Below are 288,358 nucleotides of genomic sequence, written 5' to 3' on the forward strand. Positions count from 1 at the left end.
AGAGGCTTAAGAAGTCAAGACCCAAGATCGGTTTATATGGTAGCTATATCAGATTATAAACTGATTTGAACCATACTTAACACAGTTGTTGGATATCATAACAAAACACGTCGAGCAAAATTTCATCCCAGTCGGATAAGAATTGCGCACTCTAGAGGCTCAAGAAGTCAAGACCCAAGATCGGTTTATATGGCAGCTATATTAAAACATGGACCGATATGGCCCATTTACAATACCAACCGACCTACACTAATAAGAAGTGTTTGTGCAAAATTTCAAGCGGCTAGCTTTACTCCTTCGGAAGTTAGCGTGCTTTCGACAGACAGACGGACGGACGGACAGACGGATGGACATGGCTAGATCGACATAAAATTTCACGACGATCAAGAATATATATACTTTATGGGGTCTCAGACGAATATTTCGAGTAGTTACAATCAGAATGACGAAATTAGTATACCAGTATTACATCCTATGGTGGAGGGTACAGAAATATATTCTAGTTGCCCAACATATTCTTCCTCGGTACCACCACTATTAGTACGTCTTCTCCCACATCTTGTATTTTTTTCAAGACCGCGATAGTGTTTGTCATATTGCTTAATTTTAGCAGTCTCCGTTCGCTGTAGGCGAAGAAAAGCTATTTCGTACTCTTTTGCACTTTTTGGTACCAAAATGTGCGAATATTGAATGGATAATTTTTTTTTTATTTATTTATTTATAGATTTATTGTCTACACAACAAGATAATAATCTTATAATTAGAGTATAGATTTATTATTATATAATACATCCGACTAAAGTAGGTTCTTAATAAATAAACTAGGTTACAATAAATAAAAAGCGAAACAAAAAGTGTTTAGAGATAAAAATTGTCAAAAAACAGCCGTATGTAATTGGGAATTTAACAAAGAGCACAAATAAAAAACAAGTAAAAGCGTGCTAAGTTCAGCCGGGCCGAATCCTATTTACCCTCCACCATGGATCGCATTTGTCGTGTCCTTTTTCCGGCATCTCTTCTTAGGCAAAAAAGGATATAAGAAAAGAGTTGCTCTGCTATTAAAACGATATCAAGATATGGTCCGGTTCGGACCACAATTAAATTATATGTTGGAGACCTGTGTAAAATTTCAGCCAATTCGTATAAGAATTGCGGCCATTGGGGCTCACGAAGTAAAATAGAGAGAACGATTTATATAGGATCTGTATCGGGCTATTGACCGATTCAGACCATAATAAACACGTTTGTTGATGGTCATGAGAGGATCCGTCGTACAAAATTGCAGGCATATCGGATAATAATTGCGACCTCTAGGGGTCAAGAAGTCAAGATCCCAGATCGGTTTATATGGCAGCTATATCAGGTTATGAACCGATTTGAACCTTATTTGACACAGTTATTGAAAGTAAAAATAAAATACGTCATGCAAAATTTCATTCAAATCGGATAAGAATTGTGCCCTCTAGAGGCTCAAGAAGTCAAGACCCAAGATCGGTTTATATGGCAGCTATATCAGGTTATGGGCGGATTCTAACCATACTTGGCACACTTGTTGGGTATCATAACAAAACACGTCGTGCGAAATTCCATTCCAATCAGATAAGAATTGCGCACGCTAGAGGCTCAAGAAGTCAAGACCCAAGATCGGTTTATATGGCAGCTATATCAGGTTATGAACGGATTTAAACCATACTTGGCACAGTTGTTGGATATCATAAGAAAACACGTCGTGCAAAATTTCATCCCAATCGGATAAGAAATGCGCACTCTAGAGGCTCAATAAGTCAAGACCCAAGATCGGTTTATATGGCAGCTATATCAAAACATGGACCGATATGGCCCATTTACAATACCAACCGACCTACACTAATAATAAGTATTTGTGCAAAATTTCAAATGGCTAGCTTTACTCCTTCGGAAGTTAGCGTGCTTTCGACAGACAGACGGACGGACGGACGGACAGACGGACGGACATGGCTAGATCGACATAAAATGTCGCGACGATCAAGAATATATATACTTTATGGGGTCTCAGACGAATATTTCGAGTAGTTACAAACAGAATGACGAAATTAGTATACCCCCTATCTTATGGTGGAGGGTATAATAATAACAAAAACAAAATAATTAAAAAAAATTAAAGCAAAATTTCAAGAAATTAAATATCAATAACTATGAGAAAAATTGAATTAGCTGTTTTTAAATGTAATCGTGTTGCTGATGCATTGAATATCGTGTGGTAGATTATTCCAAAGACGTATGTTGCTAATATAAAATTGTCGTTCAGACAAGACTCCGTCTTCTAAAAGGTATTAACTTTCTTTCTCTATCAGATTGGGCAAACCTCAGTCTCTCAAACAAATATCTGGGTTTCTTTTCCTCAATAATCTTATGTAAAAATATTAATGATCTGGTATTTAGAAGATTGTTGAAACTATGTCCAAATAGAGAATCTACATATTGTGAAATATGCTGACTCCTTTTTAAACCATACACATAACGGACTATGCTGTTTAAAGCTACATTCAATTTTCAGAGGCTCGAAGAATCACAATTCGAAAAAAGTTCACAACCATATATCAAACCTGGAACTAGAAATGTTTTCGCTTAAAGAATTCGGATATTTATGGGTGTAAAAGAGTGTGTGATCCATAAAGCACAAAGCTTTGCATAAGTCTGCCCAGCTGCAATATTAGCATGATCGGACCAGCTCAAAGAACTGATAAAAACCACGCCTAAATTCTTCGCACTAGCTACAATATCAATCCTTTGACCAATAACGTAAATATCCGGTTGTCGCATGTTGAAGATCTTATTTTTGTGAACAACCAAACATTTAGACTTACTTGGATTTAACAACAACATTGTCCACAAAGCCGCTTCAAAAAATCTGCACATCATTAGCAAATATCATATTCTGACCGTGTGCTAGTTGACGAGGCAAGTCGTTCGCATATAATGAAAAAAGAAGTGGACCTATAATAGAGCCTTGGGGATCCCCCTTAAGTACGAACAAGGGGTTAGATAATATATTCTCTGCGCTGACAGACTGCCATCTATCGCTCAGATACGACATAATCAGACTCGTTGCCGTTGATGTGAAGTTAAAAAAATGCCGTAGTTTCATGCACAAATTCAGGTGATCAAACGTGTCGAAAGCTTTGGAGTGTTCCAAAAGAACCAGAAAGCCAATTTTGTTCTCATCAATGTCTTTTCTGATCGATTCAGCCACTTCAACCAATTCAGTAATGCAACAATGATCAGAACGGAAGCCGGACTGTCTTTCTGGCAACAGGGACTCTTGGTGAAGACCGACATCTGTCCATGAAGAATTTTCTCGAAAACCTTAGAGAGATAGCATAAAATTGATAACGGGCGATAATCAACGTTGAATTCAAATTGGGAATGGGGATAATCTTTGCATGCTTGCAAGTAATAGGATACACATTGGAGCTCAAAATTGAATTAAACAGGTACGTAAAGTACATTCGTACAAATCTCGGATCAATTCCATCCAAACCAATGGCATTTGACTTAACACGGACAAAACTCTCATAAATTTCCTCATGGCAAACACATCTAAACTCAAAAGGACTACGGGCATCAAAAACGAAAGCCAGCCCATCATCATCACTGTAAAATTGCGTGTCCGTTTGTATATCGGGTATGCTTACGAAGGTCCTATTGAGTTCGTCTAGATCCCCATTGTATCGAGTGTTTGACTTGGGTTTACCCACTCCGATGTCATGTATCACCTTCCACTTATTCTTCGAACCGACCGCGCAATCATATCTTGAAGAATAGTACCCAATTTTAGCCGCATTAATAAAACCTGTAACTTTCCTCCTGGCTTCACGGAATTCTTCTTTCAGCTCTGGAGACTTGAAACGCTTCCATCTACTGTAAGCCAAGTCCCTATCACCGATAAGCGCCTTGTCACCCATTATATATTTCCTTCTTGTACCTACATGCCATATTTGAGACCTCCGTAAAGAAAGTACCAAATGGTACCAAAATGTACGAGTTGTGAATAGAGTATTTAGTTACCTATCATATTTTTCCTTGTTGTACCTACATGCCAAATTTCAGACCTCTAGCTTTATCTTTAAAGAAAGTACCAAATGATACCAATTTTGGTACCAAAATGTTCGAATTGTGAATAGATCATTTAGTCACCCATCATATATATTTTAATTGTACCTATATGCCAAATGTCAGACCTCTAGCGCTATTTAGTAAGAATGTACCAAATGGTACATTCGTTTTAGTACCAAAATGTACGAATGTCAAAAACATTTTCTAGTCATCCGGTACATACAATCAAGATGTGCCTGTATCCCAAATTTCTCTGAGCTGTAGTTCAGTCCGTAAAGAAGATACCATTTTGTACGTTTTAGTGCCTCACTGTACGAAAATTCTACCAATAACGCGGTATATACTCTCAATGTATGTCTGTGTACAATTTTATCGTTTCAATACCTAAATTTACGAATTCCAAGAAACAATTTCCTAGTCGTTCGGTATATACTCACAAGGTGCACCGATATCCCGATCTTCAGAGCTCTGGCTCAATCCATAAAGAAAGTACCATTTTGTACGTTTTAGTACCTAAATGTACGAATTACACAAAATCGTCTGGTCGCTCGATACATACTGTCAAGGTTACAGGTACACCTCCCATTTTGGAGGGCTTTAGCCCTAGAACTAACAAGTAAAAGCGTGCTAAGTTCGGCCGGGCCGAATCCTATATACCCTCCACCATGGATCGCATTTGTCGTGTCCTTTTTCCGGCATCTCTTCTTAGGCAAAAAAGGATATAAGAAAAGAGTTGCTCTGCTATTAAAACGATATCAAGATATGGTCCGGTTCGGACCACAATTAAATTATATGTTGGAGACCTGTGTAAAATTTCAGCCAATTCGTATAAGAATTGCGCCCATTGGGGCTCACGAAGTAAAATAGAGAGAACGATTTATATAGGATCTGTATCGGGCTATTGACCGATTCAGACCATAATAAACACGTTTGTTGATGGTCATGAGAGGATCCGTCGTACAAAATTTCAGGCATATCGGATAATAATTGCGACCTCTAGGGATCAAGAAGTCAAGATCCCAGATCGGTTTATATGGCAGCTATATCAGGTTATGAACCGATTTGAACCTTATTTGACACAGTTATTGAAAGTAAAAATAAAATACGTCATGCAAAATTTCATTCAAATCGGATAAGAATTGTGCCCTCTAGAGGCTCAAGAAGTCAAGACCCAAGATCGGTTTATATGGCAGCTATATCAGGTTATGGGCGGATTCTAACCATACTTGGCACACTTGTTGGGTATCATAACAAAACACGTCGTGCGAAATTCCATTCCAATCAGATAAGAATTGCGCACGCTAGAGGCTCAAGAAGTCAAGACCCAAGATCGGTTTATATGGCAGCTATATCAGGTTATGAACGGATTTAAACCATACTAGGCACAGTTGTTGGATATCATAAGAAAACACGTCGTGCAAAATTTCATCCCAATCGGATAAGAAATGCGCACTCTAGAGGCTCAATAAGTCAAGACCCAAGATCGGTTTATATGGCAGCTATATCAAAACATGGACCGATATGGCCCATTTACAATACCAACCGACCTACACTAATAATAAGTATTTGTGCAAAATTTCAAATGGCTAGCTTTACTCCTTCGGAAGTTAGCGTGCTTTCGACAGACAGACGGACGGACGGACGGACGGACGGACGGACAGACGGACGGACATGGCTAGATCGACATAAAATGTCGCGACGATCAAGAATATATATACTTTATGGGGTCTCAGACGAATATTTCGAGTAGTTACAAACAGAATGACGAAATTAGTATACCCCCCATCTTATGGTGGAGGGTATAAAAATGAACGAACATCAAAAAAATATTCTAGTCGCCCTATATATCGTATACTGTCAAGTTGTACCTGAATCCAAAACTTCAGGGCTCTAGATCAAGCTGTAATGAAAGTACAATTATGTATGTTTTAGTACCTAATTACTAAATCGAAATAAATACTGTCCAAGTGTACCTGTATACCAATTTGGAGAGCTTTAGCTCAATCTGTAAAGAAAGTACCAAATAACACAAATTTTGGTACCAAAATATACAAATTATATATTTTTATACCCACCACCGAAGGATAGGGGTATATTCATTTTGTCTTTCCGTTTGCAACACATCGAAATATCCATTTCCGACCCTATAAAGTATATATATTCTTGATCAGCGTAAAAATCTAAGACGATCTAGACATGTCCGCCCGTCTGTTGAAATCACGCTACAGTCCTTAAAAACAGAGATATTGAGCTGAAACTTTGCACAGATTCTTTTTTTGTCCATAAGCAGGTTAAGTTCGAAGATGGGCTATATCGGACTATATCTTGATATAGCCCCCATATAGACCGATCCGCCGATTTAGGGTCTTAGGCCCATAAAAGTCACATTTATTATCCGATTTTGTTGAAATTTGGGGCAGTGAGTTGTGTTAGGCCCTTCGACATCCTTCGTCAATTTGGCTCAGATCGGTCTTGATTTGGATATAGCTGCCATATAGAACAATCCCCCGATTTAGGGTTTAAGGCCCATAAAAGCCACATTTACTACCCGATTTCGCTGAAATTTGGGACAGTGAGTTGTCTTAGTCCCTTCGACTTCCTACGTTAAATTGGCCCAGACCGGTTCAGATTTGGATATAGCTGCCATACAGACCGATCCTCCGGTTAAGGGTCTTAGGCCCACAAAAGCCACATTTACTATCCGATTCTGATGAAATTCGGGACAGTGAATTGTGTAAGGCCCATCGACATCCTTCGTTAATTTGGCTCAGATCGGTCCAGATTTGGATATAGCTGCCATATGGAACGATCCTCCGATTTATGGTGTAAGGCCCCTTAAAGCCACATTTATTATCCGATTTTGCTGAAATTTGGGACAGTGAGTTGAGTTAAGCCCCTTGACATACTTCTGCAATATCGCACAGATCGGTCTAGATTTAAATATAGCTGCCATATAGATCGATTTCTTAATTTGTGGTTTTGGGCCCATAAAATGCTCATTTATTGTCCGGTGTCGCCGAAATTTGGAACAGTGAGTTAAGTTAAGCCCCTTGACATACTTCTGGAATATCGCACAGATCGGTCCAGATTTGGATATAGCTGCCATATAGACCGATATCTAGGTTTTAGGTTTAGGGGCCATAAAAGACGCATTTATTGTCCTTTATTGTACCTTTATGGAAAATTTCAGACCTGAAAGTACCAAATGGTGAATAGACCTTTCCGGACTTTTTAAAGATCACTCATTTGGTAAATAGTTGGTACTTTCTTAGTACCTAAATGTACAAATGTTAAAAGACTCATTGAGTCTCCTTATTAAGGTTGCCATAGTGTTCTTATGTACCAACATTTATAGCTTTATCTCAATACGGAAAAAAGTACCAAATAATACCAACTGTGGCGTTAAACGTACTACTTCTCCGACTTCAGGTACGATTTAACAAAATTTTATCGCCACATTATTTATTATTTTCCGTTCGCGCTAGGAAAACAGTCCCCATTTTCGTACTATTTGGTACTTTTTAGCACCAAAACATACGAATTCCGCCTTATTTCGCTTTTACGACCCAAGACACACGTTCGTGCAAAATTTCGTGATTCTAGATAAAGTCATTCGGGCTGGGCGTTGATCAGTATATATATAAAAACTAGCATTCCGGTGGTCCGCTTCGCTAGCCCTATTTTAGATATCCGCCTTTTGGTGTAGGACTTCCAAAATCCTAGGTAGTCACTCAGTTTTTAAGATTACAAAGTTTTGTATTAACCTACATATTGAATTGCCCAAAAAGTAATTGCGGATTTTTTAAAAGAAAGTAAATGCATTTTTAATAAAACTTAAAATGAACTTTAATCAAATATACTTTTTTTACACTTTTTTTCTAAAGCAAGCTAAAAGTAACAGCTGATAACTGACAGAAGAAAGAATGCAATTACAGAGTCACAAGCTGTGAAAAAATTTGTCAACGCCGACTATATGAAAAATCCGCAATTACCTTTTGGGCAACCCAATTTATATAAATAAATTTGTGTTTGTTTGTATGCTCGATAATAGCTATATAAGACTCAAATGACATTAAACTTTGTGTCCAAGAATCTAGGTGGTGCTTTACCTCCTAAAATCGACTCTAAAGGCTATTTATCCAGTTAAAGCAATGGGGGATCAAGTGATAGATATTTTTGAGTGAAGTACGTCATTTAAATTTGTGCTCAAATGGCATTTAAAGTGTGCTCAAACGCAGTGAAGTGCGTCATTTAAATTTGTGCTCAAATGGAAGATGGGTGTGGGTAGAGGCCCTCCACCAAACGGCTGTATACACCAATCATGACAATACGGGGCTAAATTAAGGAATAAGGTTGTGGACTGCGAATCTGTTATCTCATATATCTAGCGGACCACCTCAGACCAAAACAGTCGATCAATCGTAATGATCTAACAGGACACTGTGTGATTTAATTAATTTGGGAACATAAATTAATTTAGGCCGCTATACCCCCAAAATTATGACGATTCGTTCCGAGTGATAGGAGAAGATGGAAACCTTTTGGTGGCCGCAATTTTAAGCTCATCGATAAGGGTCCTTCTTTTTCTAGACAAGTCCAAACGACGTGCTGCTGGAAACATTTTTTTTGTTCAAAAATTTTACATGGTTTAATTACTATAAACTGTTGCCACCGCAACAAATATATAGACCGACAAATTAGTTCTTTAGCACAGAAAATCGTTTAATATGGCAATATGATTTGATTTAAAACAGACCAAATTATGACTATTTAATAGGTAGTCATATAGTGATGTATAGACAACTCCCACATGATGATCAATGTTATAGGCGTAAAACCACTCCAAGCGAGTAGCACTAACATTTAAATTAGCGCCATCTAATGGCTGTTTGCAATCAACTGAATGGGGACGCCAACATGAACCGAGAGAGGGCAGAATGGTCAAAATTGATCATGCAACATTTATCTTTGTTATAAAAACCTATCGGTCCTTAAAATAAAGAAAATTAAAATATAGAAATTTTGTTGCGGTATTATTATACCCACATAAGATGGGGGGTATACTAATTTCGTCATTCTGTTTGTAACTACTCGAAATATTCGTCTGAGACCCCATAAAGTATATATATTCTTGATCGTCGTGACATTTTATGTCGATCTAGCCATGTCCGTCCGTCTGTCCGTCCGTCCGTCCGTCCGTCTGTCTGTCGAAAGCACGCTAACTTCCGAAGGAGTATAGCTAGCCGCTTGAAATTTTGCTCAAATACTTCTTATTAGTGTAGGTCGGTTGGTATTGTAAATGGGCCATATCGGTCCATGTCATATAAACCGATCTTGGGTCTTGACTTCTTGAGCCTCTAGAGTGCGCAATTCTTATCCGATTGGAATGAAATTGCGCTCTCTAAAGGCTCAAGAAGTCAAGACCCAAGATCGGTTTATATGGCAGCTATATCAGGTTATGAACCGATTTGAACCATACTTGGCACAGTTGTTAGAAGTGATACTAAAGCACTATGTGCAAAATTTCAGTCAAATCGGATGAGAATGCGCCCTCTAGCGGCTCAAGAATTCAAGACCCAAGATCGGTTTATATGGCAGCTATATCAAAACATGAACCGATATGGCCCATTTACAATACCAACCGACCAACACTAATAAAAAGTATTTGTGCAAAATTTCAAGCGGCTGGCTTTACTCCTTCGGAAGTTAGCGTGCTTTCGACAGACAGACGGACGGACGGACGGACGGACGGGGGGTCTCAGACGAATATTTCAGGTAGTTACAAACAGAATGACGAAATAAGTATACCCCTCACACTATGGTGGAGGGTATAAAAATGTATTTAGTAGAGTGCGAATATCCAATTTTGTGCTTAACGGTTAGAGGGGAAGGCTCAACGAACGTACACAGAATCAGAGCTTTTGGAGAAAAGGTTACGTTACAGAGGTGACATTTTTCTACGTTTTGAAAGCGATAGCGTAGTGGAGCGGGTTTGATTGAATGATGATTAAGAATTAAAATCGGGAGATTGGTTCATATGGGAGCTATATCAGGTTATGGACCGATTTAGACCATATTTGGCACGTATGTGGAAGGTCATAGGAGAAGTCGTTAAAATAATGTGTTGCCAAATCGTATAAGAATTGCGCCCATTACGAAATGGGTGAACTTTGTACACGGCGGATGAATAGAGATAGAATTTTGAAATTTGGTTTTAAAAACAACAAGTAAAAGCGTGCTAAGTTCGGCCGGGCCGAATCCTATATACCCTCCACCATGGATCGCATTTGTCGTGTCCTTTTTCCGGCATCTCTTCTTAGGCAAAAAAGGATATAAGAAAAGAGTTGCTCTGCTATTAAAACGATATCAAGATATGGTCCGGTTCGGACCACAATTAAATTATATGTTGGAGACCTGTGTAAAATTTCAGCCAATTCGTATAAGAATTGCGCCCATTGGGGCTCACGAAGTAAAATAGAGAGAACGATTTATATAGGATCTGTATCGGGCTATTGACCGATTCAGACCATAATAAACACGTTTGTTGATGGTCATGAGAGGATCCGTCGTACAAAATTTCAGGCATATCGGATAATAATTGCGACCTCTAGGGATCAAGAAGTCAAGATTCCAGATCGGTTTATATGGCAGCTATATCAGGTTATGAACCGATTTGAACCTTATTTGACACAGTTATTGAAAGTAAAAATAAAATACGTCATGCAAAATTTCATTCAAATCGGATAAGAATTGTGCCCTCTAGAGGCTCAAGAAGTCAAGACCCAAGATCGGTTTATATGGCAGCTATATCAGGTTATGGGCGGATTCTAACCATACTTGGCACACTTGTTGGGTATCATAACAAAACACGTCGTGCGAAATTCCATTCCAATCAGATAAGAATTGCGCACGCTAGAGGCTCAAGAAGTCAAGACCCAAGATCGGTTTATATGGCAGCTATATCAGGTTATGAACGGATTTAAACCATACTTGGCACAGTTGTTGGATATCATAAGAAAACACGTCGTGCAAAATTTCATCCCAATCGGATAAGAAATGCGCACTCTAGAGGCTCAATAAGTCAAGACCCAAGATCGGTTTATATGGCAGCTATATCAAAACATGGACCGATATGGCCCATTTACAATACCAACCGACCTACACTAATAATAAGTATTTGTGCAAAATTTCAAATGGCTAGCTTTACTCCTTCGGAAGTTAGCGTGCTTTCGACAGACAGACGGACGGACGGACGGACGGACGGACGGACAGACGGACGGACATGGCTAGATCGACATAAAATGTCGCGACGATCAAGAATATATATACTTTATGGGGTCTCAGACGAATATTTCGAGTAGTTACAAACAGAATGACGAAATTAGTATACCCCCCATCTTATGGTGGAGGGTATAAAAAAAGAAATAAAAGTGCCGCAAGTGGCACAGTTTGGTACTTTCTTTACAGATGGAGCTAGAGGGCTGAAATTTGACATGTAGGTACAACTAGCAATAATATGATGGGCGACTAAATGATTTTTCCACAATTCATATATTTTGGTACCAAAATTGATACCATTTTGTACCTTCTTTGCATATGGAGCTAGAGGTCCGAAATTTGGTATGAAAGTACAACTAGCAAATATGTAATGGGCGATTTAATTATCTTTTCACAATGAGTATATTTGGGTCTTAAAAAATTGGAGATTTTTAGAGGTCTAAAATTTGCATGTAGGTAAAACTGGCATATATATGATTGGTAATTAAATGATCTATTTACAATTCGTACATTTTGGTATCAAAATGAACTGGAGGTAGAGGATCTATTCAAATTCGTATATTTTGTTACCTAAATTAGTGTCATTTGGTACCTTCTTTACGGATTCCGTTAGAGGTGTGAAATTTGGTTTGTAAGTACAACTAGGAAATAACTGATGAATGAGTAAATGATTTATTCACAATTCTTACACGACTAGAAGGTTTTTTATTGAAATTCGTCTAATTAAGTTCCAAAACGTACATAATATTACTTTCTTTAAGGATTCTGATACAGGATGAAGGTTATTGCGACCTTTTATTCAGACCTTTTATCGGCAGATCAATCTACACAGCAGCTATATCCTAATATGGTCCGATTTGGCCCATTTCAGAACTTATCCTGCGTGCAGCAAAAAGACGTATTTATGGCAAATTTCAGCTCGGTATCTCAATTTTTGAAAGCTGTAGAGTGATTACAACTGACAGACGGACGGACAAGCAGTCATTATTTAATCGTCTTAGAATTTTACGACGATCTGAAATATATATAATTTGTAGGGTCGGAAATGGATATTTCGATGTGTTGCAAATGGAATGACTATGGTGGTGGATATAAAAAGTCATAAAACAGTATTGCAACTACAGCATGTGGGATATGATTCCGATAAATCTTTTATATAAAAATCAATTTGTGTTTGTTTGTAGGTTTGTTTGTTTGTAAAGGGTGATTTTTTTGAGGTTAGGATTTTCATGCATTAGTATTTGACAGATCACGTGGGATTTCAGACATGGTGTCAAAGAGAAAGATGCTCAGTATGCTTTGACATTTCATCATGAATAGACTTACTAACGAGCAACGCTTGCAAATCATTGAATTTTATTACCAAAATCAGTGTTCGGTTCGAAATGTGTTCAAATTTTGACAAATTTTGTTCAGCGATGAGGCTCATTTCTGGTTGAATGGCTACGTAAATAAGCAAAATTGCCGCATTTGGAGTGAAGAGCAACCAGAAGCCGTTCAAGAACTGCCCATGCATCCCGAAAAATGCACTGTTTGGAGTGGTTTGTACGCTGGTGGAATCATTGGACCGTATTTTTTCAAAGATGCTGTTGGACGCAACGTTACGGTGAATGAACACATTTCGAACCGAACACTGATTTTGGTAATAAAATTCAATGATTTGCAAGCGTTGCTCGTTAGTAAGTCTATTCATGATGAAATGTCAAAGCATACTGAGCATCTTTCTCTTTGACACCATGTCTGAAATCCCACGTGATCTGTCAAATACTAATGCATGAAAATCCTAACCTCAAAAAAATCACCCTTTATGTTTGTGTGTTCCTTATAGACTCAGAAACGGCTGAACCGATTTTCTTGAAATTTTCACAGATGGTGCATAATGATCCCGTGGTAAAAAAAGAGGGTACTAAATTTTTTGACATCTGAAGGGGGGCGGACCCTCCCCCTTACCCTAATTTTCAGAAACGCCAGATCTCGGAGATGAGTGGTGCGATTTAAGCGAAATTTTGTGTCTCTCATATAGTTCCCCTAAAATAAAAATTTGGTATCCAATTACGGATGGGGTACGTAGGGGAGCTGTCCCACCCTTAAACCTACCAAACACATATTAGGACCAATCACGACAATATGGGACTCAAATGAAAGGTATTTAGGATAAGAAAACGTATCTGATATCCAATTGTCGGACCAAGTGCTAGGGGGACCACCCCAACCCCCAAAACACCCCTAAATCGGACATATTTACCGACCATGGCAATATGGGACTCAAATGAAAGGTATTTGCGAGTAGAATACGAATCTGATATCCAAATGTGGGACCACGTTTCTGGGGGTCCACCCCTTCCCCAAAACACCCCCCAAACAGGACTTATTTACTGACCATGGGAATATTAGGCTTAAATAAAAGGTATTTGAGTGTAGAATTAGAATCTGATATTCAAATATGAGACCAAGTGTTTGGGGGGCCGCCTCTCCCCAAAAACCTCCCCCAAAGGGGACACATTTACGACCATAGCCACATGGGGCTCAAATGAAAGGTATTTGGGAGTAAAGCACAATTCTGATATCAATATTCGGGAAAATTGTCTATGGGGCCATCCCACCCCCACAACACTACCCAACCCCCAAAACACCCCTAAATCGGACATATACCGATCACGGCAATATGGGACTCAAATGATAGGTATTTGCGAGTAGAATACGAATCTGATATCCAAATGTGTGACCACGTTTCTGGGGGGTGGACCCCTTCCCCAAAACACCCCCCAAACAGGACTTATTTTCTGACCATGGGAATGTGGTGCTTAATTAAAAGGTATTTGAGTATAGAATTAGAATCTGATATCCAAATATGGGACCAATGTTTGGGGGCCGCCTCTCACCAAAAACATCCCCCAAATGGGACAAATTTACGACCATAGCCATATGGGGCTCAAATGAAAGGTCTTTGATAGTAAAGCACGAATATGATATCAATATTTGGGAAAACTGTCTATGGGGCCACCCCACCCCTACAACACCACCCAAATAGTAAGTATTTGCTGACTTTTGCAATATGACGCTCAAATAGAGGGTTTCTAGAGTGGAACACGAATCCGATGTATATTTTCAAGGCTAACTCACAGAGTGTCCGCCCATCCCCCAAAACACCCCCAAGCCGGCCATGTTTGCCGACTATGGAAATATGGGGCTCAAATTAAAAGTATTTGGGAGTAGACCATGTATCTGATATCAACATTAGGGACCAACTGTCTAGGGGACGCCCCACCACCATAACAACCCCCAAATAGGACGTATTTGCTCACCAAGACAACTTGGGTCGTAAAGAGAGTGGAACTAAATATATATAGTTTTTAGAGCCAATACCCCAAACCAGACATATTTGCGGACTTTTGCAATAAGGAGTTTAAATGAGGTTTGAAAACGAATTTGATATCCGATTTTGAGGCCAATAGCAATATGGGGTTCAAATAAATGATATATAGATATATGAGAATAGAGAACGTTGCTGATATATTTTCCGGGCTTAGTGTTTGGGCGACCACCCCAATCCCCAAAACACCCCTAAATCGGGCAATCGGGGGTCTACCACCTTTCCCAAAATACCCCACAAACAGCAATTTTTGAGTGACCATCGCAATATGGGGCTCAAATAAAGGTATTTGGGAGTAGAATACGAATTTTATATCCAAATGTAGGACCATGTATTTAGGGCATCACCCCTTTCCCAATACACGCCCAAAGGGAAAAAATTTTTGGGCCATCCCAATATGTGACTCAAATAAAACGTATTTGAGATTAGAAAACGAATTTGATATCCTATTTTGGGGCCATGTATCTAGGAGTACACCTTACATCCAAACTTAAATTCGTAGACCAATAAAGGTCATATGGGATTCCGATAAAGGCACTTATATTGTTAAACTGTTAGTCAAGCGATATACTATTTTCGTAGCATGGTATTTCACTAAAAAATCTTTAATTGTCGAAAATAAATATTCGGGGGAAACTTTTGTTCCACATAAAGTAAAGGAAGGCGCAGCGGAGCGGGCCCGGGTCAGCTAGTCTTACATATAAAAATCAATTTGTGTTTGTTTGTAGGTTTGTTTGTTTGTATGTTTGTGTGGTGTTCTTTATAGACTAAGAACCGGCTGAACCGATTTTCTTGAAATTTTCACAGATGGTCCATAATGATCCCGTAGTGGAAATATGGTACTAAATTTTTTGATATCTGAAGGGGGGCGGATCCTCCCCCTTACCCTAATTTTCAGAAATGCCAGATCTCGGAGATGGGTGGTGGTATTGGTATCAAAATTTCGGATGAAGTACCTAGGGGGGCCGCCCCATTCTAAAACCTACGAAACATATATTTAGGCCAATCACGACAATATGGGACTCAAATGAAAGATATTTAGGATAAGAAAACGTATCTGAGATCCAATTGTCGGACCAAGTTCTAGGGAAACCACCCCAAGCCCCAAAACACCCCTAAATCAGACATATTTACCGACCATGGCAATATGAGACTCAAATGAAAGGTATTTGCGAGTAGAATACGAATCTGATATTCAAATGTGGGACCAAGTTTCTGGGGCTCCACCCCTTCCCCAAAACACCCCCCAAACTGGACTTATTTACTGACCTTGGGAATATGGGGCTTAAATAAAATGTAATTTAATGTAGAATGCGAATCTGATATTCAAATATGGGACCAAGTGTTTGGGGGCCTCCTCTCATCAAAAACATCCCCCAAAGGAAAAAAATTTACGACCATACCTAGGGGGGCCGCCCCAATATGGGGCTCAAATAAAAAGTCTTAAAGAGTAAAGCACGACTTTGATATCAATATTCACGAAAAGTATCTATGGGGCCACCCCACCCCCACATGACACCCAAATATTGTAGTAAGCGTTTGCTGACTATTGCAATATGAGGCTCAAAAACCTCTTTTTTAAGTGCAACACGAATCCGATATATATTTTCAAGGCCAACTCATTGGGTGGCAGCTTATCCCCCAAAACACCACCCAAGCCGGTCATGTTTGCCGAATATGGAAATGTGGTTCTCAAATTAAAGGTATTTGGAAGTAGACCACGAATCTGATATCAACATTAAGGACCAACTGTCTAGGGGACGTCCCTCCGCCATAACAATCCCCAAGTAGAACGTATTTGCTCACCAAGACAATTTGGGTCTTAAAGATAGTGGAACTAAGTATTTATAGTTTTTAGGGCCAATACCCCAAACTGGACATATTTGTTAACTTTTGCAATAAAGAGTTTAAAAGAGATTAGAAAACGAATTTGATATACAATTTTGAGGCCAACGGCAATATGGGGTTCAAATAAATGATATATAGATATATAAGAATAGAGCACGTTGTTGATATATTTCCCGGGCTTAGTGTTTGGGGGACCAGACCAATCCGACCATGTCAATGTGGAGCTTAAATGAAAGGTATTGGGGGGTAGAGGAAGAGTTGGTACCTATTTTCGGGACCAATTTTCTGGGGGTCTACCCCTTTCCTAAAATAAATATGGGGCTCAAATAAAGGTATTTGAGAGTAGAATACGAATTAGATGTCCAAATGTAGGACCATGCATTTAGGGCATCACCCTTTTCCCAAAACACCCCCAAAGAGAAAAAATTTTTCGACTATGACAATATGTGGCTCAAATGAAAGGTATTTGTATTTGATAACCTATTTTGGGGCCATGTGTTTGCGGGACGCCTCATCCTGTTGACTGTTCTTAAGCCAATGGCAATATGGGGTTTAAATAAATGTTATTTGAGAGAAGAGCATGATGCTGATATTTTTTCAGGGCAAAGTATCTGGGGGACCACCTCTTCCCCGAAAACACCACTAAATCAGACATCATGAGAATATCGGGCTGAAATGAAATATTTTAAGAATGGAGTATACCTTATATCCAAACTTAAATTCGTTGACCAATAAAGATCATATGGGATTCAGATAAAGGCACTTATAATGTTAAACTGTTAGTCATGGTATTTCACTAAAAGATTTTGAATTTTTGAAAATAAATATTCCAAGGACACTTTTGTTCCATATAAAGTAAAAGAAGGCGCAGCGGACGGGCCCGGGTCAGCTAGCATATTTATATAAACTAAAATCATACCAGTTATAACTACAAGATACTGCAAAATGCACTTTGACTAAAAAGGAAAAAAAGGCATTGAGTCAACGTTCAGTCTTCGTGGCCTCGTATATGTCAAAAGAATAAAAGATGACCCACCTAACGTGGTTAATAGTACCAGCAAACTAATAAATATTTTTCGTGGAGGTCCTGAATTAACGACCAACCTGCAAGCAGAATATGTCAGCAATAATAATGTTCAAAACTAAAAATGAAAGGTATTGAAGAGTAGAATACAATATGGTATTAAAATTTTGGTCCAAATATCTAGGGGGCACCACATTGCCAAAACTCCGCCAAACAGACATATTAAACGTACATTTCAATATGGGACTCAAATGAAAGGTATTCGTATTCGGAGTAGATTACGAATATGGTCAGGAGCGAGGTATTGACTATATAATTGGAAGATATTGACCCAAAAAAGCAATGGGGGATCAAACAATACATATTTTTGAGTTGAGTGAGTCATTCAAATTTGTGCTTAAGTGGCAGATGAGGTGTTGCGCACAACCCTACTATAGACGCCCTCAACTAAACGGATGTATACACCTATCATGATAATATGGGGTTAAATTAAAGGTATAAATAAGGTAGTGGACTGTGAATCTGGTATCTTTATTTTGCTCATATATCTAACGGACCACCCCACCCCAAAACTATCGAACAATCATAATGACCTAACAGGACACTGTGTGATTTAATTATTGGGGGGCATTTATAAATAAATGTAGGCCGCCACCCTAAAATTATGACGATTCATTTAGAGTGACAGGAGAGGGGGCATTCTTTTCCACCATGGATCGAATTTTTCAAGTTCTCTAAATGACTTTTTCGAATAGAAAACACCAGTCATAGAAAAACACCACCTCCAAAATTTCAGGCAAATTGAGTAATAATTGCGCCCTTCAGAGGCTCAAAAATCAAACTGGGAGATCGGTTTATATGGCAGGTTATACACCGATTTAGACCATACTTAGAACAGTTGCTGAAAGTCAAAATAAAACACTTCATGCAAAATTTCGGCCAAATCGGATAAGAATTGCGCCCTCTAGAGGATCAAGATGTAGAGGATCTATTCGGGAGATCAATTTATATGGTGGCTATATCAGGTTATGGACTGATATAGACTATACTTAGCGCAAATGTTGCACAGCTAAATCAAAGAAGAATTGCGCCCTCTAGAAGCTCTAGAAGTCAAGAGCCAAGGTCGGTTTATATGGCAGCTATATCAGGTTATGAACCAATTTAGACGATACCTGGCACAGTTGTCGGATGTTACACCAAAACACCACGTTCAGGAAAATCGGATAAGAATTGCGCCCTCTAGAAGCTGAAGAAGTCAAGACCCAAGATCGGTTTATATGGTAGTTATATCAAAACATTGACCGATTTGCCCTATTTACAATCCCAACCGACCTACACTAATAAGATGTTTTTGTGCAAATTTTCATGCGCCTAGCTTTACTCCTTCGAAAGTTAGCGTGCTTTCGACAGACAGAAAATATATACTATATGGGGTCTCAGACGCATATTTCGAGGTGTTACAAACGGAATGACGAAATTAGTATACCTCCCATCCTACGGTGGAGAGCATAACATGACAAAATTCAGATTATTTTATATATATATATATATATATATATATATATATATATATATATATATATATATATATATATATATATATATATATATATTTTCTTCGAGGTGTAACAAACGGAATGACGAAATTAATATACCCCCATCCTACGGTGGAGGGCATAAAATATATATATATATATATATATGCCAAGGACGTCGAGTGTTTTAGTAGGCCTTTCTTATTAAAAACACTTTCGTTTAAAATTAAATAAATTAATAATTCAATTGTGTTTATTAAACATATAAAATGAATAAAGAAAAGTAAACGTTTAAAGATTGTATGAATGTTAAGTGCGCCGGTTGAGGTGTTGTGTATCGCTCCGCGGTTGATAACAGACTGCTACTCTAAGCTGATATACGTGCAGCATAGGGTTTGCATACATTGATTCTAGTTAGGGGTTGCCGTGTGTGACATCTCGGCCAATTCTGACACCAAATCGTCCTCGATTTGAGATTCGTCGTCGTCATCGTCCATATCATCCAAATTGGGGTATAGGCCACACCACGGTTTGAGTTTATCGGAAGCGTAAATTGAACTAAATTTACGTGATGTCATTTGTAGTCCAGGTACATCCTCAATTAAGTAACGATCGTTGGGGAGTACCTTCGCAGTCATGTACGGTCCTTTGTACTTAGGTTCCAATTTTCGCGATTCGCCAGTAGCACAGGGTTCGTTCTGGATGACAACCAAATCGTCTTTGGAGTACTTACGAGGGATTGCATGTTTACTGTCGAATCGAAGTTTCCATTTTTCTCGCTGTTGTGAAATATTTTCCAAAGCAATATTTCGCTTCTCTTCGGGTGTATTCTCGTCATTATTTTGGTCCAGATCGTCTTGTATAGCGTTAACCAGATGGTTTTGGACCACGTCATTGATTTTGAAATTGAAAACAAGTTCGTTCGGTGTAAAACCTGTGGTTGAATTAATCTGAGAATTCACAATCCATTGAAATTTATTCAGTTTCGTGTCCCAATTCCTTGGATCATCAGTCGTTGTTCGGAGATAATTTAATATAACAGCATTGGCTCTTTCTACTTGGCCGTTTGCACGAGGAGTTCGAACAGCATTCTTAATATGTACGATGTTATGTTGCCCGCAGTAACTTTCAAACGCCTTGGATGTAAATGCAGTACCTCTATCAGATATAATCTTTCTCGGATTTCCAATATAACCAGATATTTCGCTTAACACGTTCAATACAGGCGAAGTCTTAGTACTTTTGACGGCTTTTATAGTTAAAAATTTTGAAAATGCGTCGGATACTGCCAAAATATGAGTGTTTCCTCTTTTTGATCGAATAAAAGGTCCTAAATGGTCTATATGGATTAAATTAAATGGTATTGGTTCGGGTGGTTCAAAATGCATACGTCCTTCAGGTTTCCCTCCTTGTACGCGGTTGTAGCAACAGGTTACACATGATGATATGTCTTCTTTTACATATTTCCTTATTTTCGGGAACCAAAAAGTATTCTGAATACGTTGAATTGTCTTCTCAAGGGCAAAATGACCCATGTCGTCATGGAAATATTTCACAATTCTCCACCTTACTGCCTTTGGTATAACGAATTTCAGCTGTGTACCTACTTTACGGTACAATCGATGATTTACAATCTGATAATCGGCTCGCAATTGGTTTTCCTCTGATGTCCTTATCTTTCCCGTTAAAACAGCCATAATGTGATTTATCCTTTTGTCTTGTAACTGCATAGTCAAAACCCAATCATCAATATCTTCGTCGATCGTAAAGATAAATCCAGCCGGCTCTACGTCCTTTGATGGTTCATCAGGGGATCGGCTTAATGCGTCTACATGAGCTAAACGACTTCCTTTTCGATGTATGGCCTCGAAATCATACTCCAAAAGTTTCATCCACCATCTTGCAATTTTCGATTTTAACTCCTTCTTCTCGCGAACTTTGGCTATTGCCGAACAATCAGTGACAAGTCGGAAATGTTTTCCCAATAAGTAAATTCGAAAACGTTCCAATGATTCGACGACCGCCAATACCTCGAGCTCATAACTATGGTAGCGTTGTTCACTTTCCGTGCAACGTCGACTAAAGTAGAAAACAGGTTGGACATTTTTACCGTTTATTGATTGGAGAAGTATTCCAGCTAATCCTATGGCACTTGCGTCGGTATGTAGCTCGTGTATTGCGTCTGGATCGTATAACGTTAATACGGGTGCATTAATCAGCGCGTCTTTAAATTTCTCGAATGCCATCTGCTGAGGTTCTTCCCATCTAAAGTTATCCATTTCCGTCTTATGCGTCAAGAGGGTTAGAGGTTTAGAAATGATCGAATAATCGGGCACAAATTTTCGGAAAAATCCTGTTAGTCCCAGGAATCTTCGGATTTCAGTCACATTTTCGGGCGGCTTAAAGTTTTTAATTGCTCTTATTTTCTGCTCTCCTGGCCTGATACCGTCACCGCTTACGATGTGTCCCAGATAAATGATTTCTCGTAGCATAAAGTTGCATTTGTCGAGTCTTAGGGTCAATCCATATTTTCCCAATATCCTAAAGAATTTTCCGACTAGTCTCAGGTTCTCAGATATCGTCTCACTTGGAATGATCAGGTCATCTAAATACGCTAAGATTTCCCCTCGATCCATTTCTCTTTTGACCTGGTCTATCATTCGTTGGAAACACGCTGGAGCATTAGCCAGTCCAAATGGCATACGATTATATTCGAAATGACCGTCCGTCGTTACAAACGCAGTATACTTCTTCGAATTTTCGTCTATTTCGAGTTGATGATATCCCAGCTTCATGTCCAGGGTAGTAAATATCCGGTTACCAGCTAATTGAGCGAAATGCTCTTCCAAAACAGGCATAGGATATGGCGTCTTTACCGTAATACTATTTAGGAGTCTGTAGTCCACGCATAGTCTTTTCTTTCTTTTTCTCGACCAATACGACTGGAGAAGCGTACGGTGAAACAGAAGGTCTAATGATTTCGCTTTTCAATAAATCGTCTACAATATCAGATACTATAGCCCGTTTGGCGAAGGGTATACGATATGGTTTCAAATTTATCGGCTCGTCCGTCTGGAGTTGTATGACCATCTTCGATATTGTACATCTACCAAGTTCAGTAATATTGAAAGCAAAACACTTACGGTTATTGGTGATTATATTTTTCAGCTCTGATACCTCGTTTTGATCCATAGCGTCACCAATGTTTATTTTGTAGTCAGCTTCCAACCAGCATTTATCGCCTTCAATTACGAATTTATTTCCGTCGCGACACAAAATATCTCTTCCCAGTAAAATGTCTTCGGGTTGCAGTTCATCTCCCACCACAAATAAATCAGAGTTTAGAACATGACCGTCGATTTCGAGAGATGCGACAATCTTTTCTGTGCATACATATGTTCCTCCAGCAAAACCAGTCAATGGTTTGGAGCACTTTTCTACGTTGTCCATATTTCTCACAACCGATGCACGAATCAAACTTATCGGACTTCCTGAATCAATAAAAGATGATTTTTCGTAACGAATTATCTTCACACAATTATCGTTGGTGTTTCTATCGGCTATTTTATTCACGTTTAATCTTGCCTCGTTTGGTCGTTTGCCATAACAGTCTTCACTTTTATGATTCGTCTTGTTGCAATGTGCACACCGTTCTTTTCTTTGCGCTTCGGGACATTTGATCGAAATGTGACCCTTCTGACGACAGTTATAACACTCTATCTCACTACCACTTGGTTTGTTATCGTTTTTAAATTTACTTTCTGACGGTTTGTCTTGGTATCTCGTGCCGTTTCGATTTACGTTTTTAAATTTCATGTCATTCTCCGCGTTTCGATTTTTACCGTCATATTTAATAGAATTATATCCACAGTACGTATTAATATCTTGTAACAGATCGTTCAAAATTAAGTATCTTCTAGAAATTACTTTTCTTAAATCACTATCGTTAATTCCGTTTATTATGTGATGGGCAATCTCTTCTTCCCGCAGGCAACCTCTTCTTCCAATTGCAACCATCCTATAAAAGTATTCCTGTGGAGATTCATTAGCATACTGATACGATTTCGAAAGTTTTATGTGAACACTAGCCGGGTTTTCATCACAAGGGAAATCTTGCAAAAATTTATTTCTAAACTGTTCCCACGTCACAAAGATTTCCTGTGTATCAATCCACAGTTTCGCTGAGCCTAACAATTTCTGCTGCACCACAAATAATATTGTATTATCTGACCATCTATACGCTGATTTTAACATTTCTTACGAATTGTATCGAATTTAGCGAATTATTATTCAATGGGTCGAATTCGGGTAATAAAGAAGCAACATCGCGAACGTTTTCAATAGGATTTCCAACCGAAAATTCATGAAGTGGAGCCGTAGTGTTCGCAGGTCGTTGGAATGTGTTTTCGCTATTGTTTGGGCCGTTTTGGTTCACTACACTCGTCTGAACAACCGAAATTAAATTTTTCATCATATCAGTCAGAACATTCATTTGTGCTTGCAACATCTTGGCACCGTCGTCAACCATTTCGTCTGATGTCGCAGAACAATATTCTGAACTTCCCGCAGATAGAAAAACTTCGTCACCTTTCACTGCCTCAGTTAAACGTTGTACTAATTCAGCCTTTAATCCCGTACACGGCAGTTCTTTCTCACGTAGAAGGTCTTTCAATTGTTCCACTTTTAAATCGTTTATTTTTATCATTTTGCGTCGAAAAACACTACGTCGTTTTCTTTTAAATATTCCTTTATTTTTGTTTTTTTTTTCTATTCCACTAACGTCGCGGAATTTCACAATATCGTTTTTTTTCACGTCGTTATTGTACCGTACCGTCTTGTCTGTTCGCAACAAATTATTTTCTTTTCTTTTTTTTTCACACACACAGACATAAAATTACTGAAGCCAAAACGTCGAAGTTTTCACGCACTTCTATGCTTCATATAACACTGTACCGTCCTGTCTGTGCCGCTTTAAATGTGTGTTTCTTCTTCTCACACACACCGAAAAATATGGAAGTCACAAAAAAAAAAATAAAATTCTATTCTGCTCTCGTCACAGAATTTCACAACATTGGAGTTGATCACGTCTTTTCATGCTTCACCGTCTGGTCTGCCTCGTTCGTTACAAGTGAGTTGTTGCACACACACACAAAAAAAACTACAACAGCAATAACGTCGCTATTGAGAAATTCTCGTTGATCTGACGTCAATCAACACAAACACACTTGCTAATGTCCGCGCGACAATGATCATTAATTTTTGTAACGTACAAACACCTCTAGGAATTTCAACGTCTTTTCCTTTCGTCACGCACACACACACACTTAGCCCTTTGTCTTCACAGAAAAAAAAAAAAAAAAAAAATGTTCCTCTCCTTCAAAAATACGTCATGAAAGAGTATTCCACTTCTGAAAATATGCCAAGGACGTCGAGTGTTTTAGTAGGCCTTTCTTATTAAAAACACTTTCGTTTAAAATTAAATAAATTAATAATTCAATTGTGTTTATTAAACATATAAAATGAATAAAGAAAAGTAAACGTTTAAAGATTGTATGAATGTTAAGTGCGCCGGTTGAGGTGTTATGTATCGCTCCGCCATTGATAACAGACTGCTACTCTAAGCTGATATACGTGCAGCATAGGGTTTGCATACATTGATTCTAGTTAGGGGTTGCCGTGTGTGACATATATATATATATATATATATATATATATATATATATATATATATATATATATATATATATATATATATATATACAGGGTGGCTGATGAATATTGCTACAATGATGAATATTGCTACATTTTTTTTTCGGTGTATGGAATACATTTTTCTTTTATTCATGTTAAATTAAATTATTAAATTAATTATTAAATTATTATTAATTAAATTAATTAATTAATTAATTAAATTAATTATTAAATTATTATTATTAAATAGAAAAAAAGTTATTACATTTTTTTTTGGTAGCGGCTTTCATCAGCCACCCTGTATATATATAAATTCTGCATTTTGTCTTTTTATATAGTCAATACCATCTATTGGCTGTTTTTAATTGGATCAACTGAGTGGAGAGGGCAACACGAACAGGGAGCACCATCAATTGGCTGTTTTCTATTGGATCAACTGAATGAAGATGCCAACATGGACTGAGAAAGGGCGGACTGGTCCAAATTGATCATACGGCACTTTTCTTTGTGATGACTAAGAAATAAAGAAAAATAAAATAAAGAAAAATAAAATTTAGGAATTTAGTTGCAGTTGGTTGCGGTATTATTTTTTTACTTTCCCACCCAAAGGTGAGCCTTAACAATAGGTGTTTTCGCTTGTTTAAGTGCCTAACTTTGCCATAGATATAAATATGAAAAATTTCTATACAAAATAGAATATTGAAGAAAAATTTTATTAATAAAAGTTTAGAGTAAGAGTAAGAAACATATTTGCGCAGGCGCAGGGAAGCGGGCCGGGCTGAACTAGTCAATATATAAATTAATTACTGCTTTCTTTCTTAGCCAAAATAAATTGTACATCACTTATTTTAAGTCAATTTCACACTGTTGTCCTAACCAAATATACAAACCGTTGTAGCATTACTTATTTTGCTTATAATAATAGATAGAGTAAACCAAAGTTCTCAAGACAACATGATTCGAATATTATCAAAATAAAAAAGCTGGTCTAAGACTGGTCCACATACAGGGTGGCTGATGAATATTGCTACAATGATGAATATTGCTACATTTTTTTTTCGGTGTATGGAATACATTTTTCTTTTATTCATGTTAAATTAAATTATTAAATTAATTATTAAATTATTATTAATTAAATTAATTAATTAATTAATTAAATTAATTATTAAATTATTATTATTAAATAGAAAAAAAGTTATTACATTTTTTTTTGGTAGCGGCTTTCATCAGCCACCCTGTACATAGCCAAAGTCTTAAAAACAAACTGGATGAGTTTCGCGATACATTTATTAACTCCGACATCGACGCCATTTGTATATCAGAAACGTGGTTCCATCCTGAAATCAATAGCAGCATTTTTCACATTACTTTATACAAATTGTTTAGAGCGGATCTTCATGCCCATGGCGTCGGAGTAGCAATATATATCAAAAATGGCATAAACTGTTCTCTCAAATATATGTCAAACTGCTCTTCCTGAATTGAATTCTGATTTCTGGAACTTTTATCTGATGACAAGACTAAACTACTTCTGGGTTGTGTCTATAGACCAAATTCGCCAATAGATTTTGAAGAACTAATAGAAACTATTGATATAATTTCCATCGAGTATGACAATTTTATTGCTGGTGATTTTAATATCAACTTGCATGTCGAGCGCTCTCTTGCCGATTCTATCCAGATCTTTGGGCTACTTCCTGTGTATGATTCGCTAGTTTAAGTGCCTAACTTTGCCATAGATATAAATATGAAAAATATCTATAGAAAATAGAATATTGAAGAAAAATTTGATTAATAAAAGTTTGGAGTAAAAATAAGAAACATATTTGAGCGTGATGTAAATAAAAGCGCAGCGAAGCGGGCCGGACTAAACTAGTCAATATAAAAATTAATTACTGCTTTCTTTCTTAGCTAAAAGAAATTGTACACCACTTATTTTAAGTCAATTTCACACTGTAGTCCTAACCAAATATACAAACCGTTGTAGCATTACTTATTTTGCTTATAATAATAGATAGAGTAGACCAAAGTTCCCAAGACAACCTAAATGCATGACAACATGATTCGAATATTATCAGTGATCGAAATTTGGCATACAAAAGGTGGAATCGTTATAGACTGCATACACTGTATGACACTTTCAAACCGCTAGGAAAGATGTGCTCAAAAAATTAACGAGTCCAGAAAGCAAAACGAGTATTAGAAAAGGAGATTTGAAAACGTAATGGATAGTAAGCGAAAATGGAATGTAATAAGAAACATTGGAATTGGCTCGAAGTCCATTATCATTACTGATTGTCTCTCCATCTCGGATCTAGATGAGATAAACGAGAAATTTCTAAGAATATATGCTATGGAGTCTGTCACAAATACATATTCTTGTATTTCTAAAGCATGGATTGAAGACACGTTCTCGTTTAGATGTGTCAGTTCCGAAAAAGTCCTACAAAGTTTTTCAAGCATAAAGTCTGACGCAATGGGATTTGATGGCATAAATCCTGGTACACCCGAAGATACTTCCATGTGTAACAAACATTAATAACTACATTCTTACAACGTCAACGTTTCTAACAAACAGGAAACTAACAAAAAATTAAACCCAAACAGAATTCAGACTTTCATCCGATTGCTATCCTGCCGTTTTTCTCTAAAGCTTTGAAGCGTATTATGAATACTCAAATTGATACCTTCCTGAATATAAAAGAACTTTTGACTGATAGACAATCTGGATTTCTATCAAAAAGAAACTGTTCGAATGTACAAATGTACGCTGAGGTGGTTCAGCTTTTTTCCAGCACTAAACGAAATTGTGTACAATAATGTATGAATAATATTAATGGCGATCTAAAAGAAATCCAGAACAGGGCGAGTAAAAATAGTCTCTGTCATAATCCGGCAAAGACTAAGACAATGAAATTCTCAAAACGATCAGCTACTCAAATTCCTCCAATTAGAGCTACTCTGAACAACTCAGTAATAGAAACTGTTGATTCATCCTGTAACCTTGGTGTTATATTCAACTCGAAACTGACTTGAAGTAATCATATTAGCAAAGCTGTGAGTCAAGTTCAAGGAATGCTGCGAAGTTTATGTTCTTCTACCGCATTTCAAGTTCGTTAGCGAAATACTCACTCTACTTTATGGATGTGAAATTTTCGCAAATTTAGATTCGAACACTTATATTTAAAATATTATTATCACACATAATATTTAAAATATAATTCCTAAAAACAGTCTTGTGGAAAAATTTTACTTATATAATTCAAATTTATAATAAGACTAGCTGAACCAGGCCCGCTCAGCTGCGCCTTCTTTTATTATACTTTGTATATTAATTTTTGACAATAAAAGACCCATTTAGTGAAATACCATGCTACGAAAATAGTATGTGTATATCGCTTGAGTGACAATATAAATGCCTTTATCTGAATTCCATATGATCTTTATTGGCCTATGAATCATTCATTTAAGTTTGGATGTGAGAGTACCCCATTCTTAAAAGGCTTTATTTGAGCCCGATATTCTCATAAGGATTTGGGTAGTGGGAGGGACCGAGGGTGGTGGTTGGTGGGTTAAGGGGGTGGTGTGGACCCCCAGAAACGTGATCTCGAATGTGGGTATGAATTTGGTGCACTACTTCCAAATACCTTTCATTTGAGCCCCATATTGTCATGATCGGTAAATATGTATGTCCAATTTACTGGTGTTTTCGGGGGTGTGGTGGTCTCACAGACACTTAGCCCTGAGAAGATATCAGCATCGTGCTCTACTCTCAACTACTATTTTTTTTAACCCCATATTGCCATTGGTCTAATGGGAGTTAATGGGATGAGGCTCCCCAGGAACTTGGATCCAACTTTTATTATGAAATTCGTACTCTACTCTTATATAACTTACATTTGAATGCCTTATTGTCCCGATCGGTCCACCCCCTCCCGATATCAAAAAATTATATAGCCTATGTTTTCTTCCAGACCAACCTACACAATCTGTGAAAATTTCAGTCTATACGGAACAAACAAACAAACAAACAAACCGACAAACAAACAAAAACTGAATTTTATATATAAAATAAGAAGATTATTTCATATTTTTATTTTCTTAGAACACGTATTCAATGCAAATTCATTATTTAAACCGGCATCGTCATATATAAAATTTTAATTTTGTGATGTTGGTATCAATAAACAAACAAACATCTACTAGAAAATAATGAAGGCGAAAACAGCTAGTAAAAAAGCATTAAGTCCGGCCCGGCCGAGCTTTGGAGACCCACCACCTGAGGTATATATGTAAACCACCTTTCGTCGTAATCCGTTGAAAAGTTCATTATTTATGCACACATAGCAGCTTTATCAAAATATGGTCCGATTTGCTTCAAATAAATACAAGTCACTGTTCAATATTGGCATTTTTGGCAGCTAACATAAGTCACTATGCCGAATTTCAGCAAAATCAGTTAATAAATGCACCTTTTATGGGGCCAAGACGTTAAATCGAGAGATGCATGACAGCTATATCCCAATCCGAACCGATATGGGCTATCTTCAAGAGGGATATCGAGGGGCCTAACAAAACGCATTGTCTTTTATTTCAGCGAAATTGAACAATAAATGCGCCTTTTATGGGTACAAGGCCTTAAATCGAGAGATCGAACTATATGGCAGCTATATCCGAAACTGAACAGACCTGAAAGAAGATGTCAAAAGGCCTAACATAACTCACTGTCCCAAATTTCAGCGAAATCGGACAACAAATGCGTTTTTTAGGGGCCCAAATCCTTAAATAGAGAGATCGACCTATGGCAGCTATATCCAAATCTGGACTGATCTGAGCCAAACTGAAGGAAGATGTTGATTTGTCAGAGGCAACTCACTATCTCAAAATTTAGCGAAATCGGATAATTAATGTGATATTATAGGCCTAAGATCTTTAATCGGCAGATCAGTCTATATGGCGACTACATCAAGATATAGTCCGATATACCCATCTTCGAAATTAACAATTGCCTGTGGACAAAAAAAGAATCTTTGCAAAGTTTCAGCTCAATATCTCTATTTTTAAAGACTGTAGCGTAATTTCAACAGACAAGCGGGCGGACGGACAGTCAAATGGACATCGCTAGATTGTCGATCAAGGATATTATACTTTATAGGGTCGGAAATAAATATTTCGATGTGTTGCAAATAGAATGACAAAATGAATATACCTCCATCCTTCGGTTTTTATTATAAAAATGGAAAAATAGTACTGGTTATGTGGGAGAACGTAAGTTTAGTACCGCAATTGGTACCATTTGGTACTTTCTTTACAAATGAAGCTAGAGATCTGAAATTGATTATGCTTTATTATGCTTATCTGTCCCAAGCAACATTTTCCTACAATTATTTTTATAGACAAACTTCAATAAATATTTTTAGAGACAAAAATTTGACCCATTGCGACAGACCCCCGTTGTCCGATTTTGGGGAAATTTTATATGTTCATGATTTAGAGAAGTAATATTGACGTAGCAATTTTTTTTAAATATTTTGAATTTTAAAAAAATCTTTTTATTTCCTAAGCACCTGCAACAAAAAAATCATTTTCCTAATATTTTATGACCATTTAGCGAAAAAAGGTGGATTTAATGATTTTGGCATAAAATCGCACCTGCTGTTAAATGAAATATGGTCATTGCAATAAATTTATTTTTTTAATATAGAAATCATCGAATGCAACATTAAAACGGATTCCGAAAATCTCATTAATTTTTCAGGATTCTGAGAATTTTTTTTCAATTCTTCGACAAAATCTTCATGGAATTTTCTTGCCATAATAGTTTTTTATAAAAATTGTTCCGAAAGACGAATATTTAACTAAAATTTTTCTAAAAAATAATTCTATATGAATTTTCTCTTAATACTCGTTTTATTATTTTAATTGAAATTTTGTGTGTAGAAGAAATGTTATTAAAAACAAGTAAAAGCGAGCTAAGTTCGGCCGGGCCGAATCTTGTATCCCCTCCACCAAGGATCGCATTTGTCGAGTTCTTTTCCCGGCATCACTTCTTAGGCAAAAAAGGATATAAGAAACGATTTGCTCTGCTATTAGAGCGATATCAAGATATGGTCCGGTTTGGATCACAATTAAATTATATGTTGGAGACCCGTGTAAAATGTCAGCCAATTCGAATAAGAATTGCGCCCTTTGGGGGCTCAAGAAGTAAAATAGAAAGATCGATTTATATGGGATCTGTATCGGGCTATAGACCGATTCAGACCATAATAAACACGTATGTTGATGGTCATGAGAGGATCCGTCGTACAAAATTTCGGGCAAATCGGATAATAATTGTGACCTCGAGAGGCTCAAGAAGTCAAGATCCCGGATCGGTTTATATGGCAGCTGTATCAGGTTATGAACCGATTTGAACGTTATTTGACACAGTTGTTGCAAGTAAGAATTAAAACCGTCATGCAAAATTTCAGCCAAATCGGTTAGGAATTGCGTCCTCTAGAAGATCAAGAAGTCAAGTCCCCAGATCTGTTTATATGACAGTTATATCAGGTTATTAACCGATTTGAACCATACTTGACACAGTTGTTGGGTATCATAACAAAACACGTCGTGCAAAATTTCATTCCAACCGGATAAGAATTGCGCACTCTAGAGGCTCAAGAAGTCAAGACCCAAGATCGGTTTATATGACAGCTACATCAGGTTATGGACCGATTTGAATCATACTCGGCACAACTGTTGGATATGATAACAAAACACGTCGTAGCGGCTCAATAAGTCAAGACCCAAGATCGGTTTATATGGCAGCTATATCAAAACATGGACCGATATGGCCTACTTACAATACCAACCAACCTACACTAATAAGAAATATTTGTGCAAAATTTCAAGCGGCTAGCTTTACTCCTTCGGAAGTTAGCGTGCTTCGACAGAAAGACGGACGGACGGACAGACGGACGGACATGGCTAGATCGACATAAAATTTCACGACGATCAAGAATATATATATACTTTATGGGGTCTCAGACGAATATTTCGAGTAGTTACAAACAGAATGACGAAATTAGTATACCCCCCATCCTATGGTGGAGGGTATAAAAATGTCTTTAGATGAAATATGTTGTTTGTTAGTCTGAACATTTTTTCCAAAGAATAAATAGTAATATGTAATTAGAAATTTTTTGATTTAAATCAGCAATGAAATGAAACATTTAAAGGACTAGGAGATAAAATTTTAAAACCCCGAAATAATCACCCAGATAAATTTACATTTTAAAATAATTATTTCAAATAAAACCATTCCGTTTCTATAGCCACCACCGACGGATGGGGGTATATTCATTTTGTCATTCCATTTGCAACACATCGAAATATCCATTTCCTACCCTATAAAGTATATATATTCTTGATCAGCGTAAAAATCTAAGACGATTTAGACATGTCTGTCCGTCTGTCTGTTGAAATCACGCTACAGTCTTCAAAAATAGAGATATTGAGCTGAAACTTTGCACGAGATATTTTTTTGTCCGTAAGCAGGTTGAGTTCGAAGATGGGCTATATCGGACTATATCTTGATATAGCCCCCATATAGACCGATCCGCCGATTAATCTGAAATTCGGGACAGTGATTTTGCTGAAATTCGGGACAGTGAGTTGTGCTAGGCCCTTCGACATCCTCCCTCAATTTGGCTCAGATTGGTCCATATTTGGATATAGCTGCCATATAGACCGATCCTCAGATTTAGGGTCTTAGGCCCATAAAGGCCACATATATTATCCGATTTTGTTGAAATTTTGGACAATGAGTTGTATTAGGCCCTTTAACATCCTCCGTCAATTTGGCTCAGATCGGTCAAGATTTGGATATAGCTGCCATATAGACCGATCCTCCAATTTAGGGTCTTGGGCCCATAAAAGCCACATTTATTATCCGATTTTTCTGAAATTTGGGACAGTGAGTTGTGTTAGGCCCTTCAACATCCTTCGTCAAATTGGCCCAGATCGGTCCAGATTTGGATATAGCTGCCATATAGACCGATCCTCCGATTTGGGGTCTTAGGCCCATATAACACGCATTTATTGTCCGATGTCGCCGAAATTTGGGACAGTGAGTTAAGTTAAACCTCTTGACATACTTCTGCATTATCGCACAGATCGGTCCAGATTTCGATAAAGCTGCCATATAGACCGATCTCTCGGTTTTAGGTTTTGGGGCCATAAAAAGCGCATTTATTGTCCGATGTTGCCGAAATTTGGGACAAAGGGTTAAGTTAAACCCCTCCACATATATCTGCTATGGGACATAAGGTATGAGTTTTGCACGATTTTGACGAAAGTTGGTTTACATATATACCCGAGGTGGTGGGTATCCAAAGTTCAGCCCGGCCGAACTTAACGCCTTTTTACTTGTTTTTCTTGAAATTCCATAATTCAGAATACTGTATTTAACACAATTGATACGGAGCTCATAGTGATTAAGGGCCGAACAGATTTGATTTGAGCACAGTGTAATAGTATATAAAACATTTTAAAATTTACCTTTTAAAATTTACCCATAAAAGCTTCATGTAACCGATTTCGCTGAAATTTTAACTAGTGAGTAGTTTTAGGTCCCCAACATCCGACTCAAATATGCTTCAGATCGAACTGTATTTAGATATAGCTGTCATATAGACCGATCTGCCGATAAAGGGTCTAAAGCCCATAAAAGCTTTATTTTTTTATCCGAAATTTGAAGCAGTGAGTTATTTTCACATCAAACCATATTGAGATATAGCTGCCATATAGACCGATCTGTCTATTAAGGGTCAAAAAATTGCAAATTTTGCCAATGAACATTCCGCTAAGGAACAGGGGCAAACTTCCCCCGTATCAATGAGTGCAGTCAGATTTAAGTATAAGTTCAATGGAAAGGGGCCTCCTTTTTATAGCCGAGTCCGAAGGGCGTGCTGCAGTCCTACACCTCTTTAGAGAGAAGTTTAACATGACATAGTACTTCACAAATGTTGCCAACATTAGGAGGGAAAAGCCACCGCTGAAAATTTTTTCTGATGGTTTCGCCAGGACTCGAACTCAGGCGTCATAGGGGGACTTGCTAACCTCTGTGCTACGGTGGCCTCCAATTAAGGGTCGGCAACACTTAAAAGCTGCATTTATGAAATTTGCATTAGTGAGTTGTTTTAAGCCACGCGCCATCTGGTCCAAATATGGTAAAGATCGGAATGTATTTAGATATAGCTGTCATATAGACCGATATGCCGATTAAGGATCTGAAGTTCATAAAAGCTTCATTTATTAAACGATTTCATTGAAACTTTTAAATACCTGATTTATTATTGTATTTGAAAAGCTGATTTATTGTCTGAAAATGTTACTTATATACGTTCTCGGGACCTCAATAAAATATGATCGAAATCAGCCCCTATTAAGATATAACTACGGATATAGTAGTAGAGTTATAATAAAATAGGATGATTACTATATCCTTGTTTAATTTAATGGGCACGAAGTTCGTGTTTCCTAGTGAAGATTAATGGGATGGTTGTGAAGCACCTCGATCCATTTGACTTCGTCCGCTGATGATATTTCTTGGTTGGAATTAAAATCGCGATACGGATAACAAATCAAAACTTCTGGCAACAACATAAATACTTTTGCTGACCTTAAAATGTTTTTTGCAATACTATTCTTTGAATAGAAAGCATTAAAGAAAGGTCTAAAGCCGGATAATATCCTGCAATGGAATCTCAAGAAAATGAATATTTTTTTATACCCTCCACCATAGGATGGGGATATACTAATTTCGTCATTCTGTTTGTAACTCGTCGAAATATTCGTCTAAGACCCCATAAAGTATATTTTTTCTTGATCGTAATGACATATTAGGTCGAACTAGCCATGTCCGCCCATCCGTCCGTCGGCCTGTAAAGGAGTAAAGCTATCCGCTTGAAATTTTGCAAAAATACTTCTTATTAGTGTAGGTCGGTTGGGATTGTAAATGGGCTATATCGGTCCACGTTTTGATATAGCTGTCATATAAACCGATCTGGGATCTTGACTTCTTGAGCTGCTAGAGGGCACAATTCTTATCCGATTTGGCTGAAATGAGGTGTTTTATTATATCGGTCTATAACTTGATATAGCTGTCATATAAACCGATCTGGGGTCTTGACTTCTTGAGCCGCTAGAGGGCGCAAATCCTATCCGATTTGGCTGAAATTCTGCATGATATGTTTTGTTATCACTTTCATTCTTTCATGTTTTGTTATGACTTCCAACAAATGTGTTAAGAATGGTTCAAATCGGTCCATTACCTGATATAGCTGCCATATAAGCCTATCTGGGGTCTTCACTTCTTGAGCCTCTACAGGAAGTAATTCCTATCCGATTTGGCTGAAATTTTGCATGAGATGTTTTGTTATGACTTTCTACAATTGTGCTAAGAATAGTTTAAATCGATCCATAACCTGATATAGCTGTCATATAAACCGATCTGAGGTCTTGACTTCTTGAGCCGCTAGAGGGCGCAAATCCTTTCCGATTTGGCTGAAATTCTGCATGAGATGTTTTGTTATGACTTTCTTTCTTTCATGTTTTGTGTTAAGAATGGTTCAATTGTGTTAAGTATGGTTCAAATTGGTCCATAACCTGATATAGCTGCCATATAAACCGATCTGGGGTCTTGACTTCTTGAGCCACTAGAGGGCGCAATTATTATCCGATTTAGCTAAAATTTTGCATGAGGTGTTTTGATATGACTTCAACAACTGTGCCAAGAATAGTTCAAATCGGTCCATAACCTGATATAGCTGCCATGTAAACCGATCTGGAATCTTGACTTCTTGAGCCTCTAGAGGTTGCAAGTATTATCTGATTTGGCTGAACTTTTGTACAACGGCTTCTCCCATGACCTTTAACATACGTGTCGAATATGGCATGAATCGGTTTATAGCGTAATACAACTCCCCTATTAAGTGCGCAATTCATACTAGATTTGGCTGAAATTTTGCAAAATGGCTTCTACTATGGTCTCCAATATTCAATATTCTTTTATTCTTTGTTTGCCTTAAAAGAGATACCGTGGAAAGAGCTCGACAAATGCGATCCATGGTGGAGGGTATATAAGATTCGGCCCGGCCGAACTTAGCACGCTTTTACTTGTTAAGAATACTTTTTGTAGATAATGGATTTTGAACAAAAAAAATCTTGTTGATTACATTCGTCAGGGCATTCCCACAATTTTTATGATGAAATTCTAAAAAAGTACTATGTTTTAAATGAGATTTTTGTAGTTTTTAATAAGGTAATCGTGAATAACATGGGTATTTCACTGTGAAACTGGATCTTAATACCTTCTTTTAGTCTGAAAAACTTTTCCAAAAAATTATAAGTCATTTTCGTTTGTTTCTCTTTCGAGACGAGCTCAATGATCGGAGATTTTCTTTGCAAATGGGAAAGGAAAGCCAGAGATCGCAACTCACACAAACCACTATTTGACGCGTTTCGTATTTGGTTAGAAGACTTTTCAACCATATTAGTTGTGATGGCTTCAAGGGCCATACGTTGGTATGTTGCACTTTTATCGTATTTATTGCGAAAACGTCTCTTTGATACAAATACCACTTTAACCACGCTCGAAAACCTTGTCCATTAGCTATACTTTTCCCAATGCATGTGTTTTTGTATAAGGACATAAATTTTGTCTGCAACAGTTACACTACTTCCATGGTATGTACATGATTTTGTGCATCTGTTGGAAGTTATATTGATGGCTTCGAATGCTAGACAACCGCACTCGCTGCTGTTCAGTGTGCCCAGGTTCGAATTTCGCCCGGGTTCTGCCGAATTTCTTTCAATTTTATGTGGTTCTTGTAATCTCTGGCTTTCCTTTTCAATTTGCAAAGAAAATCTCCGATCGTTGAGCTCGTCTGGAAAGGAAAATAAACGAAAATTGTAAAATTTAATGATCTTCGCCATAACAGGCAAAAAAAAAAAAAATTAAATTGAAAATAATCAGTAATATTTAAATAAGTTATTTCCATTACATTAGCAATGAAAAGAAAAGTTTTAAGGACTCGGAAACACAATTTTAATACCCGAAATGATCATTCGGATTAATTTACATTTCAAAATTATTATTTCATACAAAATCTTTTTTTTTTTTTGTTTTTGAATTCTATAATTCACAATATAGTATTTAAGGCAATTGATACGGAGCTCCTAGTGATTAAGGGACGAAATCTATCGGTCAAAAGAAGCAGCGGTGATTCTTGAAGAAATTTGTTAGTTCTGTTGGCTTTGACCGTAGATTTGAGCACAGTGAAATATTACTCAAAACATTTTAAAATGTACTTTTGAAATTTTTGAATTTCTTCCAAGATAATCTTCTCACAATGAAAAAATTTTGCGAATAATGATTTCTTCAAGTGTTATGTACGAACATTTTTAATGAAATTCGATGAGTCAAATTGTATGTTTACAAAAAGATGAGTATTAAGTTGGTGTTTCACAGTGAAATACCCGTGTTTTTCACGATTACATTCTTGAAAATCTACAAAAATGTCACTGATAACATAACACTTTTATTAAAATTGTATCATAAATATTAGGAATGTCCTAATGAATAAAATCAGAAAGAATTTTTGCTTCAAGACCTGTTATTTGCAAAAAGTAAACGTAAAAATATTAATTTTCGCTGTGAAACACGAACTTAATACCCACCTTAAGTGAAGAAATGTGTTAAAATAATATTAGTCAGCCGACTTTTTCTGTGAGAGCAAGTCTTATATTACACTTAAGTTTGCCGCTAGGTCATCAACGTGCTAAGTTCGGCCGGGCCGAATCTTATATACCCTCCACCATGGATCGCATTTGTCGAGTTCTTTTCCCGGCATCTCTTCTTAGGCAAAAAAGAATATAAGAAAAGAGTTGTTCTGCTATTAAAACGATATCAAGGTATGGTCCGGTTCGGACCACAATTAAATTATATGTTGGAGACCTGTGTCAAATTTCAGCCAATTCGTATAAGAATTGCGCCCATTGGGGACTCACGAAGTAAAATAGAGAGAACGATTTATATGGGATCTGTATCGGGCTACAGACCGATTCAGACCATAATAAACACGTTTGTTGATGGTCACGAGAGGATCCGTCGCACAAATTTCAGGCATATCGGATAATAATTGTGACCTCGAGAGGCTCAAGAAGTCAAGATCCCGGATCGGTTTATATGGCAGCTGTATCAGGTTATGAACCGATTTGAACGTTATTTGACACAGTTGTTGCAAGTAAGAATTAAAACCGTCATGCAAAATTTCAGCCAAATCGGTTAGGAATTGCGTCCTCTAGAAGATCAAGAAGTCAAGTCCCCAGATCTGTTTATATGACAGTTATATCAGGTTATTAACCGATTTGAACCATACTTGACACAGTTGTTGGGTATCATAACAAAACACGTCGTGCAAAATTTCATTCCAACCGGATAAGAATTGCGCACTCTAGAGGCTCAAGAAGTCAAGACCCAAGATCGGTTTATATGACAGCTACATCAGGTTATGGACCGATTTGAATCATACTCGGCACAACTGTTGGATATGATAACAAAACACGTCGTAGCGGCTCAATAAGTCAAGACCCAAGATCGGTTTATATGGCAGCTATATCAAAACATGGACCGATATGGCCTACTTACAATACCAACCAACCTACACTAATAAGAAATATTTGTGCAAAATTTCAAGCGGCTAGCTTTACTCCTTCGGAAGTTAGCGTGCTTCGACAGAAAGACGGACGGACGGACAGACGGACGGACATGGCTAGATCGACATAAAATTTCACGACGATCAAGAATATATATATACTTTATGGGGTCTCAGACGAATATTTCGAGTAGTTACAAACAGAATGACGAAATTAGTATACCCCCCATCCTATGGTGGAGGGTATAAAAATGTCTTTAGATGAAATATGTTGTTTGTTAGTCTGAACATTTTTTCCAAAGAATAAATAGTAATATGTAATTAGAAATTTTTTGATTTAAATCAGCAATGAAATGAAACATTTAAAGGACTAGGAGATAAAATTTTAAAACCCCGAAATAATCACCCAGATAAATTTACATTTTAAAATAATTATTTCAAATAAAACCATTCCGTTTCTATAGCCACCACCGACGGATGGGGGTATATTCATTTTGTCATTCCATTTGCAACACATCGAAATATCCATTTCCTACCCTATAAAGTATATATATTCTTGATCAGCGTAAAAATCTAAGACGATTTAGACATGTCTGTCCGTCTGTCTGTTGAAATCACGCTACAGTCTTCAAAAATAGAGATATTGAGCTGAAACTTTGCACGAAATATTTTTTTGTCCGTAAGCAGGTTGAGTTCGAAGATGGGCTATATCGGACTATATCTTGATATAGCCCCCATATAGACCGATCCGCCGATTAATCTGAAATTCGGGACAGTGATTTTGCTGAAATTCGGGACAGTGAGTTGTGCTAGGCCCTTCGACATCCTCCCTCAATTTGGCTCAGATTGGTCCATATTTGGATATAGCTGCCATATAGACCGATCCTCAGATTTAGGGTCTTAGGCCCATAAAGGCCACATATATTATCCGATTTTGTTGAAATTTTGGACAATGAGTTGTATTAGGCCCTTTAACATCCTCCGTCAATTTGGCTCAGATCGGTCAAGATTTGGATATAGCTGCCATATAGACCGATCCTCCAATTTAGGGTCTTGGGCCCATAAAAGCCACATTTATTATCCGATTTTTCTGAAATTTGGGACAGTGAGTTGTGTTAGGCCCTTCAACATCCTTCGTCAAATTGGCCCAGATCGGTCCAGATTTGGATATAGCTGCCATATAGACCGATCCTCCGATTTGGGGTCTTAGGCCCATATAACACGCATTTATTGTCCGATGTCGCCGAAATTTGGGACAGTGAGTTAAGTTAAACCTCTTGACATACTTCTGCATTATCGCACAGATCGGTCCAGATTTCGATAAAGCTGCCATATAGACCGATCTCTCGGTTTTAGGTTTTGGGGCCATAAAAAGCGCATTTATTGTCCGATGTTGCCGAAATTTGGGACAAAGGGTTAAGTTAAACCCCTCCACATATATCTGCTATGGGACATAAGGTATGAGTTTTGCACGATTTTGACGAAAGTTGGTTTACATATATACCCGAGGTGGTGGGTATCCAAAGTTCAGCCCGGCCGAACTTAACGCCTTTTTACTTGTTTTTCTTGAAATTCCATAATTCAGAATACTGTATTTAACACAATTGATACGGAGCTCATAGTGATTAAGGGCCGAACAGATTTGATTTGAGCACAGTGTAATAGTATATAAAACATTTTAAAATTTACCTTTTAAAATTTACCCATAAAAGCTTCATGTAACCGATTTCGCTGAAATTTTAACTAGTGAGTAGTTTTAGGTCCCCAACATCCGACTCAAATATGCTTCAGATCGAACTGTATTTAGATATAGCTGTCATATAGACCGATCTGCCGATAAAGGGTCTAAAGCCCATAAAAGCTTTATTTTTTTATCCGAAATTTGAAGCAGTGAGTTATTTTCACATCAAACCATATTGAGATATAGCTGCCATATAGACCGATCTGTCTATTAAGGGTCAAAAAATTGCAAATTTTGCCAATGAACATTCCGCTAAGGAACAGGGGCAAACTTCCCCCGTATCAATGAGTGCAGTCAGATTTAAGTATAAGTTCAATGGAAAGGGGCCTCCTTTTTATAGCCGAGTCCGAAGGGCGTGCTGCAGTCCTACACCTCTTTAGAGAGAAGTTTAACATGACATAGTACTTCACAAATGTTGCCAACATTAGGAGGGAAAAGCCACCGCTGAAAATTTTTTCTGATGGTTTCGCCAGGACTCGAACTCAGGCGTCATAGGGGGACTTGCTAACCTCTGTGCTACGGTGGCCTCCAATTAAGGGTCGGCAACACTTAAAAGCTGCATTTATGAAATTTGCATTAGTGAGTTGTTTTAAGCCACGCGCCATCTGGTCCAAATATGGTAAAGATCGGAATGTATTTAGATATAGCTGTCATATAGACCGATATGCCGATTAAGGATCTGAAGTTCATAAAAGCTTCATTTATTAAACGATTTCATTGAAACTTTTAAATACCTGATTTATTATTGTATTTGAAAAGCTGATTTATTGTCTGAAAATGTTACTTATATACGTTCTCGGGACCTCAATAAAATATGATCGAAATCAGCCCCTATTAAGATATAACTACGGATATAGTAGTAGAGTTATAATAAAATAGGATGATTACTATATCCTTGTTTAATTTAATGGGCACGAAGTTCGTGTTTCCTAGTGAAGATTAATGGGATGGTTGTGAAGCACCTCGATCCATTTGACTTCGTCCGCTGATGATATTTCTTGGTTGGAATTAAAATCGCGATACGGATAACAAATCAAAACTTCTGGCAACAACATAAATACTTTTGCTGACCTTAAAATGTTTTTTGCAATACTATTCTTTGAATAGAAAGCATTAGTAGTAGTAGTTAGTAGTAGTAGTAGTTCTTCTTCTTTATTTAACTATTTTTTCTTTTCATTTAATATCAAGAATACATTCAGTTATTCTAATTTATTTTTAATATGGACAATGTATCATCAATTCGTTGTGAAGAAGTAAATAAATAAATGTTATTGCGACAATGTATTTAACGTCTGTCGCTCAATAAATTTTAACATCTTGGGAATTCTTTCTATTGGAATTCAGATATTAAATAGTGTCTATAAGTGTATGCTGATTTTAAATATGTTACGATGTTGTCCCAATCGGCATCATTCTTGCCGTCCAATTTCTCCAAAATCTCTTCCTGATTCAATATTGTCTTTCCAAAGGCCATCATTCTAAACTCGCTTAAAATAGGACATATACCAAGGAAGTGTTGAAAGGTTTCTTCTGCTCGCATGTTGCACAATTTACATAATCGCTCCTCTTCACTGGTAGTAAATCTGTTGTACCCCAGGTATAACATTCCACTTCTAGCTTTAAATATCCATGCAATCTTTTCTTGTGTATATTTGTCATTCAAATACAGCTGTGCTCTAGATGGATTCAAAAATTTGTAATCTCGGGAATCGCTTTGTAGTTTTCGTTGGATCCTTTTATGCTTAAGATCTAGTTTTAATGAACATAGTAGTTCTGTTGAGAAAGTGTTCCAAGATTCAATGCTATTTATAGTCTCGGGCCATTGTACATTAAGACTCTGTGTTACTGCTCTTAACTCTTTCACCCAAAAGATATTTTTGCGCATCACTATTGCTGTTAATTGGTTAGGCAGACGATAACTGTTATATTGAAACATGATTCGTCCGAGATATTTCAAGTGCAATCCTAATGAATAAATTTGGCTATCTTCCACATCAGTTTCTAACATTAAGATATATGTTGGTGTATGCATCGGTAATTGCAATAATTTCTTAATGAAAAATCTTTGCAAGAAATTAACTTCTTCGAAATGAGCAAAACCCCAAACTTGTGCTGCATAAGTTTGTATTGACCTGCAGACCGATAAATAAAGTCTCCATTTCGCATTCATGCATATATCATTTCGCCCAATTACACTGTCCCATGTAGTATTTAGAGCATTCTTCGCCATTATGTTCCGATTTTGTACATGTTTTCCAAATTTCATGGTTGGGGTAAAGGTTACACCAAGATATTTAAATTCATTTGTTATCCGGACTTGTCTTTCATTAAACTTCCATACTTCTTTTTTGCTAGGTCTACCTCCATTTCTAAATACCATTATATCTGATTTTTCTAGATTTACTTCGAGATTCCAAGTTTTACAATAGGTTTCGAGTTTACCTATCATCTCTTGCATTATTGTTATATCGTCTGCAAGTAAAACAATGTCATCGGCGTATAGCAATAGGCGAATGTTGATGTTTTCAATATATAATCCTCCTCCCAGATTGTCATGCAAATCATTTATATAAAGTGTAAAAAGCATGGGTGAAAGTAGACACCCTTGTTTTACACCTCTTGTTGTTGCAAAGTACTCTGACCTCTCCTGCCCAGTCCATACTGCCGACTCCGTATTTTTATATATGTTTTCGATAACTTTTACTATTTTATATGACAGCCCAATTTGGTGCAATTTAAAGATCAATGCCTGGCGAGATATGTTATCAAAGGCAGCCTTAAAATCAATGAAAAAAGCGTACACTTTTTTCCTTTCACTAAGTTTCAGACTAACTATAGCTGCCAGGTTGTATATATTGTCAACAGTAGAATATTGCCTCCGGAATCCAGCTTGGTATTCTACCAGAATATGATTTTCCTCGGCCCATGTATAAATGCGATCGTTTAAAATACCCATAAATATCTTGGCGGCACAATTCATAAATGAGATACCTCTATAATTGGAAGGGTTGTCGTAATCGCCTTTCTTATGAATAGGGTAAATTATAGATTTTGTAAAGATCTTATCCATGGTGCTTTCATTGAAAATGTTATTATAAGTGCTTAAAAGCTGGAGGTGAAATTGCTCTGTTGCGTATACGAAGAACTCATATGGTATTCTATCTTCACCCGGTGCCTTATTCAACTTGACTTTGTGAAGCATATTTTCCAATTCACCCATGGTTATGGGTCCATCTAAAATCGGATCATGGTTTAACGGTGGCGCATAATGTATTTGGGACATGATTTGTGACGTATTTAACAGATTTTCAAAGTGTTGTTTGAATAGTAAAGGACTTATATGTGAGCTAATTTTATTTTGGTGATTTCGCATCTCTCTGGCCATCTTCCACCACTCTTTGGCATTATTTATGATATTTATCTTTGCAGATATATTTTGATAGTACATGTTTTTACTATTAGTACATATTGATTTGTAGGAGTTTTGAGCTTTCAAATAAAGTATTTTATCTTCCAAATTGTTCGACTTCCGATATTTTGCCAGTAATTTGAAGCTTTTTAGTCGGGCTTCATTGCAGGAAAAGTTATACCATTTATGCTTCGGCTGAAATGATTGCATTTCATTCGGCTTTTGCGGCCAAGATTTCGTTATCATTTCGCAAAGATTACTTAGTTTGAGATTGCTGGTTGCTACCTCATAATTATCCATAATTTCGTTGAGTCTTCTCTGATATTTATATTTCATCTTATCCTTCCAGATTAGCTTTGGCAACAAATTCATTTTTTGTCCACTTTCTGCTGATATATTATAATTCAATTTGAGTACAATTGGGAAGTGGTCGGACCATATTTTGTCGTCCACTGAGAAGTTATTAACAAAGCCTAGCAATTCAAGAGATGCAGAACATATATCATTTACAGATTGACCAAGTGTATTGGCATATGTCACATTACCCTCACCATCTCCGAGAGTAATTCCATTCAAAATAAATAAATTCGAGTCATTGCAAAACTCAACAAATTGCTTGCCTTTTTTATTAATGACCTTGTCTTTTGATTTTCTCACGTCATAACCAGCAACGAACATCTCCGTACCTATTTCATTTAGATATTGTTTCAGTTCTCCAATGCGAACGTTCAGGTCACCCATTATAATACCATTAGTGATTTCAAGATTATTATATACATCCTTCAGACTATTGAATTCCTCCGACCAAGAATCTGGACGAATGTATGTCGGTATTAAAGTGAAGACATATGTAGTGGTGCGTATAATTAGTAGCTGCGCATCTGAACTTTCATTCACTTCATATGTAATTCCAAAATCCTCTAATTTTTTGCTAATTCCGTATATTTTTCCACCAATAGCTCTTCCATGCCTATGATTACGTGTTGCCGGTATAAAAATTAAGTGAAACCCATTGAAAAACATTCGCGCTCTTTCTGACCTTTCATCTTCTAGATGTGTCTCCAATAAAATAAAGATTTCAAAACTTTTTATGTAGTTGAAAAAAGTAGGATACAGATATTTATTTTCCAACCCATTTATATTATAAGATAAAATTGAAATCGTATGTTGAGTTGGTGTCTGTCCGGCATTTACATTATTTGATTGGGTCTTTCCTAGTTTTTTGGATTTGTGTAGGTTTTTAAATCATCGTAGTTAATATTTATATTTCTTATCGCCTCTCCATAAAGTTTTGCCAGTTGTTCCACACCATTACCATTTCCACAGAGAAGTATGTTTCCATTGCTCCACCTAAACCACTGATCTTGAATTTTCATTTTATCCGCTCGAATCATTATTTTATAATCTTTGCTTATAGCAAGTAATTCTATTTTTAATCGTAGGAAAGCTTTTTTGTGGTCTTGTTTCATTGGCATCATATCCCGCTCTATAGAGATGGACGTATTCACCAGTTTTCGCGTGCTTTTGAAAACCTCTTGTATAGCGTCCTGGTTTTCAAGTTCAACTATTACGGCCATCTTTCCGTTACGATCAAAGATTTTTCGGACTGTTTTAAAGCTTGGTGCGACACCTAGATTTTCCGAAAATAGTTTCTTTACTTCTTCCTCCGGTTTGCTTGCAGAAGCTAAACCCTTAATAAACAACTTGTTCGTAGCTACTTGGTTCTGTAACCATTGAATATTCCTTTTATTCGATTCATTTTCATTCTTTACTTTACTTAGTTCTTCTTTCAGTTGCGAATTTTCTAATTTCAAAGATTGTACTTCTGAATTAACGGCTGTAATTTCATTTTTAATTTCTTCCAGGTCGGCTTTTGTTGGAAGAGATTTTAATTTCTCATCTAAATTTGAGTTTATTGTGTCCCTAATTAAAGTAATTAAATCATTTGGATCCATTGTAACTTTATTTTGATTTTGAGGTGACAGAATTTCTTTGCATTTCCTCTTTGGAGTCTGGTTCATAAGTGACATAGCTCCTTAAGATTATTAGTGTGGGCAAAAACCCTTTATAAATAACTTGGTATGGCAATGCCGTGGTTTTGTTGTTATCGATATCCTTCGTTGAGTTTATCGAATATATGTCATCTCGATGTTCGTTGGACAAGGCCAGATGATATAGTTATTTTATTTTCGTTTGTGTTTGTTTACATCCAATTTCCAATATTTGAGTGATAATTGTGTAATATGTTTTTGCGAAATTTATTTTAAAAATTGCTCACCAGTGCCTTTAAACTAGTACAACTCCAACCAACACAACTCTGCCTCGAAAATGCTTCACTTTGATGTATAATACTTTCTCAGTCGTGTCTTATTTACCGAGGAACAACAAAATCAACCAGGAGCACACACGAAACACGTCAGCTATAATGTACTTCCAACTGAAAATATCAATAGAAAGCATTAAAGAAAGGTCTAAAGCCGGATAATATCCTGCAATGGAATCTCAAGAAAATGAATATTTTTTTATACCCTCCACCATAGGATGGGGATATACTAATTTCGTCATTCTGTTTGTAACTCGTCGAAATATTCGTCTAAGACCCCATAAAGTATATTTTTTCTTGATCGTAATGACATATTAGGTCGAACTAGCCATGTCCGCCCATCCGTCCGTCGGCCTGTAAAGGAGTAAAGCTATCCGCTTGAAATTTTGCAAAAATACTTCTTATTAGTGTAGGTCGGTTGGGATTGTAAATGGGCTATATCGGTCCACGTTTTGATATAGCTGTCATATAAACCGATCTGGGATCTTGACTTCTTGAGCTGCTAGAGGGCACAATTCTTATCCGATTTGGCTGAAATGAGGTGTTTTATTATATCGGTCTATAACTTGATATAGCTGTCATATAAACCGATCTGGGGTCTTGACTTCTTGAGCCGCTAGAGGGCGCAAATCCTATCCGATTTGGCTGAAATTCTGCATGATATGTTTTGTTATCACTTTCATTCTTTCATGTTTTGTTATGACTTCCAACAAATGTGTTAAGAATGGTTCAAATCGGTCCATTACCTGATATAGCTGCCATATAAGCCTATCTGGGGTCTTCACTTCTTGAGCCTCTACAGGAAGTAATTCCTATCCGATTTGGCTGAAATTTTGCATGAGATGTTTTGTTATGACTTTCTACAATTGTGCTAAGAATAGTTTAAATCGATCCATAACCTGATATAGCTGTCATATAAACCGATCTGAGGTCTTGACTTCTTGAGCCGCTAGAGGGCGCAAATCCTTTCCGATTTGGCTGAAATTCTGCATGAGATGTTTTGTTATGACTTTCTTTCTTTCATGTTTTGTGTTAAGAATGGTTCAATTGTGTTAAGTATGGTTCAAATTGGTCCATAACCTGATATAGCTGCCATATAAACCGATCTGGGGTCTTGACTTCTTGAGCCACTAGAGGGCGCAATTATTATCCGATTTAGCTAAAATTTTGCATGAGGTGTTTTGATATGACTTCAACAACTGTGCCAAGAATAGTTCAAATCGGTCCATAACCTGATATAGCTGCCATGTAAACCGATCTGGAATCTTGACTTCTTGAGCCTCTAGAGGTTGCAAGTATTATCTGATTTGGCTGAACTTTTGTACAACGGCTTCTCCCATGACCTTTAACATACGTGTCGAATATGGCATGAATCGGTTTATAGCGTAATACAACTCCCCTATTAAGTGCGCAATTCATACTAGATTTGGCTGAAATTTTGCAAAATGGCTTCTACTATGGTCTCCAATATTCAATATTCTTTTATTCTTTGTTTGCCTTAAAAGAGATACCGTGGAAAGAGCTCGACAAATGCGATCCATGGTGGAGGGTATATAAGATTCGGCCCGGCCGAACTTAGCACGCTTTTACTTGTTAAGAATACTTTTTGTAGATAATGGATTTTGAACAAAAAAAATCTTGTTGATTACATTCGTCAGGGCATTCCCACAATTTTTATGATGAAATTCTAAAAAAGTACTATGTTTTAAATGAGATTTTTGTAGTTTTTAATAAGGTAATCGTGAATAACATGGGTATTTCACTGTGAAACTGGATCTTAATACCTTCTTTTAGTCTGAAAAACTTTTCCAAAAAATTATAAGTCATTTTCGTTTGTTTCTCTTTCGAGACGAGCTCAATGATCGGAGATTTTCTTTGCAAATGGGAAAGGAAAGCCAGAGATCGCAACTCACACAAACCACTATTTGACGCGTTTCGTATTTGGTTAGAAGACTTTTCAACCATATTAGTTGTGATGGCTTCAAGGGCCATACGTTGGTATGTTGCACTTTTATCGTATTTATTGCGAAAACGTCTCTTTGATACAAATACCACTTTAACCACGCTCGAAAACCTTGTCCATTAGCTATACTTTTCCCAATGCATGTGTTTTTGTATAAGGACATAAATTTTGTCTGCAACAGTTACACTACTTCCATGGTATGTACATGATTTTGTGCATCTGTTGGAAGTTATATTGATGGCTTCGAATGCTAGACAACCGCACTCGCTGCTGTTCAGTGTGCCCAGGTTCGAATTTCGCCCGGGTTCTGCCGAATTTCTTTCAATTTTATGTGGTTCTTGTAATCTCTGGCTTTCCTTTTCAATTTGCAAAGAAAATCTCCGATCGTTGAGCTCGTCTGGAAAGGAAAATAAACGAAAATTGTAAAATTTAATGATCTTCGCCATAACAGGCAAAAAAAAAAAATTAAATTGAAAATAATCAGTAATATTTAAATAAGTTATTTCCATTACATTAGCAATGAAAAGAAAAGTTTTAAGGACTCGGAAACACAATTTTAATACCCGAAATGATCATTCGGATTAATTTACATTTCAAAATTATTATTTCATACAAAATCTTTTTTTTTTTTGTTTTTGAATTCTATAATTCACAATATAGTATTTAAGGCAATTGATACGGAGCTCCTAGTGATTAAGGGACGAAATCTATCGGTCAAAAGAAGCAGCGGTGATTCTTGAAGAAATTTGTTAGTTCTGTTGGCTTTGACCGTAGATTTGAGCACAGTGAAATATTACTCAAAACATTTTAAAATGTACTTTTGAAATTTTTGAATTTCTTCCAAGATAATCTTCTCACAATGAAAAAATTTTGCGAATAATGATTTCTTCAAGTGTTATGTACGAACATTTTTAATGAAATTCGATGAGTCAAATTGTATGTTTACAAAAAGATGAGTATTAAGTTGGTGTTTCACAGTGAAATACCCGTGTTTTTCACGATTACATTCTTGAAAATCTACAAAAATGTCACTGATAACATAACACTTTTATTAAAATTGTATCATAAATATTAGGAATGTCCTAATGAATAAAATCAGAAAGAATTTTTGCTTCAAGACCTGTTATTTGCAAAAAGTAAACGTAAAAATATTAATTTTCGCTGTGAAACACGAACTTAATACCCACCTTAAGTGAAGAAATGTGTTAAAATAATATTAGTCAGCCGACTTTTTCTGTGAGAGCAAGTCTTATATTACACTTAAGTTTGCCGCTAGGTCATCAACGTGCTAAGTTCGGCCGGGCCGAATCTTATATACCCTCCACCATGGATCGCATTTGTCGAGTTCTTTTCCCGGCATCTCTTCTTAGGCAAAAAAGAATATAAGAAAAGAGTTGTTCTGCTATTAAAACGATATCAAGGTATGGTCCGGTTCGGACCACAATTAAATTATATGTTGGAGACCTGTGTCAAATTTCAGCCAATTCGTATAAGAATTGCGCCCATTGGGGACTCACGAAGTAAAATAGAGAGAACGATTTATATGGGATCTGTATCGGGCTACAGACCGATTCAGACCATAATAAACACGTTTGTTGATGGTCATGAGAGGATCCGTCGCACAAATTTCAGGCATATCGGATAATAATTGCGACCTCTAGGGGTCAAGAAGTCAAGATCCCAGATCGGTTTATATGGCAGCTATATCAGGTTGTGAACCGATTTGAACCTTATTTGACACAGTTGTTGAAAGTAAAAATAAAATACGTCATGCAAAATTTCAGCCAAATCGGATAGGAATTGCGCCCTCTAGAAGCTCAAGAAGTCAAATCCCCAGATCTGTTTATATGACAGCTATATCAGGTTATGAACCGAATTCAACAATACTTGGAACAGTTGTTGGATATCAAACCGAAATACTTCGTGCCAAAATTCATTCAAATCGGATGAGAATTGTGCCCTCTAGAGGCTCAAGAAGTCAAGACCCAAGATCGGTTTATATGGCAGCTATATCAGGTTAAGGACCGATTTAAACCATACTTGGCACATTTATTGGGTATCATGACAAAGCACGTCGTTCAAAATTCCATTACAATCGGATAAGAATTGCGCCCTCTAGAAGCTCAAGAAGTCAAGACCCAAGATCGGTTTATATGGCAGCTATATCAGGTTATGGACTGATTTGAACCATACTTGGCACAGTTGGTGGATATCATAACAAAACACGTCGCGCAAAATTTCATTTCAATCGGATAAGAATTGCGCACTCTAGAGGCTCAAGAAGTCAAGACCCAAGATCGGTTTATATGGCAGCTATATCAGGTAATGAACCGATTTGAACCATACTTGGCACAGTTGTTGGATATCATAACAAAACACGTCGTGCAAAATTTCATTCTGATCGGATAAGAATTGCGCACGCTAGAGGCTCAAGAAGTCAAGACCCAAGGTTATGAACCGATTTGAACCATACTTGGCACAGTTGTTGAATATCATAGCAAAACACGTCGTGCAAAATTTCATGCCAATCGGATAAGAATTGCCCACTCTAGAGGCTCAAGAAGTCAAGACCCAAGATCGGTTTATATGGCAGCTATATCAAAACATGGACCGATATGGCCCATTTACAATACCAACCGACCTACACTAATAAGAAGTATTTGTGCAAAATTTCAAGCGGCTAGCTTTACTTCTTCGGAAGTTAGCGTGCTTTCGACAGACAGACGGACGGACATGGCTAGATCGACATAAATTGTCGCGACGATCAAGAATATATATACTTTATGGGGTCTCAGACGAATATTTCGAGTAGTTACAAACAGAATGACGAAATTAGTATACCCCCCATCTTATGGTGGAGGGTATAAAAAGTTAAGAGCTGCTACAACGTAGAAATTTCTCTATGTTTCTGATTTTTCGTCCACCGCCTTTTCTTATTTTATCTCCAGTAAATTAGGAAAACTTTAGGACTTTAAAAACATGATGGAAATTATAAACATATACGAAAATAGTTGGATACAATTTAAATCATACAGCTTTACCATTAAAAACGGATTTTCGATCGTTTTTAATTAAGTTCGAAAAAGAAATTAGCGACGTCATTTCAGCAGAATGCAGATTGTTCTTCGTAAAAAATGACCAACATTTATTTTTTTTAACTATTTAACAATTATATTAGTTGCTTAATGTTTTCAGTTTGTTCGCGTTAATTTTTATGGAAATAAAAGCCATTTGAAACCAGTAGACCCACACAAACAATAACCTGTTGAAATCATAAAACTAGTTTGAGAGCAAAAACGAGCGCAATGAAAAAAGTTCATCAAAACACTGAAGCTGATTAGTTTTTTACTAGGAATGTCTGTAGTAATAGGACGAAGAAAGCACTGTTCAAAGGAAAGGCCAACGCAACTATCGCCAACACAAATCTGATTCGTTTTCATATACATAATGGGCACAACATTTCACATATGGTTGCAGAAATGTCCAAAGTAACCATGAACTTCATTTCCAAATCTAATCGGAAGATTCAGCGCATTAATTACCGACAGATTTCTCGTACATTTCTCTCCTATTCTTAAAATGCGTTCAAATGCAAATAGGCACTCAACGTGTAATACATCTTCTTATCGTGGCTGAATTTTAATGAGAACTTTTTTAACATGTCACACACAGCGACACGAGAGTCAATAAAAGCGAGTAAACTTAACCCCAGCCAAAGTATTTAAAAATGCTTTAACCATGGTTAAGAACGAGATGTAACTACAAAAAATTAATTATTCAACCGTATTTAAAGTGCGTTGGGAACATTTAAATTATATGGTATAGACTTGTTCTTTACTATGGTATTCCTAGACATGGCGGGAGGAGTTTCCAACTGAAAATCAGTCTCACTTTACTAAACGATGTTCGCCAGAAATCTAATCTAATTGTGCGTTAATGAGATTTTAACCAAATTTATTTTGCATAATTAAAGGACAAACTGTTTTAAAGTTTGCTATGATTTTTCGTTTCCCATTTGAATGTTGTCTATGCCCTGTGTCACAATTGTTTTAAACGAAAAACACAAAGACATAGTAAGTTAAGTCTTTGTTCTCGCCAGAAATTTTTACCCTACAGAAAGTAAGAATGGTACTCAGTCAATCAGTTATAATGCAATGTTGGACTTTTTTATTGTGTAGATGTTATTCGGTAGTAGCGTCTGTCTGTCATGAATTAATTTCCCTCTGAAGTTTCTTCAGCGATTCTCCTGACTCATTTGAGACAGTCGAGAGAATAAATTAAGTCTTCAGTTGGATATTTATCAAAACTCGTTTATTCTTGTATCGGGAGCACAAGTTCTTCCATGCCAGGTGGAAATAATCATTGAAAAGGGGAATTTTAGTTCACTATGTCGTGTGCCTTACCCTTGCTGCTTTGGGATAGATGAAACTGTTTCTCAACAGCGCTTAAACTCGATTTTTATACCGTCCACCATAGGATGGGGGGTATACTAATTTCGTCATTCTGTTTGTAACTACTCGAAATATTCGTCTGAGACCCCATAAAGTATATATATTCTTGATCGTCGTGACATTTTATGTCGATCTAGCCATGTCCGTTCGTCCGTCCTTTTGTCTGTCGAAAGCACGCTAACTTCCGAAGAAGTAAAGCTAGCCGCTTGAAATTTTGCACAAATACTTTCTACTAGGTCGGTTGGGATTGTTAATGGGCCATATCGGTTCATGTTTTGATATAGCTGCCATATAAACCGATATTTGGTCCTGACTTCCTGAGCCTCTAGAGTGCGCAATTCTCATCCGATTGGAATCAAAGTTTGCACGAAGTATTTTGGTATGATATCTAACTACTGTGCCAAGTATGGTTCAAATAGGCCGATAACCTGATATAGCTGCCATATAAACCGATCTTGGTTCTTGACTTCTTGAGCCTCTAGAGTGCGCAATTCTTATCCGATTGGAATGAAATTTTGTACGACGGACGCATACGTGTTTAATATGGTCTGAATCGGTCTACAACCTGATACAGCTCCCATATAAATCGATCTCCCTATTTTACTCTTGAGCCCCCAAAGGGCGCAATTCTTATTCGAATTGGCTGATATTTTACACAGGTCTCCAACATATAATTTAATTGTGGTCCAAACCGGATCATATCTTGATATCGCTCTAATAGCAGAGCAAATTTTTTCTTATATCCGACATCTCGACAAATGCGATCCATGGTGGAGAGTATATAAGATTCGGCCCGGCCGAACATAGCACGCTTTTACTTGTTTTTTTTTTTTTTTAAATAGCCGTAAAAATATCCCTGAAGGTGGGCTAGGATGCGTAATCGTCATTGAATGTGGGGATCTCGAATGGAGGAAGTTTAAAACCGGAGTTTGGACTAACTTTAGAACTGTTTTGTTGCGAAGACAGTTCATCAGATATATCCCCCATCTTGGAAAGTGAACGACAAAAGGTTAGGTATGCCTTTTTATACTTTTTCTTGACCTTCTCAAGCATAGTCGAACCTCCGGGGCATACTCTTCAATAACGTTAAGACATCTCTCATCTGAAAATCTGAGCCTCTCCCGTATCGACCTCAGTTCATCTTTATGGATATTGTTAAACTGAATGGTATCCAGGGGGAACTGCTGTTGCTCAAATTGGCCTCGAATTCGACCAAAACGTCGCAATTGCGGATGAAAGCCTCAAGTGACATTTCTACAAACCCAGGGTAATGATTTCTAGGAAACTTCGAATTCCACGAAAACCTTTCTTTCGAGGCCAATATCTCTAAGTTAACACAGACCCAAAATATAACATGCAAATTCTTAAAATTTCATAACTAGGAAGACTCTATTGCTTATAGCGTACACATACACATACACATACGATTTGCCAAGAAAACTCGGTTCGTTCACCATCAAATTATTATAATTCTTTTACTTTATATGGAACAAAATTATCCTTTGAATATTTATTTTTGACAATTAAAGAGCTTTTAGTGAAATACCATGCTACGAAAATAGTATGTGTATATAGCTTGAGAAACAGTATAACAATATAAATGCCCTTGTCTGAATTCTAAAGGATTTATGGTCATTTAAGTTTGGATGTTTAAGACTTATTTTAACTTAAAAGTCTTTATTGGAGCCCGATATTCTCATATGGATTTTGATGGTGGGAAGTGCCCCAGGGTGGTGGTTGGTCGGTTAATGGGGGGGGTGTGGACCCCAGAAACGTGGTCCAGTAAATGGGTATGAATTTCGTGTCCAACTCCCAAATACCTTTCATTTGAGCCCCAAATTGCCATGATCGGCAAAAAAAATATTAGCATCGTGCTCTGTCCTCAAAAAACATTTCAAACTCCATATTGCCATTGGTTTATGGGGAGTTTATGGGATGAGGCGTCCCCCAAACACTTGACCACAAAATTGTTTATTAAATTCGTTTTCTAATCTCAAATACCTTTCATTTGAGCCACATATTACCATTGTCGGAAAATTTTTACTACTTGGGGGGTGTTTTGGGGGAAGGGGCGGTGCCCCAAATACATGGTCCCACTTTTGGATATCAGATTCGTATTATACACCCAAATACCTTTACTTGAGTCCCATATTGCGTCGGTCAGTAAATAATTGCTGTTTGTGGGTTGTTTTTGGGGAAACCCAGAAAATTGGTTCCGAAAGTGGGTATCAATTTCGTGCTCTACTCCCCAATACCTTTCATTTGAGCCCCACATTGACATGGACAGTAAATATCTAATATAAAGGGTCCAATGCCCATAAAAGCTTAATTTATTGCCCAATTTCGCTGAAATATTAAACAATGGGTTATTTCAAGCCTCCCGACATCTGACCTGAATACGGGTCGGTTCGGACTATATATAGCTGCCATATAGACCAATCTCCCGATAAAGGGTCTGAAGTCCATAAAAGCTTTATTTTTTAACCGATTTCGCTGAAATTTGAAACAGTGAGTAATTTTAGGCCTGCTAATATAGAACCCAAACATGGTTTAAATCGGACTCTATTGAGATATAGCTGCCATATAGACCGATCTCCCGATAAAGGGTCTGAAGCCCATAAATGCCTTATTTATTACCTTATTTCGCTGAAATTTGAAACAGTGGGTAGTTTTAGGTCTCCCGACATCTGCCCCAAATATGGTTTGTATCGGACTATATTTAGATAAAGCTGCCATATAGACCAATCTCCCGATAAAGGGTCTGAAGCCCATAAAAGCTTTATTTTTGAACCAATTTCGCTGAAATTTGAAGCAGTGAGTAGTTTTAGGCATGCTTACATAGGACCCATAGGGCCACCGTAGCGCAGAGGTTAGCATGTCCACCTATGACGCTGAACGCCTTGGTTCGAATCCTGGCGAGACCATCAGAAAAAATTTTTCAGCGGTGGTTTTCCCCTTCTAATGCTGGCAAAATTTGTGAGGTACTATGCCATGTAAAACTTCTCTCCAAAGAGGTGTAGCACTGCGGTACGCCGTTCGGACTCGGCTACAAAAACGAGGCTCCCTATCATTGAGCTTAAACTTTAATCGGACTGCTCTCATTGAAATGTGAGAAGTTTGCCCCTGTTCCTTAGTGGAATGTTCATGGGCAAAATTTGGATTTTACATAGGACCCAAATATGGTCTACATGGGACTCTATTGAGATATAGCTGTCATATAGACCGATCTCCCGATAATGGGTCTGAAGCCCATAAATGCCTTATTTATTACCTTATTTCGCTGAAATTTGAAACAGTGGGTAGTTTTAGGTCTCCCGACATCTGCCCCAAATATGGTTTGTATCGGACTATATTTAGATAAAGCTGCCATATAGACCAATCTCCCGATAAAGGGTCTGAAGCCCATAAAAGCATTATTTTTGAACCAATTTCGCTGAAATTTGAAGCAGTGAGTAGTTTTAGGCATGCTTACATAGGATCCATAGGGCCACCGTAGCGCAGAGGTTAGCATGTCCACCTATGACGCTGAACGCCTTGGTTAGAATCCTGGCGAGACCATCAGAAAAAATTTTTCAGCGGTGGTTTTCCCCTTCTAATGCTGGCAAAATTTGTGAGGTACTATGCCATGTAAAACTTCTCTCCAAAGAGGTGTCGCACTGCGGTACGCCGTTCGGACTCTGCTACAAAAACGAGGCTCCCTATCATTGAGCTTAAACTTTAATCGGACTGCTCTCATTGAAATGTGAGAAGTTTGCCCCTGTTCCTTAGTGGAATGTTCATGGGCAAAATTTGGATTTTACATAGGACCCAAATATGGTCTATATGGGACTCTATTTAGATATAGCTGCCATATTGACCGATCTCCCGATGATGGATCTGAAGCCCATAAATGCCTTATTTATTACCTTATTTCGCTGAAATTTGAAACAGTGGGTAATTTTAGGTCTCCCGACATCTGCCCCAAATATGGTTTGTATCTGACTATATTAAGATAAAGCTGCTATATAGAACAATCTCCCGATAAAGGGTCTGAAGCCCATAAAAGCTTTACTTTTTAACCAATTTCGCTGAAATTTGAAGCAGTGAGTAGTTTTAGGCCTGCTTACATTGGACCCATAGGGCCACCGTAGCGCAGAGGTTAGCATGTTTTCAGCGGTGGTTTTCCCCTCCTAATGCTGGCAAAATTTGTGAGGTACTATGCCATGTAAAACTTCTCTCCAAAGAGGTGTCGCACTGCGGTACGCCGTTCGGACTCGGCTACAACAACAAGGCCCCTTATCATTGAACTTAAACTTTAATCGGACTGCTCTCATTGAAATGTGAGAAGTTTGCCCCTGTTCCTTAGTGGAATGTTTATGGGCAAAATTTGGGTTTTACATAGGACCCAAATATGGTCTATATCGGACTCTATTTAGATATAGCTGCCATATTGACCGATCTCTCGATAAAGGGTCTGAAGCCCATAAATGCCCTATTTATTACCTTATTTCGCTGAAATTTGGAACAGTGGGTAGTTTTAGGTCTCCCGATATCCGCCCCAAATATGATTTGGGTTTTTAGGCCACCCGCCATGCGACTCAATTATGGTAAAAATAGGATTGTATTTAGATATAGCTGTCATATAGACCGGTATGCCGGTTTAGGGTGTGAAGCTCATAAAAGCTTTATTTATTACCCGATTTTTTTGAAATTTTAAATACAAAATTCAACAGTGACTAATATTTATAAGGCCACTCAATGCCCGTGCCGAATTTGGGTGCATAAGTTATCTAATTTTCATCGGATTGTGACGAAAGGGTGTTTACCCGCCTTTCCTCACCCCACTTGGATACCCACCACCCGAGGTTCGGCCCGGCCGAACTTAATGCCTTTTTACTTGTTAAAAACTCCGCTTTCCTTTATCATCAAATAACTCGCTTTTCTTCTCTTTATGAATAACATGTAAGCATAAAAACGAATGTGAACCGTCCTGTTTCTTGTAATCCAAATCCAATGTTTAGTCAAAACAGAATCCTCAATGAGAGGTTCTCCAAGACCAATTTCAAAAGGTATATGTGGATGTTTCCAAGTGTAGAAATCCGGTTCTAAGGACCACTTTTTACTTCATTATGGAGCCAAATGATCTGGAGTGGAAATATAACTTCTAATGAGCCAGAAATCCAAAAAGAAAAATTTATTCGTGGTAAATTTGTCTTTGGCTCTCCAAACGAGTGAGTGAGTTTGGAACCATGATAAAGAATCGAAAAAAAGGATAGAAAGATATGTGTCGGATTTCAAATTGGATTTATTTTTATACCCTCCACCATCGTGGTGAAATTTTATGTCGATCTAGCCATGTCCGTCCGTCTGTCTGTCGAAAGCACGCTAACTTCCGAAGGAGTAAAGCTAGCCGCTTGAAATTTTGCACAAATACTCCTTATTAATGTAGATCGATTGGTATTGTAAATGGATCATATCGGTCCATGTTTTGATATAGCTGTCATATAAACCGATCTTGGGTCTTGACTTGAGCCTCTAGAGTGCGCAATTCTTATCCGATTTGGCTGAAATTTTGCACGACGTGTTTCGTTATTATATCCAACAACTGTGCCAAGTATGAATCAAATCGGTCCATAACCTGATATAGCTACCATATAAACCGATCTGGGATCTTGACTTCTTGAGCCTCCAGAGGTCGCAATTATTATCCGATTTGCCTGAAATTTTGTAAGACGGATTCTCTCATGACCATTAATATACGTGTTTATTATGGTCTGAATCGGTCTATAGCCCGATACAGCTCCCATATAAATCGATCTCTCTATTTTACTTCTTGAGCCCCCAAAGGGCGCAATTCTTATTCGAATTGGCTGACATTTTACACAGGTCTCCAACATATAATTTAATTGTGGTCCAAACCGACCCTATATTTTTATCGCTCTAATAGCAGAGCAAATCTTTTCTTATATCCTTTTTTTTTGCCTAAGAAGAGATGCCGAGAAAAGAACTCGACAAATGCGATCCATGGTGGAGGGTAAATAAGATTCGGCCCGGCCGAACTTAGCACGCTTTTACTTGTTTTAACTTAAAATAATTCGAGGAAGCCAAATCTGGTGAAAAAGGTTCTTGCTCGGGCAATTCAAACACTAATTTTTGGATCTTTGACGTCGCAACGGTGAATTTGAGAACTGGTGAGAATTGTTTCCATATCAGAAATTCACTGAGATCGTTTACTAAACCTCGTACTGAATTGATGCTTGCCCATGCTACAGTAAGCTAGACTTGCCACTGTGTAAGATTACAGTAACAAGTACTCTACACTCATAGAAATTTGTTAGTAATAACAGCAAAAATGTTTGCTGACACAGCAGAAGGTCTGCAGAAAATGGGATAGCTGTAATTTGTTGCTAAAACGAAAAACGTTTCCTGCTGTTTCAATTTTGAAAAGTTACAAAAAGCTAAAGCTAATGTCATAACTATTTCAAAAATGTTTAAACTCCATCTTATTTTTCAACTTTAGAAGCATATAACTTAATTTTTTTTTATTTTCTAAAATTTGCTAATTTTTGATCGAATTTAACTAACAACAGACAAAAAAACTACAACTTTTTAATATATGCTTTTAAACAAAAAATTAAAGAACAAAATTGCCAATTTTTTTACAAATATGTAACACATAAGTAAGGTTGCGTGGAAAAGAGGAGTGCAAAGACAAATAAAACACCAGGGTTTTAGTTATAAATTTTGGTATTTATTGTAGTAAATAATTTACCTTTAAACAATTGGATGTTTTTTGTTTACCGTCTTTTGAACGAGAGTCAAAATAAAAACAAGTAAAAGCGTGCTAAGTTCGGCCGGGCCGAATCCTATATACCCTCCACCATGGATCGCATTTGTCGTGTCCTTTTTCCGGCATCTCTTCTTAGGCAAAAAAGGATATAAGAAAAGAGTTGCTCTGCTATTAAAACGATATCAAGATATGGTCCGGTTCGGACCACAATTAAATTATATGTTGGAGACCTGTGTAAAATTTCAGCCAATTCGTATAAGAATTGCGCCCATTGGGGCTCACGAAGTAAAATAGAGAGAACGATTTATATAGGATCTGTATCGGGCTATTGACCGATTCAGACCATAATAAACACGTTTGTTGATGGTCATGAGAGGATCCGTCGTACAAAATTTCAGGCATATCGGATAATAATTGCGACCTCTAGGGATCAAGAAGTCAAGATCCCAGATCGGTTTATATGGCAGCTATATCAGGTTATGAACCGATTTGAACCTTATTTGACACAGTTATTGAAAGTAAAAATAAAATACGTCATGCAAAATTTCATTCAAATCGGATAAGAATTGTGCCCTCTAGAGGCTCAAGAAGTCAAGACCCAAGATCGGTTTATATGGCAGCTATATCAGGTTATGGGCGGATTCTAACCATACTTGGCACACTTGTTGGGTATCATAACAAAACACGTCGTGCGAAATTCCATTCCAATCAGATAAGAATTGCGCACGCTAGAGGCTCAAGAAGTCAAGACCCAAGATCGGTTTATATGGCAGCTATATCAGGTTATGAACGGATTTAAACCATACTTGGCACAGTTGTTGGATATCATAAGAAAACACGTCGTGCAAAATTTCATCCCAATCGGATAAGAAATGCGCACTCTAGAGGCTCAATAAGTCAAGACCCAAGATCGGTTTATATGGCAGCTATATCAAAACATGGACCGATATGGCCCATTTACAATACCAACCGACCTACACTAATAATAAGTATTTGTGCAAAATTTCAAATGGCTAGCTTTACTCCTTCGGAAGTTAGCGTGCTTTCGACAGACAGACGGACGGACGGACGGACGGACGGACGGACGGACGGACGGACGGACGGACGGACAGACGGACGGACATGGCTAGATCGACATAAAATGTCGCGACGATCAAGAATATATATACTTTATGGGGTCTCAGACGAATATTTCGAGTAGTTACAAACAGAATGACGAAATTAGTATACCCCCCATCTTATGGTGGAGGGTATAAAAACGGCTGGTGTGAAAAGCAAAACAGACAGGAAACGAGGTACTAATAGGGTGCGTTGGGAACTCTTACCAAATTCGTGGGGTAGTACCAACACTAATAAGCGGGACCAAGCCCTGGCAGAGTTCTTGAATACTAACGACCTAATAACACTTAATATTGGTAACACCGCTACCTTGGTTAATAGGATTAGGGAGTAGGTATAAGATGGGATGATATTTTCAGAAAATCTAATCGATGAGGTTCAGGATTGGAGGGTCTCCATGGAACACTCTTTCTCTGACTATCGCTTCATTAGGTTTAGAATAGCACGGCCAGTCCCGAATCCGATAAGCTTCCGGAATAAGTTGAAACTCTTTGGTAAAGTAAATCAGCCCAAGAAAAACCCTGGATGACCGGGGAGATTCGCAATATTGGGAAAGATGTCCGCAGACTTTTTAACAAAGCATGACGGAAAAAAGCGGAAGTTTATTTGAATGTGCATTACACACGGCTCAAGGAATACAATAAGATTACCAGAGCGGCAAAACGTGCCTCCTGAAAGCTTTTCTGCCCACAGGTCGATAGCGTTAATGACGCCGCCACTGTAAAAAAGTTTCTCTCAAAAACCCATGTCCAAACTGAAACTTTAGTAGACGACATGGGAGTGAGAGCAGAGACAACGGAGGCCTTTGATGAAAACCCATTTTCCACAGGATACGAAGGGACTCACGGAGACACCGGAATCTTAGAAAAATTACGTTGATCGAAGGTTTATAATATCGGAATTTATGGTGAAGGAATCCTTGAGGAACTTCAAACCATTTAAATCACCCGGACCTGGTGGAATATCTCCGTCGTTACTACAGAAAGAGGCAGACTATCTGGCGCCTTATATGGCCAAAATTTTCACAGCATGCCTAGGACTTTCATATAGTCCGAAAGTCTGGCAGGAGGAGTGGTAGCCACTATGGACATACATCGTTTAGCCATTCGAACTTTTGGTGCTTGGGATAGGCTATTGAGAATTCGAACTTGTCGATCTTGACATCGATAATTTCTCTTAGATATACAATCCGTAACAATTGTTTATGTTGGGAGATGGGCAATCTCTGTCGGATAAACAATCCGCAACAATTGTTTATGTTGGAAGATAGGCAATCTCTCTCGGATATACAATACGCAACAATTGTTTATGTTGGACGATATGCAATCTCCAAAGAAGGGACTTTGGCTAGTGTAGCCAGAGTTTCCGATTTTAACGAAACATCCGTGAGACATCTGAAAATCTTTCTGAAAGAAAGAAATTAATGTTACATGTAACAGGCCCCCGTCCTGTAAGGGGCCGTATTATCACCGTAGCGCAGAGGTTAGCATGTCCGCCTATGACGCTGAAAAATAGATAAAATTAATTATTTTTTCAGCGGTGGTTATTCCCTCCCAATGCTGGCGACATTTGTGAGGTGCTTGGCCACGTAAAAACTTCTCCCCAAAGAGGTGCCGTTCTGCGGTACGCCGTTCGAACTCGGCTTTAAAAAGGAAGTTCCTTATCATTGAGCTGAAAATTGAATCGAGCAGCACTCATTGATTTGTGAGAAGTTTGCTCCAGTTCCTTAATGGAATATTCATGAGCCAATTTGCATTTGCATTATCAACATAAAAGATTTCTCCGTAAAGAGGAACTTCAGTGAGAATATTCCAAATATATTGAGTAGTTTAACCAGAACATATCGCCACACGGTTATAAGAGAACCAAATCGCATGTACAACAGCAGCAGGGGAGATAGCGATTATTGTTTTCCGGAAGAAAATGTACCAGTGAGGGTCCAACCGAAAATTGTCTTTTGTACAAGTATTGAACCCGATCTATTTCGTTTAACACCATCCATTACATTATGCGGGTAAAAATCTGCTCCAATTAAAAGATCAACTTCAAGGTTTTCCAGCTGTAGATTATCTGCCAATTGTAAATTGGCGAAACTAGAGGCAATATCAGAATTAATCGAAATCGTGGGAATCAAGAATGCATTAACATGTAGAAATACGTTAACGCTCGAAAGGCGAGCGTATGTCAAAGGAGCATTTTTAATCGAACTGAAAGTTCGGTATCATTAATACCGGTTATATCCTTTTCTACGATTCTTGTCGAAGCACACATATACCGTTGCATGCATTCAGCAATAAGCGATGCATCGGAAGCGGTGTCGATTAAGGCACGAACCGTATACAACATTCCCCTATGTTTTATGTTCACACTTGCTGTAGGTAAAAGTATTGGACGTTTTTGAGAAGTATGAAACACTTGTCGAAAGTCCGTAGAAGTATTTGTAGGTGCCATGAGCGAAGTATTGTTACTATTGTTTCCCCCTACCAATAACGTGGAAGAAGACCTGGTCGGAGTACTAGATGTATTCGCGGAGGGGTGGCGACAATTGCAAATCGAATATTTGAAGGCACTTCTACAGTTTGTTGCCTCATGAGTACGCGACAAACAATTTGTACATAAAACGATGTCGACGTACGGGTGTAAACCGATCAATCATCGACAGAAATTTAAATTTCGAACATTCGCGTAGCCAATGTTTCTGACCAGGACATAGCATGCATGCCATTCTCGAAGAATTAGTTGTAGAAATCGAGGTTCTCGAGTTGTTGAAATAATCAGTTACAGTTTTGTATTTTTTTGCCGGTTTGGAATTATAACCCGTACCTTTGAGATCGCGAAGGCATGTCAATGTTTGAATTCTTCCCGTGAGAAATACATCCCTTTCCTTCCATGTCGATAAAGCAGACTTGTTACGTACACTTTGTTCCCAAAGTGTAACCGAGGAATTTGGTTACACTATTTTCAGCGTCATTTAATCCCGATAGGTACGATATGCACTAATCTTCACCCGACTTAACTTTTCCCCGAATTTCACGTAATTCGAACGCCTGAATTTCCAAATAGTAAATAGTATGCTCTTCAGTTTTCTGCAATTCGAACATTGGATCGAACTGTATAAGAGTATCAGAAGCCCGAATAAACATGGACAATGGAGTGACCGACATGATTTTTTATTTGAAAAATGCAAAATGAGTCAAAATATTTTCAATCTTAAAACAACTTTAATCTAAGATGGATCTCTAAAAAAAGATTTGGGCAAAATAGGGAAGAATTAAAAAAAATATAAACAAAAATTAAAACAAACAAGTTCGGCCGGGCCGAATCTTATATACCCTCCACCATGGATCGCATTTGTCGAGTTCTTTTCCTGGCATCTCTTCTTTGGCAAAAAAGGATATAAGAAAAGATGTTCTCTGCTATAAGAGCGATATCAATATATGGTCCGGTTTGGACCACAATTAAATTATATGTTGGAGACCTGAGCGAAATGTCAGCCAATTCGAATAAGAATTGCGCCCTTTGGGGGCTCAAGAAATAAAATAGAGAGATCGATTTACATGGGAGCTGTATCGGGCTATAGACCGATTCAGACCATAATAAACACGTTTGTTGATGGTCATGAGAGGATCCGTCGTACAAAATTTCAGGCAAATCGGATAATAATTGAGACCTCTAGAGGCTCAGGAAGTCAAGATCCCAGATCGGTTTATATGACAGCTATATCAGGTTATGAACCGATTTAAACCATACTTGGCCCAGTTGTTGGATATCATAGCCAAATACTACGTGCAAAAATTAATTCCAATCGGATAAGAATTGCGCCCTCTAGAGGCTCAAGAAGTCAAGACCCAAGATCGGTTTATATGGCAGCTATATCAGGTTATGAACCGATTTAAATTATACTTGGCACAGTTGTTGTATATTATAACAAAACACGTCGTGCAAAATTTTATTCCAATCGGATAAGAATTGCGCACTCTAGAGGCTCAAGAAGTCAAGACCCAAGATCGGTTTATATGGCAGCTATATCAAAACATGGACCGATATACCCATTTACAGTACCAACCGACCTACACTTATAAGAAGTATTTGTGCAAAATTTCAAGCGGCTAGCTTTACACCTTCGGAAGTTAGCGTGCTTTCGACAGACAGACGGGCGGACGGACGGACATGGCTAGATCGACATAAAATGTCGCGACGATCAAGAATATATATACTTTATGGGGTCTCAGACGAATATTTCGAGTAGTTACAAACAGAATGACGAAATTAGTATACCCCCCATCCTATGGTGGGGGGTATACTAATAAAAAAAATTAAGGAGAGGCAAAAATAAAAAAAATTAAGGAGAGGCAAATTTGTCGAAGAAAATTATAATAATCGTTAAGATTAGAGTAAAAATTAAGAAGAATTAAAAGTTATAGTAAAATGGTCAGATGTGGTATTAACAAATAAAGTCGATTATATAAAACACTGAAAAGTCCAAATGTTTACAAAAAATTCGAAAAAATGTAGACTTTTTCTCAATAAGATTTGCAAATCGCAATATTTTCGGTAAAAGTATTACAAACAAGTAAAAACGTGCTAAGTTCGGCCGGGCCGAATCTTATATACCCTCCACCATGGATCGCATTTGTCGAGTTCTTTTCCGGGCATCTCTTCTTTGGGAAAAAAGGACATAAGAAAAGATTTCCTCTGCTATTAGAGCGATATCAAGACATGGACCGGTTTGGACCACAATTAAATTATATGTTGGATGCCTGTGTAAAATGTCAGCCAATTCGAATAAGAATTGCGCCCTTTGGGGGCTCAAGAAGTAAAATTGAGAGATCGATTTATATTGGAAGCTGTATCTGGCTATAGACCGATTCAGACCATAATAAACGTATGTTGATGGTCATGAGGGAATCCGTCGTACAAAATTTCAGGCAAATCGGATAATAATTGCGACCTCTAGCTCGGCTCAAGAAGTCAAGACCCAAGATCGGTTTATATGGCAGCTATATCAGGTTATGGACCGATTTGAACTATACTTGGCACAGTTGTTGGATATCATAAGAAAACACGTCGTGCTAAAATTCATTCAAATCGGATAAGAATTGCGCACTCTAGAGGCTCAAGAAATCAAGACCCAAGATCGGTTTATATGGCAGCTATATCAGGTTATGAACCGATTTGAACCATTCTTGGCACAGTTGTTGGATATCATAACAAAACACGTCGTGCGAAATTTCATTCCAATCGGATAAGAATTGCGCACTCTAGAGGCTCAAGAAGTCAAGACCCAAGATCGGTTTATATGACAGCTATATCAAAACATGGGCTGATATGGCCCATTTACAATACAAACCGACCTACGCTAATAAGAAGTATGTGTGCAAAATTTCAAGCGGCTAGCTTTACTCCTTCGGAAGTTAGCATGCTTTGGACAGACAGACGGACGGACGGACAGACGGACGGACATGGCTAGATCGACATAAAATGTCACGACGATCAAGAATATACATATGTACTTTATGGGGTCTCAGACGAATATTTCGAGTAGTTACAAACAGAATGACGAAATTAGTATACCCCCCATCTTATGGTGGAGGGTATAAAAAAATTAATGAAAGGTAAAAGTTAAAAAAAAAATAAATATTTTAAGAAAAAAAATTTATTTGGTATTGGGTGTCGCATGACAATAACAACAACAACTATTTACTGTACGTGATTCAAAGATTATAAATTACCGAAAATGAAAAACTAAATTTATTAATAAATACATAATACAACTAAATGGTAATAATATGACGGCCGGTGGCTGTATTTGAGACAACCAACCAAATTGTAAAAATGTTCGCACAAATATTTGTATGAACGTATTGTATATCAACATCAATAGCTTGGGTGCGTTGATGTGCCGTCGCTATCGCTGTTATGAAGAGTGGTGGTTGAACGAGTGTAAGCGAAGATCGGCAAAGCAGAGCTCAATGGTATTCGGCTGTGTTTAAAAACATTCGACTTTAATCTTCTTATATATAAAAATCAATTTGTGTTTGTTTGTTTGTGTGTTCCTTATAGACTCAGAAACGGCTGCACCAATTTTCTTGAAATTTTCACAGATGTTGCATAATGATTCCGTGGTGAAAATAGGGTACTACATTTTTTGATATTTGAAGGGGGGCGGACCCTCCCCCTTACCCTAATTTTCAGAAACGCCAGATCTCGGAGATGGGTGGTGCGATTTAAGCGAAATTTTGTTTGCTCTCATATAGTACCCTAAAAATAAAAATTTGGTATCTAAATTTCGGGTGGGGTACCTAGGGGGGCCGCCCCACCCTAAAACCTACCAAACATATATTTAGACCAATCACGATAATATGAGACTCAAATGAAAGGTATTTAGGATAAGAAAACGTATCTGATATCCAATTGTCGAACCAAGTGCTAGGGGGACCACCGCAACCCCCAAAACACCCCTAAATTGGATATATTTACCGACCATGGCAATATGGGACTCAAAGAAAAGGTATTTGCGAGTAGAAAACGGATCTGATATCCAAATGTGGGACCACGTTTCTGGGGGTCCACCGCTTCCCCAAAACACCCCCAAACAGGACTTAATTACTGACCATGGGAATGTGGGGTTTAAATAAAAGGTATTTGAATGTAGAATTAGAATCTGATATCCAAATATGGGACCAAATAAGAGGGTTTTTAGAGTGGAACACGAATCCGATATATATTTTCAAGGCCAACTCACTGACTGGCCGCCCAACCCCAAAACACCCCCCAAGACGGTAATTTTTGTCGACTATGGAAATATGGGGCTCAAATGAAAGGTATTTGGGAGTAGACCACGTTTCTGATATCAACATTAGGGACCAACTGTCAATGAGATTTGAAAAAGAATTTTGTATCCAAATTTGAGGCCAATGGCAATATGGGGTTCAAATAAATGATATATAGATATATGAGAATAGAGCACGTTGCTGATATATTTTCCGGGCTTAGTGTTTGGTCGACCACCCCAATCCCCAAAACACCCCTAAATTTTCTGGGGGTCTTCCCCTTTCCTAAAATACCCCACAAGCAGCAATTTTTTAGTGACCATCGCAAAATGGGCTCAAATAAAGGTATTTGGGAGTAGAATACGAATTTGATATTCAAATTTAGGACCATACATTTTGGGCATCACTCTTCCCCAAAACACGCCGAAAAGGGTAAAAATTTTTCGACCATGCCAATATGTGGTATTTAAAATTGAGTCATGTGTTTGGGGGACGCCTCATCGTGCAAACTCCCTTAAACCAATGGCAATATGGGGTTTAAATAAATTGTATTTACGGCAAGAGCATGATGCTGATATTTTTTCAGGGCCTGGGGAACTACGTCACCCCCGAAAACACCCCTAAAGCAGGTATCATGAGAGTATGGGGCTGAAATAAAGTATTATAAGAATGGAGTACACCTTACATCCAAACTTAAATTCGTAGACCAATATCGATCATATGGGTTTCGGACAAAGGCACTTATATTGTTTAACAATTAGCCAAGCGATATACTATATTCGTATTTCACTAAAAGCTCTTTAATCGTCGAAAATAAATATTCCAAGGGAACTTTTGTTACATATAAAGTAAAAGAAGGCGCAGCGGAGCAGGCCCGGGTCAGATAGTGTAGTTATAAAGACTGAACAAAGAGGTGGCAGTTAGTCGTGGTGTTTTGTTGTTGTATTAGAAAATTAACCGAAGAGAGCCTTGCAGGAAGTTTGGAGCAAATTCACCCTTATTAACATAAATTACCGGCCATATACTCCAGTAATTTAGTCCGTTGCTAGGTAGCTTTGGCATATTTTTCTTTTCGCAGAATAAACCAGTGAAAACACCAGTATAAATGTCTCTATATTGAGGACAGTTCGTTTTCTTCATATGTACGCATTTGTTGTTTTTAGTGTCGTAAATGCATCGTATTTAAAAAAAAACTTCGATAAACAACGGTGTTGCTGTGTGATTTTTTTTTGCTTCGGCTGCAGTTTGACAATTTTTTCAGTCCGTGTTCTAATTTCAAACGAAAGTGACATACAAGCAGGTAAGTGAGAAAATATTTGCTTAATGTAAATAGTGCAACATTTTAATGATGAAAATTTTTAATTACTTTTTTACTCTTTTTTAGAAGCAATTCCACCGTCGATATATAATAGAAGGACAAGGCAACAGCTTAGAAAGGCGATATATCTAACGAAAAAACGACATTAAAAATTAAGAAATAATTTTTAGTTTTAAATTATTTTTTATACCCTCCACCATAGGATGGGGGTATACTAATTTCGTCATTCTGTTTGTAACACCTCGAAATTTGCGTCTGAAACCCCATAAAGTATTGGGTTGCCCAAAAAGTAATTGCGGATTTTTCAGGACGGCCAAATGAAGTTGATGATGACCAAATCAAAGCATTAATCGAATTGGATCGTCATGTAACTGAGCGTGAGATAGGAGAGAAGTTAAATATACCAAAATCAACCGTTCATTATCACATAAAAAGTCTTGGACTGGTGAAAAAGCTTGATATTTGGGTACCACATGTATTGAAAGAAATTCATTTAACAAACCGAATCAACGCTTGTGATATGCACCTTAAACGCAATGAATTCGATCCGTTTTTAAAACGAATCATAACTGGAGATGAAAAATGGATTGTTTACAACAACGTTAGTCGAAAACGATCATGGTCCAAGCATGGTGACCCAGCTCAAACCACTTCAAAGGCTGATATCCACCAAAAGAAGGTTATGCTGTATGTTTGGTGGGATTGGAAGGGTGTGGTATATTTTGAGCTGCTTCCAAGGAACCAAACGATTAATTCGGATGTTTACTGTCAACAATTGGACAAATTGAATACAGCCATCAAGGAGAAGCGACCAGAATTGGTCAATCGTAAAGGTGTCATATTCCACCAGGACAACGCTAAACCGCCCACATCTTTGGTCACTCGCCAAAAACTGAGTGAGCTTGGCTGGGAAATTTTGATGCATCCACCATATAGCCCTGACCTTGCACCATCAGACTACCATTTATTTCGATCTTTGCAGAACTCCTTAAATGGTAAAACTTTCGGCAATGATGAGGCTATAAAATCGCACTTGGTTCAGTTTTTTGCAGATAAAGGCCAGAAGTTCTATGAGCGTGGAATACTAAATTTGCCAGGAAGATGGCAAAAGGTTATCGAACAAAATGGCAATTATATATTTGAATAAAGTTCATTCTAAGTTTTATTAAAAATGCATTTACTTTCTTTTAAAAAAATACTTTTGGGCAACCCAATATATATATTCTTGATCGTCATGCCATTTTAAGCCGATCTAGCCATGTCCGCCCGTCTGTCTGTCGAAAGCACTCTATCTTTCGAAGGAGTAAAGCTGGCCGCTTGAAATTTTGCACAAATACTTTTTATTAGTGTGGGTCGGTTGAGATTGTAAATGGGTCAAATCGGTATTTCAAATGTTTTGAAATAGCTGCCATATAAACGGATCTTGGGCCTTGACTTCTTGAGGAGGGCCCAATTCTCTTTGGATTTGACTGAAATTTTGCACGCGGTCTTTTGGTATCACTTCCAACAACTGCGCTAAGTATGATTCAAATCGGTTCATAATCTGGTATAGCTGTCATAAAAACCGATCTTGGATCTTGACTTCTTGATCCTCTAAAGGGCGCAATTCTCATCCTTATTGGCTGAAATTTTGTACAACGGCTTCTCTCATGACCTTCAACATACATGTCTAAAATGGTCTGAATCGATCAATAGCTTGATTTTGCTTCTTGAGCCCCTACAAAGCGCAATTCTTATCCGAATGAACTGAAATATTGCACAATGACTTCTACAATGTTCAGCATTCATTTATGATCTGAATCGGACTATACATTGATATAGCTCAATTACCATAACAGTTCTTATTCAATATTCTTTGTTTGCCTAAAAAGAGATACCGCGCATAGAACTCGACAAATGCGATCCATGGTGGAGGAGGTATATAAGATTCGGCCCGGCCGAGCTTAGCACGGTCTTACTTGTTTATGCTCTCAATTGATACTGAATTGTTCGACTTTTCTATTTTATGAATTACTTCAGTTTTAATTTACTTTTTTTTTACTTTGATTTTATTTATTGTTTATTTTTTATTTTTGAAACAAAAATTCTAAAATAATATTGTATAAAAAATAAATGAACTTATAAACAATTATTCACAAATTGTCCAAACAGGTGGAGTGATGTGTTTGTCTAAACGGGGGAAATGACTGGTTTTCGAAACCATTGAAGTGGTGGGTTTTTAAACCGGAGAAATTACTGATTTTTCAAACCGGTGAAATGACCAGCGTTTTAAACCAACGAAATGACCGGTCCACAATTATTGGCCCCTAGGTATATCATGCCCCTATAAAAATCAACGTTAATTTGAATAGTCGGGGGACCGATTACTGATCACTTAAAACCGGTGATATCATCAGTTTGGGACCGATTCAAAGTCCAATGAGGAATTTTTAAGCAAAGACAATAACAATCACCACTTTTTACACACAACAGATGAAGTGCACTACGCGGCAATTAAATGCTTTCAAATTAAAGTATTCTTTCACGAAGTAGCAAATAAAAAATAATTTTCAATCAAAATAAACACAATTTAACACAAGAAAGTTAATGTAATTAATTTTTTTAGCACAAATGCAAGAAACAATTGTTTTGAATCGAATTTATTGAAAGTGGACTATATATTAGACGAGCGTGTAGCGCGTAGGGGAAACAGACTTAAGAAGTAAGGAAAATCGATGCTACTGGTTGTAAATAAAGAAGCCGGTCGTGAACCAAAGGCTGCCTGCCGTGAACTTTTATTAATTTTCTCTCAAGTATCCGTGATTCATTTATACCCTAAATATTTTTCCGATGCATTGTTATTCTTGGTACTTTCTGTACAGAAGGGGGAAGATTTCTGAAATTGTATATGCAATTATTACAAAACTTCATAATCTTAATTACTGAGTGACTACCTAGGTTTTCGGAAGTCCTACAATAAAAAGGGGTATCAAAAACGGGGGAAGCGAAGCGGACCATAGGAATGCTAGTCTCTATATATAAACGAATTGCGTGACTGACTGATTGCCGACTGACTGATCATTGCCCAGCCCAAACGCCTACACCTAGAACCAAGAAATTTTGCACGAATGTTGGTCTTAAGTCAAAGGCACGGTATAAGAAGGGATTTGGTAATATTCGTATAGTAAGGTACTTAATAGCACCAAAAAGTACGAAATGGTTAATGTTTGCCCAGCGCGAACGGAAAGTGCTAGGAAAGCGAATTTAAGCTCAAATGAAAGAGCGGGTCGATATAAAAAGATTTGGTGAAAAAACTATGCCTTTTTTACGGATTTATCTAGAGCTCTGAATTTTTGTGCTTAGGCACACTATGGCAATTTTATTTGGGTAACTATATGATTTTTTTTGGAAAATGGTACATTTAGGTAACAAAAAAGTAAAAATTTTGTACGAAATTTAAATAATTTGAAAAAAATAATGTGATCTTAACAAGTTCGGCCGGGCCGAATCTTATATACCCTCCACCATGGAACGCATTTGTCGAGTTCTTTTCCCGGCATCTCATTTTAGGCAAAAAAGGATATAAGAAAAGATTTGCCCTGCTATTAGAGCGATATCAAGATATGGTCCGGTTTGGACCACAATTAAATTATATGTTGGAGACCTGTGTAAAATGTCAGCCAATTGGAAAAAGAATTGCGCCCTTTGGGGGCTCTAGAAGTACAATAGAGAGATTGATTTATATGGGAGCTGAATCGGGCTATAGACCGATTCAGACCATAATAAACACGTATGTTGATGGTCATGAGAGGATCCGTCGTACAAAATTTCAGGCAAATCGGATAATAATTGCGACCTCTAGAGGCTCAAGAAGTCAGGTCCCAATATCGGTTTATATGGCAGCTGTATCATGTTATGAACCGATTTGAACCTTATTTGACACAGTTGTTGAAAGTAAGAATAAAATACGTCATGCAAAATTTCAGCCAAATCGGATAGTAATTGCGCCCTCTAGAAGCTCAAGAAGTCAAGTCCCCAGATCTGTTTATATGACAGCTATATCAGGTTATGGACCGATTTGAACCATACTTGGCACAGTTGTTGGATATCATAACGAAATACTTCGTGCAAAAATTGAAATCGGATGAGAATTGCGCCAGCTAGGGCCTCAAGAAGTCAAGACCCAAGATCGGTAAATATGGCAGCTATATCAGGTTATGAACCGATTTGAACCATACTTGGCACAGTTGTTGGATACCTTAACAAAACACGTCGTTCATTCCAATCGGATAAGAATTGTGCACTCTAGAGGCTCAAGAAGTAAAGACCCAAGATAGGTTTATTTGGCAGCACATTCTTTACTGATTGAGATGAAGCTCCAAAATTGGTATACTGTTACACTTGGCATATTGGACGGCTAGGAGATTTTTTAATTCGTCTATTTAGGTACTAAAACGTAGAAAATGGTAAACAAGAAGAATTCCTTGAAATTCTGATATTAAGGTACAAGATGGCCCTGTCTTTGCAGATTGACAACAGGGATGTACCAAAAATCAAAATCGGGATGTACTTACTCTTTGACAGTATACATCGGGGCACAATTTGAAATTTGAACATTTAGGTAATAAAACGTAGAAATTAGTTTTTCTTTACTGAATGAGCTAGAGCACTGAAATATGCACGCACACATTGGCGGTATATATGGAGCGACTGGAAGACTTTTTGATATTAGTACATTTAGGTACTAAAATGTACAAAATAGTACTTTCTTTACACGCGGAGCTACAGTTCTGAAATTTGGGATGCAAGTTTGTACGGTGTGATTAGAAGATTTTTTTAAATTTGTACTAATTTGTTAAAAATGGTACTTTCTTTACATACTGGGCTACAGCTATGAAATTTGGGAAACAGGTTCATCTTGACAATATGTACCGGATGACTAGAAGATGTTTTTTGATATTCGTACATTTTGGTACTAAAACGTACAAAATGGTACCTTGTTTGCAGACTAAGCTCTGAAATTTGGAATACAGTTATATATTGAGCTAAAGCTTTCAGTTGCTCCATGTCAGTTTATATTGGGCACTAGAAGAGTTTTCTGAAATTCGTACCTTTTGGGTAATACATAGTACAAACAAGTAAAAGCGTGCTAAGTTCGGCCGGGCCGAATCTTATATACCCTCCACCATGGATCGCATTTGTCGAGTTCTTTTCCCGGCATCTCTTCTTAGGCAAAAAAGGATATAAGAAAAGATATGCTCTGCTATTAAAACGATATCAAGATATGGTCCGGTTCGGACCACAATTAAATTATATGTTGGAGACCTGTGTAAAATTTCAGCCAATTCGTATAAGAATTGCGCCCATTGGGGCTCACGAAGTAAAATAGAGAGAACGATTTTTATGGGATCTGTATCGGGCTATAGACCGATTCAGACCATAATAAACACGTTTGTTGATGGTCAAGAGAGGATCCGTCATACAAAATTTCAGGCATATCGGATAATAATTGCGACTTCTAGGGGTCAAGAAGTCAAGATCCCAGATCGGTTTATATGGCAGCTATATCAGGTTATGGACCGATTTAAACTATACTTGGCACAGTTGTTGGATATCATAACAAAACACGTCGTGCAAAATTTCATTCCAATCGGATAAGAATTGCGCACTCTAGAGGCTCAAGAAGTCAAGACCCAAGATCGGTTTATATGGCAGCTATATCAAAACATGGACCGATAGGGCCCATTTACAATACCAACCGACCTACACTAATAAGGAGTATTTGTGCAAAATTTCAAGCGGCTAGCTATACTCCTTCGGAAGTTAGCGTGCTTTTGACAGACAGACGGACGGACATGGCTAGATCGACATAAAATGTCACGACGATCAAGAATATATATACTTTATGGGGTCTCAGACGAATATTTCGAGTAGTTACAAACAGAATGACGAAATTAGTATGCCCCCCATCTTATGGTGGAGGGTATAAAAAGCACATTATGATTTATCTTTGCCCACAGTGGCACAAATGGCATCTAAAAAGGGTTGAACAAGGCTTACGGAAAATTGGGAAAGGTACGTTTAGAACAACTTAAGTTAGTATTACGATTTTACGGATTGGGCGACATTCAGGGACCAGGACGAACAAAACTTTACTTTCTTTATGGATTACTCTAAAGCTCTTAAAATTTGACTGATCAACGCAAAGCCCAAACGGCTAAAGCTAGAACCACGAAACTTGGCACGGATATGGGCCATTGGTCGTAGGCACGGGATGAGACGGGATTTTGTGATATTCGTACATTTAGGCACAAAAAAGTACCAAGTAGTACGAAATGGTGACTTTATACCCAGAACAAATGGTGACTGGCAAAATACACCATTTTTATACCCTCCACCATAAGATGGGGGGTATACTAATTTCGTCATTCTGTTTGTAACTACTCGAAATATTCGTCTGAGACCCCATAAAGTATATATATTCTTGATCGTCGTGATATTTTATGTCGATCTAGCCATGTCCGTCCGTCTGTCCGTCCGTCCGTCCGTCCGTCCGTCCGTCCGTCCGTCCGTCCGTCCGTCCGTCCGTCCGTCCGTCTGTCTGTCGAAAGAACGCTAACTTCCGAAGGAGTAAAGCTAGCCGCTTGAAATTTTGCACAAATACTTCTTATTAGTGTAGGTCGGTTGGTATTGTAAATGGGCCATATCGGTCCATGTTTTCATATAGCTGCCATATAAACCGATCTTGGGTCTTGACTTCTTGAGCCTCTAGAGTGCGCAATTCTTATCCGATTGGAATGAAATTTTGCACGACGTGTTTTGTTATGATATCCAACAACTGTGTCTAGTATAGTTCAAATCGGTCGATAACCTGATATAGCTGCCATATAAACCGATCTTGGGTCTTGACTTCTTGAGCCTCTAGAAGGCGCAATTCTTATCCGAATGGAATGGAATTACGCACGACGTGTTTTGTTATGATACCCAACAACTATGCCAAGTATGGTTTAAATCGGTCTATAACCTGATATAGCTGCAATATAAACCGATCTTGGGTCTTGACTTCTTGAGCCTCTAGAGGGTACAATTCTTATCCGATTTGAATGAAATTTTGCACGAAGTATTTCGTTATGATATCCAACAACTGTGCCAAGTATGGTTCAAATCGGTTCATAACCTGATATAGCTGCCATATAAACCGATCTTGGGTCTTGACTTCTTGAGCCTCTAGAGGGTACAATTCTTATCCGATTTGAATGAAATTTTGCACGAAGTATTTCGTTATGATATCCAACAACTGTGCCAAGTATGGTTGAAATCGGTTCATAACCTGATATAGCTGTCATATAAACAGATCTGGGGATTTGACTTCTTGAGCTTCTAGAGGGCCCAATTCCTATCCGATTTGGCTGAAATTTTGCATGACGTATTTTTTTTTTACTTTTAACAACTGTGTCAAATAAGGTTCAAATCGGTTCATAACCTGATATAGCTGCCATATAAACCGATCTGGCATCTTGACTTCTTGAGCCTCTAGAGGTCGCAATTATTATCCGATTTGCCTGAAATTTTGTACGACGGATTCTCTCATGACCATTAACATACCTGTTTATTATGGTGTGAATCGGTCTATAGCCCGATACAGATCCCACATAAATCGTTCTCTCTATTTTACTTCGTGAGCCCCAATGTGCGCAATTCTTATACGAATTGGCTGAAATTTTACACAGGTCTCCAACATATAATTTAATTGTGGTCCGAACCGGACCATGTCTTGATATCGTTTTAATAGCAGAGCAACTCTTTTCTTATATCCTTTTTTGCCTAAGAAGAGATGCCGGGAAAAGAACTCGACAAATGCGATCCATGGTGGAGGGTATATAAGATTCGGCCCGGCCGAACTTAGCACGCTTTTACTTGTTTAATTTCAACAGTTAAGGGTGGTACTATGTTCGCTTTTAGCGACATTTTTTCATGATTACTTTTTATACCCACCACCATAAGATGGGGGGTATACTAATTTCGTCATTCTGTTTGTAACTACTCGAAATATTCATCTAAAACCCCATAAAGTATATATATTCTTGATCGTCGTGAAATTTTATGTCGATCTAGTCATGTCCGTCCGTCTGTCCGTCCGTCCGTCCGTCTGTCTGTCGAAAGCACGCTAACTTCCGAAGGAGTAAAGCTAGCCGCTTGAAATTTTGCACAAATACTTCTTATTAGTGTAGGTCGGTTGGTATTGTAAATGGGCCATATCGGTCCATGTTTTGATATAGCTGCCATATAAACCGATCTTGGGTCTTGACTTCTTGAGCCTCTAGAGTGCGCAATTCTTATCTGATTGGAATGAAATTTTGCACGACGTGTTTTGTTATGATATCCAACAACTGTGCCAAGTATAGCTTAAATCGGTTCATAACCTGATATATCTGCCATATAAACCGATCTTGGGTCTTGACTTCTTGAGCCTCTAGCGTACGCAATTCTTATCCGATCCGAATGAAATTTTGCACGATGTGTTTTGTTATTATATCCAACAACTGTGCCAAGTATGGTTCAAATCGGACCATAACCTGATATAGCTGCCATATAAACCGATCTTGGGTCTTGACTTCTTGAGCCTCTAGAGTGCGCAATTCTTATCCGATTGAAATGAAATTTTGCACGACGTGTTTTGTTATTATATCCAACAACTGTGTTAAGTATGATTCAAATCGGTCCATAACCTGAAATAGCTGCCATATAAACTGATCTTGGGTCTTGACTTCTTGAGCCTCTTGAGGGCGCAATTCTTATCCGAATGGAATGGAATTTCGCACGACGTGTTTTGTTACGATACCCAACAACTGTGCCAAGTATGGTTTAAATCGGTTCATAACCTGATATAGCTGCCATATAAACCGATCTGGGATCTTGACTTCTTGGCCCCTAGAGATCGCAATTATTATCCGATATGCCTGAAATTTTGTGCGACGGATCCTCTCATGACCATCAACAAACGTGTTTAATATGGTCTGAATCGGTCTATAGCCCGATACAGATCCCATATAAATCGTTCTCTCTATTTTATTTCGAGAGGCCCAATGGGCGCAATTCTTATACGAATTGGCTGAAATTTTACACAGGTCTCCAACATATAATTTAATTGTGGTCCGAACCGGACCATATCTTGATATCGTTTTAATAGCAGAGCAACTCTTTTCTTATATCCTTTTTTGCTTAAGAAGAGATGCCGGGAAAAGAACTCGACAAATGCGATCCATGGTGGAGGGTATATAAGATTCGGCCCGGCCGAACTTAGCTCGCTTTTACTTGTTTTAGATAATAGATTTTGAAGCAAAATAATATGCTATTTTCATTCAATATGAAATTCCCTCCTTATTTATGAAGAAATTTTCACAAACGTATTATGTTATCATTGAGATTTGTTTAGCTTTTAGAAAGTAACCGCGAAAAATATGTGTTTTCACCGGTGAAGAACGAACATAATACCAACCATTACACGGTAAAACAACACGACCTTTTCCAAAATCGAAAATTGCCAAGATTCTTCTGTTACTGCGAAATTGGTAAAGATACTTTTTTTGAAAATGGTTGCCGCAACTGGGTGCAGCAAGTGACCCATCGTTAATGTCAGACATGAATTTTGTACTGCTTGCCAACACACTATTTATAGGCTGTTCCTTATTTTTAAACCTTTAAAATGTGGTTGTTTTGCTAATATCTTAGTTTTATAGCGATCGTTTTGGCGAACCTTTAATTTACTTTAATTGGCTATGACAGAATATTTGTTCCACTAGCCGAACGTAGAATAGCTTTCCAAGCGACTCGATCTTCTGCGCTCATGCTAAAATCTCTGACACCAAGTTTCGAGGTGTCTCCCACAACTTGGTCTTTCCATCGGGCTTTTGGTTTTCCCGGTTTGCCAAAAGACTTTGTGCTGGAGCTTCTTCATCCATTCTGCCAACATGACCTAGCCAACGCAGCCGTTGTATTTTGATGCTCGTAACTATGCTATCGTTGTCATACAACTCGTGCTTCATACGTCACCTATATTCTCCATTAACGCAAACTGGTCCATATATTCTACGAAGAATCTGTCTCTCAAATACTCCAAGCACTACCTCATCTGCTTTCACAAGTACCCATGCTTCAGAACCATATAACAGCACGGATCGTATCAGTGTTTTGTATAGTGTAATTTTTGTCTGTCGAGAGGTGGCCTTGTTTCTAAACTGCTTACTTAGTCCAAAGTAGCATCTGTTTGCCAGTATTATTTTTCGCTTAATCTCAAAACTGGTGTCATTCGTTTCGGCTACGGCGGTGCCGAGGTAGATAAAGTCACTCCCTGTCTCAAAGTTGTGGTTTCCAACATTCTCCATTTGCTTTATCTGTTCGATTGTGCAAGGTTTTTTAGGAGATGAAACCATCCAATCGTCTTATCTCCATTTTCTGCCAGACCCATTTTCACTGACTCTCTTTCGATTCTTTCAAAGGCTGCAGTTACTACTTCCGGTGACCGACCTATGATATCGATGTCGTCGCCATAGGCGAGTAGCATGTGTTCTCTTGTGATTAGTGTGCCATATCTATTCACATCTGCATCTCGTATAATCATATAATGCAACAAGTTAATGATCCGAATCTATATTCGCTCCACGGATCGATCGTACATCTAACACGCTGGATAAATGCTTTCCATTTATCAAAACGTGATCAATTTGAATTATCGTGTTTTGATCGGGTGACAGCCATGTGGCTTTGTGAATATTTTTATGTTGAAATCTGGTTCTACTAACTACTATGTTTCTTGCCGCGGCGAAATCTATCAGTCTCAACCCATTACTGGACGTTATCTCATGGAGGCTAAACTTTCTGACTATTGGACCAAAAATGCCTTCCTTCCCTATTTTCGCATTAAAATCTCCCAGAACGATTTTAATATCATGGGCGGGGCAGCGATCATATTCTCTTTCTAGGCGCTCGTAGAAATTATCCTTGGTCTGCTCGTCTTTGTCTTCCGTCGGGGCATGGCCACAAATAAGGCTGATGTTGAAGAATTTGGCTTTTATGCGGATTGTGACTAGCCTCTCATCCACCGGAGTAAAGCTGGAGACAAGGTATTTCAGTCTCCGACTAACCACAAATCCACAGCCAAATTCATACCTCTTCTTATGGCAGCTATAGTATAGTGCGTCACCGTTTGGTGTTGTAGTGACGCCATTCGCAGGCCATCGCACTTCCTGTAAGGCAGTAATATCTGCCTGGTACTTCTCTAATACATCCGCCTGCGCGTATACTGAACCTTCTGCATAAAGAGTGCGTACATTCCAGGTGCAGATCCGTAAGTCATGGTCCTTTTTATACCCACCACCGAAGGATGGGGGTATATTCATTTTGTCATTCCGTTTGCAACACATCGAAATATCAATTTCCGACCTTATAAAGTATATAAATACTTGATCAACGTAAAAATCTAAGACGATCTAGACATGTCCGTCCGTCTGTCTGTTGAAATCACGCTACAGTCTTCAAAAATTGAGATATTGAGCTGAAACTTTGCACATATTCTGTTTTTGTATATAAGCAGGTTCAGTTTGGAGATGGGCTATATCGGAGTATATCTTGATATGGCCCCCATATAGACCGATCCGCCGATTTAGGGTCTTAGGGCCATAAAAGCTACATTTATTATCCGATTTTGCTGAAATTTGGGACAGTCATTTGTCTTAGGCTCTTCGACATTTTTCGTGAATTTGGCCCAGATAGGGCCAGATTTGGATAGAGCTGCCATATAGACCGATCCTGCGATTTAGGGTCTTAGGCCCATAAAAGCCACATTTATTATCCGATATTGCTGAAATTTGGGACAGTGAGTTGTGCTAGGCCCTTCGACATCCTTCTTTATCTGTCCGATGTCGCCGCAATATGGGACAGTGAATTGTGTTAGGCCCTTCGACATTCTTCTTCAATTTCACTCAGATCGGTCCAGATTTGGATATAGTTGCCATATAGACCAATCTCTCGATTTAATGTTTTGGGCCCATAAAAGGCGCATTTATTTTCCAATGTTGTAGATCTTTGGGACAGAGAGTTAAGTTAAGCCCCTCCACATATTTCTGCAATTTAGTCTAGATCGATCAAGATTTGCATGTTGCTGCCATATAAACCGATATCTAGATTTAAAGTCTTGTCCCCAAAAACTGCGCATTTATAATCCGATTTAACTGAAATTTGACACATTGACTTATGTGAGGTTTTCGACATCAATGTTGTATATGGTTCAGATCGGTTTATTTTTAGACCAATATTTTGTTATACACAATTGAACGAAGACTTGTACTTATAAGTATTTTGTTCAAATCGAAACATATTTCGATATAACGTCTATGGGACATAACGTATGCAATTTTCACCGGATTTTGATGAAAGGTGGTTTACATATATACCCGAGGTGGTGGGTATCCAAAGTTAACGTCCGTTTTTACTATTCCTCTATTTCGCATAGTAGTTCTCATATTTTTCCGGGGGCGGGTTACTGGCCCAGCGCCCCAACTGCATGGGTTTTGTGGGATTGCACAGGTATCCCTCGTTGTGGCGAGCCGCTTGCTCTAAGATCTGACGTTCGCCTCCAGCCGCCTCTAACCTGGGAACAGACGCTGATGTTGGCCATTGGTTATTTGAATGCGCCAATAACTCGCCTTGTCATCTCGAGTATCATTGGCACTCAGTATTAAATTAAGAGCCGGTGCCACCTGACTCCTCACTGGGACTCTCCTCCGCAAAAAAACGGAGTTTTTCACCATCCGCAACCTGTGGACGCGCCCGGTAGCTTTCAGCTAAGCTTCCCGTTATAACGATGGACACCACACAAGTCAGAGCTCAAAGTTCCAGCCTGTGTGGTGCTCATAGTTATCCCGTATCGGCCGAGGTTTTGGCGAATCAGCTTCAGTATTTAAATGAAATTTTTGCGCTCATTTTAATTGGCTCTCAAACTGTTAAATATTTATAAAAACATTTTTTTGACATACTTTTACGACGAGTTGTCTATGTCTGCTAAAATAATGCCGCTTACTTCTCCTCCGAACTTTATTAAAATCGATCAAAAATCCGTATTAGATGGAAAGGATGTCTGGTAAAAATTGCATCCAACTATTGCCGTATATGGCTATAATTTGCATCATGTCTTTATAAGTCCTAAAGTTTTCCTAATTTATTGGAAATAAAATAGGAAAAGGTGGTAGAACTAGAAATCAGAATACGAAGAGATTTCCACGTTATTGCAGTTGCGCACTAATTTTTACTCGTTAGATGAAAAATAAGTAAAAGCGTGCTAAGTTCGGCCGGGCCGAATCTTATATACCCTCCACCATGGAGCGCATTTGTCGAGTTTTTTTCCCGACACCTCTTCTTAGGCAAAAAAAGATCTAAGAAAAGATTTGCTCTGCTATTAGAGCGATATCAAGATATGATCCGGTTTAGACCACAATTAAATTATATGTTGAAGACCTGTGTAAAATGTCAGCCAATTCGATAAGAATTGTGCTCTTTGGGGGCTCAAGAAGTAAAATAGAGAGATCGATTTATATGGGAGCTGTATCGGGCTATAGACCGATTTAGACCATAATAAACACGTATGTTGATGGTCATGAGAGGATCCGTTGTACAAAATTTCAGGCAAATCGGATAATAATCGTGACCCCTAGAGGCTCAAGAAGTCAAGATCCAAGATCGGTTTATATGGTAGCTATATCAGGTTATGAACCGATTTGAATCATACTAAGCACAGTTGTTGGATATTATAACAAAACACGTCGTGCAAGTTTTCATTCCAATCGGGTAAGAATTGCGCCCTCTAGAGCCTCAAGAAGTCAAGACCCAAGATCGGTTTACATGACAGCTATACCAGGTTATGGACCGTACTTAACACAGTTGTTAGAAGTGATACTAAAACACTATGTGCAAAATTTCAGTCAAATCGGATGAGAATTGCGCCCGCTAGGGGCTCAAGAAGTCAAGACCGAAGATCGGTTTATACGGAAGCTATATCAAAACATGGACCGATATGGCTCATTTACAATACCAACCGACCTACACTAATAAGAAGTATTTGTGCAAAATTTCAAGCGGCTAGCTTTACTCCTTCGGAAGTTAGCGTGCTTTCGACAGACAGACGGACGGACGGACGGACATGGCTAGATCGACATAAAATGTCGCGACGATCAAGAAAATATATACTTTATGGGGTCTCAGACGAATATTTCGAGTAGTTACAAACAGAATGACGAAATTAGTATACCCCCCATCCTATGGTGGAGGGTATAAAAATAAATAGTTGATGTCAAATGACCAGCGAAAACTGTAAGTGTTATACAAAACTTGCTCTCATACGTAAAATTCTGCCAACTAATATTACTATAAAAAATTTCCCTTCTTATGGTGGGCATTAAGATCTTTTCATTGCAAAGAGATTTTTTTGGAAAAAATTACAATAATTCAAAAAAAAATTTAATTAAATTTTAAAATTTTTCAAAAAATATTTCACTGTGTCCAACATTATGGTCAAAGCCTACAGAACTGATAAATTCCTATTAAAATTAACACTGCTTCTATTGACTGATAGATTTCGATCCTAACTCCCTAGCTCAGTATCAATTGCCTTAAATACTGCATTTTGAATTATGAAAATCCAAGAAAAAAGCTAAATGGTTTCATTTGAAATACAAATTAATCTGGGTGATTCGGTCTTTAAAAACCATGTCATTAACCCATTGAACACGAATGGCTCGAGCTAGGAAAGAGGTATTGTAATGAAATTTGGATTAGCGTAAAGTGGACGACTAAAACTAGTTAAAAACGATTTCGGCCTGATATAAGGTCATGTTTTGGGGGAAACTGGCTTGTTGAAAGTGCATCCAAAATTATCAAAACAAATTAAATAACGATTTCTGGAATCCATTTTAAAATAATAAATAATTTCGGGGCCTGAGTAACATTTTGCCTTTAGACAATATTTCACAGAAATTTTGCCTTTAGAATAAATGTCTATTGAGTTTTATCTTTACCTAAAAAAGATTTCATTTTGTATTTTATTTTGTGATTTTCCATTTTGTTTTTGTTCTATTTGGGACAGAAAAGCATATTAAACAAGTAAGAATATGCTAAGTTCGGCCTAGTCGAATCTTTTATACCCTCCACCATGGATTGCATTTGTCAAGTTCTTTGAGCGGTATCGCAAACAAGCAATAATAGATAAGAATTGTTGTGATATTGGAGATATACCAAGTTATAGTCCGATTCGGACCGTAAGTGAATTGAATGTTGAAGACCATAGTTGAAGTCATTGGGTTATATTTCAGTCCATTCGGATAAGAATTGCGCCTTGTAGGGGCTCGAGAAGCATAATCGGGAGATCGGTTAATATGGGAACTGTATCAGGCTATGGATCGATTAAGACCATATTAGACATGTACATGTACGTTGAAGGTCATGGGAAAAGCCGTTACACTTCATTTCAGCAACATCGGATAAGAATTGCAGCCTCAAGATGCTTAAGAAGCAAGATCCCAGATCGGTTTATATGGCAGCTATATCAGGTTATGAACCGATTTCAACCATACTCGGCACAGTTGTTGCAAGTCACAACCAAAACTTCAGCCAAATCGGATAAGAATTACGCACTCTATTGGCTCAAAAAGTCAAGATCCAATATCGGTATATTTAGCATCTATGTCACGTTATGAACCGATTTAAACCATACTTAGCACAGGTGTGGGAAGTAATACCAAAATGCTACGTGCAAATTTTTTGCCAAATAGGAAAAGAATTGCGCCCTCTAGATGTTCAAGAAGTCAAGACCCAAGATCGGCCCGTTGGCCCGTTTACAATCTTAACTGACCTACATTAATAGGATATATTTGTTATATAGCGAAAGTTAGCGTGCTTTCGACAGACAGACGGACGGACATGGCTATATCGACTTAAAATATCTTGACGATCAAGTAGCATTACAAACGGAGTGACGAAATTAGTATACCCCCTATCCTATGGTGAAGGGTATAAGAAAACTTCTTTTATTTAAATTTTGGCTTTATAAAATAATTTCGAGGTAGGCTGGACAAAAAGGTTGTCTTTGGAAAATCGTCTCTGAAATATAGTCTTCATTAAATTGCAGTCTTTAGATTTTTTTTTATACCCACCACCGAAGGATGGGGGTATATTCATTTTGTCATTCCGTTTGCAACACATCGAAATATCCATTTCCAACCCTATAAAGTATATATATTCTTGATCAGCGTAAAAATCTAAGACGATCTAGACATGTCCGTCCGTCTGTCTATTGAAATCACGCTACAGTCTTTAAAAATAGAGATATTGAGCTGAAATTTTGCACAGATTCTTTTTTTGTCCATAAGAAGGTTAAGTTCGAAGATGGGCTATATCGGACTATATCTTGATATAGCCCCCATATAGACCGATCCGCCGATTTAGGGTCTTAGACCCATAAAAGCCACATTTATTATCCGATTTTTCTGAAATTTGGGACAGTGAGTTGTGTTAGACCCTTCGACATCCTTCATCAATTTGGGTCAGATCGGTCCAGATTTGGATATAGCTGCCATATAGACCGATCCTCCGATTTAGGGTCTAAGGCCCATAAAAGCCACATTTATTATCCGATTTTGCTGACATTTGGGACAGGGATTTGTGTTAGGCCCTTCGACTTCCTTCTTTAATTTGGACCAGATCGGTACAGATTTGGATGTAGCTGCCATATAGACCGATCCTCCGATTTAGGGTCTTAAGCCCACAAAAGCCAAATTTATTATCCGATTTTGATGAAATTCGGGAGAGTGAATTGCGCTAGGCCCATCGACATCCTTCGTCAATTTGGCTCAGATCGGTTCAGATTTGGATATAGCTGCCATATAGACCTATCCTCCGATGTAGGGTCTTAAGCCCATAAAAGCCACATATATTATCCGATTTTGTTGTAATTTTGGACAGTGAGTTGTGTTAGGCCATTTGACATCCTTCGTCAATTTGGCTCAGATCGGTCCAGATTTGGATATAGCTGCCATATATACCGATCATCCGATTTAGGGTTTTAAGCCCATAAAAGCCACATATATTATCCGATTTTGCTGAAGTTTGGGACAGGGAGTTGTGTTAGGCCCTTCGACTTCCTTCGGTAATTTTGCCTAGATCGGTTCAGATTTGGATATAGCTGCCATATAGACCGATCCTCCGATTTCGGGTCTTAGGCCCACAAAAGCCACATTTATTATCCGATTTTGCTGAAGTTTGGGACAGTGAGTTGTCTTAGGCCCTTCAACATCTGTTTTCAATTTGGCCCAGATCGGTCAAGATTTGGATATAGCTGCCATATAGACCGATTTCCTGATTAAAGGTTTTGGGCCCATAAAATGCTCATTTATTGTCCGATGTCGCTGAAATTCATAGACATACTTTTGCAATATCGCACAGATCGGTTCAGATTTGGATATAGCTGCCATATAGACCGATATCTAGGTTTTAGGTTTTGGGGCCATAAAAGACGCATTTATTGTCTGATGTCGCTGAAATTTGAGACAGTGACTTTAGTTAGGCTTTTCGACGTCCTTCTTCAATTTTGCCCAGATCGGACTAGATTTAAGGTTTTGGGCCCATAAAAGAGGCATTTATTGTCCGATTTCGCTTAAATTTGGGACAGTGCTTTAAGTTAGGCTCTTCGACATTTTTATGCAACTTGGCCCAAATCGGTTTAGATTTGGATATAGCTGCCATGTAGACCGATATCGCGATTTAAAGTCTTGGCCCCATAAAATTCGCATTTATAATCCGATATCACTGAAATTTGACAAAGTCTTATGGTAGGCTTTTCGACGTCCGTGTCGTATATGGTTCAGATCGGTTTATTTTTAGATATATCTACTGTACTTATTACAATAGTATTTGGTCCAAATCGGAACATATTTTAATATAACTGATATGGGACATAAGTTATGAATTTTTCAACGAATTTTGATGAAAGGCGGTTTACATATATACCCGAGGTGGTGGGTATCCAAAGTTCGGCCCGACCGAAATTAGTGCCTTTTTACTTGTTTTGAAATCTTATCTTTACGAATAATTGTAATGAAATGTTGTCTTTAAAAAAAATATTTAAAAGGGGGGTCCGGCCCGTACTGAAGAAAATGTTACGCTGAATTATTAAAATTTTGTCTTTAGAAAAAATTGTGATGAAGTGTTGTCTTTAAAAATATTACGCTGAAATTAAGTCTTTAAAAAAATTTCATAACATTTTTTTACTTAAGAAAAATAATTTAAAAGTGGTCCTGGATTGATCAAAATTTTGTCTCTGCAGAATATTAAAAATTTGAAATTTTGTCATTTTAGAAAGTTTTACTAAAATTTTGTGTTTAGAATAAATTTAATTTAATTTTTTTCAAAATGTAAAATTATTTTGAGGGATGGGCTCGCGCCCGTGTTCCCCCTCCCCACCCCCTTGGCGACATCTCTGGCTCCCATACAAACCGATCGGTTTATAACCTGATATAGCTCCCATATAAACTGATGTCCGGATTTGACTTCTTGAGCCATTACAAACCGCAATTTTTTCCCGATTTGGCTGAAATTTAGCACGTAGTAATCTGTTATGACTTTCAACAACTGTGCCTAGTACGCTCCAAATCGCTCTATAACATGCTACAATATATCGCACATATAAACTGAACTCCCGATTTGACTTCTTGAGCCTTTAAAATCTACGATTTTGTTGAAATTGAGCATGTAGTGTTTTGTTGTGACTTTCAACAATTGTACGGTCGAAATCGTTCTATAACTAGATAAACCGATCTCCCGATTTGACTTCTTGGGCCCTTACAAGCCGCAATTTTTGTACGATTTGGCAGAAATTTTGCATGCGGTGTTCTGTTACGACTTCCAACATCGACTTCCAAATACGGTCCAAATCAGTCTAAAACCTGATATTGCTCCCGTGTAAACCGGTCTCTTGATCATCGTTGTCCGGTTCCTAGAAGCTTTAATTTTTGCTGGTTTGACAGAAGTTTGTTATGTAGAATAAAATTATGACCTTCAACTAAATTTATTTTGTATAAATTTTTATCAGAATCCATGATTGTGGGTTCCCAGCATTCAGCCGGCCGGACTTAGCACGATTTTACTTGTTTATTGCTCTATTATGCTCCAAGCGTTCAAATTGATGAAAAAATTAGACAAATTTGAATCTTTATCAATAAAACGAAATTTATTTGTTGAAATGCAAATAGCATGTTTACGAAGAGACGGTTTTTATGCGAATGTCTTTATCCCAGCTACTGTTAGAATATTTTCAAGCTAGGAAATTCTAATATAATGCTTTTGACTTGTGTTTCTTACAGTCCTAACACATTTTAAATGCAGTTTTTGCCAATATGTATATACGATGGATACGAAAATACTTGCAGATGTTAACTTTGACTGGTCTTAAACTTTGACATTTGTACTTAAAATTTACTAGTGTAAGGGTGCGGGTGAGAGCGTGTAGTGGTGAGACGGTTGGGTGTATGTAAAAGAGATTTAATAACAAATAAAAGACCGGTGATTAGGGCTTTTCTTTAAACAAAGGTTTGTCTTTATTAGTGTGTGATATTTCAACACAGGCGATAGCTACCTTAAAGACAAATTCTGTCGCCAGAATAGGTGAATTTTGAGCTGCCGTCCACATGACCACAACACCATATAGCATTATAGTTCTGACAACTGCAGTATGCTAATGCACGACGCGCGGTCTAAACCCCAACTTTTGCCAATGGCTCTCTTGTAGGTGTATAGGGCAAGAGTTGCTTTTATTGCCCTTTCCAAACTTTTGGCTTTGAAGTTCAATTTCCTGTCCAGCAAAACACCCAGGTACTTGTCGCTCTCAGTAAATATCTCCCAAGGAGACAGGTTCCAAGATAGGCAACTTGTATCTCCTGCTGAAAAGAACTACTTCTGTCTTGCACAAATGTATACCTAGACTACTGTTGCATGTAGAGCTTCCTTAAGTATATCTCTCAGAATGCTGGGAAACTTTTTCCTAACCGCAATTGCCACGTCATAAGCATACGCGACAACTTTTACACTTATTTCTTCCATAGACAATAATATATTGTTAATGGTTATACTACAGTAGAGGAGACAATACACCTCTTTGAGGTGTTCCTCTGCTGACCCATCTTTTTAGCCGAAATGCATCTTTTAGTAAGTAAGTTATTAATAAACTTTCTTACGGTAGAGTTGATGCCTAGAAACTCCAACTCCTCCATGATTGACGTCGGTTTTACATTATTGAAAGCACCTTCAATGTCAAGAAATCCTACCATTGTATATTCCTTGGCAGCGAGAGAACACTCTATGTAGCCAAATAGGTCGTGAAGGGCTGTTTCAGTGGATTTGCCTTTACTATATGCATGCTGCTACCGCGACAGGCGATCTCCAGGGATCTTTGCCCTAAGATATGTTTCTATCAACCTCTCAAGAGTCTTCAGCATAAAGGATGACAGACTAATAGGAAGAAAATCTTTCACCTTCGTGTGGTAGGGGTTTCCTGCTTTCGGAATGTTTGCCCCTTGTTTGGCACTAGGGCATATAGACACAAGCGAGTCATTCAGGGCCTTCGTGATCAACTTGATCACTATGTTTATATCCTCCGTAGTTTCCACCTTCTTTTCTGGTCTAGAAGGGATAGACGTTCAGAAAATAAGCCGAAATTTATCCCAATCCGCCTTTCTTCTGTTCAGCCGAGAGACCACTTCTGCAGTATTTTCTCCAAGGCTGAAACTAATATAACGATGATCAGAGAAGCTGTGGTCATCCATCATATCCCAGTTGCATATTCTTGCGCTTATATCTCCCGATACAAAGGTAATAGCTAGTGCCTCCTGCCTGTTCCTGGTAATAAAGGTCGGTTTATCCCCTTCGTTACAAATCGCCAGATTGCAACTTATAATATATTCAATAAGCAGCTCACCTCTTTCGTTGACATCCGATCTTTCCCATATCTGATGCTGTGCATTAGTATCACTTCCTACAATGAGAATTTTCTTCCCTACAGGCTCTGTGTCTCCCATTTCCCGTACCCTTGAGAAGTTTATATCCCGCAATTCTTCGTCCACGTACCATTCCTCCACACACCCATGCTTCCTGGACATGATCCACGTCAAATCCCCCAGCCATCAGGAGGACCTTTAGTGCCGCCGAAGCGGCCTTGCAATGGTGGAGATTTATCTGTAGAAACCGGAAAATAGTCAGGATTCCACCAATGTTGTGTTAGCCTCATCTTCTGACTCCACCAGGAGTTTATCCTCACAAGATTCGTTAGAACTTGTCATGATGATCTTCCGTATGCATCCAGGGGCAGGTGAGAAAGCTGTGGAACCACTCTTCCTCAGGACACTGGGCACGTGCGGTGTGGGCGACTTCACCTTAGATGCTTCACTAACTGCTCCTGTCGAAGTACTTTCTGAGTTCCGTGCTTACCCGCTGGCACGCACTTTGAGCCCAGTCAAACTTAGTGACCCACCCACACAGGGCTTGTTAGATCCCTTTTCGATGCCATCCCCTACTGTCTGGATTGTGGCAGATTGATCTTCAGTCTCCTGCAATCCGCCAGACTTTGGCGATGTGGTCGATAGTTCGTCAGGCAAGTGTTCAGCAACAACTGCTGAGTCGTCTCTTGATTCCCAAACCCCACCGCTTCTATTAACCTTCAGTTTCAACTTGCTGAATCCGTAGGGTACAACCCCTTGAGACCTGTTGAGATCTGTGAGACTGCCGGAGTTTAGTACTAATACTGAATTTCTCCGGTCACCATCAGCCTCATCCAATCTACCAATCTTCCAGTCGGTGGTTGAAAGATTGGGATTACATTCCCTGATTCTTCCAAGTATCGCTTCAGGATCTGAGGGAATCTTTGGTATCCAAGCATGCGCCATTGGTCGAGAAGGAATATCTTCCTTCTTGACTAAATCTAGTGTTGCACCTGGTGTTGCAGATCTCACTAATCTTTTTTAGCACACATCGATACATTTCAATTGAGCGTCGATCGTCGTAGGCAATTAGTCTGTATCGGCCTCGATACCAGCCTGCATCGTCACAAACTGAAGGAAACCAAGGAAATTCCGTACGGACATCGGAGTATACTGATGATAGCCCTGTTCTTCTCCCTTGTCGACAACTGTTATCACCAAACTGTTTCTTGCGAAATTAGTATTGGTTCTTGGACCCATCTTACTGTTATTCGCCTAGTACTTTTAGGCATGGTGCCCTCTAGGTCACCGCAGCCTTTTGACTGATTGCGGTGCAGATCGAATCTAGACGTGTAGTCTTTGGGGTAACCTGTACAGCGAATTCCCGAGCCCACTTTAGGGAATCTCTCTCCCTATCAGTGAAAGTGTTAGGATCATTCGCACCAAGTCTCTCAATAAACCTGAGAGCGATGCGTCTTCCATTATTCCAATCTCTTAAAGGGCGTGTTTGTTTGCCGGGGAAGGCCGATGGCCTAGGCAAATTATAGGCATACGAAGAAGGAATAAGTTCGGCCTTGTTTTTAATACTCGAACCAGGTGTCGGCGTCAAAAGTCTCTGCTGACCAGTTGTCTGTCGGCTGGTGGAGCCTGAAACAGCCGCTCCACCAGTCGAGGTTTCAGTAGTAAACAACATGCTAAGGCCTGATACCACTACCACAGCTGTTGGGTCTTTGGATTTCATTCTAAGCCTACTCCCGGGCTCTAGATCTACCACTCCACTGGAAACAGACGCAGATTATCAACCGCCTAATGGATACCTCTATCGCAGCTTTCCTTGAATGACTTAAAGTTTTCTTCCAAAAATAATGATCTAATACGAGTTACAGGAAAATTCTTGCGGAGCGAAATAACAACACGTCCGCTCTACTCAACGGTTCAATTACTATTAGTTTATACAAAATAAATTATATTCAAAAACGGGTGAGAGTCCGGATATTATGCGATACGAGGGGAGAGATATTATCAAAATAAGTAACGCGAAACAAAATCCAAGTAAAAACAATCAAATTAGCTTCAAATTGTCTTTATTAAAGTTTAAGCGCTTATATATTTTTTTTTTTCAGTGTACTTGCTGACAGTAGGGTGCGAAAGAGTGCTCGACTCATCAGTATTAACAATTTCAGCAATACAAAAGAACGAAAAATACCGAAGAAATCATCAATTTTCTTCAAAAATATTCAAATCTTTAAACAGTGAGAAACTTTTTCTTTTCTCAGTGTATTTACCGACTAGAGGGTGTCCAGGTTCGAGGGAGACCGACTGTCTACGACTTACTAACTATTTCCTACAAATTTGCAATAATCTGAAATCGAAAATATATTTAATTAAAATTCCTCTTTTCATGGTGCTTCTACCCACTGTGCGTGTGTGCTAATGCAGCAAGCAGAAAAAGAACCAAACAAGAGTGACGTCCTCGTTGATCGATATGTCCCTCCAAACATTTGAAAGTGACTTTCTCACTCCCTCCCAGAATAGTCACTTTTTAGGTCATTTTGTACGATAGTTTGTAGAAATTTCAAGATTTACAACAACAAAATACATTACTGTCGGAATTCTATCATTCATGTTTCACTAATTAGTTTCTCATAATCAACTGTTATTGCTACAAATTTAAAAATAGATTTTTTGTTGTTGTTTTGGACGCTAACTCAAAAAACCCCAAACAAGAGAATGTATGTTAACTTAGCCTTCTGTAATGAAGAAAGGCCGGTAGCACAGAGGGATAGCATACGCCTCACAATCGTTAGGTTGGCTGTTCAAATCCCAGTCAGGGAAAATCATTGCAAATAAAATCTTCGATTATTAATCTAGATTTGGAAAAGAAATAAATTAAAAAAAGAAATAAAAATTAGCCTCACTCTAAAAGGTAAAAAAAAAAAATTTGGCAAATAAAAATTTATTTTTATAAATGACGTTGATAATCGAATTTTACACTTTTTTAATCCCTATTTAGTCACTCATGGGTATATATCGCCAAGTCGCACGTTTTCTCCCGTACCGAGACACTAATTAGAGTAAAAAATGATATCGCCTGAGATTGTTTTCAACTTCCTTGAGTGCAGATTTAGTGACTCGCACGATAGAAAATGTTTGGAGGGGTATGACGTGTGTGTGCATGCACCGTATATTGGAGTATACAATGAATATTGGTGTAGAGCGGAGTCGACGAATATGTGGGTGCGTGTGATTGTATATTTACCAATGCTGTTCTATCGGGAAGAGTGGACAATTGTTGATGTGAATATCAAACGAATGGTGGTGGTTTTGTTTGGACTATTAGAAAGGCGGGAGAATTATTCAAAAGCGGTTCGATGATCGAAGGGTTTTGTTGTTGTATTTCAATGCAGTAATCTTGCAAATAAATTTTCACAAAAGGCAAAGACTCTCTGCACAGATACCCGATATTATTTATGTAGGAATTTCGTATAGTATTTGAAGCGATTTATTTGAAGAATGAACTCTATTTTCAGTGTATTTATTCAATGGCACTCGCGATAGGGGTATCAAAAGACGACTAGTATTGATAAAAATATGCACTTTCGCACAACACAATGCGAAATGCTCACTTTTTAAAGAAACTGATTTTACGTACCTCGTTTCTTGATGGTTGATGGCAAAGATGATTGCTGATGGATAAGAGGTAGACGCGATGCGTTGATCTTAAAAGAAGCAACAAAAAACAAGTAAAAGCGTGCTAAGTTCGGCCGGGCCGAATCTTTTATACCCTCCACCATGGAGCGCAGTTGTCGAGTTCTTTTCCCGACATCTCTTCTTAGGCAAAAAGTGATATAAGAAATGATTTGCTCTGCTATTAGAGCGATATCAAGATATGGTCCGGTTTGGACCACAATTAAATTATATGTTGGAGGCCTGTGTAAAATGTCAGCCAATTCGAGTAAGAATTGCGCCCTTTGGGGGCTCAAGAAGTAAAATAGAGAGATCGATTTATATGGGAGCTGTATGGGGCTATAAACAGATTTAGACCATAATCAACACGTATGTTGATGGTCAAGAGAGGATCCATCGTACAAAATTTCAGGCAAATCGGATAATAATTGCGACTTCAAGAGGCTCAAGAAGTCAAGATCCCAGATCGGTTTACATGGCAGCTATATCAGGTTATGAACCGATTTAAACCTTATTTGACACAGTGGTTGAAAGAAAAAATAAAAAATAAAAAAGTCATGCAAAATTTCAGCCAAATCAGGTAGGAATTGCGTCCTCTAGAAGCTCAAGAAGTCAAGTCCCCAAATCTGTTTATATGACAGCTATATCAGTTTATGAGCCGATTTGAACCATTTTTGGCACACTTGTTGGATATCATAAAAAAAACATGTCGTGCAAAATTTCATTCCAATCTGATAAGAATTGCGCACTTTAGAGGCTTAAGAAGTCAAGACCCAAGATCGGTTTATATGGCAGCTATATCAGGTTATGGACCGATTAGGACCATACTTGGCACAGTTGTTGAATATCATAACAAAACACGTCGTGCAAAATTTCATTGTAATCGGATAAGAATTGCGCACTCTAGAGGCTTAAGAAGTCAAGACCCAAGATCGGTTTATATGGCAGCTATATCAGGTTATGGACCGATTAGGACCATACTTGGCACAGTTGTTGAATATCATAACAAAACACGTCGTGCAAGATTTCATTCCAATCGGATAAGAATTGCGCACTCTAGAGGCTCAAGAATTCAAGACCCAAGATCGGTTTATATGGCAGCTATATCAGATTATGGACCGATTTGAGCCATATTTAGCACAGTTGTTGAATATCATAACAAAACACGTCGTGCAAAATTTCATTCTGATCGGATAAGAATTGCGCACGCTAGAGGCTCAAGAAGTCAAGACCCAAGATCGGTTTATATGGCAGCTATATCAGATAATGAACCGATTTGAACCATACTTGGCACAGTTGTTGGACATCATAACAAAACACGTCGTGCAAAATTTCGTGCCAATCGGATAAGAATTGCGCACTCTAGAGGTTCAAGAAGTCAAGACCCAAGATCGGTTTATATGGCAGCTATATCAAAACATGGACCGATATGGCCCATTTACAATACCAACCGACCTACACTAATAAGAAGTATTTGTGCAAAATTTCAAGCGGCTAGCTTTACTCCTTCGGAAGTTAGCGTGCTTTCGACAGACAGACGGACGGACGGACGGACGGACGGACAGACGGACGGACATGGCTAGATCGACATAAAATTTCACGACGATCAAGAATATATATACTTTATGGGGTCTCAGACGAATATTTCGAGTAGTTACAAACAGAATGACGAAATTAGTATACCCCCCATCTTATGGTGGAGGGTATAACAAATTAATCACTAGAAACAGATCCGGCTCGAAGTGACCAAATGTAAGGGTGCGGGTGAGAGCTTGCCGTGGTGAGACGGTTGGTTGTATGTAAAAGAGATTTAACAAGCAAAAGCCAGCTAAGTTCGACTGAGCCGAATCTTGGGATCCCACCACCACGGATTCTGGTAATATATGGGAGCTATGTCATGTTCTTGACCGATTTGAACCGAACTGGTCACATATTGGGAGTCATAACATAATACTTTGTGCAAAATTTCAGTAGGGGCTCATGAAGTCAAATCGAGAGATCGGTTTATATGGGAGCTATATCAAGTTCTTGACCGATTTCAACCGTACTTGGCACAGTTGTTAGAAGTCATAACAAAACACTATGTGAAAAATTTAAGCCAAATCAGATGAAAATTCAGGCTTCCAGGGCTCAAGAAGTCAAATCGGAGCTGATAGATTACGTCGTGGGGGCGGCACCGCTCTGTATGTGAGAAACTACCTGAATACTCCGTCATGTAAAAAGTCCAACCCAGGAGGCCCAATTGAGTATGTTTTATCTTGCTCATTCAGATATTGTGGTTGCTGGGGACTTCAACTCTACGTTTTACAGGACACAGGCTTGACTGTCAATTCAACAATTCCCGTTCGGCTATTTATGAGATGAATATTTCGCATCGCAGGTGGAGACGTTTCAGATGCCAGAGTTACATGATGCCTTTCATCGGAGGCTTCCAGGGGCTCAAGAAGTCAAATCGGGAGATAGGTTTATATTAGAGCTATATCAGGTTATAGACCGATTTGAACCGTACTTGGCACAGTTGTTGGGACTCGAAAGGTATTTGGGAGTAGATTGCGAATATGGTCAGGAACGAGAAATAGGATTTATAGTTTGTTGATTTCGGAAGGGGGCGGACCCTTCCCCTTTACCCAAAACAACACAAACAAGTAAAAGCGTGCTAAGTTCGGCCGGGCCGATTCTTATATACCCTCCACCATGGGTCGCAATTGTCGAATTCTTTTTCCGGCATTTCTTCTTAGGCAAAAAAGGATATAAGAAAAGATTTGCTCTGCTATTAGAGCGATATCAAGATATGGTCCGGTGTGGACCACAATTAAATTATATGTTGAAGACCTGTGTAAAATTTCAGCCATTTCGAATAAGAATTGCGCCCTTTGGGGGCTCAAGAAGTAAAATAGAGAGATCAATTTATATGGGAGCTGTATCAGACTATAGACCGATTCAGACCATAATAAACACGTATGTTGATGGTCATGAGAGGCTCAAGAAGTCCAGATCCCAGATCGGTTTACTTGGCAGCTATATCAGGTTATGAACCGATTTGAAACTTATTTGACACAGTTGTTGGAAGTAAGAATAAAATGCGTCATGCAAAATTTCAGCCATATCGGATAGGAATTGCGCCCTCTAGAATCTCAAGAAGTCAAGACCCAAGATCGGTTTATATGACAGGTATATCAGGTTATGAACCGATTTGAATCACACTTGGCACAGTTGTTGGATATCATAACAAAACACTTCGTGCAAAAATGCATTCAAATCGGATAAGAATTGCGCCCTATAGAGGCTCAAGAAGTCAAGACCCAAGATTGGTTTATATGACAGCTATATCAGTTTATGGGCCGATTTGAACCATACTTCGCACAGTTATTGGATATCATAACAAAACACGTCGTGCAAAATTTCATTCCAATCGGACAAGAATTGCGCACTCTAGAGGCTCAAGAAATCAAGACCCAAGATCGGTTTATATGGCAGCTATATCAGGTTATGAACCGCTTTGAACCATACTAGGCACAGTTATTGTATATCATAACAAAACACGTCGTGCAAAATTTCATTCCAATCGGATAAGAATTGCGCACTCTAGAGGCTCAAGAAGTCAAGACCCCAGATCGGTTTATATGGCAGCTACATCAGGTTATAAACCGATTTGAACCATACTTGGCACAGTTGTTGGATATCATAAGAAAACACGTCGTGCAAAATTTCATTCAGACCGGATAAGAATTGCGCACGCTAGAGGCTCAAGAAGTCAAGACCCAAGATCGGTTTATATCGCAGCTATATCAGGTTATGGGCCGATTTGAACCATACTTGGCACAGTTGTTGGATATCATAACAAAACACGTCGTGCAAAATTTCATTCAGACCGGATAAGAATTGCGCACTCTAGAGGCTCAAGAAGTCAAGACCCAAGATCGGTTTATATGGCAGCTATGTCAAAACATGGACCGATATGGCCCATTTACAATACACTACACGACCTACACTAATAAGAAGTATTTGTGCAAAATTTCAAGCGGCTAGCTTTACTCCTTCGGAAGTTAGCGTGCTTTCGACAGACAGACGGACGGACGGACGGACGGACAGACGGACGGGCATGGCTAGATCGACATAAAATTTCACGACGATCAAGAATATATATACTTTATGGGGTCTCAGACGAATATTTCGAATAGTTACAAACAGAATGACGAAATTAGTATACCCCCCATCTTATGGTGGAGGGTATAAAAACAATATGGACAATATGGGTATCAAATGAATGGTATTGGAACATATAATACGAATATGGTATTAAAATTTCAATCTAAGTACTTATTGGGCCGCCCAAACTCTAAAACTCCCCCAAACAGACATATTGGGCGTTCAAACAGACAAGAGGCATCAAATGAGTGGTATTCGGGAGTAGATTACGAATCAGACATACAAAATCAGATCGAAGTATAGGGGGTCCCCCTTCCTTCCAAAATGGCTTTAAATGGGCGTATGACATATCAATACAATATGGACTCGGTTTTTATTTGTTTGTTTCGTAGAATCAAAAACGACTTAACCGATTTTCTTTAAATTTTCACAGATTGTGTAAGTTTATCTGGAAGGAAACATAGGCTATATAATATTAAGATATCGGATTGGGGCTGTCCCTCCCCCTTACCCCAACAACGCCACTCTTATCTGAAAGTAGAGCGATAGGCACAAAATGGGTATCAAATGTTAGGTTTCGGAGGCTAGAAAGCGAATATTGCATTAAAATTTGGTTCCAAGTACCCAGCGGGCCTCCCCAATCCAAAAACTCCTCTAAACAGATATATTCGAGGTTCATGTCAAAATAGGCCTCAAATGAAAAGTATTCCACAGTAGATTACAAATATGGCATAATAAACTAGGTCCAAGTAATTGGAGGTCGCCCCACCCCCAAGTATCCCCAAATGGGCATATTAGCCGACCATGTCTATATGGGACTCAAATGAAATGTATTTGGGAGTAGATTACGAATATGGCATTAAAATTTTAGTTCAAGTCTAGGTTGCGCTTTTCTTTCCAAAAATAAGTCAAATAGGTTGATTGACCCATTATGACAATGTGGGACTCCAATGAGAAGTATTTGAGAGTATAAAACGAATTTTATATCCATTTTGGAACCAAGTGTTTGTACGCCCTAAAGCGCCCCCTAAACTGAACTTATTTCTGATTATGATAATATGAAACTCATATCAACGGCTTTCACAACAGCTCTCACAATCAAAACAAAACATGGTTTCTATTGTTGGGGTCTTCGAGGCACCCCAAGCCATGTGTTTGGGGAACTGCCCCACACGAAAGCACCTCCCTTTTATATAAAATCTATTTGATGTTTAAATTGATTGATACTCATTTTTGGGACAAAGTCCATCGGTCCATCCCACCCTCAAACAGAATTTATTTACCAATCATGCCATTATGGGGCTCATATAAAAAGTATTTGAAAGTAGAGCACGAAGCATATATTTACATTAAGGGCCAAGTGTCTCTCTAAACCGCAAATATTTTCTAATACGATCATATAGGACACATTACAAAGGTATTTGGGAGTGGAGTAAAAATTTACCCAGGAACCGAGAAGGTCACACCTCACACATCATTGAAAGCTTTTCGATTCAAGCTTAAACTCAATGATAAGGGACTTTTTTATACCCAAGTCCGAATGCGGTGCCGCAGTGCGACATCTCATTGGGGTGACGTTTTCACATGATTATGCATGGAAAATGTCGCCAGCATTAAGAGGAGATCACCGCCGTTTTAAATTTTGTTGGTTCATATGGGAGCTACTAGCTGACCCGGGCCCGCTCCGCTGTGCCTTCGTTTACTTTATATGGAACAAAAGTTTCCTTGGAAAATTTATTTTCGACAATTAAAGATCTTTTAGTGAAATACCATGCAAATTTGACTAACACTTTAACAATATAAGTGACTTTATCTGAATCCTACATGTTCTTTATTGGTCTACGAATTTAAGTTTGGATGTAAGGTGTACTCCATTCTTAAAATACTTCATTTCAGCCCGATATTCTCATGATGTCTGATTTAGGTGTTTTTTCGGAAGAGAGGTGGTCCCCCAGATACTTAGCCCTGAAAAAATATCACCATCGTGCTCTTCTTTCAAATACCATATATTTAAATCCCATATTGCCATTGGCTTAAGAGGAGTTTACAGGATGAGGCGTCCCCCAAACACATGGCTCCAATATAGGTTACCAAATTCGTTTTCTAATCTCAAATACCACATGTTGGCATAGTCGAAAAATTTTTTCCCATTGAGGGTGTTTTGGGAAAGGGGTGATGCCCTAAATACATGGTCCTACATATGGATATAAAAGTCGTATTCTACTTCCAAATACATTTATTTGAGCCCCATATTGCGATGGTTTTGTGGGGTATTTTGGGAGAGGGGTAGACCCCCAGAAAATTGGTTCAGAAAATGGGTACAATTCTTGCTCTACCCCCCAATTCCTTTCATTTAAGCTCCTCATTGACATGGTCGGTAAATATGCCCGATTTAGGGGTGCTTTGGGGATTGGGGTGGTCCCCCAAACACTGAGGCCGGAAAATATATAAGCAACGTGCTCTATTCTCATATATCTATATATAATTTATTTGAACCCCCTATTATATGTTCTATTTGGGGGTTGTTATGGTAGGGGGACGTCCGCTAGACAGTTGGCCCCTAATGTTGATATCAGATACGTGGTCTACTCCCACATACCTTCAATTTGGGCCCCATATTTCCATAGTCGGCAAATATGACCAGCTTGGTGGGTGTTTTGGGGGGATGGGAGGCCACTCAGTGAGTTGGCCTTGAAAATATGTATCGGATTCGTTTTCTACTCAAAACCCCTCTTATTTGAGCCTCATATTGCAAAAGTCAGCAAGAACAATGGTGTTGTGGGGGTGGGGCCCCACAGACACTTTTCCCGAATATTGATATCAGATTCGTGCTTTACTCCCAAAGACCTTTCATTTAAGCCCCATATTGTAATGGTCGTAAATTTGTCCCCTTTGGGAAATGTTTTTGGTGAGAGGCGGCTCCCCAAAACACTTGGTCCCATATTTGGATATCAGATTCTAATTCTACACTCAAATACCTTTTAATTAAGCCCCATATTCCCATGGTCAGTAAATAAGTCCAGTTTGGAAGGTGTTTTGCTGAAGGGGTGGACCCCCAGAAACGTGGTCCCACATTTGGGTATTAGATTCATATTCTACTTGCAAATACCTTTCATTTGAGCCCCATATTGCCATGGTCGGTAAATATGTCCGATTTAGGGATGTTTTGGGGGTTTGGGTGATCCCACTAACACCTGGACCGACAATTGGATACCAGATACGTTTTCTTATCGTAAACATCAGATTCAGATATCAAAAAATTTAGTATCCTATTTTCACCACGGGGTCATTATGCACCATCTGTGAAAATTTCAAGAAAATCGGTTCAGCCGTTTCTGAGTCTATAAGGAACACACAAACATACATAAAAAACAAATAAACCTACAAACAAACACAAATTGATTTTATATATAAGACATTCAAATCTGAACAGATATGGTCCATTTGCTATTCCCAACGACCTACGTCGTATTTAGTATCTGTACAAAATTTCAAGCGACTCGCTTTACGCGTTCGACCGCTATGGTGATTTCGACAGACGGATGGACATGGCTAGTTCGATTCGGAATGTCGAGAGGATCAAGAATATATGTACTTTACGGGGTATTATATCAATATTTCGAGGTGTTACAAACGGAATGACTAGATTAGTATACCCCTATCCTATAGTGGTGGGTCTAAAAACAAATAAAACCCCGTTGATTAGGTTTATTCTTTAATCAAAGGGTTGTCTTTATTAGTGTGTGATATTTCAACACAGGCGATTGTTACCTTAAAGACAAAGAATGAGAGATGCGCTATGTCTGCGGTGTGAGACTTAGATTGCAAGTGTTTTGGGAAAAAGCACTAAAGTTGGTTCAAGGCGTCGTTTTGATATTGGAAGTCTCTCTACATCAGAATTAGGCGAACATTCTCCTAAGAGAGTTGTAGAAAGAGAAATTGCTCTTAATAAATCTTCCTATAGTCCGGCTGAGCGAACAAGGCCAAGGAGAAGTTGTAGAGGAATTTCCGCGAATGGGAAGAATCCCCCTATGATACGAGCTAGCAAACAAAGTCCACGGCAGGTTGTAGGAAAACTATAAGAGCTCCTCACTCTACGTCCGGCTATGTGAACAAGCTCAAAGGAGGGTGAAAGGAACAAGCCAATCGTTTGAATTTAAACAACTAGAAACATGTCAACTCTATCACTGGATACTAAACACTTATTTGAGCTTTTTAATGAAAACAATTAAGTATCTGAAGTTCTCATATATAAATACTTGTATCTGTGTCGGTAATTATCCGCTAATATAATTTATGCCTTTTAGATGATTAACCTTGGTCAAAAATGGTGCAACTGATACAAATTAATTGAAAATCAATTATTTGATTTTGTTTTTGTTTGTTTGATAATCAATTATTTGATTTTGTTTTGCTCACGAGAAAAGGTACCATTATTGAACAAAACCTCATTTTTATACCCTCCACCATAAGATGGGGGGTATACTAATTTCGTCATTCTGTTTGTAACTACTCGAAATATTCGTCTGAGACCCCATAAAGTATATATATTCTTGACCGTCGTGACATTTTATGTCGATCTAGCCATGTCCGTCCGTCCGTCCGTCCGTCCGTCCGTCCGTCCGTCCGTCCGTCCGTCTGTCTGTCGAAAGCACGCTAACTTCCGAAGGAGTAAAGCTAGCCGCTTGAAATTTTGCACAAATACTTCTTATTAGTGTAGGTCGGTTGGTATTGTAAATGGGCCATATCGGTCCATGTTTTGATATAGCTGCCATATAAACCGATCTTGGGTCTTGACTTCTTGAGCCTCTAGAGTGCGCAATTCTTATCCGATTGGAATGAAATTTTGTACGATGTGTTTTTTTATGATATCCAACAACTGTGCCAGGTATGGTTCAAATCGGTCCATAACCTGATATAGCTGCCATATAAACCGATCTTGGGTCTTGACTTCTTGAGCCTCTAGAGGGCGCAATTCTTATCCGAGTGAAATGGAATTTCGCACGACGTGTTTCGTTATTATATCCAACAACTGTGCCAAGTATGGTTCAAATCGGTTCATAACCTGATATAGCTGCCATATAAACCGATCTTGGGTCTTGATTCTTGAGCCTCTGGAGGGCACAATTCTTATCCGATTTGAATGAATTTTTGCACGAAGTATTTCGTTATGATATCCAACAACTGTGCCAAGTATGGTTCAAATCGGTCAATAACCTGATATAGCTGTCATATAAACAGATCTGGGGATTTGACTTCTTGAGCTTCTAGAGGGCGCAATTCCTATCCGATTTGGCTAAAATTTTGCATGACGTATTTTAGTTTTACTTTCAACAACTGTGTCAAATAAGTTTCAAATCGGTTCATAACCTGATATAGCTGCCATATAAACCGATCTGGGATCTTGACTTCTTGACCCCTAGAGGTCGCAATTATTATCCGATATGCCTGAAATTTTGTACGATGGATCCTCTCATGACCATCAACAAACGTGTTTATTATGGTCTTAATCGGTCTATAGCCCGATACAGATCCCATATAAATCGTTCTCTCTATTTTACTTCGTGAGCCCCAATGGGCGCAATTCTTATACGAAATGGCTGAAATTTTACACAGGTCTCCAACATATAATTTAATTGTGGTCCGAACCGGACCATATCTTGATATCGCTTTAATAGCAGAGCAACTCTTTTCTTATATCCTTTTTTGCCTAAGAAGAGATGCCGGGAAAAGAACTCGACAAATGCGATCCATGGTGGAGGGTATATAAGATTCGGCCCGGCCGAACTTAGCACGCTTTTACTTGTTTTATAATAATTTTGGTCTTAAACCCCGATTTGATATATGGCTTCTAAAGCGACAAGAAAAATGGTTATTGATCTTTGTATGCACATAATGCATAAATAGAGTTTTGAGGATTATTCTCATCAATATGAAAAAGCGTTGCGTTTGATTTGCACGACACTGTTTATATATATTTACGACACGACACTGTATAATATTTACCCCCGTTTTTGATACCCCTTTTTAGTGCAGGAACAAAAACCTAAGCAGTCACTCAGTTTATATGATTATGAAGTTTTGTAATAATTGTGTAAAAAATTTCAGAAATCTGTTCCCTTCTGTAAAGAACGTACTAAATAGTATCAAGAATAACAATACTTTGGAAAAATCATTATTTTTTGCGCCTTAGCTCCATTCGTAATGATGGTACCATTTTGTATGTTTTAAAAAAATCTTCTGATCGTCCAAAATATATCGTCAGGGTGTAGCTGTGTCTCAATTTTGAAAGCTAAAGATCACTCTGCAAAAATAGTATCATTTTGTATGTTTTAATACCTAAAAACAAATTTTCTAACCGCCAAATATTTACTGTCAAGGTGTAAACGTATTCTAATTTTGACTGTTTTAGCTCAATTTGCCATTTTGTACGTTTTAGTACCTAAATGTACGATTTTAAATATTCTTCTAGTCATCCAAAAATTATAGTCAAGTTGTACTTGCATCCCAATTTTGAAAGATTTAGCTTAGCTCCGTTAAAAAAGTACCATTTTGTACGTTTGAGTATCTAAATATATAATTGCCCAATATATTCTTTCATGGTACCAATTACACCGCAATTAGTACGTTTTCTTCACATGTCGTATTTTTGTCAAGACTGCGATAATGGTTGTCAAATTACTTAATTTTAAAAGTCCCCGTTCGCTGTAGGCGAAGATAAGCTATTTCGTACTAAATTGCACTTTTTGGTACAAAAACGTTAAAATTTTGAATGGATCATTTAGTTACCCATTATATATTTCCTAGTTGTACCTACATCCCAAATTTCGGACCTCTAGCTCCATCTGAACAGAAAGTACCAAATGTTTGAATTTTATAGATCATAGTCACCAATCTTATATTAAATAGATCATTTAGTGACCAATCTTATATTTCGTATGTGTACCTACATGTCAAATTGCAGACTTCTAGCTCCAACTGCACAGAAAGTACCAAAATGTGAGAATCTTTAATATAACATTTAGTCAACAATCATATATATCTTTGTTGTACCCACATGCCAAATTTCAAACCTCAAGATCCATCTGAACAGAAAGTACTAAATGGTACCGATTGTGGTACCAAAATGTATGAATTTAAAATAGATCATTTAGTCACCAATCATATATTTCTTATTTGTGCCTACATGTCAAATTGCAGACCTATAGCTCCAACTGCACAGAAAGTACCAAATGGTACCGATTGTGGTACCAACATGTACGAATTTTTAATAGAATATTTAGTCACCCATCACATATTTCTTAATTGTACCGACGTGCCAAATTTCAGACCTTTAGCTCCATCTGAACACAAAGTACAAAATGGTACCAATTTTGGCACCAAAATGTATGCATTTTGAATATATCATTCAATCGTCCATCATTTATTTCTTAGTTATACCTTCATGCCCAATTTCTGGCCTCTAGCTCCATCTGCACAGAAAGTACCAAATAGTACCAATTTTAGTGGTAAAATGTACGAATTTTGAATAGATCACTTAGTCACCATCATATATATCCTTGTTGTACCTACATGCCAAATTTCAGACCTCCATCTGTAAAGAAAGTACCAAAATGGTACTAATTGCTGTACGAAACGTAAGTTTTCTCCGGTTACCAGTACAACATTTTAATTTTTTCTCTCTACCCTCATCCTTTTGTACCAGATGTCTTTTAAGTTAAATTGCAAAATTCGACTTCTATCCATCCGCCCTGCACAAAGTATATAGTTTCAAAAGCTCTTTTAGGTTGCCATAGTGTGCGTAAGTTCCAAAATTCAGAGCTCTATTTACAAAGAAAGTAGCAAATTGCACCAATTGTGGTACTAAACGTACTATTTCTCCCACTTCCGGTACGAATTTCCAATTTTTTTTACCAAGCCTCCTTTTTTCGGAACGTTTTTTATTTTGAACTCAAGAATACAATTCTAGCCCTTTCTGTTCGTGGTGGGCATATATTTACCTTTTCGTACTTTTTAGTACCTAAACGTACAAATGTCACAAACCAACCTTAAAACTATTGTGGTAAAACTATTGATATAGGGTATTATAAGTTCGTGCCATGCATTCTGTGCCGTCTGTCTGTCCATGCATTCTTCTGATCAAGGTACAGGTCGCATTTGTTGTCTGATTGTCTTGAAATTTTGCACATTCCACTTCGTTGGCCCAAGGACGAAAACTATTGATTTGGAAAAGAAATCGGTTAAGATTTAGATATAGCTAAGACTGTAGAAGCCACAATTTTGGCCCGATCTTTACAAAATTTGGCACGGGATGTTTTATTTAAGGTCTAAATATATGTGCAAAATTTTATAAAATGCGTTCCAGATTTAGATATAGCTCCCATATATATATTTCATACGATATGGACTTTTAAGGCTGTAGAAACCAGAATTTTAGTCCGATATTTAAAAGATTTTGCGCGAGGTGTTTTATTGGACGTCCTAATGTGTGTGCAAAATTTCATGACAATCGGTCCAGATTTAGATATAGCTCCCATATATATCTTTCATCCGATATGGCCTTTTAAGGCTGAAGAAGCCACAATTTTTCTCCGATCTGTACAAAATTTGGCATGGGTTTTTTATTCGGCAAATACATATGTGTACAAAATTGCATAAAAATCGATCCAGATTTACATATAGCCCCCATATATATCTTTCCTCCGATATGGAGTTTTAAGCCTGTAAAAGCTACAATTTTGGTCCTATCTTAAACAAATTTAGTACGAGGTGTTGTGTTCAATATTGTCGTATGTATGCAAAATTTCGTCAAAATCTGTCCAGATTTAGATATAGCTCCCATATATATCTTTCATCCGATATGGAATTTTCAGGCTGTAGAAGCCGCAATTTTAGTCCGATCTTTACAAAATTTTGCATGGGGTGTTTAATTTGATGTCCCAATACGTGTGCAAGGTTTCATAAAATTCGGTTTCGATTTAAATTTACTTCTCTCATATATATATTTTTTGTCGGATATGTCAATATTTCAATAGGTATGCAAAATGAAATTCTGAATAGATTTGGAGATAAGTTTTATATATTAAAAGTAACACGTCCACAAGGTGGTGTAGGGTATTGTATAGTCGGCCCTGCCCGACATTTGCCTTTCCTTACTGGTTTATATATACTAGCATGCCGGTGGTTCGCTTCGCTAGCCCCGTTCTAAATACCCCCTTTTTAGTGCAGAACTTCCAAAAACCAAGGTAATCACTCAGTTTATAAAATTATGAAGTTTTGTAATAATTCCGTATAACATTTCAGAATCTGTCCCCTTCCGTAAAGAAAGTACCAAATAGTACTAAAGGCTCTATTACACGGCATATAGTTGTCTTAAGACATGCCATTTAGAACATGTTCAATTTTACATGTCGTGTGATACAAACGAAACTAACATGTGAAAATCACTTCTCAAAAGAGCACATGTATTTTCTTTTCGATTAGAGCGTGCTCTATTCCTTCTGACAAAAACATGAAGAAATCAGCTGTTTTTGTTGTCAGTCGAATGAAAGCAACCCCAAATTAAATTGTTTTCACAAATTTGTGATTTAATAAGCTTTCTCACAACTTTAACAATTATTACGCATAAAAAATAAGATTTTACTCAAATTTTTAGGTTATGTCATACGAAAAAAACATAAGGTGTGATAGCAAAAATGATGAATCGTATGCAAATTGACAATTTTGACAAACATTTTCAATTACATGTGAATACAAAAAGAGGCATGTCATAAAACATCTACATGCCTTATAATAGCGTCTTAAGTATACCAATACACTCGAAAAATCATTAGGTCACCCATTGAATATTTTCAAGGTATATACAAATCCCAAATTAGAGGTTTTAGCTCAATTCGCATGGTAAGGTTGGGTTTAAGTGGCAGTCGGCCATCAGACTCACTTAGACGTTTTCGTCCATTGTGATACCACAGGAACAGAAGAAGGAAGATGCCTTCTAGTTCCTACTATTGAACCATCCAGATCGCTATAAAAAGGCCAATAACTTGCGAATGTTCACATCCGCTAAATCATAGAGGTTCTCACAGAAATGAGAAACTAATAGACAATATTTTTGAAAAAATTATTTATGATAAGCTCTCTAAGTTTTGTAAAGATAACTGTTTGCTCTATGATTATCAATTTGGTTTTAGGAAAGGTTGTGGTACAGAAGAAGCCACAGTAAATCTAATTAATTCTATATGTGATGGGTTGGATCAAGGAAACAGTGGTGTTGCAGGCATATTCTATGACCTTAGCAAACCATTTGATCATATTGATCACGAAATATTAATTCGGAAATTACGATATTATGGGATATGTGGAACAGAGCTTTCTTTATTTGAAAGTTATTTGTATAACCAAAGACAGTTTGTTCAAATCAATGCACATAGAAGTAGTGTTGAGTATGTGAAATATGGAGTCCCTCAAGGTAGCGTTCTTGGTCCACTATTGTTCACAATTTATATTAACGATATGAAAAATCTTGGGTTATCAGGCAAACTTTTTTTATACGCCGATGATATATGTTTGTTGTATCCATACAAACACGAAAACGGAGTGAGGGTGTATATGGAACGGGATTCATCTTTGATATTTGAATATGCTCGCATTAATAAACTTTTCGTAAATCCCCTCAAGACACAACTTATAAGATTTAAACCACACTCTCGTTTTCAGGACAACTTCAGTATCCATGTTGATGGAAATGAAATACGTGAGGTCAATGTTATTAAGTACCTAGGACTTTTTTTGCAGAGTAATCTAGTATGGGACAAACATATTGCTCATATAAAATCGAAAATTGCACCTGCGATTGGACTATTATACAAGTTTAAAAACAAATTCAACCACAAATCTAAATTTCTTATTTTTAACGCCCTAATTCAGAGTCACTGCAATTATTTGGCAATAATTTATGGACACAACAAAACAGCGCAACTGAAAAGTCTTCATAGGTTAAAAAATAAAGCGTTGAAGGCGGTTGCTAATTTGCCCATGAGATTTTCAACGTTATTATTATATAAAGAAATTTTTCCAACAGTTTTGCCTATTCATTGTGCTTACATTTTTCAATTATTAATCTATATGTTTAAATATTTACATAATATTGGACATCACATAATATCATTTTTGCGTAGACAGCACCAGTTTAATACTCGAAATTGTAATCAACTTAATATGCCATTTTGTCGAACTGAAACAACAAAACAGAGGATTGAATATTCTGGTAGTCAAGCTTTAAATAATTTGCCCTTAGATCTAATGTCATTAACAAGCTTATCAAATTTAAAAAAAAACAAGTAAAAGCGTGCTAAGTTCGGCCGGGCCGAATCTTATATACCCTCCACCATGGATCGCATTTGTCGAGTTCTTTTCCCGGCATCTCTTCTTAGGCAAAAACATCTCTTCTTAGGCAAAAAAGGATATAAGAAAAGATTTGCTCTGCTATTAAAACGATATCAAGATATGGTCCGCTTCGGACCACAATTAAATTATATGTTGGAGACCTGTGTAAAATTTCAGCCAATTCGTAAAAGAATTGGGCCCATTGGGGCTCACGAAGTAAAATAGAGAGAACGATTTACATGGGATCTGTATCGGGCTACAGACCGATTCAGACCATAATAAACACGTTTGTTGATGGTCATGAGAGGATCCGTCGTACAAAATTTCAGGCATATCGGATAATAATTGCGACCTCTAGGGGTCAAGAAGTCAAGATCCCAGATCGGTTTATATGGCAGCTATATCAGGTTATGAACCAATTTGAACCTTATCTGACACAGTTGTTGAAAGTAAAAATAAAATACGTCATGCAAAATTTCAGCCAAATCGGATAGGAATTGCGCCCTCTAAAAGCTCAAGAAGTCAAATCCCCAGATCTGTTTATATGACAGCTATATCAGGTTATGGACCGATTTCAACCATACTTGGCACAGTTGTTGGGTATCATTAGAAAACACGTCGTGCGAAATTCCATTCCATTCGGATAAGAATTGCGCCCTCTAGAGGCTCAAGAAGTCAACACCCAAGATCGGTTTATATGGCAGCTATATCAGGTTATTAACCGATTTGAACCATACTTGGCACAGTTGTTGGATATCATAACAAAACACGTCGTGCAAAATTTCATTCCAATCGGATAAGAATTGCGCACTCTAGAGGCTCAAGAAGTCAAGACCCAAGATCGGTTTATATGGCAGCTATATCAAAACATGGACCGATATGGCCCATTTACAATACCAACCGACCTACACTAATAAGAAGTATTTGTGCAAAATTTCAAGCGGCTAGCTTTACTCCTTCGGAAGTTAGCGTGCTTTCGACAGACAGACGGACGGACGGACGGACAGACGGACAGACGTACGGACATGGCTAGATCGACATAAAATCTCACGACGATCAAGAATATATATACTTTATGGGGTCTCAGACGAATATTTCGAGTAGTTACAAACAGAATGGTGGAGGGTATAATAAGTCTTAAACATCCAAACTTAAATGACCATAAATCGTTCAGAATTCAGATAAAGGCATTTATATTGTTATACTGTTTCTCAAGCTATATACACATACTATTTTCGTAGCATGGTATTTCACTAAAAGCTCTTTAATTGTCAAAAATAAATATTCAAAGGATAATTTTGTTCCATATAAAGTAAAAGAAGGCGCAGCGGAGCGGGCCCTGTCCAGGTAGTATTCTATCCAATGCATTTATGCATTCCAATATGAACACCAAACCATTGCCCTATATATAGTGGAAAACAAAATAACAAACAAGTAAAAGCGTGCTAAGTTCGGCCGGGCCGAATCTTATATACCCTCCACCATGGATCTTATATACCCTCCACCATGGATCGCATTTGTCGAGTTCTTTTCCCGGCATCTCTTCTTAGGCAAAAAAGGATATAAGAAAAGAGTTGCTCTGCTATTAAAGCGATATCAAGATATGGTCCGGTTAAGACCACAATTAAATTATATGTTGAAGACCTGTGTAAAATTTCAGCCATTTCGTATAAGAATTGCGCCCATTGGGGCTCACGAAGTAAAATAGAGAGAACGATTTATATGGGATCTGTATCGGGCTATAGACCGATTAAGACCATAATAAACACGTTTGTTGATGGTCATGAGAGGATCCATCGTACAAAATTTCAGGCATATCGGATAATAATTGCGACCTCTAGGGGTCAAGAAGTCAAGATCCCAGATCGGTTTATATGGCAGCTATATCAGGTTATGAACCGATTTGAACCTTATTTGACACAGTTGTTGAAAGTAAAACTAAAATACGTCATGCAAAATTTTAGCCAAATCGGATAGGAATTGCGCCCTCTAGAAGCTCAAGATGTCAAATCCCCAGATCTGTTTATATGACAGCTATATCAGGTTATTGACCGATTTGAACCATACTTGGCACAGTTGTTGGATATCATAACGAAATACTTCGTGCAAAAATTCATTCAAATCGGATAAGAATTGTGCCCTCTAGAGGCTCAAGAATCAAGACCCAAGATCGGTTTATATGGCAGCTATATCAGGTTATGGACCGATTTGAACCATACTTGGCACAGTAGTTTGGTATCATAACAAAACACGTCGTGCGAAATTCCATTTCAATCGGATAAGAATTGCGCCCTCTAGAGGCTCAAGAAGTCAAGACCCAAGATCGGTTTATATGGCAGCTATATCAGGTTATGAACCGATTTGAACCATACTTGGCACAGTTGTTGGATATAATAACGAAACACGTCGTGCAAAATTTCATTTCAATCGGATAAGAATTGCGCACTCTAGAGGCTCAAGAAGTCAAGACCCAAGATCGGTTTATATGGCAGCTATATCAGGTTATGGACCGATTTGAACCATACTTGGCGCAGTTGTTGGGTATCATAACAAAACACGTCGTGCGAAATTCCATTTCACTCGGATAAGAATTGCGCCCTCTAGAGGCTCAAGAAGTCAAGACCCAAGATCGGTTTATACGGCAGCTATATCAGGTTATGGACCGATTTGAACCATACCTGGCACAGTTGTTGGATATCATTAAAAAAACACATCGTACAAAATTTCATTCCAATCGGATAAGAATTGCGCACTCTAGAGGCTCAAGAAGTCAAGACCCAAGATCGGTTGATATGGCAGCTATATCAAAACATGGACCGATATGGCCCATTTACAATACCAACCGACCTACACTAATAAGAAGTATTTGTGCAAAATTTCAAGCGGCTAGCTTTACTCCTTCGGAAGTTAGCGTGCTTTCGACAGACAGACGGACGGACGGACGGACGGACGGACGGACATGGCTAGATCGACATAAAATGTCACGACGATCAAGAATATATATATCTTTATGGGGTCTCAGACGAATATTTCGAGTAGTTACAAACAGAATGACGAAATTAGTATACCCCCCATCTTATGGTGGAGGGTATAAAATTAAAAGAGTATTTGCAGCAAAATATTGATGGACTTCTGGCATGATTTGCGTTAAAAAGAACTTTACAATAATAAAATATAATGTTAAAGATAATTATATATGATTTAATATTTGCCAACTTGCCTCTAAAATGCCTTATGGCGCTGAGGCCACATATATTGTAATTATATAAATAATGGTTTTATTGAATTAATAAAAAAAAAAAAAAAAAAAAAAAAAATGTGGAACTTCTTCTGGCAGCTAGTGCGGGACACACACTATAGTCTATAGTCTCTTCTTCTTCGATGTTCTCACAGCTTCTGCATAAGTCGTTGCTGGTAACCTTCAGTCTGTCGGCATGTTTTCCGATTAGGCAGTGACCTGTCATGACGGACACAATGACTGAGACGTCTGTTCTAGCCAATGACTGCAAGCGGTAGACCTCTTCAAGTCCAGATTAGGCCATATAGTTTTGGAATGCTCACAGCATCATTTTGTGACCATCTATCATTCGCTGTCCTGAAAACTTAGCTTACATGTCGCTAGAGGTATAAAGACAGATTCCATGATCCCTGTAATGTGTAGTGTAGTTCCTAGTCTCGCAAGGTCGTCCGCTTTACAATTCCCTGGAATATCTCAGTGGCCCAGCACCCGGAACAGGTGAATTTTGAGCCATCTCGTAGAGAGATCTACGACAGTCGAGGGCTGTTTTTGTGTTCAGAAATACGTTCTCCAGGGATTTTATGGCTATTTGAGAAGATATTTATGCCAATGACATTATATCTCACCCATTCCAACACACTGCAGTGGTCGGGTAACCTTTTCGATATGACCAGATCTTTAGAGTACACCCCAAAGCCCACCTAGCCTCCATATGGTCAATGAGAAAGCTCCCTTAACCTCACGGCAGTGGTCGCTGCAATTTGTCTAGCCACAATGTCCAGAGGCATAAGATATAGCATTAAATTCAGTGCATCAGATTGTATCGTCCTCAGTTTGGTTGAGATGCACGAACAAGCCATCCATTGAATCCGGTTAAGTATTGAGCAGAAGGTGGACTTTTGAAGCGCCGTGCACCAGACCACAACACCATATAGCATTATAGGTCTGACAACTGCAGTATATACCCAATACATGACAGGCGGTCTAAACCCCCAACTTTTGCCAATGGCGGTGCATAGGACAAGAGTTTCCATTCGTGCCCTTTTCAAAATATTGGATTTGAAGTTCAATTTCCTGTCCAGCAAAACACCCAAGTAATTTATGCTTTCAGTAAATGAAACATTCTCTCCACCTATGGAGACAGGTTCCACTGTAGGCAACTTGTATCTTCTGCTGAAAAGAACTACTTCTGTCTTGCCAGGATTTATACCTACAAAACTTTTGGTAGCCCACTTTACTGTTGCACGTAGAGCATTCTGAAGTATATCTTTTAGAGTGCTGGGAAACTTTCCCCTACACGCAATTGCCACGTCATCAGTTTACGTCTTTTTTTAATATATTGTTAATGGCTATATTCCAAAGTAGAGGAGACAGTACACCTCCTTGAGGTGTTCCTCTGCTGACTCATCTTCTTAGATCCACCGATTCCAAGATCCACAGATTCAAGCCTGCCGAATTGCATCTTTAAGTTAGTAAGTTATTAATAAACTTTCTTACGGTAGAGTTGGTGCCTAGAAACTCCAACTCCTTCATGATTGACGTCGGGTTAACATTATTGAAAGCACCTTCAATGTCAAGAAATGCTACCATTGTATATTCCTTGACATCGAGAGAACTCTCTATGTCGCCGACTAGGCCGCGACAGGCGATCTCCAGGGATCTTTGCCCTAAGATATGCTTCTATTAACATCTCAAGAGTCTTCAGCATAATGGATGACAGACTAATAGGACGGAAATCTTTCGCCTTCGTGTGGTAGGGTTTTCCTGCTTTCGGAATGAAAATGATCTTCGTGTCTCTCCATCCCATAGGTATATATGATATTCGTATACAAGCAGATTATATCTCCCTAAGCCAGAGAACCAGTCTATCGGACACAGCTTGTAATTAAACCGGTTATACATCATCACGGACTGGCGACTAAAAGGAGTCGAAATTTCTTATCGCCCAAAGGATTTTCTGCTCAGACACAATTTCCCTAATAACCTCCGACGAATGCATATCAGTGACAACCTCTTCTTGTGCCATGTTGTACGCTGGAGAATTTCCCGAGAAATGTTTGTAAACGAGTAGTTCTAGTGTTTCCTCGCTAGACATTGTCCATACATTCTCTGACTTCTGAATGTACCCTTGCCTAGAGGTCTCAGATGTATCCTCCACAGAACTGGAGAATTCTACCCAGTACTTTTTCTGTGCCTTTCGTAGCTCGTCCCTACATTTTCTTAGCTCAGCCTTGTAGATGTCCCAATCGTGTGGTGCTCTTGTGGCAGTTGCTCCGTTGAAGAGTTTTCTGCAGTCCTTCCTTAGACCAACCAGCCCTGGGGTCCACCATGACAGTCGCTGTTTGCCCCTTGGCTTGGAACTAGGACATGCTGACACAAACGAGTCATTCAGGGCCTTCGTGATCACCTTGTCCACTACGTCTATATCCTCCACAGTTTCCACTTCCTTTTATGGTCTAGAATGGATAGACATGCAAAATGTGTGCCAAAAGTTATACCAATCCGCGTTTCTTCTGTTTAGCCGAGGAACCAGCTCAATTCGTCAAGAAAGTACCATTTTTTACGTTATAGTAGCTAAAAGTACGGTTTTAAATAATCTTCTGATAACCCAAAATTTATAGTCAAGGTGTGCTTGTATCCCAATTTTGAGAATTTTAGCTCACTCCATTAAGAAAATACAATTTTGTTTTGGGTACCTAAATCTTATATATAAAAATCAATTTGCGTTTGTTTGTAAATTTGTTTGTTTGTTTGTATATTTGTGTGTTCCTTATAGGCTCAGAAACGGCTGAACCGATTTTCTTGAAATTTTCAAAGATGGTACATATTGACCCCGTGGTGAAAATAGGGTACTACATTTTTTGATATCTGAAGAACCCTCCCCCTTACCCTTATTTTCAGAAACGCCAGATCTCGGAGATGGGTGGTGCGATTTAGGCGAAATTCTGTGTGCTCTCATATAGTACCCTAAAAATAACAAGTAAAAGCGTGCTAAGTTCGGCAGGGCCGAATCTTATATACTCTCCACCATGGATCGCATTTGTCGAGTTCTTTTCCCGGCATCTCTTCTTAGCAAAAAATAATATAAGAAAAGATTTGCTCTGCTATTAGAGCGATATCAAGATATGGTCCGGTTTGGACCATTATTAAATTATATGTTGGAGACCTGTGTAAAATGTCAGCCAATTCGAATAAGAATTGCGTCCTTTAGGGGAAGCAAAATAGAGAGATCGATTTATATGGGAGCTGTATCGGGCTATACACCGATTCAGGCCATAATAAACACGTATGTTGACGGTCATGAGGGAATCCGTCGTGCAAAATTTCATTCCAATCGGATAAGAATTGCGCAATCTAGAGGCTCAAGAAGTCAAGACCCAAGATCGGTTTATATGGCAGATATATCAGATTATGGACCGATTTGAACCATACTTGGCACAGTTGTTGGGTATCATAACAAAATACTACGTGAAAAAATTCATTCAAATCGGATAAGAATTATGCCCTCTAGAAGCTCAAGAAGTCAAGACCCAAGATCGGTTTATATGACAGCTATATCAGGTTAGGACCGATTTGAACCATACTTATCCCAGTTGTTGGATATCATAACAAAACACGTCGTGCAAAATTTCATTCCAATCGGATAAGAATTGCGCACTCTAGAGGCTCAAGAAGTCAAGACCCAAGATCGGTTTATATGGCAGCTTTATCAAAACATGAACCGATATGGCCCATTTACAATACCAACCGACCTACACTAATAAGAAGTATTTGTGCAAAGTTTCAAGCGGCTAGTTTTACTCCTTCGGAAGTTAGCGTGCTTTCGACAGACAGACGGACGGACATGGCTAGATCGACATAAAATGTCGCGACGATCAAGAATATATATACTTTATGGGGTCTCAGACGAATATTTCGAGTAGTTACAAACAGAATGACGAAATTAGTATACCCCCATCCTATGGTGGAGGGTATAAAAATTTGGTATCCAAATTTCGGATGGGGTACCTAGGGGGGCTGCCCCACCCTAAAACCTACCAAACATATATTTACACCAATCACGACAATATGGAAAGGTATTTAGGATAAGAAAACGTATCTGATATTTAATTGTTGGACCAAGTGCAAGGGGGACCACCCCAAGCCCCAAAACCCCAGTATATCGGACGTATTTACCGACCATGGCAATATGGGGCTCAAATGAAAGGTATTTACGTGTAGATACCCAAATGTGGGACCACGTTTCTGGGGGTCCACCCCTTCCCCAAAACACCCCCAAACAGGACTTATTTACTGACCATGTTAATATGGGGCTTAAATTAAAAAGTATTTGAGTGTAGAATTCGAATCTGATATCAAAATATGGGACCAAGTGTTTGGGGGGCCGCTTCTTCTCAAAAACATTCCCCAATGGGACAAATTTACGACCATAGCAATATGAGGCTCAAGTGAGAGGTCTTTGGAAGTAAAGCACGAATCAGATATCAATATTCGGGAAAAGTGTTTATAGGGCCACCCCACCCCCACAACACCACTCAACTAGGAAGTATTTGCTGACTATTGCAATATGACGCTCAAATAAGAGGGTTTTAAGAGTAGAACCAACTCACAGAGTGGCCGCCCATTCCTCAAAACACCCCCCAAGCCGGTCATGTTTGCCGACTATGGAAATATGGGGCTCAAATTAAAGGTATGTGGGAGTAGACCATATATTTGATATCAACATTAGGGGCCAACTGTCTAGCGGACGTCCCACCGCCATAACAATCCCCATATATGACGTATTTGCTCACCAAAACATTTGGGTTTTAAAGAGAGTTGAACTAAATATTCATAGTTTTTAGGGCCAATACCCCAAACCGGACATATTTGCTGACTTTTGCAATAAGGATTTTAAATGAGATTAGATAACGAATTTGATATCTAATTTTGAGGGCAATGGCAATATGGGGTTTAAATAAATGATATATAGATATATGAGAATAGAGCACGTTGCTGATATATTTTCAGCGCTTAAAATTTGGGGGACCACCCCAATCCCCAAAACACCCCTAAATCGGGCATATTTACCGACCATTGCAAAGTGGGCTTAAATGAAAAGTATTGGGGGGTCGAGCAAGAATTGATACCCACTTTCGGGGCCAAATTTTCTGGGTGGTCTACCCCTTTCCCAAAATACCCCACAACAACGACAAATGTGAATGTGTGTGTAGAGTGAAAAATGGCGAATCAATCCGGTGTAGTGGTTCCAAGAAATTTTCGCTTACTTGAGGAATTGGACCAAGGCCAAAAAGGTGTTGGTGATGGCACTATCTCATGGGGCCTTGAAAACGATGACGATATGACCCTTACATATTGGATTGGAATGATAATTGGGCCCCCTAGAACACCATATGAGAATAGAATGTATTCTCTGAAGATTGACTGCGGAGAACGCTATCCCGATGAGCCGCCCACGATAAAGCTTTTTAACAAAAGTTAATATAAACTGTATAACTCAAAATGGAGTGGTCGATCAAAGATTAGTGCCCATGCTGTCCCGATGGAACCGCGAATATACTATTAAATCTTTATTGCAAGAGATACGCCGAATTATGACTTGCAAAGAAAATCTTAAATTGGCACAGCCACCAGAAGGCAGCTGCTTTTAGTTGGTATTCACAACAAAATCAGCAGCATTTACTATGACGTCAACAACAACAACAACAGGAACACTTATAAACGCGAAACTGAAGACCAAAACTCCAAACAGCAGCAGCTCCATGATCAATAGCAGCAACAACTTTAAGTAAAAGATGATGGGATAGTATACCATTGTGGGAAAGCTTCAATTAGTCGGTCCGAGTTTTTCCTTTTTCTATATACACTATAACAGCTTTAAACTTTATAATGGGGCTAGGAATTAGTTTTGCTAATTATTTTTTTGTTTATTTATACTGTAAATTACGAAATGCGTATGTTGCTGATGTTATAAATATGTTTTTTGTTTATACTTTCCTTCAATTTTTCCAACATGATTACTTACACAACAGACATCTGCTGCTTGGTCTGCTGGTTGGTCTATTGCGAATTCACCTCAGCCACAGAGAAAGAAGAATAATTGCAGATGTTGCTTGCTCTCAATTCTCTAATATAAGTTTTAAGTAAAATATTAGTTTGAAAAAACCGATGAATCAGGAAAGAAAAAGTAATATTATTACTTTTCTCTTTCGAATAGAAAAGGGTCGTTGCTTAAAAGTCATCATCGTTTATTTTTATTATTTAATAAAATACTTTAAACTATTTCTAATGTATTGTTTAAAATGATTGTCATCTATTCGTAGTGGTGTATGTCAGCTACAACACCAACAACATATAGCAAAAAAAAAAAAAAAATACCCCACAAACATCAATTTTTTACTAAGCATTGCAATATGGGGCTCAATTTAGAGGTATTTGGGAATAGAATACAAATTTGCTATTCAAATGTAGGACCATGTATTTAAGGCATCACCCCTTCTCCAAAACACCCCCCAAAGGGTAAACATTTTTCGACCATGCCAATATGTGGCTTTAATGAAAGGTATTTGAGATTAGAAAACGAATTTGATAACCAATTTTGGGACCACGTGTTTGGGCGACGCCTCATCCTGTAAACTCCCCTCAAAACCTATGGCAATATGGGGTTTAAATAAATGGTATTTGAGAGAAGAGAACGATGCTGATATTTTTCAGGGTCAAGCATCTGGGGGACCACCTCTCCCCCGAAAACACCACTAAATCAGACATCATGAGAATATCGGGCTGAAATAAAGTATTTTAAGAATGGAGTACACCTTACATCCAAACTCGTGGACCAATAAAGATCATATGGGATTCAGATAAAGGCGCTTATATTGTTAAACTGTTAGTCAAGCAATATACTATTTTCGTAGCATGGTATTTAACTAAAAGCTCTTTAATTGTCGAAAATAAATATTCCCAGGGCCCCGGTCAGCTAGTATACAAATAAAAAATATCTTTTAGATGACCAATCTATCCTTCCACTGCGATAATGTTTGTAAAATTTCTAAATTTTACCAGCCGTCGTTCGCTGTAGGCGAAAATGAGATATTTCGTACCGTTTTACATTTTTTGATACCCAAATGCACGAATTTTGAATGTATCATTTAGTCACCCATTATATATTTCCTTTTTGTGCCTATATGCCAAATTTTAATACCTCTAGCCCCATTTGTAAAGAAAGTACAATACAAAATGGTGGCAAAATGTGTTTGTTGTGAATAGATTATTTAGTCATATTTTTCCTAGTAGTGCCTGCATGGCAAATTTCAGACCTGTAGATCCATCTAAACAGAATGTACCACATGGTACCAATTTAGGAACCAAAATGTATGAATTTTTATAGATCATGTAGTCGCCAATCATATGTTTTTTAGTTATACCTACATTCAAAATTTCAGACCTCTAGCCCCATCTATGAAGTAAGTACCAAATGATACCAAAATCTGCAAATGGTAAATAGTTCATTTGGCCACCTATCATATATTTATTAGTTGTACCTACATCCCAACTTACGGGCCTCTAGCTGCCCCTATCAAGAAAGTACCAAATAGTATCAATTTTGGTACCAAAATGTTCGAATTGTGAAAAAATCATTTAGCCACCCATCATATAATTCTAAGTTTAACTTTCGTGCCACATTTCAGACCTCTAGCTTCATCTGCATAGAAAGTACCATATGGTACCAATATTGGCACCCAAATATACGAAGTGTAAAAAAATTTTAGTCACCCATCACCCTAGTTGTACCTGCATATCAAATAACAGACCTCTAGCTCTATATGTTAGGAGAGTACCACTGGTAGATCATTTAGTCACCTATCATATATTTTCTACTTGTACGTTCATGGCACTCTGTAAAGAAAGTACCAATATTACTAAAATGTACGTATTGTGAATAGATCATTTATTCACCCCTTATATTTTTCCTAGTTGCACCTACATGCCAAATTTCAGACCTCTAGCTCCATCCATGAAGAAATTACAAAATGGTACCAATTTTGGTGTCAAAATGTACGAATTTTAAATAAATACTTTACTCATGCATCATGTATTTCTAGTTGTACATATGTGCCATATGTCGTCCATTATGAATTTCTAAGTTTTACCTACATGCCAAATTTCAGACCTCCAGCTCCATCGGTAAAGAAAGTACCAAATGGCACCAATATTGGTACCCAAAAGTACGAATCATAATAAAATCATAGTCACCTATCATAGTTTTCATAATTGTACCTGCATGCTAAATTTTAGACCGTAGCTCTATTTTAGAAAAAGTACCAAATGGTATCAATTTTACTACCAACAAGTTAAAGTGTGCTGGGTTCGGCCGGGACGAATCTTAGGAACCTATCACCATGGATTCTGGTAAAATATGGGAGTTATAGTTGCTTATTGAACGATTTGGACCGTATACGAAGTGTAAAAAGATCTTAGTCACCCATCACTCTAGTTGTACCTGCATATCAAATATCAGTCCTCTAGCTTTATCTGTGAGGAGAGTACCAACTGGTACCACTATTGTTACCCAAAAGTAGGTCATAGTCACCCATCATAGTTTTCATAATTGTACCTGCATGCTAAATTTTAGATCTCTGGCTCAATTTTTAGAGAAAGTTCCAAATGGTACCAATTTTACTACTAATAGGTTAAAGTGGGCTAGGTTCGGCCGGGCCGAATCTTAGAAACCCATCACCAAGGATTCTGGTAAAATATGGGAGCTATAGCTGCTTGTTGACCGATTTAGACCGTACTTGGCACAGTTGTTGAGAGTCATAACAGAACATTATATGCAAAATTACAGCTAAATCGGATAAAAATCGCAGATTATAAGGGCTCAATAAGTCAAATCGGGGGATCGGTTTATATGGGAGCTATATCATGTTCTTGAACTATTTAAATCGTACTTGGCATTGATGTTGCAAGTCACAGCAAAACTCTATGTGAAAAATTTCAACCAAATCATATGAAAATTCAGGCTTCCAGGGGCTCAAGAACTCAAATCGGGAAATCGGTTTATATGGGAGCTTTGTCAGGTTATTCATAGACACCGTGCTTGGCACAGTTGTTGGAAGTCATAACAGAACACTACGTGCAAAATTTCATCCAAATCGGAGGAATATAGCTTTATAAATAACAGCTTTATAATTTTCAAAAAGATAGACAATTAAGATCCATACACTTTTGCATGCGTTTGAACCAATCACTTTTCTACTCTGATTGAGTTATCTCCAAAACCATGCATTCTGAACGCATCAATCGCCAGGGCCAGGTGGCGAAAAACGTTGACCACGCATTTTATTTTTTATGTACGGAGGTAAAACGAAGTCATTCGGTACCAAGTAGGACCAGTGTAGGCACTCAAGAAAATTATTTCCTTCCAAAATTTAAGAAAAATCCTACCAAACCCGAACAAAACCTACCAAATGTTCTGCAAGCTAAAAATGCGGTATATGTTTTTACCCACCACCGAAGAGTTGGCCATTTTTTATTTCCATTTGACACACATCAAATTATACATTATCAACCCTACAAAGTACACATACTAGATCGCTGTTATACTCATAGACGATCTAGACGTTTCCGTCCGTTTGATTGTTGAAAACACTTTACAGCCTTAAGCTCAGAGATGGCCTACATCTTGATATAGCATTCCTCATACCGATCTTCCGATTAGAAATCTTAAGTTGATAAAAGTTGTATTATTGCCTTGATTTCCATGAACAAACGTGCCAAGTGGAAATACAGCGATCTCGCGATTTGATAGTTTGAGCTCAGAAATGCACTTTCACTACCCGTTTTCGCTGTTACAGTAAGTTGCATGGACCCTTCAACACCTGAGTATGGACCAGATCTGTATGCTGTTGCCATATTACCCTGTTTTCCGATTGCAGTTATTAAATGCACAAAAGCCTCATTTCCTATTCCAACGAAATATGGAAGCGATCCCTTAACATTTGTACCAGTTACAGTCAATATCAAAATTACACCCTTTTCCGGAAATTTGAAGCAGTGGGGCCGGTCCAAGAGAACAAAAACCTACCACTTTTGGTAGGAACCTACCTAAAACGGCAACACTGGTTTTGAGTGCTTAAAAATGCAGTTGTTTCGTATTTTTGGAGCATTTTTTTCGTCCAATCGACACGAGACTTTTTATAAGCGATAGACAAATTATGTGGGATCCAATGTTTGACTGTCAAATGTTCATGCAATATTGAATGTATTCTGGTCCCACTAACGCCTAAGGTTGTCTCAATCTCACAATAGGTCACATGACGATCTTGCAATATTAATTGGCGCACAGCATCAATGGTTTTTGGAACAAATGATTTTGGACGATCTTCACGAGTGAAGGTCGGAGGAGTGAACTTCCACCTCGGTTGAATTCACCATACCATCGACAAACACTGGTCCTTGATGGAGCTTCATCGTACAGGGTGGCTGATGAATATTGCTACAATGATGAATATTGCTACATTTTTTTTTCGGTGTATGGAATACATTTTTCTTTTATTCATGTTAAATTAAATTATTAAATTAATTATTAAATTATTATTAATTAAATTAATTAATTAATTAATTAAATTAATTATTAAATTATTATTATTAAATAGAAAAAAAGTTATTACATTTTTTTTTGGTAGCGGCTTTCATCAGCCAACCTGAATCACATATCTTTATTGGTCTACGAATTTAAGTTTGGATGTAAGGTGTACTCCATTCTTAAAATACTTTATTTCAGCCCGATATTCTCATGATATGTGATTTAGGAGTGTTTTCGGAAGTAATGTGGTCCCCCAGACACTTGGCCCTGAAAAAATATCAGCATCGTGCTCTTCTTTCAAATACCATTTATTTAAACCCATTTTGCCATTGGTTTAGGGGAGTTTACAGGATGAGGCGTCCCCCAAACACATGGCTCCAATATAGGTTATCAAATTCGTTTTCTAATCTAATCTTGGGGGAGGGGTGATGCCCTAAATACACGGTCCTACATTTGGATATAAAATTCGTATTCTACACCCAAATACCTTTATTTGAGCCCCATATTGCGATGGTCACCCAAAAATTGCTGTTTGTGGGGTATTTTGGGAAAGGGGTAGACCCCCATAAAATTGGTCCCGAAAATTGGTATCAATTCTTGCTCTACCCCCCAATACCATTCATTTAAGCTCCACATTGACATGGTCGGTAAATATGCCCGATTTAGGGGTGCTTTGGGGATTTGGGTGGTCCCCCAAACACTGAGCCCGGAAAATATATCAGCAATGTGCTCTATTTTCATATATGATTTATATGAACCCCATATTGCCATTGGCCTCAAAATTGGATATCAAATTCGTTTTCTAATCTCCTTATTGCAAAAGTCAGCAAATACGTCCGGTTTGGGGTATTGGCCCTAAAAACTATAAATAGTTAGTTCCACTCTCTTAAAAACCCAAATTGTCTTGGTGAGCAAATACGTCCTATTTGGGGGTTATTATGGTGGCGGGACGTCCCCTAGACAGTTGATCCCTAATGTTGATATCAGATACGTGGTCTACACCCAAATACCTTTAATTTGAGCCCCATATTTCCATAGTCGACAAACATGACCGGTTCGGGGGGGTGTTTTGGGGGATTGGAGGCCACTCAGTGAGTTGGCCTTGCAAATATATATCGGGTTCGTGTTCTACTCTAAAAACCCCTTTTATTGGAGCCTCATGTTGCAATAGGCAGCAGATACTTCCTATTTGGGTGCTGTTGTGGGGGTTGGGTGGCCCCATATACACTTTTCCAGAATATTGATATCAGATTCGTGCTTTACTCCCAAAGGCCTTTCATATGAGCCCCATATTGCTATGGTCGTAAATTTGTCCTCTTTGGTGGATGTTTTTGGTGAGAGGCGGCCCTTCAAACACTTGGTCCCATATTTGCATATCAGATTCAAATTCTACATTCAATAACTTTTTTTTAAGTCCCATAATCCCATGGTCAGTAAATAAGTTTCGATTGTGGTGTGTTTTGGGGAAGAAATGGACCCCCAGAAACGTGGTCCCATATTTGGATATTAGATTCGTATTCTACTAGCAAATACCTTTCTTTTGATTCCCAGATTGCCATGGTCGGTAAATATGCCGGATTTTGGGTTATTTTGGTGGTTGGGGTGGTCCACGAAACACTTAGTTCCGCAATTGGATATAAGATTCGTTTTCTTCTCTCAAATACCTTTAATTTGAGTCCCATATTGTAGTGCTTGGTCTATAAATCCGTTTGCCGGGATTTGGGGGTGGGCGGCCCTCCTAGGCATCCCGCACAAGAATTTGATACCAATTTTTTTCCTTTTAGATCCTTCCTATATTCCTATATTTTACTTTTCTTTATTCAAAGGACCGATAGGTTGTCATAACAAAGATACATGCTGATGATTAATTTTTACCACTCTGCACTCTCTCTGTTCATATTGGCATGTTTTTAATGGGATCAACTAAATCCAATTGGATCAAACAATTTCAGTTGAAGACTGCCAGAATTTAAATGTTAGTGCTGCTCGCTTAGAGTGGATAATATGGTATGGTGGTTGTCTATGAATAGTCATTCTATGAATGACTAACTACCATACAATTTGACTACCTATTAAATAGTCATCATTTAGTTTTTTTTTATACCCACCATCGAAAGATAGGGGGTATATTCATTGTGTCATTCCGTTTGTAACATATCGAAATATCCATTTCCGACACTATAAAGTACATATATTCTTAATCAGCGTAAAAATCTAAGTCCGTCCGACTGTCCGTCTGTCTGTTGAAATCACGCTACAATCTTTAAAAATAGAGATATTGAGCTGAAACAGGTTAAGTTCGATGATGGGCTATATCGGACTATATCTTTATATAGTCCCTATATAGACCGATCCGCCGATTTAGGGTCTGAATCTGCTGAAATTTGGGACAGGGAGTTGTGTTAGGCCCTTCAAAATCCTTCGCCAATTTGGTTTCAGATCGGTCCAGATTTGGATATAGCTGACATATTGACCGATCCTCCGATTAAGGGTCTTAGGCCCATTAAATCCACATTTATTATCCGATTTAGCTGAAATGGGACAGTGAGTTGTGATAGGCCTTTCAACTTCCTTCGTTAATTTGGCCTACATCGGTTCAGATTTGGTTATAGCTGCCATATAAACCGATCCTCCGATTGAGGGTCTTAGACCTATAAAAGCCATATTTTTTATCCGATTTCGATGAAATTTGTGACAGTGAGTTGTCTTAGGCCCTTCGATATCTTTCGTAATTTAGGCCCTGATCGGTTCAAATTTGGATATAACTGCCATATAGACCGATTTCTCGATTTAAGGTTTTGGGACCACAAAAGGTGAATTTATTGTCCGATGTAGCCAAAATTTGGGACAGTGAGTTAAGTTATGCTCTTTGTCACACTTCTGCAATATCGCACAGATCGGTCCAGATTTGGAAGCTGCCTTATAGACCGGTATCTTGGCTTAAAGTTTTGGGTCCATAAAAGGCGCATTTGTTGTCCGATGTCGCTAAAATTTGAGACAGTGACTTTAGTAAGGCTCTTCGACATTTTGGCCCAAATCGGTCCAGATTTGAATATAGCTGCCATATAGATTGATATCTGGATTTAAGGTTATGGGCCCATAAACGGCGCATTTATTGTCCGATTTCACCGAAGTTTGGGACAGTGCTTTGTGTTAGGCTCTTCGACATTTTTTTGCAACTTAGCGCGGATCGGTCCAGATTTGGATATAGCTGCCATGTAGACCGATATCTCGATTTAAAGTCTTGGCCCCATAAAAGGCGCATTTATAATCCGATTTCACTAAAATTTGATACATTGATTTATGTTAGGATTTTCGACATCCGTGTTGTATATGGCTCAGGTAGGTTTATTTTTAGATATAGCTACTAAAAAGATCACTATTTTGTTATCCACAATTGAACGATCGAATTGTATTTATTAGTATTTAGTCCAAATCGGAACATATTTCGATATTACTGCTATGGGACATAAGGTCTGCAATTTTCACCGAATTTTGATGAAAGGTGGTTTACATATACAGCCGAGGTGATGGGTATCCAAAGTTCGGCCCGGACGAACTTAACGTTTTTTTACTTGTTTTTAAATCGTATTAAATTGCCATATGAAACTATTTTCTGTGGTAAAAAACTAATTTGCCAGTCTATATATTTGGTGCGGTGGCGATACTTTTTTACGTGTAAAACTCTTGAACAAAAAAGTGTTGCCGAGCGACACGTCGTTTGGTCTCGTCAAACGGTGTGCTCAAAATGGTTGCAACCTTATCGTTAAGGTTTGCAACTCCTGCTTTCACGCTGAATGTTATAATTTCGGGGCTATGGCGGCCTACGTCTATATGAGGGTTGTGCGCCACACTGCTACTTAAGCACAAATTTGAATGACGCACTCAACTCAAAAAAAAAAAATCTATCACTTGATTCCCCATTGTTTTGATATGTGAAATAACCTATTAGAGGCGATTTTAGGAGGTAAAATACCACCTATGTTCTTTGACACAAAATTTAATGTCATATTCGTAATCTGCTCTCAAATGCCTATCATTTGAGTTTCATCATGCTATGATTGAGTAGTATTCCCATTTGGAGAGCTTATCGGGGAGGGGGCGACTATCAATTACTTGTTCCTGGTTTTTTATGTCATATTCTAGTCTACTCCCGAATACCTTTCATTTGAGTCCTATATTGATATATACGTCCAATATGTTTATTTGGAACAATTTTCGGGATTGGGCTACCCCTTGGATACTTGAGCCCAAGTTTTTATACCACATTCGCTTTCTACTCTCCAATACCTTTCATTTGATACCCATATTGTCCCTATCGGCCAACTTTTGGTTTTGGGTGGCGTTTTTATGGTAACGGGGGAGGATGCGCCCCCTTCCAACATCAACAAATTACATAGCCTATACCTCCTTCCTGACCATATTCGTAATCTACTCGGGAATACCTTTCATTCGAGCCCCATACTGTCATTTTCGTCCAACAAACCAATTTGGGGGGTTTTGGGGTCGGGGCGGCCCCCAGTTACTTTGACTCAATTTTTAATACGGAAATCGTACTCTACTCTTGAATACCTTTCCATTAAGTCCCCTATTCTCCCAATCGGTCCACTTTTAGTTTTGGGTGGTACTTTTAGGGTAAGTAGGAGGGTCCGCCCCCCTTGGGATATCAAAAACTTATATAGCCTATTGTTCCTTCCGGACCATATTCGTAATCTACTCCCGAATACCTTTCATTCGGTTTCCATTTTGTCATTATCGTCCAATAAACCTATTTTGGGGGGTTTTTGGGGTCGGGGCGGGCCCCCAATTACTTGGACCCAATTTTTATACCCTCCACCATAAGATGGGGGGTATACTAATTTCGTCATTCTGTTTGTAACTACTCGAAATATTCGTCTGAGACCCCATAAAGTATATATATTCTTGATCGTCGCGACATTTTATGTCGATCTAGCCCACCAACCACCACCCTGGGGCACTCCCCACTACCAAAATCCATATGAGAATATCGGGCTCCAATAAAGTCTTTTAAGTTAAAACAAGTAAAAGCGTGCTAAGTTCGGCCGGGCCGAATCTTATATACCCTCCACCATGGATCGCATTTGTCGAGTTCTTTTCCCGGCATCTCTTCTTAGGCAAAAACATCTCTTCTTAGGCAAAAAAGGATATAAGAAAAGATTTGCTCTGCTATTAAAACGATATCAAGATATGGTCCGCTTCGGACCACAATTAAATTATATGTTGGAGACCTGTGTAAAATTTCAGCCAATTCGTAAAAGAATTGGGCCCATTGGGGCTCACGAAGTAAAATAGAGAGAACGATTTACATGGGATCTGTATCGGGCTACAGACCGATTCAGACCATAATAAACACGTTTGTTGATGGTCATGAGAGGATCCGTCGTACAAAATTTCAGGCATATCGGATAATAATTGCGACCTCTAGGGGTCAAGAAGTCAAGATCCCAGATCGGTTTATATGGCAGCTATATCAGGTTATGAACCAATTTGAACCTTATCTGACACAGTTGTTGAAAGTAAAAATAAAATACGTCATGCAAAATTTCAGCCAAATCGGATAGGAATTGCGCCCTCTAAAAGCTCAAGAAGTCAAATCCCCAGATCTGTTTACATGACAGCTATATCAGGTTATGGACCGATTTCAACCATACTTGGCACAGTTGTTGGGTATCATTAGAAAACACGTCGTGCGAAATTCCATTCCATTCGGATAAGAATTGCGCCCTCTAGAGGCTCAAGAAGTCAAGACCCAAGATCGGTTTATATGGCAGCTATATCAGGTTATTAACCGATTTGAACCATACTTGGCGCAGTTGTTGGATATCATAACAAAACACGTCGTGCAAAATTTCATTCCAATCGGATAAGAATTGCGCACTCTAGAGGCTCAAGAAGTCAAGACCCAAGATCGGTTTATATGGCAGCTATATCAAAACATGGACCGATATGGCCCATTTACAATACCAACCGACCTACACTAATAAGAAGTATTTGTGCAAAATTTCAAGCGGCTAGCTTTACTCCTTCGGAAGTTAGCGTGCTTTCGACAGACAGACGGACGGACGGACGGACGGACAGACGGACGGACATGGCTAGATCGACATAAAATCTCACGACGATCAAGAATATATATACTTTATGGGGTCTCAGACGAATATTTCGAGTAGTTACAAACAGAATGGTGGAGGGTATAATAAGTCTTAAACATCCAAACTTAAATGACCATAAATCGTTCAGAATTCAGATAAAGGCATTTATATTGTTATACTGTTTCTCAAGCTATATACACATACTATTTTCGTAGCATGGTATTTCACTAAAAGCTCTTTAATTGTCAAAAATAAATATTCAAAGGATAATTTTGTTCCATATAAAGTAAAAGAAGGCGCAGCGGAGCGGGCCCTGTCCAGGTAGTATTCTATCCAATGCATTTATGCATTCCAATATGAACACCAAACCATTGCCCTATATATAGTGGAAAACAAAATAACAAACAAGTAAAAGCGTGCTAAGTTCGGCCGGGCCGAATCTTATATACCCTCCACCATGGATCGCATTTGTCGAGTTCTTTTCCCGGCATCTCTTCTTAGGCAAAAAAGGATATAAGAAAAGAGTTGCTCTGCTATTAAAGCGATATCAAGATATGGTCCGGTTCGGACCACAATTAAATTATATGTTGGAGACCTGTGTAAAATTTCAGCCATTTCGTATAAGAATTGCGCCCATTGGGGCTCACGAAGTAAAATAGAGAGAACGATTTATATGGGATCTGTATCGGGCTATAGACCGATTAAGACCATAATAAACACGTTTGTTGATGGTCATGAGAGGATCCATCGTACAAAATTTCAGGCATATCGGATAATAATTGCGACCTCTAGGGGTCAAGAAGTCAAGATCCCAGATCGGTTTATATGGCAGCTATATCAGGTTATGAACCGATTTGAACCTTATTTGACACAGTTGTTGAAAGTAAAACTAAAATACGTCATGCAAAATTTTAGCCAAATCGGATAGGAATTGCGCCCTCTAGAAGCTCAAGATGTCAAATCCCCAGATCTGTTTATATGACAGCTATATCAGGTTATTGACCGATTTGAACCATACTTGGCACAGTTGTTGGATATCATAACGAAATACTTCGTGCAAAAATTCATTCAAATCGGATAAGAATTGTGCCCTCTAGAGGCTCAAGAATCAAGACCCAAGATCGGTTTATATGGCAGCTATATCAGGTTATGCACCGATTTGAACCATACTTGGCACAGTAGTTTGGTATCATAACAAAACACGTCGTGCGAAATTCCATTTCAATCGGATAAGAATTGCGCCCTCTAGAGGCTCAAGAAGTCAAGACCCAAGATCGGTTTATATGGCAGCTATATCAGGTTATGAACCGATTTGAACCATACTTGGCACAGTTGTTGGATATAATAACGAAACACGTCGTGCAAAATTTCATTTCAATCGGATAAGAATTGCGCACTCTAGAGGCTCAAGATGTCAAGACCCAAGATCGGTTTATATGGCTGCTATATCAGGTTATGGACCGATTTGAACCATACTTGGCACAGTTGTTTGATATCATAACAAAACACGTCGTGCAAAATTTCATTCTGATCGGATAAGAATTGCGCCCTCTAGAGGCTCAAGAAGTCAAGACCCAAGATCGGTTTATATGGCAGCTATATCAGGTTATGGACCGATTTGAACCATACCTGGCACAGTTGTTGGATATCATAAGAAAACACATCGTACAAAATTTCATTCCAATCGGATAAGAATTGCGCACTCTAGAGGCTCAAGAAGTCAAGACCCAAGATCGGTTTATATGGCAGCTATATCAAAACATGGACCGATATGGCCCATTTACAATACCAACCGACCTACACTAATAAGAAGTATTTGTGCAAAATTTCAAGCGGCTAGCTTTACTCCTTCGGAAGTTAGCGTGCTTTCGACAGACAGACGGACGGACGGACGGACGGACGGACAGACGGACGGACATGGCTAGATCGACATAAAATGTCACGACGATCAAGAATATATATACTTTATGGGGTCTCAGACGAATATTTCGAGTAGTTACAAACAGAATGACGAAATTAGTATACCCCCCATCTTATGGTGGAGGGTATAAAAAAGAAAGAATGAGTACGTTGAACTCGCTGTGGAACTAATCAGTGGCAACAAAGGAAAGAATTAAACATGGAACGATATGCATGGAGCAAACGAAATACATGGCAACATAATGTGGTGACACACTACACAACATATTCTCTGAACCTGTTGTATGGTCCTAATGATGCACTTTTTCTCCTTAGCAGTCCACCAAACTACTGAGGCCTAAGTTACTTACTACTCGGTCTCACCACGCTTCTGAAGGGCCAGTGGTCTATACACGGAGTCAGGCTCACATAGTTCCCAACATCTGTGAGCCTTCTCGGTACGCTCCTGAATGTGACACTTCTAATTAAGTTTCTTGTCCAAGATCTCTCCTAAGTATTTGACCTTGCTAGATATCGAAATTATCAGATATCGAAAACTGGACCACCTTCGTCTTCCTCGTGAACAGGCAGATTTCAGTCTTCTGTGGGTTAACATTGAGACCCCTAGGTCTAGCTCAGTCGTGTGCCATCTGCAAGACCCTTTCGGCCCTTCTGCATAGCTGGTTCCGATCCTTACTCCTTAGAAGTATTATAACTTCGTCTCCATAGCAGACGTGTTCAAACCCCTCCTCAGTCAGCTTCCGTAACAGGTCATTTATAGTGGTCACCCATAGAAGTGACGACGAAATGTTCCCCTGTGGCATGCCTTGTACGACTTTCTCCTTTATATTTATATCATGGGACACACAATTTATACACCCGTTCCTTAGCATATGGTTTATTTAGTCTCTAAGGTCCGGCTCCACCAGTTACTGGTATAAGGATTGAATCAGTGTGTTGGTCCACACATTGTTAAAAGCCCCCTCGATGCCGATGCATACCCCCACGTATTGGCATCGAACAATTTTCCTATTTTATGCACAACCTCGTGCAGGGCAGTCTCCACCGACCTTCCCTTGACATAGGCATGCTGTTTGTATTTGAGCATATCGCTGGATGTCCTACTCTTCATCATGGTGTCCACAATATTTTCCGTGATTTTGAGTAGAAAGGACGAAAGGCTTATATGACACCAAAGGCCCACAGACCTTTGGTGTCACATAACTTGCCTTGCCTCCTGACAGGCTTTCGGAGTACATGCAAGTCCGCGGCACGTTTGAAAATAGTGGCTAGATGAGGCGCCAGATAATCGGCCTCCTTCTGATGTAACGCCAGAAATATTCCATCAGGTCCGGGTGACTTAAGTGGTTTGAAGCTCCTCAAGGATTCCTTCACCATAAATTCCGTAATTATAAACCTTCGATCAACATCATTATCCCATGATTCCGGTGTCTCCTTGAGTCCCGTCCTATCTTGTGGAAAATGGGTTTTGCTCAAAAGCCTTAAAATAGCCTTCGCTGTATCTGCTCTCAGTCCCATGTCGTCTACTAAAGTTTCAGTTTGTACATGGGTTTTTGAGAGAAACTTTTTTATCTCGGCGGCGTCTTAACGCTATGGACATGTTAGCAGAAAAGCTTCCAGGATGCACGCTTTGCTGCTGTGGTAATTTTATTGTATTCCTTGCGCCGTGTGTAATACACATCCTAATATACCTCCGCTTTTTTACGACGTGCTCTGTTAAAAAGTCTGTAGACCTATTTCTCAATATTGCGAATCTCCCCAGTCATCCACGGTTTTTCTTGGGCTGATTTCCTTTCCCGAAGAGGACAACTATCTTCGAAGGACCCCACCAGTGCAGTAGTAACCCTGTCAACATTGTCGTCAGTGCCTACTATGCTTAGACAATCTAATTTATCTTGACCAAGTCTTTTTCTGATTAGTCTTCCGAATTTGGTCCAGTTAGTTTTCAACTTATTCCGGAAGCTTATCGGATTCGGCGTTGGCCGTGCAATTTTAAACTTAATGTAGCGATGGTTGGAGAAAGAGTGTTCCATGGAGACTATCCTATCCTGAACCTCATCGATTAGATTTTCCGAACATATCGTCACATCTAATCCTTCCTCCCTAATCCTATTAACAAACTGCTTAATTAGGTGTTATTAGATCGTCAGTATTCAAGTGGGGCCAAGCCCCGCTTGTTAGTGTTGGTACTACTCCACGAAATGTGGTGAGAGTTCGCAGCGCACCCTATTAGTACCTTGTTTCCTGTCTGTTTTGTTTTCCTAACCAGCCGTTGCAGCTCCGACGTGGGTGGCAGTGGCGTTGTCGGAGAGTCGAAAGGCAGTTAAGTGATGCCTGGTATGCCCCACCGTCTACCTGCCTCACCACTGACAACTCTGGGGAAAATATATATTTAAAATTTTTATGACAAATAACACCTCGGCTGAGTACCAGTGTTAGCAATCCCATGGCAGCCGGTTGTACGCACCGGATTGACCCGATGGAATCCTCATCGACAAGGGCTGCCGCCTCAGTGTACGTGTTCGTCTTTTTTCGTCATGGGAGAGGCACATCCCGGAGTGCCTTCTCCGCACGCTTCTGGTCCGTGCCGGGATTGAAAAGAACCCCGGACCCTGGTTCTGTTCGGTTTGCCAGAACCGCCTTCATCATCGGTCGGTGTCGGTGAGGTGTAACCGGTGCATAGAGTGGGTACATTTCCGATCTTGCTCTGGCCTAACTTCACTACGGGAGTATAGTCATACTGGCTATGTCGCAAGGTGCTGTGCGAACATAGCCAGCAGTGGGTCACAAGCGTCGCCGTCGTCGCCTTCGGCGTCCTCGTCGTCGGACTATGTGACCCCCCCGACCTCTCTCGTACGGCAATTTATGCAACGACAGCACCCTAGCCCTACTATTGCCAGGCCAGTGCGGGGAAATGTATCGTTCTTGCAGTTAAACTGCAACGGACTGCGTGGCAAGATCGATGAGATCGTAGATGTTATGAGTCGGAAGAGCATATCGGTCGCAGCGATCCAGGAGACAAACCTGACCAACACCTGCAGCTTGCACAGTTGTCACGGTTACAATGTGCTACGTAAGGATCGCTCAAGGAATGGAGGTGGGTGATTGGCCTTCGTTATACACCATTCCGTGCAGTATAGACCTATCTCGCCTGCGCTTGAAGCTAGTGACCCATACATGGAATGTATGGGGGTAGCAGTCAGGTCTGGTACTGCCGAGATAGAGATATACAACGTGTATATACCGCCGGTTGGTAACTGTGTCCCGATTAATGGCCAGGCCTACAGCCCCGACATTAGTGGGTTGCTATCTGGCCATAGTCGTCTGGTTCTGGGGGATTTTAATGCACATCACTCGTCATGGCATTCTCCCCTAGGTAACGACCAGCGTGGCATAGCTTTGACAGAGCAGATAGATAGCTCCACGTTTTGCACGGTGAATGAGGATGCCCCCACTAGGATTACGAGGAGGTGCAGCAGCTCGCCAGACATCTCAATCGCATCCCCTGATCACCTGAGTGACGTATCCTGGCAAGCCGTCATCTCTTTGGGGTCAGACCACCTCCCCATAATCCTCACCATCGACCGACCACCCGACTTCATAACCTCTGAGCGCCGGACGTTCATCAATTACAAGAAGGCCAATTGGACTGGCTTCAGAGAGTATACCAATCGCCGCTTCAATGAACTGCCACCCCCCTCTGATGTGCTTGTGGCCGAGAGGAAAATCCTGAGACATCATCAACGCAGCAGCCGCTCGCTTTATACCAGCCGGTCGAATACCGCAAGTGCGACCCAATTTCCCGGCGCAAGCAGTGGTACTCGCAGACGAGCGTGATGGGATTCGTGCTATGGACCCCGCTAACCCCAGAATCAGCGAGCTGAATCTGGAAATAAACAGGGTAGTCAACGAACATAAGCGAAATTTGTGGCTGGAACACTTGGAGCAATGTAACTTAGGCACCGGTGCAGGCAAACTGTGGGCCACTGTTAAGTCTCTCTCGAACCCCGGTAGACGGGACGACAGGACCTCAGTCACTTTTGGCGAGATAACCGTGACTGATCCGAAGAGATGCGCCAGGTTGTTCAACCGTCAATTTATTGTGCATCCCGAGAGAGACAGGGCAAGGAGGAGAGCCATTCGCCGTATTCGTGGTCTCCGAGCCGATGAACAGCCATCACAATTTACCGTGGTCGAAGTTACGAATGTCATCCGTGGCGCCAAATCTTCCAAGGCGTTGGGCCCCGACGGAATCCCTACATTGATGCTGAAGAATCTGGATTCATCTGGAGTTGAGTACCTTACCACTGTCCTTAACCTGTCATTGAACACTCTTATAGTTCCCGATGTCTGGAAAATGGGCAGAGTGATCCCGCTACTGAAGCCTGGAAAAGACCCGAGTTTAGGGGAGTCGTACAGACCGATCTCCCTTCTCTCACCAGTGGCAAAGACGCTTGAGGCATTACTCCTCCCGAGCCTCGTAGGAGAATTTCCATTCGACGAGCATCAACATGGATTTCGGAGACTGCACAGCACAACAACAGCTTTGCATGCCATCACCACACACATTTGCCGTGGCTTCAATCAACCCAGGCCATGTGATAGGACGGTCCTCGTGGCACTGGACCTATCGAAGGCATTCGACACGGTCAGCCATGCCAAATTATTTGAGGACATCGCCAAAACGTCCCTCCAGCCAGGCCTGAAACGAAGGGTCGCTAATTATCTGTGTGGCCGCCAGTCATTTGTGGAATTTAGGGATAAGAAGTCGAAACACCGTAGAGTGAAACAGGGAGATACCCAAGGTGGGGTGATATCTCCGGCTCTGTTTAACCTCTACCTATCTTCCATCCCACCCCCTTCAGACGGCATAGAGATCGTATCATATGCGGACGATTGTACGATCATGGCATCAGGCCCCCCACCCATTGATGACATCTGCGATAGGTTGTACGTCTACCTCAACGAGCTTGCCTCATATTTCGCTGCAAGAAATCTGAAGATATCCGCCACCAAATCTTCAGCCACACTGTTCACTACAAATACGCGTGAGGTGAATACTGAGCTGACTGTGATGGTCGATGGAGAAATGATTCCGACCATCAAGTGTCCCAAAATACTTGGCGTCACATTTGACAGCTCCTACACTTTCTCCCCATATGCCACAGCAATCTGCAATAAAGTCAAAAGTTGAAACAAGGTCCTCAAGTCACTCGCTGGCAGCACTTGGGGTGCAGACAAAGAAACCTTGTTGACCACGTACAAAGCAATTATCCGGTCTGTGGTAAGTTATACAGCGGCAGTGTGGTCACGTCAACTTTGTGACACGCAGTGGAATAATATTCAGATCTGTCAGAATGCCGCCCTCCGAACTGCGACGGGCTGTCTCCTCAGTTCTCATGTGGACCACCTCCATCAGGAGACAAAGATCCTACCAGTGCGAAGACATAACTACATGCTGTCTAAGCAATACCTTTTGGGCTGTTATCGCAGGAACCATCCAAATCATCATCTTGTGGATAGATACCCACCGCCCAGAAGTCTTACGGTAGATCTACACGATCTAGAGTGTGAGGTTCAGCGCTACAAGAGAGAACCTCTAGATCAAGCGGCATATCAAGCGGGTCTGAACAACATTCATGCAGACACGGTAATTGGCTAACGGGTGAATGTAGTCCTTGGAGAACGACCGCCACCCAATGCACCCGAAGAAATCGACCTCCCCCGGCAAACCAGAGTAGTTCTGGCTAAATTACGTTCCGACAGAGCTAGGATTGATGCCGACGTGCAAGATCCCGATTGTAACCAGGGACCGCACGATACACGTCACCTGTTTAACTGCCCGGCCAGACCCACTCGACTCAGACCCAGATCCCTGTGGACGCTCCCCATCTTAGTCGCGGAGTTCCTGGGTCTTGACACTCAACAGAATCAAGCAGACAACAGATAGAACACAATAAACTGCTACAACAACAACAACCAGTGTTAGCATAGAATAATTGGTCGTTGATATGGTTCAGTCCAGAATCTTTGTTCCGGGTCGTGTCCATGGCTCCTGAATTAAGGCAATATGAATCTTGCCCCTGCTGATTTTCTCTATCAGAGCGTGTGTAGTAGGCTCGCTCCGGTGGAGGTTTATCTGGATTACCTCAAGTGATGGTCTCATCGTCTACTCCCTGTTCTTTAGACTGCATTGACTTTCCTGCGCTGCACTGCCTTATGTTAATGTATTAAATAGGTTCTTTGTTATACCCTCCACCATAAGATGGGGGGTATACTAATTTCGTCATTCTGTTTGTAACTACTCGAAATATTCGTCTGAGACCCCATAAAGTATATATATTCTTGATCGTCGCGACATTTTATGTCGATCTAGCCATGTCCGTCCGTCTGTCCGTCCGTCCGTCCGTCTGTCCGTCCGTCCGTCCGTCCGTCCGTCCGTCCGTCCGTCCGTCCGTCCGTCCGTCTGTCTGTCGAAAGCACGCTAACTTCCGAAGGAGTAAAGCTAGCCATTTGAAATTTTGCACAAATACTTATTATTAGTGTAGGTCGGTTGGTATTGTAAATGGGCCATATCGGTCCATGTTTTGATATAGCTGCCATATAAACCGATCTTGGGTCTTGACTTATTGAGCCTCTAGAGTGCGCATTTCTTATCCGATTGGGATGAAATTTTGCACGACGTGTTTTCTTATGATATCCAACAACTGTGCCAAGTATGGTTTAAATCCGTTCATAACCTGATATAGCTGCCATATAAACCGATCTTGGGTCTTGACTTCTTGAGCCTCTAGCGTGCGCAATTCTTATCTGATTGGAATGGAATTTCGCACGACGTGTTTTGTTATGATACCCAACAAGTGTGCCAAGTATGGTTAGAATCCGCCCATAACCTGATATAGCTGCCATATAAACCGATCTTGGGTCTTGACTTCTTGAGCCTCTAGAGGGCACAATTCTTATCCGATTTGAATGAAATTTTGCATGACGTATTTTATTTTTACTTTCAATAACTGTGTCAAATAAGGTTCAAATCGGTTCATAACCTGATATAGCTGCCATATAAACCGATCTGGGATCTTGACTTCTTGATCCCTAGAGGTCGCAATTATTATCCGATATGCCTGAAATTTTGTACGACGGATCCTCTCATGACCATCAACAAACGTGTTTATTATGGTCTGAATCGGTCAATAGCCCGATACAGATCCTATATAAATCGTTCTCTCTATTTTACTTCGTGAGCCCCAATGGGCGCAATTCTTATACGAATTGGCTGAAATTTTACACAGGTCTCCAACATATAATTTAATTGTGGTCCGAACCGGACCATATCTTGATATCGTTTTAATAGCAGAGCAACTCTTTTCTTATATCCTTTTTTGCCTAAGAAGAGATGCCGGAAAAAGGACACGACAAATGCGATCCATGGTGGAGGGTATATAGGATTCGGCCCGGCCGAACTTAGCACGCTTTTACTTGTTTTTCTTTGAAGATCGAAACGAAAACACCCCCGCTCCACTCAACGGCTACTTCAACCCTTTATAATAGATACATTAAAAATTTATTTCAAAAAGATGACGATTGAAAAAAGCGAATGGCCTTAAATACATGTATGGCACACATATGTCATAATTACCCATATTTAAAAATTGCCTGAGATTTAATTTCTACCTTTTTAAGTTGTACGCACACACATAGAAGAACATTTCGTGTTCAGACAAGAAAACATTTCAATAAAAAAGCTCTTAATACTTTGATAGAACATAAAATTCGTATTGTGTTAATGTCAGTTGTCTCGTCATACAAGTGTTTACTTTTATCGTCTTTTTCGTGGAATATCGATGAGTGCTTATGCTTAGGGCTTTTTTCCTAGATCCCATCCACCATCGCCATCTTTGTGTGGGGTAACATTTGTCTCGCATCCAAATATAATGGATAAACTTAATGTACTGTGCCTTTAAATTTGTTAGCAAAAACACACACACATTCATACTTATATATATGAAATACAATATTTCAGATTTGCTTTACTCTCCATCAACATTTTCCGGGTGCTTTATTTGGTTAAGGTGGGTGTTTTACTTAGGTACACCTCCTTGTCGAAGTCGTGTGTTTTTCTGTGCCTATGTCGTACTGTCTGTAGATAACAGTGTTACAGCGTTTCCGATTCAAAACAGGGTGGAGAAACGCAATGGCTACTCATATTACACGTTTGGAAAGCAAAAAAAAAAAAAAAAAAAAAAAAAACAGAATATACTAGTCTTAGAATAAAAGTTTTAGTCAAGAAGCAAATGCAATGGAAATTTGTCCATGAACATTCCATTAAAGGCTCTATTACACGGCATCTTGTTGTCTTATGACATGTCAAATTTAGCACATGTTTAGTTGTACATATCGTGTGATACAAACGAAACTAACATATAAAAATCACTTTTTAATTTTTTTTCGATTAGAGAGTTTTCTATTCCGTCTGACAAAAATATAAATAGATCAGCTGTTTTTTGTCAATTGAATGAAAATAAACCCAAATTAAGTTGTTTTCACAAATTTATTATTTAACCAGCGTTTTCACATCTTTAACAATTTTTACGCATAAAAATTATCAGCCTTTGCTGTAATTTTTAGGTTGTGTCATACGAAAATAACATGCAGGTGTGATAGCAAAAATGATGAATCGTACGTAAATTGACAATTTTGACAAACATTTTCTTTTACATGTGAATATAAAGAGTGACATGTCATAAGACATCTACATGCCGTGTAATAGCGCCTTAAGGGATATGGGCGAAACGACTCACACATCAATGAGTGCTCTCCGATTCATGTTTAAGCTCAATGATAAGGGACCTCCTTTTTATAGCCGTGTCTGAACGGCGTGACGCAGTGTGACACCTTTTTGGGGAGAAGTTTTCACATGACATAGCAAATGCTCCAGGGATAAGTAAGAGATAACCTTCCAACGCTCTCGCCTGGATTCGAACCCAGGCGTTCAGCGCCATCTGCGGACATGCTAACCTCTGCGCTACGGTGGTCCCAGAAACATAATATAATAAATGTAATGGAAGCATTAGACGCAAATCCACATCTATTAAGTGGAGTTGGACAATATGTGATATGAGAAGTGGACCAAACTTGCTGGATGAATGTCCAGGAATTGTCTTACAAACGAACAACGCTTGCAAATTTTCAATAATAATTTTAATTATGAAAATGCGTGCTTTGTTAAGAAAGTGAATCGCGCGCTTCCACTTCCATTGAGCGACGAGGCTCATTTTTGGCTCAATGGGTACGTAAATAAGCAGAATTGTCGATTTTGGAGTGAAGATAAGCAAAAAGCATTGCCAATGCAACCAGAAAAAGTCACAGTTTGAAGGCATCATTGGACCGTACTTCTCATCTACTCCATCTTCTTCAAAGATGATGTGAATCGTAACGTAACTCTGAATGGTGAGCGCTACCGTAAGATGATATCCATTTTTTTTTACCAAAATAAAAGAGCTTGGCTTGCATGACATGTGGTATCAACAAGACGGTGCCACATGCTACACACAACGCGTAACAATGGAATGGTGAATGAACACATTTCGAACCGAACACTGATTTTGGTAATAAAATTCAATGATTTGCAAGCGTTGCTCGTTAGTAAGTCTATTCATGATGAAATGTCAAAGCATACTGAGCATCTTTCTCTTTGACACCATGTCTGAAATCCCACGTGATCTGTCAAATACTAATGCATGAAAATCCTAACCTCAAAAAAATCACCCTTTATAAGAGCTGCGTGACTAACTGCCTAATCATCGCCCAGCCCAAAGCTAGAATCATGAAATTTTGCACAGGATAAGGCTGGATTAGGTGATATTCGTACGTAAAGGTACTAATTGTAGTACCAAATAGTTCGAAAATGGCTACTATTTGCCCAATGCGAAAAGAACATTTTGAAAAAATAAGTATTGGAAAAAATGTTTTGGATAGAGCTAGGAGAATGTTCTTGAGATAAATAATAGAGCGAAAAAAAAGCGTATTGGAGAAAAAAAAAATGGATAGAGCAAGGAGAATAAGGATTGGAGAAAAATTTTTGGAAAATCGTACCGGAAGTGGGAGAAATAGTTCATTGAGTGCTGAAATTGGTAATTGATTGGATTGGATTGAGCTAGAGTTCTCAATTTAGGTTTTTGGGTACACCATTACAACCTAAATTGTGTGACTAGAAGAGTTCTTGGACATTTTTTCATTCAGGTACTTAAAAAAATAACAAAAAGCTACGAAATGGGTGAACTTTGTACATGGCGGATGGATAGAGGTAGAACTTTGAAATTTGACTTAAAAGACATCTGGTGTAAAAGGACGAGGGTGAAAAGAAAAAATTAAAAAATAGCATTGGAAACGGGAGTTAATGTGCGTTTAGTACCGCAATTGGTACCACGTAGTACTTTCTTTACAAATGAAGCTAAAGGCCTGAAATTGGGCATGTAGGTACAACTAGAAAATATATGATGGGTGACTAAATGATGGGCGACTAATAAAAATTTGTACATTTTGGTACCAAAATTGGTATTATTTGGTAGAGGTCTTAAAATTGGTATGTAGGTACAACAAGCAAATATGTGGGCGACTAAATGATATATTCACAATTTTTACATTTTGGTATAGAAATTGGTATTATTTGGTACTTCTTTACAACTGATGGTAGAGGTTTTAAAATTGGTATGTAGATACAACTATCAAATATATGATGGGTGACTAAATAATATATTCACAATTTGTACATTTTATTAGAGAAATGGGTACCATGTGGTATGGTACTAGAACAATTCCGAATGGAATGGATGAAACATAAAATGATTAGTACCGTATGGTACTAGCCTTACTATCGAACTGGTATTGGTATTAATACCAATCTGTTATGGTTTTAGCACCAGACCATTATTGGTTTTTGTACCAGACCGTTATTGGTTTTAATACCAAACCATTATTGATTTTTCCACCCCCTAATGAACCAAAACCAAAAAAACATTGCAAATAATTTTAATCTAATTTAATTTCTATAATTTTTTTTTAGTGACCACTGTTGTTCTAAAATCTCTTACATGATTCTTGCGGATTTTTAGGGTCAATATGTTTCAAAATGCAAATAAAACAAGTTTATTTCATCCTTTCCTCGACGTTTAATTTCTATATGTGTTAATAATTACAAAAAGTAATGTTACACCTTGACCAACCTCAATTCTCTGTATTCAGCGATTGCTTCAAAAGTGGTTCTCATATGAATACACCAACACAGCATCGTTTTCCACACAAGAGACTATCATGTTTTTGATGTAGAATCTCCTTCGAATTTGTACTATTACTATTATAATATTCACCACTTTCGAGTATCTGAACAGGTTTTTACGCACTCAAATTGTATCAAAGATTCAATTTATTTGTTTAACAAATATTTTATAATAGCGTCAATATTTTAAGTACAAAGCTCAACAATAGGAATACAAATGTGACGCCGTCAATTCCCAATAGCCTCCTTTGTCTGATAATGAATTGATAATCTTTGCCAATGAAGCGAACAAAAAAAAAATAAGAAATTATATATATAAGCAAATAATATAAGTAAAATTAGGAAAAATATTTTACTTATATTATTTACTTATATATATAAACTAACTAAATGATTTATTGAAAATTCGTACATTCAGGTACCCAAATTGATACTCTCTGTTCAGATGGAGCTGGAGATCTGAAATTTGGTATGTAGGTACAACTAGCAAATATGTGAAGGGCTATTTAATTGTCTATTCACAATAAGTATATTTTGGTACCAAAACTGGTATCATTTGGTACTTTTTATACAGAGGCCTAACATTGAGAGATATTCAGAGGTGTGAAATTTGGCCTGTAGGTACAACTGGAATATATATGATGGGTGATTAAATGATCTATTTACAATTTGTGCATTTTGGTACCAAAATTGGTACCATTAGCAAACTTCCTTACAACTGGAGGTATAGGTCTGAACTGGAGGTATAGGTGTGAACTGGAGGTAGACGATCTATTAAAATTCGTACATTTTGTTAACAAAACTGGTATCATTTGGTGCCTTATTTACAGATGCCGCTAGATGTGTGAAATCTGGTTTGTAGTCACAACTAGGAAATAATTGATGGATGACTAAATGTACTATTCACAATTCGTACATTGCGGTACCAAAATTGGTACCATTTCGTTCTTTCTTACCAGATGGAGCTGGGGGTCTGAAATTTGGCATGTAGGTACAACTAGGAAATAATTAATGGATGAATCAATGATCTATTCACAATTCGTACACGCCTAGAAGATTTATAGAAATTCGTCCATTTAGATACCAAAACGTACATAATGGTACTTTCTTTATGGATTGAGCTAGAGCACTGAAATTTTTCATACAGGTACACCTTGATAGTATATATCGGTAGACTAGGAGATTATTTCGAAATCGGGTAATAAATAAAGCCATAATTTATCCTGCGTGCAGCAAAAAAGACGTTTTTATGGAAATTTCAGCTCGATATCTCAATTTTTGAAAGCTGTAGAGTGATTACAACAAAGAGGACAGACAGACACACAAACATCGTTAAATTGTCTTAGAAATTCACAACGATCCGAAATGTATATACTTTGTAGGGTCGGAAATGGATATTTCAATGTGTTGCAAAAGGAATGACTTAATATAATATAATACAATATACGCCCTATGCTATGGTGGTGGGAATAAAAAGTCATAAAACAGAACATGTGGGATATGATTCCGAAAAAAAAAAAAATATATATATATATATATATATATATATATATATATATATATATATATATATATATATATATATATATATATATATATTAATTTGTCGGAATCATATCCCACATGTTCTAGTTGCAATGCGGTTTTATGACTTTTTAGGGCGTATATTATATTATATTAAGTCATATATATATATATATATATATATATATATATATATATATATATACATATATATATAAATATATATATATATATATATATATATATATATATATATATATATATATATATATATATATATATATAGTGACTCAATGCATTTTTGCCTTTTCCGTCAAAGTGCATTTTGCAGTATCTTCTAGTGAAAACGAATATGGTATTCGTATTCTACCCATCGCCAAAAAGACGAATTTGACGTACATATCAATATGGGACTCAAATGAAAAGGTTTATGGGAGTTGATTGTGAATGAATTCAAAAGTGAACCGATAGCGACAATATGGGTATCAAATAAAAGGCATTGGAGAGTACAAACAAAAACTGCCCCAAACAGACGTACAGAACGTACATATCAATATAGGATTCAAATGAAAGATATTCGGGAGTAGACTACGAATATGATATATAAAATTAGGTCCAACTAATTGGGGATCGCCCTTCCCCAAAAATATCCCTTCCAAATGAGAATTTTAGTCGATCATAGTTAGATGAGAATTAAATGAAAAGTATTTGGGAGCAGATTACGAATATGACATTAAACTTTGTGTCCACGAATCCAGGTGGCGCTTCACCTCCTAAAATCACCTCCAATAGGTTATTTGACCAATAGAAACAATGGGAGATAATGTAATACATATTTTTGAGTTGAGTGCGTCATTCGAATTTGTGCTCAAGTGGCAGAAGGGAAGTTGCGCACAACCCTCCTATAGACGCCCTACACCAAACGGCTGTATACACCAATCATGACAATATGGGGTTAAATTAAAGGTATAAAGTTGTCGTCTGCGAGTCTGATATCTTTATTTTGCTCATATATCTAACGGACCACCCCACTCCAAAACTGTCGAACAATCATAATGACCTAACAGGACACTGTGTGATTTAATTATTTGGGGGCATACATAAATAAATGTAGGCCGCCACAAGCCAAAATTATTAAAATTATATTATCTTATTTGTTCAATAGTACTTGGTTTAATTAAAGGAACGGTTGACATCACATCAAATATATAGACCGACAAATTAGTTGTTTACTACAGAATATCGGTTAAAAGGGGCAATTTAAAAAAAAAGATTCAACCATTATTATTTAATAGGTAGTCATATAGTCAATTATAGACAACTACCACATGATGATAAATGTTATAGGCGTTAAAAGATTCCAAGAGAGTGTCACTAACATTTAACTTAGCGCTGCTTTCAATTGGATTTTAAAACGGTTTCCAGAAGATTGATTTTCAGAATTTTGAGAAAATTTTTTGTTTGATTTTAGAGCTTTAAAAAATTGCCGACTTTCGGCACGCCAATTTTCTCTAAAACATACCTTATATGACGGGAATTTTTATACCCTCCACCATAGGATGGGGGTATACTAATTTCGTCATTCTGTTTGTAACACATCGAAATATGCGTCTAAGACCCCATAAAGTATATATATTCTTGATCGTCATGTCATTTAAGTCGATCTAGCCATGTCCGTCCGTCTGTCCGTCTGTCTGTCGAAAGCACGCTAACTTTCGAAGGAGTAAAGCTAGCCGCTTGAAATTTTGCACAAATACTTTTTATTAGTGTAGGTCGGTTGGTATTGTAAATGGTCCAAAGCAGTTCATAAATCGATCTTGGGACTTGACTTCTTGAGCCTCTAGAGTGCGCAGTTCTTATCCGATTTTATTGAAATTTTACACGTAGTGTTTTGGTATCACTTGCAACAACTACGCTAAGTATGGTTTACATCGGTCAATGGTTTGATATAGCTGCTATATAAACTGATCTTGGGTGTTGAGCCTCTAAAGGGCGCAATTCTCGTCCGATTTAATTGAAATTTTGCACGTAGGGTTTTGGTAGCGCTTCCAACAACTACGCTAAGTATGGTTTAAATTGGACCATGGTTTGATATAGCTGCCATATAAACCGATCTTGGGTCTTGAATTTTTGAGTATCTAGAGAGCGAAATTCTCGTCCGATTTGGCTGAAAATTTGTACGTAGTGTTTTGGTATCACTTCCAACAACTACGCTAAGTATGGTTTACATCGGTTCATAACCTGATATAGCTGCCATATAAACCGATCTTAGGTCTTGACTTCTTGAGCCAATAGAGCACGCAACTCTCATCCGACGTGGCTGAAATTTTGCATGAGTTGTTTTGTTATGACTTCCAATAACTGTGCTAAGTATAGCGTAAGTCGGTCCATAACCTGATATAGCTGACATATAAACCGATCTTAGGTCTTGACTTCTTGAACCTCTAGAGGGCGCAATTTTCATCCGATTTGGCTAAAATTTTGTACAACTTCTTTTTTGACTTTCAACATACGTGTCTAATATAGTCTGAATTGATCATTAGCTTGATACAGCTCCCATATAAACCTATCTCCCGATTTTGCTTCTTGAGCCCTTACAAGGCGCAATTCTTATCCGAATAAACTGAAATATTACACAATGACTTCTACAATGTTCAGCATTAATTTATGGTCCGAATCGGACTTGATATAGCTCCAATAGCATAACAGTTCTTATTCAATATTCTTTGTTTGTCTAAAAAGAGACACCGCGCATAAAACTCGACAAATGCGATCAATGGTGGAGTGTATATAAGATTCGGCCCGGCCGAACTTAGCACGCTCTTACTTGTTTTTAACTAGTTTCAACCGTCCACTTTACATCTATTAAAATTTCATAACCATACCTCTTTCATAACTCGTGCTACAATTTTTCTAAGGCAGTTCTATTTTTGAGTATTTAGTTAATGAATTAAAGTTTTTTAACTGGCACGAAACTTACATATATATCAAACAGATATTTTATATGTTGCCACGCACTATTTTCCGCAAAAAAAAAAACGTATAAATCGGTTCAGTAAATTAAAATTTATAGCCTTCAGAAGGTTACAGAGGCGGTAGGAGGTCAAATTTGGCAACCTTTATTTCACCATGTATTCGAGATATGGAACACCTACGAATAGCTTATGTACTCTTCTTCAAATGTCTAGATCAGATCAAAAGTGGTGGACGCATTTACATTTTGAAAAACAAACTGCTGATATTAATCCGCCCCATGCCACTATGACATAAATCTAAGCCAGTAATCGGCTTGTTGTGCGCTCTAAAAACTATAAAGTAACTTCTAAAAAGAAAATTTTAAGTTAGAAATTCCTTAACTGTTTTCAATTCCACTCCCCTAAGTTAGTTCATGTCTGATATTGTGTCTCCACCTAAGTACCGGTATCTGTTTCACCGATTCACATAAGTGAGCTCGTAGTCCTATGTGTCCCGTTATGATACCAATAGCTATACTGACCTCCTTCTTGCTTCCTTTCAGTAATAGCCTTGTCTTCTCACGATCTGGATCCCCCTATAGCATTTTCGCCTTCCTACCGCCCGTTTCGCTGTTCCACAATGTTGAATGATCATTCGTCGCCTCTGCCTTAACTCGGACTGCGTCGACCCGAAAGGCTTCGGGATAACCAAGTTTATTGACGGCAGTCCTCACCGCCAAATCGTCTGCCCTTTCATTTCCCCTTACTCCGTTATGGCCCGGCATCCAAACGATGCGGATTTTCCCATCCTCAGAGAAGGTGTTAATCTCCTTCTTACACTGCAAGACTGTTCGAGACCTTACCGTCCTGGTTGTTATTGCCCCTATGGGAATTTTACTGTCGGTGTTCACACTCGACGTCCTCGCGTTAGCACCACTCCACTTCACGCATACCGTGATCACCCGGATCTCCACCTGCAGGACCGTATTATGGTCAGGCAGTCTAAAACAGATCTCTCTCCTCTAACTTTGATCCATCCGTGTAACATGATCTTCCAGATGGCAATACTAGGGTTCCGTCAATCCAAGACTGTGCCTCTGGCAGCAGTGACTCGCACTCGACTTCAAGGTTTATCTCAGGTATCCGATCGGAAACCTCTTCCCTTTCTTCCAGGTTTCCTATCGTCGCCTCGATTATACCGCGGTGGTATGAGCTGCTCTCATCCTCAATCCATTCTCCCATCGCCTTAAGTCTCATAGCCGCAGTGGCTGCCTCACACTTAATCTGCATGTCAATGGGTTGGATATCTAGAATAGTCTCCAGTGCCCTAGTGGGCGTGGTACTAATCGCTCCGCCTATGCCAAGGCAATATGTTCTCTGAACCTGTTGTACAGTCCTTATGTAGCTCTTTTTCTCCATAGCAATCCACCAAACTACTGAGGCGTAAGATAGTACTGGTCGAATCACGCTCCTGTAGAGCCAGTGGACTATTCTCGGATTCAGAGCCCATTCCGAGCCTACGGCCAGTCTACATAGTGCCCAACAACTGTGAGCCTTCTTAGTACGCTTCTGAATGTGACACCCCCAATTCAGTTTCCCGTGCAATGTCACACCTAAGTATTTGACCTTGTCATATATCGAAAACTTCTTATTGAGGAAACGTGGTGCGCTAAATTGGCCCACCTTCGTCTTCCTCGTGAACAGGCATATTTCAATCTTCTCTGGGTTAACATTGAGACCTCTGGGTCTAGCCCAGTCATATGCCATATGCAAGTACCTAGAAAGTAGACTAAGAATACGAGACAAGGATATAGTGCAGTAACTAAGTTTTCGAATCATCTTTCTTTTCCATAAAAAAGGACCCTGTAGAGCCAGAAGAGTCTCTCATGATTAATTTGGGCCAGTAGAGACCCTGACGAAGCCAAAAGAGACTTCACATTCACGAAAATATTAATGAATGGGTCCGTAGGGACACGGGCGAAGCTCAAAGAGACTTCGCTTCAGCGAAAAGATTAACGAGTTGGCCAGTAGGGACCCTGTAGGGCTAAAAATGATTCACGCTGAAATACCAGGGCAACACTAAATGACGACAAATTACCTGATATCGATGGTAAAACAAAACCATCACAGTTGATGAATTCTGAGGTGAAATGATCCTTAAACCACAAATTCTATCTGGGGTGGCCGAAATAGTGCCACTTATACCCCATACCATACCACTAGTTGACCAAATTTACAATTATTCCGAAAAACTTTAGTCACAAAAGACGACTCCGAAGCAGGATCAATCAATGGATACGAAACACCATTGTGAACAACATTGATCATAGCAGTCCCTAAAAGAATGTCTTTATTCTGCAAGGTATTCGTATGTTCCACAGAGGGAGAAGTTCCAGGTCAAAAACTAGCGTCTAAATTGGACAAAGTTATGGACGCAGAGGATGTGGTAGAAGAAGGGATTGAATTTCTCCTATGTAGCAAAGTGTAATGCCGCAGTATACATATAGTACAAGAGTATAAACTATTACAATTAAGTTTAAACACAATTTGTGACGTTAAGTCAATGCGAAACGATAAGAAGGAGAACCTCAACTCTATAAACTCAGGACAAATCGAAAGAAATAATAAGGACGTCGAAAGATCAGATTTATTTCACTTTGCTCCCACAAAGACTGTGCAATATTCGGCAAACGCTGCAAACAAACAAAAACTAAGATTGGATCCCAAATATCCGTCGAAACATCAAAAGTGGACAATGCCGCAAGATATTATGCCTGGTTGAACTGATTTTAAACCCGAAGAAGTCTCATTCGAAACGTTATGAAACAGAATAAGCTTGTTTTCGTAGGCATCCTTCAAAACTTTCAACCCAAGTCATAATCTACGATGGGTGAAAGGAAATTTCGAAACAATTGCCCTAGCTTCAATACTGGTCTTGCGCATCAAATGGCATAACCGCTCAACATCAGTCAACCGGGAATTATTGACGTATAGCGCGTGAAAAAAATCTTGAAAAATGGGCCATGTCAGAAAATCACCTTCAAATATACCGATGTCACAAGAAGGCAACGAAAGACTTTGAACCATATCACTAGGAGGAGGATCGACGAACGTACCTACACTCCTGAAATTGCGATCAGCATTACCAAATCTTTCAGAATCCCGAGTCCCGCCGGTCAAAGAATGCGACGTACTATTTAACAGTCGGATATTGCCCTGTGCATCTTAAGGTGTCACACACGCCTGGTGCCCAAATGGAATTAAAGTTATGCAAATAATAAACAACAAATTCAATAAATAACGTTTAATGTATAAAATCTTATATATAACAAGTTAAAGCGTGCTAAGTTCGGCCGGGCCGAATCTTATATACCCTCCACCATGGATCGCATTTGTCGAGTTCTTTTCCCGGCATCTCTTCTTAGGCAAAAAAGGATATAAGAAAAGAGTTGCTCTGCTATTAAAACGATATCAAGATATGGTCCGGCTCGGACCACAATTAAATTATATGTTGGAGACCTGTGTCAAATTTCAGCCAATTCGTATAAGAATTGCGCCCATTGGGGCTCACGAAGTAAAATAGAGAGAACAATTTTTATGGGATCTGTATCGGGCTATAGACCGATTCAGACCATAATAAACACGTTTGTTGATGGTCATGAGAGGATCCGTCGTACAAAATTTCAGGCATATCGGATAATAATTGCGACTTCTAGGGGTCAAGAAGTCAAGATCCCAGATCGGTTTATATGGCAGCTATATCAGGTTATGAACCGATTTGAACCTTATTTGACACAGTTGTTGAAAGTAAAAATAAAATACGTCATGCAAAATTTCAGCCAAATCGGATAGGAATTGCGCCCTCTAGAAGCACAAGAAGTCAAATACCCAGATCTGTTTATATGACAGCTATATCAGATTATGAACCGATTTCAACCATACTCGGCACAGTTGTTGGATATCATAATGAAATACTTCGTGCAAAAATTCATTCCAATCGGATAAGAATTGCGCACTCTAGAGGCTCAAGAAGTCAAGACCCAAGATCGGTTTATATGGCAGCTATATCAGGTTATGGACCGATTTAAACCATACTAGGCACAGTTGTTGGGTATCATAACAAAACACGTCGTGCGAAATTCCATTCCATTCGGATAAGAATTGCGCCCTCTAGAGGCTCAAGAAGTCAAGACCCAAGATCGGTTTATATGGCAGCTATATCAGGTTATGGACCGATTTGAACCATACTTGGCACAGTTGTTGGATATCATAACAAAACACGTCGAGCAAAATTTCATTCTGATCGGATAAGAATTGCGCACGCTAGAGGCTCAAGAAGTCAAGACCCAAGATCGGTTTATATGGCAGCTATATCAGGTTATGGACCGATTTGAACTATACTTGGCACAGTTGTTGGATATCATAACAAAACACGTCGTGCAAAATTTCATTCTGATCGGATAAGAATTGCGCACGCTAGAGGCTCAAGAAGTCAAGACCCAAGATCGGTTTATATGGCAGCTATATCAGGTTATGGACCGATTTGAACTATACTTGGCACAGTTGTTGGATATCATAACAAAACACGTCGTGCAAAATTTCATTCCAATCGGATAAGAATTGCGCACTCTAGAGGCTCAAGAAGTCAAGACCCAAGATCGGTTTATATGGCAGCTATATCAAAACATGGACCGATAAGGCCCATTTACAATACCAACCGACCTACACTAATAAGAAGTATTTGTGCAAAATTTCAAGCGGCTAGCTATACTCTTTCGGAAGTTAGCGTGCTTTCGACAGATAGACGGACGGACGGACAGACGGACGGACAGACGGACGGACAGACGGACGGACAGACGGACGGACATGGCTAGATCGACATAAAATGTCATGACGATCAAGAATATATATACTTTATGGGGTCTCAGACGAATATTTCGAGTAGTTACAAACAGAATGACGAAATTAGTATACCCCCCATCTTATGGTGGAGGGTATAAAAATCAATTTGTGTTTGTTTGTTTGTTTGTATGTTTGTGTGTTCCTTATAGACTCAGAAACGGCTGAACCGATTTTCTTGAAATTCTCAAAGATGGTGCATAATCTAAAGGGGGGCGGACCCTCCCCCTTACCATAATTTTCAGAAACGCCAGGTCTCGGAGATGAATGGTGCGATTTAAGCGAAATTTTGTGTGCTCTCATATAGTACCCTAAAACATAAAAATTTGGTGTCCCAATTTCGAATGGGGTACCTAGGGGGGCCGCCCCACCCTAAAACCTACCAAACATATATTTAGACCAATCATGACAATATGTGACTCAAATGAAAGGTATTTAGGATAAGAAAACGTATCTGATATCTATATGTCGGACCAAGTGCTAGGGGGACCACCCCAAAACACCCCTAAATCGGATATATATACCGACCATGGCAATATGGGACTCAAATAAAAGGTATTTGCGAGTAGAATACGAAATGTGGGACCACGTTTCTGGGGGGTGGACCCCTTCCCCAAAACACCCTGCAAACAGGACTTATTTACTGACCATGGGAATATGGGGCTTAATTAAAAGGTATTTGAGTGTAGAATTAGAATCTGATATCCAAATATGGGACCAATGTTTGGGGGGCCGCCTCGCCACAAAAACATCCCCAAAGGGGACAAATTCACGACCATAGCCATATGGGGCTCAAATTAAAGGTCTTTGGGAGTAAAGCACCAATCTGTTATCAATATTTGGGAAAAGTGTCTATGGGGCCACCCCACCCCCACAACACCACCCAAATAGTAAGTATTTGCTGACTTTTGCAATATGAGGCTCAAATAAGAGGGTTTTTAGAGTGGAACACGAATCCGATGTAAATTTTCAAGGCCAACTCACAGAGTGGCCGCCCATCCCCCAAAACCGGTCATGTTTGCCGACTATGGAAATATGGGGCTCAAATTAACGGTATTTTGGAGTAGACAATGTATGTGATATCAACATTAGGGACCAACTGTCTAGGGGACGTCCCACCATCATAACAACCCCCAAATAGGACGTATTTGCTCACCAAGACAATTTGGGTCGTAAGGAGAGTGGAACTAAATATTCATAGTTTTTAGTACCAATACACCAAACCGAACATATTTGCTGACTTTTGCAATAAGGAGGCCAATTTTGAGGCCAATGGCAATATGGGGTTCAAATAAATTATATATAGATATACGAGAATAGAGAACATTGTTAATATATTTTCCGGGCTTAATGTTTGGGCGACCACCCCAATCCCCAAAACACCCCTAAATCGGGCATATTTACCGACCATGACAATGTGGGCCTAAATGAAAAGTATTGGGGGGTAGAGTAAGATGTGATAACCATTTTCGGAACCAATTTTCTGGGGGTCTACCCCTTTCCCAAAATACCCCACAAACAGCAATTTTTGAGTGACCATCGCAATATGGGGCTCAAATAAAGGTATTTAGGTGTAGAATTCGAATTTTATATCCAAATGTAGGACCATGTATTTAGGGCATCACCCCTTTCCCAAAACACCCCCAAAGGGAAAAAATTTTTCGGCCATGCCAATATGTGGCTCAAATGAAACGTATTTGAGATTAGAAAACGAATTTGATATCCTATTTTGGGGCCATGTATTTGGGGGACGCCTCATCCTGTAAACTCCTCTTAAGCCAATGGCAATATGGGGTTTAAATAAATGGTATTTGAGAGAAGAGCCCGATGCTGATATTTTTTCAGGGCCATGTATCTGGGAGTACACCTTACGTGCAAACTTAAATTCGTAGACCAATAAAGGTCATTTGGGATTCAGATAAAGGCACTTATATTATTAAACTGTTAGTCAAGCGATATACTATTTTCGTAGCATGGTATTTCACTAAAAAATCTTTAATTGTCGAAAATAAATATTCTAAGGAAACTTTTGTTCCATATAAAGTAAAAGAAGGCGCAGCGGAGAGGGCCCGGGTCAGCTAGTATAATATATACTATAAATATATAATTCAACAAATCGAACGCGACAAAGACGAAGCGTGAAATTAAAAAAACAAATAATTAAGGGTGGTGCGAGACGTTGTGTGACGACTATTTTGGACGGACGACCACGAGACCTTTGCTATTTTTTACGCGTGAACTTATTTTTTCAATCAAATAAAACTGTACTACACCTACCTTAGAATATTTTCTAAATTAATGCTTCCGAATGAGGGGTGATGTAGGGATAATGGTGTAATGTTGTCGATGTAGGAATGGGCTGAAGAAACAACAAAAAAAAATTTTTTGCCAAATACACAACTTTTATTTCTCCAAGGCTCCGATATCCGAAACGAAGTGACCCAAATGTTCACGGTAAGCGTAAATAAAAAGAAAAGAATTTCTCTTAGGTTAGCTTAAGGTTTAAGTGGCAGTCTGCGGCCATTGTCACGCCACAGGAACAGAATAAGGAAGATGCCTTCTAGTTTCTATAGTTGAACCATCCAGGTCGCTTTTAAAAGCCCAACAACTTGCAAATATTCACATACGCTTAATCAGACAGGTTCTCAAAGAAATGATAACCTAAAGTGATACCCCTTCTGACTATTAGTGCGGGACACACACACAGTAGGTGTTCTATAGTCTCTTATTCGATGTCCTCACAGCTTCTGCAAAAGTCGTTGCTGGCAAATTTCAGCCTGTCGGCATGTTTTCCAATTAGGCAGTGACCTGTCATGACGGACACAATGACTGAGACGTTCTAGCCAATGACAGCAAAGCGGTAGACCTCTTTAAGTCTAGATTAAGCCACATAGTTTTGAAATGCTCACAGCCCCCTTTTTGTGACTATCTATCATTCGTTGTCCTTCGGGCCTGGTTCTGAAAACGCTTACATGTCGCTAGAGGCATACCCACAGATTCCAGTATCCTTGAAATGTGTAAGGTAGTTCCTAGTCTCGCATGCTCGTCCGCTTTACAATTCCTTGGGATATCTCTGTGGCCCAGCACCCACAACAGGTGCATTTTGCTGTTCAGCCATCACGTTGAGTGATCTGCGACAGTCGAGGGCGATTTTTTTGTTCAGAAATACGTTCTCAGATATTTATGCCAACCGTCGTAATGACATTATATCTCACCTATTCCACCACTTTCTTAATTTCAATGATCTCCACTTGATACACACTGCAGTGGTCCGGTAACCTTTTCGATATGACTAGTTCTAGAACTTTAGAGTACGCCCCAAAGCTCACCTAGCCGCCACATGACCAATGAGAATGTTCCCTTAACCTGACGACAGTGGTCGCGGCAATTTGCCTGGTCACAACGTCCAGAGCATTAAATACAGTGCATGAAGTGGTGTCGTCCTCAGTGCGGCTGTGATGCACAAACAAGCCATTTTTTGGATCCCTTTAGGTATTGAGCAGTAGGTGGACTTTTGAAGCGCCGTCCACCAGACCACTACACCATATAGCGTTATAGGTCTGACAATTGAAGTATATACGCCCAACTTTTGCCAATGGCTCCCTTGCAGGTGCATAGGGCAAGAGTGGCCTTTCTTGCCCTATAATGTTGGATTTGAAGTTCAATTTCCTGTCCAGCAAAACACCCACATATTTTGCGCTTTCTGTAAGTGGAACATTCTCTCCTCTCAAGGAGACAGTTTACACTGTAGGCAACTTGTATTTTCTGCTGAAAAGAACTAATTCTGTCTTGCACGAAAAAATCTTTCGCCTTCGTGTGGTGGGGTTTTCCTGCTTTCGGAATGAAAATGATCTTCGTGTGCCTCCATCCCACAGGTATATTTGACATACTGATACAAGCAGAGATACTCCCTAAGCCAGGGAACCAGTCTATCAGACACAGCTTGTAATTCAACCGGTGATACATCATCAAGGCCTGGGGACTTAAAGGAGTCGAAACTTTTTATCTCCCAAAGGATTTTCTGCTCAGACACAATTTCCCTAATAATCTCCGACGAATGCATATCAGTGACAACCTCTTCTTGCGCCACGATGTCCGTTGGAGAATTTCTGGGGAAATGTGTATTAACGAGTAGTTCTAATGTTTCCTCACTAGACATTGTCCATACATTCTCTGACTTCTGAATAGGTCTCGAGGACAGAATCTACCTTAGGCTAAAGGCATCAGATGTATCATCTACGGAGCTGCAGAATTTTACCCAGGATTTGTTCTGAGCCTCTCTAAGCTCGCCGTTATATTTTCTTAGCTCAGCCTTATAGATATCCCAATCGTGTGGTGCTATTGTGGTTTGTGTCCTGTTGAAGAGTTTTCTGTAGTTCTCCTTAGACCTACCTGCTCTGGGGTCCACCATGGCGGTCGTTGTTGTCCCTTGGCTTGGCACAAGGGCATGCTGACACAAGCCCGTCATTCAGGGCCTTCGTGTTCCTTTTGACCACTATGTCTATATCCTTCGTAGGTTCCATTTCCTTTTCTGCTCTAGAAGGGACAGACGTACAAAATTTGTGCCGAAATTTATCCCAATCCACAGAAAATGTATCCCATTATTTTCTCCAAGGCTAAAACTAATATAAAGATGATCAGAGAAGCTGTGGTCATCCAACACTTCCCAGTCGCATATTCTTCCACTTATATCTTCCGATACAAAGGTAGTATCTAGTACCTCCTGTCTGTTCCTGGTAATAAAGGTTGGTTTGCCCCCTTTATTAAAAATCGCCAGATTGCAACTTAATATATATATATATTCAATAAGCAGCTCACCCATTCGTTGACATCCGAACTTCCACATATCTGGTGATGTGCATAAGCATCACTTCTTCAATGAGGCTTTTCTTCCCTACAGAGCAGCTTCAACTTGCGACTTAAGACTTGAAGCCGGCATCCCTGAATCGTGTGCCATATATAGGGAAGCCAGCCAGTAATTAGACCTGTTTATTTCAAGGTTAGCTACTACTAAATCTTCAGTGCTTAGCGACGGAAGAAGAAAAACATTTAGACTACCCTTTGCAAAAATGCTGGCTCTGTGTCTTACATTCCCCATACCCTTGAGAAGTTTAAATCCCGGAATTTTTAGTCCACGAACTATTCCTCCACACACCCATGGTTCCTGGATAAAAACCACGCTGAAGCGGCCTTACAATGGTGGAGATTTATCTGTAGATACCGGACCAGGATTCAGAACTTCCACCACTGTTGTGTTAGCCTTGTGTTCTGACTCCACCAGGAGTTCATGCTCACAAGACCATTAGAATTTGTCATGATGAGCTTCCGTACGCATCCAGGGGCAGGTGAGAAAGCTGTGGAACCACTCTTCCTCAGGACACTGGGTACTTGCGGTGTGGATGATTTCTCCTTAGATTCCCCTGCTGACCAGTCGGCTAGTGGAGCCTGGAGCAGCCCCTCCACCGGTTGAAGTTTCAGTAGCAGACAATATTCTACGGCATAATGCCACCACCGCAGCTGCTGGGTATTTGGAGTCCATTCTAAGCCTACTCCCGGGCTCTAGATTTGCCGCTACACTGGAAGCAGGTCATCAATCGCCTAATGGATACCTCTATAGCAGCTATCGTTTAGTGACTTAAATTCTTCTTCCAAAAATAATTACCTATTACGATTTACAGGATAATTCTTGCGGAGGTTTATATGGTAGCTATATCAAAACGTGGACCGAATAGCCCATTTGCAATCCCAACCGACCTACACTAATAATAAGTATTTGTGCAAAATTTCAAACGGCTGGCTTTACTCCTTCGGAAGTTAGCGTGCTTTCGACAGACAGACAGACGGACGGACAAGGCTAGATCGTCACAAAATGTCGTCTGAGATCCCATAAAGTATATATATTCTTGTTCGTCGCGACATTTTATGACGATCTAGCCTTGTTCGTCCGTTCGTCTGTCTGTCGAAAGCACGTTAACTTCCGAAGGAGTAAAGCCAGCCGTTTGAAATTTTGCACAAATACTTTTTATTAGTGTAGGTCGGTTGGTATTGTAAATGGGCCATATCGGTCCATTCTTGATATAGCTGCCATATAAACCGATCTTGGGTCTTGACTTTTTGAGCCTCTAGAGTGCGCAATTCTTATCCGATTGGGATGAAATTTTGCACGAAGTATTTCGTTATAATATCCAACAACTGTGGCAAGTATGGTTCAAATCGGTCCATAACCTGATATAGCTGTCATATAAACAGAGCTGGGGATTTGACTTCTTGAGCTTCTAGTTTTAACTTTTGTGGGTTGCTTCTTTGACAAGAAAATATTTTTGTCCAAGAAATAAATTGTAATTTTTATACCCTCCACCATTTGATGGGGGTATACTAATTTCGTCATTCTGTTTGTAACACCTCGAAATATGCGTCTATGGCTGCATAAAGTATATATATTCTTGATCGTCTGTAATTTTGCAGGAGGTGTTTTGGTATCACTTCCAACATTTATGCGAAGTATCGTCCAAATCGGTCCATACCCTGATATAGCTGCTATATAAACCGATCTGGGATCTTGACTTCTTGAGCTTCTAGAGAGCGCAATTCTTCGAACTTAGCACGCTTTTACTTGTTTTTTTCTAAAATGCCTCAAAATTTTTGTGGAATGTGTCCATTTGGAAGCACGCTAACTTTCGAAGGAGTAAAGAAAGCCGCTTGTAATTTTGCACAAATACTTATTATTAGTGTAGGTCGGTTGGGATTGCAAATGGGCTATTGGTCCACGTTTTGATATAGCTACCATATAAACCGATCTGGGGTCTTGACTTCTTGTGCCGCTAGAGAACACAATTCTTATCCGATTTGGCTGAAATTTTGCAGGATGTGTTTTGTGATGACTTCCGACAACTGTGCAGAGTATGGTTGAAATCGGATCATAACCTGATAAAAAAGCTGCCATATAAACCGATATGGGGTCTTGACTTCTTGTGCCGCTAGAGGAGAAATTCTTATCCGATTTGGCTGAAATTTTGCATGAGATATTTTATTATGACTTCGATCAACTGTGCTAAGAATAGTTTAAATCGATCCATAACCTGATGTAGCTGCCATATAAACCGACTTCTTGAGCCACTAGAGGACGCAATTACTATCCGATTTGACTAAAATTTTGCATGAGGTGTTCTGTTATGACTTTGAACAACTGTGCTAAGAATAGTTCAAATCGGTCCATAACCTGATATAGCTGCCATATAAACCGATCTGGGGTCTGGATTTCTTTAGCGTCTACAGGGAGAAATTCTTATCCGATTTGGCTGAAATATTGCATGATTTGTTTTGTTATGACTTCCAACAACTGTACTAAGAATGGTTCAAATCGGCTCATAAACTGATATAGCTGCCATATAAACCGAGGGAGAAATTCTTATTCGATTTGGCTGAAATATTGCATGATATGTTTTGTTATGATTTCCAACAACTGTATTAAGAATGGTTCAAATCGGTCCATAACCTGATATAGCTGCCATATAAACCGATATGGGGTCTTGACTTCTTCAGCGTTTAGAGTGCGCAAGTCCTATCCGATTTGGCTGAAATTTTGCACGACGTGTTTTGTTATGACTTCAACAACTGTGTTAAGAATAGTTCAAATCGGTCTATAACCTGATATAGCTGCCATATAAACCGATCTGGGGTTTTGACTTCTTGAGCCTCTAGAGGACGCAATTATTATCCGATTTGGAGGAAATTTTGCATGTGGTGTTTCGTTTTGACTTTCAACAACTGAGCTGAGAATATTTCAAATTGATCCATAACCTGATGATGCTGCCATATAAACCGATCTGTGGTCTGGACTTCTTGAGCCACTAGAGGACGTAATTATTATCCGACTTTGTGGAATGGTGCATAAGGTGTTTTGTTATAACTTTCAACAACTGTGCTAAGAAAAGTTCAAATCGGTCCATAACCTGATATAGCTGCCATATAAACCAATATTGGATCTTGTCTTGGGCCTTTAAAAGGCGCAAGTATTACTCGATAAAATTTTGTACCACGGCTTCTCTCATGACTTTTAACATACGTATCGAGTATGGCATCAATCGGTTTATAACCTGATACAGCTCCACTAAAAACCGGTCTCCCTATTTTACTTCTTCAGCCCCTAAAGAGCGCAATTCTTACTAGATTTGGCTGAAATTTTACACCATGGCTTCTACTTTGTCTCCAATATTCAGTTCAATTATGGTCCGAAATGAACCATTACTTGATAATGTTAAAATAACATAGCAATTCTTTTCTTTTATCCTTTGTTTGCCTAAAAAGAGATACCGTGGCAAGAGCTCGACAAATGCGTTCCATGTTGGAGGGTATATAAGATTCGACCCGGCCGAACTTAGCACGCTTTTACTTGTTTTATTTCACTTTCTATTCTCCTCTTTCTATAGCTTTATTTTGGAGAGAACGTTCTTTTCAATATCTGTCAAGTTATGATTACAGATTTCAGTGTAAACGGTAGTCGATAGATGTGAATCAAAGTTGTCCTGGATAGTAATCGATATCATTCGATTTGCACTATATAGTACTGAAATAAAACACATTAAGTATAACTTAGTGTAAATTGTACCGAATTATGTTTATCAAAAATTACAAAAAACAAGTAAAAGCGTGCTAAGTTCGGCCGGGCCGAATCTTATATACCCTCCACCATGGATCGCATTTGTCGACTTCTTTTCCCGGCATCTCTTCTTAGGCAAAAAAGGATATAAGAAAAGAGTTGCTCTGCTATTAAAACGATACCAAGCTTTGGTCCGGTTCGGACCACAATTAAATTATATGTTGGAGACCTGTGTAAAATTTCAGCCAATTCGTATAAGAATTGCGCCCATTGGGGCTAACGAAGTAAAATAGAGAGAACGATTTATATGGGATCTGTATTGGGCTATAGACCGATTCAGACCATAATAAACACGTTTGTTGATGGTCACGAGAGGATCCATCGTACAAAATTTCAGGCATATCGGATAATAATTGCGACCTCTAGGGGTCAAGAAGTCAAGATCCCAGATCTGTTTATATGGCAGCTATATCAGGTTATGCACCGATTTGAACCTTATTTGACACAGTTGTTGAAAGTAAAAATAAAATACGTCATGCAACATTTCAGCCAAATCGGATAGGAATTGCGCCCTCTAGAAGCTCAAGAAGTCAAATCCCCAGATCTGTTTATATGACAGCTATATCAGGTTATAAACCGATTTAAACCATACTTGCCACAGTTGTTGGATATTATAACGAAATACTTCGTGCAAAAATTCATTCCAATCGGATAAGAATTGCGCCCTCTAGAAGCTCAAGAAGTCAAGACCCAAGATCGGTTTATATGGCAGCTATATCAGGTTATGGGCCGATTTGAACCATACTTGGCACAGTTGTTGGATATCATAACAAAACACGTCGTGCAAAATTTCATTCTGACCGGATAAGAATTGCGCACGCTAGAGGCGCAAGAAGTCAAGACCCAAGATCGGTTTATATGGCAGCTATATCAAAACATGAACCGATATGGCCCATTTACAATACCAACCGACCTACACTAATAAGAAGTATTTGTGCAAAATTTCAAGCGGCTAGCTTTACTCCTTCGGAAGTTAGCGTGCTTTCGACAGACAGACGGACGGACGGACGGACGGACGGACATGGCTGAATCGACATAAAATGTCACGACGATCAAGAATATATATACTTTATGGGGTCTCAGACGAATATTTCGAGTAGTTACAAACAGAATGACGAAATTAGTATACCCCCCATCTTATGGTGGAGGGTATAAAAAATGGTAAAAGTAAAATAAAAAATTTTTAACAGAAAATTCCTCCTCAAAAATCCCCAATTTTTGTTCCGAATCCCCAACAAATCCCCATGTCCTCAATTCAAAAATTTAGTCCCCATTTTCGAAAATAAATTTCCAATTTGGAGAGAAATCCCCAATACTAGCAACACTGTTTAGAGCAAATTGTGGGTACTTTAGTGTATGAATCATACATTTATATATGTCCTTTATTTATAATTGGAGTATATTACACGTACATGGACGTAATCCCTCAAATTTTGCTTGCATATGGCACGAATTGTTGTTACCATCTGAATACTGCTGCCGCAGATTATCAAATCAATTAAACCGTGCAATGCTATTACCAAGTTTTGCCTTCCGTTTAAACAAAATGTTATGCCCATATTTACGAAACTAAATCATGCTTTAAAGTAGGTTTATTTGGCAGTTATATAAAGAGAATCTGTCAAATAAACATAGTTTAAAACTGAATTAATTTGGTGAAAATGGGCATAAATGTTTAAATAAAAATTCAATTTAAAAAGTATAATTATCGCAACAAGAATAATCCAAAGAGCAATGAATCGTAGCACTTGGGAATAGAGTACCCAAATGCATCTCAGAAAGGAAACAATTCTTACCTATCAACAACATAAGCAAAGTAAAACTTGAATCTTTGTGCAGCTTAACCGGGTTAACCAAGTCTATCGCAAATTTCAGAGAAGGCGTTAATCTCCTTCTTACACTCCTAGACTGTTCGTGACTTTACTGTCCTGGATGTTATGCCAGTTTACTATCCGTAAAGATGTTCACACTCGACGTCCTCGCGTTAGCACTAAACCACCTCACGCATTCCGTGATCGCCCGGATCTCCGTCTGCATGACCGTCTTATGGTCATGTAGTCTAAAACAGATCTCAGTCCCTGGGTTCTCAATGTAGGCCACTAGGCCGTCTCTGTCCCCTAGCTTTGATCCATCCGTGTAACATGATTTTCCAGATGGTAACACTAGGGTTCCATCCATATAAGACTTTACCGCTGGCATCAGTGCTTCGCACTCGACCTCAAGGTTCATCTCAAGATTCCGATCGGAAATCTCTTCCATTCCTTCCAGGTTTCCTATCCTCGCCTCGATTATACCGCGATGATATGAGCCTTAGTCTCATAGCCGCAAAGGGTCGGTTTCATGTTGTAAGGCCGTTATGTTGCACATTTTCTCCATAGCAGTCCACCAAACTACTGATGCGTCATTAAGTATTGGTCGTATCACGCTTCTGTAGAGCCAGTGGACTATTCTCTGATTCAGGCGCCATTTCGAGACTACGGCCGGTCTACATAGTGTCCAACATCTGTGAGCCTTCTCAGTACGCTCCTGAATATGAAACTTCCAATTCAGTTTCCTGTCCAAGATCAAACCTAAGTATTTGATCGAAATCGTTCTATTGAGGAAACTTCGTGGGTTAAATTGGACCGCCTTTGTCTTCCTCGTGAACAAGCAGATTACAGACTTTTCTGGGTTAACATTGAGACCCCGTATACAATCTATAAGTAGTTTTGACCGGGTGACCGGGTGGTTTAGAGCTCCTCAAGGCTTTATTTACCATAAATTCTGTAATGATAAGCCTTTAATCAACATCATTACTTCAAGATTTCGGTGTCTCCGTGAGACCTGTGGAAAATGTGTTTTCATCAAAAAGCCACAACATGTCCTCCGTTATCTCTGCTCTCACTCCCATGTCGTCTACTAACATTTCACGGAAGGCACGCTTTCCCGCTCTGATAATTTTATTGTATTCTTTGAGCCGTTATAAAGTTTGCGGACCTCTTCCTCCAAATGTTGAGTCTTTCTTGGGTTGATTTCAGACGTAATCCACTTATGATCCCTTCTTAAATTAAGAGTAATAGTAATGTAAATAGTGACTTTTTAAGTGCTATAGGAACGTTTTTCATAAAAAAAACACATAAAATTGAGAAAAATGCATGAAATATTTATTTGAATCGATAGTACGGTCTATATAATTTAATGTTTGAAGATTATTTCAAGCAAATGTTGACCGTGACCGCGCCTCAAATGGTCCATCCACTTTGTCCAATTTTGGCATACTCTTTCCAACATTTCGGCCGATATCTCACGAATAAATGCTTCAATGATCCCAATGCGTCAATTGAAGCGGGATTGTATAGACATGAGCTTTAACATAGGCCTACAAAAAATAGTCCAAATGCGTTAAAAGCACGATCGATGCGGCCAATTGACCGGTCCTGAACGTGAAATAAAATGTTCACCGAATTCGCCTCTCAATAAGTCCATTGTTACTTGTGCTGTGCAAAGAGCGTAAGAAAGAATAAGAGCTGGCGTTAGAGCCCAATACGGGATGACGAGTGACAAACTTTAAAGACACAACATGTTTAAATTGCTTACGATATTTCGTTTTTCCTTTAATCCAACTTTCTGTTGCAAAGAAACAAAGCAAAATACGAAAAAATGTTCGAACGAATGCCCGAATTAAAACAGAATAACCCGAAAATGTTGCAACCCACAATGTGATTCCAATTGGAATACATGGAAAATGTTGTGTCTTTAACGCGAGTTATTTTACGGTACGGGGAAGACAAAGCAGAAACCCTCTCTTGTATTAGATCTTATGCTCTTTGGTGCTGTGTGACATGTGGCACCGCATTATGGGCCAAACGCAAACAATTGGAAAAAAGTCTCCAACTTTTTATCTGTTGATCTTAGCGTTTCAAAGTGTTCCAAAAATTTGTAGAGGAGGACATAAGCTTTCATAAGCTGTATCTTTGATACAGGGTGTCAAAGTTGACCACTTTTGACTTCTCCAACCTTTTGGGGGGGGGGGGGGGGCATAACTTTTGATCTGTTGAATAGATTTGCATTATTTAGTACTCGGGAGGAAGAGCTTGACAAGATCAAACAAGTAAAAAGGCGTTAAGTTCGGCGGGGCCGAACTTTGGATACCCACCACCTCGGATATATATGTGAACCACCTTTCTTCAAAATCCGGTGCAAAATTCATACCTTATGCCCCATAGCAGCTATGTTCCGATTTGGACCAGATACTAATAAGTAAAAGTTATTGTTCAATTGTATATAACAAAATATTGGTCTTTTTAGTAGTTATATCTAAAAATAAACCGATCTGAACTATATACCACACGGATGTCGCAAAGCATAACATAAGTCAGTGTGTCAAATTTCAGTGCAATCGGATTAAAAATGCGCCTATTATGGGGCCAAGACTTTAAATCGAGAGATCGGTTTATATGGCAGCTATATGCAAATCTTGATCGATCTAGACCAACTTGAAGAAATATGTGGAGGGGCTTAACTTAACTCTTTGTCCCAAATTTCGGCAACATCGGACAATAAATGCGCTTTTTATGGCCCCAAAACCTAAAACCGAGAGATCGGTCTATATGGCAGTAATATCCAAATCTGGACCGATCTGAGCCAAATTGACGGAGGATGTTGAAGGGCCTAATACAACTCACTGTCCCAAATTTTCTCAAAATCGGATAATAAATGTGGCTTTTATCGGCCTAAGACCCTAAATTGGAGAATCGGTCTATATGGCAGCTATATCCAAATCTGAGCCATATTGACGGACGATGTCGAAGGGCCTAAGACAACTCACCGTCCCAAATTTCAGCAAAATCGGATAATAAATGTAGCTTTTATGGGTCTATGACCCTAAATCGGAGGATCGGTCTATATGGCAGCTATATCCAAATCTGAACCGATCTGAGCCGTATTGACGGAGGACGTCGAAGGGCCTAAGACAACTCACTGTCCCAAATTTCAGCAAAATCGGGTAATAAATGTAGCTTTTATGGGCCTAAGACCCTAAATCGGAAGATCGGTCTATATGGCAGCTATATCCAAATCTAAACCGATCTGGGCCAAATTAACGGAGGATGTCGAAGGGCGTAACACAACTCACTGTCCCGAATTTCAGCAAAATCGGATAATAAATGTGGCTTTTATGGGCCTAAGACCCTAAATCGGAGGATCGGTCTATATGGGGGCTATATCAAGATATAGTCCGATATAGCCCATCTTCGAACTTAACCTGCTTATTGATAAAAAAAAGAACCTCTGCAAAATTTCAGCTCAATAGCTCTATTTTTGAAGACTGTAGCGTGATTTCAACAGACAGACGGACGGACATTTCTAGATCGTCTTAGATGTTTACGCTGATCAAGAATATATATACTTTATAGGGTCGGAAATGGATATTTCGATGTGTTGCAAACGGAATGACAAAATGAATATACCCCCAAACGTCGGTGGTGGGTATAAAAAGGTGTCCACATAGCCTCTTTTTTACTTACCCCAATGATTATTTACCTGTACTCCAATTTTGTTACAAAATTAATTTGAATTTTTTAAAGGTAGGTAGGTAGGTTTATTACACATTCGTTGACACGGTGGATTGAAATTCGAAACTGCGAAACATGGTAACATTTATCTGTATCAAATCTAAACACAAGTATATTCCACAGGTATAAAATAAATATTTTTATACCCTTCACCATAAGATGGGGGGTATACTAATTTCGTCATTCTGTTTTTATACCCTCCACCATAAGATGGGGGCTTTACTAATTTCGTCATTCTGTTTGTAACTACTCGAAATATTCGTCTGAGACCCCATAAAGTATACATATTCTTGATCGTCGCGACATTTTATGTCGATCTAACCATGTCTGTCCGCCTGTCCATCCGTCCGTCCGTCCGTCTGTCTGTCGAAAGAACGCTAACTTCCGAAGAAGTAAAGCTAGCCGCTTGAAATTTTGCACAAATACTTCTTATTAGTGTAGGTCGGTTGGTATTGCAAATGGGCCATATCGGTCCATATTTTGTCAAATAAGGTTCAAATCAGTTCATAACCTGATATGCCATATAAACCAATCTGGGATCTTGACTTCTTGATCCCTAGAGGTCGCAATTATTATCCGATATGGCTGAAATTTTGTACGACGGATCCTCTCATGACCATCAACAAACGTGTTTATTATGGTCTGAATCGGTCTATTGCCCGATACAGCTCCCATATAAATCGTTCTCTCTATTTTACTTCTTGAGCCCCCAATGGGCGCAATTCTTATTCGAATTGGCTGACATTTTACACAGGTCTCCAATATATAATTTAATTGTGGTCCGAACCGGACCATATCTTGATATCGCTCTAATAGCAGAGCAAATCTTTTCTTGTATCCTTTTTTCCCTAAGATGAGATGCCGAGAAAAGAACTCGACAAATGCGATCCATGGTGGAGGGTATATAAGATTCGGCCCGGCCGAACTTAGCACGCTTTTACTTGTTATTCCAATTTTTTTTTTAACTTTTGTAGGAGACTTTCTGGTCTTACAGATTTATATTGCAAACCATGGGGAAATCGATTAATGTTTTAGTGGAGGCCCCATGTAAGTTTCCATTTCACATATAGAGAATTATACATTGAGTTTAATGAAGTCTAAATGAAATTTAGGGTAGGCAGAATTCGAGTTGATGAACGTTTTATACATCGTTGGAAAGGTATGATAATTTCCTTTAAAATGTTGCGTAAATAAGGCGGTCGGTTTTTAATTGCCCATCATGACAACAACAAACAAATTTCGAATATTCGACTTTTTTCAAAAATTAAAAAAATATAGCTGGTTACATAAAATCGGATATGGTAGAGATATTTTCCTGATTTTTTCTGTGTTTTCTAGTAGAAGTAATACAGGAAAAACGTTTCTCGCACACATAAGCAATGAAATGTGTGTAGTACTTGTTTTTTAACAGTGAACATAGCACTTCTTGAAAATCGACTTTTTTAGTATTTTGGCTGCCCATTTATGGCTAGAATGTACCTTAAAATTTTGAAAACATTTCAAGCTTTAATTCAAATCAAAAAACAATTAAAAAAATCCCAGTAGAAATTTTTTGCCAGTGTGAAACTTTCGAAATGTAGTGAAAAATTTGGGCGTATTGGTGTCAGCACTTAAAATTTTTCTTAACACTTCCACTTTGCGAAAATGGAAAGAAATGATAACGATTTCATGGCCAAAGTTTGTGAAAATTTTAAGAAAATTTGAGTATCTTTTTTGAAAAATTTTGCAAAATTTTTGAAGTAGAAAATATTTTTATACCCTTCACCATAAGATGTGGGTATATTAATTTCGTCATTCTGTTTGACATTCATTCTGACATCCCATAAAGTATGTATATTCTTGATCGTCGCGATATTTTATGTTAATCTAGCCATGTCCGTCCATCCGAAGGAGTAAAGCAAGCCGCTTGAAATTTTGCACAAAAACTTCTTACTACCGTAGGTCAGTTGGTTTTGTAAATGGGTCATATCGGTCCATGTTTTGATATAGCTGCCATATAAACCGATCTTGGGTCTTGACTTCTTGAGCCTCTAGAGTGCGCAATTCTTATCCGATTGGAATGAAATTTTGCACGACGTGTTTTGCTATGATATCCAACAACTGTGCCATGTACGGTTCAAATCGGTCGATAACCTGATATAACTGCCATATAAACAGATCTGGGGACTTGACTTCTTAAGCTTCTAGAGGGCGCAATTCCTATCCGATTTGGCTGAAATTTTGCATGACGTATTTTATTATGACTTTCAACAACTGTGCTAAATAAGATTCAAATCGGTTCATAACCCAATATGGCTGCCATATAAACCAAACTGGGATCTTCTTGAGCCTCTAGATGTCGCAATTATTATGCGATTTGCCTGAAATTTTGTACGACGGATCCTCTCATGACCATCAACATACGTGTTTATTATGGTCTGAATCGGTCAATGGCCTCATACAGCTCCCATATAAATCGATTTCTTTATTTTACTTCTTAAGCGCCCAAAGGGCGCAATTATCATTCGAATTGGCTGAATAATTGTGATCCGAACCGGACCATTTCTTGATATCGCTCTAATAGCAGAGCAAATCTTTTCTTTTATCCTTTTTTGCCTAAGAAGAGATGCCGGGAAAAGGAAACGACAAATGCGATCCATGGTGGAGGGTATATAAGATTCGGCCCGGCCGAACTTAGCACGCTTTTACTTGTTCATATTAAAAACGATACCATTTAAAACCGCTAAAGATATTGACATAATTCTTTTTATTTTGTGTATACATATACTGGTACAAATTGTGTGAAATTTTGAGTTTAAAGCTAATCTTTAAGAGGGAGTCATTAAAAAACACTTAAAAAAACGAAGTGAAAATTTTGATATTTTAAAATTAAACAACTCTATCTCGTTAACGGTACACGATGGTACACGGCACACGATACAAATCCATTCAGTAGATCAAAAGTCATGGCCCCAGAAGTTTGGAGAAGTCAAAAGTGGTTAACTTTGACACCCTGTATTAAAGATATAAACCCATGGCATTACTTTCTTGAATCTTATGTCCTCCTCTACTAGAACATTTTGAAACGCTAGGATCAACATATAAAAAGTTGTAGACTTATTTCCAATTTTTGCCGTTTTGCCCACTGTGCGCCGTTTTGTTGAAACCAAATGTCATGCAAGTCAAGCTCTTGCATTTTGGACAAAAAAGTTGGATATTATCTCACGGTAGCGGTAATGGTGACATTCACAGTTACGTTACGATTTGCATTCTTTTGAAGATATACGGTCCAATGATGCCACCAGCCATACCATAAACCGCACCTAAATGTGACTTTTTCTGGATGCATTGGTAGCTCTTGCAACGCTTCTGTCTGATCTTCACTATAAAATCGACAATTCTGCTTATTTAAGTAGCCATTAGGCCAGAAATGAGCTTCGTCGCTGAACACAATTATTCGATAAAACTCACTCAACTCACTAAGAGCCCAAAAATTCTACGATGCGGTAGGTCGTTCGGCTTCAATTGTTGTACCAGCTGTATTTTAAAAGGCTTCACACCTAAATCATTCCGCAAAATTTTCCACGTTGTTGAGTAACAGAGGCCCAATTTCTGTGAACGGCGACGAATCGATATTTGATGGACTTCATTAACACTGGCCGATATAGCTGCGATATTGTCTTCAGTTCTCACTCTACGTAAGCGTGTTGTTGGTTTAATGTTCAACAATATAAATTTGGTGCGAAATTTAGTCACAATACTCCGAATAGCCGCTTCTGTGAATTTTCTTAACAGAGCACGCATTTTTATAATAAAATTCAATAATTTGCAAGCGTTGTTCGTTTGTAAGACGATTCATGGTAAAATTATAGACCAAACTGAAGATGTTTGACAGTGAAACAAAACACAAAACGTGCGTGGGCTGTTTGCCAAAAAGATAATAGCTAAAAAATCAATCTTTATATGACCACCACTCTATATAAAGGAGCTAAATCTAAATCTGAACCGATTTTGATTGGGTTTGCCTATAATGTCAAGAGACATGAAATAATCCTTGGGACCAAATTCTATTAGCAATGACCACATTATTGCAATATTAATCCAAATCGGATATTCATATATATAACAGCTATATCAAGATCAACCGATTCTTACAATACCAATAGGTCTTGGCCCCAGGCCAAAAAAAAATTGTGACAACTGGTGGAGCAGCTGCTCCAGACTCCACTAGCCAACAGATGACTGGGCAGCAGGGGCTTTTCACGAAGACATCTGGCTCGAGTCTTAAGGACAAAGCCGAACCTATTCTATCTTCGCATGTCTATAAGCCTAGGCCATCGGCCTTCCCCGGCAAACCAACAGAGAGACTCCCTAAATTTCGCTCAGGGATTCCCTGCGCAGGCTACCATTGGAGTGGGATTGTCAACGGACTATCATCAGTATACTCCGAAGTTCTTGAGGAATCTCCTAGGTCTCTTCAGCTTGTGACAATGCAGGCTGGTATCGTAGAGATTTAAAGTGGAATTGAAAATTCGACTTTCTCTGACGATCAAAAGGTCGACTTTTCAAAATTTTTCGTTTATCAAAAAGTCGACTTTTCGAATTTTTTCGATTATCAAAACTTCGATTTTTATTCGATTTCTGATTTGTAAAATCGATTAAAGAAATGGATATAGTTAACCGTTTTTGCTTAGCATATCCACATGATTTTTTTTTGTGCTTTTATAAAAATGCAATATTTCGAATAAAAAGTGAAATGCTTTTCTCTGTTTCTTTTGTGCCCTAATTAGAGGGCTGAACTCATCATGCACCACTTATTTCTAAATGTTGATTTCACGAGAGCTCGATTGTGACTCTCAGATGTAATCATACTGAGTGAGATCTCGTGAATTTATGTGGATGCAATCGTATTCATGTAATTGTTTCAAAGTACGTTTCTACCAAAATTTGAATTATTATGCCATTTTTGGGTTTTTTATTTAAAAGTTATTTTCAGTTCGTTTATTTACGACCAATATTTTAATTACCGCCGGTAATCACTTTTTAGGCGACTACAAATAAAAACATGTAAAAGCGTGCTAAGTTCGGCCGGGCCGAATCTTATATACCCTCCACCATGGATCGCATTTGTCGAGTTCTTTTCCCGGCATCTCTTCTTAGGCAAAAAAGGATATAAGAAAAGATTTGCTCTGCTATTAGAGCGATATCAAGATATGGTCCGGTTTGGACCACAATAAAATTATATGTTGGAGACCTGTATAAAATGTCAGCCAATTCGAATAAGAATTGCGCCCTTTGGGGGCTTAAGAAGTAAAATAGAGAGATCGATTTATATGGGAGCTGTATCGGGCTATAGACCGATTCAGGCCATAATAAACACGTATGTTGATGGTTAAGAGAGGATCCGTTTCAAGCATATCGGATAATAATTGCGACCTCTAGAGACTCAAGAAGTCAAGATCCCAGATCGGTTTATAAGACAGCTAATCAGGTTATAAACCGATTTGAACCTTATTTGACACAGTTGTTGAAAGTAAGAATAAAATACGTCATGCAAAATTTCAGCCAAATCGGATAGGAATTGCGCCCTCTAGAAGCTCAAGAAATCAAGTCCCCAGATCTGTTTATATGACAGCTATATCATGTTATGAACCGATTTGAACCATACTTGGCACAGTTGTTGGATATTATAACAAAATACTTCGTGCAAAAATTCATTCAAATCGGATAAGAATTGCGCCCTCTAGAGGCTCAAGAAGTCAAGACTCAAGATCGGTTTATATGACAGCTATATCAGGTTATGGACCGATTTGAACCATACTTGGCACAGTTATTGGATATCATAACAAAACACGTCGTGCGAAATTTCATTCCAATCGGATAAGAATTGCGCACTCTAGAGGCTCAAGAAGCCAAGACCCAAGATCGGTTATATGGCAGCTATATCAAAACATGGATCGATATGGCCCATTTACAATACCAACCGACCTACACTACATTCGATTTGTCACTCCTGCCTGTTTTGGATTTTGTTTGGCTGAATAACTGCTTTGTCGTATTACAAGTTTTCAATGCCAATTCAATTTTGTGCAAAATTTCAAACGGCTGGCTTTATTCCTTCGGAAGTTAGCGTGCTTTCGACAGACAGACGGACGGACGGACAGACGGACGGACGGACGTGGCTAGATCGACATAAAATGTCGCGACAATCAAGAATATACAATATATACTCTATGGGGTCTCAGACGAATATTTCGAGTAGTTACAAACAGAATGACGAAATTAGTATACCCTCCATCCTATGGTGGAGGGTATAAGTAACAATTGGCATTCACAAACATTTACACAATTTGACAAAATAATATTAAATCTATTAAACGTATTTACTTGAGTTGAAGGGTAATGTATTGAGTTGCTTATAAACTGATTGGCATCTCCTTGTCATCTAACTCTTTTTTGGTCCATTCTTTTTAACTATGAGCCTGTACATTTGTGAGCACTTGTCAGTGTCTGTCTTGTAGTTCGCACAATGGTAGGCTAATGCATTTCTTTGCTCCATTGGCTTATTTCGCTATTTCTGGTTAGTTTTATGCGATGATAATCTTGTCTTTAGTTTTGATTTCGTTGTTCCTTGCACATTATCCGGTACACTACATTCGATTTGTCACTCCTGCCTGTTTTGGATTTTGTTTGGCTGAATAACTGCTTTGTCGTATTACAAGTTTTCAATGCCAATTCAATTTTGTCACCATTATATATGTCAGAGTTCTTAAATCTCTCGGAAAACCCTGGCACAAATGTCATTGATTTGTACATTCTCGGTTGATCGGTGTCCACTTTCTTTGGGTTCCTTTCGTAAAATCGACGTAACAGATTGGTTATTGTCTCCTTTGGAAATTCGGTTTAGGTCAATATCTCCCTTATTATTTCCATATAATTTTAATGAAATTCTTTGCCTCTTATTTTTAAACCCCTATTTATAAAGTTGGAGGCAGTGTTGACAATCGTATTTTTCGGATGTTAAAAATGGAAGTTTGTAAGTCTTCCAGATGATGTCTGTTTCTGGTACCAATTCACTTTTATGTGGTTATATTAAGCTAGCCTGTGGTTGTCCTATTTCTCCATAGTGATTTTCCATTTACAGCTTCGATTCTTCTATCAAATCTTCTATGATATTAACTGCCAGTTTGATTGAAACAGACGAGAACAAAGATACCACGTCAAGCAAAATTGGAAATTCGTCGTCCCCTCCTTCCGTAGAATTTATTCTCTCCTTTAATTCTATTGCGTCATTAATGTTGTATTCTGAGTCCTTTCTAAAATTTGTCATGATAGTCGCTAAATATCTGGAGAGTTGATAGGAAGGTGAGTTCATCCTTACGGCCGATAAGCTTTTTGTATCTTGTCCACTGTTCTAAAGCAATCCCGAGGTACACTGCATTTTCAAAATAAAGTCTTCAAGCTAATCATAACATTTTATTTTATGGAAAAATTTGTTGTCTTATTTAATTTAAACAAGTTAAAGCGTGCTAAGTTCGGCCGGGCCGAATCTTATATACCCTCCACCATGGATCGCATTTGTCGAGTTGTTTTCCCGGCATCTCTTCTTAGGCAAAAAAGGATATAAGAAAAGAGTTGCTCTGCTGTTAAAACGATATCAAGATATGGTCCGGTTCGGACCACAATTAAATTATATGTTGGAGACCTGTGTCAAATTTCAGCCAATTCGTATAAGAATTGCGCCCATTGGGGCTCACGAAGTAAAATAGAGAGAACGATTTTTATGGGATCTGTATCGGGCTATAGACCGATTCAGACCATAATAAACACGTTTGTTGATGGTCATGAGAGGATCCGTCGTACAAAATTTCAGGCATATCGGATAATAATTGCGACTTCTAGGGGTCAAGAAGTCAAGATCCCAAATCGGTTTATATAGCAGCTATATCAGGTTATGAACCGATTTGAACCTTATTTGACACAGTTGTTGAAAGTAAAAATAAAATACGTCATGCGAAATTTCAGCCAAATCGGATAGGAATTGCGCCCTCTAGAAGCACAAGAAGTCAAATCCCCAGATCTGTTTATATGACAGCTATATCAGGTTATGAACCGATTTCAACCATACTCGGCACAGTTGTTGGATATCATAATGAAATACTTCGTGCAAAAATTCATTCCAATCGGATTAGAATTGCGCCCTCTAGAGGCTCAAGAAGTCAAGACCCAAGATCGGTTTATATGGCAGCTTTATCAGGTTATGGGCTGAATTGAACCATACTTGGCACAGTTGTTGGATATCATTACAAAACACGTCGTGCAAAATTTCATTCTGATCGGATAAGAATTGCGCACGCTAGAGTCTCAAGAAGTCAAGACCCAAAATCGGTTTATATGTCAGCTATATCAGGTTATGGATCGATTTGAACCATACTTGGCACAGTTGTTGGATATCATAACAAAACACGTCGTGCAAAATTTCATTCTGATCGGATAAGAATTGCGCACGCTAGAGGCTCAAGAAGTCAAGACCCAAGATCGGTTTATATGGCAGCTATATCAGGTTATGGACCGATTTGAACTATACTTGGCACAGTTGTTGGATATCATAACGAAACACGTCGTGCAAAATTTCATTCCAATCGGATAAGAATTGCGCACTCTAGAGTCTCAAGAAGTCAAGACCCAAGATCGGTTTATATGGCAGCTATATCAAAACATGGACCGATATGGCCCATTTACAATAGCAACCGACCTACACTAATAAGAAGTATTTGTGCAAAATTTCAAGCGGCTAGCTATACTCCTTCGGAAGTTAGCGTGCTTTCGACAGACAGACGGACGGACGGACGGACGGACAGACGGACGGACATGGCTAGATCGACATAAAATGTCATGATGATCAAGAATATATATACTTTATGGGGTCTCAGACGAATATTTCGAGTAGTTACAAACAGAATGACGAAATTAGTATACCCCCCATCTTATGGTGGAGGGTATAAAAATTCGTATAGCAGAAAATCATTTGTCTGTATGTGTCTAACTATTTCGCCAAAGTCAAAAGCATTAATCGATTTTAAACGATCAGACTATGATGCAAGAATTCAAATTCGGTTTTATGATTGGCTCTCCACTAAGGATTTATTATGTTCATTAAACTGCATTCATTTAAAAGATGGAACTAAATGTTATTCACATCAGATAGGAATTGCATTCTCCAGGTCTAACGTAAGAAACCTTGTCAAGGTTTTTGACAAGGTTTCTTACGTTAGAAGTCGTAACAAAAATCATTTGTATAAAGAAACATAACTCTGAATTGAAAATTCGTTTCCAATCAATTTTCTCCGAACTGTAGAATTTAAAAACGACAGACGGACAATCAGTACCGAAAGAATAAGCGAACAGACGGAAGGAAGAATTTCGGAGTCGAACCGGTTACTGCATCACATCCACAATAGCGGCGCAGGGTAGAGTTCATGTTTTAATCACAAATGCCACATAAATATATTCTTGGTTCTCGAATTTTATTCCAAGATCTTAAACCCTCAACTAGATCCCTTACAAAGGACTACATCCAACTTTAGACATCGTGTCAGCCCGGGTATCGTTAAACGATCGCCAAAATATTTTGTGTATTGGCATCAAAAGAAAAATAAGGAGGGTAAACTTTTTATTCCCTCCACCATAAGATGGGGGGTATACTAATTTCGTCATTCTGTTTGTAACTACTCGAAATATTCGTCTGAGATCCCATAAAGTATATATATTCTTGATGGTCGCGATATTTTATGTCGATCTAGCCATGTCCGTCCGTCCGTCCGTCCGTCTGTCTGTCGGAAGCACGCTAACTTCCGAAAGAGTAAAGCTAGCCGCTTGAAATTTTGCACAAATACTTTTTATTAGTGTAGGTCGGTTGGTATTGTAAATGGGCCATATCGGTCCATGTTTTGATATAGCTGCCATTAAAAACCGATCTTGGGTCTTGACTTCTTGAGCCTCTAGAGTGCGCAATTCTTATCCGATTTGAATGAAATTTTGCACGACGTGTTTTGTTATGATATCCAAGAACTGTGCCAAGTATGGTTCAAATCAGTCCATAACCTGATGTAGCTGCCATATAAACCGATCTTGGGTCTTGACTTCTTGAGCCTCTAGAGGTCGCAATTATTATCCGATTTGACTGAAATTTTGTACTACGGATCCTCTCATGACCATCAACATACGTGTTTATTATGATCTGAATCGGTCTGTAGTCCGATACAGCTCCCATATAAATCGATCTCTAGTTTACTTCTTGAGCCCCCAAAGGGCGCAATTCTTATTCGAATTGGCTGACATTTTACACAGTTCTCCAACATGTAATTTAATTGTAGTCCAAGACGGACCATATCTTGATATCGCTCTAATAGCAGAGCAAATCTTTTCTTATATCTTTTTATACCCTCCACCATAAGATGGGGGGTATACTAATTTCGTCATTCTGTTTGTAACTACTCGAAATATTCGTCTGAGACCCCATAAAGTATATATATTCTTGATCGTCGTGACATTTTATGTCGATCTAGCCATGTCCGTCCGTCTGTCCGTCCGTCCGTCCGTCTGTCTGTCGAAAGCACGCTAACTTCCGAAGGAGTATAGCTAGCCGCTTGAAATTTTGCACAAATACTTCTTATTAGTGTAGGTCGGTTGCTATTGTAAATGGGCCATATCGGTCCATGTTTTGATATAGCTGCCATATAAACCGATGTTGGGTCTTGACTTCTTGAGCCTCTAGAGTGCGCAATTCTTATCCGATTGGAATGAAATTTTGCACTTAGTATTTTGTTATGATATCCAACAACTGTGCCAAGTATGGTTCAAATCGGTCCATAACCTGATATAGCTGCCATATAAACCGATCTTGGGTCTTGACTTCTTGAGCCTCTAGCTTGCGCAATTCTTATCCGATCAGAATGAAATTTGGCACGACGTGTTTTGTTATGATATCCAACAACTGTGCCAAGTATGGTTCAAATCGGTCCATAACCTGATATAGCTGTCATATATACAGATCTAGGGATTTGACTTCTTGTGCTTCTAGAGGGCGCAATTCCTATCCGATTTGGCTGAAATTTTGCATGACGTATTTTATTTTTACTTTCAACAACTGTGTCAAATAAGGTTCAAATCGGTTCATAACCTGATATAGCTGCCATATAAACCGATCTGGGATCTTGACTTCTTGACCCCTAGAAGTCGCAATTATTATCCGATATGCCTGAAATTTTGTACGACGGATCCTCTCATGACCATCAACAAACGTGTTTATTATGGTCTGAATCGGTCTATAGCCCGATACAGATCCCATAAAAATCGTTCTCTCTATTTTACTTCGTGAGCCCCAATGGGCGCAATTCTTATACGAATTGGCTGAAATTTTACACAGGTCTCCAACATATAATTTAATTGTGGTCCGAACGGGACCATATCTTGATATCGTTTTAATAGCAGAGCAACTCTTTTCTTATATCCTTTTTTGCCTAAGAAGAGATGCCGGGAAAAGAACTCGACAAATGCGATCCATGGTGGAGGGTATATAAGATTCGGCCCGGCCGAACTTAGCACGCTTTTTTTTCGATTAGAGCTTGCTCTATTCCTTCTGACAAAAAAAAAAACAGAAACTAGCTGTTTTTGTTATCAGTCGAATGAAAGCAACCACAAATCAAATTGTTTTCACAAATTTATGATTTAACCAGCTTTCTCCCAACCGTAACAATTTTTAAGCTTTAAACATCAGCTTCTGTTCAAAGTTTTGGGTTATGTCATATAAAAATTATATGCAGGTGTGATAGCAAAAATGATGAATCGTATATAAATTGACAAGTTTGACGAACATTTTCAATTACATGTGAATAACAAAAGTGACATGGCATAAGATATTTACATGTTGTGTAATAGCGCCTTAAACGAGCGAGAACAAGTAAGCGCGCGGGCCGAACAGAGAAAATAAAACCACCGCAACACCGAAGCCGTGCAGCAGCAAACCACATGATGTGCTTAGGTTGAGGTTTTTTTATACCCTCCACCATAAGATGGGGGGTATACTAATTTCGTCATTCTGATTGTAACTACTCGAAATATTCGTCTGAGACCCCATAAAGTATATATATTCTTGATCGTCGTGACATTTTATGTCGATCTAGCCGTCCGTCCGTCCGTTCGTCTGTCTGTCGAAAGCACGCTAACTTCCGAAGGTGTAAAGCTAGCCGCTTGAAATTTTGCACAAATATTTCTTATTAGTGTAGGTCGGTTGGTGTTGTAAATGGGCCATATCGGTCCATGTTTGATATTAAAACGATATCAAGATATGGTCCCGTTCGGACCACAATTAAATTAAATGTTGGGGACCTGTGTAAAATTTCAGCCAATTCGTATAAGAATTGCGCCCATTGGGGCTCACGAAGTAAAATAGAGAGAACGATTTTTATGGGATCTGTATCGGGCTATAGACCGATTCAGACCATAATAAACACGTTTGTTGATGGTCATGAGAGGATCCGTCGTACAAAATTTCAGGCATATCGGATAATAATTGCGACTTCTAGGGGTCAAGAGGTCAAGATCCCAGATCGGTTTAGATGGCAGCTATATCAGGTTATGAACCGATTTGAACCTTATTTGACACAGTTGTTGAAAGTAAAAATAAAATACGTCATGCAAAATTTCAGCCAAATCGGATAGGAATTGCGCCCTCTAGAAGCTCAAGAAGTCAAATCCCCAGATCTGTTTATATGACAGCTATATCAGGTTATGGACCGATTTCAACCATACTTAGCACAGTTGTTGGATATCATAATGAAATACTTCGTGCAAAAATTCATTCCAATCGGATAAGAATTGCGCACTCTAGGGGCTCAAGAAGTCAAGACCCAAGATCGGTTTATATGGCAGCTATATCAGGTTATGGACCGATTTAAACCATACTTGGCACAGTTGTTGGGTATCATAACGAAACACGTCGTGCGAAATTCCATTCCATTCGGATAAGAATTGCGCCCTCTAGAGGCTCAAGAAGTCAAGACCCAAGATCGGTTTATATGGCAGCTATATCAGGTTATGGGCCGATTTGAACCATACTTGGCACAGTTGTTGGATATCATAACAAAACACGTCGTGCAAAATTTCATTCTGATCGGATAAGAATTGCGCACGCTAGAGGCTCAAGAAGTCAAGACCCAAAATCGGTTTATATGGCAGCTATATTTGGTTATGAACCGATTTGAACCATACTTAGCACAGTTGTTGGATATCATAACAAAACACATCGTGCAAAATTTCATTCCAATCGGATAAGAATTGCGCACTCTAGAGGCTCAAGAAGTCAAGACCCAACATCGGTTTATATGGCAGCTATATCAAAACATGGACTGATATGGCCCATTTACAATACCAACCGACCTACACTAATAAGAAGTATTTGTGCAAAATTTCAAGCGGCTAGCTTTACTCCTTCGAAAGTTAGCGTGCTTTCGACAGACAGACGGACGGACGGATGGACGGACGGACGGACAGACGGACGGACATGGCAAGATCGACAATTTCACGACGATCAAGAATATATATACTTTATGGGGTCTCAGACGAATATTTCGAGTAGTTACAAACAGAATGACGAAATTAGTATACCCCCCATCTTATGGTGGAGGGTATAAAAAGGATATAAGAAAAGATTTGCTCTGCTATTAGGGCGATATCAAGATATGGTCCGGTTTGGACCACAATTAAATTATTCAATATGTTGGCAAAACATATTGTATAATTTAATTGTGGTCCAAACAATTCCATAGCAGCCGGTTGTACGTACCGGATTGACCCGATGGATTCCTTCATCGGCAAGGGCTGCCGCCTCAGTGTACAACACACTGCTACAACAATAACAACAACAACAATATGTTGGAGACCTGTGTAAAATGTCAGCCAATGCGAATAAGAATTGCGCAGTTTAGGGGCTCAAGAAGTCAAACAGAGAGAACAATTTATATGGGGGCTGTATTGGGCTATAGACTGATTCAGACCATAATAAACACGTATATTGATGGTCATGAGAGAATCCGTCGTACAAAATTTCAGGCAAATCGGATAAATAAGTGCGACCTCTAGAGGCTCAGTCTAAGTGCGACCTCTAGAGGCTCAAGAAGTCAAGATCCCAGATCGGTTTATATGGCAGGTATATCAGGTTATAAACCGATTTGGACCTTATTTGACACAGTTGTTGAAAGTAAGAATAAAATACGTCTTACTAAATTTCAGCCAAATCGGATAGGAATTGCGCCCTCTAGAAGCTCAAAAAGTCAAGTCCCCAGATCTTTTTATGACAGCTTTATCAGGTTATGAACCGATTTGAACCATACTTGGCACAGTTGTTGGATATCACAACAAAATACTATGTGCAAAATTTCATTCCAATCGGATAAGAATTGCACAATCTAGAGGCTCAAGAAGTCAAGACCCAAGATCGGTTTATATAGCAGCTATATCAAAACATGGACCGATATGGCCCATTTACAGTACCAACCAACCTACACAAATAGGAAGTAATTTCAAGCGTTTAGCTTTACTCCTTCGGAAGTTAGAGTGCTTTCGACAGACAGAAGGACGGACATGGCTAGATCGATATAAAATGTCGCGACGATCAAAAATATATATACTTTATTAGGTCTCAGACGAATATTTCGAGTAGTTACAAACAGAATGACGAAATTAGTATACCCCCCATCCTATGGTGGAGGGCATAAAAATAAATTGTTCAGGAAAATGAACAAATTTTGTCGTTTTATTTTCGACAAAAGTTGTTGGTTTTTCTGTGTAGCTGTACTTAGACTGATCTTGGTGAATTTGTCATCATGTTTAGATGAAATATAGAATCACAAAGTGAGTGAAATATCCAAAGGTCGGCATGGCCGAACTCAACCCGTTTTTTACTTGTTGAAAGTAAATTGCTTAAAAAAAACATATTAAAGATTTTTACTTCGATCGAAATATATATATTTTCTAATCTTAACCAACTTCAAAATTTTCCTTTCTGCACCAACAAAAAGAAATCATAAATTATGAAACACCAGGCAGCGTTTTACTTCATTTAAGAGCAGGGAAGAATGGTTAAATTTCAAAATTCGCCCATTCGTGTGCGCTTTTTATTTATAAATAACTTTAGATTATCCAACAGTTTTCCTTTGACGTTACATTTCTATTTTTAGCACTGCGAATTGCATACATACATATGTATTTGTTTTCGTTCCACATTGAACATTTGTTTTCTTTGCTGGAAAAAATGACGTGTTATGCAGTGCACTTCAAGCTCGGCCATTCTTCGTGTGGATGCATGGCGCAAGTCTACAGAAAAAATCTATTTAATAAAAGATAAATTCCCACAACATCCGCATCGACCACACGCACATCAACACATTTCCACCCATAGTCATATCCAACTTCCGTGGAAGCAATTAAGTGTTCGCAACTGAGCGAGATCCAGCCAATCTGTACACTTACACCCCATATCCTTTCAAATATGGCAAACAATCGTCATATGTGTGTGTGTGGGTGTGTGTATTAACCCTTTTGCATACATATACTTCAGTGGATGTATATAAATTTGGTTGGATAAACAGTGAGTCTGGGAGTGTGTGCAATATTGCTTACTTCTACCATAAGATGGATGGACTCCGAATGAAACCATTGAAGCGAAACAACTACTTGCTGCCACATGGATGGGTCTATTGAATGGATGAATGGTCACAAAACATGTTTTCAAAGGGAAATTAAACTACAACACTCAAACACGAGCACTAACCCATGCACACCTATACCACATACCAATTCTATTTAAGAGTGCTACAACCCAAAATTGAAAATTCCTACTTCCAAATAAAAAAAAATTCAAAACCAAAAAATGACTTATATATTAATTACTAGACAGATGACATAATAAATATTGATATTATTGACAGTAAAATAGCTTGTTCTCTTTTCTATTTATTCAATTTGAATTATTTCTTTTCATTGCTTCTTAATAAACTGTCATTTTTTAAATACAACAGTTTTGCTGCGATTAAGCAATATGTGAACAATCGATTCTCTTCGCATTCTTTATGAACAAATAATGTTACAACATCATAGATGCCAAAGTTTTCCTCCCGGCTGAAAATGATAACACGTTCACCGTCCATAGCAAACTTTAGATAACAAAATTTAGCATCACTAGCATTAGGCATCAATATATTTATAAATTCTTTAAAAGTGATTTTTTTACAAGAGAATGTCGATAGGGATGTCGGTTGTTTTTAGATATTTTTAAGAAGGCAAATTAATCGGCAAAGTCATGCTCAACCGTCTGTCTAAAGCTTAAAAGTATCCCCTGATTTGACTTGAAGCAGGATTATCGAATTGAAGGTTAAGTCACTTGATTAAGATTGTCAAATTCTGCCTATTCTGAATGTTAACAAATGTCAGTAAAATTTTTTTCTCTTACAAAATTCAGCATATTGCACATCCACGCATTATTATACCCACCACCATAGGATGGGTTATACTAGAGGTGGGTAAATACCCGGTTATTTACCCATTTATACCCAAAAGCTGAGTATTTATAATTTTGCAGAGATCCTGGGTAAAAAAGCATATTCCACGCAATTGTTGATGATTTCGTATTCTTTGCATATAAGCCCGATCTTCTGATCTCATAAATTCGGATTTAAGTTGTAAATGGCCGCTTTATAGACCGATCTCCAGGCTTAAAGTCTTGAGGCAATAAAATGGTAATTTTTCATCCGATTTCGATGAAATTTGGCACAGTGAGTTGTGAAAGACCCCTACCCATTTCTGTGTGGTTAAGATGTGACTATATTTGGATATAGCTGCCCTATAGCCCGACCGATCTCCCGATATAGGGTATTAAGGCCATAAAAAATCCATTTATTACCCGATTTCGATGAAATTTGGCACAGTGTCTTCTGGTAGCACCATACCCATTCCTGTCAAATGTGGTCTAGATTGGACCATATTTGGATATACCTGCCATATAGACCGATCTCCCGATAAAGAGTATTGAGACCATAAAATGAGCTTTTTTATCCGGTTTTGAAGAAATTTGAAACAGTGCGTTTTGGTATCCCTCTAAACCTTTTTGTTGAATATCGTCCAGATTCAGCCATATAGGGAATGTGGACCAGATACTCTACAGAACACTTTATACAATACTCAAGAAGTCAAATCAGGTTATAGACCGATTTTGAGCGTACTTAGCATAGTTATTGGAAGTCACAACAGAACACTATGTGCATAATATCAGCCAAATCGGATGAAAATTTTGGCTTCCATGGGCTCAAGAAGTCAAATCGGGACATCCGTTTATATGGGAGTTATATCAGATTCTTGGCCAATTTGGGCCGTACTTGGCACAGTTGTTTGAAGTCATAACACAGAACACTATGTGCACAATTTCAGCTAAATCAGACAAAATTGTGGCTTTCATGGGCTTTCATGGGCTCGGGAGATCAGTTTATATGGGAGCTATATCCAAATCTGATTCGGTATGGCCCATTTGCAATCCCCAATGACTTACATTAATATATCGGTGTATGGCCTGACAAAGCTCCCGTATAAATCGATTTCCAAATTTGACATTTTATACCATTGGACCGTATTTTTTCAAAGATGCTGTTGGACGCAACGTTACGGTGAATGAACACATTTCGAACCGAACACTGATTTTGGTAATAAAATTCAATGATTTGCATGCGTTGCTCGTTAGTAAGTCTATTCATGATGAAATGTCAAAGCATACTGAGCATCTTTCTCTTTGACACCATGTCTGAAATCCCACGTGATCTGTCAAATACTAATGCATGAAAATCCTAACCTCAAAAAAATCACCCTTTAGCTGGCATATTGACCGATATTAGAAACGAAAATGGTCCATATCGGGCCAAAATTGGATACAGCCGCCATATTGACCGACCTACTGATTTAAGAGTGGGGTTATCACCCGATTTTGTTGAAATTAAGAACATTGACATCCTATCGACATCCGCAACCAGTTTGGTTTGGTCCAGTTTGCTCCAAATCGAACTGTATTAAAATTTAGCTTCCATATGGACCGATCTGCCAATTAAGGGTCTTAAATCTTTAAAAGCCCCATTTGTTGCCCGATTTCGCTTAAATTTGGAACAGTGAGTTATACTAGACCTCTCGACCCCGAGCGGAACATAGTCCAGATAGGACCATATTTATATATAGCTATATTATAGACCGATCTACCAAATTAGAGTTTTAACCCCATAAAAGCCATATTTGTTACCCGGTATCGCTGAATTTTGAAGCAGTGAGTTGCACTGGGCCTTTCATTGTCCGAACTTAATATAGTCCAGATCGCACCAAATTTGGATATAGCTACTATGTAGACCAATCAACCGATTTAGGGTCTTAAGCCCATAAAAAGCCGTATTCTCCTATTTCGCTGAAATTTAGAGTAGTGAGTTGGAATAAATTTCCCGTTGCCCGAACCAAATTTGGCCCAGATCGGACCATACTTCGATTTAAATTTTGGGACATGGAGTTGCATTAGGCCAGCCGATAACCGAACCGCGTATGGTCCATATCAGACCATGTTTGGATATAGCTGCCATATGCACCGATTTACAAATCGGGGATCTTAAGCTATAAAAGTTGATGTTTTAAAGTGCGACTTATGTATACTTCTAGGTGCCTGAACCGAATATGATCCTAATCGGTCCATACTTGGACATCGATATAGATAATGTAGGTTTTAAATAAAATAGGATAATAAATATATCCGTGGTGGGGGAATCCAAAGTTCGGCACATCCGTTTTTCAAAATTTGGTTAGGAATTGCTTCCGGTATATGCTTAAAAAGTAAAGTGAGATGGTCTGTTTATTCGGACCATACATGGCATGGACGTTGGAGGTTATAGAAGTAATCACAATGCAAATTTTCGATCAAAGCGTATAATAATTGCGCCCTCTGGACGCATAGGGAGTAAAATCAGGAATTCGTATTATACGGGAGTTGGTGGTGTTAGGAGAAACTATGCAAAGTTTCACTCAAATTGAAAAAGAATTGCGCTCAAGACGTACAATCGGTAGATCAGTTTATATGGGGGCTATAAACGGTTATGAACCTATTGAAATGTTGGAGGTTATAAAAGAAACTGGTTTGCAAAATCTCAGCCAAATCGGATAAGCACAAGAAATCAATTCAGGATATTGGTATATATGAGGGCTTTAAAAGGATATTGCCACATATAGACGGCATTCAAGAATACATATAATCGGAGTTGAATAAACGTAATGACAAAATTAATATATCACTTCATAAGGAACGGTGTGTATGAGAAGAAAATTTAAAAGCAAAGGAGCGGGAGCGGAGCGAAAAAAAATTTCCAAAGCGGGAGTTGAGTGGAGCGCATAAAAGGCACCCGATCTGGATATCTGGCCAGACGTGACGATTTTACGACATTTTGTCAAAAATTTGGTACTTTGAAGATTGACGATTTCAGCTTTGAATCCCTTTATAAGTTAACAATTTTTCCCCGGGATATATTTGTATTGAAATTGACCTCAAATTAGGGGAAAAAAGTTCAGAGTTATGGTTTATGATTGACTTTGTATAACATATCCTCATTATTGCCCAATTTTAATGAAAAGGTGGTTAAATTTTAAGGCCGATGTTCATTTTAAAAAACTCTAACTCGTTGCTCGTTTGTGTATCTTTCCATCATTAAAATCAAGTTAAGCTGAGTATTCTGTTCAGCTTTTCAGGCGGAATTCTGTCAAACTCCATATAAAACAAGAAAAAGCGTGCTAAGTTCGACCGGGCCGAACCTTATATACCCTCCACCATGGATCGCATTTGTAGTTCTCTTTCCACGGTATCTCTTTCTAGGCAAACAAGGAATAAAAGAATATTGAATATTTGAGACCATAGTAGAAGTCATTGTGTAATATTTTAGCCAAATCTACTAAGAATTGCGCACCTAAGGGGTTGAAGAAGTAAAATAGGGAGATCAGTTTACAGGAGAGCTGTATTAGGATATAAACCGATTCATACCATATTCGACACGTATGTTAAAGGTCATGGGAGAAGCCGTTGTACAAAATTGTAGCCAAATCGGATAATTCATGCGCTTTTTAAAGGCTCAAGAAGTCAAGATCCCATATCAGTTTATATGGCAGCTATATCAGGTTATGAGCCGATTTGAACTATTGTTAGCACAGTTGTTGAATGTCATAACGAAACACCTCATGCAAAATTTAAGATAAATCAGCGTTTCGCCGACGTTTTTATACCCTCCATCATAGGATAGGGGTATGCTAATTTTGTCATTCTGTTTGTAACTCCTCTAAATATTCGTCTGAGACCCCATAAAGTACATATATTCTTGATCGTCGTGACATTTTATGTTGATCTAACCATGTCCGTCCGTCTGTCTGTCGAAAGCACGCTAACTTTCGAAAGAGTAAAGCTAGCCACTTGAAATTTTGTACAAAAACTTCTTACTAGTGTAGTTCGGTTGGTATTGGAAATTGGCCTTATTGGTTCATGTTTTGATATAGCTGCCATATCAACCGATCTTGGGTCTTGACTTCTTGAGCCTCTAGAGGGTGCAATTCTTATCCGATTGGAATGAAATTTTGCACGACATGTTTTGTTATGATAACTAACAACTGTGCCAAGTATGGTTCAAATCGGTTCATAACCTTATATAGCTGCCATATAAACCAATCTTGGGTCTTGAATTCCTGAGTCTCTGGAGAGCGCAATTCTTATCCGATTGGAATAAAATTTTGCACGAAGTGTTTTACTATGACTATCAATAACTTTGCTGTCTGGTTTAAATCGGTCAATAACCTGATATAGCTGTCATATAAACCGATCTGGGGACTTGATTTCTTGAGCTTCTAGTTTGTTATTTTATTTATTTGCAAAAAAAAAAAAAGTTTGGTATGAAAATAAAAACAAATGATTACTGTCGAATTTCGCTCGCGAAACAATTAAACATTTTAGCGACTATTCTGAAACCCTTAGTCTGAAATTGAGAAACGTTAAATGAAATGCAGAAACAAGCTTGACGTTCAGGTGTGATTCACATTTAACATCGGCCCTTAAAATTTAACCACCTTTAATATAATAAAGCATTTAAATGTTATTAGCCTTCAAATCATATTAAAGTCTTCACGGCAATTTTGTTTACTTTTGTGTTGTTTTCAGAATTAAAATAATATCCTTCTTATAAACAAGTAAAAAGGCGTTAAGTTCGGCCGGGCCGAACTTTGGATACCCACCACCTCGGATATATATGTGAACCACCTTTCCTCAAAATCCGGTGCAAAATTCATACCTTATGCCCCATAGCAGCTATGTTCCGATTTGGACCAGATACTAAAAAGTAAAAGTTGTTGTTCAATTGTATATAACAAAATATTGGTCTTTTTAGTAGCTATATGTAAAAATAAACCGATCTGAACTATATACCACACGGATGTCGAAAAGCATAACATAAGTCAGTGTGTCAAATTTCAATCGCAATCGGATTAAAAATGCGCCTTTTTTGGGGCCAAGACTTTAAATCGAAAGATCGGTTTATATGGCAGCTATATGTAAATCTTGATCGATCTAGACCAACTTGAAGAAATATGTGGAGGGGCTTAACTTAACCCTTTGTCCCAAATTTCGGCAATATCGGACAATAAATGCGCTCTCTATGGCCCCAAAACCTAAAACCGAGAGATCGGTCTATATGGCACCTATATCCAAATCTGGACCGATCCGAGCCAAATTGACGGAGGATGTTGAAGGGCCTAATACAACTCACTGTCCAAAATTTTCTCAAAATCGGATAATAAATGTAGCTTTTATGGGCCTAAGACCCTAAATTGGAGGATCGGTCTATATGGCAGCTATATCCAAATCTGGACCGATCTGGGCCAAATTGACGGAGAATGTCGAAGGGCCCAAAACAACTCACTGTCCCAAATTTCAGCAAAATCGGATAATAAATGTGGCCTTTATTGGCCTAAGACCCTAAATCGGCGGATCGGTCTATATGGGGGCTATATCAAGATATAGTCCGATATAGCCCATCTTCGAACTTAACCTGCTTATGGATAAAAAAAGAACCTGTGCAAAATTTCAGCTCAATATCTCTATTTTTGAAGACTGTAGCGTAATTTCAACAGACAGACGACGGACATGTCTAGATCGTCTTAGATTTTTACGCTGATCAAGAATATATATACTTTATGGGGTCGGAAATGGATATTTCGATGTGTTGCAAACGGAATGACAAAATTAATATACCCCCATCCGTCGGTGGTGGGTATAAAAATTATATATTTATGTTTTTATTGAGATTATGTTAAAACAGTTATCAACCTTTAATATTTTTGAAGTGAAGGTATTGATAATGACGATTTTAACTAAATTTTCCCCAATATTGTCGATTTTTTGCGAAAAAGACCTTGCAGCACTGCATGTACATCTCGAATCGGCCACACTCCCATCATTCCATTTCCCCCTTCTTCATGCGGAATACTCATTTCTTCTCTCTAATTTTCTCCCGATAACTGTTTTAACTACAAATTGCAGAGTTGGTCTGTATGACGAATTCTTGGCTTCAGAAGCATTTCAAGACCCTTGGTCGTATCATGGGTTTCCTGGGGGAGACTTCTTCGACGTACAGCTTCCGTGTAGTTTCAGATCGCAGTTGTCAATGATCAGATTCCTTAAATCAAGCAATTCTTCAAAGAAATGGGAACCTAAAGAGTAATTTATTTCGATTTCTGGTACAGAATAATGCACTCAGCATATTCTAAAGTTTCCTCTTCTTCGACGTCCTTATGGCTGCCTATTATTCTTAGGGTAATACCAAAATGGAAGGGCTTTGCCTAATCCAGCTAATATTTTATATTTTCAGCCGATTTTAAGAGTTTTTCGCAATACTTTAACCTAATGTTTGGTGTTAAATACACAGAACTTGGCTAATATCAAATTCTCAGATAAATTTCAATTTTTCCAATTTCGCCATCGGCACCCCTGCCTTGGCAGGGGATATGCCAACAGTACTATAAAAAAAACTGTAGGGACGAGGATGAACATATTTTTAAACGATTAGAATACAAAACAAAAATATAACCTTAACAGGACTCTCTAGAACGAAGATGGAGATGCCGGCAAACTTTTTAACATGAAAACCGGTACGACGCGCATATTTCCACACATACTCACTGATGGTTGAATGTTTTCACCCTTCCAACGTTTGCACACCTGCATCCCCATTCCAGAAAAATGGATTCAAGCGTAACGAACGTAAAGGAACAGGCAATGAACTGGGTAATGCTAACGAGAGTAAGTGGGCGCTCTTGCCATCGGCACTTGGGCATGAACATGAGCGCTTTAAAAAAAAATGATTACTTATTAAAGGATTTGCTGTCATTACCGTTGTAAACTTCTGTCACTTGGTGGTCCTTCGTCGTCGCCTTCGTTGGGAGTTGTTATCGTTTTTCCAATGCCGAGCGTATGCTTACCTTAACTGCTTGTTTGCTATGACATGATGTGGTGTGGTGTGTATGTGATGTCAATGTGTTGTTGATGCTGTTGCTGTGTTTGCCATTGGCGCCCTGTTATTGGGGCACACGGATTGCTTTGCCTGGTTGGAATCAATGTTAATTTATTTTATAATGGAGGTCACCAACTGTGTGGGCAAATTAAAAATAACAACTACAAGATGTAAAGAACATCCTTAAAAACATTGGCATATAATGAAACACCCCGCATGGACAAAAACAATAAAGTGAACATGAGGGTGATACATTTTTGATTTTTTTTTCTTCAAAACTATTTCCTGTTACTGGAATAAATGAACTTTTGCCTATAAATGACTAAAATAACTTTTATTCAATTTAAATATTAAGCAAGTGAAAGCGTGCTAAGTTGGGCCGGGCCGAATCTTATATACCCTCCACCATGGATCGTATTTGTCGAGTTCTTTTTCCGGCATCTCTTCTTAGGCAAAATGGACATAACAAAAGATTTACTCTGCTATTAGAGCGATATCAAGATATGGTCCGGTTTGTACCACAATTAAATTATATGTTGGAGACCTGTGTAAAATGTCAGCCAATTCGAATAAGAATTGCGCACTTTGGGGGCTCTAGAAGTAATCTAGAAAGATCGATTTATATGGGAGCTGTATCAGGCTAAAGACCGATTCAGACTAATAATAAACACGTATGTTGATGAGGATCCGTCGAACAAAATTTCAGGCAAATCGAAAAATAATTGCGACCTCTAGAGGCTCAAGAAGTCAAGATCCCAGATCGGTTTATATGGCAGCTATATCAGGTTATTAACCGATTTAAACCATACTTGGCACAGTTGTTGGATATCATAACAAAACACGTCGTGCGAAATTTCATTCCAATCGGATAAGAATTGCGCACTCTAGAGGCTCAAGAAGTCAAGACCCAAGATCGGTTTATATGGCAGCTATATCTAAACATGGACCGATATGGTCCATTTACAATACCAACCGACCTACACTAATAAGAAGTATTTGTGCAAAATTTCAAGCGACGACGTGTTTTGTTATGATATCCAATAACTGTGCCAAGTATGGTTTAAATCGGTCCATAACCTGATATAGCTGTCATATAAACCGATCTTGGGTCTTGACTTCTTGAGCCTCTAGATGGCGCAATTCTTATCCAATTTGAATGAATTTTGGCACGTAGTATTTTGTTACGATATTCAACAACTGTGCCAAGTATGGTTCAAATCGGTCCATAACCTGATATAGCTGCCATATAAACGGATCTTGGGTCTTGACTTCTTGAGCCTCTAGAGTGTGCACTTCTTGCCCGATCGGAATGAAATTTTGCACGACGTTTTTTGTTATGATATCCAACAATTGTGCCAAGTATGGTTCAAATCGGTCCATAACCTGATATAGCTGCCATATAAACGGATCTTGGGTCTTGACTTCTTGAGCCTCTAGAGTGTGCACTTCTTGCCCGATCGGAATGAAATTTTGCACGACGTTTTTTGTTATGATATCCAACAACTGTGCCAAGTATGATTCAAATCGGTTCATAACCTGATATAGCTGCCATATAAACCGATCTGGGATCTTGACTTCTTGAGCCTCTAGAGGTCGCAGTTATTATCCGATTTGCTTTGTACGACGGATTCTCTCATGACCATCAACATACGTGTTTATTATGGTCTGAATCGGTCTATAGCCCGATACAGCTCCTATATAAATCAATCTCTCTATTTTACTTCTTGAGCCCCCAAAGTGCGCAATTCTTATTCGAATTGGCTGACATTTTACACAGGTCTCCAACATATAATTTAATTGTGGTCCGAACGGGACCATATCTTGATATCGCTCTAATAGCAGAGCAAATCTTTTGTTATGTCCTTTTTTGCCTAAGAAGAGATGCCGGAAAAAGAACTCGACAAATGCGATCCATGGTGGAGGGTATATAAGATTCGGCCCGGCCGAACTTAGCACGCTTTTACTTGTTTTAAATCACACAAATCCAAACGCAAAATGTGTCAAGTCTTATAACTTTCACCAAAAGCCACATAAGAGCTATGAACAAAAAGAAATATTGATCGTGAAAATCTGTTCACATACACCGTTTTTATTAAAAATTAAGTGAAGGTACCTCATTTGAAATCATCTTTGTAGAACTAAAGCCCAGCTGTGCCTTCTTCGGTACTCAGAATAAAAATTTACTTATATTTATAATCAAAACTTCTAGGTCTCATGGTGTATGTTAACTTGGAATATACTCTACTTTGCTGGAATATACAATTTGCCAATAAGATTGTGAGGACGCACATGTACAAAAAAATCTCAATATTATTTTTTTATTTTCATTTATTATTTTTAGGATTCATATCCTCTTCTTTAGTTTATGCCCCATATAGTTATTATTGGGTTATATATCCGTTTGGTGGGAATTGAAAGAAACTTGACTTTATATAGCTTTTTCAGGTGCTTACCATTCTTACTGTTTAGAGCTTTTGCATGTGGTCGGAACAAATTCTACCCTACTGCCGTATACCCTTCATTTGAATATCATATTGCCATTATTGACCAACATGTCTTGTTAAATGTTTGAATCTAACCTTCGTACTCTACTCTTAAACCCCTTTCATATAGACCCAGATTTTTTTAAATCTGCTATATATCTTTTCGAGCAGATTTGGAGGCCCATGAGATTGTTGGTCCGAAATTTCGATGTCAAATTCTTACTCTGTTCACAAGTACCTTGAATTTGAGCCCCATACTGTCATAGTACGGCTACATGTCCGTTGGTGCCTTTTGGGGTAAAACTCTCTGAAAGTTGAATCCATATTTTATTGGAATTATAGGTGGTTTAAGAAAAAATAATGACTTCCAAACACTTGACATCATGTTTTTATGTCAGGTTCGTTCTGGCTTGCATTCGAGATCACATAATACCAGATCGCGTTAAATGCCGCTTGGTGTTGTTTAGTGGCAGGGCAATACCTCACACAATCCTCTTCTGATATAAAATGTAAAGTTACTGGATATTGCAAGTAAATCTAAGATCTAGGACCATACGAATATAGAAACATACAAAAAGATATTGATTTTTTACCTTAAAACATGTGGGACCCATCACAAACTGTAAGCAAAAATACTGCATTCTCTTTCCTTTATTCCAACTATTTCAGTATTTCAGTTGTTAAATGCATAGTGTGACCACGCAATTAGTTACTTTGACTCATTTCAATTATTATTTCAATGTTTCAATAAGTGAGTTGCCAAAGTTGCATTTAACCATTGCTACGGAAGGTCACCGTGGCGCAGAGGTTAGCATGTCCGCCTATAACGCCGAACGCCTGGGTTGTGTCGAAAACAATTAAGGATTTGTAGGTAAGACTGATTTCCTAACTTTCATTTTCTTTTTCGAGGTTTCTTTTTTTTGTATGTAGAGCGCACAATAAGCCGATTACTGGCTTAGGTGTATGTCCATAGTGGTATGGGCGGATTAATATCTACACCCTCTTTTCAACCTAACCTATGTGGTGTCGCTATGCGGCACTCCGTTCGGACTCAGCAATAAAAAGAAGGCCCCTTATCATTGAGCTTAAACATTAATCGGACTGCACTCATTGATATGAGATAAGTATCTCTTGATCCGTAAGGGAATATTCATGAGAAATTTTAGTAGTTCAGTAACATGCTAAACTGCAAACCATTGCCAACATATTTAACCGCAGCTTAAAATATTGACCTTTATGCCAAAGAACACCATGTAGGGCCACACGCATTACACCACCACACACTCGCACACCAATAGTACATACTCTTTCTCTCGCACATACCACCCTGCAGGACATAGGGCCGGTCCTAAACAGGTGAATTTATCGGTTTTTTGTGACCAATGACTGGTCCCCGTACTATCCATATGACCGGAGATTTTAACATGAATATGTCGCCGGAAGTGGTCAATAATTTTGGACTGGTCCCTTTACCGGTTTGAAATGTTGGTCATTTTACCGGTTTAAAGAATCTCGTTCATTCGACTGGTTTGAAATATTGGTCACTTCACCGGTTTGAAGAAGTCGGTCATTTCACTGGTTAGAAAAATCAGTCATTTTTTCTGCTGAAAAACCAACCACTTCACCGGTTTCAAAAATCAGTCATTTCACTGGGTTAAAAAACCTGTAATTTCTCTGGTTTAGACGAACACATCATATCACCTGATCAGATATTAATTTTTATACCCTCCACCATAAGATGGGGGGTATACTAATTTCGTCATTCTGTTTGTAACTACTCGAAATATTCGTCTGAGACCCCATAAAGTATATATTCTTGATCGTCATGACATTTTATGTCGATCTAGCCATGTCCGTCCGTCTGTCCGTCCGTCCATCTGTCTGTCGAAAGCACGCTAACTTCCGAAGGAGTATAGCTAGCCGCTTAAAATTTTGCATAAATACTTCTTATTAGTGTAGGTCGGTTGGAATTGTAAATGGGCCATATCGGTCCATGTTTTGATATAGCTGCCATATAAACCGATCTTGGGTCTTGACTTCTTGAGCCTCTAGCGTGCGCAATTCTTATCCGATCAGAATGAAATTTTGCACGACGTGTTTTGTTATGATATCCAACAACTGTGCCAAGTTTGGTTCAAATCGGTCCATAACCTGATATAGCTGTCATATAAACCGATCTTGGGTCTTGACTTCTTGAGCCTCTAGCGTGCGCAATTCTTATCCGATCAGAATGAAATTTTGCACGACGTGTTTTGTTATGATACCCAACAACTGTGCCTAGTATGGTTAAAATCGGTCCATAACCTGATATAGCTGCCATATTAACCGATCTTGGGTCTTGACTTCTTGAGCCTCTAGAGTGCGCAATACCTATTCGATTGGAATGAAATTTTGCACGAAGTATTTCATTACGATATCCAACAACTGTGCCGAGTATGGTTGAAATCAGTTCATAACCTGATATAGCTGTCATATAAACAGATCTGGGGATTTGACTTCTTGTGCTTCTAGAGGGCGCAATTCCTATCCGATTTGGCTGAAATTTTGCATGACGTATTTTATTCTTACTTTCAACAACTGTGTCAAATAAGGTTCAAATCGGTTCATAACCTGATATAGCTGCTATATAAACCGATCTCGGATCTTGACTTCTTGACCCCTAGAAGTCGCAATTATTATCCGATATGCCTGAAATTTTGTACGACGGATCCTCTCATGACCATCAACAAACGTGTTTATTATGGTCTGAATCGGTCTATAGCCCGATACAGATCCCATAAAAATCGTTCTCTCTATTTTACTTCGTGAGCCCCAATGGGCGCAATTCTTATACGAATTGGCTGAAATTTGACACACGTCTCCAACATATAATTTAATTGTGGTCCGAACCGGACCATATCTTGATATCGTTTTAATAGCAAAGCAACTCTGTTCTTATATCCTTTTTTGCCTAAGAAGAGATGCCGGGAAAAGAAATCGACAAATGCGATCCATGGTGGAGGGTATATAAGATTCGGCCCGGCCGAACTTAGCACGCTTTAACTTGTTATACCCTCCACCATAAGATGGGGGGTATACTAATTTCGTCATTCTGTTTGTAACTACTCGAAATATTCGTCTGAGACCCCATAAAGTATATATATTCTTGATCGTCGTGACATTTTATGTCGATCTAGCCATGTCCGTCCGTCCGTCCGTCTGTCTGTCGAAAGCACGCTAACTTCCGAAGGAGTATAGCTAGCCGCTTGAAATTTTGCACAAATGCTTCTTATTCGTGTAGGTCGGTTGGTATTGTAAATGGGCCATATCGGTCCATGTTTTGATATAGCTGCCATATAAACCGATCTTGGGTCTTGACTTCTTGAGCCTCTAGAGTGCGCAATACTTATCCGATTGGAATGAAATTTTGCACTTAGTATTTTGTTATGATATCCAACAACTGTGCCAAGTATAGTTCAAATCGGTCCATAACCTGATATAGCTGCCATATAAACCGATCTTGGGTCTTGACTTCTTGAGCCTCTAGAGGGCGCAATTCTTATCCGAATGGAATGAAATTTTGCACTTAGTATTTTGTTATGATATCCAACAACTGTGCTAAGTATAGTTCAAATCGGTCCATAACCTGATATAGCTGCCATATAAACCGATCTTGGGTCTTGACTTCTTGAGCTTCTAGAGGGCGGAATTCCTATCCGATTTGGCTGAAATTTTGCATGACGTTTTTTATTTTTACATTCAACAACTGTGTCAAATAAGGTTCAAATCGGTATGATATCCAACAACTGTGCCAAGTATAGTTCAAATCGGTCCATAACCTGATATAGCTGCCATATAAACCGATCTTGGGTCTTGACTTCTTGAGCTTTTAGAGGGCGCAATTCCTATCCGATTTGGCTGAAATTTTGCATGACGTATTTTATTTTTACTTTCAACAACTGTGTCAAATAAGGTTCAAATCGGTTCATAACCTGATATAGCTGCCATATAAACCGATCTGGGATCTTGACTTCATGACCCCTAGAAGTCGCAATTATTATCCGATATGCCTGAAATTTTGTACGACGGATCCTCTCATGACCATCAACAAACGTGTTTATTATGGTCTGAATCGGTCTATAGCCCGATACAGATCCCATAAAAATCGTTCTCTCTATTTTACTTCGTGAGCCCCAATGGGCGCAATTCTTATACGAATTGGCTGAAATTTTACACAGGTCTCCAACATATAATTTAATTGTGGTCCGAACGGGACCATATCTTGATATCGTTTTAATAGCAGAGCAACTCTTTTCTTATATCCTTTTTTGCCTAAGAAGAGGTGCCGGGAAAATAACTCGACAAATGCGATCCATGGTGGAGGGTATATAAAATTCGGCCCGGCCGAACTTAGCACGCTTTTACTTGTTTTTTTATAGGATGTATGTACAACAAAAAAAAAAACACCAAGAGCAACGAATGCGTACCTAAGAAAAAAAAAAAACAAGTAAAAGCGTGCTAAGTTCGGCCGGGCCGAATCTTATATACCCTCCACCCTAACCTTTTTCCGACATCTCTTCTTAGGGAAAAAATGATATAAGAAAAGATTTGCTCTGCTATTAGAGCGATATCAAGATATGGTCCGGTTCGGACCACAATTAAATTATATGTTGGAGACCTGTGTAAAATTTCAGCCAATTCGAATAAGAATTGCGCCCAATGGGGGCTCAAGAAGTAAAATAGAGAGAACAATTTATATGGGAGCTGTATCGGGCAATAGACCGATTCAGACCATAATAAACACGTATGTTGATGGTCATGAGAGGATCCGTCGTACAAAATTTCAGGCATATCGGATAATAATTGCGACCTCTAGAGATCAAGAAGTCAAGATCCCAGATCGGTTTATATGGCAGCTATATCAGGTTATGGACCGATTTGAACCTTATTTGACACAGTTGTTAAAAGTAAGAATAAAATACTTCATGAAAATTTTCAACCAAATCGGATAGGAATTGGGCCCTCTAGAAGCTCAAGAAGTCAAATCCCCAGATCTGTTTATATAACAGCTATATCAGGTTATGGACCGATTTAAACCATACTTGGCACAGTTGTTGGATGTCATAACGAAATACTTCGGGCCAAAATTTATTCAAATCGGATAAGAATTGCACACTCTAGAGGCTCAAGAAGTCTAGACCCAAGATCGGTTTATATGGCAGCTATATCAGGTTATGAACCGATTTCGAACCATTCTTGGCACAGATGTTGGATATCATGACAAAACACGTCGTGCGAAATTCATTCAAATCGGATAAGAATTGTGCCCTCTAGAGACTCAAGAAGTCAAGACCCAAGATCGGCTTATATGGCAACTATATCAGGTTATGAACCGATTTGAACCAAACTTGGCACAATTGTTGGATATCATAACAAAACACGTCGGGCCAAAATTTATTCAAATCGGATAAGAATTGCACACTCTAGAGGCTCAAGAAGTCTAGACCCAAGATCGGTTTATATGGCAGCTATATCAGGTTATGAACCGATTTCGAACCATTCTTGGCACAGATGTTGGATATCATGACAAAACACGTCGTGCGAAATTTCATTCAAATCGGATAAGAATTGCGCACTCTAGAGGCTCAAGAAATCAAGACCCAAGATCGGTTTATATGGCAGCTATATCAGGTTATGAACCGATTTGAACCATTCTTGGCACAGTTGTTGGATATTGTGACAAAACACGTCGTGCGAAATTTCATTCAAATCGTATAAGAATTACGCACTCTAGAGGCTCAAGAAGTCAAGACCCAAGATTGGTTTATATGACAGCTATATCAGGTTATCAACCGATTTGAACCATACTTGGCACAGTTGTTGGATATCATAACAAAACACGTCGTGCGAAATTTCATTCCAATCGGATAAGAATTGCGCACTCTAGAGGCTCAAGAAGTCAAGACCCAAGATCGGTTTATATGACAGCTATATCAAAACATGAACCGATATGGCCCATTTACAATACCAACCGACCTACACCAATAAGAAGTATTTGTGCAAAATTTCAAGCGGCTAGCTTTACTCCTTCGGAAGTTAGCGTGCTTTCGACAGACAGACGGACGGACATGGCTAGATCGACATAAAATGTCACGACGATCAAGAATATATATACTTTATGGGGTCTCAGACGAATATTTCGAGTAGTTACAAACAGAATGACGAAATTAGTATACCCCCCATCTTATGGTGGAGGGTATAAAAACAAACTGTCACCATTATAAATACATTAAAGGCGGTGTATTTGCCGGTTTATTATGAGAAAAGAGAAAACGCAAAAGTAGACAAGCAATGGACTAAAATTATTGGTGATATGACCGATAATTTGTATTAACAGACACATTTATGCGGTTTTATTCACCGGTTTATTTTGTGAAAAAAAGTAAGCCAAAGCAGCCACGCTATGGACTAGAATGACTGGTAATTTGTGATAATAAGGATTAATTTATCTCAACCTTCCAGCAGGGCAGTCACCTCTTGCATTCTCCGCAATAACACTCGCACCTATGGTTTTGCAATCACACAAATAACGAATGCTTAAGTAAAATGCAACAACAATTTACTGTGTTTCTGTTTCTGATTTAATTATCGGAAATACAATTTCCATAAATTTTATTCGTCACATCTCTAAAAAAATTTCTTTCGATTGATGCTAATTTAATGAAAATACATTCAGCCATTTGGCCGTTATATCGGCAAACTCACTTTTATAAAACCCACCTACTGCAAGTGACCTGTAGTTATAAAATTGTTTGTATTGATGTGCAAGCTCCCATAACATATACAAACAACAACAACAAAAATGCAAATACTAATACCGAATTGGCTGACCTACATGCCAAGTAGGGTCACGCATAGACAGTGGATGAGAGTAGATAAACAGTCGTACTCAGCAAAAAAAGGCTATGAGTGGCAACGAATAGAAATCTGACGTTTTATTTTGCTTATTTCTTTAGAGAAGTGAGAAGAAGGAAATAAGAGAACACAAAAACGTTGACCTTGTATTTGTCAACGTTTTTGTGTTATTATTAAAAAGTAAACAACAAAGCGTAAACATTGTTTGTAAATACAATTTGTAATTTAAAAGCAAAAACAAACATTTGTTTAATTGTGGCTAAATCATCTTTCATTTTCAGCAAACAACAGACTTTCCAGCAGTAAGCCTGCTGCTCTGAAATGGCAGAACTACGGCTACAATAGCAGCAAAATGAATTACTGATATTCACCAGACAGTGTTTGCTATTTTGGGCAAACTTTTTTCTATGAGTCTATGTGCCACAAAATCGCCTTTATTAAAACCTTGGATGTTGAATAATATATACTAGCCCACCCAGACACTCTCCGCTGTACCTTCTTTTACAGTACACAAAAGTTCTAGGGTTCAAGGTTACATCTTGGCTTCAAAGGTTTCACTCAGGGAAATTTGTTAGAAAAATCAACAAAAACTTTTGGACTAACAACCGATAGTCTGCTGGAAATGGAAAAGCAAAAATTGTTTGCAAAAACGGCAAATATTTTCTGCTGTTTTCATATGTTAAATGTCATAAAAACTTTTAGAAGTTGTATATTTCACCTTATCTTTTAATTTTTTAAGTATCAAAACTCAATTTTATCAAATTTTCTAAAACTAATTGTCTAGTAAAATCATATTGAAGCTTTCAAACCAAAAATGTGCTTCTAAAATTGTCACAAATGTACATAAGGATGTAGGATATGCGTTAACCATTGTTAAGGAGCTAAAAAGTTGAAACTTTTTCCCGCAATGTTAAAAAATTGTGTTATAAAATTAGCAAAAAGTACCAATAGATATCAGAAAACTTATTTCTCTGGGTGAAGGACTAACCACCTTATCCAAAAAACCTTAGGTTTATAGGTATCTATTTCTAGGTTCTCTGAGTCTACATTCTAATAATTTTTTATGGCAAATCGTAAACTACTCCTGGAATTAACATTGGTCTAAAATGTTTATGTCCTCACTTCTAAATGACTTTATTTGAAACCAAAATATTATACCAAAATGAATGTAACTTGATTTTATATGGCCAATGTCAGTTCGTACTCTACTCCTATAACCCTTTTATTTGATACCAGGATACCTCAAAAGTTGGATATCAAAGTCTCACGCTGCTTTCAAATTTCTAGAATTTCAACCCCATTAATAAGGTTACATGCCCATTAAGCCATTTTGGAGTTAATGCTCTCTGAAAGATGACTCCATATTTTAATGTTTGGTTTATATCATACATGTAATACCTTCGCAATTGGGTGCTATCTTATCAGGACCGTTGGTTTTAGAGGCGGAGATGAGCCCCAGGCACATGACGTCATATTCTATTTCAGATTCACTAATACTTTCCATTTGACACACCATATTGCTTTGCCCACGCCTTTCGTCGCTTTACCTCTAATATCCGCAAAGCGGACATGTACTTTTTGAGTATGTTCATGGAAGGAGCACAATCATTCATAACCGGCGATCTTTTTAATTTTAACGTCATGTTTAAATACAATAAATGATACGACCTGTACTGTAGTTACGAAAAGTAGGCTCCCAATAGAATACAAATACAAATAACAAATCCTATGACAGCCGGTTGTACGTACCGGATTGAACCGATGGATTCCTTCATCGGCATGGGCTGACGCCTCAGCGTACAACAACAAAAACAAACAACAACAGAATTGAAAATGCCACACAAAGCTAGGTCTTTAGAAATTGGATGACCAACATTCCAAGTAGGGCCACGCACATCACACCCTCTCCTACACGCAAAAAACAAAATGTTTGGTGGGAAATTTTTACGACAAACAAAATACATTTATCACGAAGTTTTAATTTTATTGTAACCGTGTAACTTTTCGCTTCAACATATCAATCGATAGCCATAAAAGTAGTATTATTGAACGTAACTAACTTTGTTTATCGTAAACTCTTTAGCAGCAGCGTCTACGCCTTCTTTTTCTTGTAAAACGAGAAACTCTTTAATTGCAAAAGTGCTTCGATGACTTCTAACGATTATTCTCTTGTGTCTCTCCTGCAAGAGAGAAAGGCTGAGTATTTGAGCGTATAGAGTGGTTGTGGAAAAGTGGTTGGAAAAATACTCATTCTATTGCTCATTACTTTGTACGTACACAAGAAAATAATCCCAAGCAGACCCATAGGCTTGTAAATAATTGCAATTGTGTGCTCGTTACTGGAGTAGACACATTCGGACGAGTGCATGTGGTAAACTCGGAAAGTGACAATTTTTAAAGTTTCGGTACAAAAACGCTGGTATGTCCAATGACAAAAATCATTAGAGCAACACTTAAATGGCTGCCATGCACAAAAAAATTTGCACAACAAGAATTTCTATGTGACATACATTGTTTGGTGACATTTACGCTATAAATAAATATCCATCACAAAGAAGGCATTTGAATGTGCGAAAACAACAACAACTATTTGTTTTATTTATAGAATAACGAATACGGCGGATCATAATACAAACCCATGATGGAGTTGTGTGAAAATGGAAGGTTTTTAATACAATTGTGTATCTTAACGTCTAAATAAATCCAAATAAATAAAAACATTATCTCAACTCCGTCTCCGAACAAAGCAGTAAAAAATGTAAAAAAAATTATATTCAAAAATTTATTTAGAATAAGAAAAATTTCGTGCAGATAACCTCGCTCGTTCGAACGCTATCTCAGTGTTGGTTATCTGTTGAACGGATGGGCGAATATGGGTAAACTGACTTAACCCATTAACGACTAATGGGCGAAGAATACCCAAGAAGAACTGTCATAGAAAAATTTTAGCCCGAGTTAGGAAAGAGGCAATCTAATGAAATTAGGATTGACGTAACTAATGAATGTATGAATGAAACTAGTAAAAACAACTAAGAGCGTGCTAAGCTAAGCCGGGCCGAATCTTTTATATCCTCCAACGAGGATAGCATTTGTCGAGTTCTTTGCGCGGTGTCTCTCTTTAGGCAAACAAAGAATAATGAATGAATAGTGCTGTTAGAGCTATATAAAATTATAAACCGATTTGGACCATAAATGAATTGAATGCTAAATATTGTAGAAGTCATTGTGTAATATTTCAGTCCATTCATATAAGAATTGCACCTTGTAGGGGCTCAAGAAGCAAAATTGGAAGATCGGTTTATAAGGCAGCTATATAAGGTTTTGGATCGATTCAGACCATATTTTACATGTATGTTGAAGGTCATGGGAGAAGCCGTTGTACAAAATTTCAGCCAAATTGGATAATAATTGCGCCCTCTAGAGGCTCAAGAAGTCAAGATCCCAGATCGATTTATATTACAGCTATATCAAAACATGGACCGATTTGTCCCATTTACAATCCCAACCGACCTTTTCAGCCAAATTGGATAATAATTGCGCCCTCTAGAGGCTCAAGAAGTCAAGATTCCAGATCGATTTATATAACAGCTATATCAAAACATGGACCGATTTGGCCAATTTACAATCCCAACTGACTTACACCAATGAAAAGTATTTGTGCAAAATTTCAAGCGGCTAGCTTTACTCCTTCGAAAGTTAGTGCGCATTCGACAGACAAACGGATGGTAGTACAGACGAACGGATATGGCTAGATAGACTTAAAATGACATGACGATCAAGAATATATATACCTTTGGGTCCTTAGACGCTTTTTCGAGGCGGTACAAACAGAATGACGAAATTAGTATACCCCCATCCTATAGTGGAGGGTATAAAAATTCTTTCCCATAATATAAGGTCATGGTGAAAAATTGGCTCAAAATATCAAACAAAACTTTTTTTCTCAAAATTTTTACGAGTGAGTTCGCTGGATACCATTTTTAAGGCTTGTTGCATTGATTTGTTTATATAAAAAAAAATGTGACGACAAGCTTGCTACTTTTGAAAGCAGGTGCGGTTTTGTCAAAGACATTAAAATCCACTTCGCTAAATGGTTATAAAATATTAAGAACACTATTTTTTATAGCCACCACCATAGGATGGGGGTATACTAATCTAGTCATTCCGTTTGTATTACCTCAATATATTAATCTAGGGCCCCATTAAGTGTATTTATTCTTGATCTTCTCGACATAATGATTCGAACTAGCCATGTCCGCCCGTCCGTCCGTCTGCTGAAATGACGATAGTGATCGAACACGTAAAGCTAGCCGCTTGAAAATTTGCACAGATACTTAGTATTGATGTAGGTCGTTGGGGATTGCAAATGGGCCATATCGGATCAGATTCTGATATAGCTCCAATATAAACCGATCTCCCGATTTGACTTCTAACGCCTCTGGAAGCTGCAATTTTAGTCCGATTTGTCTGAAATTTTGCACATAGTGTTCTGTTACGACATTAAATTTTCACTCAATTTTGAAAAACGCCAGATCTCGAAAATGCGTGCACCGATTTAAGCAAAATTTTGTATGCCACCTTATGGTACCCCAAAAACACCAAATTGGTAAAAAATTTTGGGGTCAAATAACCTGGGGGACGCCCCATCACGGCAAATTTATCGATTGCGACAATATGGTTATCAAATGAAAGCTATTTGATGGTAGAGTCCAATGCTGATATTAAAATTTATTCCTTGGGTCTGAGGCCCCTTCCCACCTCCCAAAACCCCTCAACAGGACATATTTACCGATTGGGATATGCATATCAAATGAAAGATATTTGGAAGCTGAGTACAACTCTGTTATAAGAATTTAGTCCAAGGTGTCTACGGGGCCTTCCCAACCCCAAAATCCCCCAAAACGGGCGTAAATGTCCAACGTCACAAAATGGGTATCCAATGAAAGGTCTTTGGGAGTTAACTGTTCGATCGGGATAATATGCCAATTAAAAGAAAGGTGTATTACAGTATATTTCGAATCTAAAGTTGGAGGCAGGTGAGGAACCACTCTTCCTCAGGACACTGGACACTTGCGGTGTAGACGATTCCTCCTTAGATGCTTCACCAGCTGCTGCTGTCGAAGTACTTTTTGAGTTCCGTGCTTCCCCGTTGGCGCACACTATGAGCCTAGTCCAACTTTGTGTCCCACCCGCACAGGGCTTGTTAGATCCCTTTTCGATGCCATCCCCTACTGTCTCGATCGTGGCAGGGGGATTTTCAGTTTCCTGCAATCCGTCCGAATTTAGCGATGTGGTCGATATTTCCTCAGGCAACTGTTCAGCAACAATTGCTGAGTCGTCTCCTGATTCCCCAACCGTTTCTACAGACCTTCAGTTTCAACTTGTTGAATACGTAGGATACAACCCCTTCAGACTTGTTGAGGTCTGCGAGACTGCAGGAGTTTAGTACGAATACTGCATGTATCCGGTCACCATCAGCCTCATCCAGTCTACCAATCTTCCAGTCGGTGGTTGAAAAATTGGGATTACATTCCATTAGTCTTCCAGGTATCGCTTCAGGATCTGAGGGAGTCTTTGGTATCCAAGCATGCGCCATTGGTCGAGAAGGAATATCTTCCTTCTTGACTAAATCTTGTGCTGCACCTAGCCAGATCTCATCAATCTTTTTTAGCGCACAAGGATAAATTTCAATTGAGCGTTGATCCCCGAAGGCAATTAGTCTGTATCGGCCTCGATACCAGCCTGCATCGTCACAAACTGGAGGAAACCCAGGAAATTCCGTAAGGACATCGGAGTAAGGACTGAGTCCAATGACTATCCCACTCCAATTATTCCTAGGTATGCAGCCCTGTTCTTCTCCCTTGTTGACAACTGCCATCACCAAACTGTTCCTTGCGACATTAGCAATGGTTCTTGGAGGCATCTTACTGTTGTTCGCCTAGTTCTTTTAGGCATGGTGCCCTCCAGGTCACCGCAGCCTTTTGGCTGACTGTGCAATAAGTTCCCGAGTCCAATTTAGGGAGTCTGTCTTCCTATCAGTGAGAGTCTTAGGATCATTCGCACCAAGCCTCTAAATAAACCTTAGGGCGATGCGCCTTCTATTGGATTGCCCAAAAAGTAATTGCGGATTTTTTAAAAGAAAGTAAATGCATTTTTAATAAAACTTAGAATGAACTTTAATCAAATATATAATTGCCATTTTGTTCGATAACCTTTTGCCATCTTTCTGGCAAATTTAGTATTCCACGCTCATAGAACTTCTGGCCTTTATCTGCAAAAAACTGAACCAATAGCCTCATCATTGCCGAAAGTTTTACCATTTAAGGAGTTCTGCAAAGATCGAAATAAATGGTAGTCTGATGGTGCAAGGTCAGGGCTATACGGTGGATGCATCAAAAGTTCCCAGCCAAGCTCACTCAGTTTTTGGCGAGTGACCAAAGATGTGTGCGGTCTAGCGTTGTCCTGGTGGAATATGACACCTTTACGATGGACCAATTCTGGTCGCTTCTCCTTGATGGCTGTATTCAATTTGTCCAATTGTTGACAGTAAACATCCGAATTAATCGTTTGGTTCCTTGGAAGCAGCTCAAAATATACCACACCCTTCCAATCCCACCAAACAGACAGCATAACCTTCTTTTGGTGGATATCAGCCTTTGAAGTGGTTTGAGCTGGTTCACCATGCTTGGACCATGATCGTTTTCGACTAACGTTGTTGTAAACAATCCATTTTTCATCTCCAGTTATGATTCGTTTTAAAAACGGATCGAATTTATTGCGTTTAAGGTGCATATCACAAGCGTTGATTCGGTTTGTTAAATGAATTTCTCTCAATACATGTGTTACCCAAATATCAAGCTTTTTCACCAGTTCAAGACTTTTTATGTGATAATGAACGGTTGATTTTGGTATATTTAACTTCTCTCCTATCTCACGCTCAGTTAATTACTTTTGGGCAACCCAATATTATTCCAACCTCTTAAAGAACGTGTTGTTTGCCGGGGAAGGCCGATGGTCTAGGCAAATTATAGGCTTGCGAAGAAAGAAAAGGTTCGGTCTTGTCCTTGAGACTCGAACCAAGTGTCGTCGTCAATAGCCTATGCTGGCCAGTCGTCTGTCGGCTAGTGGAGCCTGGACCAGCCGCTCCACCAGTCGAGGTTTCAGTAGCAGACAACATGCTACGGCCTGATACCAGCACCGCAACTGTTGGGTCTTTGGAGTCCATTCTAAGCCTACTCCCGGGCTCTAGATCTGCCGCTCCACTGGAAACAGTCGCAGATCATCAACCGCCTAATGGATACTTCTATCGCAACAATTCTTGGGTGACCTAAAATTTTCTTCCAAAAATAATGACCTATTACGAGTTACAGGAAAATTCTTGCGGAGTGAAATAACAATACGTCCGCTCCCAACGGTTCAAACAAGGTTCAGGGGATGTACCCTTTTCCAAAAAACACCACAAACAGCAATTATTTACGGACCATCGCAATATGGGACTCAAATAAAGGTATTGGGAAGTATGATACGAATCTGATATCCAAATGTGGGACCATGTATTTGGGGCACCGCCCCTTCCCCAAAGGGTAAAAATTTACCGACAGTGCCAATATTTGGCTCCAATGAAAGGTATTTGAGATTAGAAAACGAATTTGATAGCCAATTTTGTGGCCAAGTGTTTGGGCAACGCCTCATCCTATAAACTCTTCTTGAACCAATGGCAAAATGGGGTTTAAATAAAAGGATTTTGAGTGAGGAGCACGATGCTCATATTTTTTTCAGAGCCAAGTGTCTGGGGACCCCCTCACCCCCGAAAACACCCCTAAATCGGACATCATGAGACTACGGAGCTGAAATAAAGTCTTTTAAAAATGGAGTACATTTAACATCCAAACCTCCTCCTCATTCAAACCTCCGAGCGAATTGATAGGCCAATAAAGATCATATGGGTTTTAGATAAACCCACTTATATTGTTATACTGTTAGTCAAGCGATATGAATATACTATTCTCGTAGCATGGTATTTCACCAAAAGCTCTTTAATTGTCGAAAATAAATATTCAAAGGATAACTTTGTTCCATATAAAGTTAAAGAAGGCGCAGCGGAGTGGCCCCACACGGTTCATATTTCCCCTGCGCGAGTTGAAAGGGCTAGAAAGTACGTTTAGTACCGCATATGGTACTTTCTTTGTAAATTGAACTAGAGCTCTGAATTTTAAAACTTAGTTATACTTATAGGAACCTTAATTGGGTGGCTATAAGAGTTTTTGGAAATTTGTACATTTAGGTACTTAAAAGAGGTACAAAATGTTTAAACTTTGTACAAGGCGGGTGGATAGATATAGACAAATTTAACTTTGACTTATAAGACATCTGGTGCAAAAGGATGAGAATGAAACGAAAAAAATGGCGAAAAGGTACTGGTAACGGGACAAAATGTACGTTTAGTACCGCAATTGGTACCATTTGGTAGTTTCTTTATAGATGCAGCTAGAAGTCTGAAATTTTGCATGTAGGTACAACCGGGAAACATATGATGGTGACGAAATGACCTATTAACAAGTAAAAGCGTGCTAAGTTCGGCCGGGCCGAATCTTATATACCCTCCACCATGGATCGCATTTGTCGAGTTCTTTTCCCGGCATCTCTTCTTAGGCAAAAAAGGATATAAGAAAAGAGTTGCTCTGCTATTAAAACGATATCAAGATATGGTCACGTTCGGACCACAATTAAATTATATGTTGGAGACCTGTGTCAAATTTCAGCCAATTCATATAAGAATTGCGCCCATTGGGGCTCACGAAGTAAAATAGAGAGAACGATTTTTATGGGATCTGTATCGGGCTATAGACCGATTCAGACCATAATAAACACGTTTGTTGATGGTCATGAGAGGATCCGTCGTACAAAATTTCAGGCATATCGGATAATAATTGCGACTTCTAGGGGTCAAGAAGTCAAGATCCCAGATCGGTTTATATGGCAGCTATATCAGGTTATGAACCGATTTGAACCTTATTTGACACAGTTGTTGAAAGTAAAAATAAAATACGTCATGCAAAATTTCAGCCAAATCGGATAGGAATTGCGCCCTCTAGAAGCTCAAGAAGTCAAATCCCCAGATCTGTTTATATGACAGCTATATCAGGTTATGGACCGATTTCAACCATACTTGGCACAGTTGTTGGATATCATAATGAAATACTTCGTGCAAAAATTCATTCCAATCGGATAAGAATTGCGCACTCTAGAGGCTCAAGAAGTCAAGACCCAAGATCGGTTTATATGGCAGCTATATCAGGTTATGGACCGATTTTAACCATACTAGGCACAGTTGTTGGGTATCATAACGAAACACGTCGTGCGAAATTCCATTCCATTCGGATAAGAATTGCGCCCTCTAGAGGCTCAAGAAGTCAAGACCCAAGATCGGTTTATATGGCAGCTATATCAGGTTATGGGCCGATTTGAACCATACTTGGCACAGTTGTTGGATATCATAACAAAACACGTCGTGCAAAATTTCATTCCAATCGGATAAGAATTGCGCACTCTAGAGGCTCAAGAAGTCAAGACCCAAGATCGGTTTATATGGCAGCTATATCAAAACATGGACCGATATGGCCTATTTACAATAGCAACCGACCTACACTAATAAGAAGTATTTGTGCAAAATTTCAAGCGGCTAGCTATACTCCTTCGGAAGTTAGCGTGCTTTCGACAGACAGACGGACGGACGGACATGGCTAGATCGACATAAAATGTCACGACGATCAAGAATATATATACTTTATGGGGTCTCAGACGAATATTTCGAGTAGTTACAAACAGAATGACGAAATTAGTATACCCCCCATCTTATGGTGGAGGGTATAAAAATTCGTACATTTCGGTACCATTTGCTACTTTCTGTTCAGATTGAGCTAGCGGTCTGAAACTTGGCAGGTAAGTACAACTAAAAAATATATGATGGGTGGCTTAATGATCTACTCACCATTCGCACATTTTGATACCAAAAACTGCAAAATGGTACGAAATAACTTATCTTCGCCTACAGCCAACGGGGACTGCTAAAATAAAGCAATTTGACAAACATTGTCGCAGTCTTAACAAAGATACGACATGTGGAAGGAAAGATATTTATTGAGGTGTAATTGGTTCTTGAAAGAATATATTGGGCAAATAGAAGATATATTTTATTCGTATATTACTTTCTTAACGGGATAAGGGATAAATTGGGATACAAGTGCCCGTTGACCAGTAGAATATCCACAACCGTACATTTAGGTATTAAAACGACGAAAATTGTACATTATTTACGAATTGAAAATTAGGGTACGATTACGCCAATTCACTTCATTGGCAAAGATTTTTAAAACCATTTGGTATCAATTCAATGCCAGACAGAGGAGGCTAATAAGAAGAATGTGACGGCGTCACATTTATATTCTTGTCATCGCGAAAGAATTGTTGTGTGGAGAACGATGCTGTGTATGTATTCGTATGAAAACCACTTCTGGGAATCGATGGATATGGAATGAATTGGTGAATACAAAGAATTGAGAATGCCATATGTTGCATGCTTTACTATTAATACCGTATGGTACTGAAATGAGCACGTTTGATATCAACTTTTCTCTGGACGTAGGTACTAAAACATACAAAACGGTACTTTCTTTACAGAGTGATCTAAAGCTCTCAAAATTGGGATACAGCTACACCTTGACTATTATTTTTTGCGCGACCAGAAGATTTTTTCGAAATCGTACATTTTGGTACTAAAGCATACAAAATGGTACTTTCTTCACGAATTCAGCTCAAGCGCTCAAAAAAGGAATTCATTTATATCTTGATTGGAAAAATTATAAGGGCGACCTTAAGATTTTTCCAATGTATTGTTATTCTTGGTAATATTTATTACTTTCTTACAGAAGGGGCAGATTTCTAAATTTTTAACGTGATTATTGCAAAACTTCATAATCTTCGTAACTACGTTGCTACCTCAGTTTTTAGAAGTGCTACATTAAAAAGGGGGTAACGAAGCGGACCACCGGGATGCTAGTATATTTATAAATAAGAAACTATAATGTATTCGTCGTGTGCACCCTTTACGAGGTGCTATTGACATTTGAACAATTAAGCGTTATTCCTTTAAAGAAATATTATAATTATTTTCCTGAATTCTCTTTACATCGTCGATTTTGATATAATTTCATAAAAAGATTGTGTTCTGTTGGCTATTTGCGGGCATCTAACAGCTCGTGCACCCTACAATAAGTCGTTCCTTTGAATATATTTCGACTTTTTGGTGATTTTTCCGTTGTATTTTTCAACACAATAAAAAAAGAGCTGTGTATTTTTCGTTACAATGAAATAGAAGCTGTGTATTTTTCGACACAATAAAATAAAAAGGTGCATTTTTTCGATACTTATTGGTTTTCGTTTAAGTTATAAAATAATTTTCGTTCTTTTTGGGTTAAACTTTTGTTCGAAAGTTAATATTTTTTCAGATTTTCGTCCCAATTGCTTGTGGATAAAAGGTGCGTTCTAGTTCTAAACGTCAAAATCTTTCGATTATGATAATTATTTTTGAAATTTGCCTGCTTCTTTGAGGATTAAAGCTTTCTTTTCTTCATAATGGCGCGTACTCCATTAGACTTTTTCATCAGAGCAACAGATGCTCTTATTAAATTTGATGCCAATTTCTCTTCTCTCTGAGATGAAGAGAACATTTATTCTGTTGAGGCTCAAGCTGTTGAGGTAAGACAAATGTAGAGTAGGGTTAAGGAAATGTTTGCCAAATGTCTTTCACATTTACAAACTTCTGATAGTAGCAAGGTCGGGAATATTACATCAACGGAAATAAAGTATCAGGTGGCTTTCAAGGCATTTATAAACAGTATTTCGTTCATTAAGGCTGGTACCATATTCGTTTTTTGCGTTATTTTTTGCCGATTACTTTTTTCAGATAATAGATTTTAAGCAAAAAAAAAATTGCTCATTTCATTCAGTAGGACATTCCCTCATTACTTTAAAAGTTTTAATAAAATTGTTATTTTACGATTGCTTTTTGAGAAATGTTTCAAAAAAGTTATCACGAAAAAAGGCTTTTCACGACCATAGAACCAGCCATTAATCCGAAACTGGATGAGCGCTGCGGCCTCCACAGAAGACTACTTCTGCGATGGAAAGAAGTATTAATGGTACTCCTCAAGTGGAGTCTCGGGAAATCGACGGGACTTTGACCTGTTTCCGGTTTTCTCATCGCAGTGATATGTCAGGCGAAATTTCTGGTCCTTTTAATGATTGTGTTTGTGTAAACTTGCCACGTTCTTACTGAGTTAAGAACGTGGGCTACGAGATCCGGACTGTGGGAAGACAAGGCTATTACTGAAAGGAAGCAAGCACGAGGTCAATAAAACTTTCGGTATCATTACAGGACACATAGGACTACGAACTCACTTATGCAAAATCGGTGCGGCAAGTGATAGCATGTGGAGAAGATGATGAGACGTTGAAGCATTTCCTATGTCATTGTCCGGCTTTCGCGGCTTACAGGTACCGGCACTTAGGTCAGGACACAATACCTGACATAAACCAACTAAGGGGCATGGTATGGAAAACAACTAGAGATTTTGAAAGCGGCGCGGAATTCCTGACCTGAATTTTCTTCTTTTCGTTGCCACTTTTTAGTATTTAGAGCCCACAACAAGCCGATTTCTGGCTTAGGAGTACGTCCATAGTGGCATGGACGGATTAATATCAGCATTTTCTTTTCAACCTAACCTAACCTAAAAAGACTGGCTTTGACTCGAAGAAGCTTCATTTCAGCATGGAAGGCCCTAAAAGACACATATGACATTGTCCGAGTTCTTGTTAATAATCAGTTCAGGTATGAAAAATCTACAAAGGGCAATTAATGGTTGCATTTTGGCTATGGCGATCAATGAAGTTTCTACGAACGATTGAGATCCCATATTGGCATTTCTCTGTATTAAGCGGCTGCCTAAGAATACAGTTTCGTTATGGGAACATACAGTGACAGATTAATCTGTGTTGTTTATTTGGAATGATTTGGAACGTTTTCTTTTGGAGAGAATTAAAACCCTTACATGCCTTCGTGATATTCGTGGCATAGATTCGTCAAGGATACTTAAGAGAAAAGTAAAATCTCACTTTTCGAAATCTTCCCAACCCCAGTTCACTTCGGCATCTGCAGGCAATTTCTGTGTGCTTTGTCCCAAGATAGTCCATCCATTGCGCTTTTGCCCAGAGTTTCGTAATAGACGATTTAAAATCGTTATTCTGTGCTTCGTAACGACGAAGTACAGAATAACGATTGCTGCCTCAATCGTTTGGCTGCTTGACACGAGATAAAGAAATGTGTCAGTCAGCACAGTTGTGGATAATGTAATAGACGCCATCATACGCTTCTTCATGGGGAAGTGTCTAACGTTGGAAATTTCACAAGATCGCCGACTCCGTCAAAGAATAGTTCATACCTGTCTTCTTCTTCACAATCTTCCACCATTGCTAATTCCAACCTTCCATCGACCTCTTCTGTTATAACGTCTGATCCTTCGAATAGGCAAGTATTTCATGACAATAGTGAATGTACTACGGCATCACATATCCTGTTCGTGCGCTCACAGATCCCGAGTCAATCGGAGGTGTCGTTCCTTTGAGAGAAATTACAACGTTAATTAGGCATTTCATGCAATTCTATTCAGGCTTTTATATCTAGTATTCATCAGACTGTTTCTACGACATCAAGGAAAGAATGCGTATTGGTTGTCCTATCCAGGATTCTTTGCGATTGCAATATACGGCTTTGGTTGTTCCGAGCATATTTGGAGAATTGACCTCATTTTCAGTTAGTGCTGATTTCGCCTCCCGTTTGCCAAATATTCGTTGGCAGATTCGTAGTTGTTCGACTGTAGGCCAGTAGATATGCTGATTGGAGCAGACCTTTACACCAGTATCATATTACAGGGAACTCATATGAATGTTATGGGTTCATTGGTAGTAGAGAATACCGTTTCGGGTGGTTACTTACAGGCCCACTTCCAGTTTCTGGTTTAAGAGTATATACGACTCTAATTTATTATTCTGAGGAGTGGAAAGATAATCCTGTCAATACTGTTTTACATTTCTAGGAGTTTGAGGAGTCTTCGAAGTGTTCAATTATGCCTCCTTCGGACATGTTTTGTGCGGATAATTATAAATCTACCACTGTACGGGGTTCTGATGGTAGGTATATAGTAACTGTCTCTATTGGGCACGAGTATTTAGGTAAAGATGTTTTGGGACATTCTAGATCAAATTTATAACGAACATTTCTATGTAACGAGACTTCCCTTCTACGAAGGTCACGCATTCGAAAGATATACGACGGGCTGGTGAAAGAATATTTAGAGTTAGACTACGTCATTGACCACTACTGTTTGCTATTTGCCTCATCACCTTGTGATAAATCCAGAAAAGACCACAACGAAGTTACAAGTGGTATCTAATGCTTCCAATAGAACTTCCAAAGGCAAAAGTTTTAACGAAATAGTATGTGTGGTCCCCACATTGCAGTTAGATTTGGTTCTTCTTATTCTAAGATGGAGATTATTCCGATATGTTTTCAATTGTGATATAACTCAGATGTATCGTCGGATTGAAGTTAGTTGAAACCACACTCCTCTTTAGAGAATTGTTGGAAAAGTACTTGAATTTGAAACTCGAAACACTCGAAACTGAAACATTGAAACTCGTGTCAATAAAATATTTTGTTCATATTTTTGCTCTGCTAAAAGATTATGGGCCCAGAGCAAATCTATTTATTGACTTGAATATTGTTTTTCTCGATGAATTTATCCTGAAATTTGCGCAATGCATTCGATTGGAACAATATAACGGATGGAAAAGCTTGTTGGCTCCGAAAATTGTTCATCATAGAGCTTTGCCATGGAAACGCAATTGGAATAGGAAGACTTTTGGAATTGTATTGAACCTTCAGAGAACAATGCCTATTTGGATGCTGAGAAAGATAAAAAGGAAAGATGCAAGATAATCCTAGCTGTTGACAAGAGCTTATATGTGCATGTGCGAGATTGTAAGACTTCAGTATATTTTTCAAGATTCTGGATTGTATAGACGAATTGGCCTGTTGCGAAAATTGTGCTCCTTTCAATTGGTGGAATGTCAAGCTGTGGATACAGGATTCAGTGTGAAAGATAAATGGATTGGAAATTTACTTCTGAAGGGATTGCGCAGTGAGTATCAACCCATGATAATGACAATTGGAAGTACCGATGGGATCAAAATGAAGCTTGTGCAGGATGTAAAATTTGAGCCATCGACTTCAAATAGTGCTTTGTACTCCAAGAAAACCAGAAACATCGATGAGAAGAACGCAAAAAGTAAGAAAAGGTTCCCAAGCTAGATAAGAAGAGTAAGTCACGATGTTTTAATTGTGATTATTAAAAGTAAAAATGAAGTCATAAACCCTTTCCGTGTGAATTAGGCTGAGGTTAAAACCCAGATGGGAGGTACCATTAAAAAAATACGTACAGACAGCGGAACAGAGTATATCACAAAAACCTACCAAAGACTCCGGACGAAATTTGGACCTGGCGCACCACAAATGTAAGTTTTTTAAAGACTTTTGGTTGCATAGCTATGGCACACCTCAAAAAAAAAAATAAAAAGTTGGATCCGAAGTCAAAAAAGGAAATTTTTTTGGGATACAGTACGACTTGGAAAGGTTTTCGAGTTTATAGTTTATAGAGGGGAGTTTTGAATTGCCGAGTGACCAGAATAATGAAGATGTGGAACTTCAAGGTGCTAGTGCGAATACTCAAGGTCATAATGTTGCTATTCCTCGTAGAAGCAAATGTTTAGCTGAAAAAAAGAAAGCATTGGCATCAAGAAATTTTGATAGCACAGAAGAACCCTTAAGTTTTGCTGAGTGGACCGATACCCTGGGGTTCAAAACTTCAACCTACTATTGCACTTTCTACAACGGAAGCTGAATATATAGCGCTATTTGCTACGGTACAGGAAGTAATATGGCTCAGAAATTCAAATGCAGAACTCCATCCACAATCTCAAGATGAACCGACGGCGATTTATAGTGATAATAAGAGTGCTATACATTTGGCATCGACTAATAAGTATTTGGGAAGATCAAAACATATCGACGTTCGACACCATTTTGTGAGTGAAAAAAGGATCAAAATATGGTTAACTTCTTGGGAATCAAACCTCAAGTCATGGTAGCAGATAATTTAACAAAAGCATTACCAGCTAACAAGCACAAATTTTACTCAAAACAAATAGGCATGCAAGTAATATAAATTTTGTTCAAGTGGGGGTGTTAGAAAAGTATTAATTTAAAATGGTACTTGTGCGAACAAAACAAGTAGGCGTTGAGTTTGTAAATTTTTTTATGTAATCCTGTCTTAGAAAAATGTGTGAATAAAATATTTTCTTCATTGGTTTTTCAAGTCGCTTGATAAAAAAGACGTATTTATTTTTGCTCTGCTAAAAAGAATACTGCTTCGGGAATCGCCCAACCAACTTATTCAGGATAATGAACTTCACATCGTTACATTCGGTGTTAACTGTGGTCTGAATTTGGAAATTGGTTGAGGATGCAGTTGGTTGAGCATGTAGAAAGGGAATTTCCACTTGCTGCACACATAACTAAGAGATGTATATACGTTGACGACGCCTTGACGGGTTATCACGACTTCTCAACTACCCAAATCAATTGCGTTGGGCATTATCAACTAAGTTTGAACTATTGAAGTGGACTTCAAATGTCTGTTCGATATTAGAGAGTTTACCCTCTGAGCATTTATTGTATATGATACAAAGCTTCTCGCCTGAAATCCAGTAGTTCTAAACCTGTAGGAATTTGGTGGAATACACAGACCGACTTGTTTTACTTTAGCGTTGATCCGCTCATCCTGTAGGATGGTTAGAACCTGTAATAGTTGTAGCTAACATTATAATGCAACGCGTCTGGAAAAAGAAGATTGATTGGGATGATTCTCTTCCATCTACGACGACATGTGAGTGGTACCTGTTTGTGAAAACAAACAAAGATGTGATTTCTATTAGTATCTCCTGATGGGTGAAGTACGCACCAGATTGTTAAGCTGAACTTCATGTTTTTTCAGATGCCTCAGTTTAAGCATACGCGTGGATGATATACATTGGTATTGTCACTCTGAATGGAAAAGTTTAAACTCATTTGCTGTCATGTAAGACAAAAGTGGCTCCACGGAAATCAAATTCCTTATCAAGTTTGGAACTTTGTGGGCACTTTTAGCTTCCGAGCTTGCCAAATCCATTATTCTTAATTCGGCATAGACTTTCAAAAAAATATGTTGTTGGGCCGATTCTACGATCTTTACTTTCTTATCTTAAGAAACCCCCTCAATATGGACTACCTTCGTTGCGAAGAGTGTGAACAGATATCACTTACGATCGGAGGACAATCCTGCCAATTTAGGTAGTCGTGGGCTTTCACCTGAAGAGATGGCAGTCTCTAATATCTGGTAGTTTGATACTTAATGGCTATGTTGGGATAGTTTACGGTGGAGTATTGCGGACTTATCGCCTCTAGACACGGATTCGGAAATGCGTGGTGTTAAGTAATGTTTCCTTTTTCCAACAATATGACAATGTGCTAGATAGATATTCGTCCGTGCACAAAGGGATACTCGTCGGGGCATATAACTTTCGATTTTTCCGTAATACGCATCCTTCACATAAGGGGAGCTCCATTTTGTGAGTAGAGCTCTTACAAGTTCGGAGATTAATATGGGTAAATTACGTTTCGCTCTCATAGCTCAAAAACTGCATTATCCAGAAGAGTACCATTGCCTTTTTAATAAATGACCGTTGAGTTCCCCAAGTTCTATTTTGCCCTTAAACCCATTTTTGGATGAGACTAGAGTCATGAGACTTAATAGCCATTTGGCTAGATCCCACACTCTTTCATATTCATAACGACATCCGATATTACTTCCGTACCACGGTAGGTTTACTCAGCTGGAAATCGAATGGAAGTTTATAGCTCCCGGGGCCCCACACTTCTCCCTACTTCTTTAAACTGTCCACCAACTATTTCGTTCATTGAGTGCGTAGTATATACACACAATTAATAACTTGACTGAGCAGAATCATTCATAACCGTGTAGGGTTCGTGAAGAATGCACTAGCCTAAGGTTGTGGGTTTTTTTAATTTTATTATAATTTTATTTTGTTTACTTTAATTTTTATAATATATCTTAATTCCGAAAATATAACGTGCCACACGTTTCCGTCCAAAAACGTTTTTAGTTTCGATTTAGACTTAATATTTTTGAATTGGGGGGTCAAAACAGACAATTGTCCAATTTCGTCCACTCCGTATTTTTTTATCTTCGGCTTAGATAAAACACTTCGGTTTATTTTATTTTCAACCTTTATTGGTGGCTGCAAATCCAAGAATGCGAATTTCCGGTTTGTGCGTCTGCTTATATAGGCAACTAGCTGAACCGGGCCCGATTTTATTTATTTTCGACATTTAAGGAGCTTTTAGTGAAATATCATGCTACGAAAATAGTATATCGCTTGACTAACAGTTTAACAATATAAGTGCCTTTATCTGAATCCCATATGATCTTTATTGGTCTACGAAATTAAGGTGTACTCCATTCTTAAAATACTTTATTTCAGTCCGATATTTTCATGATATCTGATTTAGGGGTGTTTTCGCGGGTGAGGTGGTCCCCCAGGCACTGGGCCCTGAAAAAATATCAGGATCCTGCTCTTCTAGGGGGAGTTTACAGGATCAGGCGTCCCCCAAACACATGGCCCCAAAATAGGTTATCAAATTCGTTTTCTAATCTCAAATAACTATCATTTGAGCCACATATTGGCATGGTCGAAACATGTTTACCCTTTGGGGAAGGGGTGATGACCTAAATACATGGTCCTACATTTGCATATCAAATTCGTATTTACTCCCAAATAACTTTATTTAAACCCCATATTGCGATGGTCTGTAAAAAATTGCTGTTTGTGGGGTATTTTGGGAAAGTGGTTGACCCCCAGAAAATTGGTCCCGAAAATGGGTATCAATTCTTGCTCTACCCCCCAATACCTTTCATTTAAGCTCCACATGGTCGGTTAATATGCCCGATTTAGGGGTGTTTTGAGGATTGGGGTGGTCCCCCAAACACCAAGCCCGGAAAATATATCAGTAACGTGCTCTATTCTCATATAACTATATATCATTTATTTGAAGCCCATATTGCCATTGGTCTCAAAATTGGATATCAAATTCGTTTTATAATCTCATTTAAACTCCTTATTGCAAAAGTCTGCAAATATGTTCGCTTTGGGGTGTTGGCCCAAAAACTATGAATATTTAGTTCCACTCTCTTTAAGACCCAAATTTTCTTGGTGAGCAAATATGTCCTATTTGGGGGTTGTTATTGTGGTGGGACGTCCGCTAGACAGTTCTAGACAGTTGGCCCCTAATGTCGATATCAGATACGTAGTCTACTCCCACATACTTTTAATTTGAGCCCCATATTTCCATAGTCGGCAAACATGACCGGCTTGGGGGTGTTATGTGGGATGGGTGGCCACTCAGTGAGTTGGCCTTGAAAATATATATCGGATTCTGTTCCACTTTAAAAACTCTCTTATTTGAGCCTCATATTGCAATAGTCAGAAAATACTTATTATTTGGGTTGTGTTGTGGGGTGGGGTGGCCCCATAGAGATGAGAACAGAAAAACAAAACATTAACTCTCAAAGTAATTAAATCTTTTATACTTTACTGTAACATTAAACTTATAGAAGCAATAATATTTATTTGTACACTCGAAAATAAAAGTTAGTTCATATTCCGTAAATAATTTAAACTAGACTTTTCCATCAAATAATTAAAATAAACTATGACACCCACCCACCTACTGTATACGACCTGTACTGCAGTTAAAAATTTGTTTGTCTTGTTGTGTCGGCTCCCAATAAATATACATGCAAACAACAACAAAATTGCAAACGCCACATAAAGCCGAGTCCTTGGAAATTACCTGACCAACATGCCGAGTAGTGGCACCCACAACACCCTTACCTAAATAGTTTCTTTCGCACCATTTGTTTCTCTTGCTCTCACCACTGGCGTTGCATACATACCCATAACGAATACTATGGAAATATCCAACTACAATTTGCTGTGTTTAAGCTTCCTCTTCGTTTATTAAAAATTGATTCCTCATTTTCATGGCTTTTCTTTTAGAAAAATTAATTTTCATATACATCCGTAGCTTCTCTGCAAAAATATCTTTCGATTGATGCCCAATTCATCAAAATCCATTCAGCCGTTTGACCGTAATATGTACCACAAAATCGCCTTTATAAAACCCTTGGCCATTCAAAAATATATATTAAAAGGAATAGATTATGTGAAGCTAGTTAGAAATTAGTTAAATCTTAACATTGGCCAAACGTAAAAGTTTCATAATAAATGTTTTCAGTTAAGCGGGATTGATATCTTTGAATTGTGGCTTTTTAGCATACATTTGTATTTATTTTAAGCGATTTTACAATTAAAAGGTGTTCAATTAAGCGGATTCGATATTGGTGATATTAACGCGATAAAGAACTATCCATCCCAAAGTAGATATTTAAAGAAGCGACACCAAAAACTCACATAAGTATTTTTTGTTTTATTTATTGTATAAAGAATACAGCAGATCATAATACAAAACCATAATGGTTGTGCGACAGTAGGAGGCTTTAAATATAGTTGTGAATCATAGCATCGATATAACCCCAAAAAAACTCTGAAAACATTTGAATTACCAACTGCAAAATTGAAAATTTTGCCCATTAACATTCCACTAATGAAGAGGGGCAAACTTCTCACATATCAATGAGTGCAGTTCGATTTAAGTTTTAAGCTCAATGATAAGGGGCCTCCTTTTTATAGCCGAGTGCGAACGGCGTTCCACAGTGCGACACCTCTTTGGAGAGAAGTTTTACATGGCATAGTACCTCACAAATGTTGCCATCATTAGGAGGGGAAAACCACCGCTGAAAATTTTTTCTAATGGTCTCGCCAGGATTCGAAGCCAGGCGTTCAGCGTCATAGGCGGACATGCTATCCTCTGCGCTACGGTGGCCTCCAACTGAGTTTTGCTTATTATTGGTAAAAAGTTGAGTTTGAATTCTGCTACAACCTTGGCATCATTTTCAATATGCACAATCAATTTTAAAATTAACAGGTAAAAGAGTGATAAATTCGGCCGGGCCGAATCTTATATACCCTCCCCCATAGGTCGTATTTGTCGGGTTCTTTCCCCGGTATCTCTTTTTATGCAAACAAAGGATAAAAGAAAATAATTGATTTAATATTGGAGCTATATCAAGTTATGGTCCGATTCGGACAGAAGTCATTGTGTAAAATTTCAACCAATTCGAGTAAGAATTGCGACCTTTAGGGGCTCAAGAAGTAAAATAAAGAGATCGGTTTTTATGGGAGCTGTATCAGGCTATAGACCGATTGGGACCATATTTAACACATATGTTGAAGGTCATAGTAGAAGCCGTTGCACAAAATTTCGAATAATAATTACGCCCTCTGGAGGCTCAAAGAGTCAAGATCCCAGGTCGGTTTAAATGGCAACTATATCAGGTTATTGATCGATGTGAAACATATTTGACACAGTTGTTAGAAGTCATAACAAAACACCTCATGCAAAATTTCTGCCAAATCGGATAAGAATTGCGCTATATAGTGGCTCATGAAGTCAAGATTCAAGATCGGTTTATATGGTAGCTATATCAGGTTATGAACTAATTTAAAGCACACTTAGCACAGTTGTTGGAAGCCATAACCTAACACGTCGTGCAAAATTACAGGCAAATCGGAAAGGAATTGCGCCCTCTAGAAGCTCAAGAAGTCAAAACTCCAGATAGTTTTATATGACAGCTATATCAGGTTATGGACCGATTTCAACCATACTCACCACAGTGGTTGGAAGTAATAAAACACATCGTGCAAAATTTCAGCCAAATCGGACAAGAATTGTGCCCTCTAGATCGGTTTCTTTGGCAGCTATATCAAACCATGGACCGATATAGCGGATTTACAATCCCAACCGACCAACACTAAGGAAAAGTATTTGTTCAAAATTTCAAGCGGCTTGCTTTACTTCAGAAGAGGTTGTCACTGATATGCATTCGTCGGAGGCCATTAGGCGAATTGTTTTTGGGCCGAAAATCCTTTGCGAGATAAGAAGTTTCGACTCCTTTAAGTCGCCAGGACCTGATGATGTATCACCGGTTGAATTACAAGCTGTGTCTGATAGACTGGTGCCCTGGCTTAGAGATATATACCTTGCTTGTATCAGAATGTCAGGAGGGACACGGAGGTCATTTTCATTCCGAAAGCAGGAAAATCCTACAACACGAAGGCGAAAGATTTTCGTCCTATAAGTCTATCATCCTTTTTGCTGAAGTCTCTTGAGAGGTTGATAGTAACATGTCTTAGGGCAAATATCCCTGGAGATCGCCTGTCTCGGTAGCAGTATGCATATAGTAAAGGTAGATCCATTGAAAAACCGACGTAAAACCGACGACAATCATGAAGGAGTTGGAGTGTCTAGCCATCAACTCTACCGTAAGAAAGTTTATTAATAACTTACTTACAAAAAGGTGCATTACGGCAGGCTTGGGATCTGTGGATCTAAAAAGATTGGTCAGTAGAGGAACACCTCAAGGAGGTGTATTGTCTCCTGTACTTTGGAATATAGCCATTAACAATATATTATTGTCTCTGGAAGAAAAAGGCATAAAAGTGGTCGCGCATGCTGATGACTTGGCAATTGCCGTTAGGGGAAGGTTTCCCAGCACTCTACGAGATATACTTCAGGAAGCTCTACGTGCAACATCAAAGTGGGCTAACGAAAGTGGTCTGGGTATAAATCCGTGCAAGGCAGAAGTAGTTCTTTTCAGCAGAAGGTTCAAGTTGCCTACACTGGAACCTGTCTCCTTGGGTGGAGAGAATGTTTCATATACAGAAGGCGCAAAATACCTGGGTGTTTTGCTGGACAGAAATTGATCTTCAAATCCAACATTTTGGAAAGGGCAGGAAAGGCCACTCTTGCCCTATACACCTGCAAAAGAGCCATTGGCAAAAGTTGGGGGTTTATACCGCGTGTCATGCATTGGATATATACTGCAGTTGTTAGACTTTTAATGCTATATGGTGTTGTGGTCTGGTGGACGGCGCTTCAGAAATCCACCTACTGCTCAATATTTAACCGGATCCAAAGTACGGCTTCTTTGTGCATCACAGCCACACTGAGGACGATAGCCAAACTGCAGCGACCACTGCCGTGAGGTTAAGGGAGCTTTCTCATTGGTCATGTGGCGCATACGAACACTGTGTTATCCTTGATACATTTTCAGATGTTCCAGGCAGTGTGGATTACATCCTACATGAGTCGCTTTTTGATAAAAATTACTGCACCACTATTCCTGATAGAACCGATTGGAACTACGATATCCCTGGTAACAGAAGTTACATAGATTTCTATACGGATGGTTCCAAACTAAACGACCAGGTGGGCTTTGGTTTGTACTCTTAAGAACTAGAACTGGTCATATGGAAAAAATTACCCGACCACTGCAGTGTGTATCAATCAGAGTTACTTGCGATAAGGGACGTGGTGAAATGGCTAAAATATAATGTCATTACGACGATTGGCATAAATATCTTCTCAGCCACCCATTAAATCCCTGGAGAACATATTTCTGAACACAAAATCCGCCTCGACTGTCGCAGATCTCTCAACGAGATGGCTGAGCAGTTCAAAACTCACTTATTCTGGGTGCCGGACCAGAGAGATATCCCAGGGAATTGTAAAGCAGACGAGCTTGCGAGACTAGGAACTACCCTACACATTCCAGGGATACTGGAATATGTGGGTATTGCCAGTAACGGCTTTTGCAGAAGCTCTGAGGACATCGAAGAAGACGAGACTATAGAACACCTTCTGTGTGTGTGTCCCGCAGTAGCAAATAGAAGGAGTTCATCTTAAGGTTCGCATTTCTTTGAGAACCTGTCGGATTTAGCGAATGTGAACATTCGCAAGTGATTGGGCTTTTTAGGCGATTTGGATGGTTCAACGGTAGTAACTAGAAGGCATCTTCTTTCTTCTGTTCCTGTGGTATCACAATGAATGAAAATGTCTAAGTGAGTCTGATGGCAGACTGCCACTTAAACCTAACCTACTTGGTGTAGCGGCTGGAAATCAAAACAGAGCACTTCTTGCAAAATTTCAGCCAAAACAGATAATAATTACGCCCTCTAGAGGTTCATGAAGTAAAGATACCATTTACCCACCAACTAATGACGAACACTAATGGTGATATTCATGCAAAATTGCAAAATCGACGTAGAATGTCAAGACGATCAAGAATATATATATACTTTGTTGGGTCTCAGATCAATATTTCGATGTGTTATAAACGGAGTAATGAAATTAGTACACCCTCCATCCTATGGTGGAGGGTATACAAGAAATATTCGTGTTCATAAGGATGACGTTAAATTAATGTTTAAATAAAGAGGAACTGTTTGCAACAACGAACATGTTTCTATTTTCAGGAAAAAGACTTTATATTTGTTACAAATTCGTGCAAAAATTTATCGCACAAGCATGTACTAACATCGTAATCAAAGATCAACGTTTTTTAGGCGAAGAAGTTTACTTTTCAAATATTTCCTTTATGTAAAACCAATTTTTTTTTGCTCGTAATAGTGGAATAGAACCGAAAAAACAGTAAAAAAGCCGTGTGAGAACTAATAGAAATGAAATGGTTAGAGCTAAATTATCGAGATCATGTGCAAAATGTTAAGGCCCTTGGTGGTTTGGGCCTCTTGGCAGGCCCGTGATTGTTTACGTCGGCATTTCTAAAGATTGTTTGGTCTGCCAAATCTTCATTTGTGGTCCGATTTTCAAAATTCTTCTTTTGCTGGATAGTGCTCAACTATCCGCTTAAGATATACAATATCGACACTGGTTTCGGATATATACGAGTTTTAGATTTTATTTGCTGAATTTATGGCCGACATTGGCTTGATCCTTTGCAGTTAACGAAGGCATCCGCTAGATCAGACAGGTTCTTAAAGAAATGAGAACCTAAAGTGAAACTCCTTCTGACTGCTAGTGTTGGGCACACACAGAGGAGATGTTCTTACAGCTTCTGCAAAAGCCGTTGCTGGTAACCTTCAGTCTGTCAGCATGTCTTCCAATTAGACAGTGACCTGTCATGACGGACACAATGACTGAGACGTCTGTTCTAGCCAATGATAGCCTCTTCAAGTTTAGATTAGGCCACATAGTTTTGGAATGCTCACAGCCCCCTCTTTGTGGCCATATATCCTTCGTTGTCCTTCGAGCCTGGTCCTGAAAACTTCGCTTACATGTCGCTAGAGACATACCCACGGATTCCCTGGAATGTGTAGGGTATTTCCTAGTCTCGCAAGGTCGTCTGCTTTACAATTCCCTAGGATATCTCTGTGGTCCGGCACCCAGAACAGGTGCATTTTGAACTGTTCAGCCATCTCGTTGAGAGATCTGCGACAGTCGAGGCGGTTTTTGTTATCAGAAATACGTTCTCCAGGGATTTTATGGCTGGCTGGCTGGCTGAGAAAATATTTATACCAATCGTCGTAATAGCATTGTATCTTAGCCGTTCCATCACACCACTGATGATGAAACTTCCTGATTCGATTTAGCTATGTCCGTCTGTATTTCCATATATTCTTGTGATCAAGGTGCAGGTCGCTTTTGTTGTCCAATTGTCATGATATTCTGCACAAGTCCCGTTTTTGGTCCAAGGACAAACGCTATTGATTTTGGAAAAATCTTTTCAGATTTAGATATAGCTCCCATCTATAACTTTCATCCGATATGGCCATTTTAGCCTGTAGAAGCCACAGATCTTTACAAAATTAAGAAAGAGGTGTTTTATTTAACGTCCTCCTATGTGTGGAAAATTTTATTAAAATCGGATCAGATTCAAATATATATATCATGTATCCAATGTGGCCTTTTAAGGCTGTAGAAGCCACATTTTTAGTCCGATATTTACTAATTTGGTACTAGAGATTTTGTTTGAATTCCCAATACGTGAGCAAAACTTAATCAAAGTCGGTCCAGATTTAGATATAGCTCCGACATATATCTTTTATCCGATATGGCTCTTTAAGGTTATAGTAGCAACAATTTAGGTCATATCGTAGAAAATCTTACAAGGTTCTATTCAATACTTCAATAGGTATGCAAAATTAAAGTCTGAATAGATTTCACCATAGGTTTCATGTATTGAAAGATCATGGTGCAAGGTATTATATAGTCGGCCCCCCGGACTTTTGCCTTTCCTTACTGGTTTTTGTATGGATTTGTGACAAAATTTACAACGACTTTGCCGCAAAAAATGTCCACATCAAAAAAAAGTATTTTTATTATAACTTAGTGAATAAGTTGGTAACACCCAAAACGAACAGAGATAGACCCACATTCTGATTCGATTTAGCTTTGTCCGTCTGTCTGTCCGTCTGTTTGTCTGTATAGCCACAATACATGGATATTGTGGCTATACCAATTACTGCGACGACTGATGTGGGGCTAAGGGAGCTTTCTGTTTGCTCATGTGGCGGCTACGGACACTGTGTTTTTTTTAATTGAAGATATCTATATACGTTCCAATTGGCAGACTAATTTTCACTACCCCACTGTGCGTAACTTTCAACTGCCCAGCCAGACCCACTAAATACCATGGCAGCATCTTCCCTCCTTGACAAATTCAAAGGAACGGTGTTGGTTTTATCGTAGCTCTCTGATGAGGATGATTCCATAAACAACAGCAACAATATATTAATTATACACGATATGAGCCATCACCACCATGTAATGGTCTAGGTACACCACTGCGACTGACAGCTGGCCAACTCTACGATCGAGCTGTTTACTGTGCACGTCTGTTTGTTTGCCATGAAGTGGTAACGCCATTTGCCAACCTATGAAAACAATATGACGAAAAAAGTGCATATATTTGTAAAATGTTTAACTAAAGTTTACAAAACTGTGTGGGCATAGCAGTCCAATAAAATTTATTTAAAATTTGTACACGCAATTGTATACATAATTAGCTTTAATTTACTGTGCAGGTATTTTAGCAATTGGCCACACTTATATGTAAACAAGTAAAAGCGTGCTAAGTTCGGCCGGGCCGAATCTTATATACCCTCCACCATGGATCGCATTTGTCGAGTTCTTTTCCCGGCATCTCTTCTTAGGCAAAAAAGGATATAAAAAAAGAGTTGCTCTGCTATTAAAACGATATCAAGATATGGTCCCGTTCGGACCACAATTAAATTATATGTTGGAGACCTGTGTAAAATTTCAGCCAATTCATATAAGAATTGCGCCCATTGGGGCTCACGAAGTAAAATAGAGAGAACGATTTTTATGGGATCTGTATCGGGCTATAGACCGATTCAAAACCATAATAAACACGTTTGTTGATGGTCATGAGAGGATCCGTCGTACAAAATTTCAGGCATATCGGATAATAATTGCGGCTTCTAGGAGTCAAGAAGTCAAGATCCCAGATCGGTTTATATGGCAGCTATATCAGGTTATGAACCGATTTGAACCTTATTTGACACAGTTGTTGAAAGTAAAAATAAAATACGTCATGTAAAATTTCAGCCAAATCGGATAATAATTGCGCCCTCTAGAAGCTCAAAAAGTCAAATCCCCAGATCTGTTTATATGACAGCTATATCAGGTTATGGACCGATTTCAACCATACTTGGCACAGTTGTTGGATATCATAATGAAATACTTCGTGCAAAAATTCATTCCAATCGGATAAGAATTGCGCACTCTAGAGGCTCAAGAAGTCAAGACCCAAGATCGGTTTATATGGCAGCTATATCAGGTTATGGACCGATTTAAACCATACTAGGCACAGTTGTTGGGTATCATAACGAAACACGTCGTGCGAAATTCCATTCCATTCGGATAAGAATTGCGCCCTCTAGAGGCTCAAGAATTCAAGACCCAAGATCGGTTTCTATGGCAGCTATATCAGGTTATGGACCGATTTGAACCATACTTGGCACAGTTGTTGGATATCATAACAAAACACGTCGTGCAAAATTTCATTCTGATCGGATAAGAATTGCGCACGCTAGAGGCTCAAGAAGTCAAGACCCAAGATCGGTTTATATGGCAGCTATATCAGGTTATGAACCGATTTGAACTATACTTGGCACAGTTGTTGGATATCATAACAAAACACGTCGTGCGAAATTTCATTCCAATCGGATAAGAATTGCGCACTCTAGAGGCTCAAGAAGTCAAGACCCAAGATCGGTTTATATGGCAGCTATATCAAAACATGGACCGATATGGCCCATTTACAATACCAACCGACCTACACTAATAAGAAGTATTTGTGCAAAATTTCAAGCGGCTAGCTATACTCCTTCGGAAGTTAGCGTGCTTTCGACAGACAGACGGACGGACGGACGGACTGACAGACATGGCTAGATCGACATAAAATGTCACGACGATCAAGAATATATATACTTTATGGGGTCTCAGACGAATATTTCGAGTAGTTACAAACAGAATGACGAAATTAGTATACCCCCCATCTTATGGTGGAGGGTATAAAAATATATCATGGCAATCCAGACAACATATGTTCTACATAAGCCTGCAATGGAAATTTATCCAGAACTTCGTTGGCCTGGATAGATGTAATGTTCCTAATTTTCCTGGATAAATGTAATTCTGTAAAACACAGCTAATGTCGCAGTATGCGCGTCTGATGAAATTTTCGTTACCATAAGAAATGCAATGACATATTCTGCAATAAACGAAATTTTCGATACCAAAAATTTCGGTTGCAGGTACGTAGCTGAAATAGAATTTTCTTTGCGCAACAGGGTGACATAATAGGCATTGGTGACTTCTGGCATTGGTGACTTTTTTCTTGCATACATGGTGGTGATGAAACTTCGAATGAAAATGTATGTTTAAATAGCTACATGCAACATTTAATAAAGATATTTGCAAATATAAACGATTAATTAAAGCATATATGTACTTTATTAGCCAAAAATGATACAACTTTTGGCAAAATTATAATTTAATGTTTGTTGGCATCTTGTATTTTACACAACTATTTTTCAGTGCCGACATAGATGTCTTGGCTGCAACCCATGGCGAACCAATTAAAGGTGGTCTCATTTGTACAACAACCACAAATCATATGGTTCAATCAGTCATGTTGTCATCAAGCTGATCGACGTTTTGACAACACACACAAAGAAATTTTTGTGAGTGTGTCTATACGTGTGCGTACATGAGCAGAGAATATGGGAGAAAGAAGATAACAACAAAGAGAATGCAAACAAAAATCTGTCATTTTAGTACCATCAAACCTGGTACCGCCGGTTGTTAGCAGCTGTTCGCGTGAGACCACCTTTTAAAAATCCGCCTTGGCTGCAACCGAAAATTTCGCTAGAGGTGCATACTCCGCTTAAGACCAAAATAGAATGGGCGAGTCGTGCTTTGTTGAAACAAGTTAAAGCGTGCTAAGTTCGGCCGGGCCGAATCTTTTATACCCTCCACCATGGATCGCATTTGTCGAGCTCTTTCTACGGTATCTCTTTTTAGGCAAACAAATGATAAAAGAATATTGAATATTGGAGACCATAGTAGAAGTCATTGTGTAAAATTTCAGCCAAATCTAGTAAGAATTGCGCATTTAAGGGGCTGAAGAAGTAAAATAGGGAGATCGGTTTATAGGGGAGGTGTATTGGCTATAAACCGATTCATACCATATTTGGCACGTATGTTAAAGGTCATGGGAGAAGCCGTTGTACAAAATTTCAGCAAAATCGGATAATTCTTGCGCTTTTTAGAGGCCCAAGAAGTAAAGATCTCATATCGGTTTATATGGCAGCTATATCAGTTTATGGACCGATTTGAACTATTCTTAGCACAGCATTTGAATGTCATAACAAAACACAATATGCAAAAATTTCAGCCAAATCGGATAGGAATTACGCACTCTAGACGCTCAGGAAGTCAAGACCCCAGATAGGTTCATATGACAGCTATTTCAGGTTATGGACCGATTTCAACCATACTCAGCACAGCTGTTGGAAGTCATAATAAAACACCTCGAGCAAAATTTCCAAATCGGTTAAGAATTGTGCCCTCTAGTGGCTCAAGAAGTCAAGATCCCAGATCGGTTTATATGGCAGCTATATCAAAACGTGGACCGATTTGGCCCATTTACAATTCCAACCGATCTACACTAATAGGAAGTATTTTTGCAAAATGTCAAGCGCCTAGCTTTACTCCTTCGAAAGTTAGCGTGCTTTCGACAGACGGACGGACATGGCTTGTTTGACTTAAAATGTCATGACGATCAAGAATATATATACTTTATGGGGTCCAAGACGAGTATTTGGAGGAGTTACAAACAGAATGACGAAATTAGTATACCCCCATCCTAATGTGGAGGGTATAAAAACGCGGAGAGTGTTGACGCATATGACGTTGCCATAAAATCACTTCTCTTCAAGGTGATTCCAATTATCATATTTGAGCAACAATAGCAAAGTTTTGTTTACCTTTGCTTTTTTAGGCGACGGTTCTTCCAACTGCCTCATTGAAGACGAGATTTTAACCTAATAACAATTAAAATGTGAATCTGAAAATTTTTGCTTAAAGTGGACAGTAAATGTGAAACGAATAGAGGGTAATTCGCAAAGGTTGCAAATAAGAAAATGTGGACAAAATAAAAACCATTAACTCAGTGGGGGAACTTTTGCTGTCCAAACAAACATACGATTACGATTATATATACGACTAGCTGAACAGGGTCCGCTCTGCCTTCTTTTACTTTATATAGAACAAAATTATCGTTTGAATATTTATTTTCGACAATTAAAGATAAAATAAAATTTTAGTGAAATACCATGCTACGAAAATAGTATGTGTATATAGCTTGAGAAACACTATAACAATATAAATGCGTTTATCTGAATTCCATATGATCTTTATTCGTCTAGGAAATCGCTCGGAGGATTTATAGTCATTTAAGTTTGGATGTTTAAACTTATTTTAACTTAAAAGACTTTATTGGAACCCGATATTCTCATATGGATTTTTGTAGTGGGTAGTGCCCCAGGGTGGTGGTTGGTGGGTTAAGGGGGTGGTGTGGACCCCCAGAAACGTGGTCCCGTAAGTGCGTATGCATTTCGTGTCATACTCCCAAATACCTTTCATTTGAGCCCCAAATTGACAAGATCGGTCAATATGTATATCCAATTTAGTGATGTTTTGTGGGGTAAGGTGGTCCCCCAGACACTTAGTCCTGAAAAAATATTAGCGTCGTGCTCTGTCCTCAAAAACCATTTTTTAAACCCCATATTGCCATTGGTTTAAGGGGAGTTTATGGGATGAGGCGTCCCCCAAACACTTGACCCCAAAATTGTTTATTAAATTCGTTTTCTAATCTCAAATACCTTTCATTTGAGCCACATATTACCATGGTCGGTAAATTTTTACTATTTAGGGGGTGTTTTGGGGGAAGGGGCGGTGCCCCAAATACATGGTCCCACTTTTGGATATCAGATTCGTATTATCCACAAAATACCTTTAATTGAGCACCATATTGCGTCGGTCAGTAAATAATTGCTGTTTTTGGGTTGTTTTTGTGGATAGGGTAGAAACCCAAACAATTGGTTCCGAAAGTGGGTATCAATTTCGTGCTCTACTTCCCAATACCTTCATTTAAGCTCCACATTGACAAGGCCGGTAAATATGTCCGATATAGGGGTGTTTTGGGGAGTGAGGTGGTCATCCAAACACTAAACCCTGAAAATATATCAGCATCTTGCTTTACTCTCAAATATCATTTATTTGAACCCCATATTGTCATTGGCCACAAAATTGGATATCAAATACGTTTGCTAATCTCATTTAAACCCCTTATTGCAAAATTCAGCAAATTAGTGCGGTTTGGGGTATGGGATACCAAATTTTTTTTTAAGGTTATTATAAAAGAGCACACACCCATCTCCGAGATCTGGCGTTTCTGAAAATTAGGGTAAGGGAGAGAGTCCGCCCCCCTTCAGACATCAAAAAATGTAGTACACTATTTTCACCACGGGATCATTATGCACGATCTGTGAAAATTTCAAAAAAAATAGTTTCAGCCGTTTCTGAGTCTACAAGAAACACACAAACAAACAAACCCACAAACAAACACAAATTGATTTTTATACCCTCCACCATAGGATGGGGGCATACTAATTTCGTCATTCTGTTTGTAACTCCTCGAAATATTCCTCTAAGACCCCGTAAAATATATATATTATATAAATATATATATTCTTCAAAAAAATATATATATATATATATTCTTCAAGACCCCAATCGCGGACAACGGCTTCTTTCATGACCTTTAACATACGTGTCGAATATGGTATGAATCGGTTTATAACCTAATACAGCTCCCCTATAAACCGATATCCCTATTTTACCTCTTCAGCCCTAAAGTGCGCAATTCTTACTAGATTTGGCTGAAATTTTACACAATGGCTTCTACTATAGTCTCCAATATTCAGTTCAATTATGGTCCGAAATGAACCATTACTTGATATTGTTCCAATAATAAAGCAATTCTTTCCTTTTATACTTTGTTTGCCTAAAAAGAGATACCGGCAAGAGCTCGACAAATGCGTTCCATGATTATATACTTCCATAGATTATATACTTCAAAAAGGATTGAAATAATAGATACATTTTTGTGCTCTCAAAATTTTAGAGCAAATGTCAAGCTAATAGGCTAATGTAGAAAAAATTGAAAAAATCAAATTTACAGCAAACAAGAAAGAAAAGAGATACACATATTAGAAGCTACGGTTGCCGAAACGTGCATTTGTATACGTGCATTACGCCATAGTTTCCTTCATGGGCAAGGAAATAATGTGCATTTAGAAAATGCAAAGGACACAAACTGCATGCCATTGAGAGCAGAATTCAGCTTGCCGCATGTTCATAGATAATTCTAATTCGCCATAAACCAATTTATCTATGAACACCAAAGAGAACTGAAATAACAGACATTTTTGCGCTCTCAAAACTTTAAAGCGAATGACAATCTTGTATGTGTCGGTAATTATTTTATTCTTCTTCAAAGCAAGCAGCTCTGTCGAAAAATTAGGTTTGGTTTGGTTACTGATGTCTTTTAGCCGCAAAAGCCGGGCAGTGACTAAGGAAATGCTCGTACGTCTCATCATCTTCCCCACATGCTATTATTTGCCACACCGATTTTGCATAAGTGAGCTCGTGGTCCTATGTGTGCCGTCCCATATATTATACTGACTTCCTTTCTGTAATAGCCCCGTCCTCTAACTATCCGGACCTCCCCATAGGATTTCGCCGTCCCATCGACCGTTTCGCTGTTCCACAGTGTTACATGTGTATTCTTCTACGACGCCCTTAACTCGGACTGCGTCGATCTGAAAGGCTTCGAGATTACCATGTTTATTGTTGGCAGTCCTCTGGCCTTCACTGCCAAATCGTATGCCATTTCATTCCCCTCTACTCCGTTATGGCCAGGCTCCCAAACCATGCGGATTTTGCCATCCTCAGAGAAGGCGTTAATTTCTTTCTTACACTCCAAGACTGTTCCTCCCCTTACCGTTCTGGTTGTTATTGCCCTAATGGCCATTTTACTGTCCGTAAAGATTTTTACACTCGATGTCCTCGCGTTAACATCACACCACGTCGCCTGGATCTCCGTCTGCAGGACCGTATTATGGTCAGGAAGTCTAAAACAGATCTCAGTCCCTGGTTTCTCAATGAAGATAACCAGGCCAACTTTGTCCCCTAGCTGTGATCCATCCGTTTAACAAAATCTTCCAGATGGCAATACTAAGGTTCCGTCAGTCCAAGACTGTGCCGCTGACAGCAGTGCCTCGCACTCGACTTCAAGTGTCGTCTCAGGTATCCGATCGGAAATCTCTTCCCTTCCCTTCCTTCCAGGTTTGCTATCGATTTCGACTCGATTATACCACGATAGTATGGACTGCTCGCATCCTCAATCCATTCTCCCATCGCCTTAAGTCTCATAGCTGCAGTGGCTGCGTCTTGTTGTATGGACCGGACGTTGCACTTTTCTCCTAAGCAGTCCACCAAACTAATGAGACGTAAGTAAGTATTGATTTAATTAAGCTTCTGTAGAGCCAGTGGACTATCCTCGGACTCAGGCCCCATTTCGAGCCTACGCCCCGTCTGCATAGTGCCCAACATCTGTGAGCCTTCTCAGTACTCTCCTGAATGTGACACTTCCAATTTAGATTCCTATCCAAGATCACTCCTGTGTATTTGACCTTGTTTGATATCGAAATCGTTTTATTTAGGAAACGTGGAGCGTCAAATTGGGCCACGTCGTCTTCCTCGTGAACAGACATATCTTGTCTTCTCTGTGTTAACATTGAGACCCCTGGGTCCAGCCCAGTCATATGTCATTTGCAAGACCCTTTCGGTCCTTCCGCATAGCATGAACCATCATAATACCCTTAAGAAGTATTATGATATCGTCTGCATAGGTAAGGTTAGGTTAGGTTCAAAAGAGGGTGCAGATACTAATCCGCCCCATGCCACTATAGACATACACCTAAGCCAGTATTCGGCTTGTTGTGCGCTCTAAAAACTATAAAGTAACCTCTAAAAAGAAAATTTTAAATAAGGAATTCCGTTGTGCTTACAGAATCCATAATTGTTTACAATACCACTCCCCTAAGTTGGTTCATGTCTGGTATTTTGTCTCCACCAAAGTGCCGGTATCTGTTAGACGCGAAAGCCGGGCAATGACAAAGGAAATGCTCCAACGTCTCATGGTCTTCCCCGCTTGCCCTACACATGCTATCACTTGTCGCACCGATTTTACATAAGCGAGCTCGTAGTCCTATATGTCCCGTTATGATACCAGTAGCTATTCTGACCTCCTTCTTGCTTCCTTTAGTAATAGCCTCATCTTCTCACGATCTGGATCCCCCCATAGGATTTTCGCCGTCCTACCGACCGTTTCACTGTTCAACAACCTTGCACGTGCATTCGTCGCCCACTCCCTTTAATCAACTGGGTCGACCCAAAAGGATTCGAGTTAACCAAGTTTATTGACGGCAGTCCTCTGGCCTTCACCGCCAAATCGTCTGCCCTTTGATTTCCCCTTACTCCGTTATGGCACCAAACGATGCGGATTTTGCCATACTCAGAGAAGGCGTTAATCTCCTTCTTGCACTGCAAGACTGTTCGTCACCTTACCGTCTTGGTTGTTATTGCCCTTATGGCAATTTTACTGTCGGATCTCCGCCTGCAGGACAGTATTATGGTCAGGTAGTCTAAAACAGATCTCAGTCCCTATGTTCTCAATGTAAACCCCCAGGCCCACTCAGTCCTCTAGCTTTGATCCATCCGTGTAACATGATATTCCAGATGGCAATACTAGGGTTCAGTCAATCCAAGACTGTGCCGATGGCAGCAGTGCGTCGCACTCGACTTCAAGGTTCATCTCAGGTAACCGATCAGAAACCTCCTTCCAGGTTTCCTTTCGTCGCCTCGATTATACCGCGATGGTATGAGCTGCTCCCATCCTCAATCCTTAATCGCCTTAAGTCCCAAAGCCGCAGTGGCTGCCTTACCCTTAATCTGTATGTCAATGGGTCGGATATCTAGAATTGTCTCCAGTGCCCTAGTGGTCGTGGTCCTTTCCGCTCCGCCTATGCCAAGACAACATATATATATATATATATATATTTCTCATTTAGTGATCCCAGGCTTCAAAAAACTAAGACAGATTGTCTCTTTATTATGAACCTCTCACCATTGTCGAGGACATGCAGAAGTATTCACAAAAATTTACTAATGCTTCATTTAAGTGCACAATAGTTCTTAAACGATTATTATACAATAAATGCATTTTTATTTTTTTATTCCCTCCACCATACGATGGGGGTATACTCGTCATTCTGTTTGCAACACCTCGAAATATTCGTCTCAGACCCCATAAAGTATATAGATTTCTAATCATCATGACATTTTATGTCGATCTAGCCATGTCCGTCCGTCCGTCCGTCTGTTTGTCGAAAGCACGCTAACATTTGAAGGAGTAAAGCTAGCCGCTTGAAATTTTGCACAAACAATTCTTATTTGTGTAGGTCGGTTGGTATTGAAAATGGGCCATGTCGGTGTTTTGATATAGCTGCCATATAAACCGATCTTTGATCTTGACTTCTTAAACCACTACACGGCACAATTTTTATCCGATTTAGCTAAAATTTTGCATGGTTTTTTATGATTTCCAACAACTGTGCCAAATATGGTTCAAATCGGCCCATAACCTGATATAGCTGCCATATAAACTGATCTTGGGTCTTGACTTCTTGAGCCTCTAGAGGGCGCAATTCTTATGCGATTTGAATGCATTTTTGCACGAAGTATTGTTATTATATCCAACAACTGTGCCAAGTGTGGTCCAATTCGGTTCATAACCTGATATAGCTGTCATATAAACCGATCTGGGATCTTGACTTCTTGAGCCTCTAGAGGTCGCAATTATTATCCGATTTGCCTGAAATTTTGTACTACGGATCCTCTCATGCCCATCAACATATGTGTTTATTATGATCTGAATCGGTCTATAGCCCGATACAGCTCCTATATAAATCGATCTCTCTATTTTACTTCTTGAGCCTCCAAAGGGCGCAATTCTTATTCGAATTGGCTGACATTTTATACAGTTTTCCAACATGTAATTTAATTGTGGTCCAAACCGGACCATATCTTGATATCGCTCCAATAGCAGAGCAAATCTTTTCTTATATCCTTTTTTGCCTAAGAAGAGATGGCGGGAAAGGAACTCGACAAATGCGATCCATGGTGGAGGGTATGTAAGATTCGGCCCGGCCGAACTTAGCACGCTTTTACTTGTTTTTTTTTTTAATTTTCCGGGTGATGTGCTACTTACCCGACGATCCAACCTATCTTTTTATCGTTCTATGAATGAACTTGTGCCACATTTTAGCTCACTACCTCTAATAGATGTTAAAGGTGACACCGCGGGGAGGTTTGTGTCCACATTTGACATTAATAAAGACCAAGATAAGCCTGAATTTTTTTGAACCAATCAGAACCGTGTCTTTGCTTGCAAAATCCCCAAGTTACCCCAGAGCCTTTCTCAAAAAATTGAAACAATCATACCAATCTTGAATTTAAGGTGAAGTCCAGAGTACCAGCGGTAGCAGCACAGAGCGGATGGCAAGATATGTTCTATGGAATAATTAATTTATAATTGTCTAGGAAAACAGTTCTGGAGTAAGTATGGTACATCAAATTAAAGGTGTTGATCTCCCCTTAAATTTGGTATACGCACTTTTTTGAACGAAGTGAATTTTCGGCTTCCAGAATGGAATCAGTTTGTTCACAGGTTAATATTCTGGCGACAGTAGCTTTAACTGGTTGATAACCTCCGTATATGCTGAGTTTTTTGTGATAGTGTCACCCTGTATTACTGCTATCTTGCGAGTTATGGTTCGTAACTTCACTCAGGTTTAAGACTCGCATCGGAATCAATTCATATCCTAGGTGGCGGAAGAAATACGCAGGTGCATACATACCAAGCCATATTAAGCCAGGTAGTGTACGGAAAACAGCTGAGTACAATTCTTTCTCACTATCTGTCAACAAGTTTTGGTTGTGTGTGTGCATTATAGTCATAGATTATTATAGATTTACTTATAGATGAACTTTCACTCTCTCAAACAAATGGCAATCACGAACAACGATTAAAAATTTGATGTTTTCTTTTGTTTCATTCTTAAGAGCCACCTAAAAGAGGAGCAAATGGAATTGGGTGGATATAAAAACTGCATACGATAAAAATACAAGTTAATTGACAAAAAGAAGCTAACAATAAAGTTAAAAAGTGTTTTGTAAAAATAATCTAAAGTTTTAAAACAAAAAATTGTCCACAATTCATTCAAAACTCATTCATTGTGCATACACAGTCAGTGTTGGCGTAAAATTTTGGTAGGGTTTCCCACATATAAATACCAAGTTAATTACTGAAAAAATTGCAGCGAATAACTCAAAATTATTTCACTTCTTGTTGATTTTGCACAAAAAAAAATAACTCTAAGAAAAAACCAACTAAAGAATTTGAATGTGAAACTTTAAATTCACAAATTAATTGAAGACTATATTTGTTGAAGTAGGTTTGTAGAGACATGATAGACAAAATAATTGAAATTTCGTGGATTTTTAACAAATTCTTTTGTTTAGTTAGTTTTGTGTACATGTGTACATGGTAGTACGCGTATTTACTACCATGTACACAGAGAGAATTTTCCTTCATAATTGTTCATTAATATTATGAAAAGTTTATTATATTAATGAAAAAATCATAAATATTATGAAGATTCTTAATGAAAGAAAAGTTATGAATATGATCGTTTGTAGAGGGGTAGAGATCTGATGATTGGGGTGGTGTTTTAAGCTGCTTTGGAGTGTTATATAGAAGCCAAAGCCTAACAACCTCCGATGTATGCTTTGGATCGTTATTTTGTTGGAACCAAACCAAACCCTAGTTTAGCAGCACTTGGTTTGAAATTTTTTTTCAAAATATTGAGATAACCCCATTTATCCATATTGGACTCAATAAATTCTAATTTACCTACTCCACTAGCAGCCATACACCCCCACACCATAACTCCACCACCACTGTGCTTCACCGTTCCAACTAAATTTTGTTTTTCCAGCTCAGTCCTGGACTTGCGCGACACTATTTGCCGACCTTTGCCAAAAATACAGAATTTGCTCTCGTCGGAGAAAATAATTTGTTTCCAGAATTCAGGAGGCTTATTGATGAAAGTATTAGCGAATGCAATCCGCTTTTGTCTGTTTATGACTGAAATATACGGCTTTCTTCGAGCAACACTTCCAATAAATCCAGCTCTATGTAATATTTTTCTGGCAGTTTCGGCACAGATGCTTTTTTTAAACATTCTTTTAATATTTGCAACAATTTTGGTTGATGTTATACGAGGGTTGTCGCTTGCCATATTAATCACTTTGCGCTCTTCGCTGCGCTGGACAGAAGAATACGTTCTTCAACTGTTCCACCAATATTTCTAAAGCTTTGTCCTTCTCTCCACAATTTAATAATTATTTTTCTTTCCGATATGCATATTTCCTTTCCTTTAGTTCCCATGTTTCCAAATTTATTAATTTAAAAAAAAAACACGTGTTACTATCACTTGTTATGATAATGAACTGAAACTGATCAAAAATAAGAACAAGCATCATTAAAAGTAACGGTACTTTCGAAGTAAACAAAGTGAACGCAGACTTTTTGGTTGTCATAATATCTTCCTATGAGACAAAAGTACCGTTAGAACAAAAAAGCAAAAGCAAACTTGTATTTTTGTTTTTGTTTTCTAATTTAAGAAATATAAAGAAACAACATATACAACAAACCTGAACTTTATTTATTTTTTAATGTTGTTTTTTAATCATTAAAAAAGAAATTGTCACATGAACGCAGACTTTATGGACTATGTGTATGTATATTGCGGCCATGTTTTTATAGAAACTTTAGACTATTGTGGAACCTTGTCCCGAAAACAGTCAAAGGTTAGTTCCTTTATTTTATTTATTCGAAGGATAGACAACTTGTCAAAACAATAGTGAAAATCATATGATCAACTTTGAACACACTCTTCTGTACCTCTCGCTCTCTTTTTCTTTGTTCGGGTTTGCTTGGCTATTTTAATAATATCTATCTCCCAATAGATGGCGCTGAATTTGTTGTTGGTGATGCTCACTGTTGGTTCCCATCACATTGTAATCATTTTGTCTATTTTTAAATTCAATCGAATTTAATGTCACCGTTGCGCATAGGTAACCATCTTCGGCTTACCCATGCCAAAAATATCAGGAACAATTTTGAGCACTGGATATTCCTTCAATAGTAGTTACGACAAACACCATTATCCATTTAAGACTTCTGTAGAAAAACTAACGGCTTAGACCACTTAATTTGTTTTTTCTTTATATTAACCATCATTAACTTATTTCGTCATTCCGTTTGTAAAGCATAGAAATTTTCATTTGAGACCCAACAAAGTATATATGTATATTTTTGATCTTCTTGACATTCTAAGTCGATTTAGACATGTCGGTCCATCCATCTGTCGAAAGCACTCTAACTTTCGAAGGGATAAAGCTAAGCGCATGAAATTTTGCACAAATACTTCCTAATAGGGTAGGTTAGCTAAGATTTTAAATGACTCATATTGGTCGATGTTTTGATATAGCTGCTATATAAACCGACCTGGATCTTGACCTCTTGAGCCCCTAAACGCCGCAATTCTTATCCGATTTGTCTCAAATTTTGTATAAGATATTTTGTTATGACTTCCAACATCTATGCTAAGTATGGTTCAACCCTGTTTAAAACTTGATATAGCTCCCATATTAACCGATTTCCTAATTTGACTCTTTGAGCCTCTAGAGGGCATACGTGCCAAATATGATCTGAATGACATACGTGCCAAATATGATCTGAATGGGTCCATATCCTAATATAGCTACCATATGAACCGATCTCACAATTTTAATTCTTAAGCCACTATAGGGCTCAATTCTTATCCAATTTTGGCTGACATTTTGCACAATGACATCTACTATGGTCTTCAACAGCCAAACCAAGCATGACCCGGCCGAACTTTTCACACTTTTACTTGTTGTCTCTCGATTCATTCGCCAAGCTATTTCCCCTTTATAAAATGAGCTGTTTTCAATGACTTGGCAAACGAATCGAGTGACAAAACGAAAAAATGTGTGCTTATCGGCACGCCACTTGGGCTCGTCTATAAAAGGGAGGCTTCTTATCTTTGAGCTAAACTTTCAATCAAACCTGCTCCACTGAGCTTTCGCTTTCAAGGCGTAGAAAAATTTCACCTCTGTAACGTCACCTACTCTCCAATAGTTCTGAGCCTTCCCCTCTAACAGTTTAACACAAACTTGGATATTCGCACTCTACTAAATAAATCTATGGCAAAGATAGCCACTTAAACTTAAACCATAAGCCGTCTTATGGTGGGAAATTTAAAAAATAATACAGCGAACAACAGAAACGAAATTCCTATACTTTATTTTTCTTTTATTTTACGGACCGATAGGTTGCCATAACAAAGATAAATGCTGCATGATCAATTTTTACCACTCTGCCCTCTCTCTGTTCGTGGTGGCGTCTCCATTCAGTTGATGCATTTGCAATCAGAATAAATGGCGTACTGCCATCGATAAGGCAGTACGCCATGGCATACTACCATCGGAGAACAAAATAAATGTTCTCCGTTCCATGTCGCCTCGGATCCTTGCGAAATCACATATAAACAACTGAGAATTCCTTAGTCTATGCTGCTACTCGATTGGAGCGGCTTAGCGCCTTAGTTGTCTATAACTTACTATATGGCTACCTGTTGAATAGTCATAATTTAGGCTTTTTATCAAATGCCATCTTAAACGATTCTCAGTGGTAAAAAACTTATTTGCCGGTATTTAAATTAGGTGATGTGGCGACAGTTCTTAGTAATTAAACCATGTAAAACATTTGAAAATGAAAGTTTTGCCCAGCAGCACGTTGTTTGGAGTTTTCTAGGAAAAGAAGGCTCCTTGTCGATGAGCTAAAAATGGCGGCCACCTTGACGTTAAGGTTTGCAACTGCTGCTATCACACTGAACGTCAGTACTTTGGGGGTATGGCGGCAGTGTCATTATAATTGATCAACTGTTTTGGGGTGAGGTGGTCCGCTATGGATATGAGCAGAATAAAGATATCATATTCGCAGTCCACAACCTTATACTTTGAATTTAACCCCATATTGTCATTATTGGTGTATACAGCCATTCGATGGGGGGCGCCTCACTCCATTTGCCACTTGAGCACAAATTTGAATGACGCACTCCACTAAAAAATATCTTCACTTGATCCCCATTGTTTTAATGGTCAAATAAACTATTGGAGGCGTCTTTAGGAGGTAAAGCATCACCTAGATTCTTGGACACAAAGTTTAATGTGATATTCGTAATCTGCTACCAAATACCTTTAATTTGAGGCTCATCTAGCTATGACCGAATTATATTCGCATTTGGGATGGGGCGACTCTATCCCCATATTGATATTTACGTTAAATATGTTTGTTTGGGGGAGTTTTTGGGGTTGGACGACCCATCGTATACTTGATCCGAATTTTTAATACCAAATTCGTATTCTACTTCCCAATACCTTTAATTTGATACCTATATTCTCTTTATCGGTCCACTTTTGATTTTAAGTGGTGTTTTTGTGGTAACGGGGGAGGGTCCGCCCCCTTCCAATATCAAAAAACTAAAAAACCTTTTCCTCTTTTCTGACCATTTTCGTAATCTACTCCCGAATACGTTTCATTCGAGTCCCATATTGGCATTATCGTCCAATAAACCTATTTTAGGGGGTCTTGGGGTCGGGGCAGCAGCAGTCAGTAACTTGGATCCAATTTTTAGTATGAAATTCGTAGTCTACTCCTGAATACCATTCATTTGAATCCCATATTGTCCCGATCGGTTCACTTTTGTTTTGGGGTCGTACTTTTAGCTCAAGGGGGAGGGTCAGCCACCCTACCGATATCAATAAATTATATAGCCTATTGCTCCTTCCGAAACACTCCCCACAATCTGTGAAAATTTAAAAGAAATCGGTTCAGCCGTTTTTGAGCCTATACGGAACAAACAAATTTACCAACCCACAAACAAACAAACAAATAGATTAAATTTGTGTTTGTTGTTTGTTTTTTTTGTCGGTTTGTTTGTTTGTTTGTTCCGTATAGACTTAAAAACTGCTGAACCGATTACCTTGAAATTTTCACATATTGTGTAGGTTGGTCTGGAAGGAAACATAGGCTATATAAATTTTTGATATCAGGAGGGGGCGGACCCCTTACCACAAAAGTATTACCCAAAAATAAAAGTGAACCGATCGGAACAATATGGGATTCAAATTAAAAGTATTCAAGAGTAGAGTACGAATTTCATAATAAAAGTTGGGTCCAAGTACCTGGGGGCCGCCCCAGCCCCAAAACCCCTGAAAATGGGTTTATTTGACGATCATGACAATATGGGACTCAAATGAAGGGTATTCGGAAATAGATTACGAATATGGTCAGTAAGTAGAAATAGGCCCTATAACAGAAGGGGCGGACCCTCCGCCGTGACCACAAAAACACAACCCAAAATCGAAAGTGGACCGATAAGGACAATATAGGTATCAAATGAAAAGTATACGTGAGTAGATTACGAATCTGGCATACAAATTCATGTCATGGGGGTCCCCCCACCCCCACAAAAACGCCCAAAATGGGCACATTAGCCAATGACGGATATTAGCCAATCGGGACTCGGGTTGTTTATTCCGTATAGACCCTCCTCCCTATGCCAACAACACAACCCAAAATCAAAAGTGGACCGATCGGGACATTATAGGTATCAAAAGAAAGGTATTGGAGAGTAGAATACGAATATGGTATTGAAATTTGAGTCTAAGTACTCATCGGGACGCTCCAACCCCAAAACTCCCCCAAACAGACATATTGGACGTTCATTTCAATATGGGACTCAATGAAAGGTATTCGGCGGTAGATTTCGAATATGGCATACAAAATCGTTTGTCTGGAAGGAAACATAGTCCACCTAATTTTTAACCACAAAAAAGCCACCCATATCCGAATGTGGTCCGATGGGCACAAAAAGGGTATCAAATGAAAGGTATTGGAGACCAGAAAACGAATATGGTATTAAAATTTGGGTCCAAGTACTCAGCAGGCCCTCCACCAACCCCAAAGCTCCTCTAAACATATATACAGATCATGTCAATATGGGACTCAAATGAAAAGTATTAGGCAGTTGATTACAAATATGGCATAAAACATTAGGTCCAAGTAATGGGAGGTCGCCTACCCCCAAAAACCCCCATTTGGGCATATTAGTCGACTATATGGGACTTTAATGAAAGGTATTAGGGAGCAGATTACGAATATGACATTAAAATAAGCGTTCAAGTCTAGGTGGCGCTTTTTCTCCTACAGATACGTCAACTGGGTTATTTGACTCATTATGACAAAATGGACTCAAGTGAAAGGTTATTGGAGAGTAGAAAACGAATTTGATATCCAATTTTCGAGCGAAGTGTTTTGGGGTACGCCCTAAAGCACCCCCTAAACTGAACTTCATTTCCGTTGGGAATAAAGAACGAATTTGATATCTAGTTTCAGTGCAAAGTGCCGGTGGCCGCCTCAGCCCCAAAACTCCCTCAAAACGGTCCATATTTACCGGCCATGGCAATACGGGGCTCAAATTAAAAGGATTTGGAAGTGCACCACGAATTTGATATCCATATTTGAGTCGAAATGTCTGATTGGCCACCAATACTTATTCAAGTTTGTGTATCCAATCTTCAGATTATCTTTCTCCGATATACTTGTGCCATTGGGTATGTCTGTTCTACTGCTAGGACCAGAATCGGTTGATTTTGAAGTTGCCCTTCGAAAATTTTAATAGAAGATCGAAATGCCATATGTGTTCTGAATTAACTTGCGATTATGAAGGAAAATATATGAATCCGGTGCAACAAATCCATTTAAAATGTTTTCATCGAGATAAGCCGAATTCGTGTAGTATGGGGCACAGATGAAATTATTTTCGGTAATTTGGGTACAACGAACAATGTGATTCCGAATTAGTTCTATAACAAAGTTGTCAATTCTACTTATATTGGCAGTGTTATAAAGATCAACATTCGATACGTTTTTCACGTATTCACTTTCCGCAGATCTGTTAGAAGACGTACAAACTCTTAGAATTTTACTATCTCTCACCCTAAGTTTCCCCATGTACGACGGATGTATGTTGAAACATATCGGACAACCGTATGTTATTAAGGGCTTGATACATAAATTATTTTTATACCCTCCACCATAGGATGGGGGGTATACTAATTTCGTCATTCTGTTTGTAACTACTCGAAATATTCGTCTGAGACCCCATAAAGTATATATAATCTTGATCGTCGTGAAATTTTATGTGGATCTAGCCATGCCCGTCCACCCGTCTGTTAGTCGAAAGCAAGCTAAATTCCGAAGGAGTAAAGCTAGCCGCTTGAAATTTTGCACAAATACTTCTTATTAGTGTAGGTCGGTTGGTATTGTAAATGGGCCAAATCGGTCCATGTTTTTATATAGCTGCCATATAAACCGCTCTTGGGTCTTGACTTCTTGAGCCTCTAGAGTGCGCAATTCTTATCCGATTGGAATGAAATTTTGCACGTACTATTATGTTATGATATCCAACTGTGCCAAGTATGGTACAAATCGGTTAATAACCTCATATAGCTATCATATAAACAGATCTGGGGACTTTACTCTTTGAGCTTCTAGAGGACGCAATTCCTATCCGATTTGGAAATTTTGCATGACGTATTTTAGTCTTGCTTTCAACAACTGTGTCAAATAAGGTTCAAATCGGTTCATAACCTGATATAGCTGCTATATAAACCGATATGGGGTTTTGACTTCTTGAGCCTCTAGAGGTCGCAATTATTATCCGTTTTGCCTGAAATTTTGTACGACGGATTCTCTCATGACCGTCAACATACGTGTTTATTATGGTCTGAATCGGTCTATAGCCCGATATAGCTCCCATATAAATCGATCTCTCTATTTTACTTCCCCTAAAGGACGCAATTCTTATTCGAATTGGCTGACATTTTACACAGGTCTCCAACATATTGTATAATTTAATTGTGGTCCAAACCGGACCATATCTTGATATCGCTCTAATAGCAGAGCAAATCTTTTCTTATATCCTTTTTTTGCCTAAGAAGAGATGTCGGGAAAAGAACTCGACAAATGCGATCCGTGGTGGAGGGTATATAAGATTCGGCCCAGCCGAACTTAGCACGCTTTTACTTGTTCTTGTTCTTGTTGTCAGAAGTCTCGAGTAAAATAGACTTTTGTTCCCGAAAAAGCATTCGATGAAATATAGGCATTTAACCAAATATATACCGAGATATTTTACTGTATTTACAACTTGAATGAGATCTAATACCGAAAGATCTCCAGTCCCTTCGAATTCTTTGTAGAAATAGAATAGTTTATTCATGTGCCAATTTCTTGCATATGTCTCCATCGTATCGAAGCACTCTTGTAAATCCTGATTAGTTGCAAAAATTTTATCTCCGGGACTATAAATAACTATATCGTCCGCAAAAGCGATTATATTCGCAATTCGACTTATCAAGTCTAATAAATATATATTGAAAAGTACAGGAGCCATTACTGTGCCCTGTTGAAGACCGTTTTGCATTTGAAACATTATGCTGCTTATCTCATTCCTACAGATTTAAAATTCCTTACCGTAAATCATATTGTATAACAATACCACTAAGTGATGCGGAAACTTATAGTCTAATAATTTGGTAATTAACCCAGCTTTCAAATTATATCGAAGGCTTCTTCTATGTCTATAAAACATTCTCCTGTGCAGTGTTTCCTCTTCCAGTCCCAATTAACATTGAATATTAGTACGTTTATCGCTTTATCGTAGAGTGCATATGTTTAAAGCCAAATTGGCTGTCGTTTTTCAAATTCCTCTCAGAACAAAGTCTATTGATGGTATTACTAACGCAAATTTCGAAAACCTTGCTTATATTCGGTAGCAAACTTATTGGTCGCATATTCTTAGAGTGAACTGGGGCCTTGCCCCTCTTCGGGATAATAGCTAATTTCGCTACTTTCCATACCTTCCATACTCCTCAGGGAGTTTTCTCAAAATTTTATTGGGAATGCCGTCAAGGCCTGAAGAAAGTTTATTTTGTAAACTACACAATACATATTTGATAGTTCCTGGTATCACGAAATTAACATCCGCCTGTTTACCATCAAAGTTATCTGCCTTCTTGTCGTCTGAAAAAGTTGTGATATGAGCACATAAGTTTTCGTAACATACTTTTGAGTTCAAAAATGTGAAGAATTTGTGATTGACATAAACTTGGTTTTCGGTACACATCTCTTTCTAAGAATGAATTGACTCGAAATAAGAACCTATTGTGTTCAATATATTTGTCTGACTACAAATAAGAAGTGTTTGCTCAATTTATTATCCGTTTTGCCTGAAATTTTGTACGACGGATTCTCTCATGAACGTCAACATACGTGTTTATTATGGTCTGAATCGGTCTATAGCCCGATATAGCTCCCATATAAATCGATCTCTCTATTTTACTTCCCCTAAAGGACGCAATTCTTATTCGAATTGGCTGACATTTTACACAGGTCTCCAACATATTGTATAATTTAATTGTGGTCCAAACCGGACCATATCTTGATATCGCTCTAATAGCAGAGCAAATCTTTTCTTATATCCTTTTTTTGCCTAAGAAGAGATGTCGGGAAAAGAACTCGACAAATGCGATCCGTGGTGGAGGGTATATAAGATTCGGCCCAGCCGAACTTAGCACGCTTTTACTTGTTCTTGTTCTTGTTGTCAGAAGTCTCGAGTAAAATAGACTTTTGTTCCCGAAAAAGCATTCGATGAAATATAGGCATTTAACCAAATATATACCGAGATATTTTACTGTATTTACAACTTGAATGAGATCTAATACCGAAAGATCTCCAGTCCCTTCGAATTCTTTGTAGAAATAGAATAGTTTATTCATGTGCCAATTTCTTGCATATGTCTCCATCGTATCGAAGCACTCTTGTAAATCCTGATTAGTTGCAAAAATTTTATCTCCGGGACTATAAATAACTATATCGTCCGCAAAAGCGATTATATTCTCAATTCGACTTATCAAGTCTAATAAATATATATTGAAAAGTACAGGAGCCATTACTGTGCCCTGTTGAAGACCGTTTTGCATTTGAAACATTATGCTGCTTATCTCATTCCTACAGATTTAAAATTCCTTACCGTAAATCATATTGTATAACAATACCACTAAGTGATGCGGAAACTTATAGTCTAATAATTTGGTAATTAACCCAGCTTTCAAATTATATCGAAGGCTTCTTCTATGTCTATAAAACATTCTCCTGTGCAGTGTTTCCTCTTCCAGTCCCAATTAACATTGAATATTAGTACGTTTATCGCTTTATCGTAGAGTGCATATGTTTAAAGCCAAATTGGCTGTCGTTTTTCAAATTCCTCTCAGAATAAAGTCTATTGATGGTATTACTAACGCAAATTTCGAAAACCTTGCTTATATTCGGTAGCAAACTTATTGGTCGCATATTCTTAGAGTGAACTGGGGCCTTGCCCCTCTTCGGGATAATAGCTAATTTCGCTACTTTCCATACCTTCCATACTCCTCAGGGAGTTTTCTCAAAATTTTATTGGGAATGCCGTCAAGGCCTGAAGAAAGTTTATTTTGTAAACTACACAATACATATTTGATAGTTCCTGGTATCACGAAATTAACATCCGCCTGTTTACCATCAAAGTTATCTGCCTTCTTGTCGTCTGAAAAAGTTGTGATATGAGCACATAAGTTTTCGTAACATACTTTTGAGTTCAAAAATGTGAAGAATTTGTGATTGACATAAACTTGGTTTTCGGTACACATCTCTTTCTAAGAATGAATTGACTCGAAATAAGAACCTATTGTGTTCAATATATTTGTCTGACTACAAATAAGAAGTGTTTGCTCAATTTCTTTCGAACTCATCCATATCCAATCCTGCATACAACACAACCTCTTTCTCGTTTTCGTGTATTTCCAAACTATCAATGTAAATTGTCCAGGGTTTGACAAAAAGTCGTCTAGTTCTATCAAACACATCAGCACATTTCTTTGCATTTATATTTTCAATCCTTTCAAGTAGTTTATCATTGAATTGCAGTTTTATACCCTCGTCGATAAGCTTTCGAATTCTTCACAAGGTGGATTTCAGTATAAGCAACTCGTTGATTGATGCAAATATCTCCAATTTATCTGAGGTTAACTGATATCCGTTGCACAAATCTCTTCCATTCGGTGGATTTTTAATTGTATTTAGGGGGAGGATCTGTCTCAAGAAAACGGAAAATAGCTCCATCTTCCCTCTCGATATATACCAAAATCTCAAGATCGTTATGGTCGCTATCATAGTCTAGTGTCCTAATACAATTTATACCATCAGATTTCTTGTGAATAATAAGTCTATTGTCTGTTATATACAGATCTATAAAAAACTCCGACCTGGGATACGAAGGGAGTATTGAGGCATACAATTCGCATCTTAATGGTATTGCATTATCTTGTAACCATCAATACAAAATATTTCCTTTTGTGTTATTGTCAATATTATTCCATTCAGTATGTTTCGCATTAAGGTCTCCTGCCAATAGATAATAGTTTGCAGGATTTTGAGCATTAATTGATAAGAAAAGCTGGTTTAATTCCGTAAAAAAATAAGTGTCATTATTGCCCGAAGGGTAGTAAGCGGATATTATAAAAAGTTATTCACTCTGACTAATCGGAATTTTAATAACGACATTTTCTAAGAATTTAAATTCCTTCAAAGTATTATTTACATAATTCTCGTATTTCAACAACTGTTTAGTGAGAATGGCTGTACCGCCCCCATTTTAGAATTAGACCTCTCTCTTCTTATAATGTCGTACCCCTCAAACTTAAGTCTATGTTTACTATTTAGTTTTGTTTCGTTCAGAATAATAATGCCTGGGTTATGGATTTCGATACATTTTTGTAGTGTTTTAAGGGCTGGTTATGCTCTCGTAAATGTAGGATAACGTAGTCAGCTGTTTTGTTTTACTTTATGAAAACGCATGCAAACGATTAACGAAAGTATGTCGACCATAAACGGAAAGTAGAATTCAGTAAAAACTAAATTTTACATTCCGTTTCGCGTCAGGTGATCAAGTTTGATTAAATTTCAAAACCAAAAATTAATGTTTAGAAAACTGCTTATCTCCTTTTATATTTCTTTGTGGCAATTTATTGTTAATAATTAAGGTTAATTGGGTAGCCCATCATGAATAGTCAGTCTGACCTCTTGTGAAAAAAGTGAGACATACACATACGTCTCAATTTTTTCACGTCGTATCCGCACACTCCTCCTCGCACTTCGACCTCACTGTACTAGAGCCCACGGCCTTGAGGGCCGCCATATACACATACTGATTTCGACCCGGCACGCGATGATTATAAGCACCACATCATTTGAAACTCTGAGCTCCAATTGGTTTGGTGTTCATCGTCATTACGAGAAGCGCAAGTGAGAGCTTCCGAGCGAGTCCACAGGTTGGGATTAGTGAAAGGCTTCGTATACGGAGTAGCTGCAATTGAAGTCGCGGACAATCAGCGGTATCGTAGGTCTCCGTGAGAGGCCGGGCGGCAACGACTCTTGCTTAAATACTGAGTGCCTGTGATACTCGATGTGACAAGGCGACCGATTGAAGTCTTTTAATAACCAATGGCCATAACGTTCCCGCGGCGATCGGTGACCGGAATGAGTTTGAAGACAATCGCTACCTCCAGTCCATGTACCCTAAAACCACCACATCCACGGTGTTCAGAAGGGAACCTTGGCCGCATTCTGTAGCCCCGTGCTGCTTAGGGCGGTGACCTTCGACCCTCCTCGTTGTTAAATGCCCTCTCAATATTCGAGAAGACAGCCAATGCGTACCCCTTCAGTTGGAGAGACGTCTCAACTTTAAGCATCACTGCGTGGAGGGCCGTCTTCTCCAACCTGCCCTTGAGTTATGCCTGAAGATCTTCGACGTCTGATCTCTCTCACTTGGCCGCATTCTGTAGCCCCGTGCTGCTTAGGGCGGTGACCTTCAACCCTCCTCGTTGTTAAATGCCCTCTCAATATTCGAGAAGACAGCCAATGCGTACCCCTTCAGTTGGAGAGACGTCTCAACTTTAAGCATCACTGCGTGGAGGGCCGTCTTCTCCAACCTGCCCTTGAGTTATGCCTGAAGATCTTCGACGTCTGATCTCTCTCACTTTCAATTCTTTTTTTGTTAAAAAAATTGTTTTGTTTGAAATGTTAAATGCTACGTTTGGTAATAAGCATAATTGCCTCTTTACATTTACCATACGTTTGTTCTACATTTACACTACATTTACGAGAGCATAACCAGGCCTTTAGACTTCTGCTTATTTTTATAATAGAATTTACATTAATTTGAACTATTTTAAGTTTTCTGCTGCTCGGGTTAACCATTATACATCAACGAGCCGAACCGGGCCCGCTCCGCTGCGCCTTCTTTAACTCTCTAATATATTTTTAGTGTAGGGACACTTCGCCCTGAATGTGAATATTGAATTCGTGTCATTGTAGCATATGTCCGTCTATGACGCCGAATGCCTGCGTTCGATTCCTGGCGAGAACATCGGCCAAAATTTAAAGCAGTGGTTATCGCCTCTTAATGCTGGCGACATTTCCGAGGTAACATGCCACGCATGGTCAAGAAAAAATTCTGCCCAAAGAGGTCTCACTGCGGCACGCCGTTCGGACTCGGCTATAAAAAAAGGTCCCTTATCATTGAGTTTAAACTTGAATCGGAGAGCACTCAAATTAAAGGTATTGGGGAGAAGATTACGAATATGACATTCAAATTAACGTTCAAGTCTAGGTGGCGCTTTTCCTCCTATGGATACGTCAAATGGGTTATTTGACCCATTTTGACAATATGGGACTCAAATGAAAGGTATTTGAGAGTAGAAAACGAACTTGATATCCAATTTTGAAGCCTTAAAGCACCCCCTAAACTGAACTTCATTTCCGTTGGGAATAAAGAACGAATTCGATATCTATTTTCAGTGGGCGTCCCAGCCAAAACACCCTCCAAATGGTTCATATTTTTCGGCCATGACAATATGGGGCTCAAATTAAAAGGATTTGGAAGTGCAGCACGAATTTGATGTTCATTTTTGAGTCGAAATATCTGAGGTGCCATCCTTTCCCTAATAAGAACATTACCCTAAGAAGGAACATTACGACTAGGAACCGAGAAGGGGCAAATTCTCACACATCTATGAGTGCTTTCCGATTCAAGTTTAAACTCAATGATAAGGGACCTTTTTTTATAGCCGAGTCCGAACGGCGTACCGCAGCGCGACACCTCTTTTGGGTACATTTTTTAAATGGCAATGCATGGCATTGTATCTTACAAATGACATAATTTGGGTCTTATGGCGTTTTTGAGGGGTGGCGTGACCCCCTATACTTCCATCTGATTTTGTATGCCAGATTCGAAATCTACTCCCGAATACCTTTCATTTGAGCTCGATATTGAAATGAACGTCCAATATGTCTGTTTGGGGGAGTTTTGGTGTTGGGGCGGCCCGATGGGTACTTGGACTGAAATACCTTTTATTTGATACCTATATTGTCCCGATCGGTCCACTTTTGATTTTGGGTTGTGTTTTTGGCAGAACGGGGAGTCGATCCCTTCCGATACCGAAAAATATAGCCTATGTTTCCTTCCTGACCAACCTACACAATATGCGGAAATTTCGAGAAAATCGGTTCTGCCGTTTTTCAGTCTATACGAAAAAAACAAACCAAGTCCCATATATCCGCGATTGGCTAATGTGCCCATTTTGGGCGTTTTTGTGGTGGTGGGCTGACCCCCTATACTTCGACATGAATTTGTATGCCAGATTCGTTTTCTACTCCAGCCTACTTTTTATTTGTTACCCATATTGTCCTTAGGGTCCGCCCCTTCCGTTATCAATAAATCATAAAGCTTATTCCTACTTCCTAACCATATTCGTAATCTATTTCCGAATACCCTTCATTTGAGTCCCATATTGTCATGATCGTCAAATAAATCTATTTTCAGGGGTTTTGGGGCTGGGGCGGCCCCCCAGGTACTTGGACCCAATTTTTATTATGAAATTCGTACTATTCTCTTTAATACCTTTCATTTGAATCCCATATTGTCCCGATCGGTTCACTTTTATTTTTGGGTAATACTTTTGGTGTAAGGGGGAGGGTCCGCCCCCTCCCCATAACAAAAAATTATATAGCCTATGTTTCCTTCCAGACCAACCCACGCAACCTGGTTCAGCCGTTCTTGAGTCTATACGGAACAAACAAACAAACAAACACAAATTGAATTTTATATATAAGACTAGCTAAGCCCGGCCCGCTCTGCTGCGCCCGATTATACTATGTTAGAGAGGAGTACTCTAAATTTGAACATTTCTGCGTAATTGTAGTTCAAAATGTATTCCAATTTTTCCTATGTATTTTTTACACTCAAGTACCTCTTATTTAAACCGCACATTGGAATGGTCAATAAAAGTCCTTCTTGGGGTGTGGTGGACCCCCAGAGGCCTGGTCCCAAAAGTGAGAGTCAATTTCGTGCTCAATTCCCAAAGACCTTTTATTTAAGATCCATATTGCCATGGTAGGTAAATATGTCAGATTTGAGGGATTTTATAGGGGTGACGCGCGAACCACTTATTTCCACAATTGGATATCAGATTCGTTTTCCACTCTCAAATACCTTTAATTTGAGTCCCATATTGTAGTGATTGCTCTACAAATCAGTTTGCCAGGTTTTGGGGGTTGGCGGCCCTCCTAGGCATCCCACCGTAGATTTTGATACCAATTTTTTTGTTTTTAGGTCGCTGTAATTGTGCACACTAATATTAATTTAAATCGCCCTACCTATCTCAGAGATCTGGCGATTTAGAAAATTAGGGTAAGGGGAGTGTCCCCCCATCGTCACATAACAAAAAATGACGTTCCCTATTTTCACCACGGGTCCATAATGCACCATATGTGAAAATTTCAAGAAAATCGGTTCAGCCGTTTTAAGCCTATATGGAACACACAAACAAAGAAATCGACAAACAAACAAAAATTATTTTTTTTTGTATATAGATAGGTGAGCCCGGCCCGCATTGCTGTGCCTTCATTTTCACCACGCGGAAAATATGGTTCTTATTCTACTCTAAAATGTTGACACCATTTTAACTAAGAAGACTTTTTTGCAATTTTTTTTTTCTATAGAATTTTTTTTTATTTATATCTATGGCAAATATTGGCAATTAAACTACTTTAAACACCGTCTTGGGTGGAAAAGTTATAAAATAATATCGAAAATAACCGCAACGAAATTTCTATATTTTACTTTTGTTTATTCAAAGGACCGATAGGTTGTCATAACAAAGATACATGCTGAATGATTAATTTTTATACCCTCCGCCATAAGATGGGGGGTATACTAATTTCGTCATTCTGTTTGTAACTACTCGAAATATTCGTCTGAGACCCCATAAAGTATATATATTCTTGATCGTCGCGACATTTTATGTCGATCTAGCCATGTCCGTCCGTCCGTCCGTCCGTCTGTCTGTCGAAAGCACGCTAACTTCCGAAGGAGTAAAGCTAGCCGCTTGAAATTTTGCACAAATACTTCTTATTAGTGTTGGTCGGTTGGTATTGTAAATGGGCCATATCGGTCCATGTTTTAATATAGCTGCCATATAAACCGATCTTGGGTCTTGACTTATTGAGCCTCTAGAGTGCGCATTTCTTATCCGATTGGGATGAAATTTTGCACGACGTGTTTTCTTATGATATCCAACAACTGTGCCAAGTATGGTTTAAATCCGTTCATAACCTGATATAGCTGCCATATAAACCGATCTTGGGTCTTGACTTCTTGAGCCTCTAGAGTGCGCAATTCTTATCCGATTTGGATGAAATTTTGCACGACGTGTTTTGCTGCAATATCCAACAAATGTGCCAAGTATAGTTCAAATCGGTCCATAACCTGATATAGCTGCCATATAAACCGATCTTGGGTCTTGACTTCTTGAGCCTCTAGCGTGCGCAATTCTTATCTGATTGGAATGGAATTTCGCACGACGTGTTTTGTTATGATACCCAACAAGTGTGCCAAGTATGGTTAGAATCCGCCCATAACCTGATATAGCTGCCATATAAACCGATCTTGGGTCTTGACTTCTTGAGCCTCTAGAGGGCACAATTCTTATCCGATTTGAATGAAATTTTGCATGACGTATTTTATTTTTACTTTCAATAACTGTGTCAAATAAGGTTCAAATCGGTTCATAACCTGATATAGCTGCCATATAAACCGATCTGGAATCTTGACTTCTTGACCCCTAGAGGTCGCAATTATTATCCGATATGCCTGAAATTTTGTACGACGGATCCTCTCATGACCATCAACAAACGTGTTTATTATGGTCTGAATCGGTCAATAGCCCGATACAGATCCTATATAAATCGTTCTCTCTATTTTACTTCGTGAGCCCCAATGGGCGCAATTCTTATACGAATTGGCTGAAATTTTACACAGGTCTCCAACATATAATTTAATTGTGGTCCGAACCGGACCATATCTTGATATCGTTTTAATAGCAGAGCAACTCTTTTCTTATATCCTTTTTTGCCTAAGAAGAGATGCCGGAAAAAGGACACGACAAATGCGATCCATAGTGGAGGGTATATAGGATTCGGCCCGGCCGAACTTAGCACGCTTTTACTTGTTACTACTCTGCCCTCTCTCTGTTCATGTTGGCTTCTCCAAATTAGCGCCATCTACTGGTTGTTTGCAACTAAATCCAATTGGATCTAGTAAAACCAATTGAATTAAAAGTTAGTGCTACTCGCTTAGAGTGGATCACCATTTGGTGGTTGTCTATGAATAGTCATGCCATATGACTACCTATTAAACAGTTTTATCATTTATTCTTTTTTATACCCTCCACCATCGGATGGGGTTATACTAATTTTGTCATTCTGTTTATAACACCTCGAAATATGCGTCTGAGACCCCCCACACGTGGTGTTTTAATATCACTTCCAACAACTGCGCTAAGTATGGTTCAAATCGGTTTATGTTTTGATATAGCTGCCATATAAACCGATCTTGGGTCTTGATTTCTTGAGCCTCTACACGGCGCACTTCTCGTCCGATTTGGCAGACATTTTGTACAACGGCTTCTCTCATGACCTTCAACATACGTGTCTAATATGGTCTGAATCGATTAATAGCTTGATACAGCTCCCATATAAACCTATCTCTCGATTTTGCTTCTTGAGCCCCACAAGGCGCAATTCTTATTCAAATGAACTGAAATATTACACAATGACTTCTACAGTGTTCAGCATTCATTTATGGTCCGAATCGGACTATATCTTTATATAGCTTCAATAGCATAAAAGTTCTAATTTAATATTTTTTGTTTGCCTAAAAAGAGATACCGCGCATAGAACTCGACAAATGCGATCCATGGTGGAGGATATATAAGATTCGGCCCGGCCGACCTTAGCAAGCTCTTACTTGTTTTTAATCAAATCAAATTGCTATGTTAAAGGATTTTCTGTGGTAGGGAACTAATTTGCCAGTCTATATATTTGGTGCGGTGTCGATAGTTCTTACTATTAAATTATGTAAAACTTTTGAACAAAAAGTGTTGCCCAGCAACATGTCGTTCGGTCTTCTCTATCGATGAGCTAAAAATGGTTGCAACCATAACGTTAAGGTTTGCAAATCCTGCTATCACGCCGAACGTCACAATTTCGGGGCTATGACGTCCTACATTTTGTGTCCCGACAAATTAATTAAATCACACAGTCTCCCGTTAGGTCATTATAATTGATCGACTGTTTTGGGGTGAGGTGGTCCGCTAGATACATGAGCAGAATAATGATATCAGATTGGCAGTTCACAACCTTACACCTTTAACCACCTTTAAACCCCATATTGTCATGATTGGTGTATACAGCCGTTTGGTGGAGAGGGTTGTGCGCTACACATCATCTGCCACTTGAACACAAATTTGAATGACGCACTCTACTTAAAAAAAAATCTATTACATGATTCCCCCCTGTTTTTATAGGTCAAATAACCTATTTGAGGCGATTTTAGGAGGTAAAGCACCACCTAGGTTCTTGGACACAAAGTTTAATGTCATATTCGTAATATGCTCTCAAATGCCTTTCATTTGAGTTTCATCAAGCTATGATCGAAAAATATTCCCATTTGGGGAGCTTACCGGGGATGGGGCGACAATCAATTACTTAGACCACCTTTTGCCATAATTGTAGTCTTCTCCCGAATACATTTCATTTGAGTCCTATATTGATATATTCGCCCAAAATGTCTATTTGGAGCAGTTTTTGGGGTTGGGCGACACTTTGGATACTTGAACGCAAGTTTTTATACCACATTTGTATTCTACTCTCGAATACCTTTTATTATATATCCATATTGTTCCTATCGGTCCACTTTTGATTTTGGGTGGCGTTTTTGTGATAACGGGGCAGGGTCCGCTCCCTTCAAACATCAACAAATTACATAAGCCTATTGCTCCCTCCGGACCATATTCGTAATCTACTTCCGAATACCTTTCATTCGAGTCCCATATTGTCATTATCGTCCAATATTGTTAATACAACATAGCAGCGAACGGACGTGTTTTTCTTTGTTCCGCCTTTAATTGCAGTTTTGCATTGTTTTCCCCACTTAAATTTTAAAAAATCTTGTTATATAGTGTTCAACAAGTCTTGCTTGATAGAAACAACAAAACATATAGTTATAAAAGCGTTCAAAATAACCAACAAGTGAAAATAAAAATTGATATTTCTACTACTGAACGGCAAAAGAAAAAACGAAGTAAAACAAGTAAAAGCGTGCTAAGTTCGGCCGGGCCGATGAACCGATTTGAACGATATTTGGCACAGTTGTTGGATATCATAACAAAATACTACGTGCCAAAATTCATTCAAATTGGATAAGAATTGCGTCCTCTAGAGGCTCAAGAAATCAAGATCCCAGATCTGTTTATATGACAGCTATATAAGGTTATGCACCGATTTGAACCATACTTGGCACAGTTGTTGGATATCGTAACAAAACACGTCATGCAAAATTTCATTCCAATCGGATAAGAATTGCGCACTCTAGAGGCTCAAGAAGTCAAGACCCAAGATCGGTTTATATGGCAGCTTTATCAGGTTATGGACCGATTTGAACCATGCTTGGCACAGTTGTTGGATATTATAACAAAACACGTCGTGCAAAATTTCATCCCAATCGGATAAGAATTGCGCACTCTAGAGGCTCAAGAAGTCAAGACCCAAGATCGGTTTATATGGCAGCTATATCAAAACATGGACCGATATGGCCCATTTACAATACCAACCGACCTACACTAATAAGAAGTATTTCAAGCGGCTACCTTTACTCCTTCGGAAGTTAGCGTGCTTTCGACAGACAGACGGACGGACGGACGGACATGGCTAGATCGACATAAAATTTCACGACGATCAAGAATATATATACTTTATGGGGTCTCAGACGAATATTTCGAGTAGTTACAATCAGAATGACGAAATTAGTATACCCCCCATCTTATGGTGGAGGGTATGGGGATTTGACTTCTTGAGCTTCTAGAGGGCGCAATTCCTATCCCATTTGGCTGAAATTTTGCATGACGTATTTTATTTTTACTTTCAACAACTGTGTCAAATAAAGTTCAAATCGGTTCATAACCTGATATAGCTGCCATATAAACCAATCTGGGATCTTGAATTCTTGAGCCTCTAGAGGTCGCAATTATAATCCGATTTGTCTGAAATTTTGTACGAAAAATCCTCTCATGACCATCAACATACGTGTTTATTATGGTCTCAATCGGTCTATAGCCTGAGACAGCTCCCATATAAACCGATCTCTCTATATTACGTCTTGAGCCCTCAAAAGGCGCAATTCTTATTCGAGTTAGCTGAAATTTTACACAGGTCTCCAACATGTAATTTAATTATGGTCCGGTGGTGATTTGATTCAACATCAAAGATATAAATTGGTGGTATCTTTTGTTTTTTATTTGTTGTGTCATCTGTTGCTTCATTTGTTTGGTTTGAAGAGGTTGATAGTATCTGAGTGTTTGTTAGGATGTCCATGTTAGTTGGCAAGTCTTGCGTAACAGTTTTGTTTTGACTTTGTTCTTCTGTTAAGTTTGGTTTGCGACTGAAAGTTAGTCAGCTGATCCGAATCGCAATCGTTCTCACCTTCTAACATTGCGAACCTTTTGTTACTCAGATGAGTTGGCGAATTACTAGGCATGTTGTTGTTGTTAAATTTTCTCTTGCAATGTAGCTGCTGTAAGTTTGACTTACTGTGGGAGTGGATGGTTGGTTGTGAGCTCGTTGCTCGTTTGATGTTGTTGTATATTGTAATGTTATGTAGTTGGAAATTTTATGTACACGAGCATTTGGCTCCCTCATACCATTGGTATGATTTATTTTTGGTTTTAATTTAAGTTTGTACCACCTTTCAGCTGTAAAAAAATCGAGCAGCTCCATGATTATTAGTTTGAATTTGGATGATATAGATATACAGATTTGTAAAGAACTTCTTTTGAAATAAATGTAGCAAGAATCGTAATGCGTCTCTCCCTCTTCACGGTCACGACTAAAACTCTACAATAAACCCATTATAGCATTTCGTATTCAAAAACCTACAATAGCAGCTGGATAACATAAGTGTGATTCTTTATTTCGCTCTGGTAACCCTATGCCGTATTAGTGCTAGTGCCGAAAACAAAAGTTATTGCGTAGGTTTTTTACAATCGGTTCTAGATATTATCAAATTTATTTGTGTTACAATTATTAAAAAAAGCTGCAATTCACTAAGAACAAATGCATTTCTTCTTGTCACAAGCAGCTGGGATATAATAAGCATGCAATTTTAAACATAACAAGTAAAAGCGCTCTAAGTTCGGCCAGGCCGAATCCTATATACCCTCCACCATGGATTGCATTTGTCGAGTTCTTTTTTAGACAAGCAAATGATAAATGATGAATGTTAAAGACCACAGTAGTAATCTATGTGTAAAATTTCAGCCAAATCAATTAAGAATTGCGCCTTCTAGGGACTCAAGAAGAAAATATTGAGATCGGTTAATAGGGGAGCTGTATAAGGCTAAAGATCGATTCAGATCATATTTGAGGTCATGGGAGAAGCCGTTGTACCAAATTTCAACCAAATCGGATAATAATTACGCCCTCTGGAGGCTCAAGAAGTCTAGATCCCAGATCGATTTATATGGCAGCTATATCAGATTATGGACCGATTTGAATCATATTTAGCACAATTTTTGGAAGTCATAACAAAATACCTCATGAAAAATGTCAGCAAAGTCGGATAGGAATTGCTCCCTTTAGTGGCTCAGGAAGTCAAGATTCAAGATTTGTTTTTCTGGCAACTATATATCAGGTTAAAAACCGATTTAAACCATACATAGCACAATTGTTGAAAGTCATAACGAAACGCGTCAAGCTAAATTTTGGATGAGAATTGCGCCCTCTAGAGGCTCGAGAAGTCAAGACCCCAGATCGGTTTATATGACAGATATATCAAGTTATGGACCGATTTAAACAATAATTTGCGCAGTTGTTGGAAATCATAACGAAACACCTCATGCAAAATTTCAGCCAAATCGGATAAAAATTGCGCTTTCTAGTGGCTCAAGAATTCAAGGTCCAAGATCGGTTTATATGGCAGCTATATCTGGGATTTACAATCCCAGCCGACCTACACTTATAAGAAGTATTTGTGCAATATTCCAAGCAGTTTGCTTTACTCCTTCGAAAGGTAGCGTGCTTTCGATAGACAGATGGACGGACATGGCTAGATCGACTAAAAAAGTCATAACGCTCAAGAATATATATGATATGTGGGGTTTTAGATGAATATTTTGAGGAGTTACAAACAGAATAACGAAATTTGTATACCCCCATCTTATGGTGGAGGGTATAAAAACAATCTTGGTTTTTATAAACTGGTGCACGGTCGGATGTTGAGTTTGTTTTATTTGGTTTGCATTATTAAAAGTGAGCCCGGCTATTTTATTACAAAATCACTAAATTTGCACAAATAGCCATCGGAACATCTCAAATTCCAATGAATAATAACCAGCGTAACTTTAGAACAACTCATGTTGGCTTATATAACGCATTTAACTCATCAAATGGATTTTTAAAGATGTCAATGTATTTCAATAGATTTGCAATCAGCTGATTTACGCCGTACAAAAAAATGGGAGACACCAATTAAAAAAGACCCCCCTAATTCTTTCGATTATCTGTCGTAGATACGTAAAGAAATAGTTTTTGCCAATTTTTGTAAATTTTTATTAAAATTTGTGTATTAAATATATTTATCTGCACATCGTTAGGCGATCATTTTCCAAGGTCTTGAAAAATTATTGGGTTGCCTAAAAAGTAATTGCGGATTTTTTAGAAGAAAGTAAACGCATTTTTAATAAAACTTTAAATGAAGTTTAATCAAATATATAATTGCCATTTTGTTCGATAACCTTTTGCCATCTTCCTGGCAAATTAAGTATTCCACGCTCATAGAACTTCTGGCCTTTATCTGCAAAAAAACTGAACCAAGTGCGATTTTATAGCCTCATCATTGCCGAAAGTTTTACCATTTAAGGAGTTCTGCAAAGATCGAAATAAATGATAGTCTGATGGTGCAAGGTCAGGGCTATATGGTGGATGCATCAAAAGTTCCCAGCCAAGCTCACTCAGTTTTTGGCGAGTGACCAAAGATGTGTGCGGTCTAGCGTTGTCCTGGTGGAATATGACACCTTTACGATTGACCAATTCTGGTCGCTTCTCCTTGATGACTGTATTAAATTTGTCCAATTGTTGACAGTAAACATCCGAATTAATCGTTTGGTTCCTTGGAAGCAGCTCAAAATATACCACACCCTTCCAATCCCACCAAACAGACAGCATAACCTTCTTTTGGTGGATATCAGCCTTTGAAGTGGTTTGAGCTGGTTCACCATGCTTGGACCATGATCGTTTTCGACTAACGTTGTTGTAAACAATCCATTTTTCATCTCCAGTTATGATTCGTTTTAAAAAAGGGATTGAATTCATTGCGTTTAAGGTGCATATCACAAGCGTTGATTCGGTTTGTTAAATGAATTTCTTTCAATACATGTGGTACTCATATTAAAATTGACATCAAACAAAGAAATGTAAACCAAATTTCGCGCACTTTTTTTCTAAAGCAAGCTAAAAGTAACAGCTGATAACTGACAGAAGAAAGAATGCAATTACAGAGTCACAAGCCGTTGAAAAAATTTGTCAACGCCGACTATATTACTACTATATTAACGACAATTACTTTTTGGGCAACCCAATATCTTTGTTTTTTCAATAAAAATATTTTATTTGATAGTATTATTATTTTGCGAGTGTATGCAGAAATTACAGTAAGTGAGATTATTGTTTGGTTAAAGAAGGTCAGAGCCTACAACAAATTATGCTCACTGAACAAAGCTTTTTAAACCCTTATTTGGCTATTAAAGGTTTTTTGTGCAAATGCCTAATAGTAGTTTTTAAAGCCTCCACAACATTTTGTAGATACGGCTGATGGTCTGTAAGGAGTATTTTAATCATTTATTTATATACATACTAGTTTGTTGGTCTACGAATTTAAGTTTGGATGTAAGGTCTACTACATTCTTAAAATATTCATTTCAGCCCGATGTTCTCATGATGTCTGATTTAGGGGTGTTTTCGGGGGTGAGATGGTCCCCCAGACACTCGGCACTGAAAAAATATCAGTATCGAACTCTTCTCGCAAATACCATTTATTTAAACCCCATATTGCAATTGGTTTTGAGGGGAGTTTACAGGATGAGGCGTTCACCAAATACATGGTCCCAAAATTGGTTATCAAATTCGATTTCTAATCTTAAATACCTTTCATTTGAGCCACATATTGTCATGGTCGACAAATTTTTACCCTTTGGGGGTGTTTTGAGGAAGGGGTGATGCCTTAAATACATGGTCCTACATTTTGATATCCAATTCGTATTCTTCTCCCAAATACCTTTGTTTGAGCCATATATTGCGATGGTCCGTAAAAAAGTGTTATTTGTGAGGTATTTTGGGAAAGGGGTAGACCCCAGAAAATTGGTCCCAAAAGTGGGTACAAATTCTTGCTCTGCCACCCAATACCTTCACTTAAGCCCCACATTGACGTGGTAGGTAAATATGCCCGATTTAAGGACATAAACCCTGAAAATATATCAGCAAAGTGCTCCATTGTCATATATTTGAACCCCATATTGCCATTGGCCTCAAAATTGGATATCAAATTCGTTTTCTATTCTCAAATACCTTTCACTTAAACCCCTTATTGATAAACTCAGCAAATATGTCCGGCTTGGGGTATGGGCCCTAAAAATTATGAATATCGAGCTCCACTGTCTTGAATATCCAAATTGTCTTGTTGTCACATTCATGGTCTACTCCCAAATACCCTTAATTTGAGCTCCATTTTTCCATAGTCGGCAAACATGGCTGGTTTGGGGAGTGTTTTGGGGAATGGGGCGGCCACTTAGTGACAAGTCTTTGGAAATATATACCAGATTCGTGTTCTGCTCTAAAATACCTCTTATTTGAACCTTATATTGGAATGGTCACCAAATACATCCTACATCCAGAAACTTTGTCAAATTTGGATACCAGATTCGTATTTTACTCGCAAATGCCTTTCATTTGAGTCCCATATTGCCATGATCAGTAAATTTGTCCGGTTTAGGGGACTTTTGGGGGTCGGGGTGGTCACCCAAACAGGAACATACAAACAAACACAAATTCATTTATATATATACTAGCTGACCCGGGTCCGCTCCGCTGCGCCTTCTTTTACTTTATACGGAACAAAAGTTTGCATTGAATATTTATTTTCGACAATTAAATATCTTTTCGTGAAATACCATGCAAACTTGACTTACAGTTTAACAATATAAGTGCCTTTATCTGAATCCCATATGATCTTTATTGGTATACGAATTTAAGTTTGGATGTAAGGTGTACTCCATTCTTAAAATAATTCGTTTTAGCCCTATATTCTCATGATGTCTGATTCAGTGGTGTTTTCGGTGGAGAGGTGGTCCCCCGATACTTGGCCCTGCAAAAATATCAGAATCGTGCTCTTCTCTCAATTACCATTTATTTAAACCCCATATTGCCATTGGCTTAAGAGGAGTTTATAGGATGAGGCGTCCCCCAAACACATGGCCCCATAATAGGTAATCAAATTCGTTTTCTAATCTTAAATACCTTTAATTTGAGCCACATATTGGCATGGTCGAGAAATTTTTATACCCACCACCGAAGGATGGGGGTATATTCATTTTGTCATTCCGTTTGCAACACTTCGAAATATCCATTTCCGATCCTATAAAGTATATATATTTTTGATCAGCGTAAAAATCTAAGACGATTATTGGTATACGAATTTAAGTTTGGATGTAAGGTGTACTCCATTCTTAAAATAATTCGTTTTAGCCCTATATTCTCATGATGTCTGATTCAGTGGTGTTTTCGGTGGAGAGGTGGTCCCCCGATACTTGGCCCTGCAAAAATATCAGAATCGTGCTCTTCTCTCAATTACCATTTATTTAAACCCCATATTGCCATTGGCTTAAGAGGAGTTTATAGGATGAGGCGTCCCCCAAACACATGGCCCCAAAATAGGTAATCAAATTCGTTTTCTAATCTTAAATACCTTTAATTTGAGCCACATATTGGCATGGTCGAGAAATTTTTATACCCACCACCGAAGGATGGGGGTATATTCATTTTGTCATTCCGTTTGCAACACTTCGAAATATCCATTTCCGATCCTATAAAGTATATATATTTTTGATCAGCGTAAAAATCTAAGACGATCTAGACATGTCCGTCCGTCTGTCCGTCTGTCTGTTGAAATCACGCTACAGTCTTCAAAAATAGAGATATTGAGCTGAAACTTTGCACAGTTTCTTTTTTTTGTCCATAAGCAGGTTAAGTTCGAAGATGGGCTATATCGGACTATATCTTGATATAGCCCCCATATAGACCGATCCGCCGATTTAGGGTCTTAGGCCCATAAAAGCCACATTTATTATCCGATTTTGCTGAAATTTGGGACAGTGAATTATGTTAGGCCCCTCAACATCCTTCGTCAATTTGGCCCAGATCGGCTCAGATTTGGATATAGCTGCCATATAGACCGATCCTCCGATTTAGGGTCTAAGGCTCATAAAAGCCACATTTATTATCCGATTTTGCTTAAATTTGGGACAGTGACTTGTGTTAGGCCCCTCGACATCCTTCGTCAATTTGGCTCAGATCGGTCCAGATTTGGATATAGCTGCCATATAGACCGATCCTCCGATTTAGGGTCCTAGGCCCATAAAAGCCACATTTATTATCCGATTTTGCTGAAATTTGGGACAGTGAGTTGTGATAAGCCCTTCGACATCCTTCGTCAATTTGGCCCAGATCGGTTCAGATTTGGATATAGCTGTCATATAGACCGATCTCTCGGTTTTAGGTTTTAGGCCCATAAAAGCCACATTTAATACCCGATTTTGTTGAAATTTGGGACAGTAAGTAAAGTTAGGCCCCTCGACATTGTTCGTCAATTTGGCCCAGATCGGTCCAGATTTGGATATAGCTGCCATATAGACCGATCCTACGATTTAGGGTCCTAGGCCCATAAAAGCCACATTTCTTATCCGATTTTGCTGAAATTTGGGACAGTGAGTTGTGATAAGCCCTTCGACATCCCTTGTCAATTTGGCTCAGATCGGTCCAGATTTGGATATAGCTGCCATATAGACCAATCTCTCGATTAAAGGTTTTGAGCCCATAAAAGGCGCATTTATTGTCCGATGTGGCCGAAATTAGGGACAGTGGGTTAAATTAAGCCCTTCGACATACTTCTGCAATATGGCACAGATCGGTTCAGATTTGGATATAGCTGCCATATAGCCCAATCTCTCGATCTAAAATCATAAAATGCGCGTTTATTGTCCGATGACGCCGAAACTTGGGACGGTGAGTTGTGTTAGGCCCTTCGATATCCTTTTTAAGTTTGATCCGGATCCGTCCAGGTCTGCCATATAGACCGATATCCCGATTTTTAGTTTTGGTCCCATAAAGTCGCATTTATAATCCGATTTCACTTAAATTTTACATAGTGACTTATGCTAAGCATTTCGACATCCGTTTAGTGCATGGTTCAAATCGGTTTAATTTTAGATATAGCTACTTAAAAGACCAATATTTTGTTATACGCAATTGAAAAATGACTTGTACTGGTCCAAATCGGAACATATTTCGATATAGCTGCTATGGGGCATAAGGTATGCATTTTTCACCGGATTTTGACGAAAGGTGTTTTACATATATACCCGAGGTGGTGGGTATTCAAAGTTCGGCCCGGCCGAACTTAACGCCTTTTTACTTGTTTTCCTTTGGGGGTGTTTTTGGAAAGGGGTGATGCCCTAAATATATGGTAGTACATTTGGATATCAAATTCGTATTCTCCTCCCAAATACCTTTATCATGTCCATGTGGGGCTTAAATGAATGGTATGGGGGGTAGAGCAAGAATTGATACCCATTTTCGGGACCAATTTTGTGGGGGTCTACCACTTTCCCAAAATAGTCTACAAACAGTGACCATGGCAATATGGGGCTCAAATAAAGGTATTTGGGAGTAGAATACGAATTTGATATCCAAATGTACTACCACGTATTTAGGGCATCACCCCTTTCCAAAAAGCACCCCCAAAGGGAAAAAATTTTTCGACCATGCCAATATACGGCTCAAATGAAAAGTATTTAAGATTAGAAAACGAATTTGATAACCTATTTTGGGGCCATGTGTTTGGGGGACGCCTCATCCTGTAAACTCCTCTTAAGCCAATGGCAATATGGGGTTTAAATAAATGGTAATTGAGAGAAGAGCACGATTCTGATATTTTTGCAGGGCCAAGTATCTGGGGGACCACCTCTCCACCGAAAACACCACTGAATCAGACATCATGAGAATATCGGGCTGAAACGAATTATTTTAAGAATGGAGTACACCTTACATCCAAACTTAAATTCGTATACCAATAAAGATCATATGGGATTCAGATAAAGGCACTTATATTGTTAAACTGTAAGTCAAGTTTGCATGGTATTTCACGAAAAGATATTTAATTGTCGAAAATAAATATTCAATGCAAACTTTTGTTCCGTATAAAGTAAAAGAAGGCGCAGCGGAACGGGCCCGGATCAGCTACTATATAATAAAATTCAATTTGTGTTGGTTTGTAGGTTTGTTTGTATGTTCCTGTTTGGGTGACCACCCCAACCCCCACAAGACCCTTAAACCGGACAAATTTACAGATCATGGCAATATGGGACTCAAATGAAAGGTATTTGCGAGTAAAATACGAATCTGATATCCATATTTGACAAATCTGACATCACTGTTCGGGAAAAGTGTTAATGGGGCCACCCCACCCCCATAACTTCACCCAAATAGGATATATTTGGTGACCATTCAAATATGAGGTTCAAATAAGAGGTATTTTAGAGCAGAACACGAATCTGATATATATTTCCAAAGACTTGTCATTAAGTGGCCGCCCCATTCCCCAAAACACTCCCCAAACCAGCCATGTTTGCCGACTATGGAAAAATGGAGCTCAAATTAAGGGTATTTGGGAGTAGACCATGAATCTGACCACAACCCCCAAGTAGGACGTATTTGCTCATCAAGACAATTTGGGTATTCAAGACAGTGGAGCTCGATATTCATAATTTTTAGGGCCCATACCCCAAGTCGGACATATTTGCTGAGTTTATCAATAAGGGGTTTAAGTGGAAGGTATTTGAGAATAGAAAACGAATTTGATATCCAATTTTGAGGCCAATGGCAATATGGGGTTCAAATATATGACAATGGAGCACTTTGCTGAAATATTTTCAGGGTTTATGCCCCTAAATCGGGCATATTTACCTACCATGTCAATGTGGGGCTTAAGTGAAAGGTATTGGGTGGCAGATCTACCCCAAAATATAAGTAATTGCGGATTTTTTAAAAGAAAGTAAATGCATTTTTAATAAAACTTAGAATGAACTTTAATCAAATATACTTTTAAAAATTTTTTTTTTTAAAGCAAGCTTAAAGCTAATAGCTGATAACTAACAGAAGAAAGAATGGAAGCTGTGAAAAAATTTGTCAACGCTGACTATATGAAAAATCCGCAATTACTTTTTGGGCAACCCAATATATATATATATATATATATATATATATATATATATATATATATATATATATATATATATATATATATATATATATATATATATATATATATATATATATATATATATATATATATATATATATATATATATATATATAGCTCAGCCCGACCCGTACTCTACAATTTCCACATTTCTGCACATTTTTTTTCTATAGAAATTTGGCAAATATTGGCAATTAAAATCCCTTAAACACCGTCTTGTGTGGAAAAGTTTACAAATGATGCCGCAATTAAATTCGTTTATTTTATTTTTATACCCTCCACCATAAGATGGGGGGTATACTAATTTCGTCATTCTATTTGTAACTACTCGAAATATTCGTCTGAGACCCCATAAAGTATATATATTCTTGATCGTCGTGACATTTTATGTCGATCTAGCCATGTCCGTCCGTCCGGCCGTCCGTCCGTCCGTCTGTCTGTCGAAAGCACGCTAGCTTCCGAAGGAGTAAAGCTAGCCGCTTGAAATTTTGCACAAATACTTCTTATTAGTGTAGGACGGTCGGTATTGTAAATGGGCCATATCGGTCCATGTTTTGATATAGCTGCCATTTAAACCGATCTTGGGTCTTGACTTCTTGAGCCTCTAGAGTGCGCAATTCTTATCCCATTGGAATGAAATTTTGCACGACGTGTTTTGTTATGATATCCAACAACTGCGCCAAGTATAGTTCAAATCGGTCCATAACCTGATATAGCTGCGATATAAACCGATCTTGGGTCTTGACTTCTTGAGCCTGTAGTGTGCGCAATTCTTATCCGATATATACGGCTCAAATATATCAAAACATCGGTCCATGTTTTGATATAGCTGCCATATAAACCGATCTTGGGTCTTGACTTCTTGAGCCTCTAGAGTGCGCAATTCTTATCCGATTGGAATGAAATTTTGCACGACGTGTTTTGTTATGATATCCAACAACTGTGCCAAGTATGGTTCAAATCGGCCCATAACCTGATATAGCTGCCATATAAACCGATCTTGGGTCTTGACTTCTTGAGCCTCTAGAGGGCGCAATTCTTATGCGAATGGAATGGAATTTCGCACGACGTGTTTTGTTATGATACCCAACAACTGTGCCAAGTATGGTTTAAATCGGTCCATAACCTGATATAGCTGCCATATAAACCGATCTTGGGTCTTGACTTCTTGAGCCTCTAGAGGGCACAATTCTTATCCGATTTGAATGAATTTTTGCACGAAGTATTTCGTTATGATATCCAACAACTGTGCCAAGTATGGTTGAAATCGGTCCATAACCTGATATAGCTGTCATATAAACAGATCTGGGGATTTGACTTCTTGAGCTTTTAGAGGGCGCAATTCCTATCCGATTTGGCTGAAATTTTGCATGACGTATTTTATTTTTACTTTCAACAACTGTGTCAAATAAGGTTCAAATCGGTTCATAACCTGATATAGCTGCTATATAAACCGATCTGGGATTTTGACTTCTTGACCCCTAGAGGTCGCCATTATTATCCGATATGCCTGAACTTTTGTACGACGGATCCTCTCATGACCATCAACAAACGTGTTTATTATGGTCTGAATCGGTCTATAGCCCGATACAGATCCCATATAAATCGTTCTCTCTATTTTACTTCGTGAGCCCCAATGGGACCAATTCTTATACGAATTGGCTGAAATTTTACACAGGTCTCCAACATATAATTTAATTGTGGTCCGAACCGGACCATATCTTGATATCGTTTTAATAGCAGAGCAACTCTTTTCTTATATCCTTTTTTGCCTAAGAAGAGATGCCGGGAAAAGAACCCGACAAATGCGATCCATGGTGGAGGGTATATAAGATTCGGCCCGGCCGAACTTAGCACGCTTTTACTTGTTTTAATTTAAATTTAATTTTAGTTCAATAGTAAGAACTATCGACCATTTTCGTAAGCTACTCCCGAATACCTTTCATTCGAGTTCCATATTGTCATTATCGGCCAATAAAACTATTTTAGGGGGTATTGGGGTCGGAGCAGCCCCCCAGTAACTTGGATCCAATTCTTATTATGAAACTCGTTGTTTACTCCTGAATACCTTTCATTTGAATCCCATATTGTCCCGATCTGTTCACTTTAATACTGGGGTCGTACTTTTAGGGTAAGGGGGAGGGTCTGCCCCCCAACCGATGACAATAAATTATATAGCCTATTGCTCCTTCCGGATCATTCCCCACAATCTGTGAAAATTTGAAAGAATTCGGTTCAGCCGTTTTCGAACCCACAAACAAACAAACATACAAACAATCAAACAAACAAACATACAAACAAACACAAATTCATTTATATATATATATGTATATATACAGGGTGGCTGATGAAAGCCGCTACCAAAAAAAAATGTAATAACTTTTTTTCTATTTAATAATAATAATTTAATAATTAATTTAATTAATTAATTAATTAATTTAATTAATAATAATTTAATAATTAATTTAATAATTTAATTTAACATGAATAAAAGAAAAATGTATTCCATACACCGAAAAAAAAATGTAGCAATATTCATCATTGTAGCAATATTCATCAGCCACCCTGTATATATATATATATACATAGATTTGAAATGTATTGTTATGATTACCAACCTTAACTTCCTGCTCACAGTACCTCGAAATCAATATTCACATATGATATCTTTCGTCCTCAGCGCCTTTTTCCAAGTAAATATAATCTCTATATGTATAATAAACTAAAGGTTGCTTTTTTAAGAGCTATAGGAAAGTTTTTCAAAAAAAAGCTTAAAATTCAGAAAAATCTATGAAATTTTTATTTGAATCGATATTACGGTCCATATAATTTTATGTTTCAAGATCATTTCATGCAAATGTTGACCGTGACTGCGCCTTAAAATCCGCTTAGTAAAATTTTGGCATACTCTTTCCAAAATTTCGGCCGGTATCTTACGAATAAATGGTTCAACGTTGTCTTCCAATGCGTCAGTAGAAGCGGCCTTGTCTGTATAGACATGAGATTTAACATAGCCCTACAAGAAAGGCCAAAAGACGTTATATCGCACGATCTAGGGGCCAGTTGACCGGTCCCGAACGTGAAACCGAAACATGTTCACCAAACTCGCCTCGCAATAAGTCAATTGTTACGCGTGAGTTACGTATAATCATACTACCCCTGATAAAATTGATAAGTTCTTGGAAACAATTAGCCAATAAAACGTGTACAATTATTGCACTGTAAGCATAAGTGAATTTGACATTCTTTAGTTTGACTTTATTTTATTTTTCCAGTTAAAACTGTCTGGAGCTGAGTATACAATTATTTACAAAAGTGTGTTAATCAAATTTCATTTAAAATAAACTTATGCTAACACTGCAATAATTAATTAACAAATAATACCTGTAGAATAAGTAAATTAAAAATGTAAAAGTTAGTCTTAGTTCCATCCTCTTAGTCGCAAGTCGACGAATAAATAAATAAAAGAAAGAAAAAAAAAAAAAAAAACAATTGTTTTTTTTTTTTAATAAACATAATTAATCAGGTTATCTAATTGGCGCAGTCGGTAGGATCCTTTAGGAATTAAAAAGGATCCAGTGAAACGTACCTAAATTATAAATAATTAAATAAATTCTGCGAATCCTACGGGACCCTCCAGGATTATAAAATAAACAATAGTGCAGTGAATAATTCAAAAAATTGAACACCACTAAAATAAACAATAGTGCAGTGAATAATTCAAAAAATTGAACACCACTAAAATAAACAATAGTGCAGTGAACATTTAAGTTAAGTGGACACCACTAGATAAAGGAAGTCAATCCTTTTTTTTTCTTTTAAAAGTGTATTCGCAAAGGCAAAAAGTCTTCGACAAACGAAGAAGAATGGAGGAACAAGCTCACATCGCATCCGTAAATGTGGCAGAAGAACTAGCCAGAAAGGATCAACAATTGGAACGGTTACGCCAAGCATATCTAGAATTGCAACAGCAAACACAAGAACTACAACAACAACAGCGTAACCCGGTGTTATATGATACACAATCAAATAATGCAAAAGACAACATTTTAAAAACGATAAATCATCTACCCATTTTCACCGGCACCGGAGAAGTAACGGTGAACAGCTTTTTTAGTAGCACTGAGTACTTGCTGTCAACTATACAAGATGAAAATATTAAGAAAGAGGCCATAATAACAATATTCTATAAAATAATCCAGGGACAAGCTAAAGACGTCATAATAAACATACCCACACCGGACAACTGGCAACTAATCAAGGAGACTTTAAAACTAAGGTATAGACCGAACGTGGAACCACACAATATATATAGGATGATAGCCAACTTAAAAGTAAATTCGGTAAGTGAATTAATAATAGAGTTGCAGAATCTAAAATATAAGGCAGATGAGTTAATAGTTTATTACCGAAATGACCACTATATTGACTTATCAAACGTGGACAGTCTTTTAGTAAATACAGTTAAGGAAATGACACAAGGTACACTGTTAGACAAAATTTACGAAGAAAGAAACATTAATGATATATTAAAAATATTGACAAGAAGGAGATTTGAAGACACATGCATTAGGCCAGAATATAGGAAGTTTAGGACTAAAGACGACGTAACATTTAGACAAAATCGGTCGCAAAATAGGAATAATTTTAATCCGCAGATTAACAGTAATAACCAGGGATATAATCAACGGAATTGGTTAGGACAAAATAATTTTAGGTCGGATATTAGACAAGAACGAAATAATAATGATAATAATAAAACCTATAATAATAATAATAACGATAACTATAATAGGAATAGAAACTTTAATCATTCAGGACAGTATAGAGTCCAACAAAATAACAGTTATAATAATAACTATAATAATAGGAATCAAAATGGAAATTTTAATCATTCAGGACAGTATAGAGTCCAACAAAGTAACTATAATAATATGTCGGGAAATTTCAGAAGGTTTCAGCAACAGGTAGGAAACCCTAGGCCAAATTTCAGCCAAAATCGCTTGAATCAACCTAGGCAAGACCAGCAGGAACCTATGGAAATAGACAATATAGAAGTAGATAATTATCGAGTAGTAGGAAACTCTGAACCAAATTTACATCAGGATAACGGACAAGACCAAAGACAAAATAATTTTTTTCGGAAACAACCTCCGATTGTTTACCTACCATAACCATTACGATTAATAAAAGGAAATATAAAGCTTTGATTGATACAGGCGCAAACTTAAGCCTGATTGACAGTAAGGTAAAAGATTTTGAACGAGTTTTACTAAAACAACCTATAGAATTTAGCACCATAACTAGGAAGGACATAATTAAATTTGAAGTTATAACTGACGCACCTATGGAATTTAACTTACCAAATTATACAAAAATTAAGTGGAAAATGCAAGAGTTAAAAGGAAGAAAGTACAATTTTATTATAGGAGTTGATTTACTAAACCATTTTAACACGATGATAAATTTAATAGACGGACACATAACATTTAATAACGAGATTACAAAATTTTTAATTAATCCATATAGGGATTTGGAAATATGTTCATTGGAAAAACTGGAAGTTGACTTGGACAGAATTCAGTTGAATCATTTAAATGCAGAGGAGCATTTAGAAGTTACGAGAATTTTAAGAAGATTCGACAAAATATTTTTTAAAGAAGGGGACCAATTGACAAGTACAATGACAATAAAACATGAAATAAGAACGACAACAAATGAACAGATAAATTCCAAATTATACAGATATCCGCCACAACATGAAGAAGAAGTACGACGACAGATCAGGGAAATGGAGGAACAGGGCATAATTAGGAAAAGTTGTTCAAGATATTCAAGCCCATTAATAGTAGTACCCAAGAAAATAGATAATTCTGGAGAGCGTAAATATAGATTAGTGGTAGATTATAGGAAGCTTAATGAAGTGACGATCGATGATAAATATCCACTACCGAACATAGATTCAATTTTAGATAAACTAGGACGAGCACAATATTTTACTACCTTGGATCTAGCCAAGGGATACCATCAAATTCTAATAAGAGAACAGGACAGAGAGAAAACAGCTTTTGTGACACCTCACGGATTATATGAATTCATAAGAATGCCGTTTGGGTTAAAAAATGCCCCAGCGACATTCCAACGATTAATGAATGAAACACTAAGAGATTTCATTAATAAAACATGTGTAGTTTATCTGGACGATATACTTATTTTTAGTACTTCTCTTAAGGAACACGTTAAAGCCATAACGGACATTTTCACGGTATTGGAACGGGCAAATTTAAAAATACAAATCGACAAATGTAATTTCATGAAAAGAGAGACGGAATTTTTGGGGCATATTCTGACAAAGGAAGGACTAAAACCAAACCCCAATAAAATTAAGGTTATTCAAGAATTAGATTTACCTAAAACAGAAAAACAAATCAAAAGTTTCCTGGGATTAACGGGATATTATAGAAAATTTGTGAGAGATTATGCTAAAGTCGCACAGCCAATAACAAAATACTTAAAGAAAGGTGTAAAAATAAATTTAAGGGACCCTACATACATAGAAGCTTTTGAAAAATTAAAATCTTTAATTAGCTCTCATCCAATTTTAAGATACCCAAATTATGAAAGACAATTTACATTAACTACAGATGCGTCGAATTACGCAATCGGTGCTGTCCTGTCACAGGAGGGACATCCAATTTGTTTTGCATCAAGAACGCTTAACAATCACGAAAGAAATTATTCGGCAACGGACAAAGAATTTCTAGCAATATTATGGAGCGTTAATTATTTGAGACCATACCTCTATGGTCGAAAATTTAAAATATTTACGGATCACCAACCCATCAGATTTTTACACACAAAATATAGAGGGAAAGACATGTCACCCAGGCACCAGCGATGGTTTTTGAAATTAGGAGAATACGATTTTAATATAGAATACATAAAAGGCAAGGAAAACAAGGTGGCAGATTTTCTAAGTAGAATTGAGAAAGATAATGAAGATGATACCATTTCAGATAAGGTACAAAATTCGGAGAATAATTCAGAATTGAGAATAATAAATAATATTGAGGATGATGATGATGTATCAATGATTACAATTCATTCAGCTGATGAAAATTTACAAGATCATTTCTTTATAAAAGAAGAAATAGTGAATAAGTACAGGACACAGATTATACTTACAAATGATAAAGTTCAGGAAATAAAACATTTACATAATAAAAGGATAATTTTCATAGCGGAAAGTGATTTTCACGAAATGGGGGAAATATTTAGAAAGTATATTACCAAAGGAAAAATAGGTATATTTTCGGAAGTATCGGAGAGAAGCTATAATACTGTTCAGGAAAAACTAATAGAAATGTACTCTAATGAGAAACAAGTGGAATTTATTAAATGCACTATCAGGGCTCAAGATATAGAAACAGAAGTGGAGGCGGTGAAACAGATATCATTATATCATGTAAAAGAAAGTATGCACTCGGGCATACAGGAAACCTATAACCAAATAAAAAATAAAATTTATTACCCAAGATTAATGGAACTAATTCAATTAGTTATAAATCAATGTGAAGTTTGTCAGGAGATAAAATATGATAGAAATCCAATTAAATTGAAATTCTCATACACAGAAACACCGTCGACGAAAAACGAAATAATACATATTGACACATATGTGATTAAAAGATTTCATTTTTTGACAATAATTGATAAATTTTCTAAATTCGGTGCAGCGTATCCATTGAATGATAGAAATCATTTAACAATAATGGAGCAATTAGATGATCATTTTACAAAGGTAGGGAAGCCAAGGAAAATAATAGCCGATAATGAATTTAAAGCCACTAGACTAAAGGAATTCTTAGACAATGAAAATATAGAATTGCATCTGACCAAACCTAATAGTCACACGGGAAACGCCGACATAGAACGATTTCACAACACAATTGCGGAAAAGTTTAGGATAATGTATAAAGCAAATAAGGAAATACCGGTGAAACAATTAATTCAGAGATCAATTAGAAATTACAACGAACGATATCACTCAACTATTAAATGTACTCCTAAAGAGGTTCAACAAGGAAAAATGGATGAAAATAAAGTTAGAAAGTATTTAGAGGACAGTAAAAGAAAAATAATAAATAAAATAAATAACTCTAGAGAAGATTATAAGGAAAATAGAAAAGAAGGGTTTATAAAAAATTATAAGGCCGTCCGACATAAGGAACAACCGAAATATAAAAAGACAAAACTGGAGCGAATACATCCGTGCAATATTAAAAGACCTTTGAAATTTGCAGATTTGGACAATACTGATGATACTAATATGGATACCACAGACTAGAGGGATAATTACTACAAAATTTCTGACAGAACAAAGAGGATATATGGACATTTGCATGGGAAATCAGAAAATTGTTAATGAATCGGACATAATTTTACATATAATCAATCTTCACGAAATTGAAACAATTTTAGATGACATAACAGATAACATTATTCTAATGAAAATCGAAAACAAAAAATTACTTGAGTTAGAACTATTAGATGCCAGAAATAAATTAATGACGTTGATACCCAAACAAAATAGAAAAAGACGTGGACTAATTAACGGTATAGGAAGTATGACCAAATGGTTATTTGGGACGATGGACGATGAAGACAGACGGAACATACAAGAACATCTTCTTAATATTAATGAAATTAAGGAAAATAATAATCAACAGATTGTAATTAATGATTATTTCAATATAACTTTAAGTCATTTAAAGATGGTAATTAAGAATGATAGAAAGAAAATAGAACAAGAATTAAACTCTATAAACAAATTTTTAGAGGAAGAAAATAATAAAAGTTTATACTTAGAACAATTGACTAATATACAATTAATTAAGAATAAGATAGAGCATTTGCAAGACAATGTAATTTCTGCAAAATACGGGATTGTACACCCAAGTATTTTAACAAGTAGAGAAATAAGAAAATATGAAATAGATTATAACAAACTTAAATATATTCAGTTTGGAACAACATTTCTTAACAACTCTTATCTTGTGTTTGGAATAAAAATACCTAAACAATTTATAACAGTAAAATTAAGATTTATTGTACCAATACCAGATAATGAAAATAATGAAATAGAATCTAATATGGAAAGATTTTTTGAATTTCAAAATAAAACTTATAAATTTGAAGAGAATAAACATTTAAAAGATTTAAAGTTAAGTCATCATTGTTTAATAAAGAATAATTGTCAATTGATAAAAAATAAAGACTTTGAAATTATACAGTTAGATATAGACACAATTATAATTAAAAATGCAATAAACACGACTGTAAATCAAACTTGTAACTTTGAAAAAATTTTGTTAAATGGAAATTATTTAATTAATTTTAATAATTGTTCAGTTAGGATAAAAGATTATTATTTTTCAAATATTGCAGAAATTACAAAAGAAAGACAAATAATTGAAAATACAAACAAAACTCAAAATTTTAAACATAAGATATCGTTCGAACAAATTGAAAAAGAACATCAATACAATGTAAGAAATATCGGAAAATTAAAATACCACACTAAAATAACATATGTATGTAATATTTCTATAGTAATTGTAATAATTATTTTAATTTTCATAATCATAACAAAACATAAATATATAACTGTAAAATTAAATAAAAGAATTCAGGAGAATTCTAGTCTAAAGGGGGGAGTAGTTACGTATAATCATACTACCCCTGATAAAATTGATAAGTTCTTGGAAACAATTAGCCAATAAAACGTGTACAATTATTGCACTGTAAGCATAAGTGAATTTGACATTCTTTAGTTTGACTTTATTTTATTTTTCCAGTTAAAACTGTCTGGAGCTGAGTATACAATTATTTACAAAAGTGTGTTAATCAAATTTCATTTAAAATAAACTTATGCTAACACTGCAATAATTAATTAACAAATAATACCTGTAGAATAAGTAAATTAAAAATGTAAAAGTTAGTCTTAGTTCCATCCTCTTAGTCGCAAGTCGACGAATAAATAAATAAAAGAAAGAAAAAAAAAAAAAAAAACAATTGTTTTTTTTTTTAATAAACATAATTAATCAGGTTATCTAATTCGTGCTGTGTGGCATGTGGCACCGTCTTGTTGAAACCACATGTCATGCAAGTCAAGTTCTTGCATTTTTGATATCATCTCACGGTAGTGCTCATCATTACATTACGATTAGCATCATCTTTGAAGAAGTACCATAGACCGCACCAAACTGTGACTTTTTCTGGATGCATTGGTAGCTTGTGCAATGCTTCTGGCTGATCGTCACTTCATTGGGCAAAAAATAAGCTTCGTCCATAAAATGGAAGAAGTGCGCGATGATCTTTCTTAACAGGTCACGCATTTTGATAATGAAACTCAATGAACTACAAGCGTTATTCGTTTGTAAGACGATTCATGGTTAAATTATAGACCAAACTGAAAATGTTTGACAGTGAAACAAAATACGAAACGTGAATGAGCTGTTTAAACCAGTGTTGCCAAAATGATAATAGGTAAAAAATCGCCCTTAAAATATGAGGTCAATATCATCTGCATAGTATGCAACATCTACCCCTCTAGGCGGTACAAAATCAGACGTATATAGAAAGTATAGAACCGGGGAAAGTATGGAGCCTTGAGGTAACCTGGCAGGTAAATTCTTAACCGATGAGGTACTCGCGTTTATTGAAACAGCAAAAGACCTATTAGTCAAAAAATCTGCGATGAGTTTCTATCTATATTTTGGAATATTTGCAGACAAACGGGGATGTTAAATATCTCTTCTAGCATAAAAATTTCCAATGATCTCCCTACCTTGTATCATACGTTTGAAATAACAATACAAAACAATTTCAGTAGTCTTTACTGTGCATTGCAATCATCATCTTTAAAATTAATATTCTGCTTGTCGTTTGCTATTTTCTCCATCGGGTTGATGAAGCAGCGAATCCAATAACACTGAGCCACTTGAAATCTTCCTGTGTTCGGACAAAGTACGTTGGTAAATTAAAACATGTATAAACACCACGGATAGATTGGCCAATACAATAACAACATACCCAACGCACATAGATTCAAACCCATAAAGGTAGGTATGTATGAGTTTTGGAGATGATTGTCCATGTAAATATGTGCATGATTTTTTGCATTTGAATACTCGAACTTCCTCCCTCACCTTTCTCGCAATTGTATTGCCAATATGTGTCACTTTCAGGTATTTACATTTCCAACCTCAGCCGTCACATTTCAAGTGCTTTAGTATTGAACTGGACAATATTCTTTAGGATTCGAAACATGATGACTTCGAGTGTGATTGGAAAGGACATTAAATGGAATAGTTCACCAATGGATTGTGTATGCTTTACTTAGGTATACGGGCGCTTGAATAAAAATTGGGCGAGAGTAAAATCAATAGTTGATTAAGAGTTCAAATTCTCTAACCATCTTATACACAAAAATATATTCTGGAGCAAAGGCTTAACAAATAAAATTGTTTTGTTCCGGCTGAATGTCTCAGTGGATGTTTATAATCACAAGTGAATGTATAATTTCCATAATCGTTTTTCTTTGATTTAGATACAAAATGGCATGCCAGTCATGTGCACATTAGAAAAGTAATAACAACAAGTAAAAGCGTGCTAAGTGCGGCCGGGCCGGATCTTAAATACCCTCCACCATGGATCGCATTTGTCGAGTTCTCGAGTTCTGTCTCCCCGCATTTCTTCTTAGGAAAAAAAAGGATATAAGGAAAGATTTGCTCTGCTATTAAAGCGATATCAAGATTTAACCGGATTGGACCACAATTAAATTATATGGAGAACTGTGCAAAATGTCAGGCAATTCGATTAAGAATTTCGCCCTCTGGGGGCTCAAGAAGTAAAAGAGAAAGATCGTATTATATGGGAGCTGTGTCAGGCTATAGACCGATTCAGACAATAACAAGTAAAAGCGTGCTAAGTTCGGCCGGGCCGAATCTTATATACCCTCCACCATGGATCGCATTTGTCGAGTTCTTTTCCCGGCATCTCTTCTTAGGCAAAAAAGGATATAAGAAAAGAGTTGCTCTGCTATTAAAGCGATATCAAGATATGGTCCCGTTCGGACCACAATTAAATTATATGTTGGAGACCTGTGTAAAATTTCAGCCATTTCGTATTTATTACCAAAATCTGTTTCGAACCGAACACTGATTTTGGTAATAAAATTCAATGATTTGCAAGCGTTGCTCGTTAGTAAGTCTATTCATGATGAAATGTCAAAGCATACTGAGCATCTTTCTCTTTGACACCATGTCTGAAATCCCACGTGATCTGTCAAATACTAATGCATGAAAATCCTAACCTCAAAAAAATCACCCTTTATATCAGGTTATGGACCGATTTGAACCATACTTGGATAGTAGTTTGGTATCATAACAAAACACGTCGTGCGAAATTCCATTTCAATCGGATAAGAATTGCGCCCTCTAGAGGCTCAAGAAGTCAAGACCCAAGATCGGTTTATATGGCAGCTATATCAGGTTATGAACCGATTTGAACCATACTTGGCACAGTTGTTGGATATAATAACGAAACACGTCGTGCAAAATTTCATTTCAATCGGATAAGAATTGCGCACTCTAGAGGCTCAAGAAGTCAAGACCCAAGATCGGTTTATATGGCAGCTATATCAGGTTATGGACCGATTTGAACCATACTTGGCACAGTTGTTTGATATCATAACAAAACACGTCGTACAAAATTTCATTCCAATCGGATAAGAATTGCGCACTCTAGAGGCTCAAGAAGTCAAGACCCAAGATCGGTTTATATGGCAGCTATATCAGGTTAGGAACCGATTTGAACCATATTTGGCACAGTTGTTGGATATCATAACAAAATACTACGTGCCAAAATTCATTCAAATTGGATAAGAATTGCGCCCTCTAAAGGCTCAAGAAGTCAAGACCCAAGATCGGTTTATATGGCAGCTATATCAGGTTATGGACCGATTTGAACCAAACTTGGCACAGTTGTTGGATATCATAACAAAACACGTCGTGCAAAATTTCGTGCCAATCGGATAAGAATTGCGCACGCTAGAGGCTCAAGAAGTCAAGACCCAAGATCGGTTTATATGGCAGCTATATCAAAACATGGACCGATATGGCCCATTTACAATACCAACCGACCTACACTAATAAGAAGTATTTGTGCAAAATTTGAAGCGGATAGCTTTACTCCTTCGGAAGTTAGCGTGCTTTCGACAGACAGACGGACGGACGGACAGATGGACGGACATGGCTAAATCGACATAAAATTTCACGACGATCAAGAATATATATACTTTATGGGGTCTCAGACGAATATTTCGAGTAGTTACAAACAGAATGACGAAATTAGTATACCCCCCATCTTATGGTGGAGGGTATAATTACTGACAAGAATTGCGCCCATTGGGGCTCACGAAGTAAAATAGAGAGAACGATTTATATAGGATCTGTATCGGGCTATTGACCGATTCAGACCATAATAAACACGTTTGTTGATGGTCATGAGAGGATCCGTCGTACAAAATTTCAGGCATATCGGATAATAATTGCGACCTCTAGGGGTCAAGAAGTCAAGATCCCAGATCGGTTTATATGGCAGCTATATCAGGTTATGAACCGATTTGAACCTTATTTGACACAGTTATTGAAAGTAAAAATAAAATACGTCATGCAAAATTTCATTCAAATCGGATAAGAATTGTGCCCTCTAGAGGCTCAAGAAGTCAAGACCCAAGATCGGTTTATATGGCAGCTATATCAGGTTATGGGCGGATTCTAACCATACTTGGCACACTTGTTGGGTATCATAACAAAACTCGTCGTGCGAAATTCCATTCCAATCAGATAAGAATTGCGCACGCTAGAGGCTCAAGAAGTCAAGACCCAAGATCGGTTTATATGGCAGCTATATCAGGTTATGGACCGATTTGAACTATACTTGGCACATTTGTTGGATATCATAAGAAAACACGTCGTGCAAAATTTCATCCCAATCGGATAAGAAATGCGCACTCTAGAGGCTCAATAAGTCAAGACCCAAGATCGGTTTATATGGCAGCTATATCAAAACATGGACCGATATGGCCCATTTACAATACCAACCGACCTACACTAATAAGAAGTATTTGTGCAAAATTTCAAGCGGCTAGCTTTACTCCTTCGGAAGTTAGCGTGCTTTCGACAGACAGACGGACGGACGGACGGACGGACATGGCTAGATCGACATAAAATGTCATGACGATCAAGAATATATATACTTTATGGGGTCTCAGACGAATATTTCGAGTAGTTACAAACAGAATGACGAAATTAGTATACCCCCCATCTTATGGTGGAGGGTATAAAAAACACGTATGTTGATGGTAATGAGAGCATCCGTGGCGCAAAATTTCAGGCAAATCGGATAATAATTGCGATCTCTAGAGGCTCAAGAAGTCAAGATCCCAGATCGGTTTATATGGCAGCCGTATCAGGTTATGAACCGATTTGAATCTTATTTCAGCCAAATCGGATAAGAATTGCGCCCTCTAGAAGCTCAAGAAGTCAAGTCCCCAGATCGGTTTATATGACAGCTTATCAGGTTATGAACCGATTTGAACCATACTTAGCGCAGTTGTTGGTCAAGTAATAGCACAAAACATCGTGCAAAACTTCATTCCAATCGGATAAGAAATGCGCTCCCTAGAGACTCAAGAAGTCAAGACCCAAGTTCGGTTTATATGGCAGCTATATCAGACCATTAACCGATATGACCCATTTACAATCCCAACCGACCTACACTAATAAGAAGTATTTGTGCAAAATTTCAAGCGGCTAGCTTTACTCCTTCGAAAGTTAGCGTGCTTTCGACAGACAGACGGACGGACGGGCGGACAGACGGATGGACGGACAGACGGATAACGGAGGATGGAGTGATTCTTATCCGATTGGAATGAAATTTTGCACGATGTGTTTTACTATGACTTACTATAACTGTGTTAAGTTAGGTTCAAATCGGTCTATAACCTGATATAGCTGTCATATAAACAGATCTGGGGACTTGAATTCTTGAGCCACTAAAGGGCGCAATTCTTATCCGATTTTAGTGAAATTTTGCACGAAGAATTTTGTTATGATATCCAACAACTGTGCCAAGTATGGTTCAAATCGGTTCATAATCTGATTTAGCTGTCATATAAACCGATCTGGGGACTTGATTTCTTGAGCTTCTAAAGGGCGCAATTTCTATCCGATTAGGCTGAAATTTTGTATGACATATTTTATTATGACTTTCAACAACTGTGCTAAATAAGATTCAAATCGGTTCATAACCTGATACGGCTGCCATATAAACCGATTGGGATATTGACTTCTTGATCCTTTAGATGTTGCAATTATTATCCGATTGACCTGACATGTTGTACGACGGATCCTCTCATGACCATCAATATACGTGTTAATTAAGGTCTGAGTCGGTCTATAGCCTGATACAGCTCCCATATAAATCGATCTCTCTATTTTACTTCTTGAGCCCCCAACGGGCGCAATTCTTATTTGAATTGGCTGACATTTTACACAGGTCTCCAACATATCATTTAATTGTGGTCCAAACCGGACCGTATCTTGATATCGCTCTAATAGCAGAGCAAATCTTTTCTTTTATCCGTTTTTTGCCTAAGAAGAGATGGCGGGAAAAGAAAGTGACAAATGCGATCCATGGTGGAGGGTATATATAAGATTCGGCCCGGCCGAACTTAGCACGCTTTTACTTGTTCAAAAATATTTTCCATTACTGCTAGCAGTTATATTGCAAATGCGAACGTTGCAATATGTATATATTTTAGGTCTTGCTTTGGAAAAGAGTAAAACACTGCGAGTATGACAAATAATGTTATTTTAATGACATCTGTATTAATTATTTCCCAATTTTAGAAATTTTGTACATGGAACCTTCATCACGAACCATTTCTTCGCGAAAAATGTATATAAATGCAAATTTGCTTCTATTCTTTCTATTGTTTACATGGAAATGTTCATGACATAATTACCAGGTAGTGCACCGTAAACAGTTGAGCACAATTTTTTCTCGCGAAGTGCACTATCTGTCAAAGAGTTTTGCTTGTGTGTGTGTTTTATAGTTAAGAACCATACACCCACAAATAATGAGAAATGGCGTGAACTAGTTACATACACAAAATCAGAGTTGCACTATTCACTGATTTTGACAGATAAATGCACTATCTATTTTGTTGTTGGGGAACTGCCACTACCTGTAAATGAATATATCTTGAAAATGTTGAACGAAACTCATGCATTGTAAACAAACTATTGACGCCGTTATATCACTAAACAGCGGCGCAGTCATTTCAATAATCTACAAACACGAAACTATACTTTTGTTGACTATTGTTAAATTACAACCTTTTAGAATCCTGTTGCCAATAATAATAAACAATAATTTTACTTATTTTATGCTTAAAGTTGTTTAAATTTAGTGAAGTCTGCCCACAATGTAGGCTAATGGCTAAGTTACGCCGCACGCAAGTTGGTTACCAAAACGCAAATGAATTTACAACAAGTAAAAGCGTGCTAAGTTCGGCCGGGCCGAATCTTACATACCCTCCACCATGGATCGCATTTGTCGAGTTCTTTTCCCGGCATCTCTTCTTAGGCAAAAAAGGATATAAGAAAAGAGTTGCTCTGCTATTAAAACGATATCAAGATATGGTCCCGTTCGGACCACAATTAAATTATATGTTGGAGACCTGTGTAAAATTTCAGCCAATTCATATAAGAATTGCGCCCATTGGGGCTCACGAAGTAAAATAGAGAGAACGATTTTTATGGGATCTGTATCGGGCTATAGACCGATTCAGACCATAATAAACACGTTTGTTGATGGTCATGAGAGGATCCGTCGTACAAAAGTTCAGGCATATCGGATAATAATGGCGACCTCTAGGGGTCAAGAAGTCAAGATCCCAGATCGGTATATATGGCAGCTATATCAGGTTATGAACCGATTTGAACCTTATTTGACACAGTTGTTGAAAGTAAAAATAAAATACGTCATGCAAAATTTCAGCCAAATCGGATAGGAATTGCGCCCTCTAGAAGCTCAAGAAGTCAAATCCCCAGATCTGTTTATATGACAGCTATATAAGGTTATGGACCGATTTCAACCATACTTGGCACAGTTGTTGGATATCATAATGAAATACTTCGTGCAAAAATTCATTCCAATCGGTTAGGAATTGCGCACTCTAGAGGCTCAAGAAGTCAAGACCCAAGATCGGTTTATATGACAGCTATATCAGGTTATGGACCGATTTAAACCATACTAGGCACAGTTGTTGGGTATCATAACGAAACACGTCGTGCAAAATTTCATTCTGATCGGATAAGAATTGCGCACGCCAGAGGCTCAAGAAGTCAAGACCCAAAATCGGTTTATATGTCAGCTATATCAGGTTATGGACCGATTTGAACCATACTTGGCACAGTTGTTGGATATCATAACAAAACACGTCGTGCAAAATTTCATTCTGATCGGATAAGAATTGCGCACGCTAGAGGCTCAAGAAGTCAAGACCCAAGATCGGTTTATATGGCGGCTATATCAGGTTATGGACCGATTTGAACTATACTTGGCACAGTTGTTGGATATCATAACAAAATACTAAGTGCAAAATTTCATTCCAATCGGATAAGAATTGCGCACTCTAGAGGCTTAAGAAGTCAAGACCCAAGATCGGTTTATATGGCAGCTATATCAAAACATGGACCGATATGGCCCATTTACAATACCAACCGACCTACACTAATAAGAAGTATTTGTGCAAAATTTCAAGCGGCTAGCTATACTCCTTCGGAAGTTAGCGTGCTTTCGACAGACAGACGGACGGACGGACAGACGGACGGACATGGCTAGATCGACATAAAATGTCACGACGATCAAGAATATATATACTTTATGGAGTCTCAGACGAGTATTTCGAGTAGTTACAAACAGAATGACGAAATTAGTATACCCCCCATCTTATGGTGGAGGGTATAATTACTGACATGGGACTTTGGTCAATGAAACGTCAAAGTTGCTGAGCTGTCGAAAATCTAACTAGCCCATGGACTACTCAAAAATTATTCACCACACATAACGTCATAATTTTACTATCCCTACAACTTTGCTACCATTCGACACACAGTCAAAATTAATAAAGTTGTGGGGCATAATTTTACTCTACATACCAAACTTGTGTCAAACCAGCAACAATTAAAGCTTCTAAGATCTGAACAAGAATGCTCGAGAGGATGGGTTTACATGTGAGGTTGTGGGTTGCCCAAAAAGTAATATAGTAGTAATATAGTCGGCGTTGACAAATTTTTTCAACGGCTTGTGACTCTGTAATTGCATTCTTTCTTCTGTCAGTTATCAGCTGTTACTTTTAGCTTGCTTTAGAAATAAAGTACGCGAAATTTTGTTTATTTTTGTTTGTTTGGCGTCAATTTTAATATGGGTACCACATGTATTGAAAGAAATTCATTTAACAAACCGAATCAACGCTTGTGATATGCACCTTAAACGCAATGAATTCGATCCGTTTTTAAAACGAATCATAACTGGAGATGAAAAATGGATTGTTTACAACAACGTTAGTCGAAAACGATCATGGTCCAAGCATGGTGAACCAGCTCAAACCACTTCAAAGGCTGATATCCACCAAAAGAAGGTTATGCTGTCTGTTTGGTGGGATTGGAAGGGTGTGGTATATTTTGAGCTGCTTCCAAGGAACCAAACGAAAAACGAACAAATAAAACCAAACAAAACGATGTTTACTGTCAACAATTGGACAAATTGAACACAGCCATCAAGGAGAAGCGACCAGAATTGGTCAATCGTAAAGGTGTCATATTCCACCAGGACAACGCTAGACCGCACACATCTTTGGTCACTCGCCAAAAACTGAGTGAGCTTGGCTGGGAACTTTTGATGCATCCACCATATAGCCCTGACCTTGCACCATCAGACTACCATTTATTTGGATCTTTGCAGAACTCCTTAAATGGTAAAACTTTCGGCAATGATGAGGCCATAAAATCGCACTTGGTTCAGTTTTTTGCAGATAAAGGCCAGAAGTTCTATGAGCGTGGAATACTAAATTTGCCAGGAAGATGGCAAAAGGTTATCGAACAAAATGGCAATTATATATTTGATTAAAGTTCATTCTAAGTTTTATTAAAAATGCATTTACTTTTTTTAAAAAAATCCGCAATTACTTTTTAGGCAACCCAATATATCAGGTTATAGACTGATTTGGAGCGTACTTGAGACGGTTGTTGGAAGTCGCAACAGAACACTGCTTGCAAAATTTCAGCCAAATCGAACAAAAACTTCGTCTGTAAATTGGATAAAAATTGCGGGGGCTCAAGAAGTCAAATCTGGAGATCGGTTTATATGGGCCCATTTGCACTCCTCAACGATGTACATCGACATTAAGTATCTGCGACGGACATGGCTAAATCGCTTCGCTTCAGAACGACGAGAGGATCAAAAATATATTTACTTTATGGGGAATCTTAGACGAATATTTCGAGGTGTTTTTTATAAGGGTGTATACTAATCTAATACACCCTTATAAAAAGGATAAAAGAAACGATTTGCTCTGCTATTAGAGCGGTATCAAGTTATGGCCCGATTCGGACCATAATTAAATTATGTGTTGGGGATTATGTAAAATTTCACCCAATTCGAATAAGAATTGCGCCCTTTGGGGGCTCAAGAAGTAAAATAGAGAGATCGGCTTATATGGGAGCTGTATCACGCTATAGACCGATTCAGACCATAACAAAACGTATGTTGATGGTCATGAGAGGCTTCGTCGTATAAAATTTTAGACAAATCATATTATAATTGCGACCTCTAGAGGCTCAGATCCCAGATTGGTTTATATGGCAGCTACATCAGGTTATAGACTAATTTAAACCATATTTGGCACAGTTGTTGAAAGTCATGACAAAAACGCCATGCGAAATTTTAGCCAAATCGGATAAGAATTGCGCGCTCTAGTGTCTCACGAAGTCAGGATTCAAAATCGGTCTATATGGCAGCTATATCAGGTTATGGAACGATTTGAACCATACTAAGCACAGTTATTGGAAGTCATATTGAAACACGTCATGCAAAATTTCAGCCAAATTGGGTAGGTCTTGTATATCAAAACATCGACCGATATAGCCCATTTATAATCCCAATCGATCTACACTAATAGGAAGTATTTGTGCAAAATTTCAAGCGGCTAGCTCTACTCCTTTGAAAGTTAGCGTGTTTTTGACAGACAGACAGACGGACGGACGGACATGGCTAGATCGACATGAAATGTGATGACGATGTTTCGACGAGTTTCAGACGAATATTTCGAGTAGTTACAAACAGAATAACGAAATTAGTATATATAAGATGAACAAATGACAACTTAAATTTGTGTCTTAACAACCCAAAACTTGTAAAATTAACTGCCTGAAGCAGTGAGCCCTATGTGGCACACGCTGCGTGACGACCGCTAATTTTTTCCACTAGTTTATTGAAGAAAAGAGTTGCATTTATTTTTACGGAATAATACATTTTATCGTTTATTAACAAAATTTAAGAAATATTTTTTGCTTTTAGACCAATTTATGAATTAATATTCAATTATACATGAATTTCATAGTTTGATTAGTAGTATATGGTCTCTAAAAGCAAAATGGATATTGGCTCGATGGCAGCTATATTTAATTATTTAGTGACCAGAGTCGCATTTGGTATGGGTATTGGAAGGCATCAATGTGATTTGAATACAAAATTTCAGCCAAATTGGATAAAAATTGAGACATGTCTGGGCTCAAAAAAAAAAATATAATTTTTCCTTATATGACAGATATATTTACCGCGGACTTAACCCGGTATTATAGTACGGTATTTTAAGGCGTAAATATAACTCGTGTATTGAATTCTAGCCAAATCGGATAGATATGAAGACCTCTGAGAGCTTCACAAATCAAATTGCAGTTTTGAGTTATAATGAACTCGAAACAAAATTGTAGCCCTTCCTAACAGCCACTGGGTTTGTTCATAGTATTAAACATGTTGTTAATGATGCTTTTACTAAAAAGGAAAGAAACAAAGTTTGAAAATTAAAATGTTGGTGACAGGTCAAACTGTGACACACGCTACAGAATATATTTTGCTGTAGCTTTTTTTCAATGTATTGTCAAATGTTCATATTTTGTTTACTTGAAGAAGCACCCGAAGCGTGATGTCGAACAATATAATGGATGATTTTTTAGCTATTATCTTTTTGGCAACGCTGGTTTAAATAGTTCACGCTCGTTTCGTGTTTTGTTTCACTGTCAAACATCTTCAGTTTGGTCTATAATTTAACCATGAATCGTCTTACAAAGGAACAGCGCTGTCAAATTTTTTAATTTTATTATCAAAATACGTGCTCTGTTGAGAAAGTTCATCGCGCGCTTTTTCCTTTGAGCGACGAAGCTCATTTTTGGCTCAAAGGAATTGTCGATTTTGGAGCGAAGACCAGGCCGAAGCATTGCAAGAGCTCCCAATCCACCCAGAAAAAGTCACAGTTTGGT

At 38.4% G+C, this 288,358-nt stretch overlaps 1 pseudogene; it reads left to right on the top strand.

Annotated features, from left to right (window-relative positions):
• Nucleotides 1-117,055: 117,055 nt before the first annotated feature.
• LOC131994332 (ubiquitin-conjugating enzyme E2 variant 1-like) lies at nucleotides 117,056-117,834 on the top strand (annotated as a pseudogene).
• Nucleotides 117,835-288,358: the final 170,524 nt, after the last annotated feature.

This window comes from Stomoxys calcitrans, chromosome 1 (genome assembly GCF_963082655.1).
Source record: "Stomoxys calcitrans chromosome 1, idStoCalc2.1, whole genome shotgun sequence".
Lineage (NCBI taxonomy): Eukaryota > Metazoa > Arthropoda > Insecta > Diptera > Muscidae > Stomoxys > Stomoxys calcitrans.